This window comes from Nyctibius grandis, chromosome Z (assembly GCF_013368605.1).
Source record: "Nyctibius grandis isolate bNycGra1 chromosome Z, bNycGra1.pri, whole genome shotgun sequence".
Lineage (NCBI taxonomy): Eukaryota > Metazoa > Chordata > Aves > Nyctibiiformes > Nyctibiidae > Nyctibius > Nyctibius grandis.
Genome location: NC_090695.1, coordinates 29942756 through 30231113, shown reverse-complemented (window position 1 = coordinate 30231113; position 288358 = coordinate 29942756). Strand labels below are relative to the sequence as shown.

General features: G+C 41.1%; 1 protein-coding gene across 7 annotated transcripts; it reads left to right on the top strand.

The window, feature by feature from the left end:
• Nucleotides 1–118010: 118010 nt before the first annotated feature.
• Nucleotides 118011–249085, top strand: SMARCA2 (SWI/SNF related, matrix associated, actin dependent regulator of chromatin, subfamily a, member 2). Of its 7 annotated transcripts, none has more exons than XM_068422285.1 (34): nucleotides 118011–118119; nucleotides 134720–134980; nucleotides 143257–143380; nucleotides 155748–156077; nucleotides 156932–157033; nucleotides 159342–159591; nucleotides 167276–167402; nucleotides 168644–168817; nucleotides 169041–169214; nucleotides 173141–173311; nucleotides 177226–177279; nucleotides 178699–178829; nucleotides 179022–179082; nucleotides 180605–180705; nucleotides 181009–181156; nucleotides 184295–184458; nucleotides 186230–186296; nucleotides 186856–186966; nucleotides 188491–188733; nucleotides 189029–189142; nucleotides 191253–191360; nucleotides 193799–193885; nucleotides 194815–194861; nucleotides 196285–196451; nucleotides 198926–199089; nucleotides 200682–200909; nucleotides 204460–204537; nucleotides 211490–211708; nucleotides 230212–230429; nucleotides 241182–241287; nucleotides 242107–242208; nucleotides 246135–246267; nucleotides 247406–247548; nucleotides 248176–249085. In XM_068422285.1, the coding sequence occupies exons 2-34, from the start codon at nucleotides 134756–134758 to the stop codon at nucleotides 248209–248211; spliced, it is 4707 nt and encodes a 1568-aa protein (XP_068278386.1). In that variant the 5' UTR covers nucleotides 118011–118119; nucleotides 134720–134755; the 3' UTR covers nucleotides 248212–249085. The 7 variants fall into 7 exon arrangements, with proteins under 7 accessions (XP_068278386.1, XP_068278391.1, XP_068278387.1 ...); XM_068422286.1 differs by lacking the exon at nucleotides 118011–118119 and adding an exon at nucleotides 119352–119368; XM_068422284.1 differs by lacking the exon at nucleotides 118011–118119 and adding an exon at nucleotides 119670–119749.
• Nucleotides 249086–288358: the final 39273 nt, after the last annotated feature.

Below are 288358 nucleotides of genomic sequence, written 5' to 3'. Positions count from 1 at the left end.
TGTCCCTGTGTGATTTGATTTAACCTCCACCTGTATGTGCAACCCTGCTGTCAGTTTCGAGTGACCCTTGCCTTTTTCGAACCTTTAACTAAGTAGCTATTTCGATTGTAACAATTTCCATTCAATCCTTATGTTAAATTGGCTGATAATTAAATGCTGTTAAGAATTCTACAACCTAATCTTGTGATCTATCTCAACAATATTAATAAATCCTAAATTGTTGCTAAACCAAAGCTGTGTAACAAAATTTTATTGGTGACAGGTACCAACGGGCTTCACTTCCCTTTGAGAGGAACCTGTTTTAACATTCTCTGTCTTTGGCAACTCCTTCTTCACTTTTTTCACAGGAGATTCCATTCCAGGAGATGTTTCACAATTGCTGTTCACCTTCTCTTGAGAAGTCTGAGCTGGTTTTATTACATTGCCTTTCTTAGGAGGAGCAGCCACTTCGACTTTCCACTTGGTCTTGTCCATTTCTGCTTTTGGTTTATTTTTTTTCTTTTTTCTCCTTTTCAGACACCTCTTTGAAAGCAAGAGAATCTGCTTCCATAGGCTCCTCTGGAGGTGGAGGTTGAGCGCCAACAGCATAGCCCTTGTAAAACTTATTGTACCACTTGCTGTAGTTCCTTTCCCATTCTCTGTACCTTTCCTTTTCAAATGGATCTCTAAAGTCAACAGATCTGCCACAGTAAGCTTTCACATCACATGGTGGATCTTCTCCATATCTGTTAAAATATTCCCTTCCTCCTTCCGCTTGAGGTAGAGTCCATTTAGTGGGAGACTGGCCTCTAAATACTGGAGACCTTGATGGTGAATGGTGTCTTCTGTATGGTGGTGACCTTGACCTTGAACGGTGAGAACCATGTGACCTTGATCTAGAACGATAGGTGTGACTCTTTCCATTGCCTCTTCTTGGATATGGTGGCGATAGTGATTAGGAAAGAGAACAGGAATGACTAAATGATCGAGAGTAGCAGTGAGTGCGGAAAGAACTTGGTCTTGACTTGGAGTAGATATACAAACTTCTAGAGTAAGGTGAAGCACTACAGGGAGACTTGGACCTTAAAAAAAACACAACACAAAAAAATAAAAGTTAATGCAAAACAGTCACTCTCCCCAGTTTTTTTCCTCCCAAATGTGGCTTGGTTTTTTTTCCCTCTCCATATGTTTACGTCAAAGCTTTTTCCAGCGTCTGACATAATGCTACTGCAAATCGAAGAACTTGATAACACATAAATGTTTCTGCTTACACGACAGGAGAGCTGCTGCTTTGTTAGTGTAAAAACACACGGGAAGGGTAAGTCTATTTCCCTCACTTCTATCACATGAACTACCATAGCAATTGACTGAGTTGAGGTGGCGTACACTGGCCTCTACTGCCAAGTGAACACGCACATATTTCACTACTCTGCAGCTACATGCGTGCAAATAATTTTTGTTGCAGTAAGAGGCAAAAAGAGCAAGTCTTAATGTCTACAGTGCAGTATCAAACATCAAGGAAACATGATTTCACCTGAAGACAGTAAAGCTCAATTTTAAAATGCCACCTTAGGCTATTTAACTTCACTACTTAGTTGGAAATTTGTACAGGATGCAAAATAATCGTACTGTAATCTTACATACAGCGCTACTTTATCAACACTTCAGGCCAGATGTCCTAGCAAAATCCTGCACATACCTCTAGCTCTAACTATGGATAGTGACCGCATTTCAAGAAAAATTCTATCTAAAAGCTTCTAAACTCAGCCTCTAATAATATGACTCAAAGCCACGACTCTAGGAAAGATGCTGACAGCATTACAAATAGACAGCTATTCAGACTCCTGCCCAAGCGATTTTTGGGAACAGAAAACATCAGCTACCCCCCAGTTTTTTTCTTCTCAAGTTTTTCTGTTATTATTGTTTAAAGAAACATTTCACATTATTCTGCAGATGTTCATTAGCATCTTTCCTCCTCTCAAAGTCCTTCACCAATTTAAGATTTCCTTACAAACTAGTCTAATCTTTTAATTCCTAAGGAAAACTTAACAATGTCAACAAAATTCTAGTGAAAGCTACCAGTTTGCAGTCTAGGTGAAAATGTCTCCCTGTATCCACTTGAGATAGACAAAAGAGGAAATGAAGACAATTTCTCTCACCTATCTCCTCCCAAGTGCTTTGAGGCAATGGTTGCAATCAGAATAGGGAGACACAGAAAATCCAACAACTACACCTCTTCTAACCTCCTCACGGCTGTCCGGAGGTGAAGGATGTCATTGCAGAGAAGCTTTAGGAAAAGAGACCCCTGCTCCTTAACAACTGCTGCCCAATTGGAACTATCAGTCACCTGTAATCTTATTGGAAAAAAGAGATGCTTCCAAGAAAAGCAAGTCAACAGGTTACTTTGATCCTCCACCCATACCATTTTTCTGAGTAACCCTGAAACTAGCTTTCCATATCAAGTTTTAAGCTCATTTAGATTAGCTTCAGATCTGAAACTACACTAGGCAGGAGCATATCATGTATCATAGCCCTTCAGACTGGGGAGAAAAGAGAGGGACAGGCAGATCACAAGTAACTTCACCCACTGCAGTGTATGGGGACCTTGGGCCGAGCCAAGATCTGATCTACGTCTTCATGGCTGGTTCTTCTTGGCAGCTGCAGCTGATGCCAAGGGAACATGTGGGCAGCTCTCACCTGTAAGCTGGTAAGCTCCATCACCTTCGTCTATTTCTAACATAGGGTTAATAGGTTTAATCATTGCCTCCATCCTCTGTGGAGCATGTCATTTGAACACCGGCTTTGGTGTCCTGCGTGTTTTAAAGAAATGTAGTCCTGCTTTGAGCAGGAGGTTGAACCAGATGACCTCCTAAGGTCCCTTCCAGATGGAGTTACCCTGTCACTTCTAAGTCTTGGTGCATTTTGCGGTGCAAGAAGCTAAGGCCAGTCAGGAAAACACCTGGATTCATTACTTGGCTCTTTGCCTGCGTGAGTGTGAATCTATGCATGAGACGCTGAAAAAAATCACATTGTTTGCCGTTTGTGTCTGCTGTAAAATACTGGCCAGAACTTTTGGGGAGAGCTGTAACACACAAAATCCAAAACCACAAAATTGCCGTGGCACTGCAGATGCTCAGTGCCTCCTTTGTCCTGTGGCACATGCAGCAGTAGTGTGACTTCTCTCCCTCTGTGTCCCCAACAGCAGCAGGATGAGCATCCCAGGTATGGTAAAGATCAGGAGGCTCATGAAGGCTTAGTCCTGCCAGCATTCACCAAATATTCAACCCATACGTATCTTCTGAAGTGTCCTAGTCCTGTTTCAAGAGCAGAAAGCTCAGGGAGATTGGAGACAGAGTAGAAGTGACAGTGTAAATGGAGGTAGCACACACTTCATAAATTTAAGCTTCAAAGGAAATCACAAATATGCAAATTAATTTGCTGCTGTATTTATGGGTTTGGGGATCCACTCCAAGAGAGAATCAGCAAGATGCCACCCCAGTTCACAGAATTTCCTCCCTCAGATACCAGGCCGGTCTGCGTTTGTCTTATTTCATTTAGAGCATGCTTGCACATGCAGAATATTTGGGCTTGACAATACGGTTCTCTTCTCTTACCTTAGGAATCCACAAAACCTGAAATAACCTCTCCTAGGGTTTGAAAGAAAGAGGTGGATAATATGCTGCAGCCTCCAGTGAAATATAATCCTTATTCCTACAGTAAAGAGAATAACCCTATAACTCAAACACAGGGAGCTTGGAAGAGACAATGATGTTTCAGCTGATCTTTTATTTCAATACATTATTTTATTTTGTATATCAACACAAGTGCAATGTTTGAAAAGTTCATGCTATTGGAAGTGATTGATAAGCACTTGTGACTTAGTATTGTATAAACATAATAAAAGTTGGAGTAAGAGCAATACCTGCTCACAGAATCACAGAACGTGTGAGGTTGTCAGGGATCTCTGGTCCAAACCCCCTGCTCAAGTGGGGCCACCTAGAGCTGGTTGTCCAGGACCGTGTCCAGATGGCTTTTGAATATCTCCAAGGAGGGAGACTCCACAAGCTCCTTGGGTAACCTGTGCCAGTGCTCGGTCACCCTCACAGTAAAAGAAACGTTTTTTTATGTTCAGAGGGAACCTCCTGTGTTTCAGTTTGTGCCCGTTGCCTCTGGTCCTGTCACTGGGCACCACTGGAAAGAGTCTGCTCTCCTCTTGTTTGCTGCCATTGAGTGCCCAAGGTGGGATTGCCTGGGGAGAAAGGAGTATGCCCCCACCAGCCTCCATCTGGGTGAGGGCTGTCCTTTAAGAAGTTAACTTGCTCAGGATTTACTACCAGAAAATAAAACTTTAAAAAATGTTGTATCTGTGCCAGTTCGCTACACAGCTTGAAGAGAAGTTATCCAAACTTCTTAACAGCTCTATTCACATTTCTGGTAGAATTAGGATTAAGCACAGCTATTATTTTGTTGTTCCAGCTGGGTTGTAGGAATATAGCTGATGTTTACAAGCTCTGTGTATTTTATTGGTTAAGGAGATGGACACCTTGCTTAGAGGTGGGACATGACAGGGCCTCCCACTTGTCTGCTACAGGGTGCTGACTTGCAGCTGGAGTCCAGACTTGGGACAAGTTGAGATGATGGCTTAGCACCTTCTCACGACTTGATTCTTCTCTTTCCAGGGAGTCAGGCAGCCAACACACCTCCGTCAAAATAGTCCCCTGCTATCAGCTTATGTGGGAGCCTGTGGTGGGTTGACCTCAGTAGTCAAGCCCTCATTCATTTGCTTGCTCAGTTCTCTCCAGCAGATGGGGAAAAGAATTGGAAGGACAAAAGCAAGAAAAACTCATGATGAATTGAAATAAAGACAGTTTAATAAGTGAAGAAAAAACCCCAAACAACCCCAACTAATGCAAAGGCAATCACTCGCCACCTCCCACCAGTACACTGATGCCCAGCCAGTTTCCGAGCAATGGATATTTTGGAAAAACTCCCTGCCCCAGTTTTATTGCTGAGCATGACATTATATGGAATGAAACATCTCTTTGGTTAATTCAGGTCAGCTGTCCTGGCTGTGACCCCTCCCAGCCACTTGCCCACCCCTAGCCTACTCACTGGGGGGACAGAGAAAACCTTCACACTGTACAAGTGCTGCTCAGCAATACCTAAAATTTCACTGTGCTATCAACATTGTTTTGATCCTGTATCCAAAACACATCACCTTACCAGCCGTTGTGAAGAAAATTAACTCCATGCAAATCAGACCCAATACAGAGCCATACAAGCTGCCTAAAGCACTGGAACCACAGTTTGGCTCCGTGTATCCTCAAGACCTCAATAGCATGACATCAACGACACTGTAAGACAGGAATCCCGTACGTGCATGTCTGCAGAGAACAAGCCCGATATTTTACTAAATTCCTAGGCTGTGCGGAGGTAATGCCACTGCAGGTAACTTTCTGTGTATTTGTAACGACTATCTTCAATGCGACTGTAAAAAATATTCCAGAAAACAGTGTGTCCTGAAGCATAATCACAAAAAGGCACCCACACAGACTTTCAATTCATTGCATAATCTTCCCTTCAGGCAAACATGCTGCATTACCTTTGGTTTTGCTGGTATTCTGACATCTTCACCAGCACTGGCTATTGCTGTCTGGAGTTGTCAGAGAGCACCACAACAGTGAAAAAAAAAAAGAAATTAGAAGAGTATTAGAGAACTTACCATTTCTTTTGAAAGAAAGCTAGCAGAAATTGTAATGTCAAATATGGCCAGTGATTTTCAGTATACTGTTTGTAAAAGCCGTCTGTAAGATCCCAGGTTTTGCCTTTGACAATCTTAAGCCAGTTGTTAAGTTGGATTGGACAAAGAGTTGGGGAATTAAGGCATTTCTTCACTTCTTTAACTTTATAAAGTCTAAGATCAGAGAAGTTTACTTCATCTGACCAACTCCGCTCTGTACATTGAGGCCAGTTGTTTGACTGCAGGTATCTTCTAGGAAGGCATTTTGCGCGTGGAGAACCCACTACTTGCTTTGATAGTTTTCTCAAGCAGCTAAAAATCACAAAAACCTCTGAGTCTTCTTTCTCATTTTAACATTTCTGGCTTTATCCTTTAACCAGACACTTGGTTTTGGTTTGTTTTTTTTCTGCTGAATTAAAGGGCTTTGAAATATCCAGTGTTTTATGTCCATGGAGGTATTTGTACATTGTAATTAAGCTCTATCTCAATTTTTGTTTTTCTCTGTCACTTAAAATTATTAAAGATTTTAAGAAGGGGTCTCTAAATCCTAGCTGTAAGACACCTCCTCCACCCCATCAGATAATTTTATGGTTCTTTTTTGTACCCCTTCATGCCTGATTGTTTGTGTGTGCGTGTGCATGTCTGAGTGTTGAGTGTGTGAACTTCAAAACAGTACAGATGTCCAGTATCCAGCTCATCAATGTCACATCAGAAAGAAAATCATACTTTTGGCTTCTATTCACTTTTCTTCTTTATCCATCCAAGAACCGTAAAAATCTCTTTTGCCTCTACATTGACCGATGAACTTCTGTTGAGCTGAGTCTCCTAGTTCTCACACTGTCATCCACAATGCAGCCCATGCATTTGTTGGCATGACTTGGAGGCCTTCCTTTTATGACTTGACATGTACTAAATGATCACATTAAAGCATATTTTACATGAATAGATCCAATTTTTCAAGCAATCCAGGTTGCATAAACAAACATGCATACATATTTTTGTGTATGTATACATAAACCTCATATGTATTATATATATGTATTATGAATGTATATATTATGTATTATGAGGGCTGGAGCACCTCTCCTATGAAGACAGGCTGAGAGAGTTGGGGATCTTCAGCCTGCAGAAGAGAAGGCTCCGGGGAGACCTCATAGCAGCCTTCCAGTACCTGAAGGGAGCCTACAGGAAAGCGGGAGAGGGACTTTTTACAGGGACAAGTAGTGACAGGACAAGGGGGAATGGTTTTAAACTGAAAGAGGGTAGATTTAGATTAGATATTAGGATGAAATTCTTTCCTGTGGGGGTGGTGAGACACTGGAAGAGGTTGCCCAGAGAAGTTGTGGCTGCCCCCTCCCTGGCAGTGTCAAGGCCAGCTTGGATGGGGCTTTGAGCAACCTGGTCTAGAGGAAAGGTGTCCCTGCCTGTGGCAGGGGTGTTGGAACCAGATGATCTTTAAGGTCCCTTCCAACCCAAACCACTCTATGATTCTATGACTCTATGATTCTATGATTCTATGATTCTATGATTCTATGAATTTACTTCTATATGTATGCATTACTCTACCCACCGAGTCCTCATGGTTATTTTTCACCTTGTCAATCTGTGCCATCCACAACTGTTAAGAGCTCCCATGCTTACAGACTTCTGCCAGAGCTACAGCCTGATCATCTGTCAGAGGCAGCTCTCCACAGGAGTAAGGACTTACTGGAAGAGCTCGCCTGGCATAACAGAGAGCAGACAGATGAAGTGGCAGGAGGTGAAAGAGTCCTTATGTTTAGTAAAAATGGAATTTTATTGTACTGTAACTTTTGGAATTTGTCAAATATACAGCCTTAGCTATTTTAAAGTCGAAAAGGTTAGCAGAAATGGCACTCTCACATATTGAGGCTCTTGCACATTGTCTCCTTTGCAATTTTTCTAGGCTGCACTTCTAAAACGATGTGACTGAACATATTGTAAATATTTAATTCCCCACAGTCTGTTCAAAGCAATACTGTGAAAGCCGTCTCCTTACCACTGTGCTGCTCCGCATGACTTATTTTGGTCACTCACTTTCCAGTATTCACATACAGCATTAGGTTTTCACCTATACCTTCTAGGGGTTGCAAAAATCTGCTCTGGCCTTCATTTTAACTACTCCCCACTACTTTTTGCCAGCTGGATTGGAACTCGTACCTGCAGCCCTGCAGATACTTTTGCTTCAATAGCTGCGTTAGCTCAGATCCTCTATGCATGGTCCAGCCACTAGAGGGGACAGAGCCTTACACAGGTGTAAATGCACCTCAGATGAGATTTTGTAAAATGCCTGTTTCTGAAATGAGGCTTGTTCTTTGGGAGAAGAGCAGGTCAGACAGGTGACTAGAAAACAAAAACTTTTGTTTTGAGACTTTTTTGTTGATGGCACAACTGCTTGTCAAGAGAGAGGCAGGCTTGTGTGCCAGGGTGTTATTCCCCTTCGCCAGAAATAGAGCATGATCTCTCTCCCAAGGTACTCCGCTGGGAATGGAAATAATTATGCTCACTTCGGTGAAGCACTTTGAGATCCTGGGAGGCAAAGGATGGTCACACAGCGAGAGCTGGTATTAATACTCAGCGGTCCCCCACTGCACTCCGTGTCTTTTGAAGCGTTGCCATTGCTTGCCACGCTGCAATAGCCAAACCCCTTCCGGGTTCTTCAGCTCAGTTTGGTTTGCTTTCTCTCTCACAAAAACTCATAAGCTTCGTACACAGCCAACATAATGTATGCAAAAAATTTTTAAAAACCTAGTGAGAACTTCTCATGAATGTAAAATTATTAATGTGTCCTGTACTGTGTCTCTTACTGTCGGTTGGTTGCTCACACTGTGTGCTTTTGTTGTGCTACTCTATAACCTTCCCAGCTTAATTTGGCTGGACGGAGACAAGCATATTCTGTCATTTATGAACTGTCTGGAGGGCATCTGGGAGTTTTGTAACTGAGTAAAATAAAAGCTAAACTAGAAAACTTGAACAGCTTAGCTTGTGGCTTGAAGATGTTAAATGGGAACTCCAGGGGATGCACCAGCTTCTCTAACTGCTGTTGAAATGCTGCTTTAGGGGAACATGTCAGGTCACGCAGAGCTGCAGTTTAGTTGGAAAGGGTGAAAACTAATAGCACAGCATTTAAATTAATGAATATTTCGCAGTATTGGTGTGACTATGCTCCTGTGGGGATCTGAAACTACAGAGGGGTAAAGAAGCTTTACCCAAACAAGATAATTCACTTTCCAATTTTGTCATTCATTTAGATCAAGAGATCACGGTGAGACTCTCTATGCTGAGATATTGTGATTAGACTTTCTGTGCTGCGGAGAGTGAGCTGATCTCCAGGTTAGTAAAGCATATGATTATTATCTGGTTAATAATGCTTGAATATATGACTCGTAAAGCTGTACTGCTGTGTCTTAAAAGACTTGGTAAGTTGAAAATACTGTTTAAGCTTGAAGCTAACAATGCTCTAATTCAGGTACGCAATAGAAATATTAATTAAGATACCTCAATGGAAAGAGGATAAAAAAATGACCTAAGCTCCTTTTTAGCACATAAGACCCCTGCAGCTGGTCTTTGGAGGTAAGGGGCTGTTAAACCGGAAGATGCGGGGGACAAGGAGGAGGTATTTCTGAATACACTGGGGAAAAAAACAGATTGCCCACAGCAATTGTCAGATGTGGCTCCTTTAGTCATCTTTAGCCATAAAAGCAGAAAACACACAGATCTAAAACTCTCCAGGACATGCCAGCCTCAAAGGAGACTATAGGGACTCATTAGTCAGAATCACAGGCAACTGGCAGCACTGCAATAGCCAAGGAAAATCTTCATCATTAAATATAATCTTAACAATGCATTTCGTATTTGATCTTTTGGTAAATTTCTTCCATTATTGTGAATCTACAGCTTTTAAGTGTTCTCTTATTTGCAAAACTTTAACAGTGTTAGGGCTGAAAGAATGATCAGGCATAAGGCATGCCATTCCCAGGGGGATGGATGTCTTACAAACCCCAGTCGGAGACCATTGTCATAGTCACCAGTATATCCTAGCTGTCCAAAGGCCAAAGGATGAACCTAGTTGGAGGTGGGAATGGCAGCATTTCTGCATAAAGAGATTTTTATGCTGATCACTCGAAGATGATGAGATTCAAGATCGTGAATTAAATGACAGCGTCTCAGGAACCAGATTGTGGTGGGTGAAACACCAAAAGTCACAACCACGTAAGCCGTAATCTCCTCATATGAACAGTCACACTGCATTCAGTAATACTATGCAGAGAAGGCATTGATAAGCATGGATACATGCACTGAGGAATGCCCTGTGTTCTTAAGACACAAATCCCTGCTTTATTTCCTCCTTCCCTTGAGTTTGCAGAGGACTACAGCCTGTATAGGAATACTTTGTTCAGTTGCTCAGGTGCTACAAGTTTCTATTAAATTTTCTGCTCTTTACCCCTCTCATAATCTCAGACTTCAATTGGGTTGCCGGAGAGTAAATCAGTGCACAGTCTAACATTAAAGACTTTATGTCTAACATAAAGTCTAACATAAAGTCTTCCCGCATGACATCGTTGTCTCTAAATTGAGAGAGACATGGACTTGATGGATGGACCACTCGGTGGATAAAGAACTGGCTGGATGGTCGTACTCAAAGAGTTACGGTCAACGGCTCAATGTCCAAGTGGACACCAGTGGGACAGTGGGACTGAGTGCACCCTCAGCAAGTTTGCTGACAACATCAAGCTGTGCGGTGTGGTTGACACGCTGGGGGGAAGAGATGCCATCCAGAGGGACCTTGACAGGCTTGAGAGCTGGGCCTGTGCAAACCACATGAAGTTCAACAAGGCCAAGTGCAAGGTCCTGCATGTGGGTCGGGGCAATCCAAAGCACAAATACAGGCTGGGCAGAGAATGGATCGAGAGCAGCCCTGAGGAGAAGGACTTAGGGGTGATGGTTGATGAGAAGCTCAACATGAGCTGGCAATATGTGCTTGCAGCCCAGAAGGCCAGCCGTATCCTGGGCTGCATCAAAAGCAGCGTGGCCAGCAGGTCGACAGAGGTGATTCTGCCCCTCTACTCCGCTCTTGTGAGACTCCACCTGGAGTACTGCGTTCAGCTCTGGGGCCCCCCAACATAAGAAGGACATGGAGCTGTTAGAGCGAGTCCAGAGGAGGGCCACGAAGATGATCAGAGGGCTGGAGCACCTCTCCTATGAAGACAGGCTGAGAGAGTTGGGGCTCTTCAGCCTGCAGAAGAGAAGGCTCCGGGGAGACCTGATAGCAGCCTTCCAGTATCTGAAGGGGGCCTACAGGAAAGCGGGAGAGGGACTTTTTACAGGGACAAGTAGTGACGGGACGAGGGGGAACGCTCTTAAACTGGAAGAGGGTAGATTTAGATTAGATATTAGGAAGAAATCCTTTACTGTGAGGGTAGTGAGACAATGGAACAGGTTGCCCAGAGAAGGTGTGGATGCCCCCTCCCTGGCAGTGTTCAAGGCCAGCTTGGATGAGGCTTTGAGCAACCTGGTCTAGTAGTAAGGTGTCCCTGCCTGTGGCAGGGGGGTTGGAACCAGATGATCTTTAAGGTCCCTTCCAACCCAAACCGTTCTATGATTCTATGATTCTATGATTCTATGATTCTAAGAGTGGCTAATGTCTGAGGCTAAATGTTTTCCAACAAGGTATGGAATAGATTGGTAAGTGTGGCAGTGCCCCAGAGGGCACTGCACCCTCCTCTCTGTTACCTTTCCCCCCTCCAGGGCTTGGCTGCTCATGATGCCAAGGCTCAACCCTGCTCCCACCTGGCTGTATAACTTTGGTTCAGACTGCTGGCGAAGCTGCTGACCTGTGACAAGGAACTGTGCAAATGTCTGTAGAAAATAAGAAATAAGAATAACAAATGTAAAACTACAGGCAGGGGATCAAGGTAGCTCAAGAATTTGAGAGGAAAGATACTGACATGAGTATCTTTCTAACAGAAAGAAATGGGGAGCTGGTTGCTGGGTTATTGGGTATCCTTGGTGTTGATGGAGCTGGTCAAAGTTGTTGGGTTTGTAATGCCAAAGGTTTGCTTCAGGGAGCCACAGTGGTGGGTGCTCTCCCCTCGACATTGCCCGCTGGGCCAGCGAAGGCTCCTTGGGTGCCTTACGAGAGGTGATGAACGTAGCTCTGTCTTGTAGATCATAAAATCATAGCTGTCTTTTGTGTGTGCCAGTCACTAGATACTTGCTGTGTACTTGTAAAGTTGTGCGTATCCTGTTTGCAGAGCCTCTTTGCGTCTGTCTACAGATGCCTGAACAAACGGAGCCAAAAGAGGGGTGACAGCACGACCTTCTCCACAAAACGCCACCCCTGAGCCATTTCAGCATTAGCAGACTACATGGAGCCACCAGTGTACATGGAGGAGGTTCTCACACAGGCTTTGGGGTTTACCTAGCACAGAAAGCCCAGAGTCCCTACCTGAGGGACTTAGATAAGAGCTTTAACTTTTACACCAGATATTCTCTGCCTTGCTTGTTCTGATTTATTAGCAATATATAAGATGATCCAATGTTTGGCCACTGCCTTTAAATCATAGGATTTCCATTCTAAATGACAACCTTACCATTTCATTAGTGTGGCTTAGTCTTTAATAAGCCTTTATTATGTCCATATATATTATCAACACTGTAAGAACAAGCTTTTGTACGTATTATAAATAATCTCGGCAGTGGCATGACCACATCCACTGGCATACTTGAGAATGTGATGCTGCTGCCCCAGGTCTCAGCAAGCACACACGAACGAGGAAGCATTCATATTGCAGTCACACTGAGAGGGGAAGGTGTGGGCTGGCAGCATGGGTGCAGCTGGGGGTGACGAAGCCTCCTGAATTCAACAGCTTCTGCTGAGACCAAATTTCTATAAGCCATGTGTAGGTGTTTAGCTGCTCTTTCTCAATTTCCTCATTCGTGGAAGGGATGTTTTAGTTCCTCTTTCCCTGGAGAGACACAGAATTGATTGAACAGTGTCTGTAAAATAGCAAAGAGAGAAGCCCTGTGTAAATGTCATGGTTGATTATTGCTACTCAGCCTTTCAAAGGAGCATCAAACTATGTCTAGCCTTTGAGCTCAGATGGATATTTGGGGTGAAACAGGGAGAGCTGTATCTTGAGAACTCAGGAGCTACTTCTTGACAGCCTCTGTAAATACAGGAGGCCAGTGACTGCTGTGTGTCCTGAGCTGCATTTGCCTTACTCCCAATTCTTTTTGCTTTAACTGGGAATACATTATTATGTGTTGGTATCATTATCAAGAGTTAAAATGGCTGGTTGATATTACCAATTTGTTGATAAGTTCTATGGATTCCCCTCATTCTCCCTTAACTCAAATATCAGATGTCTGAATACTATTTTTGAAGTGAATGGGAGCAATGCATTACAAGTATGGGCTCCCAGATGACACCTGTTTGCAGAAGCCCCTGCCAGGACTGTGACCAAACACGACGGGCAGTTTGGCCCATCTGAGCAAGAACTAGAGAAGGAGATATTGCTACCCAAGGAAAGGACATGAAATCATGAATGTGTACTGACCAAATTTCACTAGTGATGCTGTGTCATCCCCTGGCAGTGACAAAGGGCAGCAGGTATCTTCATCTACACACAAGACATTAACACCATTTCTGGAGGCATTTCTGGTAGTTTAGAAGAGTAATTATTTCTTCTGCCATTCTTGTACAATATTCCATCATGAAGCATCTCATTTCTCATCTTCAGGGCTCAGACTCTGGAACACTGCCCTGGATGTACTGGAGAGGGTTGTTCTGCATTTTGTGGGTCTGGACCACCTGTGAAGCGGATAATGTCACCTAAGACTTGCTCCACTGGAACCACCCCAGTGAAAATTGTCAAGGTCCAGGGACTGGGTAGCTTGAGATAAAAATAGTGTGAGTTTTGTCCCTGCCTACTTATTGTTTTCTTTCCCAATTACATGTGCCTAGAAAGTTATTAACGAGAAAGAATTGCTCATCTTGCTAGCTGAATGGTACCACCAGGATTCTCGAATCATGTTGTGATCCAAAGGGTCCTGAAGAACCTTTGTGGGAAGGACAAGTCTTTACTTAACTGTGGTTGATGCCAGTACTACTAACGGGCTCCTTCACAGAAGGAGGGAATGGAAAAGTTGAATGCAACTTTATGGCCTCAAGGTCACCTCATTTCATGCAATACTCCAGAAAGTTTCTACGTAGCAGGAGAATCAGAGTACATGTCCTTGGGAACCTGCAGCAGTCCAAAGCCTACAGAAAAACCCAGAGGATTTCCACAGATAGAAAGGCAAAAGCTGATGCTGCCTGCAGTTCTACAGCCTTCAATCCTGCAACAGCTGCAGTCCTGCCCAGATTCCTCATGTCCCCTGAGACTGTGGTTCTGCAGGGGATGGGCTATCCGCTCCTTGCCAAAAGCTCAATCTAATATCTCAGGCCATGGGAGGAGCTTGTGGTTCACCAGGAGCCAGTGCAACAGCCTTAGCTCCTTGCATCCCCACAAACGGTGCTGCCAAGGTGGAGAGGTCTCTATCAGGCACACACCAGAAGGCATTCCCAACAACTTGGAGCATGCCTCCCTGCTCCAGTGGCGGTTCCTAGCCTCAGGCTCCCAACCTCCAGCCAGCTGTCTGTTTGTCTCCAGTTCTGCTCTATCTGACCCCAAAAGTCTGAAGGGGAGGGTGTCACTCCTGCATGCCCCAGTTCAGGATTGCATTTCTGAAGTGATTGCAGCAGAGACTTGGTAAGTAGCAAACACAAGTGTATACCGCATGTCGTGCTGCTTTCTCTTCCTTGCCAACCCTTACAGCAGTGTGAAGGTTCATTATTTATTTTCTTTCCTGAGCTAATTCTCTTCTCCTTCAGTGCTCCCATCCCCAAACCTGGCAGCACAGCCGAAGTTTAACACCTCTGTGGGTTAAGTCCTTTCAGTCCTCTGGGAAACAAAGGATTTATGCCACTGAACAAACCGTCTCCTGGTCAGGAGCCATCCTTGTGGCACTCGACTTCATCCCAGCTGCCTTAAGCGCCTGTGTTACCAAAAGCAGGGATGTAGCCACTCAGTACTCACTGTATGAAGGACAGTGGCCCCTAGAAGGGATCTAGGTCTCAGCTGAGCTACTTGACTGTGGAGGTACTTGTCTTATGCTTGTTATCAGGTGACTGCAAAACATATGGCAGGGGCCATAGGTGCCTGAAGTTAAGTGTCAAGTCCAGGTCTTTTGTGGCTTGATGATCTGCATTGCATCAAAAGATATGGCAGTAGCATGCCTACGAAAGGGACTACACTGATTGAGGCTGGTTTTATAGAAGTCTATAGCCCATGGTTTTTCTGTAAAATTAGCAAATAGACACATTTCTTATGAAAAATCTTATTGTATAAGCAGGTGTTTTCGCAGCAAATACAGATGTGGTGTTGCAGCATTCTCTTCAGATGAAACCACATGTGGAAGAAGTTTCCTGAGTCAATATTGAACACCAGTGGTGTCCTGGTTTCACTGGGGTTTGGTTTCAGTTTGTGGCCAGCCATAGTGATCAAGGCCCTCAGCAGTTAAATCCAGGGCAGCTGACACTGGCTGGCCCACAGGTGTATTCTATACCATTGACATCAAGTTCACTATAAAAGAGAGGGTTTGCTAGGAAGAGGTGGGTTTTTTTTCTGCTCTCTTTGCCTCTTATGCCTCATTGTTGTTGTGATTTCTAGAGCAACTTGCCAGTGATTTGTAGGTGAGTATATTTTTGTCTCTTTTGTGTTATCATTTATATTGATTTTCTTAATTTCATTAAATCTGGTTAACTTCATCCCATGAGTCTCCCTCTCTTTTTCCCAACTCCCTTCCTCATTTGGGGAAGGGACATTGGGTGAGAGAAACACTGCTCTTGTTTAGCCCTGGGTGTGGGCTAAATGAGGACAAGTCGGTTTAGATAAAAACTGCAAGCAAAAGCCACATGGTTAATGCTAGCAAAACAACTAGTAGAGGAATGATTTGGATCATAAACTTTATGCGGGGTTGAGTGAAAATATCTAGGTTAGTATCTGCCACCAGGAATTTTTAAGCTTGGCTGTAAAAATTTCCTACTTCTGTATTTGTACATATATTTGATTAAGAAGTCTGAATGCCGGAAATGATCAGAGTTAAGATGATATACTATCCTACAGGTTCACCAACAAAGACAAATTACTTTATTTGGACTTCAATTTATGGTCTTTTTCAGCATCAGTCTGGATACTTTGCTGTAAGAGTCAAAAAAACTGGCTGTTTTGTATTGTTATATGTGTAACTGAGTAAAATGCACCATTCATGGTTCACCTTTAATTTATTAGAAAACATAACACTAATTTTGAATTTAGCTAATTTCCAAGTCAAACAAAAATGCTTCATACTCAGGTCTGTCCCACTTCCACTGATTTGATACCAAACTAGGGTTACTTCAAAGTATTTCTGGGTTTGTGCTGGTTTTTTTTTACTTTAGACAATCATCTACTTCTTTTCTACTTTGGAAATTTAATGGAGCTCTCCTGTTTTGATGTTAATACATTGTCTGACAATGCACCATCTGTTCTCTGAGGCAAAAAAAAAAGTCCTTGTTTACTTTCCTAGAAGTGTTTTCAACTTCATATGTACTATCAGATTACCTCCCTGATATTTTCTAGCACTCTAAATAATTTTTCAGTATAATGAAAGAATACATTTTCTATATGATTTATTACTTGCTATACTGGTTTAATTGATGAAGCAGAGTGGATCTCTGCAACTAGATTGAATTTTTGCAGCCTTTACTGATTTAAAACATAATGTAGATAATGTGGGACAATGCCATGTTTTAAGTGATTTGCCAGATGGCTACATGGACTAGGATGTAATTTAGATGAGTCCTCTGCTATTACATTCCTCCATGTACATGTTTTATGAAAGATCTTTAGTATATTATCAGTGGATAAAACAATTAGGAAACTTTCAATCAGGTAAGTATTTAGTATTGTCACAGATTGATTTTTTTTTTCTTTTGCTCCACTAGCTAATGATTTTATAATCTTGTCAGTTAAATACAAAATCACCACTAAGTGACCAGCAAACTTGGCTTCCTTACACAAATGTATTCAAACCTCCTTAGGTCTGGAAAGAAGCTCTGAGATCTCAGATGAGCCAAGTCTTTGGTTCATTTTTCCAGACATAATCTAGAAGATGCACAGACATGCAAGGCTGGAAAAAAAGAATATTTGAAGAGCAAGACAATTTCCATTTCAGGCAGAGGTTCAGCTCAGAGACCATTCCACCCAAAGCGATTCACCCTGCCCTCGCCTCTAGCCCGAATACAAAGAGGTAGGGTTTAGCTCTGGAGAAAGATTATTGCCCTTATCTTTGATGTGTGCCAGGCGGGAAAGAAGCCCAGGTATATGTGACTAATGAGACTTATGACTTGTTTCGAGCGATGTCACTGCTTGCTCTGTGTGTGAGTAACGGGATTTTCTGCAGGTTCAGCCACCTGCAGCCATGTCAGCAGGCAAGCTGAAGTGGGAGGGAGCAACCCGCACCCTGTGCTGCCCACTCTGAACCGGCAGGGAGGTGCCACCGCGATTCCTCGCCCCAGCAGCTCACTGCTCCCACATGCCACTGACCTTGGGGCCGTGGGGAACCCACGCTGCCCAGTCCCTGCATCCTCAGCTGGGCCTGAAACCTAATGCACTTCCAGCCTTTCAGCTGTGCACACTCTTGACTCTCTACAGTCCAGGACTAATTTTGCACCAGAACTAGAACTTAATACAGACCAAAACTTGATGCTGGTTCAAGAACATGTTTACATACATTTTTACCTCTATCTACCATGTTCTAGCTTCTCCTTGAGCACAAAATCAGTCCTGAAAGGATCTATTACTGCTGGCAGAATTGCACATCTGCTTTTCTGTAAGTCTAGGGACACATGAAAGTGCTGTTTTGTGCCTCAGTCTCCCAAAGCATATTTATCCGTTCAGGTCTGTCTAGAGTAGAAGTTCTTCATAGCAGAATAAGCCTCTTTCTAAGAATATTACTGAATGCAGTCATGGACAATAAAACACCAGTCTTATTTAAAGGACTGCTCTGGTAGCTTTAGTATCAACAATATCTTTCACCTTCTGACATGGAAATATTAGTCATGAGGTCCTTAGGACAGCCTTTCCTTTATGGCTCCAAAAGAGATGGTGACAGTAATGGATGGGAAAGATAGGGTAGATCACACTGCAAAAGAAAGCAGATGAAAAACATCTGAGTGCTTTCCTACCCCCAGGAAGGATGCAGTCTGAGATAGGACCATGTGTATGCTGATTTAGAATAACATTTCCTTCCTTTGTTAGTCTCTATGAAAATGCAAACAGGTGTTAGAAAGCTAGTGTTACATTCTGACAAAATCTATTTAAACAACAGGCCCGGGCTCACCCCAGCTCAGGGATGGTGGAAGGTGCCAGGAGAGATCGAAAATAATAAGCAAGCTCCTCCTAGAGGCACTCTGCAGGTCACCCAAGTTTTAGGGATCACTTTCTTGCCCTGATTTGCTCTTCTTTCCTCCACTGTCTGGATAACACTGTATGTCAGCAGCAGTTGCAGAGAAAGGAATAAGACTTTGGGCTGTGTCAAGAGCTGGAAGTATGCCCACTGCTGAAGCAGAGGCAACAGGCTCCTGCTGGGGCTGTCAGCCTTCCCCTGCTGCCAAGAAAAGGTGCTGGGGAATAATACCTTGGGTATGTTTACCTGCCCCAGGGCTGAATCCTGGCACAGGTGATGTGTCTGAGCAGGAGAGCTGGGGAGTGCATTTCATAATGCTCTTGCATCAGCAGTTGGCAGGAGGGAGGAGGAGAGAAGTAGCTCTTTGGGCTCACCCCTCCAAGCACAGCAAGTGAGGAGCAAATGAGGAGATGCAGCGGCACAGTGGATGTTTGGGTTGGCAGCCTGTCCTTGCCTAGCACAAGGGTAGTACCTCTGTGCTCGTAGGGGAACAGATGTGTGTGGCTCCAGACATATCATGTGTACGTTTGTCGGGAGCATGTGCTGGAAAAAAAAGGAATATAACCCACCTACTTGCTTTCCTAAGACTTATTTAGGTAATACAACAATATACAGCCCCACATACAAGATAAATGGCCAGAATTTAGCCTGTAATTCTAACTTTGAATTTTTTTGCCTTCCCTTGCAAGATAGTCAGCTCTCAGAGCCACAACAAGGGGATAGGAATTCAGCCTGTGGGCTTCTGGTCTTTATCCACACAAAACCTATGTGGACTCAGCAACACAAACCTTTACACACATCACGTGAAATTATTCACTCCAATAACTACCTGCACCCATGAATTCCATCAGTGGGGGTAAACTGTTGGTAAAATGGAGAAAATATGTTGCCTTGTGCACAAAAGCTGCAGCTCATCTCTTGGCAGTTCTACACCTAGATCACTTCCAGCATTCAGTATTGCTTACAAAGATCAGCTTCTAAAGTGTCTTTTTCCTCTTGCAATTTTGTATTGAGGTATTTTGGGAAAGGAAGGCGTAGCATTACTTCCCCAGATTTATGAGTGTAAAAGGAGCAAAGAGAGGTAGTGAAACTGTTCCCACTACTGAAACTGGTGCACATCAGATCTGCTAATGGACTTAATACACCTTTGCATTTATATAATTTAACTGAGAACAGGATTTAGCCTTGTTATTTTATTACATAAAAACTGACTGGAATCTGGGGTGAATGAACACTCAAGCCAATTTTCCTCTAATTAACTAGAGGGAGAAAAAAGTGAAGGGGATAGTGTTTTAATAATTTGATTTTTTTTTTTTTTACTCTAATTGAAACCGTTTTTCCTTGTGAGTAGAGAGAGAGAGAGAGAACAGGTGCCTAAGTAGAGTGTATGATAATACTCACACAGATATAATTAAGCAGGAAGATCAATAAAAATCTCTCCTTGCTGGACTGCTACCATTTTGGAGATAAATGTTTAAGTATATAGAAATAAATCCTTTCCCATGTTAGTGTTGTTTTAGGAAAAAGGTTTTTCTTTGCAGTGGCCATCTTGCCCATGAAGAGTACTAGGCAGTGTTTTAGAAGAAAAAGAGTTTTGCTGTTACTGAAAAATTGCATGAATGTTTACAGGAGTAAAAGTAAATTCTCTAGGAAATTGTGGGCCTTTCCAAGATCTTCTGGAACTTAAAATAAAATTTCTGTAACACTTTTTTTTTTTTTAAATGTATTTATGGAGCAACTAGAGATGCTTTAAATGGATCAGAGTGTTTGGTCCTGTCCTGAGCAGATGCTGGCTGGCCAGTGAATCTGGCTACTCTGGATGCACATGAGTAATGAGAAGGAGAGGTACGAATATCATCGTTCAGTGATGAACATGCGAACTGTGTGAAGTTCAACAAGGCCAAGTGCAAGGTCCTGCATGTGGGTCGGGGCAATCCAAAGCACAAATACAGGCTGGGCAGAGAATGGATCGAGAGCAGCCCTGAGGAGAAGGACTTGGGGGTGATGGTTGATGAGAAGTTCAACATGAGCTGGCAATATGTGCTTGCAGCCCAGAAGGCCAACCACATCCTGGGCTGCATCAAAAGCAGCGTGGCCAGCAGGTCGACAGAGGTGATTCTGCCCCTCTTCTCTTTTCTCATGAAATCCTACCTGAAGTATTGCATTCAGCTCTGGGGCCCCCCAACATAAGAAGGACATGGAGCTGTTAGAGCGAGTCCAGAGGAGGGCCACGAAGATGATCAGAGGGCTGGAGCACCTCTCCTATGAAGACAGGCTGAGAGAGTTGGGGCTCTTCAGCCTGCAGAAGAGAAGGCTCCGGGGAGACCTCATAGCAGCCTTCCAGTACCTGAAGGGAGCCTACAGGAAAGCGGGAGAGGGACTTTTTACAGGGACAAGTAGTGACAGGACGAGGGGGAATGGTTTTAAACTGAAAGAGGGTAGATTTAGATTAGATATTAGGATGAAATTCTTTCCTGTGGGGGTGGTGAGACACTGGAAGAGGTTGCCCAGAGAAGTTGTGGCTGCCCCCTCCCTGGCAGTGTCAAGGCCAGCTTGGATGGGGCTTTGAGCAACCTGGTCTAGAGGAAAGGTGTCCCTGCCTGTGGCAGGGGTGTTGGAACCAGATGATCTTTAAGGTCCCTTCCAACCCAAACCACTCGATGACTGACTCGATGACTCTGACTCGATGACTCTGACTCGATGACTCTGACTCGATGACTCTGACTCGATGACTCTGACTCGATGACTCTGACTCGATGACTCTGACTCGATGACTCTGACTCGATGACTCTGACTCGATGACTCTGACTCGATGACTGACTCGATGACTGACTCGATGACTGACTCGATGACTGACTCGATGACTGACTCGATGACTGACTCGATGGATGGATGGATGACTGACTCGATGACTGACTCGATGGATGGATGGATGACTGACTCGATGGATGGATGGATGACTGGATGGATGGATGACTGGATGGATGGATGACTGGATGACTCTATGACTCTATTTACTTCTATATGTATGCATTACTCTACCCACCGAGTCCTCATGGTTATTTTTCACCTTGTCAATCTGTGCCATCCACAACTGTTAAGAGCTCCCATGCTTACAGACTTCTGCCAGAGCTACAGCCTGATCATCTGTCAGAGGCAGCTCTCCACAGGAGTAAGGACTTACTGGAAGAGCTCGCCTGGCATAACAGAGAGCAGACAGATGAAGTGGCAGGAGGTGAAAGAGTCCTTATGTTTAGTAAAAATGGAATTTTATTGTACTGTAACTTTTGGAATTTGTCAAATATACAGCCTTAGCTATTTTAAAGTCGAAAAGGTTAGCAGAAATGGCACTCTCACATATTGAGGCTCTTGCACTTTGTCTCCTTTGCAATTTTTCTAGGCTGCACTTCTAAAACGATGTGACTGAACATATTGTAAATATTTAATTCCCCACAGTCTGTTCAAAGCAATACTGTGAAAGCCGTCTCCTTACCACTGTGCTGCTCCGTATGACTTATTTTGGTCACTCACTTTCCAGTATTCACATACAGCATTAGGTTTTCACCTATACCTTCTAGGGGTTGCAAAAATCTGCTCTGGCCTTCATTTTAACTACTCCCCACTACTTTTTGCCAGCTGGATTGGAACTCGTACCTGCAGCCCTGCAGATACTTTTGCTTCAATAGCTGCATTAGCTCAGATCCTCTATGCATGGTCCAGCCACTAGAGGGGACAGAGCCTTACACAGGTGTAAATGCACCTCAGATGAGATTTTGTAAAATGCCTGTTTCTGAAATGAGGCTTGTTCTTTGGGAGAAGAGCAGGTCAGACAGGTGACTAGAAAAAAAAACCTTTTGTTTTGAGACTTTTATGTTGATGGCACAACTGCTTGTCAAGAGAGAGGCAGGCTTGTGTGCCAGGGTGTTATTCCCCTTCGCCAGAAATAGAGCATAAGGTGTCCCTGCCTGTGGCAGGGGTGTTGGAACTAGATGATCTTTAAGGTCCCTTCCAACCCAAACCATTCTATGATTCTATGAAGTGCAAACACACCGTTCACCAGCTGCCAAGTCTCTCCATTCCTAATATACCTTCTGAAAGTTTCTTCTTTGGAAAGTGCTATAGTACTTCTGGTAATGACCTACAGTTTCTGAAAATGTACTTTACCATAATGACCCAGGTAATGAAGGCTGAATTACAGTGGAAATCCTGGAGAAGTGCTATGACATCCTCTGCTCATGGCAAATGTGTTCTTCCTGATCAGTGCTCTTAAAATAAAACACCATGATGATCAGGTCATTAATTTAAAAAGTCCTAATGTAAAAACCCAGCTGAGTGACTGATGCTCTGTGGCATCATTTGTTAAAGTCTTTTCTTCACTGAAAAGATAACCACAGAAATGGTAGCAGATCTCTTAAACTAAAAAGTTACTATTATTTCATTAATAAAAGAGAACATAATTATGTACATCAGATCCAACTTTACATTATAACTGAAATTACTTTCTGCTATAAATAAGCTCAGCATTGAATACAGTGCTAGTATACTCAACATTCTTAAATACCTCATCAAATAATTCTTAACTGCTGTCCATATCTTTTTGCTTACCATTAATAATCTATTGGTAAGGAAGGTAGGAAGAATTAATTTGTAAAATCTGAGATTTATATAAAAATTATATACACAAACGTTGTGAATAACGTCTCCCAACATTGTTTCAACTTGATTCCCTCCTGCTTACATATATTCAAGGAAAGCAGCAAATAAGCAGCCTTGAAGGCCTGGTCACTTTGTCTACAAACGTTGTGGTAGTGGGGTATCTTTAAATATGGAGATGTTTTATTAATATCCTTAGAGATTGCTCAGTATTTTATGTTTCCTGTAACGTTGCCAGCCTTTGTTCTGGGGTGACATAATCATCTTGCTTATCCTTTATAGGCTGTCTAGAAAACCCAAGGAATTAGCAAGATCTTTAAAATGTTTCTGAGGTAGATGAAGATCTGATAGAAAAACAAAAGTCAGTACTTTTTTTCCTGTATCGTTTCTGTCCTCTGTGGGAGAAAGGCTCCTCTCTGGCTATTGTTCCCTTGTTCCTGTCTCCTCCTCTTAGCACATCCACTAAGCACAGATGCACATGCATCAAAGTGAATAAAATTCACTTGTCTGATAGCCCAGGCTAGGCACTGAGCAGTGAACAAACTCTGTGTTGTCCTAATTAAAAGGAGCCAAACAGCTTTTACCCCTGTTTCTCCTCAGCTTCATTACGGCTCAGGTGAAGGCTGTAGAAATTTCTCAGAGGAGAATTTTCTCAGGCCGAGCAGATTAAGTTACCTCTGATACCACAAGCAACCCCACAAGGAACAGAGAAAGGAAAAAGAAATAAGTCTCTGGTAGTCTGCACTTCAAGACAAATGAAAGTCATGTTCTGCTGCTCTGCTTTTTAATGCTTCACCAAAATCCCTAAGGGGTATGCTACTGGCCCTTTTGCTGTTTGCTTGCAGATCACAGCAACCAGAAAATGTGTACATAATGAGAAAGAACAAGGCTCACCTGAACAGTAAGGCTGTTGTTGCTGACTAGTAAGTGTGTAATACCACCTTTTGGCTGTGAGTACAAGTGTCTCATGAATACTTGAAGAACTGGGTTGCATTGTTAGCACAGAAAAAACAGTGCCTGCATTTGGTCCCTTCTGTTTTTTGGGTTTTTTTGTTTGGTTTTTTTTTTTAGTTATCATTGGTAACTATTTGACTGAGAAAAGAGGAACATGTGGAGAAGGAAATGTGAAGGAATGAATGTATAGGTAACGACTGCTGTGAGGCAGTCCTTAGCACTGAAACTACTGTAGGTTTCTCAGACAGGCTAGATACTATGGAATAATCTGTTAAGGTTAAGTGTTAAGTGTTAAGGTTTTTTTTCAAGGTGGATCAGAAGCTGTGGAAATGATTCAGTTTGACAAGAGTATAAAAATTTGCTTGCTGTCTTTGCACTGATGCCAGTTGTCTTGTGATTTCAGTTAGACACTTGTACAGTGAAGTGAAGGGTATATGCTATTTTTTTTCCTAATGAATCCTATAGGACCATTCTAATCCCCACTTAAAGTGTTCATGTGTTTTGGCAAAGGAGATAGTTTGCTTCCTCTTTTTATTTTTTTCTACCACCACTTGTTAGAACGTAATGAAAATGTGCTCCTCTTAACAGGAAATCTAGAAAATAAAAACACTGTAAAGATTCAGGTGGAGCATTTCAGCTGCAGCCCTGAGGAAGCAGTATTCGGACGAATCCTGATCAACAAAGAGGGTTTCTGTCCATCTATTTGCAAAGGTTAAGTTTTGAGGATTAACTTCTCAAAGTTAAGGAGAATTTAGGAATTAAAGGGTAGGACTAAAAGGACATCTTTTTGTGCCTAATACTATCTATTTTTATCTTAGTAAAGATTTTTCAGCTTCACAGATTTTATAATCTTACAAGTGTGTAGAAAATGTGATGTAGCTTCATGAACTAGGCCCCAGAGAGGTCAGGATCCTGCTCTGACCTGTGGCTTGCTTGTTCTGGATAATGCAACTTAAAGTTGAGTCTGAGCCCAAGGATACTTTACCTGATCTCATGAGGACAGTCAGTTTGGCGCCTCATTTCTCCCACATGGGTGACTGGATTTCCACTTACGATTCTCACTTTTCTGGACAAAGCTCCCTAGAAGCTGCAGTTATCCTGATGGTGAATGTGGTCGCTCCCAGGACTGTGGCAGCTGGTATGAACTGGAAAATCCCCTTGAACCCTGCCTAAAGGACAGGGAACAGGTACAGAAAAATTACCTTCCACTGCTGCCTCCTCCTAAGAATGAAGGAGAGAAAACAAGGCCACATGGTTCAGAGCTGAAGACATGACATTACTGCAACTTATCTTTCTCCTCTGTTACAACCAGAGTGTCCCCTTCTACAGCCCACAGCAACCGGCTCATATCTGCAATTTTTCCGCAGCTGACCTCCTTGATCACCAACCAGCCTCCATCCCTCTCATCTGACTTGTTCTTCTTCACTTCTGTCAATGCCATCCCCCTGTAACCTTGCTGTTTCCAGGAGGAGGTATAGTGTAATGCATTTTTTAATTTATTTGGATGAGTGCAGGAGAAATGTTTAGTGAATGAACCCTGAGTGTCAAAAATAGTAGTTCATAGAATCATAGAATCGTTTTGGTTGGAAAGGACCTTTAAGATCATCAAGTCCAACCACTAACCTAGTACTGCCAAGTCTACCACTAAACTATGTCCCTAAGCACTACATCTACATGTGTTTTTAATACCTCCAGGGATGGTGACTCCACCACTTCCCTGGGCAGCCTCTTCCAATGCTTGATAACCCTTTCCGTGAAGAAATTTTTCCTAATATCCAATCTAAACCTCCCCTGGCACAACTTGAGGCTGTTTCCTCTCATCCTATCATTTGTTACTTGGGGGAAGAGACTATTTGGATCAAAGCTGATCACTGGTAAGTTGATGAGCTTGCAGAGAGAATTGCAGTCAAAACACTGTAGGGGTTTTACACAAAGCAGAATTTCATGAAGGGAAACTAGAATTTGACTTTTCAGTCATATTTTCTTAGACCTCTTCATGCAGGTAGATGAATGTCAGAGCACTATTTACTCAAATGTCAATTTGCTGGGTTGTTACCTCTGTCCACACAGAGCTCTGTCACAGTCAGGCAACCTGACAGTGACCTCTAGAAATACTTGAAGAATTAAGCTCAAGTGCATGCTTCTTGAGGTAAAAGCATGCTGACAATAATGGGAACAAGGCCGGTACATCATCTGATTATCTCCTGCCCTGCCCACATGACATACAAATGGAAGAATCCGCAAACAGAAGGCAAGACTAATGCTGGAAGGTATATTCAGCATGGCTGTCATATTTTATTTGCAGGATGATTACTAAACCACTTGGAAACATTCTTTCTAGGAAAACAGCAGGCCAGGAAAGTGTCTGTCAGCTAAAAGAAACTGTGAACTCTTGGGTGCACGCACTCAAATATGCAGCTTGCACTCATACCCAGGCTCAACCATTTAGCTTGCCTCTCCTTTGGCAGAGAAGTTAACAAGCTACCAGCATAAGCAGCGAGCCTCATCTGGTTATCTGTTTAAAAGGCTTGTAATGAATAGCATAAAAATTAACATCACGACGTAGGGAGCTCCTTTGACCCAGTCACCAAAATACTGTAAATTACCAGGACAATTTCACTGCAATTGCAGAATCACTAATGGCACACTTTGGTAACATAATAACTGGTGCTTTATTGATGAAAAGCATTATTTAAATCAATAAATGTACTTACATACACTGGCTACCATGCATAGCTATTAAAAATATTGACTACCTTCACAATATGATGCTTTGAAAATGATCAGTAAGCTGACTGAGCTATTTTACTCAACAAAAAGCAGATGAATGAAAATGATTAGCTCTGGCTTCTGAAGGACTCGGAGTTAAATGAGGACTTTTTCAGTCACCTGCACTCTGATACCTTGAGAATGGACTCAAGAAAATGTGATAAGGACAGACTTCTCAAAAATAACTGAGTGTGTAGAAGTCTTGTGGGAAATTGAAAGTTGGCTGTAGGAGATGTTTTCAACTGGTTTCTCCACTAAGAGCAGAGAAAAAGTGAAGTTCAACCACTACCTTTTTGGCTGGCTAGCCATCAGCTGTCATCATGTAAGTAACCTGGAACTATGTCGTCTCATTTTGATAGCACAGGGAGTGAAGGAGGTGTTCCAGGAATGCAGAGGGAATCTGAAAGCAGTGCTGGGCAAAGGGTAGAGGGAAGGAAAGGTAATTATTGAGACCTAACTGCAGAGGTATAGGACACAAGGTCATACAAAATCAGACTTATTTCCTTGTTTTATGGAACTTCTTTTAAAAGCAAAATAATAGGTATCAGAAGCAAAATAACAGTTCATCAGATGGTGCTCCAGTTATAAGGCACTATAGATATATTTAACTTGAAAGCTCTGTAGCTTTTAGACTTTACTAGCACACGCTATTCTCATGTTGTTATGTGTGAGCAGAAGTTGCATTATTATTTTGTGATGTTATACTGCCAAATGCTAACCTTTCCGAGACTAGGAAATGTAATTTTAGGGAAGACAAAATTCTACTGAAAGCTGATCATATGTCTTTACAAAAAAAAATCATATGTATTTGATTACACTTATCCAGCTGAAGGGCATAGTTAACCTTGAATACAGGTGATCAATGGCAAGATATCTCTTGTGGCAGCAGTGTTCTGCTTTCGTCAGAGGACTGGGAGCTGGAGATCAAACCTCCCAGATCTTTGGAGAAAGGATCCAGCTGCTGTCTGTAGTCACTGCTGACTGCCCTTGCTCTCAGGGAAGACAGGCAGCCTAAACAGCCTTCTGAAACAGGGTGAACAGCCTGTTACACGAATAATTGACAAGGGAAGTTTGGAGGCTTAAGATCCTGTTTCTCCCCCAAATTTCACATGCTCTGCCTTTTTCTTGTGAAGGAACTGGCCCTCTGATTGCCAAGAATTCTGCATAAGATTTGAACGTCCTGGCACTCTTTTCTGTTAATTTTACAGGATTTTAACATGGCTTGACCACTTCCAACACACAGACAAGCTTCTGCATGTGTTAAGTGGGCTGCTTTTCTTGGGCACCAGAGCTGTGGCTAACAATCTGCTGTGGGAGAACCTGGCAGTAAAGAGCTGCTCAGATCTAGTTGTTCTTTATTTCTGTCAGATTTATGATGCTCTTGTCATGCAGTATCCAGTTGCTTTTACTACTTCTTTCAGCTTCTTTACAGCTTCTTTCAGCTACATCTTTCCTGGGCTGAGCTAGGTGGTCTAACACTTGGATTTGGATTTGAAGGAGGCTTGGATTTGAGTTTTGAGGCTAACCCTAAGCTGTGTCTTAAGAGTGACTGGAAACAAGTGGGAAGTGGTGTTCAGATCCAGTGAAATTTACCAAAGCTACACAAATACATTTCCTCCTTTATTTTAGGATTAAATACCAATGGTTTTCTTAATTTTTAAGGAGATGGCTTCCAGAAGAGAAATGGTGATGTCAGTGCTCAGCTGAGATGTGAGGAATCTCAGGACTAAGTCTTGTCTTCAAACCAGACATTTGAAAACATTGTGAGCTGTAATCTCAAAGCGTGTCCACACAGTATATTCCCATGTCTTCAGTGATTATTCCAGCCTTTTATAAACACTTGTGTGGCATGATTCACAAAATTGAGCTCTCAGTCTTCTACACCAGAAAACTGAGTCTGTCCTACTGATTTTGGAAAGTGTTGTCCCGTCTGGTTCTTCAGCCAGAACACCCAAAGCACTCAAATTCCCTTCGTCTCTTCACTGTAAATCCCACCCACTCACTTACCAGCTCTGCCCTGAGAAACTCTGGCACATAAAGCACTTACAAAATGAGACATATGAAATAACCTTGCCTAACTTCACTCTTTCTTTCTAGTCAGTCAGCATCTGGGACTTTAAGGCATTGTGTCACTAAAAAAAAAAATGTAAGAAATCTTCTGTTCCAGAAGGCTAAATCTGCATGGCAGCACTTAGCAATGGACAACAGAAAACGCCTTGTGTCCCACCCTTGTGCTTCTTAAACTCCTGCATACTTTGTATCCTTAGAAAACACAATATCTCCTGATCCTTTAAATAACAAATGACCTTATTCCTTTTAATGAGGTCAGTAAGAACTCTTAACGTTCCAGGTATAAATTCCTGCTACTACTGTGCACCTTAATTTACTATTCCTATGTGAATCCCTTTGGGTTCCCAATTATTATCCGGCAACAGCAGTTGGCTCTTGAAATTATTCCCACAGGACTGACTTTGTAAAGGACATTGCAGTTTGTAAAGGACATTGCATCTTGGTTCCCTAATTAAAGACACAATGCTCGATAAACCTTGAACAGCTAGTAACTGGAAGCTAACAGTTAGTCTCACCAGATCCCTGTTGACACAGGTTTTGTTGCCTGATAACTGACCACAAGTGGGTCATGTGGGGAGTGCAGAATGAATATTGAGGTCACACGCTAGTGAAACTGAACTGGTGGGAACTGACTGAAAAACATCCCTGGTGTAGGGGGTGGCCTAACATTCACAGTTTGTTGCGACTCAGTGATCAACATCTGAAACACCACAGGTGCTGCAATTCCAGCTACTGGCTGGGGCATGAAATAGCAGGTGAGATTGGTGGGGGAAGGAGGGATGGGTTTCAAAGAACTTGCCATCCTGCTCAGTGTGCTGTTTTCTTCTCTGCAAGTGCAACTTACCCATAAACCAGCTCGTGTCAATTTAATCAAAGTCTTGGCCTTGATGATATTTCAAGAGCAGAAAGTTCTTATTGCCTTTTTTTTCTTCTTCAGATTCAAGCCCTTTGAAGCAACTAAGAGTGTAACCGGCATTATAATTTATTTGACCATAGCAATATTCCTTTTCAGCAAGTGCAAAGCAAAACATTTTTATCAAAATAACCTTCACTCTGCCTTGTATTTAATAGTGTTCCCTCATCAAAGTACAAGTGCAGCTCTCTTTGAAAAAAAGATGCATAACTTCACAGATGTTCCAACTAATGATATAAATACTGTAAGATTACTAGTAAGAATGACTGCAGGTGAAAAGCAGTATTGAGCAAGGGTCTGAGTTAAGGTTATTGTGCTTTGATGAAATGTACTTTTTGTTATTCCAAGCAGGAAAAAAGTTTACGTGGAATTATATCAGAACTGCTATACTACTTTTGCTACTTTCTTTGAGCAGGAGCTTTCATGAATTAACATTTAAGTGTCAAGTGAAAATAATAATAATTTTAAATAATCTGTAATCAATACTCCACCTATTTTGCATCAATCCCTTTACCTCCTGACATTAGGTTTGTCAGGATAAAAGGACAACATAAGGGCTGTGCTGTCTCAAAAGAAGGGTGCAATGAGCCCAGCGGCCCATCTCCAGCATTTGCCATTAGTGGGTATCCAGGGAAGCATAAGAACAATACAAGCATATCCTCCTGCCATGTCCCCAGGACTCTCCCATCCTCCACATATTTTCTGCACAGGCAATTTGAGCCTGATGTGATTTGCTGAGTAACCTACTGTCTTCTAAACATTAATCCTATCTTCCTCTGATGGTATACTAACTTTTTGTACCCACAGCTTCCTTTGGGAAGGAGCTTCACACATCTACTGCCTACTGAGCAATAAAAGACCTCCTTTCATTTGTTTTAAACTAGATTCTTTTGATAGTCTGTAGTTTCTCTACTGAAATAACGTTGTCCTTAGTTCTAAGGGAGTCTAGTAATGTGTTTCACAAGGGTCTGACATGACATTTCCTGGCTCTTGTACAAGATCATGTATCCCTTTTATGCAGACATTCACATCTGTAGCATATGTCTTAGCTGGTGGCCTGTTACACATGCATGGCACCACTACACCTGGTATAAATGCTTACACCAGGTGCAGCAGAAATAAGGCAAACTCTAAAACTCTAACTGTGCCACTTGCTTCATCTAGCACTCCACCAGTTCCAGCTACTGAAAGGTTTCAGATGTAGGGCCTGACTTATCTGTTCGTTTCCCCAGGTCCAGGACTAACCTCGAGCAGGACTGCAGTGCATTGTCATCATCCTCCCCTGACACCAAAAGCAGTGGACACGCACCAGAGGTAGGGGCCTGCCCTTACGTGGATTAGCTTGCTTGGTTCAACTTCAAACACTCTCATGAGATGCCAGAGCTGACTTTTGTTTCAGCACCTGATCGTTATGGAGCGGAATACAACATTACAGTAAGTAAAAACACTAAAATGCTTTTATTCCTTAAACCCCAGAAGAAGGCTTTTTAATGAAATTCAAAGGTAGAATGACAAACAGAAATGAAAATACTACATCTCCAGATGGCAGTAAAGTTCATTCAGTTTGAGCACCTGAGGCACAAAATGAAAAAGCAAAGACGGATATACCAAAAGAACACTGCAATTCTCTCTTAGCCTCAGAGAGACGGTTCATTAAAAAGTGAAACAATTCATCTTTAATAGCAAAAATAGAAAAAGAGTCACAAGCATGACAGGAGCCAAGTGAGGAGTAAATGGAAGACAAGCATACCAAAAGATCTGCTTTACTTTGTGTCTAACTTGCAGCAGGATTAATTGAAAGAACAGTCACAGGAACAGTGCAGCAGATCCTTGCCCGTGCTGGTGATAGCAGCCACCGACATCTATGCATCTGCTGTCTTTTTGTCCCTTTTCCCCTGTCTATGCTTTGTTGATTGAAAGCATGTTTTATCTGTAGTTCAGGAGTGCAGAGCTGGCTTCCTCCACTGTGCCAGGCATTGTGTACACAGACATGTGCAGTCCCACCTCTGTGGAGCTTCAACTACAAATGCTAGAGGAGTCAGTAGAAACAGGGACAGCAAACAAAGACAAGGTCAGTAGGTAGTATGTGAAATACATAAGGATGTTTTCCCTGTGCCTCCCAAGCAGTCAGCTGTTTGACAGGAGCACCAAGTACTGCTAACTATTCATATGAACAGCAAGTTATTGTGTGGTACTGGAAAAAGGTGAGGAGAAAACTTTTTATAGGTTGTAACCAACATAGGTCTCAGGTCCAGAGATCCAGGAAAGTCTGGAAAGTCCTGTCTCATGTGGTGGAGTTTCATTACTGGACAACCCAGAGTCTGCTCTGACTGGCTGATAGAGGGACAGCTTTCCAGACAGAAAACAGCAGGGGAAAAACACAATTCTTCTTCTGCGGCCAGTGTGGATTTAGCTTCTCATGTTTCTGCATGGTCCAGCTGAACAAGCACGTCAGGATGCTGGTAGGGATTGAGGTTGTCCTGACCTCCTCAGAGGAACTGCTGCCCTTGCAGACCTGAGCAATATCTGTCGAGCTGCACTCCAGGAGTTCAGAGTCTGGGCTACACTGTGCCTCAGTGCTAAGGGTCCTCTGCCTGACTTCGTCCAGACCCTCAGCCGAGGAGGAAAGGCTACTTTGCACAGGCACAGGCGACCACTCATGGTGCCCTGTTACAGCACGGGGTCAGCAGCACAGAGCTGCTGGTGCTGCAGAGCTCCTCTTCTTCTCCCAGGCAGAAGGGGGACTCCAGTCACTGCACACATAAATAGTCTTATCCTTATTAAAAAGGCCAAACATAAACCCAGTTTTCTGCTTCTAGGGACTGACAAGGAGTCACTGGTCTGCTGGCTGCTCAATACAGCAACTGATGCTGCTTTTTCTCTTAAAAACAGAATAGATCTGTTGTCTGGGGTGTTCTGCCAAATGAGCACTTTGGATTTGATGGACTAGAGTAAAGTTCACTGTGCACACTACTTTGCTGAGGGGCTGTGCAGTCTGAATAGACTGCTGTGTTATGCAGAGTCAAGGACATAACTGCACATGGTTTGACACCTAATCAGCAGTTCATCCTACCAGTGCTGTTGTGCAGCAGCTGAACACAGATCCCAGACAAGGGATTGCTAACTGCCCACCAGCAATTGTTGATTGATAACACATGCAGTTCCCCACATGTTTATGCAGATACTCAGATTTATCTGACAGTTTTATACCCACACAGAATCACAGAATCAACCAGGTTGGAAGAGACCTCAGGGATCATCGAGTCCAACCGTTGCCCTGACACCACCCTGTCAACTAGACCATGGCACTAAGTGCCATGTCCAGTCTTTTCTTAAAGACAGCCAGAGATGGTGACTTCACCACCTCCCTGGGCAGCCCATTCCAATGTCTAATAACCCTTTCTGTAAAGAAATTCTTCCTAATGTCCAACCTGAACCTCCCCTGGCGAAGCTTGAAGCTATGTCCTCTTGTCCTATTGCTAGTTGCCCAGGAGAAGAGGCCAACTCCCACTTCACTACAACCTCCCTTCAGGTAGTTGTAGACTGCAATAAGGTCACCTCTGAGCCTCCTCTTCTCCAGGCTAAACAACTCCAGCTCCCTCAGCCGTTCCTTGTAGGACAGACCCTCCAGACCCTTCACCAGCTTGGTCGCCCTCCTCTGGACTCGCTCCAACACCTCAACATCTTTCTTGAAGTGCGGGGCCCAGAACTGAACACAGTACTCAAGATGCGGCCTCACCAGTGCCGAGTGCAGAGGGATGATCACTTCCCTAGACCGGCTGGCTACACTGTTCCTGATAGAGGCCAGGATGCCATTGGCCTTCTTGGCCACCTGGGCACACTGCTGGCAAATCACCCAGAAATATGATACACAGTAATTAAAATTAAAAATGTTTTGACAGGCAAAACAAATGGCTATATAAATTGGCAAGCTGTAAAAAGCAACAGTATCCAAAAATAAAGATCTATAGCTAAATCAGAATGTTGCAACAGAGAACATTTTAACACAAGCGTGTTAATGTAAAGCAGATCTTAAATACAGGCCCAGGTGCTGACTAGTAGAAGAGTAATTTTCAGAACTATAGACAAGGGGAGCTGTGAGAGATTAAAGGGAAAAAAATCTTCTTGCTAAAGAAGGAGTGAAGGGGAAAGAAAGGACAGACCCTTCCAGTTGGAGGTAAAACCCCTGACGAGGTGATGGGGAGGGGAGATGTGCTTCTGTTCAGAGTTTTCTCCCCATGTCAAGGGGAGTGGGGTGAGTGTTGCAGCATCAGGAGAGGGCTGGAGCGTGCCTATGCCCTGCATCTTCTGCAGAGGGGAATAAGGACCAGTAAGGTCCCACCCTTTCCTGCTATGTTTCTGTAGCCATATACTGCCCTATCTTGTGCTGCCAAAAGCCAGGGACCATGCTGACTCTGGTTCTCACTCACGCAGTTTTGTACCAGAGGGCAGGTGACAGCAGTCTCCATCTATAAAAAAAAAAAACCACCCACAATGACTAAGCTGCAAATCACTGAGATAAATCCCTTCCCTCTTACTTCTCTCAAGAGTTTCCAGCTACTTGCCTCACTGAGTGAGCAAGGGCCTGACCCTGAGCCCTTTAAGCAGATCCTGTGGCTCAGCAATAGCTCTGGAGCAGGTCTTCTCTGCTGCTGGTTTACAGCTGCCATCAGTCATGCTACTTGGAGTCCTCTCACTGCAACTGCCTCTCTGGCCTCTGATGTCAGCCTGAGAACAATGATCTCTTCAAGGCAGAGAAGAGTCTTGGTAAAGAAGTTTGCAAAGCTGAAGGCAGCATTAACAGCCGTTCGAAAGAGTATTTTCTCCCACAGTAATATCTGCACTTTTTTCTGTTTCTGTTTATACCATGGGACTGTGAGGGCTTGGGACAATGAGTGGGTTCAGGAGTGGCAGCCTAGGATGTGACTTAATGTCACTCCCTCCTTTGGTGGGATTGCACACTGGGAAAGTGACTTCTCACCGATGCAAATTCTCTTCCCAAGACAGTTTTTGTGTTCCTAAAAATGCTGTAACTCAACAGGCTAATCTCACCTCCGCAAGTCGTATTGGAGTTATCTGGGGCTTCGGGTGCACACTTCTGTCCAATAACAATGGTAAGGAGAAGGAAGGTACAATAAAAAACATGAATACTCAGATTAAGGAGGAAGGTAGCTTTCTGTGGCAAATAAAACATCATTATCTGAGACATACTCCCTACCCTTGCATTCAGCTGTATGAAACCCATCGCCATCCCTTCTTCAAACTGGCTGAGTTCACTAGGATAGATGTGGTCTGTCTCTGTTTTCCCCACACTGAAGCTCCAGGTAACTTGAAGGATGACAGGATTTACTCTAGCCACTAGTGAAAACAAAACCCACTGCAGGCTACAAAGCTCAGAGATGTTTGTGCTGAGCAGCAATCTGACTGAGTAAACAACAGAGTGCAAAGTTTGACTTTCCTGATTTAGTCTCTCTAATCAGGTGGTTCTTGGAAAAGCACAGCTTTTGGGGAGCAAGGCAGGAGTCCTGTGTGGCCGTTCCTGGAGAGGTGCACTTGTGCAATGCTTGTGAGGACTTCTGTTCAAGGAATAGCTTGTATCTGCATTGGATTTACCAGGAGGGAGGGCAGGGCATATTTGTCCCTTTTGGGAATGGCCAGTATAGTATGCACTCCTTCGTTTCCAGGCCATGCAAACAAATGAATTATGCTTTTACAAAAAATCAAACCCAGGCTGTATAGTGCTGGTTCTCCCTTTCCTGGGAAATGAACCTTCAAGGCCACAGAATCTCTTAAAACTGTATTGATGACTTGGAACTGTAAATTGTGTTTGTTTCTGCATGCTACCAAACACATGGGGACTGACTGACCACTGTAAACTCCATTGGCATGAAGCTGCAAATTCATAGCGTTGAATGGAGCTTAGTAGGTGTAACTCTGCAGGACTGCAATGATTATTTTGGGTCCTCTGAGCCACGTTAAGATGACTTTTTTCTTGTGCGAGTAGAAACTATGGTTATTTTTTGCCTTGTACCCACAAAAGCTTGAGGTTGCAAACCCAACCTGTATCACCTTCTTTGCTTCTGAGGTGACATGGCAGTAGTTGAACATGTCAAGCTTTGTCTCCTTGATGGCAATGAGACCTAATATCTGCTCACTTTTATGCTGAGATCCAGGAGCAGCATTCTTTTTTCATGCAGACGGGTTGTGGTGATTGCCTTGGGTTCACTATCCTGTTTTCACATGAGGCTTTCCAATAGCTGCAGCATTTTGACTGTTCATGATAGGCAAGACATGAGGGGGACTTTTAAAATGAAACTCCTCAACAGAACAGGTGACAGTCTGTAGCTAAATTGTCCTGGAGAGAAAATGCTAACTAAGGTCTTCAGAAGATTCATGCCCAGGGCCATGCAGCTCTGTGATATGTCTATGCAGGCACAATCTAAAGGAACAGAAGCCCTTTTAGCTCCTGCTATGAGGTGTCCTGGGGTCCATCTTTCCACAGGAGTGAGCTCCTGTGCTGACAAAGGAGGTGGTGAGACACATGTCTTTGTGTCTGTAGGTAATGACTCAGAAATACAGCACTAAACCCTCATACCAGTCTGCTCTGCCCACCCAGAAACACATGTGGGAGGCAAATGCCAGTCCAAGAAAAAGCCAGGGCAGGAAACTGAAGTGCATAGCAAAGCACAGCGGGAACCTGAGCTGACATCTATCATGATCAGACTGCGGGGAAAAGCAGGGAGAAATGTCTGGGCCCCCCACTCTTTCAGGGCTGTTTAGAAAGGAGCCCAGCTGAATCTTCAGGGTGTTGGCTGTAGTAAAAGAGGAAATGATTCACTGCGTTGAAGGGAGCAGAAGTCATTTGCAGTCAACCTCCTCAGAGGATGTTCTGATTTTTAGGGTACAGATGAACACAACATGCTTCTGCCCTCCTAATCCTTAACCCATCTCCTTGGCAATCATCTCTCTGTTTGGTTCTTCTAGCTAGGGTCTATACACACAGTTGTCTTCGATGAGGCTTAGATGGGTACACATTTAGGGAGAACACTGGTCTTCTTGCTCTTGGACCCAGAGATGAATTGTACCACCTGATCCCATATTGTGTTACACACATACCACTGATCAAATGGGAGAGACCGTGCCTAAAGGCATCAGAGTGAAGAGGACACTACTACTTAATTTTATTCTCCATTTCTCCAAGAAAAATCAAACCATTTCTGATGATAGCTTTTGTGATTTCTAAGAAGGAAAACTGCATGGCAATCCTAGATTGTGTCATATGGTGAATAGATGCTGTTTAGTGCTAATGACTATTGTGGGTTATTTTTTAATTAATAGGGATATGGACAATGGATATAGACAGACCTCACAATTCTTCCTTGCACTCTGAAGGATAAAAATTGTTCTGCTTTTCTCCCCAGCAATGCATCTCCGTAAATGCCAGATCTGCAACTGAAACATCTGCCAGGTTTACGTGTATGCTCAAACCTGCCATTGGTTTTGTTTATTGAAATACTATGAAGAGACTAAGATGAATGTGGAAAAATCCTAGAGGAGAATGCAAGAAAGCCTCTTAAAGACTGGGTCTCGATTTTGACATGGAGACCTATGGCTTATATATGCGAGCCTGTTCTTGCAGATTTTTACCTGACTGAACAGGATTGACCATTGCTGGCCACCACATCTGTGAAAAATTTCAGACACACATACCACTGTGGTGTTTTTTAAAAAGACCCTGTCAAATATCTGTTGTCTTTAATTTCAAAGGAAAATCACATGAAGTGCCTGTGGTGTTTACCACTAAGCTTAGATGCCACCAGATCACCTGTAATAGGTTCAGAGAGTCATTATTGAAACCACTATTCAAATTATTTCAAGATTAAACTCCAAATGGAGCAGCATTAAAATGCATGATCCCCACCTGCATAATGTTCTTCCAGAAATGACTCTTCCCATTTACGAAGTACTTCTATTTAGAAAGAGTGGAAAAAGCACCAGATTTTAATTCTCTAGACAGGGATTGCTGAATATGCACACATTCCAGAAAGTGAGAGACTGGCATTTCAGGCTGTGTAAAGTTAATAATGGGCAGGTGATTCACTTGGCATTAACAAATGTTTATTTATAAGCAATCTAAATGACTGAAAATAAAAAAGTGTAGTAAAGTATGTGAAATAGACATATTGATAAATGAAGTGAAATTAAACCTGCTATAATGAAAAAATAAATCAGGGGTTTTTGCTAATGGATGGGTGATTGCTTCTATGTTGCCATGGAAGATTTTCCTTTAACCCGGCAATATGAAGGGAAAAAGAATTCCATGAATCTGCCATCTGATGTTTTTATTTTTTAAAAAAAGTGCAGTTTTCTAAAGCATTTTAAATACATTTAAGAGTTTGACTTAAAGCATGAAGATATTTCAAGAACGGATTCTGCAAAATCCTGTTAGAAGGAGTAACCATTTGCGTGACAGTAACCAGTACAGAGGCTAAAACAACAATAACCTTGAAGACAGACCTCTCATCAGACCATTTGCCAAAGAATTCACTTGCAGGTGTCTGATGCCACAGTTTTCTGAGTGAGAGTAACATGATTTTCTAAAGACTGGAGCATCTGCAAATCTCATGGGAACTGACAAAAAATGTGGGTGTTTAGTATTTCTGAAAAGTGGGTCATTTCTACTTAACCATAACCACTTTACCCTTAGCTCCTACAGACCATGTTAAACACTGAAACTCATGCCTATTGCAGACTGACCATCATGTTCACGGTATGTACATTTTATTACATCTCTGTGAAACAGAATTGCACCTTATAACTTCAATTTAGAGTTCAAGATTAGTGGATATGTGGATATGGTTTCTGCCATAGCCATAGTATCTTTTATTTTTCCCTTCCCCTTCCCCTTCCCCTTCCTTCTGCCACTGCATTTTGGGGTTTTTTTTTGCAAGCATCACACATACCACCTCTGAGGCTGCTGTTGGGGTAGACAAGTGCCTTTCTCCTGCATGCATCTGAGATGCAGAAACCATGTGCAGCAGAAAACAGTGAATTGACTTCTGATAGCTCCATTGACTTAACAGGGAAGGACAAGTGCTGATGCTGGCTCAGGAAGAGGGACCTTCGGAAAAGGGTCAAGAGTAAGCTTCACTACCAGTGAGCTGCTGACAAGTCTTATTTCATGTTTTTCTATTTTCTGCTTGGAAACTAAGAGGAGAGGCTTCAGGAAAAGGATTTACTGTGAGGGTGGTGAGACACTGGAACAGGTTGCCCAGAGAAGTTGTGGCTGCCCCCTCCCTGGAAGTGTTTAAGGCCAGGTTGGATGGGGCCTTAAGCAACCTGGTCTAGTGGAAGGTGTCCCTGCCCGTGGCGGGGGTTTGGAACTAGATGATCTTTGGTCCCTTCTAACTGAAACCATTCTATGATTCTATGAATCTGTGAACTACATGTGCAACTCCCTGTGCTGTCTGAGTCCCACTGAGCAACATGGGTCTCTCCACGATGCAGCCTGTGCAGCTGGTTCTGACAAGCTGCAGCAATATAACACCTTTGGATGGTCCCCGTATGAAGCAGTGGGTCTAACTGCAGCTATCACACAAGCAGAAAAGCATGACTGAGCAAAGGGCAGGGCAATCACTAGCAACACACCAGCCAACAGGAACTAAAACTTCCCTATAGAGAGAAAGGGCTCTGAAGCCCTTTGAAGGGGAAACCACATAGCCCAAAGTTTGACCAAGGTCCATTTCAGTGTCACATTGCTCAGCCTCACCTATGGAGCCAGGCACCTTTGCCTACCCTGTGCCACAGGGCGTTCTTCAGCTCCTGAGCCACCTCTAGCCCTAAGTATGTAAACATTTGGGGGGGGGAACGTTTTCAAAATGCAGTCTACAGTTGCTATATGCTATTGAAAGAAGTGAAATTGAGGTGGCATGAGGGGTTGAAAAAGCTAATTAAATTGTTAGCAAATAGCTACTAATGTTTGCATTATAATCATTTAAACTCAGTATGTTTATCTCTTGTTCTTCTGTATCTGTTCTGATTTTCTGTTTCACTGTACAAGTATACAACATCCTAAGATAAGGCAGCTTATTCATCTTTGAATAAAAGATGGGAGAAATTAAAAAGAGAGTTGGTATTTTGGGATATCATTTTGTTGCTATTAGCATAAAAAAACCTTTTTTTTTTCTGTATAGAGTTTTCAGGTCTTGCAGGTGCTACGGTAAGGATTCTGCATATGGGATATTGCACCTTTTCAAGTGTGGTCCATTTCAGAGTCAGTAGTCAGGGACCACATTTTTGTCAGATTTGGGGTGGAGAGGAGGTCTGTATTGTAATGGCACCTGGAAGCTTCAGCATGCAACAAGGCTGTTATGCCAGATACTACTGAAAATGAGAGAGGAAAAAAAAAGACAGTCTTTGTTGCAGAGAACTTAAAACATATCAGACAGGGATGGCAGGAAGACAGGCAGGCAAGAGCAATGAGATATGATAAGATAGCCTGAAGGAGCAATGTCAGGGAGCCTGGCAACTTACTCCAGACTTTTCAAATGCATTTTCTAGAACACAACTGTTGTAGTTTTGCTCACAAAAAAAGACTCTACATGATGCTGCAAAGAACTTATTCAGAACTCTGCATGCATGTTAGTCAGGAGAAATCACCTTTGCCTTTTAATGAAGAATTAAAACAAAGCAAGGGAGTCTGAAGGCATTTTTCAGTCCATCGAAAAATGAAGAGAAGGGCAAGAGGAGAGTATACTACTGAATAGTTGCCCTTCAAATCACAAAACCGTCGAAATAAGCCCCTCCTTGCTTTCCACTCTGGAAACTCTCAAATAGAGTTTGGGCAAAGATGATGTGCTAGGGCTAGCAAGGGGGACCTAAGAAGGTACTTCATGACACCTGTCTCAAAGGTATAAAAGAGCAATTAGGGAGGAGCCAGCAGGGAATGAGGCCTTCACCTCTTTGTAGTGCTGAGTGGAGAGAGAAAATAGGATTTAAGTCACAGCAGCCCATTGTCCATGCCCTGGATTATGCTGGTAGTGACCCGCAGAACATCTTGGAGGGTGGTGCACAATCAGCCCCACGCACATATCTCCCAGGGAGCTTCCAGTGGCTCCCTGGAACTACTGCTTCAAGGTATGGTCAGACCCATTATCCACACTTCTGCTGGTCTGGGGGGATATGGGTTTGGACCAAATAACTAATGATTACACTGATTTTGGGGTATTCAGCTCAAGATACTTTATAATGACCTGAGTCCTCATCTTCAGAGATCAGGCTTCTGAGGACATTTCAGACTGAGCAAGACAGAAATACAAGCCACTTCAGAATCACTGCAAAAATCCTGGTCAGAGACTTCAAATGCTAGCTGTTCACACTCATTTGTAAATTTCCCTTGAAATCAGACGTCTTGAGGATTTTCACTTTTTGCTAGTTAAAAGCAGTGTGATAGGAATATTTTTTGGTGTGTGTTTAGAAGCCATGTGACCTTTTAAACCTGCATGCAAAACAAAATAAATATATTTTGTTACTACTTTGAATCATATAGCCACTTCTATTAAAAGCTGCATGCGAATAGCTATCTTTAGTGTGCCATAGATTAGTCATATTTGTTTTCCAAGGAAGATTATAAATAGTGTTTAGGGGGGGAAACAGAAAGTATTTTGCAAATGAGCCCAGATGGAAAACTAACAGATGGCCTAGTACTGTATTTTGTATGCTCAGCCCTACATTTAAATTAAAAATTTTCATAATTAAGATGAAGGTCTGTAACAACACTAGCTACTTTTCCTGTGGCAGCATCATATATCACGTATCACAGGTATGAACTGCAGAATTTTCATAAAATAGTGGTAAAACACACATACAAATTTTGCTACTTACTTAGTTAAAACAAAGGGAGGGAATAAAATGCAATTCATGGAAATTAGAAAATAAAGAAAGGGGAAAATGAAAACCTTTTATATAAACATACGTTATATTATAAAGATGTCTACCACCATCTGCCCTTTTCCCCCTGCAAATTGAATGACCCACCACCTCACTTGGAAGGGGAAGGAGAAGAAGGATCACATTTGTTCTGTGTCTTCAGCCAAGAACCAGAAGGCCGGTAGGATTTTCCTATTGCATTACCTGAATGAAATGGGGTTCTTGAATTCTAATAATTAGAAGATCAGGAGAAGCCAGTCAATAAATTGTGGCCCTACACACATATTCTATTCTAAGAACTGAATCAAGAGCAGTGATTTACATGCTAATATTTTCCTCCCATAAAGTGGCATGTATATGCATGTAGCTGTTACTGCCAGAGACTCGGTTGCTAAGCAAGGGCAGTACCTTGCACATGGTCTGACAGGCCAGGGGATACAGCAGGCAGAGCAGGGACTCTTTTCTCAGCATGCAATCCCAACTTGTGCTCCCCACCACCCACAGCATTGATGTGGCACGGGAGAGATGTAACACCTGCACTCACACCCATCAGCCTCTCTGCATCTCCAATGTTCTTTTTGTGTTATCTGTGAGAGGAAGGAATAGGTGTTCCTTTTACAGCAGTCTATAAGCAGGCTGCATGGAAGTCAATTGCAGGCTACACTTGTTCTTGGGCCACCCAGGATTCAGGAAGAATAAAAATGGCTTCAAATTGTTTCTGTCTTCCTGCTGCGCTCCCAAGGGTGTTTTGCTCAGTTGCCCCAAGTCAGAAGCTAACTGTCCAGGCATAACATTGTGGCAAGGGGGACTGCCTCTGTACAAGGCACAAACACCACCCAAATCTACCTGCCAGGCATTCTTGAATATCAGCAGGGTTCAATAAAAATGACACTACCAGGAGACCCTAGGCTGCAAGTCAGTAGCTCACTGGGCTTACAAGTCAGTCCACAGCGGTAGAAAATATGTGCTTTGTTATCAGATAGCTTCTTCTACTCCTCTCACAGTCATAACATTTAAGTGCCTTACCACAGCACATTAGTGTGACTCAGAACTATAAACTGGCTCATTTTCCAGCTCAGCCTGTCTCCATGGAGGGAATTTGATGCACAGCAGAGTGTCTTGTTTAACTGGGATAAATACTATTTTTTCACATGTTTCTGTGTATACGTTAGCAAAGGAAAGCCTGAAGCTGAATGCCTTGTGTTGGAGCAGAGTGGCGGATGCTTGTGGCAGTCGTCCCCACCTGTGGCAGCTCATCCCACAGGCACAGGTCAGCTTCCAGGATGCCAGAGACAAGTTTGCCCTTTTTCATAACAAAAATAGCTTGAAAAATATGGGCGAAGACACCAAATCTAGAAACTTACTATTCTTAATTAACCAATCTGATAGCAGAGAGTTTTTAGGTGTTCATGTCACTATTTGTAGAACCAAGTAAGAGGCTGTTTCCTTCCTAGGGAGTGCTGCTGTAATGCTGTCAGTCTCTGACTGCTCTTTCAGAATTTTCTGTGTAGGTTTGACATTTCTGGAAGTAAATCTTTAAGTGAAATGCCCACTTGTTAAATTCTTCCTCCCTGCTTTTCCTCATGTGTGTACTGCTGATCAGGCGGCTGCAGAGACATCTGGTGGTTGTTACACATTTTGAGTATTAATTAACTACAAGGAAGACAGAAAATTCCTCAAATCATGTTTAGATTCTTTCATGTCTTTCTCTGTTTCCTGAAATTTGTTGAAATCATATTTGGCTGATTGACGCAAGGGAGGAGTAAAGAACTGAACTAGTCTGTTTCTGTGGTGAGATTTAGTAAGTTTTTTGAGTTACAGGAAATCTAGTTTGAGCTATAGCTCTGATTTTAGTGATTGAGCTCTTGACGTTAGCAATAGCACAATTGGGTTCATTTAGAAGTTCATGATGACTCCCACATCCTACATGTCACTTCCTGACATCTTCTGTATGTCCTAAACAGTCTTTTGTCTTTACTCCTGTATTGCAAGTGCAAATTCTTCAAAGTAAAGAATATTCTTTATCTATTGGTGCACTATTTGGAAAAGCCACACTGCCATGAAGGTAGACACTACCTTCTACTTCAACAGTTTATACGGCTTGCAGTTTGTATTTGGGAAGATGCGCTTCCAGTTCTTGCAATAAGCCACTGCTCCCCCTACCCTGTCTTGCCCCACTATTAACACTGTTAAAGTTTAAACCAATTGCACCTTTAAAGGTTGACTCCACAGTTATCAGCTAATTCATATCATTCTGCAGACCAGGTAATCCAAGGCACTGAAATACCAGTTTGATAATCCAGCAACATGCAGTGTAATCTGGGCTTTCAAGGCAGGTGAATTTGACTGTAAATCAGTTCTGCACACAGGTTTGTCTCTTCTGTTCTTAATTACACCTGTGCAAACCTTCATTTGTTTATCATTGCTAAATATATTGTGTGGCCTATTTATGTTCCCAGAGGGCACATTTCCATATTGAACACTTCTCTGAGAATGAAAATGTCTCAGTCATTAATTCAAATGTAACACAAAAAATAGTTAATATTCTCTTAGTTAGAGTTACCTGAATTTTCAGCCTATAGCTCTGAAAAACTATGTGTCTATAAAAGTAGCAGACTTAAAACTCCATCTGCTTCCTAAGGATGAAGGAAAATTCATTTGTTTTCACTTGATTTTGCCTTGTAAATTTTTACTGTGTTTTCTTATTTTTTTCAGTTCCAGAAATCTTTAAGACCCTGCTATGCACATTAGCCACTGATTCTGTCCTCACAAGGAGGAGATGATGGGATGTTTCCTCATGTACATTTCCTCAGCTGGGAAAGGACACACAACAAGCATATGTGCTCAACCGGGCTTTAAAACAAGCTTTGTTGTCTATATGTCACATTTCGTGGAAAGCTTGTAAATAAAAGGCTGGAGTTGAGTGCTATAACTCTGTTGCATCTGGAGGAGCTCCAGTACCAGCCTGTGGACTCTACTGGTGGTGGGGTACACCCGTGGCTGCAGGGAGGCACAAGGGAGGCAAGGTAGACAGAGCCATGCACAGCCCTGCTCTCCCCCTCCACAGCATGTTGCACAGTGAGGAACCCAGTTGCTATATGGGTTTGGTGCTGCGATAATATTTCTCAGAAGTACAATCTTTGGAAAATATTCAAGGGATGGAATGGGTGGGCATAATGCTGAAGGCTGCTGACATGCAATGAAATCACAGATAGCAGAAGAAAGGAAATGTCAAAATTTTCTAATAGTAAGGCATATGAAGAAATTTGTGATGGAATTTTCACTTAGCTCACACTAAACTGAAGAAGACAATATAAGCATAAGATCTCCCAACAATTCTACACAGTTAGTGTACCAGGCCATTGCCCAAGTGACCTGCCAAGCAGATAAGCTATTTTTTTTTTCGGTAAAAACAACAGATTTCTTTTTTTCCCTGCCTCATTTTTTGTGTAAGTATGTCTTCTTCATGATTGCAGGAGTGTGGCCTTTCTGTGTCTACCGTTGTGAACAAAATAACTCAAAACTTTTAATAAGGCCTCAGTTCAAAGGAAACTGAGTGTTCATCACTGCTAAGATCTGGACATTGGGGATGTCAGTCTCCTTGGCTGATACTTCTGTAACTTGTAGGGTGGTGGACCAGCTATCCCAAAGCAAGCTGAAGCACAGGATAATAGCCACGGGGATATCCGTGCTGCGGGAGCTCATGCACCTCAGTTTTGACTGTAGACTCCCATGACGGAGCATTTTCTTCAGGGCTGCTCAGATCAGGAGTTTGATTTAGATGCTCACCATGTTAGATGCAAAACAGTGTTTTGGGAAATGTGTGCTGGGGCATTGTATGGGAAGACCACATCACTGGTTAACAGAGGGGAAGAATTACCAGTTAGTGCCTTTTCCCCAGCTAGATTCAGAAATGGCTATTTTAGGGCAGGTGTTCAAATACTCAGTCTCACAAAGTCTCTCCTGCCACCAATGGACCCATTGTGTGGAAAACTGTCAGTGTGACAAATGAATATGTGAGGGAAAGGTTGAGGACAGCTGCAGATCTTAAAGTAGTAACCCCAACACAATTGCACAGATGGAGCAGTCACAGAGAGGCGGGGAGACTAGCTATTGCTGTGCACACAAGTTTAATCATGGGAAAGACGTAAGGCTCAACAGCACGTGAAGAGACTCAGGGATGTACCACTTCCTTCATTTTAACCTTGGGATGTCCTTTCTCAAAGCATTCCCCATCTGCTTCAATTCACAAGTAATGAAATGGTCATTTCCAAGCACGACTCTTTTCCTAGAGTTCCTCACAGGAGAAAAATTTCAGTGGCAGCTAAAAGGGGAATCGTGACCTTGATCCAGGAAAAGGAGGAAAACGAGGATGAGAGGAGAGTTGTTTCATGACTTGAAGCAAACAGCAGAGCTCTGAAGCATCTGCCTCACTCCTTTCCCTTGAACTCACATGTCCTAACCAAGCATCATTGCCCATTCAATAATGTGAATCTGTCATGGTGATCATTATGTTTTCTTGAGAGGAGAATTTTGCTTACACACAGCACCTGCATGCTGGTAAAACCTTCTCTTCTCTAAAGAGATTGTTTTCTTTTGTTTTTTCTTGAGCAGGCTTGGGGGCATCTTTAATCATCAAATCTTGAATGTGTGGTTCAAGACCTTATTACAAGCACTTTAGCTACTGACAGATGAGGAGTAAAATCCATGAGCGGATTGTTTCACAGTACGACATAAAACACAAATGCTAGGGGAACCATGCTTTGTGATAGTATACCTAAGAAAAAGAGGGTTTATTTCCAACATCTGTTCTCTGTTTACTGTGATGTCCTTCAGCAAATGCAGAAGTTTCGGCTGCTTGCAGAAAACAGAACAAGATTCTTTATTTTTTTTTTTAATTCCTTTCAAGTATGGCTCTATCTGATTCATTTTGTTTCAGGAACTGAAGTCAACAGCCTATCTCCAGCAGGAATTTATATGAGAATACAAGACTGTGAGCATTTGTCAAGGTTAGGTAAGGTGAGGTGAAGGCTTCCTATCCTGGCCTGAGGGGAGGGTTGTACTTTTACAGTGGGCAGGACTGCCTGCAATCTTGCAGCTGATCTAAAATTCACCAGGGCTCAACCCTGTTGCTGCCTGCTGCAGCTGACTCCAGTCCAATACACCAGTAGGACTGATGCACTGGTTGGTGTTGGAGGCACAGCCCACTGTTGCAGGCAAGTCTGACAAAGATTCCATCTCCTGGTGCAGCGTTTTGGGACCCTGTAAATACCAGGTGAGGTCAAGGTAGAGGGAAAGACACGCCTGGAAACAGCAGGCTGTGTGACTGATGGGCAAGTGGGTGACTTGTACTCCTAAGCTTTGCTTGTGGTTGCAGAGCCCTGGAAAAGAGGGCTGGAGTCTGTTCACAGGGCTTATGATCAGTGCAGGGATTCAGCAGAACTTGATGCATAGGCCTGTCCTCTTTAGATAGGTGAACATTGCTCGGTGGGAGAGTTTATGCCTTCACAGAATCACAGAATCACAGAATGTTAGGGATTGGAAGGGACCTCGAAAGATCATCGAGTCCAATCCCCCTGCTGGAGCAGGATTACCTAGATCATATCACACAGGAACGCGTCCAGGCGGGTTTTGAATGTCTCCAGAGAAGGAGACTCCACAACCTCTCTGGGCAGCCTGTTCCAGTGTTCGGTTACCCTCACTGTAAAGAAGTTTTTCCTCATATTTATGTGGAACCTCCTGTGTTCCAGCTTGCACCCCATTGCCCCTTGTCCTGTCAAGGGATGTCACTGAGAAGAGCCTGGCTTCATCCTCATGACACTTGCCCTTTACATATTTATAAACATTAATGAGGTCACCCCTCAGTCTCCTCTTCTCTAAGCTAAAGAGACCCAGCTCCCTCAGCCTCTCCTCATAAGGGAGATGTTCCACCCCATTAATCATCTTCGTGGCTCTGCGCTGGACTCTCTCTAGCAGTTCCGTGTCCTTCTTGAACTGAGGGGCCCAGAACTGGACACAATATTCCAGATGCGGCCTCACCAGGGCAGAGTAGAGAGGGAGGAGAACCTCTCTTGGCCTACTAAGCACACCCCTTCTAATACACCCCAGGATGCCATTGGCCTTCTTGGACACAAGGGCACATTGCTGGCTCATGGTCATCCTGCTGTCCACTAGGACCCCCAGGTCCCTTTCCCCTATGCTGCTCTCCAACAGCTGTGTCCCCAACTTGTACTCATACATGGGGTTGTTCTTGCCCAGATGCAGGACTCTACACTTAAGCTGTTCTGCTCTGTTACCACACAGACACTGTGGGTATTGCTCACAATGAAAACTCAGTGTTGTATTTTGAACAAACAAATCACTGAGACTGAAACTGACACAGCACTGAGGATAAATGCTGGCTAAGTGCAGCATTTCTAAATGCTCTAGAAATGATGTTGCATGCAAAATTAAGCACAGGAAGATTTATGCATCAAGCATTCCCCCTTGTGTAACAAGGACGCAGTGAAAATCCAAGACACTGCAGTTAAGATTATATGACCGGTTATGGTACAAACAGAGCAAACTTCAGCAGAAGGACTGAGAGCTGTTTTGTTTCCTGAAGCTGAACAGCAGATCAGTGGAAATGTAACAGGCCTACTGTGGCCAGGAAATGAGGGCTGCAGAGGAAACTTCTTTTGTGGATGTGCTTTACACATCTTTTTCAAATTCTTAAAGCAGAAGGAAAGTTATTCTCTCCTGTTGTTATGGGAGAAAATAAATTCCCTGAGTTAGATCCTGAAGTCCATTTTGTTTACTGTTTGGGAATCTGCCTGAGGAAAGGCTAAGTAAAAAATGGATATTAAGACAGTAGGATTTTACACAAGTTTCGCTAAAGCAATGTTGAGAACCGTTGTAACTATCTGAAAAAATTCTTGCGCACCTTGTTCTTTGACAGTCAGCTGAATGAATGGCACTGGCACCAGAATTTATGTCCTCTTTTCAAGGTCCCTGGGGAACACATACTTAGGCTTTTATGCATTTCCTGAAAAAGTGCATTCCTGGGCTGCTGCCTAATGGTTCCAGAAAGAGCACCGGAGTCTCCACAAAACTCACCTGACGTGACTCAGGCTGCCCACCTGACTTAGGCTGCTATCTCCTCCTCTACTTGCAGTGCTGTGCTCCCGCAGCCTGACCTGCTGGTGTAGCCTCAGAGGGCATAACCATGCTCATTCTGTGCTAGCCGTACCCAGCTTCTCCTATTTTAGGGGGGGTTGGCTATTTGGCAAGGGCAGTTATTCAAGGCAGTATTTCTGCACTAAACACTGCTCTAAACATACCATATTCTACTCTTGCTTCAAGCCGCATTTTCTTTATTGTCCGTGGTGCACAGTTCCACCATGATGCCTGAAGGAACCTCTGTCCTGACCTCCTTCGTAGCGCAAGGCTGTGGGCAATAGACATGCAGCATGCTGAATACAGTTCCTTAAGATATTGATACTGTTACTGGACTTCTCAGTCTTCTGCAGTTAAAGAAATACAAAAACTTGCATGGTTTTGTTGTGTTTTTTGTCTCCACTTCTGCAATACATGTGTAATTGAATTGTATTCCCAGTGTGTCAGATAACTCCAGCTCTCTGCCATAAATATGCCTTAAGGTTTTCTAAGTACCTCAGATAGACATCTTAGATAATCTTTCCACAGATATCTCTTAAATCAGGCCTGCAGAAATCGTTTTCTAAGACCTGTGTCATAGCAGGGTATTGGAGTTTATAAGAGGCAGAGACTAAAGAGACAGGAGCAAGCTGTTACCTTGTCTTTGTCAGGATATTTTCAAACAGCTGGGACGCCGGCTTTTTAAAAGCTGCCATTTTTTTTTGTTCTTAGAATTGACCTTTCAGCCTGCAATAAGGAGAATGGAGATGGTCCTTATTCCTGCCTTAGGCAGCACTGCCTCTCTCCAGGGCTGAGTCCTGCTGGAGAGGAAACTGGGCACCAGCTCTGCATCCCTTAATTTTCCCTTGTTCTCACACAGTGTGTTACAGAGGAACACAGCTGCCTGTGAAGTGCTATTATTACAGTGCTGCAATCAACAAGGTACTTTGAAGCTGGGAAAAAGCAGTCTCCCCTGGCTTCCCATTGTTCCTCTGGCCTTGTGCTTTGCCCAACGGTTTACTTTGTGATTTTGCACTGTTTCTTGACAAAAGGTACTAAACACCTTAATAAGGAGCAGCCAGACCATCTCTTTTTCAAGGGCTTTTATTCCTACTGTTGTAGCAGCAGCACAGTTAACAAAATGAAGTTCTTGCTGCTGTCTCTGACACTTAGTGCACTGAAGCATCGTTACAATGTAGTCTGTATTTTAGGGTAGGAGATACTGACAGAGCATCAGCTTCAGGGGAAAGCAGTGAAAGGACAATATCCTGTTCAAAATTAGGTTTGTTTGTGCAACGCAAGGAAAAATCCCATTAAAAAAATAATAAGCACAGCTGGTGCTAAACCACTCTGGTGTGCGTCTTTCTTTCTTGTGGAAACTGCTCTTTTTAGCGATCCGCAGTGCAGTCACACTCTGTACTGCCACATGCTTCTCCTTGTGCAGATGAGCACGTACGTCGAGCCCTCACTGCCTCCATGCAGAAGAACGGAGGCAGCTTCCTTGGTTGCTTCCAACACTGCACCCTGTTTCAGGATCTCCTGGTTTCAGCTTCCTTGGCTGATTGTTCCTTTTAACATTATCTTCTCTGCAGAAAGGGTTGAATTCTGTTTGTCTTGTTTTCAAGGCTGCCGCCATTCTCTCTTGTCCTGAGGATCACATCTCTCTTCTCTACTCATCCTTTCCCCTTTATTGTCTTTCAGCATCCTTGTTTTTTTTTTTTTAAATCTAGCCATCTATGCAGAGAAATCCAACAAACAAACAAAATAATCCTGGTTGTTTCCTCTTCCTCTTATTATCCCTGGGGCAGGTAAAAAACTATTTCTGTAACTTTGTGCCACAGTGGAACCTGGCTCTTTTTCTGAAGGAGAAAAATGTGTGGATGCCAGTGCCACAGGCTGAGCCTGGAGATATGAAGACAGTCAAGTCCTTAAGGACATAAACCTTTGAGACAATCTGATTGTAGCTTTTGATTTCTGGGCCTTTTTATTTTTTAATTGTCTGCAGGTGTTTTATCCTTATTCCTAAGTGGTAAAGAAATGTTGAAAATCTATCTCTTTACAAGCAAATAAAAATGCTGATAGATCACATCTACCCTAGCTCTCCAAAGCAAAGTACCAATAGTAGAACAAGATTATTTTTAACTCAATCTTTCTGCTGCATTTATAAATCAGAGCAATATTACTGCTTCTGCAGCTAGAGAAAGGCACTACAAGATAGTTTTCCTCTTTGCTTTATCATACACTTCAGTGCTGAACAAACTGTAATGAGCAAACTACCCAGTGAAAGCAGACTTTTCTCCAGTTTGCAAATGGTGTATGCACTAGCTTGCATTCTGACAGACTCTTTTGTTCATAAGAGTTTGAAATAGGTTTTGCAGACATACATAAGTTCATGATTTGCCTGCAAACAGTTTGCTTCAACTGTCTGTAGGCTGATCATCCCTTACTAGTGGGTCAGCAGCAAAAAGTGCAGAAAAATCATTTGTTTTCTTACTCAGAAAGCAGGAAAGAACAGCAAACCGCGCACAGCACTGCTTAAATATCCAGGTATTCATGAATACAGCTATGAAAGGCCACATCCAAAAAAACATAACCTGTGTAGGAAAGTGAATTTGGCAGAATCATTGTGTAATTCAAGACTTAAGAAAATGCTTATGAATAATTATGCCTTCTTTTCTCTTTCACCCTGCTTTAGTGTACATGACACTATCTTTCCTCTGATCCGCTGTCCATCTCTGCTGGACCTCCCGGATTTATTATAAAGTAACTAACTCCTGCAGGATGGCGTTCTTGGATGGAGCACAGAAAAAGCCTTTTTGTATAATAAAAACAATGTGAGGGAGTCATTTATTGGAGTGGCATGTTGTTGTTCTTGCTGCTTGAATGGCAGATTTACAGGCCTTTGCTGTGTAGGTATTCATTGCTGAGATGGGGGAGGAAACTGAATCATAAACATCTTGGTGATTTTGGATAAAAGCTCAAGAACTGCTCAGATCATTCTAGCAGCTTGTGTTTGCAGAGTGCAACAGCAGGTGTTCAGCAGAAGACAAATACTTTCCTCGGCCAGCTACACTGGAAATCTGCTCAATTCACGGTATTAGCTATCATGTGTTTCTACGGATGAGGTACAGAAAACCAGTGCTCTTCTCAGTAAGTTACTTCACCTGCAATTTTCTCTACCCAGAAAGATCCTTGTGATTACAATATCAAAAAAATATGGTGGCCATAGTGTAATTGAGACCTCATCCCACTACCCAGTCAAAAATGTTGCTTTGTATAATTAAGTCTCATTTTGAGAGGCATAAAAATCCCTACATTAAATTGCTTACCCACTCCAAATACTAGTGTAGGAGGTGGGATTAGGACAGGAATGAAAGGAAGCCCACCAAAATCAGAAGCTGCTCTACACCTCAGGCTCATGTATGCCTTCTTGGAGCACTCTCCTCACCCACCAAGATGTGTCTCCTGAGAAGAAGACACTTTATTCAGAAGTCAGTGTACAGTATGCTCATTTTGTGTTTACTGTCTGACCAATATTCACCTTTAGCCCTTCCTCCTGATGTAATCCTGATATAATCCTATATGGATTATAATTTCTGTACATTCAGTAACTTCACTTTCCCATAGCTCCACTACAATAGTTATAACTTATTCAATTTCTGCAGAACACCAACATTTGATGTATAGAGACCATTCCTGCAGAAGCTAATCTTCCACTGTTTTTGTTTGAAGGTTCTGTATCCCAGCACTTCCCACACACTTGTACCGATATAAGAGAGCAAATACACCTTTCAAGTACAGGATTTTTTTGTGGCTTTGCTGAAAGTCTGTTTCTACCTTTCTCTCTTTCCTCTCTGATGTTGCAAAATTAACTTTTTCATGCTGACTTCAGTGAGGCATGGCAGCCATGTGTCCCCATCACATCACAAGGGTAACACTCACATGCCAGAAGCCAAGAAGGTTCCACAAAGGTGATATCTTAGGGTTCCTACACCTGATTTCAACTAATTTTAAAATCCGGTACCTGTGTAGCCTTGACTACTAGTAAAGTAATTGATGAGACCTGATTTGTGAAGCTCACACCTTCTCTTGGTGGCTGAGATCTGATATGTATGAACTGACACCTCAGCCAACCTGTTCTTTCAGACAGATGTATCTTTGCAATAGCCCTGCTTTGAGCAGGGTCTGGACCAGATGACTTCCAAAGGCACCTTCCAATCTAGAACTTGCATAGCAGTCCAAGGGAAATACCAAGTTCTTGTGATATGCAGGATTATGGTACCACTCTTCTCCCACCTGCATGTCACCATAGTAGCCTACACTGACACAGCTACCCTGAAACCAGCAGCAGTTGGGACTTTTAACCATGTAACTCAAGTGCCCTCTGTTCACTCTACAAAAGAAATAATTTATTTAATTCAGTCCTTCTTCCAAGCAGCAACCCATGCTGTGTGTGTGTGAGAAAATAAAGAAAAAAGCTATAGCTTATTGATCAGCAATGGCACCTATGGCCTCCCTGAAATCAGTATATCATTAAAGGACAGAGCTGTCAAGATTTGCAGAAAATTCCTGTTGCATGTGATATGTGATCTGCATTTGCCATAATGACTTTGAGGAAGCCTGTTCAGCAGCTGTCGTGTGACAGTCATGTAAGAGAAGAGAAAGAGAAAGAAAGGAGAGAATTTTCCCCATCGCTCCCACCTCAAAGCAGCCCTCTCAAATTCCCAGCTGTCTAAAACAAGAATGTGTCAACCCGAGTTGCTTTTGGAGCCCTGGGGATCTGAGTTTGCCTGCTGGAGAGATAATTTGTCTTCCTACAGGCAGAATGTATCACTCACACTTCCCAGTACAAGTAGTTTTTTAACCTCTTTTTAAGGGAAAAATATATCAATTAGCTCAGTTTGTGGTTTGCCAGGTCTTAATCTGTGAGTGGAGACAGGTAGCTCAATGCCTGTAAAACCTGGTTTGTTACATAGAAAGCTGGATGCTGGACTCACAATCACATATCAAGGCTCTCAGGCTCTATCCAGAGGTCTGCTACTGTGTCCCAGGAAACATCTCTTGTCCCTACCTCTGACATAAAAATAATCCTGGTACTGACTCCTGAGGTGTTGTTGAGACTTGAGGAGTGAATTTCTATAGAAGTGCCTCTCTTGACCGTAAAGCTTGATGTGCTCAAACCAAGCTCCTGAAAGTTGAAAGGTGGTGCAGCAACCACAGCAAGAAGCACAAGTGCAGCATTACTGCATCACATATCCAGCAGGACTGCCCCCAAGAGCAGGCAGGTGCTCACACCACCAGAAATGTGTGTGTCCTGAGCTAAAGCCACCCTACCACTCCCACACCACACCAGCTGCATCCTGGCATGTAGTGATGAGTCATGGTGTTGTGCTGCCACACCAGGCACAAGGGTTGAATCTCACTCTAGCTTTGTGCCCCAATCCCCACCACAAGTCCAACTGACCCAATTTATCGATGTCTGAGGGATTTTGCTTTTGTAGCGTCTGACCTGTCTTACTCGAAGCTGGCTCCATAGCATCATAGAATCATGGAATGTTTTAGGTTCAAGGGACCTTAAAGTTCATCTAGTTCCAACCCCCCCTGCCATGGGCAAGTACACCTTTCCACTAGACCAGGTTGCTCAAAGCCCCATCCAACCTGGCCTTAAACGCTGCCAGGGAGGGGGCATCCACAGCTTCTCTGGGCAACCTGTTCCAGTGTCTCACCACCCTCACAGTAAAAAATTTCTTCTGCATGTATGCTTGGCACAGTGGGTCACATAGGCTCATCTTGTGGCCAGCCACCTGCTACCCATTGATCTGGTGTCCTTCCAATGCCCTCTAGTGGCTGTGGCTCTGCCTGGGGGCCATGTCCCCACGGCACAGCTGGAGCAAATAAACCACTTTACATGAACATGCAAAGCATCACCTGAAAGTACATGTATGGAAAATGGCCAGCGCTCAATGAAAGCCCCCAGCTTACTTGCTTCTGGTGGTGCTGTACACAAGGCAGTATCCAACAGTGCAGCTTTCTGCTTCACCAAGCAGAAGAGACAGGTTGGGAGGGAACTGGCATGCCAACGGCGGTGGACGCTCAGTGAGCTCTTCTTGCGTTTGTGAAAGACGCAGTGTTGTTTAAAAGAACACTGTCTGACGGGAAATCTTGTCTTCTGAATCTCTGCTTAAATGGAGATGTAGCACTCCAAGAAACAGGGAAGGAGGTGAGGCTCCATGTCATCTCCTGAGACAACACAGTCAGAGGCTGATGAGTAAAGGATCCTAACGTAAACATCTGTGGGTTCTACCACAGACTCAAAAGAGTCTTTGGGCAGTGTGGGTCTATTGCTGAAAGTCCTAAAAGGTGACTGGGGGATCTTGTGCAAGAGGTGCAACCTGGTGAAGGAATTCAAGGAGCACTGGGAGCTGCAGATTTACTTAAGGGAGTGCAAAGGGAATGACAACCCCCCTTCCCTGTCATCACAGAGCACAGTGCTGGTTTCTGAGGTCTCTGATACAGCTGTGCAGTCTCCACTTTCAGGCAGGGGCTCTGTCTGACCTGCATCTGAAGGTTATAAAGGAGAAGAGCATCTTGGCTTGGCTTCTGCTGCAGAAGATCGTGAGAAGTCAAATTGCTGTGACACTATTGAGAGTCAAAACAATTGACAGGGAAGCCAATTGGAAATCCCCCTCACATTCTCTCTTGATTGTTTTTTTAAGACTTTTTCCCTTGTATTATTACAGAGCTGCTATTTTCATCTTGCAGACCAGTATCCACTGCCTGCTCCTTGGTTGCCTCCAGCTTACATAACATTTGGGAGCAACACAGCTCTTGTTTCGGTGGGTCTGTGTACAAAACCACACTTGCAGAGTGGTATTGTAATGCTGGGTTTGGTATTGCTAACTTCTCACCCCTGCTGCAGACCTCCATATATGATTTTAGTAATTTCAAACAGTTGCACTACCTGTGCGTGAAGTGGCAGAGTTAAAGAAATACTGTCCCGTCTTGGTTCTCTGCAGCTATATTGAGTATGTAAGGTATTTGAGGCAGGGATCACCTTTTAGGGCATTTTTGCAGCACCTAGCACAATGAGGTCCGGGAGACCTAATAGTTTCATGCCAAGGAACGCAGAGAAGAAGAAAATAAGGCACTGCATCCTTATGTGTAGACTGCCCTGATCTATGCTGTGTGTAGATGTGTAAATTACAACAGATGATGCACTTAGCAATTATGTTCTTTGCATACATAAGCAGGAACAACCGCTCCCAAACTGCCAATATCTCTCTCCATTCTCACCAAATGGCTGCGTGTCACACAGTCACACAGCAAGGGGGCTTGAGGAAATGAGAAGAAAGAACGACAGAGGAGGAAGCTTCAAATGGGGAGATACATCTCTCTCCAACAGGGAAATGAACAGCATCTTTTTTTAAAGAGACTGAAATTCACCTGCATTTCAAGCCCTCTCTTGTTTCAGGGAGTTTGGTTTGAGCATGAGACATTTTAAACCAGCTTTGAAAGCAGAAAAGTATCTTCAGCTAACCATGCCTCAGTGTGCACAGCCTGAGGCTGCCCATGTGGTGGGCTGCCTTTTTGATCAACTCTGTTTTCTGCCCTTCCTTGTGTGTCACCTGCATCTTCACTTAAAAGAAAAACACTCCCTCCTCGCACCACACCAACAAAAACAACCCAAACAGAAGAGAACAACTCTGTTTTTTCTTTTCTTCTGGCACACCACTCCACTTCTGAGAATTTCTGTGCTTCATTCCCCACACTGAATTGCACCTCTGTGCTTATGCAAGAGCCAGGCAAAACAGTGAGCACTAGTGCAGAAGATGTTACCCTTCCCATCCGTATTGGCTGTCTATCAAGCTCTTCCTACAAGCTCCCAAAAAGTTGGAGGGAGAGTACAGGAGCTGTGAGTGGCTTCGGACTCCCAGGCTGGCTTCTCCTAGCAAAGGGTTACTCCAGCCCTTGAAAAGCTTCACACTGACATGCTGATGAAGGAAGACTGCAGTTTCTACAAATGTGTTGATATCCAGACAATATTTTACATCACCTGACACCAGCCTTCCTTGAATCACAGCATCTGTTATCTTTTCAGCCTTCCTGCAGGCTTCAGGAGAAAGAAACACTTGGCTTCGTCTGCATGTGAAAATAGGTTGAGACCTCCAAACTCAGACATTTGGAAGATGACAAAATATGACATGAGTCAGCATGATTGGCAGGTGGAAGCATAATGCTGGCTCTTGCAGCTCAAAAGCACATGGAAAATTGGCAGAGCTGTGAAGCTCACCGTGCCACAGTCTATGTGGTGCATCTCTTGATATTCCCTCTCTACATACACCCAGAACAGCTATTTGACAGTTCATATTATTCAGACCACAGTTCATATTATTCAGCAGGGCTCAGAAAGGGAGCAAGAAGACAGAAATGGAGGTGACCTGAGCCTCTGACAGGTAGCCAGTGAAGCAATGGCCCCAGATGTGAAGTCACTTAGGGAAAGCTTTTGAAATGGCACAGCCTGTTGGGAGGTGCTGAGCTCTATTTAAAAACTGGGCAAGAATTATTGCAACGGAAACAGCTGGATACCGAGTGATTTTAAAAATCTGTCTCTTGTTTTAGCTGCCTCCATGGAAACTGAGCTAAATTGAAAACCTGGCCCTGACTGGGCATGCTGAGCACTTTATAATCGGTCCTTCTGCTCTTTGGAAATTTCCGCCGATGTTGTGTTGTTCCAGTAGTTGAGATTCAGTTTTCAATGGGAAACTTTCTGAAGTATTACTGCTCTTTGTTCTACATTTTTTGTTGCTGCTTTCTTTTTCAGCTCATACAAACATTAGTGCCTGTCTATTTCAGAATCTGTTCCAGGCTCTGTATGCCAGTGTGGTTACAGCCTGCTAATTTCTTTGCTGACATACCAAAAGGCAGAAGTAGCTACCTGTCACCTTGCTGTTTGCTGCCTTTGAATCTTAGCCTGAATGAGTGTGTGCATCGTTCAGCCTGCATACAGAATAACGCTAAAATTCAAGCCTTATCTGCAGGAGGAACTCTCTCTACCAAAAACCCCAGCCAAGTGTGGGGCCCTGTTGTACTCACTGTTGTATAAATAAAGCCTGTATGTTCTCTGCAGAGTAAACAGACAATATTGACATGAAGCAGCAGGAGAAACAGAAGGTATGAAGTGTTGAAGCAACTTAGATAAGGGTGTGCAAAGCATGGACAGCCCAGATGAAGACAATACCTAGATCAAATTGATATCCTTGTGTTCCTCAAACACAGCTGGACAAGTGTGTTTGCTGCATACCATCAGCTTTCAGCAACCAGTGAAAGGTTATTAAAAATTAGTGATAAAAACAAGATGGAGGATTTCAAATACAGGCAGAGGAGCATATGATAAGTCTTTTATAGGGCTACACCCAGCATGGATGGCTGCCAGTTGACAAGTGAGCTCTTTTGACAGCATGCTGTGATGCTCGCTTGGGAATAGGAGAGATGTCAGGACAGAATATCTCCATCACCTGTGTCAGCTGCACACTGCTGGGAAATAGTGATCAGTGCTGTGTAGTACATTAGTGCATTCAGATGCCTTTGCCTCCAGCACGGGGATACGAAGGTACCAGCAGTGCTGGCTAGATGATTATGATGTGACTTTGGGGCATAGTATAAAATCCATGGAAACAAGCTGTTGAATGTTTTTCTGCAGTCTGAATCCAAAGGGCCAAGGTAATGTAGCAGACAACAGGCTAAATCTGTCTTCCCAGGAAGCCCTGGTCTTTGTATGGGCAAGGAGTCATTTACTGCTTCTCTGAAGCTGAGAAGTGATGGTAAATAGAGACCCACTGCCAGCTGGAGAGTATGCAGATGTTTCTGCTTTCATATAAAAGGTACAAGGCTGGTCTGAACCACTTGACTGTCTGGGTTGAGGACAAATCTCCCTGCTGCTAACTCCCTGTTGGCTTCCTGAATCTGAAAATTTCTCCTACTGAGCAGTAAAGTCAAAGCTAAGAGTTTGGCAAAAGCAGGAGTGATACTTCCCCTGCTCTCCCTAACTCTGGGAACCTCTCACTGCACCACTTGGGTCTGTTCAGAACAGAGCAGCCAACTCCTCCTTACCACATACCTTGACAGACTTCATTCCTGTGATAACAGTCTTCACATTTCCATGCAAAGTATGATTTGCACTGCACTGAGCGCTATTTAGATTGGCTACTATGTGATAAAATCATTTGGGTGGGGTGGGGGGTAGGAGAGGGAATTCCCATCGTGTTTCGCTTCTCCTGTCCGAGTCCTGAATGGGTTTCTGAAAAAAAACATCATGACGGAAAGAGGAAAGGGAGGCCCAGCACTGATTGCTGCTAGGGAAAAGAGCGTTTTGTTGGATAAACTTCATCATGAGTTACACAGTCTTCTTCCCATGTTAAAGACCATAGTGCCTTTTGATCTTGTGCCTGTGACCACAAACTTGACTTCAGAGGAGGATCTCTCTCTCTCCTTTGCAAGAGCTACCTCTCATGGCTCAAGGTCTGTTCTTTCTCCTCTCTCTCTGGGTGGTAGCAATGACAGGCTGCACCCTCCACAGGGCAGACGGTGTCTGAGTGTCTTTTTGGGATCTGCACTGTGCCCACTGTCAGGAGTCAAGCCTAATAGTTTAAAAATTGAGCACTTTCTGTATGAGACTAAATCCACTGTTTCCTTGATATTATAGCCTTACTACGTCTTGTTTGTGAGTGAATCCTAATAAAAGCCTGGCACAGATTAGAAGCTGGGCTTCAATACTGGGCATTGCTAATAGCTCCTTTCTGATGAAAGTTTTGCTGTGGGTGGCTTGGTTCCACTCTGAAGGAGATTTCCCCTTCTGTTTCTTCAGTATCTACAGGGCGAGGGGAGGAATGTGCTCCCTGATGTGCATTCTTTCCCACTGCTATTTCTGGCTGTGCACAGTCTGCCGCTTCATAGTGACTGGACCAGGGCATTTAGTTAGTGAATAGTCTGTTATGGGAGATTAAACAGATTTTCCTGCAGTGAGAGAAAAATAATCGTGTGATCATTTGCTGGTTGCTTGGCTGCTTTGTGTTTTTTTTTTGTCCTGAGCAGTTACATGCTATTAGAGTTACATGTATCTTAAGCAAACAGAGATACATAAAGTTCAAAACGTGCTTCTGGTTTTGTCCAACTGTCTGTTACAGCAAGAGGTCCACTTGTGAAAATGAAAATACAGAGATTTGCTGCGTATATCGTGGAGAAACACGGCAATATGACATGAAACCCAGCATCCAAACTAGGGGAGGAAATCATCTCTCAGGCACAAACATTGGCCTCACACTTCATCTTCATGCCTTCCTGTACTTAGGTGGTAGTCATTAGATATTTACACATGGGACCTGAGAGCCCATCCTATAGATTTCATTAGGATAGATACAAGAATGAGCCTTGGGGGACTGAGAGGTAGCAAATATGCCTCAGAAATGATATGAAATCATGAAACAAAGGATGGAAAAAGGAATCCCTTCATCTTGAGAAGATTTGCCACTCCCACTCTAGTGGTGGCTGACAATTAAATTTTGTTTGTCACCCTCATTTTGCTTTTCCAACTACAGTTCTGTGTATGTGAAAAAAATGGCCATCTGAAAACCCTCAGAGGCACAGAGCACCCTCCCACCAATGCACTACATAAGTGGCCTTCTGTTCTCAAAGGACCACTCCTGGGACAAGAAACGTGGCAGAGACTGCATTCGTCTTCAGCCTGCATGCCTCTTCAGCCTGCGTGCTGCTGATGGAGCATGCTGTTGAGCACCGCATGACCCGTAATCGTCCGTGTGAGGTCCTGCAGAAGCCCCAGAAGCTCCTTTCATGCCCCCCTCCCTGAGCTGTCCTCACGCACACACTGCTGCTGTTTCATCCAAGTTAAACAGGCACCAGTGCTATAAAGCCAGGCTCAAACCAGAACCAGCAGTATCCAACAGTCAGTGAGGAGGATGACTCATGGATGATGGCAGGTCTGCAACTTAAAAGCTTCATTTACAAAATAGTTGTTAAGACTGTTCTTAATCAGCTGCAAAAGCACCCTCATGAGGACTGTGGCAATTAGGAATTAATCTTTGTTTGAAATGGGAAAATATTTTCCACCAAAGCATCAAAACCTGAATATAAACTAGGCAGTAGGTGGAGAGATTTATTTTAATGACCTCTCTGCTCCTGTTTGCTCTTCTTAGGATATAGCTAGCACCAAAGAAGACCATGAATCCATGAATCAGCGAAGTCATTGCGTTTACAGAAATTAAAATCTCCTGTCCCTATGGTGCATACAAATTAGGGAGTGAAATGCATAATATAGGGTCTTCACCCCGAATTGTATGAGGGTATTAGAAATTATATTGCCAAATCACTGGGATCTGGAGACACACAAGAGCAGTCACCACAGTAGATCTCACAGATTAATAATCTTTCTGTACCTAACTGAGATGCAATGTAACAGCAAGAACATAGCTTCATGGATTAATAAAATGGTAACAAGTATGTCCATGCAATGAATTAACAGGGAAAATGAGGTTTGCACCTGTGCACTAAAGTAGGCATACGTTGCAAATTTATCTCTCTACACTCTGTTACTGCCCAGAGAAATGTACTTATATTTAATCCAGCTCTGGTGCACATGACAGGAATTCTGTAGCTGTCAGTGATGTACTGCAAACTCCACACATCCATTGTAAAACTCTGTTCATTATAAGAAGTAAAATATGGTACCTGAATCTTAACTGAAGTATTAATAATGAAAATGGATTACATGCACCCTGTTTGTTGAGCAATTATTCCAGGGAAGGGATTGATTTTAGCTTTTGCCTCACTGACTGAATGGCAGAACAGGTATTTGCGTGCAGTGCCTCTGACCTGGAGAAAATGTCAGAAACTTTATAAGCTTTAAGAAGAAATGCAAGGTTTCTAGTTTTTTGCTTTAGCTATGTGCAAGTAAAACTTTTTTGTCTGTATTATATCTTAGAAAAAAGAAGCTCAGAAAAATGTAATATAACTTATTTAATCAGAAGCTTGTATAATCATAAAATTCTCTACACTGGAATGAGATCCATTTTCAAATGTGTATCATTGAGGCTTTGTTGACAGGGCTATTAATGAGAACCTTGATTCAGTGTAATGGGCACACATTTAAGTAATGCAGTAGTGTTTTAATTTCACTGCAAGCTTCAGTTATAGGCTGCTTTAACCACTTAAAAAACTCTTAGTTCCTGCTTAGCTGTTACATGTGCAGAAAATGTATGAAACACTTCACTCTTACCTGTGTGTGATTCTAGGGCTCTATCTACGTCCCAGCCATCGGCACTGTGCACAGGACAAGCTCTGTGCACATCCCAGTGCAGGCAGCGTGATTTCTTCAGCCTCCCTTTTGAAGACCCCTCTTGCCTAGACAGGAATATTGAAATAGTATGTTCTCCTACCTGGAATCATGCTGAATCGGGACAAAGAGCATCTTTACTATACAGTTTCAAGGGGACTGTACCCTGAAGCCTTGAAAATTATCCCTTTGCAGGAAACTAGCCTGCTTTAAAGAGCAGGAAATACAAAAGCCAAAAACTGTCATGACAATAGCTGATTGCAAGGACCCCCTATTGCTCCCCATGAGAGCCAGAATCTACCTGAATTCATTGGTGACATTTCTTCTTGTGGAAGGTGTTTTAGATTTTTTTTCTAAACTTAACCCCAAATGTGGTTTGAATCAAATCATTTCACCCAGGGTCAGGAAAAGTGCAAAGGCTTTCCTTATGTTTGCACTTTCACAGTCTGAAGTGAAACCGCAGAGCAGCAGCATGTTCCTTGAAAAGGACCATTCACATCTGAAGCAGCAAAACCTTTGAAAGCAGGAAGGACAAGCGCCTTTCCAGCACTCGCTGCCTCCCGAGCAAGCAGGATGGGGCTGGCAGCAGAGGGTGGGACTGTCCCTCCTGCAGTCAGTGCCTGTGAGCAGGCTGCCGTGTCCGTGGCAATGGGCAGTTCAGCTGCTGAATTTTCAACACATAAAAAAGGGAATTACATTATTTCATACTTGATGTAATGACTATCTGGTTGGACACTTACAGCCAATAAATAATAAGCCTGGGGTCAGGTATTTCTTGGCAGCTAATGGCCACCTGTGCTAAAAGCTGTGGGCTCCTGCAGTAATTAATGAAGTGATGGGAAATGGCCTTTACGTCAGTCATTATGGCACAATACAAAAGCTTTGTTTCAAATGTAATCAGCTTTACCACACTAATGCCCCTTCTAAATGAAAATGGGAGTAGCCTAATAGGCGGAGAAAAGCAGTGGACACAGAGCCAAACTTGTGTTCTCGCAGGGAAGAGACGCAGCTTCTGTGAAGTGTGTTAATGTGCTAGTGTCAAAAGTAGAATTTTGAAAGGGAGAACTAGTGTTATCTTTATAGACAGAAAGCACTACATGTCCTTTATAACTTACACTTTTTCTGGGGAGCCAGGGGAAGAGGGAAACACAGGACCCCGCTTCAACACTTTCCACATTAATTCCACTTTTATGAAACTATGGATAAAGGATATTTCTTATCAGGGTGTGAGAAGCCATAAAAAAGCAAAAGCCTTTCCCGCAGCCAGTGCATGATGCTGATAAGAATGCATGTGTGAAGTTCTAGTAAAAAAACCATGAAAATTACAGAAGTCGTATGTTTTCACGTTTGCCTGAACCACATTTTCTCTTGGTGCACCATTTGTAGTGATAACATCCTCTAAGAGCCCCAAACTTGGTACACATCAAAAGGAATCTATTTTCAAATCTTAGTACATGCCTAATCTTTGCCCTTAAATGCAAGCTATGAACAGCAATTGATTTGTTTGAAGATGAGAATTTGTAATAAGGAAGGGCAGGAAGACAGGTCATCCTCTCTCCTCTTTCTTCTCCAAAACTCTTTCTTCTGCCTTGATAAGGAAAACACTGCACTTAAATGGAGCTGTAGACTAAATGTAGGCACCATGTGGTGCAACTCATACCTTGTTGTGAAAGGTGAAATAGCAGGCAAAACTCTCGCTCCCTGAAAGTTTTGCAGCAGAAAAGGAGGGACCTTTACTTTTACATACAGAACAGGAGGATGGAAAAAAAGAGGGATGATCATGGGGAAAAGAAAAGCAGCAGAATAATGAGGTAGTCACACTGTCAAATGGAAAACATCAGATAACTTGAAAAGAATTACATTACATGGGGCAAGTTAAAAGATTGAACTTGCAAATAGAAGCCAATGGAATGACATAGAAAGAATTAGAGAACAATTAAATGGAGAGGTGGAAGGTGGTAAAATATTGCTTTCATCTCCTAGTGCAAAACTTGTATCAATGTTTCAATAAAGGGACAAAGGGTGGAAGTATTACCTCATACCGTAACTTTAAATTAATCAAGGAGCTCTTGCAGCAAATTAATATATGTATTTTTGTGTGTGTGTATGTAACAAATACGTGTAAATTCATCCCCATTGCAGAAATTCCTGTCAGATTTACCCAATTCTGCAGAACTGTTTCAAAGTCTGTCTTGTCTTTACTAACAATGATGTCTCTAGTGCTCATGGTTTCCGAGATGAAAATGAAAAGGTGAACAGTATGTGAATCACAATGTCTTTCCAAGTTTGCTGACAGCCTGAAGAAACACTGAAAAGCTGTGAACTTCCTGAATTCTGAAGTTAATAGTCTGCACCTTATTAAAAACAAGGATGATATAAAATTAAATATAATGACCCATTATTATGAGATTTATTGAATGTATAATTACTTTACTGAAGCATTTATTTATCTTCCATAGTTTTTTCCAAACTCCAGAAGACCCTCTATAAAGACAGAACTGGTTGCAAGTGAAGCACATTGAGACCTCCCTGTTTAGCAGACAAAGGCTGGCAATTTTTGTCGTTGTGCAATGCAGTGACTTGGTGTAGTTACAGTCACTGAAAACTGTGGCCTTGAGAAGATATGGTCACATATATCTGCAAACTCATGCTCCTTGTCTCGTCCAAGATGATGCACCAGATACTTTTGCAGGGAAACTTTAAAATACGGATAAAATCTACCCAGACCTGACATTTGTGTTTCCTTCAAAAAAAAAACGGGGGACTTGAAAGGTCATCTAATGGAAGCACATGTCATCCCACCAACAAAGAAAATGACTGAAGCAAATGATAACAGTTATTACAAAAATATGAGGTCAAGAAGTGCCAATGTTGTGGAAATGACTCATGTGTGAGTCATTCAAAAGGAATTTTTTGACTGAAAAGGAACTATGGAAGGAACATAACATGTCAGGTTTTTGAAACTCTTAAGACCTATTTATTTTTCAGCACAGATTAGGATCAATATTTTATAAATGCAAGAAGGAATACACAGGTTTTCTCTCCAACTTTTGTTCAAGGGAAAGCACTGAAAAATAAGGTAGCCAGCGATTTTAAAGCAAAATGGTGCTCCACACAAACTCAGCATATGGAATCTTATATTTTCTAAGTGCTTAGTGGTAACTGGGCTGTATCCACCTCTGAAACAGACAAACCTCAGTCCATGCAAAAGTCCTTCTCGTGAACATCCCACCAATGAACATACTCAAGGAGAAGAAAATGAGTGCATCTGCAAAGAATAATTATTGCAGAAGAAGCATTTGGGTTAAATCTATGCGAAGACAAGTGTGGTGGGGCCATCTGTGCTGTACAAATAAAAAATAATCCTAAAGCAGAGGAATCCTCCAGCACCTTTAAAAATGGAAGTATTTTTTCATATTTTGGAGATCAAAAAAGGGATCAAGCTGTAGTACCTAATGGACATTATGCACTACCTAATAGGCAAAAATGTGAAGAAGTCTCAAATCCTCCAAGTCACTGTTCATTGTTTTTAGTGGCAAGAACATACTCTCTCTCTCTTATCACTGGTAGCACCAATTTCACAAAGAAAAGTAAGTAACAAGTCATTTTGAACAGCAGATAATGACAGCATTGGTCTTTATTCTCACTTGTGCCAAAACCTCTTTTACACCAACTAGAGAGACTAGACAGTCCTAAAAGCAGCCCTTTACCAGGTGTTAATGAACATGAAATGAACCTTAATGAACATGAAAATCAAACCCATTACTTGAGAGAGGGTATGATAAAGTGCCTGGCTGCCAATAACCCATACACAGGTGCCTCACTCACTGGGAGACAGAGAAAGAAACACATCAAAGTAACTAGGAAGGGAAATTATTCCATTAGCTGCAGAAGTCAGGGAAAACCACTTCCAAGTAAGGTGGCACGGTGACCTTTGGAAGAAGGGAGAGCCTCTCTTCCACTCCACAATTGATTTTACAGACAGTAAAAAGTGGTGGGGGGAAAAAAAAGGAAAGAAGAAATTGTCTGAGCTCTTTCTAAAACTTGAACACTGGTCATCTGCAAGATAGTGCATTGGGCAGACAGATGCAGCTAAGGATGCCTGGAGAGAGAGAGGAAAAGAGAAAAGAGACAAATAACCCTCCAAACTCAAAACAGATGTCTCTAATAGGAGTCTGGGCTGCCAATACAGTACAAGTCTGAGCCTAAGAGAAAACACAAAACAAGACACAAGGGGATAATTTTTCTTCCAATTTGTCCTTGTTTGTTACATGTCCTGATTTTACTTCTAAAAAGGGAAACTCTCTGGCTGAGGAAAAGCCTCACTCTTCCTCTGCTGTTGCCACTTACTTCCTCATCTCCCACCCCCATTATTGGAGTTTTTTCACTTTGACTATTGACATTTTGTCTACCAACAAGCAGCTGCATCCAGAGTGCATCACCTGGGTACAGTGGGATTTGGGGGATTGCATTTGGAAGAAAAGGGTGTCAGAGACACTCAAAACCCACAGTGATCTCAGAGGGATATTTCCCATGAGAAAGGCATGCAGGCATCACATACCAGCATGGAGACCACCAAAGAATAGTGGCATAAGAGGTGCTGATTTCAGTTGCACTGAAACATTTCATGGATGTGTGTTACACCCAGGGCAGAGAGACAGTAACCTTGGGTATCTTCAGCAATGCTTTAGTAACCCAGTGCAGCACGGCACCCCTGAAGTTCTGCTGTTCTCCACAGCCTCCATGGCACCAAGCCTGGCCCCAGTGGTGCTTCAACACCCCACTCCACTGCTCTGCACTACCTACAGAGGGCAAGGGGAGTTCAGTCCTGCAGGGTCCTCCAGGCTACATGTCCCTGGCCTCTGTCACTGGAAACCCTCTAAGCCTGACCTTGGAAAATGTGCAGCACTCTTCTCCTCTGCAGGTTTCCTAGCCGTGGAGAGTGGGGGCTGAGGCCATGTTTTTTACTGAGTGAGTGATATTCCCCACACTTGTAAAGGACAAGCATTTAATGGACCATCTGTCTATGGTCGTCTCATGGTCTACTGTGTTCCTGGCAAAACCATGGCTCCCATTACATTTTAACTCCCTTTCCCTTAGATTCATTAAAGCACTACATGTATGAAGTCAAAATCTTGATGCAATAGAATGGGATAGAAATGGCTGTGAACTGAAGGGGATTTACACATATTTCTGAAATGGCAGCAGCTATTGCTTTGCATAATGCCTACCCAATCCCAAACTGATACAGCAGATGGAGGAAGGGAAAACAGGTTACATGCCTGCAGTGTTAGTGTACTGACAGGCTTTGCCCTGCCAAATAGTTCAATGACTTGCCATGCCTCTGTTTGTTAGAGTGCTTTCTAAGAGGATGTGAAATTGCAGTTTAGATTGTAATTTATGAGTGCTTCTCATGTCAGAAGAGTGTGTTGAAGAACAAGTTTAGCTGCAGGAATCAGCCCTTGGGTGAGAAAATAATTACTTTGTAAAAGGCAAAATATTTATTATTTGCATATAGAGAGCAAACAGTAAGCCTCGATCTGGATCTGCTAATAAGAAGCACCTTGAAAAATACCATTATTTGTTATAATCATGTTATTTGTCACTCTGTGACTTTAAAGCAAAGAAAATTCAAATCAAAATTGCTCGCTTTTATTTACCTCCAAATTAATGTTGCTGTTTTCTATTTTAGGACTTCATATGCTGTTCCATTTTGAGCTTTCACACCAGCACAGACAAGACCAGTCTATCTTAATTTTGCTAACTACATACTTAAAATCAGATCCAGGAACTTAGGAAGCTAGGTATTGAGTTCCTCCAAATACATGCCAGTTAAGGACTGTCCTGGAGGCACTGAATCACTTACTTTGAATAGTAAATGATTTACTGTTTACCAAACCATTTACTCTGTTTTCTGATTCTGAAAACAGTCAGCAGTCAATGCTGTTTTCAATCCTACTATGAATTCTGGGCTGGATTTGAGGAAACAACATTTAAGAACTGCATAGTTTACTATCAAAGCCAGATTTTTGTCTTACCTATGCATGACCCATGGATCAATACCTATGTTTCACTGCAGGCTGCACATAAAAAAATTTCTACAGTATTTTAATGAGAAATTATATTTCCCATTACACAGCAATAATTACTTCAGTAGACTTTTTCATTTCAAAGGCAGGTATGAAATAAGATAACTGAGGGTTGAAGCTGTGTGAAAGAGGCTGAGGTCCAGAGTTTACAGAATACTGGCCTAATATATGTCATTTTATACCTAACAGAGTCTGTAGCTAAGCCCATGCAACTAACACAATTTAAAGGCGTGAACCAGAAGCCAAACTGTTTTAAAATTGTGTTGCTAAATGCATTTTCTAAAAAAAAAAAACCCACCTGTATTCAAACCTAGACAAATCTATGCATGGCTAATTTAGGCAAGAAGAAGAAAATGCTTTTGTCCCACCTCGAACTTCTGCTTCCCAAGAATCAGTTTCTTTCCAGTGTCCTTGACTGTAATCATACGTACCCTCTCCATCCCAGGGCTGTGAAGCCTGTCCTCACTGTTGACCGCGATGCACTATCAGGCAGACGATGCCACGTCCCCATTGAAGCAGTGGAAACTCAGGCACAGGGATGCAGCTGCAGGGTCTGGGAAAGCTTTTGAGACCCTAGATGCATGTCCTGGTGAGGTGCCTGTTTCTTGGGGAACACCGTCATCCCATGCCATCATGGTTTTCACAGAAAAGAAACTGAGATGAAAGGGCCTGAAAGGAAACAGTCTCTTAAATATTTAAATGATACAGTTCTTTTGTGAGATGATTTGAACCAGCATTACAAAGAAGCCTGTGCTTGCCCGTGGTCTAAATCACTTGCTAGTACTGGAATGGGTTTTTGGTAAGTACCACTGCCTGTCCCATCACTGTATGCCCACAACAGCCTCCCCACAGCAGTGTGACCCAAGGACTCAGTGCCTTGCTGCCTGCTTGCCCCGATCACAAACCCACAATCACCATTTCCTTCTCCCCCAGCATTTCTAGATATCTGCTGCCACTCCACACAACCTGACAGCAAAGGTGACAAACTGTCACCGTGGGCCCAAGGTTCAGGCTTTTCATACACAGTAATAATATACTGTGGTCTCTCCCCAGTCTCTGGTATTTCTCTCTCATTACTGTTGCCTTCACTGATCCTTTCTATGTCTGCCATTTCATCTGTGTCCTTGTCAGCCTTTGGTGACACGGTACCAGCTGCTGTCCCTTGCAAAGCCAGTGCACCAGCTGACTCTAACCTTTCCTCTCCTGATGTACTCTTTGTCCTTGTCAGGGATTTTAAATTCAGATTAAGTATACCTTCATCAGCTTTCTAACCTTTGAGGGGATACTAGCAAGTGCTGTGGCGCTGTACGGGGGGTAGGTAGACAATTATGGGGAAGCAATTCATCCTGACTCTGACCCTTGGAAACACTGCTCTCTTTGCACTGTGTGCCACATTTAGCTCCTTTGTGTGTGTTCTCCCCCTACACTGAAAAAGTAAATCCTCTGGGATTAAAGCATCCTGCTTTTGCAGGCCTCTGGCCACTGTAGTGCCACTGCAAATCAGTACGTCACACTTTGTTCCCACACATCTACTCAGAAGTGACAATGGAGCCAAATAAAGCTTTTCTACTCGTTTCGTTTCTGTGGTCTAATACCTGACAAGTGTTTGACCACAGCTCTTTGGCTTGCATCTACAGTCTCCAGGATCCTGAGCTGGCTTGCATCCAGTTACTAGCTGAGCCTGAGACAGCTTAGCTGCCATGGGCATCAGAGGCAGTGTGCATTTGGTTCACTGAGGCCATAGGCACCATATGTTCAGGCTGGATTGCCATCTCTCAGCGGGTCTTGGGGGAAAAGGGAATCCATTTGGGGACTGGTTTGTTTATGCAGAAATGTGTAACAGCTCTTTTTTAATTTCTGTTGCCTTTGCCACATAATGATTTCATTTAGGGTGATTTATAAAAACACTGGCGTACTTGAAGGTGCTTTTGGAAACAGGGAGACCTAGCAAAGACACCTTAAAAGGCACACCAATGCACGAAATACATTGAACTGTAAAAAAGCAAAATTTTTAAAACTGATTTTAAATAGTCTCCAAGTCAGTGGAACATACTGTGAACAGAAATATGAAAGAGCAAGAGAGCAAGAACAGACTTTTTGTGTTGCAGAGACCAGTGTTTTTTGGCTGCATCCACATCAGCCCTTTAGTTTGGATCAGAAGTGTGCAGTTCTCCATCACTCCCACTTTAGTTTGCATTAGGGAGCATGGATCAGAATCCCTTTTGATGAAGCCAAATTGGAAGTTGCACACCAAGAGTGCACCTAATGTACTCCTGCCCAAATGTATGTTCAGACTGGGGGATCAGAGTAGAGCAAGTCCAAAGCAAAAAAAAATCTATTACCCTGAAAGGCATATATTGTGATTGTAGGTCCTTGGCACCGGCTGTTTCACATTGTAGAATCTCTCTTAGAGCAGTTGAAGTGGTCCACACCACTCTATAATGCAAACATAGCCTATCACAACCTCTTCCATTAAACTGGGAAGCTGAGGATATAAACTGTGTAGTGCAGGAGTAACCCTTAGCATCTGCTGTCTGTGTGGGAAGATACAACTAGCTCACCACTGGCATTCCAATATTACTACTACCATATATTAAAATAGCACCTAGAGGCCCTTAACAGGAATTAGGCCACTATTTTAGGCACTGCTTGGACTTAATAAAGTAGCCCCTATCCCAAACAACATGAACAGAAGAAATATGCTGAGCTACAGTCTATTCGTAAAGGAGCAAGACAGTGAGGTTACTGCTGTAGCGATGTTTCTCCAGACTAGGCATAAATGGGGTCACAAGAGAAAATTACTTTGGTTTCATCCTCACTCAGATTCGAGCTCACCACTAAACTGCAAATAATCTAGCACAATTAGTCAGCTTGTCTCAGCTGAGGCCAGCCCTGAGAATGCAGAAATGCTGGAGGTCAAGAGCGAACTGGGTCAGCCAAACTGGGCAGGGAAACATCCTGCAGCCTCTGTCTGCCAGCTGCTGGCTCTGAAAGCCTCTGCTGGGAGACCTGTGCCTCCTAAGCACTAAATCCACCCCTGACAGCAACTGAACTTCTTTGATTTATATGAATAAATTTCAAAATGTCCTATGATTACAGCTTCATAATATTCTGGAAGCAGATGGCAGGCCCAGCTGACAGTGACAGTAGTTGTAAGTACAAATAGGAGGTGGCAGAGGGGAGGGGGGAGATATGGAGTTGGCTTAGGAAAACAGTGTAAGAAATGGAGCTCTTATTTTGAAGATGCAACCAAATGATGAAAGCAGGTTGGGAGGATTCAGTTGCCACTGGAAGAAAAACACCCAGCTCTGCTTCTTGAGTGTAGTACAGCATGTGCTTAAATGTCTTGCTGAACAGACAAGAGACAGACAGAAAGACATGAATATATTCAACTGCACTTGACCCTTAGGAGTGCCACTCTGTTCTCCTAGGAAATAAACAGCAGTAGGCATTTTAGAAACTAACTCAGCTCCTGGATAAATGCACACAATAAATGCCAGCTCCCCCAGGACACCTCCTTACTTCTGGGTCAGATGATAAAGTTCAGTAGTGTCAGATAAAGCTCTTACTTTTCTAAATCATATCAGGAAACAAAGTATCTGGCGTTTATCGACCGATCCTATCAATGCTTTAAAACTCATTACACCCTCACTGCAATCCTTGAGGTGATGCTTGCTTCATTAAGATTCAAGAGGGAATGTGAAACCATCCGTGGTGCTAAATGAAGTTCTTACAATGTCTCTTCAGAATACTTCCATTCTCACTCCAGGCAGCAAGGAGAGGTTATTTTGCTCCTTCTCTGAAATCTCACTATCATCTAAAGAGCTAAGCAATACAGAGGAGATCTCAAGGAAGATAGTGAATCTTTTTCCTCTCCCCCGCTCCCTGGCTTTTTTCTTAAACATAGCATACATCAAAGTAAAAACTGACATGCGGTGCCCTGAAGCTCTCTGCAGCATGCTTTTAGGTTTTGGAAATTTCATTTTCTACCTTATGATGATTACATGAGAGAGGATGAAATGCTTGCTTTGAGGTTCATCTTAGACAGAGATGTAATAAACATTGTGGCTTCCCACTTCAATGGAACAAATTCTTTTGTAGATGGGCAGGGGGGAGTATGTGGTTTAGTTTATATTGAGAACTTGGATATGGGTGGAGATGCCATATGGGGAGTATTTGGAAGAGCAGAAAGTGGAAGTAAGAAGGAAAAGAGGGATTGGTGGCTTAGCCAGTGAAGTACTTGCTTTTGCTCTAAATGCAGTCCATCCTAGTTGAAAATTAGTTTCTCAGTCTCTGCTGAACTGTAGCTGTCCGTATACACACACACACAAAAATAAAATCCCAATCCAATAATAAATAATTCATCGTATTTTACGTTTCTTCTCAGCTGAGTCCCAAGAGTTAGACAGCGTGAAGACTGAATTACATCTGCCCTGTAACAAAAAGTTTGTTCCTCCAGGTACACAAGACAAGACGGAGATAAGTTTAATCATGCCATGCCGTGCAGGATTACTCATTTGCTTTTTGTCTTTGTGGGCCACTGTTGTTCAGAAGGGACCACACAGAGGCTGATAAATTCACCTTACTTCCAGCTGCTAAGTAGGAAAAAATAGCTTTGTGTTGCCTTGATGTTACTTTCATGGAGTTTATACAAACTCCTAAATGCATCCATACCTAAAAAAGAGAAGGCTATCTGGTCAAAAAACTCTGACTTAGACATGTTTTCACACTGTTCCCTGGGTGAAAGATTCTGCTCAGGTTTACCTATCAATAACGTGCAGTGCTTTGGCTCTCCTCTAAAAACTACTTTGGTGTCTTGACATGCAGGTCCACCCTCCGTGCATTAATGGCCTTCCTCTGCCCCATCAGAGTGGGGAGGCATTAATGCCAGAGATGCTGGGGCAGAGCCTGCCAGAGAGCACAGTGCAGTCTGGGACGGCAGTGGCACTCCTCTCTTGGGCAGGGCCGCTCGTTACCCTCCGTCATGCTCCTCATTTGCTCTGGCTTACCTAGTTAGCCCAGCTAGCTAACAAAAATGTCACTATACCACTGACTGTACTGAAAGCAGACATCTGGAGTACAGCTTCCCTATGCCCCAAATGTCTGAAGATCAGAGCAGATGGAGCACTGAAAGCAGCATGCAAACTGATGGACAGGGTAGAGCAAGGCTAGGCAGAGCAAGCCTGCCTAGGCAGGGGTGACATGGAAAAGTGAACTTGTCAAGTTCTCTTTCCAGGCCATAAGCAGTAGGATTCATGACAGGCTCATTCTGAGTACCAAGAGCTGGCATTGATGCTGAGCTCCGAAGTGGGCACTCAGCTAGATTCACTGCACCTAGGTCTGATGGGCATCTGTGTGGCCATTAGCTTGGGTATCATGGTGACAATTATGGGTTAGCTTCCCACCTTGTCCATTTCACACGACCCATGATCTTTGGGAATTTAGTGATACTGACTGCTTAAGAGTCTTTGCAGCAGACATGTGGCAGTTGCATTGTGTAGGCTGGTTGGTCTGCAAGACCAGAGCCCCCAGTTTAGCTTGGCTGATGGCCTCTGCAGCCTGTGCTCTAGTGCTATGAGCAACCTATCTTGGCGTTTTGCCTGTCTCTGTGGAGGATTTGGGTTATGGTGCATTGATTTCACTTTTTGCAGTTTATACTCCAACATTGACCTTTGGCTGTTCACAGATTGAACCCTTCCCAACAGCTCTGTTTGTCCATCATTTAGACTTACATCCTGGCAGTAAAGGTTAGGGACTTCTTCTTCAACTTTGCCTATAAATAAATAGCATTGTAAGGAGGCAAGAGCACCCTGAAAAATTTGAATCAACCCCAAATGCAGCCAAGCCTTTCACACAGCGAGGCCTGTTTTCATCAGAGCTGAAGAGAGCCTTAGCGAGTGAAAAGCCTTTTCATTTCACCTCCACTCCTCCAGCTTCTCTAGCACACTCAGTCACACTTTGGAAGTGGGGGGAAGAAAGAGATAAAGCCCATTTCAGATGGATGTATTTGTATGATTTTGGCAGCTACAGGGCTGGCAAATTTGAGGAAGATTCACAGGTGGCCCTGCTATAATGCTGCAAAAATGCCGTCAAGCACCAGATTGTCAGAGCCAAGGGCTTATTTGAATGTGAATTGCCCCATTTATCAGTTCTCCTGGGGACTGCAGTATCACCTTGCAAGCAATCGTCAATATCACCTACACTGATTATACCAGGGAGTTGAAACTGGGGTTTGTACTTGAACAGTTGTACTGAAACACAGAGAAAAAGGGATTCTTTCTGGCTATCAGGACATCGCTAGTCTTTAAACTGTGACCCAAGAGCTGTTTGATGCACATTAGGGAAGGTATTGAGCATACTGTACCCTTGCCACACAGAGTCTTAGACTACTTCTGAAACACTCTATTTCAGTTCATTTTGTCTTGGAAATAAAGGGTTGTGCAGTAGTTAGCATTTTACCTCAAAATAATCAGACTGTAACTGCTAGTGATTCAGGAGCTGTTTTACACACAGCTGAGCTGTCCATAGGGAAGGAATAGGATGGTTAGCTGAAGGTGGTCATCTTATCAGCCCTTCCATTAATAAATTCTCCTTACAGAAGGCATCCTTAGCCTGTACATATTTTGCTTCTCAATGTCCTTGTTTCAGGACTACGATTTTCCTACAAAAACAGTTTGGACAGTACAACTGCTATGTGAATGTCTCTTCCACAGCATATGGCCTGATAACTACTTGGGCTGAAGCAGCTTAGTAAACTAAGTTTTAAGTATAAGTGCTGCCTTTTTAAGGCCTGACAAAGCCTTATGAATAGGAAGATTCTCCAAGTGCAAGCACGGCGGTGGTCCAGGCAGTCCTGAGGAGTGGTGCCAGCCTAACGCTTTAGGGAATCCAGATCTCAGTCTAGTTATTGTTTTAAAAATGTGTATCTCCATTTCCTGCTACGCTGATTTCTGCGTCTCTTTACAAGTGCGGAAAGGCTTTCAGGAGTTTATAATTCAGCCAACATGAATGCTGTAAGGTCCTCAGCTGCCTATTTCTTTGCTTTCAATGACAACGTCATCTGTGAACTCTAAAGCTCTTTATTTTTCAGAATTGCATTTGTGCTCTTTTCCTAAGATCTTATTATTTGGGCCATACTATGAGTAAATGTGGGGAGAAGAGGAAAAATTAACCCTGGAAGTTAATCCTCTGGCTTTTCTGCCCTGCCTCTATGTCTGTCTCCTCTACCTGGGCCCAGCAGCCTGTATTTCTCCTGGATTATTTCAAGTATGTAGGCTGGCCTTCTATTCATGTGCAAATCAACTTCGTTAATGTAGAAGAACATATGTGCCTGATTTATGAGAAAAGTTTACTTTTAAAAACTTAGATGTTACAAAAACAGTAAATCTTCGATATTAAAATCCCACAGTATACTGCCTAGTCAGAAAGGCAAAATCTTAGGCTTGTTAATGTGAGTGTCCGTGAGTAACAGTCATATCCCCTTTACTCTGACACCTTGTTAGAGTTATAATGGGAATTGACAAAATAAACAGCCTCTTCCTCTCCGTTTTCTCTGTTTGCCACAGCAGAACAGCAGTATCACTGTCTTTTTTTCATGCACTCTCTACACATTGTATAAGGCAATGGTAGACTAACGGGAAGGAAATAATGACTAATAATTTCCTGTTTCATTAGAGGAGTATCTATCTGCCTTGAATGACTCGCCAATGAAGTAGAATGGAAGCTCTTATCTGAAATTTTATCTCTGTCAGGAATAAATGAATAAACAAGAAAACTTTTCATGAGCAGAAGATGGGCACCTTCAACACCAAGAGAAACTTCATGTGGTTCACTGTACAAATATTTTTCTGTCTATCAAAAATTAATCCAAAGTCTTTATTCAAAGTTATAAAGTATTAGGGCTCTGTCTAAGATATCAGCTGATGTCTTTGCTCGTCAGCAAGGTGAATCCTCCAAGGTATCCTTCCTACTCTCAACCACATTGTATGCTCCGCTATGCATATGAGCACACACCCATGTGTGACTCGGACTGCCTGGTTTAGATTAATTTCTTAATGTTCTAATTGTTCACAGAAGAGCCAGCTTAGTCTGTTTTTTCACGTTTCTGCTGACACCATGTGTCGTATAATGTTCTTATGTTGAAATGAGTTCTTACCCATAACAATGGGCTTGTGAGGTTTTCTGCTGCCATTCCCGTGTGGTACTCATGTATCTAATAGCCAGAATTTAATCACAAGGTTTTACATCACGATAAGAAAACCACAAAGAGCTGGGCTAAGCCAAGTGGAGTGAAGCTCAACCATTTTAGCTGATTCCTATTAGACATACCAGGACTTAGCCTTGAGTTAAATCACCTCAGTGGCATAAGTATAGTCTGAAAAAGAGATTATTACAAGGAGAATATGTTAATATACTCCTTGTATGTTATCCATGCAGATAGGTGATTTTTGTGTTCTGTTATTTCAGAGCCCAACAAAGTCAAAACTACGGTAAAAATATATTGGACTGAAATGATGCAAATAGAAATCAATGCCAGAGCTCTGATCTATTTAAATAGAAATCCAAGTTCATTTTAAAATAGAGTGGGAATCCATCATTTACAATATTTTGCAGTATCACTTCCTATTTTGTCACAAACTCTTGCTGGAGTCATCGCTAACAAAGATCTCTTAAGGCACACGTTCTATACCCAAGAAGCCATCCCAACAAACTGACAGCTCCTTTCAGGAACTCTTTGTGGACTGTGCAGCTGACCACAGTGAACAACATGGGCCTTGTGAAAAAAGGGAATGCTCTCAGCTTCCTCATTTGAAAGGGAGCTGTATCTCTAGAGAACTGAAGAAGGGGCACTTCATTTCAGGTGTCTGTATGTGATGAGCAATTTAGTGTCAGGGCCTCAAAGATGTCTGACTGAGACCATGTATAAATTGGTCCTCAGAAAAAGTGACAGTGATATCTAAAAAAGGTCAGGAATGTCATTTTCTTGTTCCTTTCGTGATAAGAACTTCTGTGCCCTTTTATTTCAAATTCAGAGGAAACACATCTTGGGCTGCAGGTTCTGCACACATTCCTCCCAAAACAGTGTGGGCTCTCAGGGACACTCCACATTCCTTTGCAGATGTTTTCAAAACACTTTCACCTTTAACACCTAGGCAAGGTGGCCTGAGTGGATTTGTCCACACATTGTTCCCACAATAAGCAAATAATGACCAATTCATTCATTGCCAAAGTGCCCTTTATGAATTAAGTCCTTATCTGAGATAAAGCCCCTACCCCAAACACTTTTGCTGTCTCTCACTTACCTGCAACATTACGAAATCTCGATAGCTCTCCCAGGTACCTGGCATAAGCGAGGATGCTTAGCATACTCATTGCTATGCAAAGCATACTGAACAGCGATGGTCTTCACCGGTTTCGTAATTATTCTTCCATTTTGTCATATCAATATGCCTCTGGTATTTCTTGGAAAGCTCTGCTTCTCAGCTATATTTATGGGCATTCTCAGCTGTTTGCAGTTATGGTGTAGCTCTGATTAATACTTCCTTCTCTCTGACACAGAAGGAGCTGCATTCCAATACTGTATTATTTTCCATCAGATTCCATACTTCTGCATTAAAAAAAAAAGTGTAAATCAAGGAAGTAGTGTTGGAGGTCCATAAAATGAGAGACCATGAAAATGTTATCACCGTACATTTTATTTTCCTGTCTACTCTGAATCTCCCAAATGTTGCTTGTTTATTTATGGCTGCTTTGTTCATTTGGGATACCTTATTCTTAAGAGGTAGTCTGGCCCAGACCTCCAGCTCCATTTTCAGTCTAGGTTATATTTGGAATGGTTATTTCAGCTTCCCTCTTCATATGCAAGTTCATGTCCATCCGTCAGTCCCTGTGGTAAGCTTAGAGCATGCACTGAGTATTGTTAATTGTGTTTTTCCCAAGTCTAGCAAAATCATTATACCTTGGTCACACTATTTCTATGTATTTTAATTTTCTTCAATGACCTATGCTATTTTTCCTTTGACTGGAGCAGGCAGCAACAGGCTTCATAGTAGACCTTGGCAATGGAAATCACATTGTACAATTGACTTCAGACCAGGTCTGTGTGAATGATTTGTATGTATCAGCTTGCCTTGCAAAAAGATGGAGCAGCTATCACCTGGGTCTTTATTTTCTTTTATAACAAAATTTGTATCAATTAATGGCCAGGGAATTTTATTCTCCCCTTAACAGGAAGTTACAGCCTAGCTCTATGTTGGCCTTCTCCTCTTGAGATCAGAGAATGCAATCAATACAAGCATAACTTTTGGTTCAGCCTGCAAAAAATAACGGCAATTATATCTGTGCATTTCAGTAATGAAATAGTTGCTTTTTCTCTTATTCCACGGTCCTCAGCTTAATAACAGCTTATAGGACTCATAATTTCTGTCTGTGAGTCCTTTATAGGCTTAAGGAAATAATCCAGATCAATTTCAACAGTTCTGTGATGCCTCCATGACTAAAATGCTGCTTTCAGTATTATATTAAGACAAATTTTTTTCAGATGTATGTTATTGCATGCAGATGTATGCAGCAGGAAAACTATGACATAGTTGCTGTCACAGAAGCATGGTGGGATGACTCTTAAAACTGGAGTTCTGCAATGGACGGTTATAAACTCTTCAGAAGGGATAGGCAAGGTAGGAGAGGCGGTGGGGTAGCCCTGTATCTCACGGAATGTTTTGACCGTCTAAAGCTTGAGGATGGTGACCATAGGGTCAAGTGTTTATGGGTAAGAATAGGAGGGAAGGCCAACAAGGTAGATATCATGGTGGGAGTCTGTTACAGACCACACAACCAGGCTGAAGAGGCAGTTGAAATATTCTATAAGCAGCTGGGAGAAGTCTCACGATCAGTAGCCATTGTTCTTGTGGGGGACTTCAACTTACCGGATGTCTGCTGGAAATATAATACAGCAGAGAAGAAACAGTCCAGGAGGTTCCTGGATTGTGTGGAAGATAATCTCCTGACACAGCTCGTTAGTGAGCCAAGTAGGGAAGATGCCTTACTGGGCCTGTTTGTGAACAGAGAAGGACTCGTGGGTCATGTGATGGTTGGAGTTCGTCTTGGCATAGTGATCATGAAATGGTAGAGTTTTCGATTCTCGGAGAAGTAAGGAAGGGGGTCAGCAGAACTGCTACCTTGGACTTCCAGAGAGCAGACTTTGGCCTGTTTAGGAGACTGGTTGACAGAGTTCCTTGGGAGGCAGTTCTGAAGGGCAAAGGAGTCCAGGAAGTCTGGACACTCTTCAAGAAAGAAATCTTAAAGGCACAGGAGCAGGCCATCCCCACGTGCCAGGAGACGAGTTAGTGGGGAAGAAGACGGGCCTGGCTGAACAGAGAGCTTTGCTGGAACTCAGGAAAAAAAAGGAGAGTTTATGACCTCTGGAAGAAGGGGCAGGTGACTCATGAGGACTACAAAGATGTCGTGAGGCTATGCAGGGAAAAAATTAGAAGGGCCAAAGCCCAACTAGAAATTAATCTGGCTACTGCTGTAAAAGACAATAAAAAATGTTTCTAAAATACATTAGCAACAAGAGGAGGGCCAAGGAGAATCTTCATCCTTTACTGGATGTGGAAGAATACATAGTGACCGAGGCTGAGGAAAAGGCTGAGGTGCTTAATGCCTTCTTTGCCTCAGTCTTTAGGAGTAAGATCAGTTGTTCTCCAGGTACGCAGCCCCCTGAGATGGAAAACAGGGACAGGGAGCAGAATGAAGCCCCCATAATCCAAGGGGAAACGATTAATGACCTGCTATGCCACTTAGACACACACAAGTCTATGGGGCCAGGTGGGATCCATCCAAGGGTATTGAGAGACCTGGAAGAAGTGCTCACCAAGCCGCTCTCCATCATTTACCAGCAGTCCTGGCTAACTGGGGAGGTCCCAGTCAACTGGAAGTTAGCAAATGTGATGAACATCTACAAGAAGGGCCAAAAGAAGGATCTGGGGAACTACAGGCCTGTCAGTCTGACCTCAGTGCTGGGGAAGGTTATGGAGCAGATCATCTTGTGTGCCATCACGTGGCATGTACAGGACAACCAGGCAATCAGGCCCAGTCAGCATGGATTTATGAAAGGCAGGTCCTGCTTGACTAACCTGATCTCCTTCTATGACAGGGTGACCCGCTTACTGGATGAGGGAAAGGCTGGAGTTTGGTAAAGCCTTTGACACTGTTTCCCATAGCATTTTCCTAGAGAAACTGACTGCTTATGGCTTGGATGGGCGTACACTTCACTGGGTAAAAAATTGGCTGGATGGCTGGGCCCAAAGAGTTGTGGTGAATGGAGTTAAATCCAGTTGGAGGCCAGTCACAACTGGTGTTCCCCAGGGCTCAGTATTGGGGCCAGTTCTCTTTAATATCTTTATCAATGATATGGATGAGGGGATCTAGTGCACCTTCAGTAAGTTCACAGATGACACCAAGTTGGGCAGGAGTATTGATCTGCTTGAGGGTAGGAAGGCTCTGCAGAGGGATCTGGACAGGCTGGATCAATAGGCCAAGGCCGATCATATGAGGTTCAACAAGACTGTGTCGCACTTGGGTCACAACACCCCCATGCAACGCTACAGGCTTGGGAAAGGATGACTGGAAAGCTGCCTGGTGGAAAAGGAACTGAGGAGGTTGGTCGACAGCTGGCTGAATACGAGCCAGCAGTGTGCTCAGGTGGCCAAGAAGGCCAACAGCATCCTGGCTTGTATCAGGAATAGTGTGGCCAGCAGGACTAGGGAAGTGATCGTCCCTCTGTGCTTGGCACTGGTGAGACTGCACCTCGAATACTGTGTTCAGTTTTGGGCCCCTCACTACAAGAAAGGCATCGAGGTGCTGGAGCGAGTCCAAAGAAGGGCAACGAAGCTGGTGAAGGGTCTAGAGCATAAGTCCTATGAGGAGCGGCTGAGGGAACTGGGGGTTTTTAGCCTGGAGAAAAGGAGGCTGAGGGGAGACCTTATCATGCTCTACAACTACCTGAAAGGAGGTTGTAGCGAGGTGGGTGTCAGCCTCTTCTCCCAAGTAACAAATGATAGGACAAGAGGAAACGGCCTCAAGTTGCGCCAGGGGAGGTTTAGATTGGACATTAGGAAAAATTTCTTCACTGAAAGGGTTATCAGGCATTGGAACAGGCTGCCCAGGGAAGTGGTTGAGTCACCATTCCTGGAGGTATTTGGACCACGTGTAGATGTGGTGCTTAAGGATATGGTTTAGTGGTGGACTTGGCAGTGTTAGGTTAACGGTTGGACTTGATGATCTTAAAGGTCCTTTCCACCAAAATGATTCTCTGATTCTATGATTCTATTGTGTACTTCAAGGTAGTAACTCACCTTCTTTAACAGGAGTTGCCACAGGTTTATTACAATTTATCTGAAGGGAGGAAAGTGTTCTTTGTCCAGAAGCTGAGGAGTGCTCTCTGTGTGTGTATGTAAAACATGTCTTTTTCTGTATTTCTGTAGCAACTGTTGATGGAAGGGAGAATGAAGGGAACTGTTACATCAGACAGAAGGTAATTCCATCAGGTTTCTCTTCAAGAGGTAGACAGAGCCATTGCCAAAGCATTCTGAGTGACTCTTCTAAACCCATTTATTGTGATAGCCAAGACAAATATCACAGCTTATACCTCACATCTGAAATGCCAGGCCAAACAAAATAATGGATTAATAAGTCCATGGACACAATAGCAGAGAGAAATTGAAATATGACACCAGAGCCAATCCACATTGCAGAAAACGAAGCTGGAATTGAAAGAGCAAGAAAACTTATCATAGATCTCCCAAATGGGGAAAAAAGATTCATCCTGCTGTTTAACATAACTATTAGTGTTTCATGAGTTCTTTGTTGGTGAATGTATTGCTACTTAGACTGTTATCTTCAGACATTCTGAGATTTCATTTATTATCTGTACTGTAACTTTTATTTTGGGAATAACCCATCAAACAACAAAAAATATTTCATGCACTGCCATAACTAGCGATAATAATATCCAGCGTGCATATATTTTCCTTCCTTATTGTGGATATGCTAAAGTTAATCCAGTACTTTCTGCACAAATTGCTGTAATACTCAAAGCAAAAGTAAAATACATTCTGAAGCATAAGTCTGCTGATGTAAAATCTAGCATTGCAGAGTTCATTTATCAGAATATGTCACCTGGTAGATGGTATAAATGCAGAAGGAACTGTGACAGAGCCACTTGTGACACTGTCAGAGTTATGTCTGATCCAACACACTACATTTTGAAATGCAACCAGTATACGGTAATGAGTCACCCTGTGTAATGTGTAATAGAAAGGATATAATCAGAAAAGATTTATATTATTACCACAAAGAATAAAAAACGTCTTATTATTTGTACTGTGTCTTCAAATCCTATCTTGACATTTTACAATGCATGATGCAATAAGGACTAAGGAGGAAGAAGCAGTGACTAAAACAAAAATCACAAGGCAGGTAATGTTGACATGCAGAGTATGGTAGGAGGATGTGCAGATGGAGAGAATGGGAGAGGGCATGCCCATGAGCCAGCCCCCATGCTTTGTTAGCCCTGGAAGGGGAAGCACAGGCTGAACAGTAAACACGAGCAGGCTGGCTCCCAGCACCCATTCTCTTTCCAGGAACAATGCTGTTGATCAGCCTGGCAAAAACTCAAGAATCCAAGACAAGCACATTGTTGTCTGAAAGATTAAAGCTTTTTACAGCCTTATGTGGACTGGCCTGTGGTACGAACATAGAATCATGGAATCATTTTGGTCCTTCTAGATTATATAAAGGAAACAGCTCACCTAGGCTAATGCATGGTGCAGGCTCTCTTTTTCCTTCAGGTATTGTGGAGGTTAGTCTAAATCAGTATCTCAGCACTACCTTACAAATCAAATGCATTTGCTGAGCACGCCTGGGCAAAAAGCACAATGAAATCTATGCTTATTTCATAGTATGGACATACCCTAGCTCAAAGTGCTTTATGCTACACCCTTTTCAGTGCCAGCTTTCAGTGCCTGAAGCCAGCTATTCTTCAGTTACACCTGAAGCAATGATGAGAACAAGTCCGTTTCATCTTCTTCTTTCAGTAATTCTAACGTTGTATGGAGGAGGAAGCACCTTCTTTATGGTGGTGCAATGGTCACAAGTACACAACATTGCTTGGAAGCCCTGAAGAAATCTGACAGACATTGATCCCCTTTCCCAGTGATTCAAATTCCTCAACTGGACTCCCTTATACCCTTACCAGACCTGCCAACAGGCTAACCTTCCTTGTCCATGAACATCTACTGAAATACCCCAAAAACATGGTAAACATTTCTATTGTGATTCTCCACATCTTTTTCATGCATCCTAACAATAAACAAACAAACAAAAAAATAGCCTGGAAAGGCAAGTTCTCTTCTGTCATGGCATTTACAAGCACAGCAAGGGGCAAAATACATTTTTTAAGACGACATCCTTAAAACTATTGCCATCCCAGCTTCTACTGCATCATCAGTTTAGCAGCTTTCTTCAAAGTTGTTGGAATTAGCAATAGGGGCCTCAGCTCAAATGAACACATGCTTTAACTCTCACTGAGTGCTGGGGGATTTAAGCACATACTTACAGTTAAACACATGCTTATTTCTTTTCACAGTGCCAAATCCATCACTCCTGTAAGCAGGTAAGTCTCCATTAGAAAAAAATAGATTGGCTTTCAACAGAGAGGCTTTGAAGCTGGTCTTCTGAGTTTTTATACCAGCATTGATTTCTAGCTCAAGCTGTTTCATGAAGAGTGACTGGTAAAAGCATCATATGTCACAACTGAGTGGGAGGGGACAAAAAGAATAAGCAATAATCAGGAAGATGTGATTTTATAGATTTACAGGCCACTGTGACAAGGAAATGAAAACTCTGTCAGCATCTCCACCTCTTACCAACTGGAGCAGATTAAATGTAAGTTTGTCAGCAGAGCTCAGCTGGCACAGGAAGGCACAGAAGGAGATGCATCTTTCAAGTGAGAGACCATGGATCTTTTTTATCTTGGTAAGTCAAGACAGAAAACTCTAACTTCATCATAAGTTCATAACCAAGTTCAATTCTGAACCCCTGATTAAAACCAGCGCAGGATCTGCTGAACAACGTCCAGCTCAGTCCTGATTACTTTTGCATATTCTGATCTTGAATGTAATCACAAAACTCACGCAGCATCACTGGTTTATGCTATAATTCATTTACCTGTCATTTAACTGCACTATTGTCCCAAGATTATTTCTAATACTGTCTGATAAGTGGCAGCCATGTCCAAGTAACCCTAATTCACCATATGAAAGTAATCACTGATATTAACAGATCTGTGTCTGCTGCTCTGAAGAGGTATTTCCCATGCTTAGTATCCGTCGTCTTCGGTAAACTATTCATATCCTATCTCTTCTCGGTAGTATTGAAACATTTATTTACTGACAGGTATATGCCAGTGTTCTCTGCATTCAAATGCCAGCTTGACAGAATGTTGGCTAGAGCATGTTAATTCAAGCAGAATAAGGGTAAGGTGATATCTCAGCTTTCCCAAGTAGGAAATATTTAAATTTTAGTGTTTTCTGTGATAATACCAAGGTAAGGTATTAGTGGGGGTGTAACACATTAAGGTAAGCAGTTACTGGGAAATGCTTCTCATACAGTGCTATACTATGGCTGTATTGCAGTGTAGATATTGCTGTCTTCTCTACAGAAGTGGAAAAATACAGTTAAAGTCCAGTATTTGCTCAAGTTCAGCATTTAAGTTTTCTAATAAATTACAATGAAAATGTTTTATTTAAAGCCACGTTAGTTTTGTCCATTGTTATTGATACATAGTTCTTCTGTCCAGGAGGAAGAAAATATTAAAAGCCTTTAACAGTGTAGATGTCATGGTGCCATTTAAGATATCAATCCTTTAGACATACAGTTGTTAAAAAATGCTGTCTTTACAGCAATACTGGTCACAAATCAAGAGACAAGGTCTCAAATAAGACTCTCTTCTGGGGAGAAAAGAGTGAAATCAGTACTGATGGCTACATGAAAATCAGATCAGGAAGCATCTACACAAACTAAGATTTGCCAGTTGTCACAAAATTGTTTTGGCTGAATATTATGGGACTCCTCTGTGCCATCTTCCCTCTCAGAAGGCTCAATGCCTCTTTTATGTTTTGGGGATTTATTCAAAGAACACTTTTGCCATTACTAACTTTATGCATGTGAGTGAAAATCAGTGGTTATATTTATAAAATTAAGCTCATGTGTGAGTTGTGTCTGGCAGGTGCCACAGATCACTAGTACTTTAGGCAGGATGTGTTGTGGGTTAACTCTGGTCAGCAGCTCAACCTCACACAGCCACTTGATCACTCCCCCCACCACACTGGGATGGTGGAGAGAACAAGGAAGAACAAAAGCAAGAAACCTCAGAGGTTGAGATAAAAATAGTTTAATAAGTGAAGGAAAGAGGAAGAAGAAAGAAAACAACAATGAAGGAAAAAAAACCCTCAAGTGATGCAAAGGCAGTCACTCACCTCTCACAAGCAGACTGATACCCAGCTAGTCTCCAAGCAATGGCTACCTTAAAAAAATAAAACAACCCTCCCTTCCATTTTTATTGCTGATTGTGACATTATATGGCATGGGATATCCCTTTGGCCAGTTTGGGTCAGCTGTCCTGGTTACATCCTCTCCCAGCTTCTCATGCTCCCTCAACCTACTTGCTGGGGAGGCAGAACTGGGAAAAGAGAAAGCCCTGATGCCATGCAAGCACTGCTCAGCAACAGCCACAACCCTGGTGTATCATCACCACTGCTTTAGTCACAAATCCAAAACACAGCACCATCCAGAAGAAAGTTAACTCCCCCCCAAGCCAGACCTAGTAAAATATGTTTACCTTAGTATCTGCGCTTCCTATATGTAATCCTTAGCAAGTATGGGACTTCACCCTGCAGTCAGATCATGAAGAGCGAGGCTGCACTGGCTTCATGGAAAACGCACCAGAGAAGCTTCTTATTGCAGGATCAGATCCTTGGGGTATCAACATAGTACAAATAACATTTCCTGTTTCCTTAACCAGCTTTTTTTGGGCATGGAACTTCGCTCTGAAAACAATTTTTTTCCTCAGCTAAACAGAGAAAATATTTTGAGTATTTGATATTCAAAATTATGGTTATTACAGTTTTCTCCACATTTCCAGCTTTCTCTTACAAAGGAACACAACTCTTCCATGAAACATGAAAATCACAAATGGGCAGTAAAACTTTTTTTAGGTGGGAAAGAACACAATGGGTTTGAAACAAGCAAGCAAAGTGCTATTAGCAGTTCTCAAGCCTCCTGACAGATGTCTTGTCGAGGTGGCTGCAGTTTAAAGGCTGTCTCATCAGTCACTAATGAAAGACAAGGAAGACAAGCCAAGGACTGGAGGGATTCAGTGATGCTGCCTCACTCCACACTGTGCTCTCCAGACAACACGGGGAATTTCTCTGCCCCTTCAAAGCTCCTCGCTTCCATGGGCTTTATAGCCTAAAACTCTGATCCACAAAAACTTCGACTCCATTAGTTCATGGGTTTGAAACACACACCTAAAGCACCATCCTGAAAACTGGTATTTACATGAGCTACAATAAAACACTATTGTGGGTTAGCCCCAGTAGACCTAAGCACCACACAGCCACTTGCTCACTTCCCCACCACCAACTCCAGTGGTATGGGGAAAGATAAAAAAAAAGAGTATAACCAAGAAAACTCATGGGCCAAGGTAAAAATAGTTTAACAGGTGAAGGAGAAGTGGGAGAAGAAATAAAGAAAACAAAACAAAGCAAGCGATGCAAAGATAATCAATCACTAACCACCTTCTATGCTAGACTGACGCCCCATCAGTTCCCAAGAGAAAGATAGCTAACCTACATAAACCCCTCTCCCCCCTGTTTTATTGTTGAACATGACACTGTATGGCATGGAATATCTCTTTGGTAAGTTTGGGTCATCTGCCTGGTTGTGTCCCCTCCCAGCCTCTTGTGCACCTCAATCTACCCACTGAGGGGACAGAGTGAACAGAAAAGGCTTTGATGCTCTGCAAACACTGTTCAGCAGCACCTAAAACATTGGTGTGCTATCAGCACCACAGGAGCTGCTATGGAGAAAATGATCTCCATCCCAGCCAGACCCAGTACAAATGCTTTAAATCAGTAACTGCGCAATGGCAGATGATCCTAACTCTGGCCTACCTGGCAAACGCACAAGTCCTTTCAGTCTGCCCTTTGGCAGTCCTGTGCTTTCCACTGTTATTGTATGTTACATTTTCAAAACAAAGACAAATGCCTCTCATCTCTCCATGTAGTGACTGTAAGACAAATTGCTTTTACAATGAACAGATGTAAATTGCTTGAAATTAATTTTTCTAATATGGCCTGGTCCTGCTTTCCTGGACAGGATCTTCTGTTTCTAATGGAAGCTCTCTATAGGTATTTACTTATAGTGGAGCCATTTCCAACTTTCACATCTTAATAAAACAGTAAAATTAGATTGATTTCCTGTCTTCAGTTCACTTATAGCTATGACAAATAGGTTTAACTCGTCCAGTTAAGTTCTACTCAAAAGCTTCTCTCTAAGTAATTTGCACTTGATGGGAATTATTTCACTGACACTGAAATAGTAACTTCAGTGAGGGTGACAGTGGGACAAACTCCTTTGAAGATCCTGGAGTTGTGGTTGCTCACACCAGGCTTAGTGCAACCCCTCATGTTTACTGGAACTTGCAGAGCCTCAGTAGCTCTGGGCAACGGGATGGCTCAGGGTCTTGGATTGTGATAAGTCCATTTATAAAGTGACAGTTACCATAGTATCTGAGCACCACTGGAAAGGCAGCTTGTTGCTACAGGCCTACAAAGAGCATCCAGCCTAGCTGAGCTCTTAAAAGCACTATCATGCCGGGGCTGTTCAACAGCACGTATGCACCGGCTCAAAAATAAAATGAGTTAATTTGAACTTGGGTTCTCTGAAGGCTGTGATTTAGAACTTCCTGAAAGTGCTGAAAACCAAGAAGCCCAGTTTCTTGTTTGCTGAGCAAGCCCTGTTGCAAAAAACAGATGGATGTTACCTGGACTGCCAACCATGTTGAAGAATGAAAATGACCACAGCTGCTCTCTTTTGGGATGATTCATTGACAGCAGTATACATTCAGGTGCATGATGTAAACATGGTCACAGCACTGGATCCTTTTGGAATTGTAGGCACAGCACCACTTCTCAGAGAACCTCTGAACAGGCTCAGGCATGACCTGGAAAGCAGAGTGCTCAGACCTGCCAAGCCAGCTGCAGCCTAGGCATGGACAGGTACCTAGTGTACCTTATGATGAAAACTCAGGTGTCTATGCACTTGGATGGGTCTATGTACAAATTGGACATACATGAGTCCACCACATAGTGAGGCTACACACAGCAGGCTGAATAGCTGGAGAGTAGCTTGTCAGAAAAGGTTCCGGAGGTCCTGGTGGACAATGAGTTGACCATGAACCAGTGTCCTGGTTTGGCCTAAACCAGGCTGATTTTCCTTTCGGTGATTTTTGCTTTCAGCTAAGTCTCCTCTAAGTAACTGCACTTTCTGAAACTAACTGCATGGTTTTGCAGACAGTGTCTGCTTCCAGGACTGATAACGCTCGAAGTTTGTAGTTATCACTGAGGCACCGGTAGGGATGTTGTGCAGAAAGGCTCTTGCTGTACTTATTCTTGAGAGAAACCAAGGTCACTGCTGAATTCCTCACTGCTTACGAGTGAAGAGCCGAAGGGGGGTCGCAGCTGCAGGGGGGAGCGGACAGGGCAGGTGACCCAAAATTGACCAACGAAGGTATTCCATCCCATACACGTCATTCTCAGTATAAAGCAGGGGGATCACGAGGGTCTCGCTCTCTTTCTGCTATGGCCGGTGTCCAAGGAGGACTCCGTCTGTTTTCCTGCTGTCCCCGATCCCGATCCGTGCATCCCTGAATCCAGCTCTCGACCGTCGCTAGGCCCAGCCTGGGCCTTCCCGGAGCCTGCCCTGCAGTGCCGGTGGTGACGTGGCCTACATCAGGGGCGCTCAATCTTGGTTTTGTATATATATTTGTATATATTTGATTATTTCTATTATTGTTATTATACTTTTTTTTCATTATTATAGTTTATTAAAACTGTTTTAATTTTCCAACCCAGATCTCTCTCTCCCTTTTCCCTTTCCCTTTCCCTCTGGGGGGAGGGAGGGGGATAACAGAGGGCATCTGCCGCAGGTTTAATAGCCAGCCCAGCTTTAAACCGTGACAGATTTATTGGCGCCCAACGTGGGGCTCGAGAGAAGCTCCGACAGGTTGCTCTGATACGTCGAATCCCAGCTCCGGTGGGAGGAGATCCGGAGAGCTCAGCCAAGAGAGTATCAGATTTCTTCCTTTGAGATTTACGAGGGGTTGGAAATTAAAACAGATAGCTAAGATGGTAATGTCATTTGTGAGCCTTGTGTTACCTCTTCTCTTTATAAAGCTTGTTTTACAGTTAAGTGTAATCATACCTTACTTGCCGTATGCGCTGTGTGTTAGTGCTTACATGTGGTTTAACAGGGCGTGCTGGTCAAAATGTGTCGTTTCGGTATGGGTTGTGATACTGATTTATGTCGTGATAAACTGGGCAGTCATTATTCCGATCTCTTATCTCTATGATACAATGATGGGCAGCTTTAATCGCGAATCGGTAGCTGCGCACACCGGGCGTCTTTTAACTGATTTTGATAGTATCTGCTCCTTTTTTGCCAAGCTGATTCCTGCAAAATTCGAACAGGGCGTGCTTTTATTTGTGTGTGTCCTGAATGTGTTACTGGTGTGCTATGTGATCAGATGTCAGTGCAGCAACAGCGGGAGGTATCATGCTGCCCCTGTAACCAGGAGAAAACACCGAAAGAAATCAGCTAGTAAAGTGAAGGATGATGACTCAGAGGCTTCTAAGGCAGAGCCAGCACAGGACCCAGGTGAGGGCCCTTCTCAGTCAGAATCAGGGCCTGACACAGAGGGGGGTTTCCTTGATCGTCTTTTTAAAGAAGGCCCATTACACAAGAAGGACAAGAAAGGTCCTTCTACAGCAGAACAATCACAGGAGGACTCGGACTCGGAAGTAGAGATAACCTACCACTCCTTATCCCTGAAAGAACTGTGAAATATAAGAAAAGATTTTAGTCGTTATGATGGTGAGCCAATAATTACCTGGTTGCTCCGATGCTGGGATAATGGGGCAGATAGCATAGAATTGGATGGTAGAGAAGCCAGACAGTTGGGATCCCTGTCCAGAGATGGTGGTATTGATAAGATGCTTCCAAGAAGGTCGAACAGTATCAGTCTCTGGAGGCGACTCTTGTCAGCTGTAAAGAGCAGGTATCCCTATAAAGATGATGTTATGAGCCACCTAAGCAAATGGACCACTATAGAAAAAGGTATTAACTACTTTAGAGAACTAGCTGTGCAAGAGATCATTTATAAACACCCTCAGGACATTGTAGATCCTGTAAATCCTGATGAAGTGGAATGCAACCGATCCATGTTCCGGAAGGTTGTGAAGAGTGCTCCACCAACACATGCCCATACATTGTCAATATTAGTCTGGGGAGAAGATGCTATGGCACGACCTAGTGTGGGCGAAATGGCTAACTGTATGCGACAGTACGAAGATAGTATTTCTTCCCCACTGCAGGCCCGTGTCTCGGCTGTGGAAAAACTGACTAAGGAAAACAAGGACTCATTTAAACAACTGTCAGACAAACTGTCCAGGATCGAGAATAAACTTGACTCTCTACCTACACAGGCCCGTGTTGCAGCCTTTAGGAGGAAACGCCCTCCTACTGGACCGGCTCAAAGGAAACGGTACACGTCACGAGGTATCCTGTGGTTTACCCTGCGTGATTATGGGGAGGACATGAACAGATGGCATGGACAACCTACCAGTACCCTACAGGCACGAGTACGTGAGTTGCAAGCTAACAGAAATACCAGTGAGAATTTTCCTAGGAAGATGGCTGCTCCAGTTACCAATGAGCAGGACCCCAGTCAGGGTAGATGGGCCTCAAATCCCTTTTTTCCAAGAGTGAATAGGGGAAATGAAGGTCCAATCCCCGTGAGCTGCACGAATCCAATCTTTAATTAGAGGGGCCCTGCCTCTAGCCAGGTGGAGGAGAGGGATAACCGGATTTATTGGACTGTGTGGATTCGATGGCCTGGCACATTAGAACCACAAAAGTATCGAGCCCTGGTAGACACTGGTGCACAGTGCACCCTCATGCCATCGAATCATAAAGGGACAGAATCTGTCAGTATTTCGGGAATAACAGGGGGATCTCAAGAGTTATCTGTATTGGAGGCCGAAGTGAGCCTAACTGAAAATGAATGGAAAAAGCACCCCATTGTGACTGGTCCAGATGCTCCATGCATCCTTGGCATAGACTACCTTAAGAAAGGGTATTTTAAGGACCCAAAAGGGTATAGATGGGCCTTTGGTATAGCAGCTGTAGAGACTGAGGACATTAAACAGCTGTCTACCTTGCCTGGCCTCTCAGAGGATCCTTCTGTTGTGGGGTTGCTGAAGGTTGAAGAACAACAGGTGCCAATTGCTACTGCCACGGTGCACCGACGACAATATCGCACCAATTGAGACTCCCTGATCCCCATTCATAAACTGATTAGACAATTAGAAAATCAAGGAGTGATTAGCAAGACTCACTCACCCTTTAATAGTCCTATATGGCCAGTGCAAATGTCTAATGGAGAATGGAGATTAACTGTGGACTATCGTGGCCTAAATGAAGTTACACCACCTCTGAGTGCTGCTGTGCCAGACATGCTAGAACTTCAATACGAACTGGAGTCAAAGGCAGCCAAGTGGTACGCCACTATAGACATTGCTAATGCATTTTTCTCTATTCCCTTGGCACCAAAGTGCAGGCCACAGTTTGCTTTTACCTGGAGAGGTATCCAGTACACCTGGAATCGACTGCCCCAGGGGTGGAAACACAGTCCTACTATTTGCCACGGACTGATCCAGACTGCACTAGAAGAGGGTGGAGCTCCAGAACATTTGCAATATATTGATGACATCATTGTATGGGGTGATACAGCAGCAGAAGTTTTTGACAAAGGGGAGAAAATAATTCAAATTCTTCTGCAAGCTGGTTTTGCCATAAAAAGGGGCAAGGTCAAGGGGCCTGCCCAGGAGATCCAGTTTTTAGGGATTAAATGGCAAGATGGGCGTCACCAGATCCCGATAGAGGTGATCAACAAAATAACAACTATGTCCCCACCAACTAACAAAAAGGAAACACAAGCCTTCTTAGGCGTTGTGGGTTTCTGGAGAATGCATATTCCAGATTACAGCCAGATTGTACGCCCTCTTTATCAAGTGACCAGAAAGAAGAATGATTTTCAGTGGGGCCCTGAACAACGACAGGCTTTTGAACAGATTAAACAAGAGATTGTGCATGCAGTAGCCCTTGGACCAGTCCGTATGGGACAAGATGTTAAAAATGTGCTCTTCACCTCAGCTGGGGACAATGGTCCTACCTGGAGCCTCTGGCAGAAAGTGCCAGGGGAGACTCGAGGTCGACCCCTAGGATTTTGGAGTCGAGGATACAAGGGCTCCGAGGCCAATTACACCCCAACTGAAAAAGAGATACTGGCAGCATATGAAGGAGTTAGAGCTGCCTCAGAGGTAATTGGTACTGAAGCACAGCTTCTCCTGGCACCCCGATTACCAGTACTAGGCTGGATGTTCAAGGGTAAGGTTCCTACTACTCATCATGCAACTGATGCTACATGGAGTAAATGGATTGCATTAATTACGCAGAGGGCTCGAACAGGAAACCCTAATCACCCACGAATCTTAGAAGTGATTATGGACTGGCCAGAAGGCAAAGACTTCGGAATGCCACCAGAAAAGGAGGTGACACGTGCTGAAGAAGCCCCACCTTATAATGAACTACCAGAGGATGAAAACCAGTATGCCCTGTTCACCGATGGATCCTGTCGTCCTGTAGGAAAGCATCGGAAGTGGAAAGCTGCTGTATGGAGTCCTATACGACGAGTCACAGAAGCCACAGAAGGACAAGGTGAATCAAGTCAATTCACAGAGGTAAAAGCCATCCAGCTGGCTTTAGACATTGCTGAACGAGAAAAGTGGCCAAGGCTGTATCTTTATACTGACTCATGGATGGTGGCAAATGCCTTGTGGGGGTGGTTAAAACAGTGGAAGCGAAGCAACTGGCAGCGTAAAGGTAAACCTATTTGGCCTGTTGAACTGTGGCAAGATATTGCTGCTCGGCTAGAGAAACTAGTCGTGAAGGTACGTCATGTATATGCTCACGTACCTAAAAGTCGGGCAACTGAGGAACATCTAAACAACCAACAAGCAGATCAGGCTGCTAAAGTGTTCCAAATAGATTTGGACTGGGAACATAAAGGTGGACTATTTTTAGCTCGGTGGGCTCATGACACTTCAGGTCATCAAGGGAGAGATGCAACATACAGATGGGCTCGTGACCGAGGGGTGGACTTAACTATGGACTCTATTGCACAGGTTATCCATGATTGTGAAACATGCGCCGCAATTAAGCAAGCCAAACGGTTAAAACCTTTGTGGTATGGGGGACGGTGGTTGAAATATAAATATGGGGAGGCCTGGCAAATTGACTATATCACACTCCCTCAAACCCGCCAGGGTAAACGTTATGTGCTTACCATGGTGGAGGCGACCACCGGATGGTTGGAAACATACCCTGTGCCCCATGCCACTGCCTGGAACACTATTCTGGGCCTTGAAAAGCAAATCTTGTGGCGACATGGCACACCAGAGAGAATTGAGTCAGACAATGGTACTCATTTCAAAAACAGTCTCATAGACAACTGGGCCAAAGAGCATGGCATCGAATGGGTATATCACATCCCCTATCATGCACCAGCATCTGGGAAAGTTGAACGGTATAATGGGCTGTTAAAAACTACCCTAAAAGCAATGGGGGGTGGAACCTTTAAAAACTGGGATAAGCATTTGGCACAAGCTACCTGACTAGTTAACACCAGAGGATCTATCAACCGAGCTGGCCCTGCTCAGTCAGACCTTCTACATACAGTAGAAGGGGATAAAGTCCCTGTGGTGCATGAAAGGAATCTGTTGGGAAAAACTGTTTGGGTTTTTCCTGCTACAGGCAAAGGTAAACCCGTTCATGGGATTGCTTTTGCTCAAGGACCTGGATGTACTTGGTGGGTGATGTTGCAGGATGGTGGAGTCCGATGTGTCCCTGAAGGTGATTTGATCTTGGGTGAGAATACTTAATTCTGAACTGCATGATGTTAATTGCTGCATAATACTAACAGTGTTCATAAGTGTCTTTCAGGTTGAAGCAGTGGTGATGAGACTGGAGCTAGCTGCAAGTGGCATCCAGTAACCTCCTCGAGACTGACATCTTTAACCTGCGACCCGTGGGCACGAACTGTGACAAAGCTCATACGATCTCTTCTACCCTGGAAGACTCCTAGCCAGATGGAAACCCACAATCCTGAACTAAATGAACTTGATGAACTTTTTTTTTTTGTATAGAGATGAAACATAAACTAATGTTATCTGTATATATTTTAAAATGAAAAGTTAGTGGTGATTTGAGTATGACATGAATGGTATGGAATAAGGGGTGGAATGTCCTGGTTTGGCCTAAACCAGGCCGATTTTCCTTTCGGTGATTTTTGCTTTCAGCTAAGTCTCCTCTAAGTAACTGCACTTTCTGAAACTAACTGCATGGTTTTGCAGACAGTGTCTGCTTCCAGGACTGATAACGCTCGAAGTTTGTAGTTATCACTGAGGCACCGGTAGGGATGTTGTGCAGAAAGGCTCTTGCTGTACTTATTCTTGAGAGAAACCAAGGTCACTGCTGAATTCCTCACTGCTTACGAGTGAAGAGCCGAAGGGGGGTCGCAGCTGCAGGGGGGAGCGGACAGGGCAGGTGACCCAAAATTGACCAACGAAGGTATTCCATCCCATACACGTCATTCTCAGTATAAAGCAGGGGGATCACGAGGGTCTCGCTCTCTTTCTGCTATGGCCGGTGTCCAAGGAGGACTCCGTCTGTTTTCCTGCTGTCCCCGATCCCGATCCGTGCATCCCTGAATCCAGCTCTCGACCGTCGCTAGGCCCAGCCTGGGCCTTCCCGGAGCCTGCCCTGCAGTGCCGGTGGTGACGTGGCTGACTTCAGGGGAGCTCAATCTTGGTTTTGTATATATATTTGTATATATTTGATTATTTCTATTATTGTTATTATACTTTTTTTTCATTATTATAGTTTATTAAAACTGTTTTAATTTTCCAACCCAGATCTCTCTCTCCCTTTTCCCTTTCCCTTTCCCTCTGGGGGGAGGGAGGGGGATAACAGAGGGCATCTGCCGCAAGTTTAATAGCCAGCCCAGCTTTAAACCGTGACAACCAGCAATGTGCCCTTGTAGAAAAAAAGGCCAATGGTACCTTGGGTTGCATTAGGAAGAGCATTGCCAACAGGTCAAAGGATGTGATCCTTCCTACCTGCTCAGCACTGGTGACGCACATGCAGATGCTGGGTCCAAGTCCAGGCCACCATGAACATTCTGGAGTGAGTCTAACAACAGCCACAAATGTGATGAAGGGACTGGAGCATCTTTCATAGAAAGAGAGGCTGAGAGAGCTGGGACTGTTCTGCCTGGAGAAGAGAGGGTTTGGCAGGGTCTTATAAATGTGCATAAATACCCAATGGGAGAGAATAGAGATGGAGTCAGACTCTCCTCATTAATATCCAGTGAAGGGAGAAGAGGTAGTGGGCACAAAGCAAAATAAAAGCCATTCCATTTAACCATGAGAAGGGTGATCAAACACTGCAACAGGTTGTCCAGAGATGATGCATAGTCTCCATCCTCAAAGATACTCAAAACCAACCAGACACAGCCCTGAGCAACCTGCTGTACTTGACTCTGCTAGAAGTGCCCACTAGCCTCAGTGACTGTGGTTCTGTTACCCTCACAAATTGCAGGCGTTCATTTAGTTTCTAGGTGCCTAAACTTTTCCACATTAAGAGACTTAGCTATTCCGTCCTGACTGCCAACCTGCAAAACAAGGGCAACACTTGCTTATTTTATAAAAACTAAAGGGAAAGGGCAAAAATGCTAGTTAATATCATATTTATCCCAACGCATCAGTGAAATTTTACTATGGAACAAAATTAATACTATGGTTAAATATTTGCAAAAGTTAATGAAATTCCTGTTCAGCACACAAAACAAGGTGTAGCACACAGAGTTATCCTATGTCACATGATCAGAGACACACTGTAAGTTGGATATACTTTCTATAAGGAAAGTTTGCAATGGAAAATATTGAACAGTACATGAAGCAAAATTCTCACTTTTCAATATTACAAGAAAAAGAACCTCTTGTAAACCTGAGGACTCTGGAAAAAATCACCCCAGCAGTGGTGAAGAACTTCTAGGGAAGGAGAAATGGCTGGGCTTCAGCTACATTTAGCTAACATGTTTCAATTAACTCAGCCTAAAGAACCTATTTTCTCAATTGAAAGTGCAAGTTAACACATTTCATTTAATTTTCATTGGGTACAGGCTAATCTTTAGAGAAAGCATAACAAGTCCAGCACTTGTATCACTTCTCCTTTCAAAAAACTTAGACATCTTGTGTAACATCTCTGAGATGAGCATCTACAAGGATTATTTTTCCCTGTTGAGGAAGCACTTCAGCATGAGGCACGCCCAATTTTCAGCACTTGCAGACTTGCCAGTATTTTACCTTAGAGCTTGTTTGTACATGTATCTACCTCCAAGCACCACCCAATTCATCATAAACAATGGAAATAAGATGAAAGTCTGCCTGTTTTCATCCACACAGTTTGCCAGCTCAATTTAAATCGCTCTGCAGGAGGCAAACCCTAAACATCAGTGAAAATGGGAACATCTGAGTTCTAGTCAGCTTTGAATTTTCTCCCAGACCTTCTAAAGAAACTGTGCTTCTAAGCCCAAGTATCTCCCTGGTGGCTGAAGAAGGTGAAACCAGCCACTTGAAAGATTTGTCAGCATCTATGAATGGATCACTTATGGAAACATTATAAACAATGTAACTGGAGCTGTAAAAATCCTGGTTAGCCATGCAGCTGCAAGTAAGTCTGAGGATTATTATCACTGGTAAGTAGCAGCATAGGTACCCCATTTTTAAAAGTAGCTTTTGCCTCATTATGTTGCTTCTCTGGAAAGGAGAAATTTGCTTTAACTACATTGTTTTAAACTGCTGGGGGAAGAATCTATCAACCACGAGGTGCCCTGCTGCTGAACTCAGCCAAAATAACTGTTAATAACTCTGTTAATAACTCCAGCAGATGTTTCTGCTTTTTAGGCAACAAGACTCCCTTTCTCCCACCGCTCTGTTTTTCAAAAGCAGACACCAATATGACTGAATTCCAGCATCCTCCACAGCTACAGCTAAAGCAAAATCCAACGATGTTAGCCAGTCAGTGGTGATAAAACTGCTGTGCATAAAGTCAGTATGAAAGCAAAATTTGGTCTCAGTATGTTTAGTCTGGTGAGCACTGTTAGTGTAGCCAAGAAAACTTTCCCTGTGAGAAAGATTGTAAGATTGGGCCCCATATTTCCATGGCTAATAGTTTGCACTTTTAAAAATGTTGACCTTGATCATCAGTATTAGGAAGCTGGCCTTATTTATTTAGGCATTGTCTATTGTTGAGCACATGGTCACTCATTCAATAACTTTTTCACAAAAGAGAATGGGCCCTGTTAGATGGTTCCTTTCTTTTATCTCCAGATAGTTTTTCATGCTCTGGCCTTCAGGGTTCTTCAGTATTGGGAATATATTTTATAAACTCTATTACATCTCTGCATTGTACTTAAGCAAGCCTTGGCGCTGAAGCACTCAGACACTTACTGTCAGCATCTTCGTGCAGCATTGTGAACCTGAAACCTTAAACTAAATTCTGTTCTTTGCTTTTTCTAATGAGAAGGAAAAATGATGAAAGAAAGATCTGTTTCCTTCTTCTTGGAGTACAGAGCTTATCTTAAAGTAAGATGTAGTGGCCAAGGAAATACAGGTGTCAACATATTCATGGAAAAAAATATATTGCATACTTTATATCTATAAACAATGGATATGTTTCAATGGATGTTTCAAGAAGGGCAAAATGAAAGACTGACTCTTGACTCAGTATGCATTCTGCTGTTATTTAATTAAAAGATAACAATGGTCTGGGCTGAGTAGCACATCGTCATTCACCAACTGTACTACTTGGACACAAAGTGCTCATTTTATAATATCCTATCAGAGGTAAGAATTGTTAGGGTTTTTTGGATTCTCTTTCATACTCATTTTCAAACCTAGGAATGCCAAACTAAGTAAGGTCTGTGAATCTCTCAGAAAAGATACTAACTTACAGAGCAGTACTTCTGGTGGTTGAAACTGTGGGAGTAGTAGTCTCACTCATAAAATGACTTTGTTGTCTTTTTTCAGAGATTTCTGCTGAACAGATTCTGCTCACTGTCATTAATACTCAAAGTCTTGTGTAAATCAGTGTTCTTTGCTATAGTCATACCATATTACGTCTCCATTCATAGAGCTTAAACAGGAAAAAAAAAGTGGACAGCTATAAAAAATTCCCTTTCCTGTGCAAAGGCAGGTGTATTAGAAAAAGCTAAATGACATAGTGGATCAAAACCTATTATTTTAGGCATATTCGGTTCTTCCCTTCATTCACAATGCTTAGAAAAATGTTATGGGAAAAATGCTAAGAAATGGCTGAGATTAGGGTAAAATAGGATAGATCACATTCTGATTATATTTGGAGGTGTAGTTATATCTGGAAACTGAATTATTTTTTTTCTAAAACTATCTTCAAGCTTTGAGAAACACACAATAATTCCTTTTACAGAAGTGCAAATACAACTTTTGAGGAAAATGGAGTTACAGTTTCGGACAAAACGTGAACCTGTTATGGGCAAACCGCTTCAACCAGCTGTGAAGTATTACAGTTATTTACATTAAAGAACTACTTTCAAGTCATTGTGGGAAAACTGCAGTAGCCTTATTTTATCAGTACACCACCTTACACCACTTCAAGGATACACAGAATATGCTGGACCACCAAAACTCTAAGGCAGTCTAAAGGGATAACTTCTGCCTGCAATCAAACCTGTCATAAGGTGAAGAAACCAGAAATACAAAAGGGTTTGTAGCTCAGCTATGAATATTTAATATATAAACCCAGTTCCTGGAGGGTTCAAAAAGCTATATGAGCACCTGCTAGATATCAGACGCATCTCTGACTTTCTGGTTGCATTTAAAGCATGCCTTGCTGTTTTTCTTATTTCAAACCATGGTGAAGATTAAAACAGACAGACTTTAGCACTTCTGCTAAACAGGAAGTATTTCCAGTATTTGCAGGACATTACCTAGACTGTCTGAACTACAGGCAGTTACAGGAATGGCTAAGTGACTGGACTGAAGAACTACCAATGAATCAAATAATTTTAACATGCCAGAAAGAATAAATGACACTTAGAATTGATTATTTTGTGCTAATGTTGTTATTAACATCATAACAAGACTGTCATCAATTCCTACATCATGTTACATAAGTGCAGCTCCTAAGATTGTATAGCATCTGGGCAACTTAAAAGAATATTGTGCTTTGATTCAAGCTATACAGAGACTGCTTTTTACATCAACCTGATCTATAAAAGAATGAGAAACAAGCGGCATTTCCATAACTTTACCAAGAAATCATGGGAATTTTCCCAAGCAATTTCCCATGTGTTGTCTGACAGTGGTTTGTAACCTAGCATAAAGAATGTGCTTGCTTGGGGAGAGGATCATGTCTTTCCTGTCACTAGTATGAGCAAGAAAGATGGGTCTGAAGTATCAATTTCTTTACTCATATTCTTAGAGGAAATGCAAGAGAATACTGTACAAGCAGATGAATGAAAGGAGAATACTATGAACAGGACTGCCCTTTTGGAGAACAGCAGGCATTGCTGGCAGAAAAATAGTTGTTTGGATGGTGCTAAATTCCATTTTGTCTAACAGGTTAAATAGAATTTTAGCCTTAGAGAAAAACATTTTTTAAGCAATTTTTTCCTAACAGCTCCTTATATGTCCTCATTATTCCTGGCTGCAATCTGCATATCAGGGCAATCTTCTCAAATGAGCAGCATATAAAAGGGACGTTAATAAGAGACTGAAGAGTATTTCTCAAAGCACTTGTCCGAAACCAGACCATTTGAGAATTATGGCCATATGTCATTAATATACATCTTCTTAAGCATTCTTTTGTATTAATAAATGCTGCCAATTTATGGGTGAAACTGTAGACTCAGCTTTGAAAGATGATTATTTTTATTTGGAATCAGCTGAAGAGGAACCTGTTTTGGGGAAACTTGGTGCAGAATAGGCTTTGCTTCCAAGCTAGCAGCTATGAGTACTGCAAGACAGGAGAGGATGAACTGCTGAGAGGGAAGCAATGAGGTGTGCTGCATATGATCATCCCATGACACATTATCCCAGCAAAATGGAGAATGCTCTCTTGGCAATGAATAGACATTTTGTTTAAGACATGATGAAGAAAAGCCAATCAAGCTTGAAGGGACCTTTAAAATCACATCTTGGGTTTCACCCATGTTCCCTAGTGAGCATACAACAAAGAGCAGATCACTCTTCCAAGGAGGATTGCTGTGGAGAGGCCCATCATCAGTGGACTCGTAAAGAAGCTGTCTTGGTAAGAAGTTGACTGGCTGCATGTATGGCACACTGGAGTTTATACTAGCAGCTCAGTGCAAATTTCTATCCCTAACGGTTAAATTTGGATGAGTTATTAGACAAGTTATACCATGAAGACATGGAGCGTAACTCAGCTCCAGCTGCTGTAAAGGGAAACTAAATTTATTTCTAGTGAAGAAACATAAGCACAGTAGTGAAAAGCAAAGCACAATTATATTTATTTTTCCAATATAATAGCATTAAGATATTTTGTAAACTTACTACAGCAAGACATCTCACATTCTAAAATTTCTTCAGTTTTGGAACTGAGTTGCAAAAGTCTACAGGTATTTCCTAAACTTACACATAAATATTTACTGAATAACATGATTTGACTTCCATTACAGAGAAACCTACAACCCTGTTGACTCCCTTAAGGAATTTTCTTAATAGATCTATCCCTACTGAAGCTTCTTGCAATTTAGGAGAGAAAGACCTCGTCCAGCAGTATTAAAAACCAGGGTCTGTGTGTTATATGCAGAGTTATACGCTACGTATTCAAATGAGTTTTTAAAATGCTCAGTCAGATGAGTTAATTCTCTAATCATACATCTGCTTCATTTAGGCTCCAGGCTAGAAATCTGTAAACATAACAAGTGTTACACACTGCAAGCAATCCTACTGAAATCATGAGGACTGTCCTGCGTGAGCAGCAGTTCTACATGGGCTCGAGTCTGAGGCTGTAAGACTACTTCCACTTGCAAATTTGGGTGGTCGGTGTAGTCTAGGATAAGAGAATTCAAACTGCAACAGAAATATCTGGAAATGAGAATTTCAAGTATCTCTTAAATATAAGCTGTTGACCTCAGATGACAGTTTTGTTTCTCAGGGCAGGGGTAGGCCTGTGATTTTAATATGCAGTACCTGTTTTAGTTATGTCTAAGACTATCACTAATGGGAAGCAGAATTTTCTTTGCTTTTTTTTTTGTGGGAGGTTATTTTTCAACCTTGACAAAGTTTGTCAGCTTCAAGTCAAAGACAAGCTCCTTTAAATTCACACTCAAAAAAATATCCAGCAAAAACTACTGCACTTTCTAATGCAATGGTCAGAAAAACAACATAGCCTATCTTGTTGCTATATCAGGTCTCCAAGTATCTGCACAACAGGAATAGGAGACAATGCCTCCTTTTCCTCAGTTCAGTAGGACTACTCAGACACAGCACTTCTGAAAATCATACTGCTATTCAAATAATGGACAAATAATTCCAAAGCCTTATTTTAGGGAATTATGTTCTCTTTAGTAAAAGGGAGTAACGAAAATGTATTTGTAATATTGACTCACATTAGCCATAGCTCTCCCTAGACACATGAAACTGGCTATTGGCTCTGTCTTAGTTTTATGACTGCAGGTCAACAGACACAAAAAAATTTGCTGGGGCAAATGTTTGCAAAATGAAAGAATTTGGAATGAAGTCATTATAGGCAAATAATTCATTAAAAATATTTTTTTTTTAGCTTGAAGAATATTTGGAAGCAGATGAGGGGTTCTTCATGCATAGTTTTTGTTCTTTATTTTAGAAGATGAAAAACTACTTTCAGAACAAATAGTTTAGTGAAATAACTAAAAAAATCCTTGCACCAAACATAACATGTATTCTCTTCTATTTTGACTTGCCAATAGAGTTCCAACATACGAGCATTTTCAAAAGAAAATATTTCAGGAAGGTCAGTTTTTGGCAGGTTTGTTGGATTTTTTTTTTTTTTTTTTTTTTTTGAGGAGAATGTGTTCTAAAGCATAGTTGAAGCTTTGAAAAATTGAAAAAGAAAAAAAAAGCTTGTTGGTATTCACCTAGCTTTAGAGTACTAGCAAATGAAGCAACCTAGGAAATGTGTAGAACATCACAAGGAAGTAGATCTTAAGTATAAGGAAGTTTGTTACTATAGCATTTCACCTGAAACATAAAGAGATTTAAACCTTTTTTTCTTCATTAGGTCTCTGCACATTGCTCTTCAGATGGATCTACAGCTGAGTGTGCCACCAGCAAAAACCACTGCTGGAGCTGCTATGACAGACAAGCCAGCCTCTTGGAGAGATTTTATTAATTTTTGTTCTCTTCGTTGAGTAAGAGGCATTACAAGTGTTAAAGCATAGTAGTCATTAAGATTACAGTTGAGACATGATTAATTATCCCCTGTCACCTCTGCTTCTCTGTCACCTTTCCCTCTGACCTGTTTCTATTCTTCTTTCCCCAGCACTCTGTGGACCAGAATCTCACTGGTGACATCAGCAATGCTGAGATCAGAAATTGGCTCCTTGCCTCTATTTTTCCCTTGCCTTCCCTCTAATTTGCCTTTCCCTGTGCTTCTCTTCAAAGACTCTTCGCTGCAGCTTTCAGTGCTTTGCAGGTATCCTTGACTACAGCTCACATTCCCCAATCTCCAGCCAGCTGGAGCAGCTCTCTGGTATGATATGATCCAGATCAAAAGCAGGTGGCCAATCAGCAGACAAGCAACTTGTTGGCACACAACAGAAGTGACTCAGACAGTATTTGGTCCCTTCTTTCCAGTCTTAAATTTGGGCAAAAAGCAGTTGTGGGTGGTGGATCTTGAAGACAGTGGATTGTGAGTCATGGTGAGCTGTACCAATTAAAAACAAGGAAAGGCTCTTCTGGATATGGATGTAGTCACAGACTTACCCAATCAACAATCCAGCTGCAAGGCAAAACCAGCACAGCTCAATAGAGCAGAGGATTTTAATGTGCTTTTTTGGAGATGGCACTGAAATAACTTCGTAATGCAAAAATCTATGATCAGATGGATAGCAGAATTTCTATGGGATAGGAAAGAAAACTGCAGAGTATCTTAAACCTTTAAAGATGTTAATTGCTTAACACTGTAACTGTACCATGAGGTTTGTACCCCATTTATGTGTAACTTATCTAGAGTAGGTTCTAGGCACAAAGCTGCTATGTGCACAGTGATTTGAACATGTTTACAAAGCCCTGCTTGTATTTGAAATCGAAGTACATCCTCCTACAAACATTTCCACCCTATGAAGTTACTCAGGAAGTTGTTATAAAGATAAGTCAGTATTTATTTTCACTATTATTGGAAGGTTTGTTTTTTAAAGAATTTTTTACTAAATGGAAACCAAATTTAAACCCACACATTTTTAAACCTACCTGTCATAATTCTTGTTGACAGTGGTTGTTTCACAGAATGCCTACATCTCTTTTCTTCCCACCAAGTAATTAATGCAATTTATTGAGCTGCAAGGGGAAATTTACCATGTCAACAAAGATTCAGCATTTCTACCAGTTAGATCATGGATAAAGAGTTGACCTCTGTGTGCTGTCCATATCTCTGCCACTAGTTTATTCTTTTTTTCAGGGAAATTGCATGCTGCCTTTGTGCTTTCAAAGTGGGGATTGTCTGTCTTGTAAGAATTTGGGTGCTTGACCAAATTATGTTTGCAACATGAGAATATTATTCTCCACAGTACCTATACACACATAAGAAAACACTGGGGAAGAAAATTCACCACCATGGCATGCTGAGCCAGAAATTCTACCATCATGTATCAACATGGCTCCATATGCCATGGAAATAATTTCCAAAGAGGGACAAACCCAGATCACATGTGTACTTCAGAAACAAAGTAGGAAAGTTTCCACCCATGACATTTCAAGTCTCATCTGCACTAACATCTTTGCCAATTCTTGAAATCAATGCTTTGTTTTTCCAGAGGGTCTCTATCAAAGCCTGGTCGTTAGACACAAAACCCAATACAGCTGCAGACCTCCTTTCCTGACTGATCTGTGGGTTGTACTGGTCCCTTGTAGGGCTTATGGTAACTATCACAGTCCTTTTCACAACAAATTTTCTACTTGCCAGTGCCTGCTAATAGCAAGAACATTTATTGAGTAAAATTACCCAACAATGTAAAAGAAACAATCCACCTACAGGTTGAATAATCCTGCCTGGAAAATGGCACTTTTGTAATGACTGGAATTTGAGGTCTTCTCCAAAGGCTGGCTTTCTTCCTCCTCAGTTCAGCAGGAATCTCTCCACAACTGCAGCAGCATTGAGCTACTTCTCCCTTAAATTAGTTACCGTTGCTTTAACTCTAACAGAAAATAACGAAGTGTACGTGAGCCAAGGTAGCATGTTAAAAGGGTTACTTGTTTACAATCTCTACCAGTCTACTTCATCCCCGAGATCATGCTCTAACCAACTACAATCATAACTATTTCCCTATGAAGTCGCTTATGCAAGATGTTCCAAAAGCACCTATCAGATGAAACAATGCATAGAAATTAGTTTTGAAGTTATACACCAGCTACCAGCAAAATCTGTAGCAGCCATGAGGATGCAAAAGAACTGGCTCAGTCAAATGTGCTTCCCATCAGCTGCCAGGAACCTCCACTTCACTTTCCTTGGCCTGAATTTCTTTCCATTGATTAGTTTTAACTCTGCTTTTTTTTTTTTTCCATTCCCATTATGGCTTCTCTCTCATTCTTACCTCCTCTTATGCTTCCTCTGATCCTCACTGCCTTTCCTCTGCTCCTCCCTCAAATAAACAAAAATCCATTTTTCTTCCAGACAGACCACGCATACCAGCTAGGAACACAGAAGCAAGCTAACAGGTTTCATGAACATCTGCACATCTGAAGGCAGATTTACTGGGGCGGGGGGGAGAGAGAACACAGGAATTAGGTACAGGAAAGAATGGGTATCTAGAAGGAGCAACATTCTCTACTGGGATCCTTCATTCTTTGTAATGGCCAAAATAGTTTGGTGGATGACAGGTCACGGACCAGTGAATAGCTATGGTATATTAACGATGCTAATAATGGAGCCTCATCTCTAGATTTGGCAGAGCAATACAGTACCAGACCCTTACTCTCTGTAGGTTCTGACTCCATAACAGTAAGACCCACTGTCCCCAGTTGTTGTTCCTCAACAGTCCATGAGTTTTTGATAACAACTTTACTGTCAAGTTGCCCATGGGCTGAAGTGAGATCTTGCTGCTATTACCCCTACTCATGCATAGGGTCCAATCCCTTTCTTCCAAAATTCTCCATGTGGTGACAAACACAGGTTTACAGGCCTGCTGTGCAGGCCAGCTTGCCAGGTAACATGCATAGCTAGAAGTCTGTCCAACCAGCCAACTGGTTTTCAAAGTGGGCAATTTCTATTTAACTTTTGGGATGGTTTCAGAATCTAACATGCTGCTGGTACATTTAGGGTTAACCTTCCAGTTTGAATCTGTCCTGTGTAAGGATTTATGCCACACCTTTGCTCTCAGGGGCTCTCTGGGAAAGTCCTTGGTGTAGCAGCTTCAGAAGCAGCCATGGTTGTGCATTCTCTATTTGAGTTACTCTGAATTTAGCTCTTTCCTAGGTTCTAAAATGCAGCCTGTTAGGAGTCTTGCAAGTCAAAAGGACTAGCTTTTGGCCCAGTCAAAGTAGGCAGCAACTTAGAATAGCAGACTACCTACCTTGTCTGGGCTAAGATAGTGATAATGTTGCTTCAGCAGCCTATACAACCTGAAGAGCCAGTTTTACTTCCTACCTGCATAACCTTGGCTTCTGAGGAAAGAGTTGAGGTACGCACGGCAGCAGCAGAAACAAATGCGAGCAACAAAAGTAGCAAGTCCTTTTCTTCTCCTGGCTATCCTATGCAATTACAGAAGTAGCAAGCTTAGTCCCTTCTCAGCAGCCTCATATGTAGGACAGTGGCTGGCTGTCGTGGGAAGGATATGGGAAGAAAAGGTGAAAGAGGAAGAGAGACATAGCGCTAATCATAACTTCAATTTTTGCTGTTGCAAGAACCTTTTTTCACTCCGCCTCCCAACAAGAGAAAGTTATGATCTTAAATCCCAGTTTATTAATTAACAATAATGCACCACTCTTCTAAGTACAAACAAAATAGCTGTTTTAGTGTGGTGCAGGTTAACGACTGCTTTGCAAGAGATTTCTGGAGATTTCCATGTCTTTCATACCTGTTTCAGGCCTTACACAACTGCATCTCCAATTATACTGGTGCTAGCTTGCTTTATTTTGTCATTACATCCCTTACAAGTAGGGCTATATTAGCATATTTTTTTGTAACTGACTGTATTTGTTTCCTCGTTCTTTGGGCTCCCTTATACAACAGTCCAGTACTGGTTTCCAGTTATCTTTTAAATGAGACCTTATTTGGTTACTGTGGGGATAGTTGTCTTATCACACTTCTATCTTAGACTGCTTGCATCTACCCACTCACAAATTTGTTTTCTTCCTTGCTAATTATTCTTAATGCATCCAGTCTTAGCAGAGGTTCAGAAGTTCACCAGCAAAATGCAGATTCTCGGTGCTTTTTGAAAGGCTTCTGAGCAAGTTTAATACAATCATGCATCTGTGCTGCTCACCAGTCTGTATACCACACATAGTAACATACAGCATTAAATGCTGCTACCACACATGAACTGAAACTTCAGCAGACACATCCAGGCATAATTTTTCATGAAAATCTTAGTGGCTTCCACAAGCACCCAGACAGCAAGCATCCTCTGCCTGATGATTTGTTCACAGCACTGGGTCCAGTGAGAAGGCAGACGGCAGTCAGGGGCAAAAGGTGCACAGCCATAGTCAATGTTACTGTGAGAACATATCAGAATGGTTGTAGGCAATACTGAGGCAGAGGATTGTGACTCTGACATCCCTAGAAAAATCCATTTGTCCTGCTGAACAGGAGGTAAACACAAAGGGCCAATAAAAGCAATTAACAAAATTATGGGCATTATTGTCAGAATAATAATGACATATCTACCCAGTTTCATCCTCCAAGATATTAATATCAGGCTCTTTGTAACTAAGGAGTGTAAGTTTATCAAGCTCATCAGCTTCCCCGGAGTGGAATCACTCTGCTTTTGAAAGCTTCTAACCAGAGACGATCCATTTAAATGCATCCCTTTATTTACTGAAATTAGCAAGTGCACTAGAGTTAAATCCCTGCTGGACAAATGCCTCTCCAGTACAAACTTACAGTCACCCGATGGTCTATTTTCCTTGATACTTTCATCTTTTATCCTGAAAAAATGAATTCTGAGGTTTTAAACTTACGTACTTTCTTACGGATACTAGTACATTAAGATTCTGTGGCATCTCTCTCCTCAATATCTTCTAAGAATACTTTTCAAGTACTTTCAGGGCATTTAAGACTCTTTATGACCCAAAAAACTACTTCAGATAACAAATGGTACACATAACAAAGCTGCCCTTGCATGCTGAAGAAAATATTTAACAAAATACTGAAACAATTCTCTCTTAATTGACCATACCCCTCCCCATTTTACTATTTTGTTTTCCCTTATCATCATACCCATTGGGTTGATCTTTGATAAAATACATTTTTTGAGATATGAAAGCTAATGAAAAGTTCTTGGACTTGTCTCAAGAGTTCCACATTTATGTAGGAGGGAATCTCAACATATTCTGCTACTGGTAAGTTTCATAATTTGATTTGGTAGCTGCTATTGTATTAGGCAAAAAAAGATGCCATGAATGAGAAACTGCAAATATATTCTACTGCTGAAGAAAAAAAAAATTGAATTATATTGATATAACTAGTGCTTTGCTTGTGGATTCACTACTTCGTAGTCTCAAACCTGAGCACACATGAAATAGGCAATAGTATCCCAAAATAATACTGTGAAAATAGAAAAAAATCTCTACTTTTTCTCTTCAAAGAGTGAGAGTCAGAGATACGTTTTCGTCTGTGGTATATTTTTTTCCTGGTTGCCAGGACAAGGATATCCCATCTTTTGTGCTATGAAGTTGAATATGAGCCAAAATTTGTGTTTAGGAAGGATGCAAGTCATGTTAGCAGCAGTTAGAAAATTTAGGTCAAATTCAGCCTTATTTTGATTCCATTGTCTTACACATGCTTATACCTAAACAAAACCAAGTCTGTATTTCAAGAAGTGGAGACAGTACTCACAAGTGGTTCTCAAATTTTGTACAAATGGTGAGCAGCAGCTTATTTAAATGAGTATTTCTTAGGTAGTATAATTCCACCTTATAGTCACTATCCATAACACTGGCATAAACAGCATTGATGAAGGAACAAATACACTGGAAGAAAGTGTAACACAAGTGAAAAAAAATAGGTAAGTAACTATAAAAAGGAAGACGCCTTGAAGTGAAAAGTTAAATACTTGTGAGCAAAAAAAAGAGAGGAACACAACTCAAAAAATGGATTAGAGGAAAAAAAAGTGCATGGAGGAGAAAAGAGCAAGCTATAGCAAATTCCACTAATCTGAGGACCCAGGTTTTGTGTCTCTGTGACCGCCATTCTTGACGTACAGAACAGCCATAAGATTTCCCTGGTATGTAACTGTGACTTACCCAGAATTCAAGTGCAAGTCAGACTTTCCAAAGGCCCCAGTATTCATTGACTCTACAGGTGTCCTTCCTAACCCAACTTCATACTGCAAACTAGAACTGACCCTGTAATATATGCCATTTGAGTAGTAGACTGGCTTGAGTTGAGTGTTATCAGGAAACAACATGGTCCTCCATACTTGTTTTTCACTTTGACTAAATTGAATCACCATAACAATCACAGAATCACAGAATCACAGAATCACAGAATCACAGAATCACAGAATCACAGAATCACAGAATCACAGAATCACAGAATCACAGAATCACAGAATCACAGAATCACAGAATCACAGAATCACAGAATCACAGAATCACAGAATCACAGAATCACAGAATCACAGAATCACAGAATCACAGAATCACAGAATCACAGAATCACAGAATGTCAGAATGTCAGAATGTCAGAATGTCAGGGATTGGAAGGGACCTCAAAAGATCATGTAGTCCAATCCCCCTGCTGGAGCAGGATTACCTAGATCATATCACACAGGAACATGTCCAGGCGGGTTTTGAATGTCTCCAGAGAAGGAGACTCCACAACCTCTCTGGGCAGCCTGTTCCAGTGTTCGGTTACCCTCACCGTAAAGAAGTTTTTCCTCATATTTATGTGGAAACTCCTGTGTTCCAGCTTGCACCCATTGCCCCTTGTTCTGTCAAGGGATGTCACTGAGAAGAGCCTGGCTCCATCCTCATGACACTTGCCCTTTACATATTTATAAACATTAATGAAGTCACCCCTCAGTCTCCTCTTCTCTAAGCTAAAGAGACCCAGCTCCCTCAGCCTCTCCTCAGAAGGGAGATGTTCCACTCCCTTCATCATCTTCGTGGCTCTGCGCTGGACTCTCTCTAGCAGTTCCCTGTCCTTCTTGAACTGAGGGGCCCAGAACTGGACACAATATTCCAGATGCGGCCTCACCAGGGCAGAGTAGAGAGGGAGGAGAACCTCTCTTGACCTGCTAACCACACCCCTTCTAATACACCCCAGGATGCCATTGGCCTTCTTGGCCACAAGGGCACACTGCTGGCTCATGCTCATCCTGCTGCCCACTAGGACCCCCAGGTCCCTTTACCCTACACTGCTCTCCAACAGGTCTGCCCCCAACTTGTACTCATACATGGGTTGTTCTTGCCCAGATGCAGGACTCTACACTTGCCCTTGTTATATTTCATTAAATTTCTCCCCACCCAACTCTCCAGCCTGTCCAGGTCTCTCTGAATGGCTGCGCAGCCTTCCAGTGTGTCAGCCACTCCTCCCAGTTTTGTGTCATCAGCGAACTTGCTGACAGTGCACTCTATTCCCTCATCCAAGTCATTAATGAATATATTGAATAGTACTGGTCCCAGTACCGACCCTTGAAGGACTCCACTAGACACAGGCCTCCAACTAGACTCTGTCCCATTGACCACCACTCTCTGGCTTCTTTCCTTCAGCCAGTTCACAATCCACCTCACTACCCGATCATCCAGACCACACTTCCTCAGTTTAGCTGCGAGGATGCTGTGGGAGACAGTGTCAAACGCTTTACTGAAATCGAGATAGACCACATCCACAGCTTTACCATCATCTATCCACCGGGTTACGTCCTCATAAAAGGCTATCAAGTTGGTTAAGCATGACTTCCCCTTGGTGAAGCCATGTTGAGTGCCCCTAATGATCCCCCTATCCTTGATGTGCCTAGAGACAGCACCAAGAACAAGTTGTTCCATCACCTTTCCGGGGATGGAGGTGAGGCTGACTGGTCCATAGTTACCCGGGTCCTCCTTCTTGCCCTTTTTGAAGACTGGAGTGACATTCGCTTTCCTCCAGTCCTCAGGCACCTCTCCCGTTCCCCACGACTTAGCAAAGATGATGGAGAGTGGCCTAGCAATGACTTCCGCCAGCTCCCTCAGCACCCGCGGGTGCATCCCATCAGGGCCCATGGATTTATGGATGTCCAGATTGCTTAATTGGTCCCTGACCCAGCCCTCATCTACCAAGACAGATTCCTCCTCTATCCTGACTTCTTCTGGGGCCTCAGGGGTGCGGGGCTCCTCAGGACAGCCTCCAGGAGTATAGACAGAGGCAAAGAAGGCATTCAGTAACTCCGCCTTCTTTTTATCCTCTGTCTCCAGTGCCCCCACCTCATTCATCAGTGGGCCTACATTGCCTCTAGTGTTGGTTTTACCTGCAATGTATTTGAAGAAGGCCCTTCTGTTGTCCTTGACCTCTCTGGAGAGAGAGGTTTAATTCCAAGGAGGCCTTAGCTTTCCTAGTTGCCTCCCTACATCCTCTGACAACAGACTTATATTCCTCCCAAGTGGCCAGCCCCTCCTTCCATGATCTGTACACCCTCTTCTTCCACTTGAGTTTGCCCAGCAGTTCCCTGTTTAACCATGCAGGTCTCCTGGTACCCTTCCTTGACTTCCTACTTGTTGGGATGCTCTGATCTTGAGCTTGGAAGAAGCAGTCCTTGAATGCTAACCAACTATCTTGGGCCCCCTTACCTTCTAGTACCCTGTCCCATGGGATTTCCCCTAGCAATTGCTTGAAAAGGCCAAAGTTGGCCCTACTGAAGTCCAGGGTTGCAATTCTCCTAGCTGTTCTGTTCCTGCCACATGAGATCCTGAACTCTACCATCTCATGGTCACTACAACCAAGGCTGCCCTCAACCTTCACCTCTTCAACCAGACCCTCCTTGTTAGTGAGGATAAGATCCAGCAGCACTCCTCTCCTAGTTGGCTCATCCACCATTTGCATCAGCAAGTTATCATCAATGCACTGGAGGAACCTCCTGGACTGAGGATGGCTGGCTGAGTAGGCCTCCCAGCAAATATCAGGGTAGTTGAAATCCCCCATGACAACCAGGCCCTGTAATTGAGAGACTGCTCTCAGCTGCCTGTAGAAGGCCTCATCATCCTCCTCATCCTGATCTGGTGGCCTGTAATAGACACCCACAACAGTATCACCCCTGCCAGCCTGCCCCTTAATTCGCACCCACAAACTCTCAACTCGCTCCTGATCCGCCCCTGGATAGAACTCAATACATTCTAGCTGCTCACTCACATAAAGAGCAACTCCACCACCTCTCCTTAGTGGCCTGTCTTTCCTGAACAGGACATAGCCATCCATGACCACATTCCAGTCATGCGAGTTGTCCCACCAAGTCTCTGTAACTGCCACTAGATCGTAGCCCCCCAACTGAACACGGATTTCTAACTCCTCCTGTTTATTCCCCATGCTGCGTGCATTGGTGTACAGGCATTTCAGGGAGTGAGCTGAGCACACCGATTTCACCCCAGGGGGATGGGAGGCCTCCTGGTCTGCCTCAACACTAGAGCGTTGCCCCAGTGGTGCAAGCCCAGCTACTACCCCATCCCCCTTCGAATCTAGTTTAAAGCTCTCCGAATGATCATACAAATGATCTCTCTTCATAATCATACAAAGAAATTATTTTTCTCAATCTAGTATATTCACAACCTTTGCCGCTTATAGGATCAAAATTCTACAGTGGTGTTTAAGGCCAGATTGGATGAGGCTTTGAGCAACCTGGTCTAGTGGAAGGTGTCCCTGCCTGTGTCAGGGGGGTTGGAACTAGATGATCTTTAAGGTCACTTCCAACTGAAACCACTCTATGATTCTATGATATTCCCTCCCTCCCTGTGACTAACACAAGTCTAATACTGGGAACACTAGAATAAGCAAATCAACACAGATTTTACTTCTGTTTCTTGTACTCAGAGATAAACTCGGAGACTGTTTAAAGATGGGTAAATTCATGTTTGCAGCAGGAACACCATTAACCACAAGAAGAACAGCAAAAGGGACTCTCTGAGAACTACTGGCACCAGTTCAGAATGCTGAGTTTGCCCCACTGAGCAAAAGTTGTTTGACTACTTCCAGCAGGCAGTTTAACAGGCCAGAAATAGCCAAAACTAGGAAACAGATTATCTTACAAAAAACATATAAAAGATAACTGGCTGCCAGAACTACAACAGGTTAGCACCCAGGAATGAATACTTAATAACTGAGGACACCCCAGAGACCTAGAGAAATCCATTCTGGGCAAAGTTCTATTCCACATTCATTTTAATTACTTCAGTGATGTTTGTTTATAAAATCTGATTCTGCACAAAGCTAGCAGGATTTGGTGAGCCCCTTAGAAAAGAGGATTAGAACTGAAAATGATGGTGAGAAATTGCCAAGAAGCTCCGAAACCATTAAGATAAAACTCAATAAAATCAAGTGTAAAGTAATGCTTTTGCAAAAACACAAACACAAAACTGGGACCACCTGGTTATAAAGCAAAACAGCAGCCTGGAAAAAAAAAAAAGGAGAGAAAGAGTCAACACCACAGTGTGCTTCTCCTCTCCCTTAAAATTTGACATCAAACCAAACTCTGGAATTTTGTGGACTACAAAATAAATAGGAACACTAACACATCATCCCTGCAAGCCAGCCCACCTTTCTCACACACAGACTTCATTCTGGAATGCATTCAGAAAGGCTTTTTAGACAAAAGAGATAATTATTCCCCTCTACTTAGCCTTGAGAAGATCTCAGCTGAATATGATCTTTTTGACATCAAACACATCACAAACACACCTTGAGAGTTTAGAGCAAATGAAGCTACTTTGAAAGAGGCTCTATCTTCTAAACCTATGAAGACAGCCAGATGAATATATATTCCATCTCCATGAATATATATTCGTCTCCAGAAAAAAAGGCTGAGGGGTTTTCCCCTCATGCATGAGGGTGCACCAGTACCAAGCACATCCACGGAAGTTGTATTAGAACAGAAACTTTACTTTTAAATTAGAAAACAGTTACATATTCCATAAGAGGAGGAAAAACTCTAACCAGCTCTAATAATTGCTTTGTTGCCAATTGTATCAGGCTGAGATGCACCACTTCAATGGAGTAAGGCACACTTACAATATTACATACTATGGATCAATAGATGGGTTAGCAAAGGCTATCCCTCCCTCTAGGATTCACATACTTGAGCAAAAGTACTGTTCCCAGTATACAATGGGCATGGCACGGGAAGACTTTTGTGGGGAGTACCAGCAAAGCAGACACTTTTTAGGGTTTCTTATCTCAGTGATTTACTTCATGATGACAGGGTTTGCCTTCAATCCCTAACAGCAAAAAAAAAAAAAGGGCCTGTTTTTTCTATGACAGTTACTCAAGACCTATGAACCACCTTGGTGTAAAAGATGAGAGAGTTCCACCTTACTGCAGCAAAATCCTGGAGGCCAGTCTTCTTTCCCCATCTGATGATATCAATGAATTCACCTCGCCATAAAGCTGAAGTGTCTTGCCTTTACCCCATTTTCACCTCTGAAGGCTTTGATTAAAATTCAAACAAGTATGCTTTTTCTCTTTGCTTTTTGGGGTGAACACTATCCACCAAAGCAGGAGGCATAAGCGAAAGTGTTATGCATTCCCCTAAGGCAAGTCTTAGTTTGCTCGCTTATGACTTTCCTGAATACATAAAAAATTATTTTTGTTCTGTTATTTATATAGAAACTTGAGCATGAAGTTCTAGCTTAAACCCATTTTCACTGGCCACCTAACCTAAGCACACGAACTGGCTGAGTCACTAAAAAATACTCCTTTCTTCCATTTCTGCTGCAGTGGCTGCAACCTCTGGCAGAGAGTTGGTAGCAAACAGAGAAATACCACCACAAATTGTTACAGAAGAGGTCTCAAGGTGGTAATGGTGAGGTTGCTGTAAACATCTGCAACTCCCTCATAGTAATGATCATCTTTTGATACAAAGGTGCCCCTGCAAGAGTTCCACTCATATCTGTTTCTAAACAGTTTTAATTATATTGGCATCACTCCTCACATAAACAAGCTTTAGTTCCACAACAACATATCTAGCTAGTCAAAATGGTACCTCTTCTCATCATGGTATTTCATCTAGTTTGAAAATTTTACATGCAATTTTACTATTGTTGGCAGCATCCAAAGCATTAATTCAGTTACGGGCCCTCACATTTTTTTTTTTCTTTTTGCTAAGCTAGACGAATTGTTCAGGAGAAAATGAATTTATCCTTTATCACATCATTATTCTCCACGTTTGCATATTCACTATGCATGAAGCTTCAGCCACCCAAAACTCATACAGTGAACCCTTATTGATCCTACCAGTTTCATTAAAGATTTTCACAGCAGTTGAACATGCCTGCCTTGACAAAAAACATGTTCTCCACTCCCTCAATACAAGTTACAATGAGATTAATGATACTTCACCAAAATAAAAAAGCCTTCAGATTGACATCAGCAACATGCCTATTCAACTAGAGTTTTTGTTGCCCCAAAATGAAATTGGCTGCTGCAGCCTTCCCAAAATAAACACAACCATTAACTAAACATAGGTGCATTTAACCCAGAGTTAAGTGAACATTTTTTTCTTTTGCCTGAAAGATTACTTTTATATTCATTTTTTCTTCTCTGTATGCTTTTACCAAAAACAAAGGCTTGACCTTGTTTAGAATGGTTTGAGTGCTGCTGAGTCCAACAAGCAGTTTAGCTGTCTTGCAAGGAAGCTTCTCTTCCGTTATTTAAGGCTTGTTTTCTCTCCCGGAGAGAGAAAAGGCAAAGGGCCCACAGATCTACTCTCGGGAATGGAGGATAAACAAAAAACAAACAAACAAACAAACAAAAAGGCTGCCTAATGAGAGATACAGTAGGGTATGAAGAAAAAAAAAAAAAGAAAAAAATGAAGAATCCCTTTACCCCTTTCAATTCCATTAGCATAATCTTCCAAGAATGTTAACTACACTTTTTTATCTCTAAGACACTAGGTTGTAACTCATAGTTTAAGACAAAGCTAAAACCAAAATTATAAATTACTCATGGATCAAAAGTTTTACATAATGATATTGGCTATTTTGTATATGCAGATTTGAATGTTTCCATTTCTTTGATTTTGTTTCCAAGTAAATACTTTTCACAGACAAAAAGTGAACAGAAAATATAGCCTTTAAATTTATTTTTTTTTTTGATACTTAGTGCTGTCCAGTTAGCACTAATTCTTACCCACTTACCTTTCAGCACTTTGGTAGTCACTTCACATAACAAATAAGATGAAGTCAATGCTTAATAACACCTTGGAAAACTACAGAAACAGTAGTAATTAGCACTGTATACCGAGCATTATAACTTGGTGATTACTGCTCCTGTTCAACCAATAAAAAAGGCCCCAAGTCAAACACCATGTAAACAATAGCTATCGCTTAATGACCACAAGGTGCATTCAGCGCTCCCAGCATTGCTTCAGGTCCTTAACTACTCCACCCGGCCACAGCAGAGTTAAACGTTGAATACTGTCACCTGAGCATCTGTAGTAGCTACTGATTTTAATCCTTAAGTTCCTCTTAACATTTTTACTCTGTAGCACAAAGTGAAATCCACAGTAAGAGAGTTACACTAGCTTCAGAATGGCAAATACTTCCCATGAGACAAGATAAAAAAAAGATAATTACATATAACACCACGTATGGTAGTTTGGCTCTATTTTTTTTTTTTTTTTTTTTACAGTTGACTCTACAATTGGTGTTCAAAAAAGCCCCTCAAACTGGTGGGTCCATTACTTTAATGAAGTACTTAGTCGTTTGTTACATAAACAGGTACAGCTTCTGCAAACAAGGCGAGAGCTCTGCCAGGTAAGCGATCTACAGCATGAGAAAAAAATACAGCAACAGCACGTGGAGTTGAAAAGTGTACTTCCAAACCAGCTGTTATAAAGCTAAAAGGAAAGATGCAAGCAAACAAACATAATTGCACTATTTACCCTTCCTACCCCTACGAAACAAGGGATCCACCCTCGCTTCACACAGCCTTATTGTATCTGGCGACTACTCTTAACAGCCGCCTCCAGACCCGCGACAAGCAGCAGCAGCAGCACGGCCTCCCGAGAGGGCCTGTGGTAAATAACCGCCCGCGGCAACCATTGGGAGCGGCACCCCGCCTGACTGGCCGGTTGAGCTGGAGCGTTCTCGGCAGCCTCCTCTCCTCACAACGGCACTCTCTGCCACAGGAGACCGGGCACGAGCTGTAAGTTTCGGGACGAATGACAACGGCCTTCCATGCCTCCCCCCCCCCCCTTTTTTTTTTTTTAAAGGCAGGGACACACCTGCGCCCTCCCCCCGCCAGGTACAGGAGACCCCAACGCCCATCAGGCTGGCTCCTCCCTACCTCCCCCGCGGCGGCGGGCTCGCCCCGGCAGGCCGGGGCTGCGGCACAGCAAAGTTCCAGCACCTTCTTCACCTCCCACCCAAATACTCCCCCGAGTACCGCCGCCTCCCGCACCCTGCCGCCGCCGCCTCCTCACCGGCGGCGCTCCCGACCCTCTCTCCCTTCAGCACATGCAAGCTGGAGAGTGGGCGCGGAGGAACCCCGAGCGACGGCCCAGGCTGCCCCGCCGCTGCACGGCGGGCACACTAGCGGGGCCCTCGGCATGCGCGCACACGCACGCTCTCCCGCTCGCCCACCCACACAACACGCCACGCTCCTGCACACCTCCTCCCCAACCACTCCATTGAGCGACAGTTAACTGATGCCAATAGCGCAGCTCTTTCTGCGCAGTGGGGGCGGGCACTCCCTCGCCGGCAGGCCAATGGGAACGCCACTTCCTGAGCGGTGGCGTAGGTGAGGGGAGGTGGCGAGAGGGGGCCGGAGGAGGGGCAGGAGTTTAGGAAGAGGAGGGGATGGCTGTCATCAATGAAGTCATGTTCGTAATGTAGTCCCTCGCTCCGGTTCCGGGCTCGGGTGACTCACTGAGGGGGAAAGGAGCGACATCCAGCACGGAGCTCCTCCCGGGCGGAAGGTAAATACAACTTACAACTCGGTCCATCCCCGCTCCGCTCCCCGTCCCTGGCACGGGGATGCCTGCGCCGTCCTTTATTGTCAGCGATCGCGCCGGCACGCACCGTGCCCACCTTCCCTCCCCTTCCCCGAGCACATCCCCGCCGGCCCGGGCGCCGGCGTGCCACCTGCTTCCTCTCCCCACCTTCTGCGGCGCCCGGCTCTCCCAAATATTTATATCCCGCCAGTGGGTGGAGAGAAGAAAGTTTTGATCCGGTATGTCTGGAATTATCACGATGGAAATCTCCGAGGTGGGAGGGCGTGAGGGAAAAAAACCCCCAAGGCGTCGCTCGTGGCTGACTTGTGAGTCAGCGGCACCCGCGGGAGGGACGGGGGAACGGCGGCCGTCGTACCCGCGCGTCTGTAGACGCCGTGCGGCGGAGTGCGGCGGGGCGGCCGGTGGGCTCACACGGCAGCAACAACCAGCGCGTGGCACCCCTTGCTCTCGCCGCCAGCGAGCGTGTCATAGGTTCCGGGCGAGAAATAGACCCGAGTGTGCGACGGCCCACACAAACCCCGCCGGGGCAGCTCGGCGGGCCGGGGGCGGCCTCGACTGCTGCCCCACCGGGTGCGGGCCGCCTGGTGGGCTGCGTTTCGGCGGCTGCCGGGGGGTCGCAGGGTGAAGTTCACTGTGTCCCAGCGGCGGGAGAATGTGTCGCGGGGGGGTTGTTTCTCCGCTGTGTTACCCGCTCGCGTAGACCCGACCGACGAAGGGGAAGTGGGGAGGCATGTGGAGGGAGGAAGATGGTGCGTGGAAGAGCGGTCTTGCCTGTGAGAGTAGCAGCGTTACCCGGCAGAGCCAGGGAGGCCGTGATACGGATAATCTCCCTGCCTGCCTGTCACAAGCACTACACGCACCGGGAAGGGCGGAGGAGGTGGGGGCTGGGACTTCGCCCGACAGGCTGCTGCTCCTGTTGCCTTTCAGTCTGTTTTTAACTGTACAGTCAGTCACTCCTGCTGTAAAGGTGTCGCGATTTACTTCCCAAAATAGCTTGTCTCCCCCCGCGCCGTTTTCGCTGCAGAAGTCATTCCTTTTCCCCTCCCCTGCCTTGCAGCCGTCGCTGAAGCGGAGTAGCACCAAAACATGCGCTTGCAATTTTGTAATCGCCTTCCAAGCAAAAAGCATTTTATTTCCGGTGTGCGCGGAAATACATGGGTTTTTTTGATGGGGCCGGGCGGGAGCGAGGATGCATACACACGCGGAGGCTCAGGTAGACACGGCTCGTCTGCCCCGTCGGCAGAGGGGGGCGGCGGTGGTCGGCAACTGGAAAAGTTCTCTCCCTTGCCGGAGGCGGGGGCAGGCAGCAGGCCGCTGCTGCGGCTGGCTCACGGGCGGGGCAGGAGGGCGGCGGAGCCCGTCCCCGGGCCTTCGCGGGGGAAGGGGAGGCGGTGGCAAGCGCCGGTGGCGGCGGGAGGTGGCCTTTCCCGTCCCTCTGCCTGTGCGAGCGGCGGCGGCGGAGGATCAGGAAGTCACCGCTGCCACACACAGGCGCACAGACATGTTTGGTCGGCGTGACATGGTGGCGGAGGGAAGGAACGTCGGCGAGACGGGCCCAGCCCAGCCCAGCCCTGAGGCAACCCCCGCCGTCGAGGTACGGGGCCCTGCGCGGCCCACCGCCGGGAACGGCGCAGCCATTGCTTCATGAAGGGAAGGGAGAAGGAGGCAGCGGGGCTGGATCTCCGGGCAGGGGCGTTTTACAGCCCGTCGGCCGGGGCGAAAACTTTTTCCAGAAAGGCCGGCGGGGGAGAACAGGGCCCTGCTGGTTGTACGCGCCGAGGGCGGCGGGGCACGGCGCCCAGGCACGGCGCCCAGGCCTACGCGCCGCCCGGCAGGGCTGGCGAAGCCGCGGGGCGTCGCGGCGGCAGAGCGCTGCCGCGGGGGGAGCGGGCGGCCCGTGGTCGACACCCCGCCGGTGCTCCTTGGCGTGCGCCCGTCTGGCGCAGGTGCCATGTGTCCCCCGCGACCACGTTTCATAATGTCCGTGGTGCGGAAAGAAGCGGAGTTTTTAATTTTGTGTCGTGTCCCCCTCCCGCTCCCCTCCCCCCCCATTTTATAATGGTGGAACAACAAACTGCACACGGCTGGAAAAGTTACAACTCTTCTAAACTGGAACTGAAGTTACTCGAACTGATTGGTGGTTTTTTTCCACCTAAGTGTGCGTTATGGTCAAGTAATGAGGGTGGTTAAGTGTCAGCATGACTACATAGATCGCACCGAAGCTGGTTTTCCTTGCTGTCTGCTGCTTATGTTTTATATTCAGACTTTCCAAACTTTACGTTAACATTGTGCTTTTTAAGAAGTCTTTTGATGAATATTTTAGATACGTAAGTAAATAACCAACTGAAGAATCGATGCTATATATTTTTTTTTACTTTTACCATTTTAAGTATTCTGCATGGTTTCTGTAAAAAAATTGATATAGGATCTATGACACGGCACTGTTCCGATTGCATTCTTTTCTGTTTCACTTTAGATTTCTTCAGTGTTACTTGGTTTTAACCACAGCCCCTAAAGACGCAGACAATAAACATGGTGCCGGAATGTAATTCCTTTAGTAGTACACTAGTTACATGTTCGGGGTGGGGCAGCCTCTCCTCTGTAAGTTAGTATTGTTGTGCAAATAAAGGCACGCTTTCTCTTTGGGAACCTAATTGCCCTATTACTGTCTTTGACTTCATTTCTTTTGTCCTTTTGTTATTCTAAGGAAAACAGTGGTGTACCAGAAGGATAGGATTGGAGGCAGATTTTTATGCCCATATATATCAGTATTAGAGAGCAAAAAGATTATATGGATAATGAGCATTTAAAAATAAATCTAAAGTTAAGTGCAGCATATGTGGACTTGACAGAGGTGAGGGTAAAGCTTCATTAAATACAGTATTTTTCTCATGAGTTATGTCTCAGCTTTAGGACTGGTATTTCTGTAGTGTTTCATAGAACATGTGCCAGAAGAGCATGTTCAGAGCAGTCTTAGATCTTTTCTTTTGTTCATTTCTGAAGTGGTCTGTGAGCGTTTCTTGTCAAGTTTGAAAAATGCTTTCACCTACACCTGAGGCTTGAAAATTGACAAGAGAAAAAGTGCTCCAGCTAGCATTCTGATATTAAATATATTCTTGACAAGGGTAAACATGAAGTTAATATCTGCAGATATATTTCCTCAGTTTTTGTTGGACTTTCGAAGTTAACGTCAGAATGTGCACAGTAGCAACTTTAAAAAATGTCTGCGCTTTTACCTCCAATTTCCATGCAAATTACTTATTAAAATCCCTATTATATTTTTTGTGGTTTATGCTGCAGTTGAGGTTCTCTATGTATAAAGAGTTTCCTGGACCTCCACCTCTTTTGACCTTTATCCATTTAGGTTTTTATTTGTTTGATCCTGTAGTGAAGTAGTAAATGCAACGTTATGATGTAAAGATCATTTGTTATGGAAATGGCACTAGAGAAAAGCTTATGTCTTATTTGCAAGATAAAATAAGGGAAAGAAGTACAGCTTGCAAATATAGCAGAATAAGAAGACTAATACTGAAAATTGTTTTATTTGTTTCTGACACATGTAAAGTCATCACTTCTTGGGTGTAGACATTTTCATGTTTGTCTCCACTTGGTAGAGAATATTTCCCATGTATTACTGCAGGGTTTGAGCACCCAGGTGGATCATCTAGAGCTGGGACCTTTGGGAAAAAAGTTAAAAATAAGTTTGTTGTTACAGAAATGATACCTTTTTCGTATTGTCACTGATACTTTATTGTAAGTAACTTGTATTTAAAACATCCTTCTCCCTTCTTGCTCTTCTTCCCTGTGTAAGAAAAGACAAGGCCTGTCAGTAATATGGTGAATTCCTTCTGCCTACCTCTCATTATGGCTTTTGTTTTTCAGAATCTAATGTGAAGATGATGTTCAATAACTGTGATTAATACCTGTAGTAAAGGTCACGGTATGGAAACTTAATCTGTAACCAGTCAGTGCTGTCATGAGTCAGTTTTCTGTGCCCGAAGCGTACAGCGGAATCTACATATGTAGCAAACATGGACTTGATCTTCGGCATTGCCTGCTGTGACTGTGGCTATGGGGTTAAAAGGCAATTAAACTTCTAACTGCAGCTATCTGCCCTCCTCTTTTCCTGAAGGCTATTGCCTTCTGCAGCAAAGCCATCAGAAAGGATCATGTCTGTGCTGTAGCCTCTTCATTGAAAAGTCTGGCGGCATAGCATAGCCTAGCCAGCGTGAACTCTTGACTTCTGATGATGCCTTTTGACTGTCTTTAGTACATTCAACCCCCACCTGTTAGCCAGTCATTTCTTGGTGCTGATTTTAGTTTTTCATAAGATGGTAGGCTGTAAGAGTAGTTGAGAAGTTGCTTTATGAAAAACTGAAACGGCTACACAGTAGGAATAAGAATTTCTACAAGTATATTTGTAAAGGGTTAAGGTGGAGAGTATTAGGACCATCATCCTGAAGTAAACTATCTCTGTATGTGAAAAGGAGGCTTATGCTAGATGACTACACAAGGAAGTTTCTGGTATAAGCACACTGCCCATTCTGCAGGCTGTGCTGGGGTGTATGCAGACAGTCTTTGGTAGGCAGCTAAACAAGTGGCTAAAGCAGTGTCCAGAGGTTTTTGTCTCTGGCCTAAGTGTCTGGATAAGCAATTAAGGTGCAGCATTTCTGTGATTTGTAGTTTAAACTGCAAATTCCCTTCCAGTAGGTTTTGAGGTTACAGTGAAGTTACATACATGAGCATGCAAAGGCAGAATCTCTCAGCTGTTAGTGTTTGTTTTCTCTTATGTGAACTGAATAACTCTGGTTTATGTTAGTTGAAGATTTTACTGTTCTCCTTACTGATTTTTTGTCTTTCCTGTAAACCTGTTTATTGATTGAATAGCTGTATGATGAAATGACAAACTTAAATCCTGATAAATGTTGATGCAGAGTGCTCCTGGGGGGATTGTACAGTACAAAACACTGGGTTGCTTCTAAATATTGTAAGTTATTTGTTTTAATTATGATGAGCTGCTGTCATTATTAATCAGTTCTTAAACGCTGAACATCTTCATTTGATTAGGGTTAGCAGATTAAGCAAATACTACAAATCACTGACAGTATCATTTCATGTTTTCTGTGGTAGTGTAATAAAGGTAGCTCCTTTAGCCTGTATTGTATCACAGTTTCACAGTGTATCTTTTAAAAGCCACCTGTGAATCATGACTTCGGTTGGAGATGTGTGGGGACAGTATACTGTGATTATTTTTCTGTGAAGGCAAAGTTACAGTGTTGTTGCCGCTTGTCTGCAGCAAGCTCCGTTCGGTTGCTGGCTGGCCTGAGGCTATCCGCACCCCAGGGCCATTGGGCACTGACACCAATGTGAGGATGCAACAAATGGCGTTTATTTAACTGCGCAACAGCCTTATATAGTCGTCTTGTCCCGTACGAACTCGCACGATAATGACACATCCTGCTCCTTTCGCCACACCTACCTTCCATTACAGCCCGAGATTTTCCGGTCGCCGTACCCTAATCTACCTACATTTCCCCCTCCCCATGCTTCAAGTCATGCAAAGTAAAGCGTATCGCTGATTCTGGAGCCTTGCGTCAAAGCATAAGCGTAGCTGGCGGATACAACATCCCGAGCCCAGGTTCTCCAGTAAGATTCCCCTGCAACTCCTGAGATGCAAAGCAAAAGCACGCTAATCATAAGCGCATTGTTTAAAGCTTTTGCTTCACTCAGCAACGGTCGCCGTTCCTCATCTTTCTTGGCGCCCCGCCGCTTTACCAGACTCTCTGTACTGTCATGACTCCTCACGTCTGAAGGTCGAGGCTGGTGCTGTTTTGGCTTCCCCCACAGGTACTCCTGCAAAACATAAAGCTCAGATAGCGTACATATTACTTCGGGTTAGGATTTTGTTTTAAATCAGGGCGCAAACAGCGTGTAGGGACCCACTGTATAGCATCATCCCGTTTGATGGCGGCATACCCCCTCCCGTGATGTAGCAGCTCCCAACCTGTTTCCCACTCCGCTGTCCCAGGGAACCGAACCTTGACTGGGGGGCCCACTTCTGGCACCCCTGGATCCCAATGTCGCTCAACTGGGGCACGCTCTTGATCTCCCCGGGCAAAATGATTTAAAGAATAAAGAGGGCGATGTAAAATGTGAGATTGGTAGTTGACAGGAATTACGTCTGGGAATCCTTCCCCCTCCCCAAGAATCTTAATTCTGTGTTTTTGTTTCTTACTCAAACCTGGTTCCCTGTGTCTCGCAGAGCCCAGTCAGAGAATCCCAGCCTTGGTTACCCATAAATCCTGCTCTCTGTTGTTGAGCCACAAAGGTTGTATTGACCATTCGTTGCACAGTTTTCTGCAAACATGCAAACAAACAGGGTAACACAAGTAGGATAATGCCTATTATAAACATTCCCATAAGCAGACTCTATCTACAAAACATGCAGTTTACTTCAGAACATACTGTTATTCTCTATTATTCTAGCTGAAAGGAAAATTACTGACAGGAAAGCTGATTCTGTTTAAAGGTAACACAGATCAGGCCTTTTAGAGCCTACTCTGAGGCCTACTCTTGCTAAACCGTTGCTAAACCATCCGGTATCAATTTCCCCCTTTGGAAGTAGTTAGATTTATTATCTCACTACTTCCATATACTATTCTCAATGATTGCCTCAACACAACCCACGCAGATCCCTATGATAATTATAATCACAACTATATAAACTATTCCCTCTAATAATGTGGCTAATCATCCTTTTAGAAACAATCCACCGTACTCCTGCGCCTGTAGAGACAGAAACATAACCTCGACCCATTAGTAATAGTTCCCCTGGTCCCAACCACTGGTTAGTACGTGGTTCGCTATACCACACTTTGCCTTTGTTTTGCACATAGCTTGCTCCCTGTCGAACTGCCTCCCAATGTATTACAATTGGGGGTCACTCCTTATCTCCTGCTAAAGTTAAATGGTTAAGTACATAAACAGCTTTTGCAAGTCTCTCAGAAGGTTCAGTTTCCTCTCCCCCTTTTTGTTTTTGCAGAAGCTGTTTCAATGTACTATGAGCACGTTCCACAATCGCCTGACCCGTAGGCGAATGAGGAATCCCAGTGACATGTGTAATACCCCATAGTTGACAAGATTGACGAAAAATTTATGAACAGTATGCTGGTCCATTATCAGTCTTAAGTTGTTGTGGAACCCCAAGACTTGTAAAGCAAGCAAGTAAATGTCATTTGACATGACGACCTGTTTCCCCAGTTTGTGCTGTTGCCCATATTATATGTGAAAACGTATCAACAGATACATGAACATATTTGAGCCTTCCAAATTCTGCAATGTGAGTAACGTCCATTTGCCACAGTTGCAATGCACTCAATCCTCGAGGATTTACCCCTATTCCAATTCCCATGCCAATTTTCTGACAACTAGGACAAACACTAACTAATTCACGTGCTTGTGCCGTGGTGAGCTGAAATTGTTTCGCTAACATTTTCGCTGATTGATGAAAGAATTGATGGGATAGGTGTACTTGTTCAAATAAATTTGGTGATATTTGCGTATAGGACACAAGTGTGTCTGCTTTATTATTTCCAATGCTCAAACCTTGATCAAATTGATGACTACGAATGTGGGTGACAAAATAAGGTACCTCTCTGAGGTTTATTGCTTGATGCAACTGTAGCAAAATGGTGTAAAGTCGCATATTTCTTATTGGTCGTATAAAAGCTCTTTCAATTCGGTTTACAATGCCTGCTGCATAAAGAGAGTCTGTTACAATATTTACAGGTAAATCCTTCCATTTTACAAAAACCTGATATATCGCAAAAAATTCAAGTGTCTGCAATGAGTCCTCAGTAAATTCCTGAGAATTTACAATGTTTCCATTGTCCATCCTTTTGTCAGGTAATAACTGCTGAATGTGATCGCTTTCCTGCATCAGTAAAAACAGTTAGTCCAGTCACAGGTATCTCTGATCTGATAGGTTTTTCTTCCCAGTCCTGTTTGCAAATAAACTGTAGCTTTTTATCTTTTGGCACATGTGTTAACAATTGTCCAGTAAAGTCCTGTAAGGCCATTTGAAAAAGAGTTGACTGATTTGTTAACCACTGTAGATATTCCTTTCTGATAGGTAAATAGATACCATCTGAGTCTAGTCCGGTAATGTCTGTAATCCTTTTATGTACTTTGATAAGCAATTGTGCTATTGCTTCCACTCTGGTACAAAGTGTTGTTTTAGGATGAAAAACCAAAGAGTCCACTCGAGCATTGTCTTCTGCAATAAACCCAGGCAAATTAGTATGATTTCTTACATGTAAAACATAAAACAATGCAGTTCGGATTTGAATTTCTTGCCACAGAGCTCGCAGCAATTCAAAACCACACTGATTACATATATGCTCTATAACAGATCTATCCAATTGCTTTATAATGCCAGCTACATATGCTGAATCAGTAATCAAATTAAAGGGAATGGGAAAATTCTGAAATATTTTTAATACAGCTCGTAATTCTACCGCCTGAGGTGAACCCTTTTGTTGTACTACCATAGATTCCCACTTGCCATCAGAATACCAGACAAGGCCCGCCTTGCCTGTGTTCCCAGATCCATCCATAAAAATGGTAGTTCCATCCACAGGAGTGTCTGTGCACCACACTCCTGTGGCAATTGGAAGTTCCACACTCAATTTTATAACAGGATGGGAGGGCAAGTGGTAAACACCCTGTCCCGAGAAATTCTCCATAGCTGTTTGCAAAGCAAAGCTATTAGCCATACACCACTCAAAATATTGAGCTGCAATAGGAACGGTTAGTGATGCAGGGATCTCTGGCCACAAGCTCCCGACATCGCATCCGTCCTTTGATGAATAATCTGTGCCAATAGCTCTGTAACGAATCTGATCATTCTGAATTCCATTGACCAATTATTGCATACGGAATTTGCCTATCAAACAAAGTGATAATTTGTATTTCCTGATTCAAATCAATACGATGTACAAATTTGGAATGTAGCCTGCTTTCTATTTCTGTAATCAGTTGCTGTATCTCTGAAGTAGTGTGTCGTGGTGCTGTTAAAGTTGTGTCCCCTGCTAATAATTGGAATAGAGACTGCAATTGTGACGACGTAAGCCCCAAGTACGGCCGCAGCCATAACTTGAGCCTTATGTTCCACAGTACCCACTTTTGCACATGCCTTTATCATAGCATTCAAATCTGTTTTTCCAGGTAAAGCTTCAATGATCTTTTGACAATCAGCATTAGCATTATCCCTGTTTGCCACAGGTCCAAGGCTTGGCAGCTGCACAGGTTAACCCTGCGTGGAAACACCAGTCCTGCGCTCCCTGCGGTTCGGGCTGCGAGTTAACTGCATAGGCCTGGAACTGGTTGGGAAGATTCATTTGTGTCAGCACACGGTTCCCCCCGCCGCGTTCTTTCTCCAGTTTCCCTGTACTCTGCAGCTGGTTGTTATCAGCTGACCTTGAGCATTATACTGTGTGGAGGCTTGGTTAAGTGAGAGGGGGCATGATTTCATGCTTCTGAGCAGTCTGAGCAATCCAGGCTCTGAGCAAGAGTTAGGCCCGGAGCGAGTCACCTTGGACTCTCCTTGAACGCTGCAGAAATGCAACAAAACAAGAACTTGGCAGTTGTAACAAACAGATAAGAGAAACAGGAAAAGGGGAGGGGGTGCTCATCGCTCCGTGTATCTAAAATTATAGACCAATCGTATATGCTACTAGTACGCGTGGACAGCAAGGCTTTACCAATGGAAACGCGGGCTTTGGTGCGTGATCAGCGTGCTCTCTGCTTAGAGTCTATATATATCCTGTACGTATAATCATTAAACGGAGAACTGCCATACTCATATTGGGATTGTGTCGTTACTCTGGGACCGTCGCCCAGCACCCAAGAGCCGCGCCCTCGACTCCCCCTTTTCTTCAATACTGAGACCTGCACAGCTTCACAAAATGCCCTAGCTTCCCACAGCAATGACACATCAAAACAGAGTTATCTCTCCCACTCAGCTTCAACTTCTTAAGGCAGTTTTTCTTAAAGTGACCTTCTTGCCCGCATGTATAACAACGATGAACTACCTTAATTGCCGCCGCAAAAGTTTTTGCTAAATGCTCCATCTGAAATGTGGTGGTTACTACTTTCTCACAAGCATCCATTAGCTCAGTTAAGGTGGGGTTACGATTTGCCATCCCTGCAACAACTTTTCTGCAGTCCTCACCTGTGTTGTCTTTCGCTAACTATAGTAGTAATGCTTCTTTTACAATTTTCCAATCTAACAGTTGCCAAATATTTCTTCCCTCAGGACCCGCACCCACAATCACCGGATATGCTTGTGGAATTATAACTCCTTCTAATAACGCATCTCGAATGACCCATTTCACTCCTCCCTCACCTCCCCCCCCTTCCCCTGTATATGCGGGCGGAAGCTGACCCTCTCCCTCACCTCCCACATTACCAGATGGACGCAGACCTCCCCCCCCGCCCTGATCTAAAGGTGGAGTAGGGAGTTGTAAAGGAGGTTGAGGTGGCCCTAATACTTGTCTCGAACACAGAGGGGGGTTTTTGGGGGAGACATAGTCACGTGTCCCGAGGCGTTGGCTGAACGATGCTGCTGCAATTCCGTCTTTAATTCTTCCAGTTGTCTACCAAGCTCTGTCATGTCAAGTTCATGTCCATTTCGTGATGGTAACAGTCCTTTAAGTCCTTGTGACTCTGGTACTGCTGACTCCGTAAATGGCTAATCCGGTAAAGGTGGGTACAAAGCATGTTTACCCTCCTTCTTGTCCTCCTGCTCAGCCTCATCCGTAGAGAGATCAATGAGAGGGAGGGGGTTTCGGAGGGGGTTTCTGCCAAGTCTCCTGTTCAGCGTCTGAATCAGTTAGTTCAAATCAAGTTTGTGTTTTAGGGTGCACTACCGGTTCTAATGGATCTGTATCTATTTTTCTCGCTCCCCGCTCCTCAGCTTTTTTCGGAGCCGTCCGTACCCACAGTGATAAAGGAGCTGCCACCGGTACAGCCACCGGTACAGCCACCGGGGCCATGGGAGGTGTTGGTCCCGCAAACAGTGACGGGGTAGTAGGCGCCTGTGGTCCTAAAGCCATAAAAGCTGAATGTGTGACTTCTCTCTCTGCTTTTATTCCTTTTAACGCTTCACTAACCAGCCTCCATGTAGCAGACAATTTAAAGGCTTCCTTATCATCACTTGACACCGCATTCCAGAGAGAGTCACCAATCTTCTCCCATAAAGGCACTTCAAAGACATCATTAAAGGTTGTAAAATGTCCTTTATCTTTTGCCCAAAACAGTAACTGCTTTAACGCAGCTTCGTCATATTTAATTCCTCTCTCAGAGAGTATATGTTGGAGGAGTTTCACCACTGCCACTTCTGTCTTGGTCAGGGTAGACCCCATGTAAACACGTCCGAGCCGCATCCCATGTCGCCCAGTCCTCCCGCGCAGCCCGTAGCAGCCACAAGATAACTCCCCATGTTTTTAATTCTTTGGCAGAACCCGCTGCCATAGCTCGCTCAGCGAGCTGCATCGAGCACCGCTCCCAGGTATTCGGCTGTAAACAATCAGCCGGTCCTGCCACCGCCCCCTCAATAACGAGACGGTCCACACACTGGGATACATCTTTCGATTTCACAGAAATCTTAAATTCCCCGCCCAGTAACGAAATCACCTTTATCAAGGTTTCCATGGTTCGCGAACCCACTCCGACCGCCTGCGGTCCGCCAGCCCAGCAATCACGTCGGGGTCACCACTTCTTGCTGCTTGTCTGCAGCAAGCTCCGTTCGGTTGCTGGCTGGCCTGAGGCTATCCGCACCCCAGGGCCATTGAGCACTGACACCAATGTGAGGATGCAACAAATGGCGTTTATTTAACTGCGCAACAGCCTTATATAGTTGTCTTGTCCCGTACGAACTCGCACGATAATGACACATCCTGCTCCTTTCGCCACGCCTACCTTCCGTTACAGCCCGAGATTTTCCGGTCGCCGTACCCTAATCTACCTACACAGTGTGCTTTGCAGTGTGTATGTGGCTGTTGCGTGGGTCCACACTTCCTTTTCATCAGATCTAAGTGGTACAGTTTCCTTACTTTCCACCACCTATCCAAGGCAGGGGATCTGGCCAAAACATCCTGGCTGGAGTTCAGTTTAGGTTGACTCAGTCATGGAAAGGCCGAAGTTATATTGGATGGTGAAGGGAAACAGCTATAAATACTGCTCCATCTGTTCTTAGACTCGGTGTGTGCCATGTGTAGAAGTAGTCTATAATCTCTGAATCTTTTTGGGTGTCCAGCTGGTCTTGAATTCCAAAGTAAGGTGAGTGCTTTGCTAACCTGCTGTGTTTTATTTTTGGATCTACTAATATTGCATACTTCCTTCATGTGAAGAAAATCCATGCCATTGTTACCTTTGGGTTTGTAGCACATGTATAGCAAAATATATGTAATATGCTTGGATGCTGTGGGTCCTGAAACATTGAGCTCATGGCGACCCTGTTGTACAATGAATTAGCTATGTCTACAAAACCTTCTAGGGGCATATAAAGTGATAGTGCAGAAACATTTATACTTAGGGAATATTCCCTCAAATTCTTTGTGAAGTAGATATTCACTGTCCTAAACCATTTGGTCTAGAAATAGTTGAGCAGAGATCCTAAGTCTCTCTCTTCAGCTTCAGCTCTTGGTTTTGTGGCTCTTGTATTTGCATCTGGCTAAAGTGACCTTGACAATGGTAGATTTTTTTCCTCTCTGTCTCAGATCTGGTGTGTCCAGCAGAGGTGGAGAAATTCTCTGAGATCACAGGAAGAACTGCATGATTCGCCACAAGTAATTCAATCCCCACTAGTTCAGTTTGGGGCTGTTCACAGAAGAGATTTGGTGATGTTGATGTAAATAAGCCTAAGAAGTGATAAAGTTCAAGACGATATATGTATTATTTGAAGTCATGTGAATAACACTACTTCCATGAGGGTTTTGAGGAAATTTTAAGATTGAACATTAGAGAAACAATTAGTATGTAATGCATTTAAGAATCAGGGCCAACAGCCGTAACATTTGGGACAATGAGATGGAAATTTGTTTTTTCGTTTTATTAAAGTCCTTATAATCTGTTAGAAACACTTAACTTTTTTTCTTTTTTCACTCCTTCCCACTTGCTTTGTAATTCTAACAGGCACTACTCATCAAAAACCAGTCCAAACAAATGGGTCCACACTGGCTTTGGCAGGGAGTTGGCTTCGTTTTGCTTATTTCATTATAGGCACTGGAATTTATTCACACTAATACCAATGTTATCTAGGTGGAACCTGGCCACTGTTGGACCTGTTGTCTCTTCATAGATTTTTGCTTTAAGTTTAGTGAGGCTTCTATAAGGGTGTAGATGAATTCGGTATCTAGCTCTTACTGAATTTTAGTGAGAGCAGGGTGCCTAATTTCTGTGTTTTTTTATATACAATCTCAGTCTTAGTAAATATAAACTATGCTATTTTTTGAAACACCTTAAATCATAAGCTGTTTAGCAGTTCTGTGAACAGATCTGTAGTTGGGAGGGCCATGTATAATGTGTTCTGATTTATGGCAGTGGCTGTTTTTTTAGTTTTGTGAACTACTATTACCAGAGAAAATTGCTTTGTCTCTTTATGTCCGTGGGTATCTTTGGACAGGATTTATTACTTGCATTCAGGTAGTATTTTCCAATATTTTATGTTCCCCTGAAATAGGTCTTATAAATTACTTTTTTTTTTCACAGAAGTATGTTCTTCGACATACAAAAATCTCTGAATACAAATCTCTTTAAGACAATTCACAATTATGTAAGATTGGGTGAGTTTATCTGCTCTTAAAGAAAGATAATGAAGGGACTTGATCTGGTGTAAGGGGTGCAACATTCCTTTCTGGTAGTTGTTTTTCACAGGTTGGGCACTTGCTAGCCCATTAAAAAGAATTCTAAATTTTCCAAATTTTTGTACAGGACATGTTTAATGTATATGTAAATGACAGTGTAACTAGGGGAGCTGAGGCTCGAGCCAGTTAGTTTTTATAAGAACTGCAAGTTGAATTTGAAATTTTGATACCCATTTTAGTGCCTAGGTGTAGGTAGAAGTCTTCTGTGGAACAGGATATTTTGGGATACCATATACTGTTAGCAGTTTTGTAATTGATTGTGGTGGTGTTCCATACAAATTTTTCTGGATGGTGGTGGGGGTGCTCGTTCTGCCTTTTTAAATGGACTGAATTTGGCTTATAACGTGCAGAGTCAGCTGTGAGAGTGTCAGTCTTAATATTTTGCAATGTAATGATTGACTCATATAAAAACTCTGTTGTGTGGAAATATTTGTTGTCCTTCATACAGCCGAACTGTAGGCCTCTTTACGGGAAGCTATGGCATGGTGTATGCAGTTGTGAACATTTGATAACTTGATTCCTTTTGTGGTGATGTCATGGGGTTATAGGGGACTAATTAGTGACTATAGTGTTTTGTTTTGACAGAGAAGCTTCATAGGCATCTCCCTGTTTTACCTGGCAAGGAAATAGGATCCCAAGGTAGCTTATTTCGGGTGAGGATATTTTATTTTAAATGAGTTAAGCATTGTTCTCATTTGTTGTCTTTAATCAGAAGAGAGTAGTAGCTATTAAAACATAACAAAAGGCAATTTGTAAGCAAAAGCTATTAAGCTGGTTTTGATCCTGACAGAAGAATTGGGTGATTGGGAGTAAATAAGTGAAAATGGTCTTGATGTGCATTTTGTCTTCTGTGTGGGTTCTGATAAGTAAAGACTCTTGCTCGTCTTGAGAAGGAAGATGATCGGTTCTGTAACCTTTGAATTCCCTGATTGCTAGCAGTAAGTACCAATCCACTTTTCTTCTGACACATGTTACAGATGGGCCTCCTTTCTGCTTTGTTGGGAACTTTGGGAGGGTTTTTCTTGAGTGTCTGTTTCTGAATTTGACTACAGGCTAGGGTGTTTGCAGTGTTACAGTGTGGCTTTATATAAGCAGTGTCATAACAGGGTTGCACCACTTACTTATGTTAAAAAGTACTTGCTGCTAACTATGGATAGTGATAAACCCAGATGTGGAAGGTGGAACACTCTTCTGTGATAAATTCTGTAAGGAGAGAGGCTGGGACAGGGAGTCATCTTATGCCATGTAACATACCGTTACACTGTGATTACCTTGTAATGTACCAAATTAGAATGCTTTTTAATAAGACTTGTTTTTCCACTGTATTTGCTTTATTATTATGGGACAAGTAATTCTGGGCAGGTAACTTTACTATAAAACTACACCTGAAGTAAATAAAGGGAACAGGCTAAGCCCATCTAATGGTCAGCTACTGCTGGAAGTGGTGATCATACGTGCTTCCTTGTGCTGGCACTGGGACTCGTTTGTGCTTTCAGAAAGTGAGTTCAGTAACCTGAATCACTAGATGGTTTGGTGGTTTTGGTTGTGTTGTGGTTTTTTTTTTTTAATATAGTGTTACTTTTCTGCTTAACTACTCAAATAGTGAGATCACTGTGTGATTGAACACAGGAAAATGGTGCTGTTGGGAATGGGGAGTACCAGAAAACATGACTGATCTCGTTGGCAGCAACTGACCATCAGTTTTGTAAAAATATGGCAGCTGCCTCACTGCATTACAGTACTCTGACATTAGTAAACAAAAAGTTCCCAATATTAGCTGTTGATAAAAGTTCTCGGAAAACTGAAGAGTGTTTCAAGCCTGTAGCCTCCATCAATTTGTTCTACTAAGAACACGGAAATAAAAAAATAGTAATGGTTGGTTTTCCAGCCTATAAAAGCCTGTCATTTGTTCTCGGGACACTTACTGTTTTATAAGGCACTTGAGCTGCACTCTCCTGGTCTGTGACCTCAGCAGAACCCCTCGAGTGAATTACAACTCTTCACTCCAAAGTAATTTTCTTTTCTGTTGTCTGTTTTGTTTGATATTATGATTGCATACAGAGATAACCAGAGAGGTCCTACATTAATATCTAACTTTAAAAAAAAAGAAAATAGTCTTAATAATCCTTTTAATACTTGTTTTGCGGCATTAGCATTTATTTTGTAAGTACAAATTTCAGTGCAGTCACATCGGTTTAGGGAGAGATTTTTTAACACACATATATTACAGAGGTGCCCAGCTATCTTCCCTGCCTTTAGTAGTACTGTGCTTGACCCCACATGATCCATCTGATGATTGCAAGTCAGTTGAACTACCATTATCTCTGGTAGGTGTTTCTCAATAGTGTACCAGTTGCTTTGTTCTGTAAGTAACATATAAACATCCAGAAACTGGCTGAACTGTCAGGATCCTTATCTTTCTAGTGGGCTTTTAGAAGGATGGTCAAACTAATGTGCAACATTGAGGGTAATTTAAGCATTTTCTGCTGATGACAGCTTGCATGTGTATGTGCGCGTGCGCGTGTGTAATGATTGCCAGTAGATTTTATTACATTTCTTTCAATGCCCCTAATGTCACATAGAAATTCTGGTTTTGTTTTTGTTTTGTTTTGTTTTGTTTTGTTTTGTTTTGTTATTAGAGCTATTCTGCTATTTGAAAAGGAGACAGAAAATAGATGTCCACGCCTACAGACCCTGGCGCCATGCCTCATCCTGGTCCTTCCCCTGGACCAGGACCTTCACCTGGACCAATTCTAGGACCTAGCCCAGGACCAGGGCCATCTCCTGGCTCAGTTCACAGCATGATGGGGCCGAGTCCTGGTCCACCCAGTGTCCCACATCCAATGCCGACAATGGGGCCTACTGATTATCCACAGGAAGGCATGCACCAAATGCATAAGGTAATAGTTTATTACAAGTGAACCTTTTTTTCCTAGAGTTCTCTCCACTGCTTAAAAAAACTACTTACACTACATTTAGACCTGCGTAACTGCTATTAGATGTCATGTATCACCTGCAAAACTGCAGCTGCACTCCTACTTCTGTCTTTATTACTAAATATGATGCATATATCAGATTAAACACAGTTTCCTTGTTCTTAGTAGATTACTTTGAACTATAAAGTTAGTAGTTTGCAAATCTTAATTTGTAAACGAAGTTTTCAGTAAGATAGACATTACTAGGGAAAAAAAATTCGGATTATAGTGTTGAAACCTTATGGTAGACCATTCTAACCACCTTTTTTTCTTCTTTTTTTTTCCCCCTCTTGTCTGTTTGGATGCATCTCGTGTTTTTCTGGGGTGGTTTTTAGTTTTGAATGAAATTTAAAAAAGAAATAAATTTTTAACTCTTAAAGGTCTTATGCTTAAAAATTTGTTTATTTTTCCATGTTGATGAAAAAACTGTTATCCAAGTTATTTTATAAGGGCTCTATCTTACTAAGGAAATTAAAACTATGTAGTGTAGAACATGTGAATAATTGGGCTTCAGTTGTTGTTGTCATACACTTAAAATTACATGAGTGCTTAGACTATCAATAATGTCTGGAAATACTTGCTTGTGTGGAATTTCCTTTGTGAGAACACTCTCTTTATGTATTGTCATTTTTATTTGGTTGTGTACCAGAGACTTAGAGCTTAGGATACTTAGAGTTTCGCTGGTGTTCTACTCTCAGAAATATGCAATAACAGCTTACAGAGCCAAGATACTGAAAACGTTTTGGTAACTATTGTTGATTCTACTTGGAATTGTTATATACACGTAGACAAAAATGAAATTTACAATAAAAATTTAGTTTTAAAGTAATATAAACATATTTTAATTTTCCTCATGAATTGGCAGCTTCTTTATATTGCCATTTTCACATATAGATCAGTTTCATTCATTAAAACAGTGTCCAGTAAGTAGGGACATGACAGTACCATCTTTTGCGTGAATAACTGTATCACTAAAATTTCTAATAGCAAGAACACAGCTGAAGTGAAGGAGGCCATGATCCACCTGCCGGTTTGTACTGAACTGTTGTAATTTCTGAGAGGTCAGTACATTCAGTAACTAAAACTTTTGCATTTGAATCTTGAAGCATGTACTTTAGCTATTGGCCGCATTAGACGTTTGCAATTGGCATTTCCTTGTTTGTGGTGTCAGTTATAGCCCAAGCTTCCAGTACTCTGGTGGATGCCCCAAACTTCATAGGCAGCCAGGGTTTTTACATCCTTCAGTTCTCTCATTTCGTTCTGTTTTTAAGAGATTCTGTACCTGTGGAAGAAGAGGGTGGCAGCAGGAATCTTCCATTAGAACAGTGGAACGCTCCATACATTGTTTTTAACTAACTGCTGTATCCTGTTTCACCTTGTGTGTTCTTCAGACAGTTATTGCTATGTTAGCATTAGAAACAAACCAACAAATGTCATCCCACAAAGTTCTTTCAGACACTTTAGAAGCATCTCAGAAGTTCTGTGAGCCAGAGTAGAAATTCTCCCATTGAGGTGGCATTGAAATATTTTGAAAAATGCACCATGAATGTGAAGAGTCTGGATAGCTAATTCAGAGATGACCAGTCAGTATAGTTATAGTAAAATTACTTTCCCTTTTCTGTACCTTGATTGTGGTAATGGAACAAAGGCTATAATTTTACAAGTCTTTATTTTAGTAGTAAGAGCCTTGCTGTCCTCTAGGTTGCCACTTCACAAGTTGCAGCATGCTTTCATGTATGTGTGACTAAGCTAGAAAATGGGTCTGTTGAACTGACACAGGTGGAAAAAAAAAATCTTTGTTAATTTTTCAGTCTAGATCAGTTTTCTGGTCTGCTTTACCCTGCAACCCCAGGAATAGTGTACTGTGACAACTGAGGGAAGGGTCAGTTTAAGAAATGCTGTGGAGGGGTGCCTCTAGACTATTTTGCAAATATTACTTGAGTGTTGTTCCAGTAATTAAAAAATGGTTCAGCCACCTGCAGTTTGACCGAGTAAACGTTTTCTTTCTGCTTAGTGTTATGTAAAGCTGTTTGACTTTCAAGTCATGATGTAACATAACGTGGGTTTTTTTTTTTTTCATAATGAAATGCAGTAAAAGTGAGAGATTGCGCCAGAAGCGTCCCAGTTACCCAATTGCTTGTGGGGTGCACATCGCCTGTGTGCAATGGGATGTGGTTCTTACTTCTAAAATTCACAAACTAAGTAGTGAAACACCTTTATTGTATGTTAGATGTTTGACTAGCTTACAGAGAATAATATAATGCATAAAAAATTCCGAAGTATCCAACAATAAACACTGATATTAATAAATTATAATTCCTAAAGTATGTTTACTTAACAACAGTTAATATGAAAATTAAATTAATATTCACTTAGTAACCTAAAAACCCTTCCACGGGAAAATTTATTATTGATTTACATAATGCAGTTTTGACAGAAGCAATAAATTAGCTGTCTTTCTTGCTACTTTCTTGAGTAATCTTTAGGCTATCAACCAAATTACCAGGGAAATACTTACAGTTCCAAATTTTACTGAAGTATATCTTGGATGCAAGACAGCTGCATTTAAGGAGAAATCTTAGAAGTCTGTCAGAAGAAGACTGCTAAATGGACCAAACCATAACAGCTTCAGAACATCTCATGAGGTGAAAATACTTGGAAGCTGGGAAGATATTAAAGGAAAGCATTGTTATGTGGTTGCCCTAATCTTACTTTTCCTTGGCATCCACATACAAGCTCCTCTGCAGGCAGAACACAGGGTTAGATGGTTTTGGTCTGAACTGATACAGCCTTCTGTATGCCCTTATGCACCAGCTGGACCACGTGATTTTAACTGCTTAACTCTTAGTTATGACAGCAGTGTATCTATTTAGTCTGCATGGTTCTCACTTGAGGGGTGGGAAGAGTACTGTGAGCTCTTGGCTTATTTTCTCTTCCATTTAATCATAACTTGATGCATAATCACTTCTTTTGTGGGTTTGTAATGGGGTGTACTGTAAATGATAACTGGCTGTGGAAAATTGTTATGATGTCATGGGCAATATTACTGGTTTTGGTGAGTGAGAGAAAAAGTGTCAGAAAAAATGATATTCTTACAAAAAAGATATTTTTTATTAAATATATTATTTATTCACTCAGGTGTTCCATTAAAACAGAAGGCAGACGGTTTGCCATTTCAAATACTGTTGGCTAACAGATCTGTGCACATTAGACATTTTGAGAATCTTAAAATTCTGTCATGTCCTGGAAGTAACGCCTTTTTATTCAGCAGACACGTTCCTTGCATTGTTTTTGTTGTGTGTATTTACTTTAGTGAGAAAAGAAAGGAAGTATTGTTATCAACCTTGAAAATTCATCAGAGACCTCATGTAAAATGGTGTTTTAATGATTTATAAGCGATTAACAGAATTGTTGGCCAAGTCCCTACTGCAGGGACAACCACAGTCAGTCTAGCTGTCCATCAGTGATGCATTCAGTTATGCTGTGCAGTTATGTGTCAACACATTGCTGTTTGGTCTGTGTAATTTTTGTACTCATCCTGGTAGAGAGGATGCATGGTCTAGAAGAAATCTAGTTTGATATGCAATCTTAATCTCTGATTTCAAGGCCAGTGTTTTGTTTGTTTGTTTGTTTGTTTAAGAAGAGGGAAGGAAATAAAAAAAGACACCGTAATCTGACAGTTTACCTGGAAGTAGGTCAAACTGTGATGCAATGCTGTCTGTGAGAAGACCTTAGTTACTAAATTCAGAGTAAAAGCAGTGTAGGCAAAATGTTCCTTATGCATTAGGCATTATGTAAACTCCGTAAGTCTGCCAAGTCTGTAGGTGAGGGCTTGCATACAGTTGAAGCTCATCCCTCATTATGTTTTCTGGAAGCACTGTTTATATATCTGGCCTGTTCTGTGCTTGTTCTTACTTACGGGGACCAATGAAAATAGTAACGTGTACTTGAATATGTCTCAACTTTCTGTTCCCCTTCTTCTATTATTAAAAGAAATGAAGAAAAAAGTACCCCAGTGTGGTAGTAGTGCTCTATTGGTAGTATAGGTTCCATTTCTCAGGACAACAATGTCATTGTGGAAGATATCTTTAATAATTTATAGAGGACTGAAGAATTTCCTCCACAAGAAGGACTGGAAGGAGGATCCCAGGAACTACAGGCCTATTAGCCTGACCTCGATGCCTGGCAAGGTCACGGAACAGATCATCTTGAGTGTGATTGCACAGCACATAGAGGACAACCAGAGGTCAGGCCTAGTCAGCATGGGTTTAGGAAAGGCAGGTCCTGCTTGACCAACCTGACCTTGTTTTATGACCACATGACCCACCTAGTGGATGAGGGAAAGGCTGTGGATGTAGTATACTTGGACTTCAGCAAAGCCTTTGATACTGTCTCCCACGGCGTTCTCCTGGATAAGCTGGCAGCCCATGGCTTGGACAGGTACACTCTTCGCTGGGTTAAGAACTGTCTAGATGGCTGGGCCCAGAGAGTGGTGGTGAATGATGCCACATCCAGTTGGCGTCCGGTCACTAGTGGTGTCCCCCAGGGCTCAGTACTGGGCCCAGTCCTGTTTAATATCTTTATTGATGATCTGGATGAGGGTATTGAGTGCACCCTCAGTAAATTCACGGACAACACTAAGCTGGGTGGGAGTGTTGATCTGCCTGAGGGTAGGAAGGCTCTGCAGAGGGATCTGGACAGGTTAAGTGTATGGACTGAGATCAATGGCATGAAGTTCAACAAGGCCAAGTGCCGGGTCCCACACTTTGGCCATAACAAGCCCATACAGCGCTACAGGCTGGTGGAAGAGTGGTTGGAAAGCAGCCTGGTGGAAAAGGACCTGGCGGTATTGGTGGACAGCCAGCTGAACGTGAGCCAGCAGTGTGCCCGGGTGACCAAGAAGGCCAACAGCATCCTGTCTTGTATCAGGAATAGTATGGCCAGCAGGACTAGGGAAGTAATTGTCCCCCTGTACTCGGCACTGGTGAGGCCACACCTCGAGTACTGTGTCCAGTTCTGGGCCCCTCCCTTCAAGAAAGACATTGAGGTGCTGGAGCAAGTCCAGAGAAGGGCAGCAAAGCTGGTGAAGGGTCTAGAGAACAAGTCCTATGAGGAGTGGCTGGGGGAACTGGGATTGTTTAGCCTGGAGAAAAGGAGGCTGAGGGGAGACCTTATCGCTCTCTACAACTACCTGAAGAGAGGTTGTAGCAGAGTGGGGGTCAGCCTCTTCTCCCAGGCAACTAGCAACAGGACTAGAAGACATAGCTTCAAGCTACACCAGGGGAGGTTCAGTTTAGACATTAGGAAAAATTTCTTCACAGAAAGGGTTATTAGGCATTGGAATGGGCTACCCAGGGAGGTGGTGGAGTCACCATCCCTGGAGGTGTTCAAGAAAAGACTGGATGTGGCACTTAGTGCCATGGTCTAGTTGACACGGTGGTGTTAGGTCGAAGGTTGGACTTGATGATCCCAGAGGTCTCTTCCAACTTAGTCAGTTCTGTGATTCTGTGGTTTGCAGAAATTGTGTTGTGTGTAAGATCCTTTCTGTAATTTTTAACCTGTTACACAGCGTTAAAGTTATCATCTAACTCTGTAACTACACAGTGATCCCCAGGAAGTTATGAAAAAATGACTATTTTTCAGTTCTTGTAGTCCTCTGCTAAATTGTCTCCTGTATTTTACAGGGTTTTCCCATAGACAGTAGAGGTGCTTTCAGATGAAAAATATTCTTGGAAATACAAGTCTCTCTGCGTAAATTACAGTGCTGTGATCATTAAAACTAATTTTGTCTTCAAAGAAGTCTATGCCATCTTCATCTTTTGTAGCTTTGCTAGTAAAAAACTGATTAATGAGTTCTACCTTTCCTAATCTGTTTCTAATGAATTTCAATTTTGGTTTTCTCACAGCATAATTTCTGCAAACACACAGAAGTAAACCCCTTTGTTGCTATATTTAGGCTCCCTTCCATTACACGTGAAGCATTTCAGTTTGCTACAGGTTTTGATTTTTCTTTTTTTAAATACTTATCGTACCAAAAACTGTTCTTTTGATCAGTTCTTTGATGTTTTCTTATATGGTCACATCTTCACCTTTCTGTTCCTGTTTAATTTTTTAAAAATTGTCTTTTTGAAAAGCCATGTATTTGTTTTCCTCTTCACTCCTGCTTTTTCTTAATGCCAGCTCCTTTGCCCACCTTCTATATGCTGGTACTTCTGTTGCCCTGGATATGCATACTTTGTCCCATCAGAGCTGCCTGCATTCACAGAGGTTTCATGGTTGCCACTCATTAGTGCAGTGACTGACACCCATCCCTGCAGTCACACCACACATGTGTACAGCTAGAGTCTTCTGTTCTGGAAATTAGATCCAATTTCATGGACTGTCTCCTCCTCCTCTTGGTGGCCCTAAAGATTTAGTCCTCAGCACATACCATGATAAGATAGGAATGGATCTGGCTTTACAGGTATTTACGGTTTCTGTAGGATTCAGCTCCTGCGGGCAGAATGTGTACTGAATGTTCTCCTCCATGTTGGTTATCTTTGTATGTGGGGACAAAGGGAGAGAGAGACATCTTCATACCTCAGAAAAGGGCATTGGGATTTAGTTGGTTAGCACAGTGGAACTATTTTTAATGTGTCAGTCCTCGGTCTCTACATTTCTACTCCATATCCCAAGTTCTTGTCATCAAAAATAGCTTCTGGAGTAGCGGCTATTTTTCTGATACAAGTTCTTTTCACAAATGTTTTTATACTGTCATGACAACTAAAAGATTTGATGAAACATAAAAAATCCATTGTAGTTCCCCTTTTCTATAACTTTTCTCCTTTTAACCCATAGTTTCTGATAAGGAAAAATGATAGTGAAATCCTTGAAAAATGCTGATAAATGAAAAAAAACCCCATGTTTTTAAAGATACTTTCAACCAAATCTGATTATTGCAATGGAAAGTGGGAAATTTATATGAGTTTACGAGTTAAAACTTAGAATTATTTTTTCCATTGTAGAAAGGATGACCTGTGTTCTGCTTAAATGGATTCATGTGCAACAAATTACTTGAAAAGAAGAAATGTGACAGTGTCTTTTTTTCTGTGGCTTGATGTAGCTTCTTGCACACTCTTTTTGCTAACTGCCTGTATTTTCCGCTGGAGTAAGTTTTCTTAACTCTCTTTTAAAAAATAATTCTCAATAAATAGGTGTGCATTTAGATAAAACAGACCGCAAGAACAGTATTTAGTGTGCATGCATGCATGTGTTAGAGAGAGGGGCAGAGATGCATATTTCTGTAGAGAGAAGGTAGATAAGTGATGCCAGCATGTTCCTTCCTAATACAAAGCCTTGCAAAGCTCTAAGTTAGAAGTTAATGAGCATAATATCTTCCCTAGTTAGGGACCTGATGTAATTTTTACTTTCAGATAAAACTTTTTAGTTTTCCTAAGACATCTTCCTTCTGATGTTACTTTTCCCCTATTTTCACATTCTGAGTCCTTCAGTTTCTATTATGGAGCCTTTTCCAGTGCCTTGCACACCTTCAGCATGTTTTTCTGACCCCAAGCTGTCTTCTCTTCACTCTCTGAAGAAGGCACTTGGCCCTGTTTTGCATTTCAAGTACCTTGGGAACTGTAGTTTTTGAGAAGTGAATGAGGTGACAGGAAGTGTAGGGAGCACAAATATTTGAATAGAACTATGTCTTCCTTTCCTTGACCACCTATCCCTGGTTTTGGCTGCAAAGAAGAAGTTTCGTCCTGCAATGTCATTTTTGTTTTTGAAGAGAAACAGTGTTTGGGGCATTCCAGTAGAGCAGTGACTGAAAGGGCAAAGTTTGGGCTAAAAATAACTTGAGCCAAGCCACAGGCTGTACTTTCATAAGCTGGTGTGTGTTACACTGCTTTGTAATATGAGGCCAATACGGTTTGTGTGTTTGTGTTTGGACAGTTCACCTCCCTGGCATTGCCAGACACTTCATAAGGAGAAAAAAAAAAAGGTAAACAGGAAACAGAGGGGACACTCAGTCTAATGGTGCTCTATGCTTCCCCAAATGTCTGATTCCAGGAGTAAAGGTTCCCATTGTATTTATTTTGAATGACTGCTAAGAGGAGTTTGTACTCTTTATGTACTTTCTTAGATTTTGACTTAAAGTCCTTTGGAATTTTATAGTGGATTTATATACTATCTCTATATAAATACCTATTTTGTTTTCACAGTCTATTGATGGCTTGCACGAAAAAGGAATGGTTGAAGACGTTCACTGTGGCTCCATGAAGAGTATGCGACCTCCTCACCCTGGAATGGGCCCACCTCAGAGTCCAATGGACCAGCATAGCCAAGGTTTATACATACTGTGCATGCTGTATGATTTTGGGGCCCCTTTGTTCCACAAAGAGTCAGTAATTCTGTGTAACAGATTTCCTATCAGTTTTTTTCAGCTTTGTTTGGAAAGGCTAAATGGATATCACAGGGCAAGGTGAATAACTGAATCCCCTTGCTTTCTGCAGTGTCCATCAGTCATGTATTAGAAAAAACCTAAGGTTCAAGTCTGTGGCTGGGGCAAGTGATTGGACTAAGTCTATTACAGATTTCAGTTCACATCTCTAAAAAAACCCTACCTAGTTCTTTCCTATCTTATGTGGCTATTGTAAATAAATGTAAATGCATTAGTATATGATTTGTTTTAATCCTGTGGTGCAGCAATGATAAGAACTCAAGCAAACCTGGAGAAACCTTCTGTAATATCTATAACGTTAGTCAAGGGCTGATCAAAGTTCTTTCCAAAATTTTGTATGCCAGAAAATAGAAACTCTTTACCACATTGCTACATGCTGTCTTTGTGTCCTTTAATTTGCAACATACGAGAACAGGCATTCTATAAGCAGCTCAGTATGTTGGAGATTTAACTGGCAACACCTGCTAGTATTAATTAGTTCAGCAGATAAGGCTTTGTATGTTGCGTAATTAATTATATTACAGCAACACCTGAAGAATCCCAGCTGAAATTAGGGTCCTGGTTTGACACACTCTGTACAAATCTATTAAGAGATGGTCCCTGTTTGATGTATTTACATGTTTATTTCATAGGATAAGAGAAATGCTGGAAGGAGAAAAAAGATAGAGATCAGAAAAATGACTCAGCCTGAGGTGCTTTGTGACTTTTCAGTGGGCTGTGACTGAAACCCTAGTCTAATTTGTCAGCTGAATCCCTGTCTGGGACCTTGAACATTAGAAAGTACTGTTTTTCCATTACGCCTTTCAATATCAGTTAAGTTAAATAGAACTGACTTTGCAGGGACAAAATCTCCATCAGTTAAACCTTTTCCACTGAGTTCAATGAGATGCAAGCATGATCATCCAAGAGCAAAATTTTACCTGACTTTGCATTCAGAGACATTCTTTTGCTTGTAATGAACTTGTTCCTTAAAATCAACAGAGCACTTAGTTTGAAGATGAAGATGGGTCGAATTCAACCATAATGTGCTCAAAATACAAGAGCTTAAATTGCACATGCTTCAAATACAAGTGGCTCTGAGTTTTTTCTTCTTTCCTGTGCTGGCTGAGATCAGACTGCCAGGTTGTGTTGCTCTGCAAAAAGATGATTGTATTAGTAGCAGCTGTGGCAGACTAAAGACTTCTTGCTGTGTGTCGGCAACTGTTGCAAGGTAAACAGAGAATACTGTAGTTCTAATGTAAGCAGGCTTTTTAAAGAAGTGGTTGAAAAAAGCCCCACATGTTCTAATATTTTAAATACTTATTATTGTGGAGTGTTTCATCTTTCTTTGCCTCTGTGTCTCCTTTTTTAATTCTTACACAATTTTCTTTTCACAAAAAGTGGTGATGGCGCTTGAGGCTATTCTGATATGTGTTGGGGAAAGTCCCATCTGCTAACCTTGTACTTTCTCCCCATTAGTGTACATATCCAAGATAGAAAACCAGGTTTCTTAATAGCCTTTCAGCCTGTTGGATACTTTCAGTCTGATTTACCATGGGATTAGAGTCCTGTAAGACCGTTGTGTTTCTACAATTTTTGTGGAAATAGGCCATGTGGTAAAAGAGAGTAAGCTTACCCATGCCCACACTCATGGGGAGACAACAGTATGAGTTCTCTGAGAATCCATGGAAAGGTGCATGGTAAATCTTCTAATCCTGACAAAATCTTCAGTTGCATTTGGTACATTGTTAGAACCAAGACTTACTGTCAGAATCATAGAATAGAATCATAGAATTGTTTTGGTTGGAAAGGACCTTTAAGATTATCGAGTCCAACCGTTAACCTAACACTAACAAGTCCACCACTAAACCATATTCCTAAGCACCGCATCTACTCGTCTTTTAAATACCTCCAGGAATGGTGACTCAACCACTTCACTGGGCAGCCTTCCCTTGGCAGCCAGTGAACCTAAGGTTCACTTCCTTGTAGATTCTTGGATGTCTGGTAGTTGTGTACAATTTTTAACAAAATGCATGTCAAATAGAAATTGCACCTTCTTGGTTCTAGATCTATTTTTTTCATGGCTTATTGTTTGTAGGCCTCAAATTGAAGTAGATAAATATGGAGAACAGGAGAGGTGCCTGAGGACTGGAGGAAAGCCAATGTCTCTCCAGCCTTCAAAAAGGGCAAGAAGGAGGACCCAGGCAACTACAGGCTGGTCAGCCTCACCTCCATCCCTGGAAAGGTGATGGAACAGCTCATTCTGGATGCCATCTCTAAGCATGTGGAGGAAGAGGAGGTTATCAGGAGTAGTCAACATGGATTTACCAAGGGGAAATCATGCTTGACCAATCTGATGGCCTTCTTTGAGGACATGAGCAGCTGGGTAGATGAGGGGAGAGCAGTGGTTGTTGTCTACCTTGACTTCAGCAAGGCTTTTGACACTGTCTCCCACAACATCCTCGTAGGAAAGCTCAGGAAGTGTGGCTTAGATGAGTGGACAGTGAGGTGGATCGAGAACTGGCTGAATGGTAGAGCTCAGAGGGTTGTCATCAGTGGTGCTCAGTCTAGTTGGAGGCCTGTAGCTAGTGGTGTTCCCCAGGGGTCAGTACTGGGCCCAGTCCTGTTTAACTTATTCATCAATGATCTGAACGAAGGGACAGAGTGTACACTCAGCAAGTTTGCTGATGACGCAAAACTGTGAGGAGTGGCCAATAAACCAGAAGGCTGTGCTGCCATTCAGCGAGATCTGGACAGGCTGGAGAGTTGAGCAGAGAGGAACCTAATGAAATGTAACAAAGGCAAGTTTAGGGTCCTGCACTTAGGGAGGAATAACCCCATGCACCAGTACAGATTGTGGGTTGACCTGCTGGAAAGCAGCTCTGCAGAGAAGGACCTGGGAGTTCTGATGGACAAGAAGTTTGCCATGAGCCAGCAATGTGCTTTTGTGGCCAAGAAAGCCAGTGGTATCCTGGGGTGCATTAGGAAGAGTGAGGCCAGCAGGTTAAGGGAAGTTATCCTCCCCCTCTACACTGCCCTAGTGAGGCAACATCTGGACTACTGTGTCCAGTTCTGGGCCCCTCAGTTCAAGAAAGATAAGAAACTACTGGGGAGAGTCTAGTGGAGGGCTACAAAGATGATGAGAGGACTGGAGCATCTCTCTCATGAGGAGAGGCTGGGAGAGATGGGTTTGTTTAGCCTGGAGAAGAGGAGACTGAGGGGGGATCTTATCAATACTTACAAATACCTTAGGTGTCAAGAGGATGGGGCCAGACTCTTCTCAGGGGGGTGCCCAGCGACAGGATAAGGGGCAATGGGCACAAACTGAAACATGGGAAGTTCTGTCTCAATATGAGGAAAAACTTCTTTACTTTGACGATGACAGAGCACTGGAACAGGCTGCCCAGGGAGGATGGGGAGTCTCTTTCTCTGGAGATATTCAAAACCTGCCTGGACACGATCCTGTGCAGTGTGCTCTAGGTGAACCTGCTTTGGCAGGGGGTTGGACTAGATGATCTCTAGATATCTCTTCAAACCCTAAACATTCTTTGATTCTCTGATTCTGTGTAATATATGCACTAATTAATGTTATTTTCAGATGTTCTGGGGTTGTTTAGTCTGGAGAAAAGGAGGCTGAGGGGAGACGTTCTTGCTCTCTACAACTACCTGAAAAGAGGTTGTAGCAAGGCGGGTGTCGGTCTTCTCCCAAATAACAAGTGATAGGATGAGAGGAAATGGCCTCAAGTTGCACCAGGGGAGGTTTAGATTGGGTATCAGGAAAAATTTCTTCACTGAAAGGATTATCAAACACTGGAACAGGCTGTCCAGGGAAGTGGTGGAGTCACCATCCCTGGAGATATTTAAAAGACGTGTAGATATGGCACTTGGGGACATGGTCTAGTGGTGGACTTGGCAGTGTTAGGTTAACAGTTGGACTTGATGATCTTAAAGGTCTTTTCCAACCAAAACAATTCTATGATTCTATGGAAAGTAACTGAAGAGATTCGAAACCCCAGGGAATGAATGACCCTAAATTTCTTCTGTTAGTTTAAAAATATAAGCAGAATGGCCATGTATCAGTTAAATGTTGTTCAATCTGGCACTGGTTTTAGGTAATATCACAGAACATTGTCTTTTAGTTCCATATAACCTTGTCTGTAATTCAGGCCATTGACACAGTTTTACGGAAAAATCATAGCATCGTAGAATCATAGTATGGTTTGGGTTAGAAGAGACCTTTAAAGGTTATCTAGTCCAACCTTCCTGTAATGAGCAGGGACATCTTCAACTAGATATGTTTGCTCAGAGCCCCATCCAACCTGGCCTCGAACACTTCCAGGGAGGGGGCATCTACAACCTCTCTAGGCAACTTGTTCCAATGTTTCACCAACCTCATTGTAAAAAATGTCTTCGTTATATCTAGTCTAAATCTACCCTCTTTTAGTTTAACACTATTACCCCTTGTCCTGTTGCTACAAGATCAATTAAAAAGTCTCTGTTCATCTTTCTTGTAAGCCCCATTTAAGTACTGAAAGGCTGCAATAAGGTCTTCCTAGAGCCTTCTCTTCTCCAGGCTGAACAACCCCAACTCTCTCAGCCTTTCTTCATAGGAGAGGTGCTCCAGCCCTCTGATCATTTTTGGGGCCCTCCTCTGGACCCACTCCAACAGGTCCATGTCTTTCTTGTGTTGAGGATTCCAGAGCTGGATGGAGTACTCCAGGTGGGGTCTCACCAGAGCAGAGTAGAGGGGCAGAATCACCTCCCTCGACCTGCTGGCCACACTTCTTTTGATGCGGCCCAGGATACAGTTGGCCTTCTGGGCTGCAAGCGCACATCGCTGGCTCATGTCCAGCTTTTCATCCACCAATACCCCCAAGTCCTTCTCTACAGGGTGGCTCTCAATCCATTCATCCCCCAGCCTGTATTGATAGCAGGGGCTGCCCCAACCCACATGAAGGACCTTGCACTTGGCGTTGTTGAACCTTGTAAGGTTCACATGGGCCCACTTCTTGAGCTTGTCCAGGTCCCTCTGAATGGCGTGAAGTCAGCCTTGTCAAACAAATTTACTATTCTTTTTGTGGAGATCATAAGCTAAATTGATTAAAGTGTAGACAGGTGTGGTACAGTACTTAGTGCACCACAGTATTAGTACAGTCATCAGAAAGTGAATCCTGGCCCGTGTATTGGGTTTCTCTGTGCATCATTAAAGCCAGTAGTAGTAATGATAGACACAACTTTGTCTGCCTGATAGAGTTATAAAAGGTTCATGACTTGTTACTGTTGACTTTCTGATTTAGGAGAAAGATAGCACTAAGTAAAATCAATATAACCTCTGTTAAATATATTAAGCTAGTTAAATGACAGATTATAAAACTAACTGTAAATAGAAGATGATCATCCAATTGTGGATTTTTCTAATTAGTCTTGTAGGTCTTGTAGGACTATTTTGGTTCAGTGCTGTTCAGTGTATTTTTCAGTGGTCTGGAAAAAAGTGTAAAATCAATGCTGATAGAATTTGCTGATAGCACAGAGGTTTAGCAGTAATGAACAAGTTGGTTACAAAGGCTGATCAGGAATGCTCGGTAGAATGCACTTATTTCTCAAGCATGGATGCAGTGGCTTTTGGTACCTGCAAATCTAAATTAGGTGAAATCAGACTATATTAAATATCTGCATCTTAGTTAAGATAATGAACCTTTGGGATAAGGATTACCCAAGTATATGTGGTAGGTTTTGCATCACATGAAATTTAAGTCAACACTGTATGTCCTTGTCATCTGTTCCATAGACCAAAGGGAGGAGATAATTTATAGGGTAAGAGTCTTTGGTCTGTTTTAGACAAGTTAGCTAGACTGTTGTAGCTGTAATGGTCCCTTATTGCCAGAAATCTGTGAACCTGTAAACAGGCCTCAAGATTCTGAGAAGAACTGATAAGCTAGAGGAGGAAACAGTGTTTTTTATTCTTTGAGAATGGGAATATGGATAGTCTTCATAAAATGCTGCTGTTCTTAGAACTCTGAGTAGAACAGTTGCGATAAATGCACAGGCAGTAGTCTTTCTGTATGCAGTTTACAGTTGGAACTGACCACAAAATGAGATTTAATTTAAATGTTAAATATTCCAATAGTAGTCTTTTTAGTAATTTTTTTAAAGAAGAAGTTCTTGCAAAAGAGTGTCTCTAAGTACAAAAGCAGGAATTTTTGTAAAATACGTACTTACGAATGTGGGTGATAAGTTAGAAATAAATTGGCGAACTGCATAGGCAGTTGTAGATATAATTTATGTTAATCAAACGTGCAGTTGTGAATGAACAATCTTGAAATAAAGACCACTGAACTTAAAAAGAGCAAGTCGATATAGAATTCTGGAAGTAGTGATTCTTACAGTCTGTTTTAAGAAATAATTAACTGACCCTTTTTCAGGTGAGATGACTTTGATGAGCAAATCACAAACATTTGTAAGCTGAATCTGCAAGAACTTTGTCATTTTGCTCATAAATGCCTATTCACTCTTTGAATGGCAGTTACTGTTCTGAGATTTTTGCATTTTTTAACTAACAATAATTACTAAAATAAGGTATGCAACATTATTATTTAGATTCTGGATTTTTTTTATTGGTGCTGAGTGGGATGCTAGTCATGCAGAAAGAATCTTACTAGCTCAGACAGATTGTCACATTTTTATTGCAGACATACTGCAAAAGGATGGTTTTCAGAGGTCTGAATTTAATTTATGGGGAAAAATATTCTGAATTGGTGTCTTTCTCCTCAACAGTTATTCCTTTCCACTCTTGCTGCCAAATTGGAAAAAGGGTAGCATTCCTAACTATTTCTGGTGACCAATTTTCTTTTCTTGAACTTACGCACAATGATGTCCCTGTTTAGTCTTAATACCATTTTTTAATGCTAACATGTTAAATGAAAGGAAAATCCATTGCTCCAACTTCTTATTTAGCTGTTTAAATAGTGATCTTACTACACTTAATTGAATTTGAATTGTGTTAGAAACTGCCTTCAGCCTCTGTGAATGAACTGTGCTGAAAAACCCAGTGTTGATATTAAAAGTATGAAATTTACTGTAAATTGTTGAACTTCTAAACAGTTATCCAGAACGTGAAAATTATGTTTAGATTTGACTTTGTAAGAGGACTGGGGAGAAATTGCAAAGGCAAGCCAAATATTTATATAAACCAAAAATTCTTTCATTAGAAAATTCATGAAAAGATAAAAATGGACTAAAACAAACAATTCCTATGTTTTTCTGGAATTTGGAACAAATTAAATGCAGATACTGTGATACAGCAGTGAAGTACAGACCAATTTGAACATTCTGGGTATCTTTGCTTGCTGTTTGTAAGTGGAAACATAAGCACTGCAGGGACTCAAGGTCTGGGACTTGATCTGTATATATTCTTAATTGTCATGCAGTATTTGTTGAACTTCTTGTAAAGGTACACCAATTAAGTTTACCTACACAATTTACTGAGTTGCTGCTACTCCACAAAGAAGTTCATTGTCACTACAGTTCTTAAATTAGCTGCACTTCCTTTTCTGGTTTTTTTCAGCCTTTTAAAGATGAGAAAAGATCTATCACCTTATCCATCTGCCTCCCAGCATAAGACCTCGCAACAGTTTATTTCTGCAGTCTTAGTTTTAAATGACTTGCACACGTTTATAAATATGTAAAGGGAAAGTGTCATGAGGATGGAGCCAGGCTCTTCTCAGTGACATCCATTGACAGGACAAGGGGCAACGGGTGCAAGCTGGAACACAGGAGGTTCCACATAAATATGAGGAAAAACTTCTTTACGGTGAGGGTAACTGAACACTGGAACAGGCTGCCCAGAGAGGCTGTGGATTCTCCTTCTCTGGAGACATTCAAAACCCGCCTGGATGCGTTCCTGTGTGATATGATCTAGGTAATCCTGCTCCAGCAGGGGGATTGGACTAGATGATCTTTCGAGGTCCCTTCCAATCCCTAACATTCTGTGATTCTGTGATTCTGTGTGGCCTGTCTTTCTCTTTGTTGAGAGTTTCACAAGAACTGCTGTTAACCCTGGCCACACTACTGACAGGAAAATGTTATGTTTTGCTTACCTTAAGAAAGTTTGTAGCCTCGGTCCAACATGAACCTATTTTCCATTGTGTTCCAAGACGTTATGCCTTCCTACTGTGTATTGTGGGCATGTACTTGATTCCTTTTTTTTTTTTTAAACTTACTTCAACTGATGGTTGAAGTGATAGTTAACATAAATGAGTTATACAACCAAATTTCTTCAATCCTATCTATATCTTCCTAATCCAAAAGTTCTCTTACAGTCACAATTTTGAGTAAAAATACACCCTTGCGATCAGTTTTAGCAGAAAGTTTTGACATATATGATCCTCAGATACTTTCATCATTTAAGTCGTCTTAATTTTTAGTGGGGAGTCAAGACGTCTGTGGAATATTCCAGTGTTCAGACTGGCAAAATCTTGACTCTTTCTGTCTAATATTTGTTACCACAGTTTAGAATTCATATGTGTTCTCCTATGTTTAATTATAGCATTAAAAGTGGAGAAAAAAGATCTCTGGGTTTTTAGCTCTCTGGGTCTTCAGCTTTAAAACACATGGGGAAGCTGTTCTTTGCTTCTGTTAACTAAAGTGAAATTAAAAGCAATTAGAGCAGAAATTTTTTATACAGCCTGCCCTCCAGAAATACTTGTGTTTGGTAAAGTGTTAGAACTAGGATTTCTTCCAGTGTCAACACTGTAAAGAATATACATTGTTTATGTCCTGTTGTGATGTCTTTCTGTTGAACAAGTTGATACCAAAGTGAGATGAAGAGTGTTGCTAATTATGCATACAGTTAAGACAGCAGTGCTTTTTAACCGCTGAAAACTTGAGAAACGTTTCTGACGTAGCCTCTTCTATGACCCATTGAAGGATTATGGAGAAGGCAGAACCAGACTCTCCTCAGAGGTGCATAGCAAAAGCACAAGAAGTAATGGTCGCAAGTTATGTAAGTGAAATTCTCATGGGACTTAAGGGAAAGAAAATCCACCATGAGAGTGATTAAGAGTCACCATAATTGGAGATTTTCAGAACTCACCTGGATAAGACCTGTAGAAACCTGATAAACCTTTGAAGTTGACACAGCTTTAAATGATGGATTGGGCTGTTTGACCTCCCTTTCCTGGTGGTAGGTGTCTTCTACTCTGTATATTTTTCAGAACTAAAGGTTACCTGTTGTCCTTTGCCAGCACATAGAACTCTTCTCTTGCAAGTGTTCTGCAACCTTATCATTCAGTGCTTTTGCCATCTTCCATTCTGAAAGTTAAATTAGACAGAATGGTTTATGCAGAATAGAAAACAAAATTTTCTGTGGAAAATCTAGAGGAAGGGGTACTTGGCAGTTCAGCAAGTAACAATTAATGAGCTAGATATTTAAAAACGTGATGAATACTTACTGTAGAAATTCATGTGTGCCACGGAAAAATGCATTTGAAGTGCTTCATAGCAGATGAAAGCATGTTTGCAAAGTTCAAAAAGGTGTTTGTCTTTGCCTGTATATTAAACATTCGTATGACTGTGTCTCTATTTTTTTTTTTTTATGACATATGCTGGTTAAACTCAATCTTCATGAGTCTTCATGCGTCCTTATTCAGAGCCCATGTGTGCATGCTCATCTATATTAGAGTATGTGTAATAAGATAGGAAAAAAACAAGTGGTATGGAGACTTAATCAGGACAGGCTGGTGACTGCATATATTGTCACATTGCTAATCTTCTGAAAGTTTTCAGACTTAAAAAGGAAAAATTCCATATAGCATCACAAAATTTAGGTTCTGTAAATGCCACATTTCAGAGCCTTTACAAGAAGTTAGGAAGGTTTTTGTTCTTTCCTGAGATACTTCATTGGAATTTTGTTTTAATTCTTACTCTTGTCACACCTAGTTTCCTATTGCAAGAATCCTAATGCATAAGACTTCAAGGGAGAGAGAAGGTGTAAGGAATATGTATCTAGAAAGCTCAAAAAATGCCTGCTTCGGAAAACTCTTCTCTGCAAAACATAGTCACAGACTTGCAGCTGGAACTGTCAGGACTGAAAACAAGTGCTCATTATCTTACACCACAGTTTTAGATTTTTATAGTCCAGATGGATTTCAAGATCCTGGGTATGAAATCTGCCAGTGATTAAGGAATATATAACTGGGACAATATAACTTGATGGGGGGAAGAAACCTTTCTTTGACAGGTAGTTTTGAAAACAATGTAAGTCAAAGTAGGTGCTGTTTAAAGAAAATTCTGAGATTTAGAAATGTAATAGTAATGGATAAACATTGCAATAAACCCCATTTTATAGTATAAAATAATAATGCAGTTGTATATTTTTTTTTTTTATGGCACAGTGGTTTTTCTTTTAAAGTAGAGTGCTCAACAAGAGGGATTTGTAGCTTCCCCTCTTAAAAAAAAATGGAGGCAAAAAATAAATTAATGGAAGGAGATGAATAAGTGGAGAAAACTTAAGATTATTTATCATAGCGTTTATCACCACCAATGGACGTATGAACAATTTTTATATCGACGTGGTAAATAAGCTCAGTAATTTCAGCTTTTTAAGGTCTCTTTCTCCCTTTCCCTTGAACTCCTCACTTCCTTATTTTTCTCTTAAACTGCTTAATTTTTCTTATTCTCACTAGAGTCTTCTTCCTCTCCTGTCGTCATCTTCTTAGTTACAAGATTGAACTCAATCTGTTTCTGTCTTGTCTTATCTGTTCTTTTCCCGTCACAAAACCATTTTCGCCTACTGTACTTCTACCTCATTTTCCTTTCTTAAAAGAGCTGAAATCCTCTCTTCTTTGTCATTTATCTCAGACACTTACAACCTTTACTTTATTCTAGGATATTTTCGTCCCCAGACCTCAGCATTGATGGACTTTCAGTTCTTTAGCACTCTTTAAGTTCTAGTGACTTATAGCTGCTGTTGTCTCAGAAAAGTTGAGACTGCTTTGAGATTTTGCGTATATTGCCCTTACTGAAGGGCCAGTAAGAACAGTGAAGCTAAAGAGAGGGCAAAATTACTTGCTTCTGTGATCTGGACTATGTATAGATGAAATTGATGTAGTTGCACTATAAAGTGTCAGGAAGAGTGGAGGAAGAGTAGGTTTGGTGTCACAGAACCATGAACTGTGACATGAACTTTGGAGTTCAGTGATCTGCGGTTTGCTAAAGAATATGGAAGTGAGTGAGAAGATGTCTTGGTGTGGTGGGTTTTTTTTTAAGGGTTTTTTTGGGCTTTTCAAGTTAATAAGAGCATTATTTGTGCTCCACAAAACCAGGGTGAAGTGGGTAAATATCGTTACCTCTTTTTCACTCTTGGTGGACATCTTTAAAATCTACCTGTCTGTTGTGCATTACCTGAAGAATCACTCTTGGTATTTTTTCTCTGACATGCTACATGTTCTTGGAAATCTCACCAAAAATCTATGCCATCTCTTTTCATGGGTGCATTATGAAGCTCAAGGAAATATGTATTGAAGTGTAATAAAATTCAAACTTAAAACCACTGCATTCACAGTGCTGTGATAAGATACAAGCACCGTTTGCTTCAGAACTGTGCTTGCTCTCCTGGAACTTTATACAGTAACACAGTCTTCAGCAACTTCTTCAGAAGGTGATTTTTGTGCTTGCAGTTGATGTTCCAAGTTCTTGAGCACCTGGATGGTAAAATGTATTGAACATTCTTTGTCTGGCTCAAACCTTTAATCTGTGTAAGTTAAAGAACAATTGTGTAGATATTGAACACCATTTATTTCTATTTCTGTACATTGGCGAGTTTTGGCAAAGAGGGCCCGTATCAGTGAATGGGTATTCCTTGATGTGTGTGCATCAGAATAAACTTAAAATACTAAGCTGTAAAATAGGCAGATTTCACTGCAAGTGTTCCACAATGAAATATTTGTTCAGCATTCTAGTGAAACAGTACCACATCCTGATGCTTCTGTATCGTATTTCATGTTTTAGTTTGTCTTGCTCCAAATGTGAGGGTAGTTGTTATTTTTAGGAATTATTGGACAATATAATCATAGTTCTTCTAAAAGAATAGCTCATGAGGCTATCTTGATATCCCAGGGAACTTCAGATTGCACTTTTGTTCTTGGAAAAAATACTACAGCTGTCCTGACTTGAGAGAGACATTTTTATACTCTCTATGTAGTGTTAAAGAAATTTGATGGCATTTAGATTTCACTAACCAGAGAGTTAAGGTTGTGATCCTCTTACCTGTTCTAGGTTATATGTCTCCACATCCATCTCCACTAGGAGCACCAGAGCATGTGTCCAGTCCAATGTCTGGAGGAGGTCCAACTCCACCCCAAATGACTCCCAGCCAGCCAGGACCCATTATACCAGGAGACCCACAAGTTATGAACCAACCTAACAGAGGTCCTTCCCCTTTCAGCCCTGTACAGCTGCATCAGCTGCGGGCTCAGATTCTAGCATACAAAATGTTAGCTAGAGGTCAGCCTTTACCAGAAAACCTCCAGCTTGCTGTTCAGGGCAAGAGGACCCTGCCTGGCATTCAACAGCAGCAGCCTCCCAGTGCCTTCAACAGACAGTCTGGTAAGTGAATCTAGGCTTTGTGTCGTTTGCCAGTGATTCTTGAAGTTCTACCTGTAGGAAATAAAGAGTTCTATGCAGGGCTATAATTGAACTGTATTCTGGCATCTTAGTGAACAGCAGCCTTTGGTTTAAGCTTGAGCGACTGCATAAAACACATCTATTATTAATAGGATATTGTCAAAACTGAAATAAAAGTGATTTCACCGTGCAGTACTGTGTCCGTCCTGATTATGCTTAATGTTTTTTGAATGTTAATCGTACTTTACGGATTGCAATTTTACTGTTATTCTTAGAGTGAATTTTCAGTCTCCTGCCGCTATGCGGAAAGTAGATAAAAAATCTGGATCAAGTTGACTGATTATTTAGGTTGTTTAAAGTAAAACAAACTATATATAGTGTACTGTCAAGGGAAAAACATAAGGAAAAGAAAATGTCTTATTTTTCACTCCTAATGATAATAGGTGTTACAGTGCAGTAAGCAAGCACATTTTGGTCCTAAGAAAACTGTGCCCTGCACCTGTTAGTTTCTGAACACTTCCATTACAGAGTTTACATAGGAAATCGAGGATTAAGATGATACTATTTTCTTTTTAGTAATGATTTCAGTAATTTCACTGGTCACTTGATTTTGGTGGATATGACTTTGCTACCAAGTAAGGTTTTTTTTAGGAGACATAATTTTAATATGCTTCATTACATATATTTTTTCACAATAAAATCTACTTAAATACATATTTAATGAAGAAAAATACTACTTGGCTGAGTAGACTAGCATGCTAGAAAGCAGATTTGATTTTTGAATACTTGGAAATGCTTTGTATCTTAATAAGTTTCTTTCCTCTGTCAAATTGCAGGTATTGGGTTACATGCAATGAGTGGTGCTGCAACTGGACCAGGGCCTGCTCCAGGGATGCCTGGACATACCACTGCCATAACCCCTAAAACTTGGACTGAAGGTATAGCGGAGTATAATGCGAATTTTATGTCATGTACAGAGTTATAGTTAAACAGTGTGGCTAGAGTTTAGGGGAAGAGATGCAGGGGGAAAAAAAAAGGGAAGGTAAAAAGGCATGCAGAAAAATAGTGTAACATTTACTGTGCCTAGGACTTGAATCAAGGAGAATCTAACCATTTATTCATCCATGAATGACTTGACCACATGAAATGACTGCGCTTGTTAGGCAGCCTGAACATGAAGCACCTTTTTGCAATCAGAATGAAATACGTAAACTGCCTGAGAGACACCCATAAAACCTACTTAATAAGTTATGTTCTAAGCATGCTTAATTGCAGCAAGCTTGTCTTTCAACTATAGTCTTTGCTACTGTAAACAAAAGTTTTCAAACCATGGTAGAATTAGACTGCCTTTTTTTTTTTTTAAATTGGATTGCTTTGAATGTTCAGTGTAGTCTTTGAGATCTAATGAACAGTGTTCACTTTTTTTCCTCAGCATGATGATCAGGTTTTGAACCAAATCATTCAGATTTGGATTTACAGGCTGATTTTATTGTTTGAAAGTGGAGTGGAAGAAGTATCATACTGAAAAGAATTAGAAATCCCTAGTAATATATATTGTTTGAAGTTTTGGGGGTTTTTTTAGAGAGATTTAAAAATAAATACAATATTACAGGCTTGCAAATAACACAGGCTTCTCCTATGGTAGAAATGTTATGCTATGTTGTTGCTTGTGGGTAAATCTGGGACAGTGATGACTCCATGATAGCTGTTGTCATAAAAAATTCTCTGTCATTAGTCAGCTACTTAGGGCAACATAAAAAGAAAATGAAATACTAGTATGTAATCAGATGTAGAATTGCTTTTCTTGGAATACTCCCAACGAATACTTACAATTTGAGCAGGATAATAAAGAGGGGGAAAAGTGTTTTTTGAGAGGTTGTATGTATGAGTTTACCAGGCACAGTGCCTTCTAGCTCAGATACCGCTACTAAAAAATACTGGCAGGTGTACAGAATTGGTAGATGGATAGTTTTATCTAAATAATCCAGTATGTCATAATAATTTGTCTGTCCTGTTTAACTATAAGCTGCTTACTGTTTTTCTTTTTTTCTTTGCTGGTTTTTTAATAAGAAAAATATTGTCTGTCATTGCTGTATCTGTTTGGAGGTTTTATTTGAGGTATTTTTAAAGATTGTGCTTATTTAAATGTATTTGTATTTTTCATTCATTATGCAGTCATTCGTGGTAGTGTTTGTTTTACAGTTCAATTTGCGTGTTTTCCTGAAAACTGAGACTACACAGAGACTTTTGGTCGACTTGCTTTCTTTTGTTATTTTTTATAAGCTGAAATGCAGTGTTGCTAAATAGAGAATCTACAGTTTGTGCTCAAGTTCCTTTCCTGGAGTTTGGTGCAGATGTGTGAATGACAAATGGTGATCTCTGAAGGAACCTTTATCTAGATTTCAGGATGTTGGGTTTGAATTAAGGTTGATTACAAGATTGCAGGTGTACTTTGTAGTTGTTTTTCCTATCATTAAATTACAATGACTCCTCAGACAATAAAGCGACATCTTTATTGTTGCAGTGTCTGTTGTCAGTGACAATATTTGAAAATCTGACTGCATTGATGACTTATTGTCATAATGACATACTGAAATCTATGACCTTTAGTGTCTATACATGGCAGGTACTATTTTCACGTTAACTGAGGTGTTAATTTTCAAGATTATTAGAATGCTGTAAGATAAAACAGGAATTGAATTCGTGGTATTTTAAGTACTTCAGTACAATTAATAGGAGATTGTAATGAAACAAAGGCTATTTATATATGACAGGTACTTCTAAGTACGGTTGTAGAAGTTTTAATACAGCTATCTAGTTCTGATAGAGCTCTAAAAGCAGACCTACTTGTGCTTGCTGTCAGGCTGTGATTATAGATGCCTTCTTCTAAGTGGTGCAAGGATAGTGAACAAGAGGCAGAATTAGGTCCTACACTTGCACAAAATCCGTTCTACAGCTGTGTTACTCCTTCTAACGCTAAGATTAAAAGTCAGCAGTAACGGGAAAAGAAATTGCACTCATCATAAAGTTTCAGGTGTTTTGTTTCTCTTTGGACCACTTCCTGCAATATATGGTATACTTGCATTTTAGTATGTTTTTTTGAAAACAGTGTAGTCTATCTCAGTGTGCTTTTTCTGGTAATTTTGAATGTTTACCTTAGCTTCACGTTCTGTCTTCAGAAACTGACTTGATTTTCTTCCTGCGTTCCATATTTCATGTTATGAATAAGTGCTTTTTATGATTCAGGCCAAGCCCCAGATATGAGTGTCTCCAACGCGCAGCAAAAGCTTCCTGCACCGCCCCCCAGTGGGAGGCCTTCTCCTGCCCCCCCTGCTGCCCAGCCTGCTGCTGCCATGCCTGGGCCTTCTGTACCACAGCCACCACCTGGACAGCCTTCGCCCATAGTTCAGCTGCAGCAAAAGCAGAATCGCATCAGCCCTATCCAGAAGCCGCAAGGATTGGATCCTGTTGAAATACTCCAAGAACGTGAATATAGGTAAAAGCAAATAACAAGATTCAAATACATATGCATATTGTTGTTTTTCACTTTCTCAACTGAAACTCCTTGCAATCAGCTACTGTAGTGACAATAGTATAAACTGAGTTTCCAGAGAGAGACAGTGTCAAAGAGAAGTACGGAAATGTGAGACCAAACAATGATTTAATTCCACCCCAAGTTACGAATAAGTAAAGCATACTGGCAGTATCATTGCAAACCAGGTAAGTTTAAAACAGGTTCAAGGACTCTGCTCGGTTAATGTATTACTTGGATGCTGCAAACACTGAAAGTTAGGAAATGAAGATCCTTGTAGTCTACAGAGAAACCAATTCAGTGCAGAAAGTTTTCAGAATTATAAAAAAAAGGGAAGTTAGAAGAGAACAGTGGAGGTCCCAAGCAAAAACAAATTTTATTAGTGATGATGGGGTTGGTTGGACTACCAAAGAGTAGAGAGAATATTAAGGACATCACAGTCAAGATAAAAAAAGAAGGTCACCAGGAAGCATGATCTTTAAAAGTTGCCTACTGCGTGCCCTAATTAGGTGGTGAATTATATTCATTACAAAGTATTGAAGATGACATTTCTTGTGGAGTTAGAAAGAGACTTCTTCCCTCTTCCCATCAACAAGGCTATTAAACAACTGACCTAGAGAATCTGCTAGGCAGAAGATCTTGACCTGCACCTAAAATTTATGTTCCTGATCATTATCAGTCAGAGGAAAGAAGCTGCACTTAGCATATTTGCTGCTTGTTTTGGACTGATGGTGCATCTTCCAGTTACTGTAACAACGAGTTTGTAGGGGAAGGTAGCCAAAAGCGATGGTGGTCTCACTGAAGACTGGTTTAATGACTTTCGCTTTACGAAGGTAAAACACTGTGAAGTGTTTTAGGATGTGGTGCCATGTCTAGAGTCCAGTTGACCCCAGAAAAGCCCTTACTTTTTGTGTAAGGTAATGCTTAAGTCCACACCATGCCACATTTATTGGCATGGTGTGGTCGTTCTGTCAGTAGTACCCTTTTTGCCTTAGGACTGAATGGCCATGGCTGTTTCAGTGTGAGCAATCACTTTTCTAACACCTTTTTCAGAAAGCTTGTGCAACACACCATTGTATGGTTCCACAGATGCTCTGAGCGAAGAATTGTAGCACTAACCTGAGCCAAGAATCATGTGGCCAGTATAATGTAACCTTTTCTGCATTAGTTAGCCTCAAATTGTTACTCTTTCTGTCGTTCCAGCCCTGCTCCACTGTACTATTTGTGCCAAACTATTCTGTCTTAGTATGCATAAATGGAGGAAAGTGAGGAGTGACATAAAATAGCGGCATTACATTTACTGATGTGGAGAACCAGTTGCAGATACAGCATATCCGTTAGGTTCTAAGTACCCTCATCTTCTTAGCAGAGTTAAGTCAGGTGGAAGTTTGGTAGGGCTTCTGCATCAGAAGGGCTTTATTTTTTATTTTTTATGGTAGCACATAGATAATGATCTAAGCTTTTTTAAGCTGAACACTGCTGGAATTTAGTTTTACTTTGTGTACCAGAATGCTTAGAACTTTTGGAAGTCTTTTCATTATTTAAAACTGTATAAGTAACATCAGACAAGAGCTTGAAAAAAGCAGTTTAACAGCTTTTGTGCTTTGGAAGGTGCTAGACTTAGCTTTAGTGTAAGCAAGTCTAATACAGAAACACGATGTATTCACACTTTCTTCATAAAAAGGGAGTAGAAAAAAAGTCAATATAAACATTTGTATCCTGAAACCAGTGAAGTTAGCGAAAGCTTTATGAAATGGTCGTCTCTTGAGATCTCTCAGTAGTTAACTTTTTTAATAAAGGGGCATAATACTTTGAAATACTTGGAAAACTGTTTGAATTACTCTTTTTTTCAGGAAAAGACAGAATTATCACATAGGTGTTTTAGAGATTCATATTTCAAACATATAGGTAATTTTACCCAAAAGGTAAAATTTTGGTATACTGCCTTATTGTGGGAAAGTGTGAGCTTTGAATCTGATTAAGTTAGGAATGCTTGAAAATTACAAATTAGGTTTACTCACTAACTGTACTGGTTTAGGCTGGGATAGAGTTAATTTCTTCATAGTAGTTTGTATGGGACTATGTTTTGGATTTGGGATGAAAATAGTGTTGATAACGCAGGGATGTTTTCGTTACTGCTGAGAAGTGCTTGCACAGCATCAAGGCCTTTTCTGTTCCTCACACTGCCCCACCAGCGAGTAGGCTGGGGGTGCACAAGAAGTTGGGAGGGGACACAATTGGGACAGCTGACCCCAACTGACCAAACAGATATTCCATACCATATGATGTCATCATGGTCAGCAATAAAACTAGCGGGGAGGTTGTCAGGTGCCTGCTGCTCAGGGACTGGCTGGGCATTGGTCGGTTGCTGGTGAGCAGTTGTTTTCATTTGCATCACTTGTCTTTCTTGGGTTTTATTTTCCTCTCTCTTTGTTATGTTTTTCTCTCTTTTCCTTATAATTAAAAAGAATTTACTATTTCTTTTTAATTATTAAACTGTTTTTATCTCAACCCGTGAGTTTCTTTCTCACTTTTACCCTTCCGATTCTCCCCTCATTCCACCGAGGCAGGGGCTGGGAGTAAGCGAGAAGCTGTGTGGTGTTTAGTTGCTGGCTGGGGTTAAACCATGACAGCGACCTTGAACGTGCTGTTTCTGGACTGAAGGTGCCAAGTGTGTTGCTGGGGAGACAGTAATTTAGTGCTAATTCATGAACAACATGATAAAAAGTTAATTGCTGAGATATTTGACCATTTCTTTTGTTGTATACACACCTCTCAAGTGTGTAACGGCAGACTTTTGGGGGAGAATACATGCTACTGCCTACACATTTCCATTTCTTAATGTATCACGTACATGATTTATGTATTAGGGCATGTCTTACACACAGAACAATATTGTAAACGTGAAATAGTTTAGTTTTTGCTGTTACAAAATTACGTTTAATTATTTTTTTTTTCAGTGATGGCAGTTCTTTTTTCCTTCTTAATAGGAAGTTGCATAGTTTGGTTCATCAAACAATTCATCAAATAGGCACTTAAAAGTACAGTATAGCGTTCCTATTCATTAACCACATGTTAAATAGACCACTACAGATGGAGAAGCAGTAATGCACTTAGTAATATATTGCGGGATCTGAAAAACCTTTGAATCTAATGAAACGTCAGCAGACTGCTTTTTCTCCCTGAAAAGCCTTGATCTGATTATAAAAACGGCTCCAGCATATATTAGCAAAGAGAAAGAAAGTAGAGAGTTAATGTTGCTGTCCAATTCACATGGTTGTGCCAAGAAGCTGTTTGCAGCATATGTTTGTTTGAGATGAGATTATGTAATTGTTGTTAATCTCTGTGTGAGTAAAGGTGGATAAAAAAAACTTAGATATTTAAAATTCTTATCAATATAAGAAGTTTAAATTATTTGTATGTGGAGAGCTGTTAGACTTGTGTTCCTTGAAATCTGGCCAGAATGAAAAATTCATACCGTGCTTTTATAAAACTCTCCTTAGCGCTTTCTTCAAAATAAAGTGCTGCTTTTTAATCTCACTGGGTAGATCTCTTTAGGCTAATAATGTGTGTAATTTAAAGATGTTCTATTTTGTGGAAGGTCTTTTTTCCACCTTCTCATTGCTAATTAAAAAAAAATACACTTGCTAGTGTACTGTAGATTGTCGTTGGTTTGTTTCTGTTACCTACAAAGTCTCTTCTTATGTACCTTCATGGCTTACTGCACGGCACCCATGCCAGACAGGTTTGAACGTGCAAACATAACCTCTCCTGTCGACCCCAGTTAATGAGGGAGAGCTGTGCATCACCTGTTTCACAAAGAGACCTCTGTGTAGATGCACTAGCCACTTTCTGTGTGGATGAAGATAAATTGCTGAACTGCAAAGATTAATTAAATATATCCTTTAAACGGTGAGATTATCTTCTTCAAGTGCTTGTAAAAAGCATCTAGGAAACTTTTTTCTTTGGATTCTCTTTACCTAATAGCTATTGGTATTTTTCCATGAAGATAGCAATAGTTCAACAAACTGTGGTAATTTAAAGGCTGGAAAGTGGCTGTGGTGAGAAACAGCTCAAGTAGTTGTTGCATTCACTAGAGTTGGGATGTCTGTCGTGAAATTCTTTTAAAGATCCTACTGATTACTCAAGAAAATACTACTACTATTACTACTACTGTTAGTACCCTAGACAAGTTAATTAGTACTTCTAGGAAAGTCTGAAATAAAATTTCAAAACATGTTTCTTTTTTTTTTTGTTTTATGCGTAACCCATCTGGCTGCCATTTTTCATTATTCTTCCATATGTGTGCTGTAGAATTTATTTAGTATTTGAACTTCTTTGACTCTTATTTTAATTGAGAATGGACCCGAGTTTCAATGAGAGTTTTCTGAGGTGGTATCTGTACTGACTTAGAAATACTGATCTTTCTTCCTATTCACAGAATCACAGAATCACAGAATCAATCAGGTTGGAAGAGACCTCTGGGATCATCGAGTCCAACCATTGCCCTGACACCACCATGTCAACTAGACCATGGCACTAAGTGCCATGTCCCGTCTTTTCTTAAACACATCCGGAGATGGTGACTTCACCACCTCCCTGGGCAGCCCATTCCAATGTCTAATGACCCTTTCTGAAAAGAAATTCTTCCTAATGTCCAACCTGAACCTCCCTTGGCAAAGCTTGAGGCTATGTCCTCTTGTCCTGTCGCTAGTTGCCTGGGAGAAGAGGCCGACTCCCACTCCACTACAACCTCCCTTCAGGTAGTTGTAGACTGCAATAAGGTCACCTCTGAGCCTCCTCTTCTCCAGGCTAAACAACTCCAGCTCCCTCAGCCATTCCTCATAGGTCATACCCTCCAGACCCTTCACCAGCTTGGTCGCCCTCCTCTGGACTCGCTCCAACACCTCAACATCTTTCTTGAAGTTCCTTCCCTCTGGCTGCATTATAAAAGATGGGTAGTCACCCACAAAAGTTTCGAAGTGTCATTGTTTGTAGCTCAGTACAGACATCTGTTTTTGCAGTCGTTTCAACATATGGAGGAAGAAAATTGGAGGAAAAGTTGTCCTGGAAGTACTAATCTGCCTTATAATTTAATGATAAAATTTCATGTACATTTGTTTCTCATCAGCCTTTTTATAAACCTGAGTTGAGAAAAGCGAAGAAAATTATTAGCAGTGTGAAGAGTCTTTTATATGGGGGTAGACTGCTTAGTGTGATGATGGGAAGTAATAAGCACACTCTATAAGCTTCCATTATGTTTAGTCATATCTCAATAAAGTTCTACATTTGGATTTTATTAATAATTTAGAAGACAGAAATATAAACCCCAGCCCAACTTTGGCTATTGCTTGAATTTCTACTGTGTAGACTTTTAGCAGGCACTTTCACCTATTTTATACCTGGAGTTAAGGTAACAAGCCAATTCTGACAGAACTAATAAGTGAACATTTCAATTCCTATTTGTTTGCGAAGTGACTCATCTATTTAGTTATCTAAAACCATAAGCTATGTTAAGAAGAACCTAGATTAACTTTTTGTGCTCGTCCTCTTGTATAGTACAAGAAGGAACACTCAATGGTAACAAAAAAAAAAAAATTGAAAATATGTTCAGTATTCAAATGCCTTACTAAGTTCATAGCTCAAAAGAGAAGTTTGGAAAGGTTGTGACTGTTCCCCTGAGTTTCACTGAAATCAGTGAAACCAGGGTTTGGCTATAACTGTTTCGTAGATGATGGTTTCAGGAGAAGCATTGCAGCTATTTGCGGAGTGAAATAGAGTAATAAACCATAGTTGTGATGCATGATTACATCCATGGGTGAATAAGCAACAGGCAGAGCACCAATAAATGATTTAGAACAGTATTCTTTTTGTACATCTTAGCTGCTTTTTTGTATGGATGTACAATATTACATCTAATCTCCAAGAAAACCACTTAATTCTCAAGACTTTGCATCCTTTGGTGCACTAAAATATCTTCTTAATAACTGGAGTGCCCAGTGACAGGTGAAGTTGTACAAAATGTGGACTTCTTTTAGTGTAGTATGTATACTTGAAAGAACAAAATATGCCAATGTCATTTTCTGAAGGAATAATTTTCCTGTGGGAATCATGACCTTCTCTGGGCCTGGACAAGTATCTGTAGCTTTTAATGGAACTCTCTTTTATTAGGAGGTAACCTTCTTGATTTGCTTTTCAGTCAGTATGAAAAACTTAACTAACCTAATTCTGCTTCAATTTTTTGGTCTCTTGAGGACACTGAGTTACTCTTCTGCAGTAATGCAGCATTACCTCCTTTTTTTGTTCCAAGAACTTCAGAAGTCGTTTGATAATATAAAAAATGCATATTTTTAGGAAGGAGTACTATTACAGAAGAGATATTGTCTGCAACTGCACAAGTGATTCCAGTTGCTTTTCAGATAATACATAAGTCATATTAGTATTTTGATTTGTTCTGACTCCATGTATCAGATGTAGCCATTTTGCCTGATGTGTGATTTGTTTTCCATCTGTGAGGCTGACATGTCGAGTGTAAGAGAGTTTATGACACTGGGCTAATACTTTGGAGTGACGAGGGGGCGAAAGGGCAGGGGAAGAACAATCACTGTATGCAAAGAAGCCCTAAAAAGAAGTGTTTTCTTTCTCCCTTCACAGCAGTTCCAAAGTTGTCATCACAGGAAAACAGCAGCAGATATCTTTTCGTAATGTAATCTGATGTTTTGTGCTTTGTGAAAGTAAAGGGAAATTATATGAGTCCTGTGCCGTACAGGGAGATGTGATACCTTCTTGTTCATGAGCCTTTAGGTTCTTGATTTTGGGAGAGAGAGGGAACTCTGTAGTTTGGGGGGTGCGGGGATTGTGTGTGTTTAGTTTTGGCTGGGGTTTTTTGGTTATTCTTTTTTTCCTAGAACATGGGAAATGGAGGGCACTGATTCAGTTGACCTTAGATGCAGCTTTTGGATAACTTAAAATTTTGGGGTCTGTTGTTTTAGTGCCTTGGAAAAATTTGCAGTTCACAGAAGTACTTACTTGTAAATAAAAACACAAAAACTATGTAACTGTTAGCTCTGTGATCTTGGTTTTCAATGTAAAACATAGAGAAAAACAAGTTCTGTCTGGCTGGTCCATTATTCTCTCTTTCTCTCTCTCTTGAATTTGCAAATGAATGCAAAAGGAGCTTGTAAAGGAAGAGTGAAGTAGAATTTGATTTACAGTGTTAACAGCTGTGTAAGCGTGAATACTTCACTAGTGAACTTTTCATTTGTCAGTAAACTAAGCAAGTAGAATTCCAGATATTAAGGAAAGTTCTGTGTCATCACTGACTACACTGTGCATAAAACAATACCCATTGAAGAAGCTTGAAAACAGAATCCTGTATAGTATGAGTAAAATAAAGTTCTGAAGTTTCTTTTCACACATATACCTTTAGTCAAAATTAAAAGAGCCAAGGGGTGTTTTCATTATTTGACAGTTTATTTTCAAAGTGGAAAAGGATACCTTATGTCATCTCTGCAAAAGCCTGTTATATCAGAAACAATTAGTAATAGCCAAATAAATGCCTGAGATAAATTGCCTATTTTTACTCTGTAATTTTGATAACTGCTTACAGATTTCTCCAGGTGTCTTATCCAGTTTTCTATTTACTTAGGCTTCAGGCTCGAATTGCTCACAGAATCCAGGAACTGGAGAACTTGCCTGGTTCTCTGCCCCCTGATCTGAGAACCAAAGCTACAGTGGAGTTGAAGGCACTTAGGTTACTGAATTTCCAGCGCCAGGTAATGCATTTTGCTTCAGGAAAATGCTTGTAGAGGTCACAGCCAAACATGTTCATGTAGCAAAGACTAAACTGGAAAGAGGTTTTGCAGCAGCACTGAGCCTAAGCAGGAGATTTTTTGCATGAGAGCAAACTTGACCAATAAGCAAGTCACAGAAATGTTTAACTTGGATTTTATTTTGTTCTGTTAATAAAAATGTGCAAGTGTTCTTTTTGCTTCCTGCTTTATCTTCCAGTCTAAAGTGTAACCATAGAACTGTGTCTTTCATAATGAACGTGGCATTGGCACAAAGACAAAACAAGAACTGAACCAGCTCAAGCTGATTTTCAACACAAATCCCAATAGGCACCTCTTTCTGGACCTCTTTCATGGGCCCCCTTGTTTTAGGAAGAGTTCGTGTTGTGTGCGGTATTTCTTTGTGATCTGTTTTCAGGATTTCCAATGTGGCACATGGACTTTGAAAATCAAGCATACAGGGTCACACCTAAAATACAAGTTGGATGTTGAGTGCATGTATCAGCAAATGAATTTCAGAAAAGGAATCACACTGCCAGACTCTTATGGGCCTCTTGCCATTGGCTTTTCCAGCTAGTTTGGAAGAAGAAAGATGTGATTTGGCTGGTCAAGCAAAAATGCTACCCGACAGAAGCCTTGGCAGTGTTTGTACCATGATGTCCAAGTCTTCCTTCCCTCTACCTTTGGCATTCCTTTGAAATGAAGTTTTGTCAGAGGTCAGATAAAAGGCAGCAGGCTCTCCCTGATGTACTGCTGGGACTGTGGCAATACTGTTCCAAGCCCTTAACATTTACTTTTCCCTGCTGTCTCCTGTGCAGCTGGCAATGGAACGGGTTGTTAGCTACATTCAGGTCCAGCTCTAGAAAGTATGCTGTGTATGTTGTTCGTTCATGTTTTACTTCGATGGTGTGACATCTTGGCTACCCCCTTTCACTGCAGCAGGACAGTCATGTGCAGCATCTTATAAAGAAGGAAGAAATGATGATTAATAGTGATTAACACTTTTTGCCATCCTGTGAAGACTTAGGATTTATCTAGGGAGACAGACATAGCTGCTGCAACTGTATAGATGCTGGATCTTTTCAGAACTGTACTGGAAAGGGAAGAGGAAGCTGGGACATCTTCTGGACTATTACTGTTTTACTCTGCCATACCAATGTTTAAAGTTGTTCCTCTGTGTATTAAAAATGATTTTTTTTTAAGTGTTTCTTTTTTCTCACTGGTAGCTAAGACAAGAGGTAGTAGCCTGCATGCGTCGTGACACAACACTGGAGACAGCACTGAACTCCAAAGCCTACAAACGAAGCAAGCGCCAGACTTTGAGGGAGGCACGTATGACAGAAAAGCTTGAGAAACAGCAGAAGATAGAACAGGAGAGAAAGCGTAGGCAGAAGCATCAGGTATTTTAACTTATTGACTGTTTGCCCCATGACAGAAATACACCTTGCTTTGCCTGTGCAGGTCTTCTAAATTACATATTTTATTTACTGTTGGAGTTTCTAAGATGAAAAAAACCTCCAAAACAGGTGATAAGCAATTCGAAAACGATAAGAACTTCTGTATTCCTGATTTCAAATCCTGTGTTTTGTCCAAGTGTCTGTGCTAACTTGTCTCTCTTCCTAGGAATACTTGAACAGCATATTGCAGCATGCTAAAGATTTTAAAGAGTATCACCGGTCAGTTGCTGGGAAAATTCAGAAACTTTCTAAAGCTGTGGCAACTTGGCATGCCAACACTGAGCGTGAACAGAAAAAAGAAACTGAGAGAATTGAGAAGGAAAGAATGAGGAGACTAATGGTAAGGAGTAGAGGAAGGAATATGGTTATTTTATCTAAAATTACATATTGTATCCTTTTACTATTTCATATACAGTCTCAGCCACACTCATGTATTTCCTTTGCAGAATAAAGCCTTTGTAATGCAAAAAGTATAAATCTAAAGCTGCTGCAGTTTGATTATGTGTATTTCCGATGATGGTAGTGAATGTGACACTGTTCATTTTAACCTGTAGCTACTTCTTCTTTTAAGGTTTTTGATAAGAGTAATTGTTTTTCTACCAGCATGAAAACTTAGCACAGCCACTTCTGTATAACATCAGTTAATCTCATTAACTTCATGTACTAACAGTTATAGTTTTGAAGATTCCGTACGATTAACTTGTTCGTGACATTACTTTGCAGCTTTTACATAAAGCTGATTTCACCTGAGAAAGTACATAACCAATAGCAGTAATGCATGTATCTTGAGAATTAATAGCAACCAATTCTACCCACTAATGCTCCAGGACCATACTCCTTGCTATTTATAGTTTTCCCTTCCTTGCACCTGCACAATATCAGTTCTGTCATTCTTCGGACAGAGTAGAATGGGTTTGTGTATAACCACATCTTTCCAGAACACTATGGAACCAATCAGTGGGCTGCCGACATTTCAGGAGTTAAAATAATTCTGGAATTTAAAGTGTAGACAGATTAATGCGTATGTACAAGTATATTAGCAACTGGGGTTGGAAAAATTTCTTCAAGACATTGGTTAGCTCTTTTCTAACACTTAACACTTTACCAACGTAGAATTGAATGGGAAATGACATGCTTACTTTGAAACAAGGTGGAAAAAACAGTAAGTATCTAATATGGGTGCAGATGTAATGCAAAACTCTAGTTCCTGTCCAGACTCTGTTCCCACCGTGAATAAGGACTGAATAGTTTGATTTTAAAAATCACAGAACAGAGTGTAGAAATAATTAAATATAAAACCGATAAAAACTTAGAAATAAAAGTGTATGTAAACTGTAAATGAAGGACTTGCATAAGAGAGTAACAGATGTTTAGGCCCTAGAGCATTTCTTAAAATTACATAGTATTCAGCATTATAGAGCTCTTTTGTAATTGCCAGCTGTGTGTCTAACCAAGCTTGTAAAAATGCTAATTATTAGAGGAAAAAGAGCTGATTAAAAAAAAAAGGAAATCTTGATATTTTAGAAATATTTTTGTACATTATGAGGTTGAGCTTATGCCAGTCTAATATGTAGTAGGATAAATAATAAAGATATCTACTGCTGAAAAATATGAAGTAAATTTGAGTGTCCAGAAATGGCACAGGTTACCAGTGCTTCCAGGATATCAGTGCTTTCTCCTAAGACTCCTTCACCAAGGCTGTGGTTAAGCTCTTACCATACATATAGCACTTGATAGGAATTTTCCTTTTGGGGCTTTGTGCTAAGAAGTCTTTGCCCCTACTGCTCAGTTAAATCCTTGTGCAAAAGCAAACTGTGTATTATGCTAGTGATGTTATTTTGCATATTTAGTTTTAGTCAGTTGTGATAAATTTTGAATTTGCAGATATGTACTAGGGGTTTTTACAAACATCATCTCTTCTCAGATGCTTGGTGTGGTCTAGGAAAATGTGCTGTGTCTGAAACTCTTCACATATCTTTTCAGGAATGTTGAATTCATTCCACAGATTGTCCTTTGTTGGCTACGATTCAAAATGGTGATTGTGTAACAGCTCGTTAATGCTAGTATATATCACATGCAGGAATGAGCATTGGTATGATTTAAAAAGATACTGTCAAGAGAAGCTTGAATGTGTAAAGGAAGTACCTTGGCTAGATTACAATGACTGTGTATTCAGTAATAATAATAATAATAATGATAACAATAAAAATTCTAAAAACTTAGGTTTTGAATGTTGTAGTTCTGATGGCTTGAACATTACAAATGAAATTTATAAGCCAATTTTACAAGCTCGATTTGAACATTACAGCTGTTCTTGCCAACTTTCTGCAGTTCTGGTGTCTCTCCAGAAAGGCAGGAGATCTTTTGTGTCTCCCAGAGTGCTGTCTTTTAAAGTAATCATCTTTAAAATATTTCTTACTTGTGTTTGGTTTTTATAAGACATTGTATACTTCCTTTATTTGTTGTTTTAGCCAAAATTGACAACGGCATCTCTGCTGATTTGTTGTATTTTTCTGACATGCTCAAATGCTGCATTGTATCTTCGCAGCACATGAAACTAATATTTCCTGGTATGTCTTACCCCTAACAACACACCTATGCAGTGCCATAAGGATGCAGAAGTTGCCAGAATGACTCAGAGATATGGCTTATCTGGTGAATCCTGTCTCTGATAGTCACCTGTATCAAAGATGAAATAACACCAGAGTAGAAAGATAATAGATAATCTGTCCAAAAGAAAATTTTCTTCTAACACCTGAAAGAAAAATATTTGTATTCATACTGGAAAAAGGACTAAACACAAGCTCAAATCCACCTCTCATGTTCTTCCTCTGGATATGGGCTACCTGCACTTCATGACTTCGAAAAATCATCTCCATAGGAGACTTACCAAGCATGTCTTTTTCAGGAGATTGTAATCTGTTTGATCTGACATTAAGTGATTTTTTTTTTCCCCTGCTGTAGATTTTTCAGTCATTAGTCTATGAGAGTAGGAGATACTTAGAATCATAGAGTCCCTGAATCCCAGAGTCACTCAGGCTGACAGGGAGCTCTCTAGTCCAAACACCTTCCAAAGCAGTGTCAACATGGAGTTCAAAGCAGGTTGCTCAAGGCCTTTTTCAATCATGTCTTGAAAACCTCTAAGGTTAGAAATGGCAAAATTTCTCTGCCTGTTCAGGTCCTTCTGAAGTGCAGCCCAGCCTTTGAGCATATTGACTGGTACCCCCAGTTTGTGTCATCTGCAAACTTGACTAGCATGCCCTCCATCCCTTCCTCTGGGTCACTGATAGAGATATTAAACACAACATGTCCCAGGACAGACTGCTGTGGTATCCCTCTTCTTACTGTCTCCAGATAGGATATTACTCTCTGCAGCCTTGCGGAGAAGGATTTGGGGATATTGGTGGATGAAAAGCTGGTCGTGAGCCAGCAATGCGTGCTCGCAGCCCAGAAAGCCAGTTGCATCCTGTGCTGCATCAAAAGCAGTGTGGCCAGCAGGTCAAGTGAGGTGATTCTCCCCCTCTACTCTGCTCTCGTGAGACCCCACCTGGAGTACTGTGTTCACCTCTGGGGCCCCCACATAAGAATGACTTGGGGCTGTTGGAGCGAGTCCAGAGGAGGGCCACGAAGATGATCAGAGGGCTGGAGCACCTCTCCTATGAAGACAGGCTGAGAGAGTTGGGGTTGTTCAGCCTGGAGAAAAGAAGGCTCTCGGGAGACCTTATAGCAGCCTTCCAGTACTTAAAGGGGGCCTACAGGAAAGATGGGAAGGGACTGTTTATCAGGGAGTGTAGTGATAGGATGAGGGGTAATGATTTTAAAGGTATAGTCCTACCCTGAAAGAGGGCAGATTTAGATGAGATATTAGGAAGAAATTCTTTCCTGTGAAGGTGGTGAGAGATTGGAACAGGTTGCCCAGAGAAGTTGTGGCAGCCCCTTCCCTGGAAGTGTTCAAGGCCTGGTTGGATGGGGCTCTGAGCAGTCTGGTCTAGTGGAAGGTGTCCCTGCCCATGGCAGGGGGGTTGGAACTAGATGATCTTTTAAGGTGCCTTCCAACCCAAACAATTCTGTAAATCTATGACCCGTTAACACAAATGTGTGATCCTCTGGGGTTGATCATCTGATGAGTCGTTTGCCCATCTGGTTGTCCCCCTATGCAGATCATAGTGACTTAACTAAGATAACACATGGTTATTGACATAGAAGTTGGTTGGTGTTTCTTTGGAAGTGTTTCTGTCATGGCTGATGTCTATTTTGTCTTGCTAGGCTGAAGACGAAGAAGGCTACCGTAAACTGATTGACCAAAAGAAAGATAGACGCCTGGCCTACCTATTGCAGCAGACAGATGAGTATGTGGCTAACTTGACTAACCTGGTATGGGAGCATAAACAGGCACAAGCAGCCAAAGAGAAGAAGAAGAGAAGGAGAAGAAAGAAGGCAAGTAGTTTCAGCTGGTATTCTTAGGCCATCTCTTCCTCAAGTCCGATTTTAATGTTGATAAACGTAGTGATACGCAATTGTCATACACATACCACAGTACCTAAAATCATCTACACTGCCAAATTCTTAACCCTGAGAGAACTAATCTCTCTCCACTGAAATATTTAAGAAATTTGCTGTCATCAATTCCGAAGAAAGTGAGAAGGAGGCAGGATTAGAAAATCGTGGGCTGTTAACATTGATTAGCTGATAAACTTTCTACAGGCAAAATTGGGCCAGGCATGTAAATTAGGATTAAAGTACCCAGAAAGGATCCAGTGGATCCAAAATACATTATATAAAGAAGATGGGAGAAGTCTGATTTGTGTAGCTGTTTCATACAGGGTAACTTTTTTAGACCTCCACGTTCTACACTTGGCTCAGTCCATTTTGTACGACCATTGGAAACGACTAGAGAGAAAGAACTTGGGTAGGTGTATTATACTAAATGGGTATTCTGCCAGTAGTATTGTCATTGTGCATTCTTAATGTTTAATTGAAGATTTTCAAAATTACCTTTCTTCATATGAAGTATTTTACCCTGTGAGAGAGACTCATGAAAACTGAACAGTCTGATTTTTGAAAAAAATAATTCTGTGTGTGAAATAATCATTAAGTAATGATTTGTCATTTTTGTGACCTCTGAGTACCTTTCATCTCTTGCAGCATGGATAAGAGGATTTTTATAATCTATTTCCATGCCTGGTTTGTTACTAATTGCTGATAACAAATATAAACATTATATTTACATGGTTTACAAGCAGTACTCTAAATATGTTAATAAATATCAGCATATAAAAAATTCTGATTTTGGAGATTAATGGCCTAAAAAATGTTCCATGTTTTCTCCTGTCCCTCTCCAAAACCTCTGTACTTTTGTTGAGAGTGTGTTCTTAACATCCCCCACCTGCAAAGTTAAGATGTAACTTAAAAGGAGTTCTTGACCTGTATTACTAGTGAGAATAGACCTGATTTAATGTACGGAATTCAGAGTAGAAATAATCCCTAATGAGATAGCGTAAATGCACTGCTCTAATGAAAATTATTAATTCCTTCAACAATCCACATCTGTGGTATGGTTCTATTTCTATGTCAGTTTAGCTGAAGTATGTATGAGGAACAGAGTATCTTCTGGCCATGTCAATAAAGATAATTTTCTGTCACTGAAGTAAAAAGGAAATATGCTACATAAATATTCAGTGCTTATAAATATCCCAGCCTAAAACCTAAAGTAACATTAACAGAAAAAAATGCCATGTCAGTCTTGATCATCTCAGCTTTTTGTATGTGATGAAGTTCTTTCCACCAAGCTTTGCTCATCTGTCAATGATACATGAGTGCCCACAAATATTACCCTTTGTTTTAACTTATAATTCTATGAATTTGTTGTTGCATGGCTGCAGTTCTCATTGAAGTTAGGGGGCACTGTGTCTTTTTCTGAGTCATGCGCTTTTAATACTTACCCTTTAATGTTTTCTAATCCATGTAAAACACAGTTGAATCTACTAACACCTGTATTTAAATGTTTGTACTTACAGAGGAATGAGAGAAGAGAGTTTTTAGGGTTTTCTTCTAGAAACGGCAATGAGGAAGCAGATGGCGGAGAAGTACTTCTCGTCTTTGCCAGGCTTACATTATATAATATCCAAATGAACTCTATATTCTTACAAGAATAAAATTTCAGACTAGTCCATTTTTTCTCTGGGATACAGTTTAGGGAATCTTTATGGTAGATTTTCCCTCTTTGCTTTTTTCACATTCCTGTATTTGCATCTTCTGTCTCCAGCTTCCTGTTCAGCTAGTGTCCTACATCCTCACTGCAATCATGGATTAAAAAAAAAATACTCCAGATTAAATTTTCATCTGACAGGCCAGTTTAACTTGCTATGCAACACTTCACCTTTATCCATAGGAGTTTTTCCTGTCATTGTATGAAGAATGAAGAAAATGTAGCTTCCTACTTTTACAAAATAGGTGTTTCCTTGTCAAGGATTAAAGACCTCTTTGCATAGCCCAAAATACGAGTGCGAGGTATCTGTCATTATTTACATTTATCTCCTTTGTAGCATATGTTTCTGCTTTCCAAACTAGTTTTTAACTGTAGGTTGTAAATGTTTCTGCTCTCACAGCGGGATCTGTTCTTTGCATGGTGAACTGTACTGATGCTTACTGCTTATTTGTGATGGTGTGTTTGAGTTGTAAGGTTCTTTCCTTTGACTATAGCTAAGCTGTAACAGTCTAGCTGTTAAGAGAGCAGTCTTGTGTGCAAAAGAATGGACCCCTCCCTTTGGTGTTCATCCAAGGAAAAAGTGTCCTCAGTCAATGTAGCTTGTTCAGCCGAGACCAGATATGTGCTATCATAACTTATCCTGCCCCTGTGTTTGTTTAAACTCTTCAATTTTGGTACAGTTCCTTTCTTTGTCAGCAGACCTACCTGCTGCCCAGGAATGCTGAAGCAAGCAGCCTTCAAGCTTGTACTAATGTTCTCACTGAGCATCAGCTATTGTTGCATTGAGCAGAAACAATGATATTGGTGTGGCCCAGTGAAGTATTTATAAGCCTCTCTTTCAAGTTATTTTTTGTATATTAAAGAATATTATATTTCATAAGTATTTTAAAGGTTTTAGACTAGAATTAAGCTTAGCCAGATTTCCATTTTTGGTAACACTAGTGAAAGGGTAGTTAACAAAGATAATTAGGCATATGTCCTGAAGGATGAAGGCTATGTAAAAGAAGTAAGAATAAACTTTTTAAACATGTAGACTTGACCCATTTCTGCAGCTGCATCTTCATTTGAAGTTCTTGCCTTAGCAAATGGACTTTAATGGCAAAGACAAAGGCTCAAGGCTTGATCTGAAGCTGATATTGAGGATCATCTCAATATTCGGAAGTGCAGCTATTCCTTAAGTATACTTCTTAACAAAAAAAGAAACAACTGGATTATATAAATTTATCACACACATTAACGATACTTGGAAGTTGTTTATCTATAAAACACAATTTAAGATATCTGTTCTTGTTATTAGTCTGATCTGTTTACATTGGTAACCAAAATAAAACAGTGCTGTAGTACTACAGACCAAGCACTGTGACAGAAGCAGAAGCTGTGTTCTGTCCTTTCTTGCTCATGGTCAGAATTGTTTAGGAAAATTCCAATTCAGAAGCAAACTATGTCTTCCATTTTGTCATGCTATCCTGACATTTTTAAGTAGGATAAATGACAGGCTTTGACAAAGATACTGCTTATTTCTCAGAGTGGTGCCTGGGGAGAAAAAAAATCTAACTTACTCCAGATAAGAACTCCAGGGTTCTTTTTGTTTGTAATTTGAGTAATTATGGTCTAGACTTAATCGAGTTATAGTGCAAAGAACTCCCAAAATACCCCTTCTAGTTAGTTGTCAGACCAAAAAAAATTGTATACATACCCAAAATGAAAGTGCCTGCCCGAATATACAATCTGTGATGCCTGTTGGTACCTCCGAAACTGAGATTAAAGCACGTTAGAGGAAATGAATAGTAAATTACATGAAAATTAATTACTGTTTTATTTATATTAGCACAGTCTGTAAGTAACTGAGCTTTAGGTCTGGACCAGAAATTCAGTAGGCCAACCACTACTTAGATGCAGATTTATTACAGTGACTAGAGGTATTGTAGGTACCCTAATCATACTAGTAAATGGTTTGTGTGTTTGGTAGTAACTCTGTACCTGTCTCTACCTATATCCACCCACACCTTAAATTATATGCACCCCAGGCTATTCAGAAATAGAGTGAAACATATTCATGGTCCAAAATACTTTCCTCATACAAAGTATTCTCTCTATGCTTGTAATCTGACTGTGATATTTTTCACTTCTTCATTTGTTGTAGAAGGCTGAAGAAAATGCAGAGGGAATGGCATCTGGTCTTGGTCCTGATGGAGAGGTATGAACTTTACAAGGTGTTTTTTTTGTTGTTTGTTTTTTTTTCAAACTTCAGTGATTGCTCTGCACGCCATTGCTATAGCTTAAAAAAAAAATCATGACCAGAAACGTTCTAAGAAGAGCTGTTGTTTATAACCAGGAATAAAAATTATCTACAGTAACATTTATGCTAGACTGTTTCTCTTCACAAAGTTGAAGACTAAAAGGAAAATATATTGAATCTGTCACTGAATATGCTGAAGAATCCCTCTCAGCTCTGTTATATGCTTAAAAGTAAATGGTTTTCTTGCAGTCTGTGTGTAGACATAATTTACTCTCCAAAATGAGGTTGTAAGCACAATATATTCTAGCTTCTCATTTTTGTAAAATACATTGTTGACATTGCACATAATTACCTTTCAGACATAGGACAGACTATAGTATTATGATGGCTTAAGACATCTGAAAGTTCATTCTTCCTCAGAAACAAATGGAAATGAGTAATTTTTCTGTGTCATTCTCTGAATAGTATTTTTCATTCACTAGGAGAGAGTATGCTGCCTCATTAGGAGCTATTCTGTTAATGCCATTTTTCTATTCATTTTTTATACTTGCAAGTGAAATTTTTGCTCATGTAGTTAAAAGAGTTATAGCAAAATCCTTTAATATAGTTACAGTTGTACAAGGAAAATGCACATAATATTCCTGTAACTTAAGTATTTATGGAAATGGAACAAGTTTTATACTCTGTCAGTGACTGTATTTATAACTGTTCAGAATTATTTTTCTTGTTCATGTATATATATTAGGAAAAGATTCTTCAGTAGAAGCAGTAGTAGAAGGCAAAAGGTTTTTAAAGTAGAAAATCTGTGATTAAACAGGGCAAAGAAATAACAGACAAAAATAATTATGCTATTCTGGTTTTGATAGAGCACCAGAGTAAGAAAAAGGTTTTGTTATTGCAGGTACTTTATCATCTTAATTGAAGAAGTCAGGACAGTGGGTCTTTAAAATAGGCCTTCTTTACTTAAAAAGTTAGCTAAAGTGTTACATTCTTCTTTCTCCATTTAAAAGAAAAGGTCATAAGGTTTTTTGTTACAGATGTCCATTGGTATAAGTAACAGGATTAAATGCCTATAAGTATACATACCTTGTGTCTTGTTTCACAGAAGCCAACAGTGTATTCTTTTCTATGCTGCTTTTGTTAATTCATTTGGAATACTGTAATACATTTGTGGATGTCACTTAGAATATGTTACACACAGAAATACTGTGACTCAGTGTTTTCTTGATAGCCATGTGGGAAGGTATGGCTTCTAATAACAAAACTTCACTTCTTGTTCAGATCAGAATTTTGAAGGTACTGTTAGTTCTTTTTATTGTGTATGACAAGCATGAAATTCAGTTGCCTTATGGTATAAAATTTCATTTGAATTTTTAGCCCATAGATGAGAGCAGTCAGATGAGTGACCTTCCAGTCAAAGTGACTCACACTGAAACAGGCAAAGTTCTTCTTGGACCAGAAGCACCAAAAGCAAGTCAGCTGGATGCTTGGCTGGAAATGAACCCTGGGTAAGTAGGTTGCTTTTTCTATTTACATTGATGTTTTTCACAGGCTTCTCTTACTTACTCTTTTTTCTTTTTTACCTATTCGATTCTATTGTTCTTTTAATTTATTATGTGTAAGCTGAGTAGGACATGTATTGAACCTAATCCCTCCTCTTGTTATCTGTAATTCATAATCTTTCTGTCATATTTGTACAGCTATGAAGTTGCTCCCAGGTCAGACAGTGAAGATGAAAGTGGCTCTGAATATGAGGAGGAGGTATGTGTCTTTAAAAAAACCACTGTGACAAGTTATACAGTAAAAAACAAGTACTTATTCCATGTGATATTTTCCTCTTTTTTATAAGGAAGGAAGGGAAAGTTAATAGCAGGTGTGTAGGTGTTTTAAGAATAATAGAAACGTAACTGGGTTTGTAATTCTTTTCAGTTCATAGCAGTTTCCCTTTGTATATGCTGTAAATGCCTAACTGGTAATTGGGGTTAGGAAAAGTAAATATTTTACTCTGACTGTTGCATGAACCAGAGAATATAAGCAGGTTCCTATTTTAAAACATATGTCAGAAAAGCCTGTATTGTGGCTTTGTGCTGAATTAAGTTAACATCTTTAATGTTTATGCATTGGAGGTTTTATTGACAATTCTGAATAACACAGTTATTATTTGTTGTATATTATGTTTATTAAAAAGAGATTATGTCAGGGATTTAGGTTTGGGCTATTCAGGGTAGGCTTATTTGATTCAGTACTTTAATGGTTATTTAAGTACTATTTTTGCAAAAATTCTAAAAATAATCTTAAACTTAAAAAAAGATCCCAACCCTGCAGGGTCATAATATTAGATACTATGAATGATCAATGTCGGTACTTGCATAGCATTTTTCAATCAAGTACTTTCTAAAGGAGAGGAAAACTGAGGAGTAGAGAAGGATCATATTCAGTCAACAGGCTAGTAGCAGAACTGAGTATAGAATTCAGGTATCCTAAGTCTAGCAGTCTTTACAATACTAGACCAAATGACCACTGAAACTGACTGGACTGTATGATGTTAAGGTACATGCCTTTGCAGGACTAATTACTGCTAATGTAATTGTACAAGGCTCTCAGTATTAAGTAGGAGGGAAGGGCCTGATGCCTGTCAGATTCTGGGAGGAATGTTAAAAGACATGTGCCAACATTTTTAGCACAGACTCTTTAGCAGCAGTGTTGTTTAGAGCTGGCGAAATCATTCTTAGGAGAATACACTTGCAGAACTCAGAGGAGTGTTTTGTTCAGCTTCGTTAGTGAGATTTTAAGTTGTTGGTTATCCGTTGCAACTGTAGCCAGAAGACAAATTAAGTTTTTTTAAAAAGAGTTAAAATGTGGTCTGTTCTTAAAAAGTTAAGAAACTAGGAAGCCTAAAATAGCAGTTCTTGACAGTTTTTTAAGCTTTATTAAATTATCACACATCTGGAATATGATATGAACATGTGCATGGTATTGGAATCCTCTTGTGAACACGGTAGACAGAGTAAGGCTTTTAAAAGTAAGATCATTAAAGGGGAAGATACTTTTTATGTCAAAGTATCATGAGTTCTTGTTGGTTAATGCGTGTCAAAAATTATCTTCTTGTTATGCTGCAGCACAGTTCTGTTGCAGAATATACGTAAGTTAAACTTTGTGATTCAGGTTTCTGTCATAAAGCATTGACTATTGAAAGCTGCCAATATGTGAATGGCAGTTGAAAGTATGACTTAGGAAGATGTTGCACTTCCCAGCGCCTCTGCTCTTTTTCTTTATTCTGTAGGATGATGAAGAAGAATCAAGCAGGTTAGAAGCAGATGAGAAGATACTCCTGGATCCTAACAGTGAGGAAGTTTCTGAGAAAGATGCAAAGCAAATAATTGAGTGAGTGTTCTTTAGGTGATGGGTTTTGTTAGGAATTGTGATTTCTTACAGTGGTGTTTTCCAAGAGTAGTCTGCTCTAGATTACAGTGAGTTGTGGTAACTTCTCTGGCCTGAACATCTGCAGGAGGAGGAACATGATCATTTGGTATTAATTGTGTACTGTTTATAAAGTAGCTTGCACCCTTCGGTGTACTCACCACAGCTGGGGATTTGCACTGTTTCTTTAAACATACTTGTGTGAGCTGCAGTCAAAAAAATCGCTTGTTTGTGGGAATTCACTTTAGTTCTTTTTCTGCTTTCCAGGACAGCCAAACAAGATGTGGATGATGAATATAGCATGCAGTATAGTGCTAGAGGGTCTCAGTCCTACTACACTGTTGCTCATGCGATCACAGAAAGGGTGGAAAAGCAGTCTTCTCTTCTTATTAATGGCACACTAAAACATTATCAGGTGAGAAATCATTAAAACATTAAAATATTTAAAACTTGGAATGATGCTTGACATTTCAGTGTGATATTTCAAGCGGCAAACAGAAAATTTGTTAAGAAATACAAGATCTCTAGTAGGTTGGAATTTGGGAATTATGTGGGCAAAGGAAAGACAGTTACCTATCACAGGTAATGTTTCATACATACTGCTTGAATAAGGATACCAACTTTCTGCATATACCTGTAACTTTTTTTTCATTGCATGGTCAACAGGCTAGTAGCCTGTAATATTTTGGTTTGCTATCCTTCTCATTGACCTGGAATTTCAATTCTGCTTTGTTTTAATTTTTGGTGGGTTAACAATATTTTTCTTCTCCGAGTACTTAAAAGTTCAGGATTTTGTTTTTTAAGATCCTAATATTTCAGTGCAGTGATAGATAAAATTTGGAAACAAGAAAAATATTTTACTGTACAGGTTGATGTCTCATATTCTTTACAGACATCCAGGGGATTTAATAACTAGAAACTTTTGTATTCTGACATAAACTAGGTTCATGTATGATTGAAAATGTCCTTGGTCCAGGTTTTCAACACTTCTGCTACTGTACAGCTTTGTAGGAAACTCCCAAGAACCTGCATCTTTTCTGCAGTCAGAACATTATTTCTACATCCACGTAAAATAAAGAATAGTACTTCCTCACCAAGACATCAAAAGATGTATAACTGTTTCCACTTGCAGAGAACTAGGAGGAAGACTGTTTCTTAAGTGTGCAAAGCGTTATGATTACAGCCCCTGCTTCTTATGCTCCTCAGCACTGCCATATATTACAGTAGCTTTTTAAAATAGTTTAAAATTAAAGAATTAAGCTGATTTCTCTTTTCGAAATATTTTAATATTTTTGTATTGGACTCCTCACTGTGGGACATGGTGGGAAAACAAGAGACAATGAACAAAAGCTGAAACAAGCGAGTTCAGACTGGATGTACAGAAGAGGACAGTGTCGCTGTGGAGCAGGGGTTCAGAGAGGTTTTACCTAGGAGGTTTTCAATCGCTGACCACATAAAGCCTTGAGCAACCTGGCCCCAAGGCTGGACCTACTTTGGGCAGGGGATTGGCCTAGAGACTGCCTGAGGTTTGTTTCAAACTGAATAATCCCATGATCCTACTTGTTACTAGCAAAACTCCATCTGAATTTGAGTTCTGTTGTGAATCCTTAGCACTCCTAGTTATCTCACTGTGAGCCCTCAACAAAAGGAGGAACGTGTCATTTAGGGACTGATTTTGAACATGATACCTTAATTAACTGTTGTGGCACCATTGAGGAATGCTGTGACTAAGACAAGATAGAATCAAACCATATAGAGAAATATGCCACTTTCTCAGCTATGACTCTCTTTATTTTTGCTGCCTCATAGTCAATATGTTGTCCAGCTTGTGCACCCAATGAAGCAGGGAGCCAACAGATGCAGTCAGCAGCTTTCTTTCCTGCATAATCCTGATTCGTTGTCTGGGAAGGTTTACCCGATGTACTAAATGAATAGTGTATAAGTACTAATTTGATGGCCATATTGGCTTAAAGTGGCATGGATGGGAGATTAAGTTTGTGGTAATTCCTTTACTTCCTGAATTGTAATTAGTTATGGAACATAGAAGTATTCTTAAGTTATGCAGATCTGTGTTTTGCAATGCAATTTCCTTGTGTGCCACGAAGTGCAAAAATTCAGTCTATGGAGTTACACAGACACTTACATAGTTTACCAATTAGAGCAGGTGCTTTGGCTGCTCAATGTGATATCTAGCAATTGAATAGGTAGATTCATTCTTTATGGTGTCTATTCTATATAGTAATTGCACCAGAAGTAAGAGGCACACTTGTCTAAGGAGCCTTGTGTCAGGAGCGTTGAGGTTTGGCTTTGGCTGTAGCAAGGATGTTCTGAAAGAGACTCTTCTGTGACTCTCCCCTTCACTCCCTGTATTTCCCCATCCTCTAGATTTTACGTGCTTTTTTCTTCTCAACTATTTTTCTGCTTTTCCATATTTCTTACTGTCAAGTTTGGTAAGATTGTCCCTTCCTTCATATCAGTGTATGTCAGTGGAGAAAGTTCAATGAAGTAGAAAAGACAGTTTTCCTATTCTCAATCCTGAAACTACTTTGTAAGTGGGACATACGGTTGCAAAATGAATTCTGATCAGCTTCTGGTGGCCTGAGTATTTAATACCTAAATATGAATTAGTCAGTATGTACATAAAGCCAGTGAATCAGCAATATTATTTTGTATACTCTCTTGCAGGGACAAGAGAAGGTTACTTCAAGCATGTAGTGTTTTCCCTCTGAACTTTCTCAGGGCTCTTAATTTGCTTCTCTCTCTATGCATAAGACTCACCAAAAGTCTGGGTCTTAGAAGTAAAAACTCACTTTGCACTTGCATGAGTAATGTGATACACATGTATGTGGATGTCTGTGTGACAAGGGAATAATCTGAGTCAGTGCTTTCTAGCAGTACTCCTTGGAATGTGAAACTCTGCTATGTAGACATTTCTTAGCTACGGTACTCTGGCTTCCTTCCAGCTCTGGGATTTTATACACAAGGCATAATTGGACAAAGGGGGCCTACTCTGACATGTGGAGGTATGGACAGCAGACACTAAATGGACGTGTGCTGCAAGAGATTCAGCATACAAGTGATGCAGTTGGCAAGTGTGAGGCTTCCGTGTTTTGCGCAGACTTGATGGGTTTGTTTTGAAATAATTGACACAGGCAAGTGGCATGAAATATACACAGGAAGTTTAACATTTGACAGTGTTGAAAGTGAAGAACAAACTCTTCTAATGTTAAGTGTTTATCAGCCCGTGAGTGCCTGTGTTGCTTTGTGTGCAGTACAAAAAACCCTACGTGTGTGAGATCTGACTTCATATTATGGGCTCTGCTAAAGAGGAGTGATGATTTCCATGTAGCTGTTACCAGAAAATTATCTTGATTTGGGTTTTTTTGTTGTGGGAGGAAGGTGTTAAGAAAGCCAGTGATCCCTGTGCATATAGTATTATTAAAGGAAATCCAATGTTTAAGTAGACAAGGACATCAGAGCCATGGTTCTGTAGTATTGGTGTTAATTATTTGTATGGGTTTTAAATAACTGGAACTACTATTCTTAATTTCAGCTCCAGGGACTAGAATGGATGGTCTCACTCTATAATAACAATCTGAATGGAATTTTAGCTGATGAAATGGGACTAGGAAAGACAATACAGACTATTGCACTCATCACTTACCTGATGGAGCACAAAAGACTCAATGGCCCCTATCTCATCATTGTTCCCCTTTCGTAAGTGAACGATCTCTTTCTGCTACTATCATTCTAAGCATTGCAGCATGGTTTATATGGAATGCATACATGTTTTTCATGTAATGGCAAGATGAGGTGCACAGTGGGATTACACTGAGTGTGTATTCAGTGTTTTCTTTGATCATTTCTTCCCAGATAATTGACTGGCATTGGAAGGGTGACCAGAAGGCTGATAAAGCACTTGGTTCCATTAGTTTCACGGCCCACTCTTGGCAAACTGAGTAGTGAATTTACTGTAATTCACTCCTAAGCCACAAGAAGGGGATGGTATTTCATTCATATTACATGCCTGCAGCTCCCCATTCAACTTTTAACTGTGATATTAAAAATCTGTTGCTTAATTCTTTAATCAGCTGGTGCCCCATCTGATACCAAGTAATCATGCTTTAATGAGGTTGGATGATCTTGTAAGTACTGTATAACTAGCCCTGGATGTGGTCCTGATGAGTGATATTCACACTTTGGTCAGGTGTCCAGATTATTATTTTTTATTGTGCTGCCCCCTTTTGCTTTTCCTTAGCTTTCCAAGATGCTGCTTGTTTTATACATTTCTTTTAATGTATATTCCTTTCTCCAAAGGTGAGGTGTGGGTTTTAGTCATTTGAATTGCTGTGTTTTAAATAAAAACTGCCAGTCATTGTAAAACTGATGTAGGATATTGAGGGGTTGTTTGCTTATTTTTGTGTGTAAGTGACTTGGTTGATGTGCAAAAGTTCCCTGGCTTTTTCGTTAGATAATTTGTCCACCAGCTGTGCTGAGCATGCAGATGTGTTCTAGGATTGGGGTGAGTTTTATTTGTGGCCATCTCTTTTGATTTCTTTTGAAGTATCTTGTCTTCTGGCTGTGCTGCAGTAGTAACTGATTGACTAACATAAATACACGGCTGCGCATAATTGAATACAAATAGTGAGCTCTGTTGTGAAAAGAAATGGCTGGGAGAAGATGTGTAAAGTAAAGCAAAGTTAGAAATAAAGGGAGAGTGTTATTAATGTCAGATTTCACATGGGCACAGTAAAATAAGATTTAAGTACTCTGTAATGATTTTACTTATGTTTTTAAAAGAGAGGAGCTGAAATTTCTTTCTCTTGTGCATTTCAAAAGCCGCCTTTCCCTGCCTTTTCTTCATAGCTAGTACTGCTGCCATCACAGGTCCAGTAAAGGGAAAAAAAAAAAAAGCAAGCAACCAGAAAACCTCAAGCTTGTTTTTTCTGCTGTATTGTGATAGAAATTAGCTTAGCCATAAAAACCTATTTGTTGTGATCAAACAGCAGAAACACAGTGCAAAACCAGACCTGCATAGTGGCACTGGGTGGCCACTACTTGAGTAGAACACAGATGAATTCTATTATCAGCTTCATAAGGCTGTATTTGAAAAGTTGTAATGTCATTTTTTGGATGATAAGTAGTATAAAAGAACTTAAAAATCTTATTTTTTTCAGGGTTATCTTTCTTAACCTTAATATGCTCCAAAACGCTATGATGCGCATAAAACGCTTCTCTGAATTGGTTTCAAAGAGGCCCCTGAATGTGAGATGAAAGAGGGTTTCACACTTTTTTCTATTTACTCCCCTCTCAGAGATGCTTGTATTTTATTACAGTATATAAAGTGCATTTTTAAAAATACACTGTTAATTATGGGTGTTGATTACATGAAATGTGTTGAAAAGTTGGCAACCACTTGGAAATATTTATAAAGTTTGACCTGCAAATGATGAACTTTATTACTTTTTCTTTATTATTTCTATGGCAGGACTTTATCCAATTGGACATATGAATTTGACAAATGGGCTCCTTCTGTGGTGAAGATATCTTACAAGGTTTGATTTTATTTTTATATGATTATAGAGTTGAAGAAATGAGAATAGAGCCAGTTTTTCCTCTGCTTCTGCATGCATTTCTAAACTGTTTGCTCGTGAATTTTTGTCATATATATTAGGTACTAAGCAGTGAGAGTTAAGCATACTAAGATGACTGTAATAAACTGTAATTACTTTCACATAGTGAAATGCAGAATAAAATTTTTAATTATCACATTGCAAGGCTTCTGATGAGAGTAATACAAATGATAACTACTTCACATTTTATACATAGCTGAATACTTTGCTGTTTGGCTACTGTAGCAGTGGTACGACCAAGCAATTTGTAAGGAGACTAGATGGATAGCTACATGTTGCCAGTGCCCCATAAACAGAGCTTTACAGTCCAGCAACCATTTAGAGAAAGTGCTCTGAAGAAGTCTGGAATGTATTAATACATTATTTGCAGTACTGTAGGATTACAAGTTCATGTGGTTGCTGTGTGTCTGCTAATTCACAAAACTGATGTATTTTCTTCATCAGAAGGAAGAGTAGGTACTCACTTCTCTCTCTGTTTTAGGGTACACCTGCAATGCGCCGCTCACTCGTTCCTCAGCTTCGAAGTGGAAAATTTAATGTTCTTTTAACTACTTACGAGTACATAATAAAGGACAAACACATCCTTGCTAAGGTAATAATGACTGTCATCTCTTAACAGCAAGACCTTTAAGACACCTTCAAATGGTGCATAACACAAAACACTTTTTTAATAGGGTAATCCTGAGTTGCTGTTCTGTCCTTCAATAAAAGTTAAACATTTTATTTGCTTTTCTATTCCTCTGTTTATGATTGAACTTCTCAATCACAGTTCTTCTCCCTGTAAACACGAGGATTTTCCTGAATGTGGCCAGGAGACTAATTCCTTTGTGCAGTTCTCTCAGTACTGTATACCTGCCTGTCCTTGGAAAAACATGACTTTTCTCCCCTTTACTTAATGGCATTTAACCTAATCTGCAGTCTGGACTTTAATTTTTTCCATTGTTTCTGACTTGAAGCTCACCGTTATTAGAGCCTTTCCAGCTATGTGGTCACTTTTGCCAAATGACTAAATAGTTACCTGTATTATGAATTTGGTATCCAGACTCTTTACTACACATGGCCCAGTTCTTAAAGGCTCACTAACTGTCAACAGGTGTGCCTCAAATGTAATGAATTAATTTGAAAGCTCCTGTACTATAAGATTTTTTCATGTACACAGACAGCAGACTAGGGAGGTATTTTGCCATATGGAGAAACCATATGGTCCTAGTGTCCCTTTGTTGTTCATTTTCACTTTATTTCATTCTGTTACATACTGTGTATTTAGATTGTTCATTTTTCCTGTCTGATACAAAGGCAGTGCCTTTTCTTAGCATAATTGTGAACACTTCGGAACAGTTTGAGACTGCAGAGTTTTCCTTCCCCTCTGGTTTTTGCCCACCCTTGCTAAAAGATAGGAAGGACAGCACTATGCCATTCAACCTGTCCTGGCAAATGGAATCAGTTAGCACCTATGAAAGTACAAACCGAGACCTTCCTAGTCAAATGGTCAGTGTGGCACATATGTTGACTGCCCATATTGTAGTACAGGTGGTAACAGAGAGTTTCAGCAACTTACTTTCAACATCTGCTGTGACTACATTTAATCTTTCACATTAAGAAATAGAAACTTTTTGTGAAGATGCGGTAACTCAGATAATTGTAATTATGCTGCTTCCTTCTTGAGTGAAAACATATTAGCTGAAACAAAGTTCAGGGTTGCTGTTGTTTGTGAGCATAGTTATTTTGTCTAAAAATGCTTTTGTCTCCTGTCAAGGTTCTTGTTGCAGACAGGTTTATTTGGAGTTTGTGTGGTCTCTTTCTTCCCCTGTGAACCATATTCTGGCCTTGAAGAACGAGTCACCCTAATCTCTTTCCCAGAAATGGGAGGAATCTGCTGTTTGCCGTTGCAATTCAAGTCAGAGTTCAGCATCGGATTCAGCATACCTAGTGTTTGTTTCTATTTTTGCTGCTTGCAAGGTCACTGGTACTTTGATAATGTTTGATTTGGCTTTTCTTGTAAATAAGAATGACTGATGTCTCAGGCTTAAAATATTTTTGTTCTACACCTGTTAAGAGGAATTTGACTAAGTCTGACCTGCTCTAGCCTTGCCAGCTTTTCTTCTTTTTCTTGTAGATTCGATGGAAATACATGATAGTAGACGAAGGCCATCGGATGAAGAACCATCACTGCAAGCTGACTCAGGTCTTGAATACTCACTATGTGGCCCCCAGGCGAATACTGCTGACTGGGACTCCATTGCAGAACAAATTGCCTGAACTTTGGGCTCTTCTCAATTTCCTCCTCCCAACCATTTTCAAGAGCTGTAGCACCTTTGAACAGTGGTTCAACGCTCCATTTGCCATGACAGGAGAAAGGGTACTGCGGCAGTTTTTTTTTTAACATCAGAAACAAACCACTTTGATGAAAACAGAAAGGAGCTTATACAGAAGGATTAGTGTTTGAAATCTCCCTGATACTTGGGGAATTAATGTAACTAAAAGCCACCTTTTTTATAATGTCAGAAAATTTTAATATCAGTGTCTTTTTTGACTCAGCATCAGTTTGGTTGTAGCATGCAAGTAATTATTGCACATACTTAACCTTTCATGTGAGAGCAAACATTACCTAATATACTGAGTTGCTGTGTAGTGACTTTTATAAACTTCTGTAGGTGGACTTAAATGAGGAAGAAACTATTCTCATCATCCGTCGTCTCCATAAAGTGCTCCGACCCTTTTTGCTGAGAAGATTGAAGAAAGAGGTTGAGTCTCAACTGCCAGAAAAGGTTTGCAATGAGAGGAGTTGTGAAAGGGGTTTGATACTTTTTTTAAGCTTTATGCAATGTTCCTTTTTCAGTTTTATTTTCAAGAAGAGGACTTCATTAGCCTCTGTTATTGCTGTGGTTTGTTTGTTTATAACTCTGCAAAGAAAGCTGGCCACTGAGGAAGCCTGAATACCTGAAGTTTTTGCATTCTTAGGGTTCTTCACCAGTCTTAGAGCTTTAATTCTGTTTGTAGTCATCCATATAAGACATGCAACTTACATCAATAGTAGCTGCAAGTTCAAAAGTTGCAAGTGAGTCAGTCATACGCTGAGAATTAGATTTTGTCCTGTCCCATCCTCCCTGCACTGGGTAGAACCTTTGCTCCCTTATCTAGTTTACTGAAATTTGTAAAGGGCTACTGGACCTTATAAAGCAGGCGTAATCTGGTCCTGTGTTAATACACCAGCAGTTGTGTGAAGTGTCTTGTTGAAATTGCACAAGTTTTTTTAACTAGTGTCTTTTAAATTCAGAACATAAAATTATTTTCTGATTTGCAAGATCATTGTTTTTATCTCTGGGCAATTCATTTTGCCCTACCCTGTCCTCCTCTGGAATCTTGCATCACTTTTCCCATTCACTCTTCCCAGAATAACAACAGCAACTAAATAAAAAAGTAAATTTGAAGGTGTGCTAGGGAAGATTTGGTGCTAAGGTCAACTGGGTTAAAACTATAGCAAAATGAAATTTTTGTAAATTGTGTTGTGAGCTGACTAACACTGGCTGAATAGAGCTCTGTACAGATACTTAGTGACAGTACTCAAAGGAAAAACTTCTTAAAAATTTCTTTCTCATGTTTATAGTCGGCACTATTGCTGTTGTGGCTTTCTGTTCCTTCAAATGTCAGATTCTTGGTATCCTCAGAAGCATTTATTTGAGAATGAAGCATACTTACATTTAAAAATATTACTGAAATCTTTATTTCTATTCAAATTTCTGCCAGTCAGAGCTGCTGTATTTGATAAATCCGTTAATAGGCATTGGGTTTAGAAGTTGCATACATTCAGGTACTCAGAGGACCATGTTTCATTTTGATTCCATTATCTTGTTTACGAAAACAGCAATTAGTCCAACCATGAGGACTGAACTTGTTGACCAAAGCCTGTTAATCAGTTTCATTTGATCTCACAAATTTTCATAAAGAAGCCATTGAAGAAATACTCACTTCTCTTTAATGAGTTCATCCTTCTGTCTTTCTGAGAAGAAAATAACCTGACAATTTTTATTCCATTTATTTATTAAACATTAAGAAGGCTAGGCTTTTTCTTTTAGTCATCACTTGAAAGATTTATAGCCACTATTGTGGCTGTATTATGTGACTTTTTATTTTACATAACTTATTAAAAATGTAGTGACTGTAATCTGGAAATTGGGTAATAGAAAAAAAAAACGGTTAATTTGGGGTATGAAGTTTTTGTATTACTGGATTTAAAGATAGTGTGCAGTCAAAAACTGCTTTAATAAATACAGTCTTACAAAGCTTAACAAGAAGTCAAACTGAATGTGAGCATCATAGAGTACTTGATTAATTCCCTGTATTTTTAGTTGATGTTGAGAAAACAGCATATTTCTATGCCAACCTAGGTAAGCATAATGCTAATTAGACACTATGAGGGATGCTTTTTTGCTAGGTATACAATGATGATATTTTTATAATGCTTTGCTCAATATTTTTGTAATGCTTTACAGACATTAATAAACGTCCACAGAACATTAAACATAAAATGCCTTTTTTTTAAAAATACATGTTAAACATAAAATAAAATTATTTTTTAATTGTTTTTTTAAATTGGTAGAATTACAGAATGGGAAAAGTTTTTGGCAATTGTGCACTCACATTCTTAGGATCCAACTGTCTCATAGCAGTTGTGACTCTCACAGATAATCTTTTGAGATACTCGTTGTGCTTGCAGTTGGATTGCTGCTCATTGAAATCCTATGTGGTGTTAGGGTACAGACAGAAGATTAGTAGTTTTTTGGTTTGTGTTTTAGGATGACAAGAACCTGCAGTTAGATCCTACTAACATTATTGTATCAGTGTGTTTATGATTGTTTTTTTTTTTTTTTACACTAGGTGGAATATGTGATCAAATGTGATATGTCAGCTCTTCAGAAGATCCTGTACCGTCACATGCAAGCCAAGGGAATTCTTCTCACAGATGGTTCTGAAAAAGACAAGAAGGTACAAAAGAAAGACTAAAACACATAGGAAACGTGTATTATGATTAAACGTGTTAACAATACGTTTAATTTCTGTTTTATAAAATCAGTATGTAGGCTCTTACTGCAAGTATCTGTCATGGGAGAATAAATCTATCAGGCATGCTTTTGCTTTACAAGACTGCAGCTTGTGCTCTCTATTCACAAGGACAAGATAGTACTTCTAGTCACTGTAGTTACAATGTCTTTCTGCAAACAGGCAGTGTTTGAAAAAACACAGCATTTCCCTTGGCCAAGTTTAATCCAATAACGTACCCGAATAATTGTGATTGTGGCAGCGCTGGCTACAGAAGGTTATTTATCTCGTCTTTGAAATCTGTTAGTTAAGTATAGGTCTTGTTTTGGCCAGCTAGGACTGTATGCTTGCGTTCACACTTACAAGATCTGTTAATGACGAAGTTCTTTAAGAGAACAGTAGGATTCGAAGTCATATAGTCAGATTTAGACTACATATTAGTAAACCTTGATTGTACCGTCATGGGACTTGATCCAGTTAATATAGAGCAAACAAGTTGCAATTCATCAGCTTCTTTGTATATACGCTTTTCACATTATAATAAATGTGAAGTACATTGAATAGGCACTGCAGAACAGCTGATGTGTTAACACTTTGTGTTTGCACCCTGTTATGTGTATATTACTGATGCAATGCAATCACATACTGTCTTTCCACCATCCCTTTGCAGATTGCATTGGTACAATGGGTGACTTTTTTTATTCAGTATCTTATTTTACCCTCCTTATTTTGTGCAGTCAAATTGTTTTCTTTACTGGTGCTTATTCAAACTCCAGACAAATCTGGTTCTTATTATTGGATATTGATACTCATCTTCATAGTTTGAGCACTTTGTAAACATTAATTTTTGTTCCTGTGTTGTATTTTTAGTGTAATTTTGTGGTTTGATGTCTTTACTTTTGTCCTACAAATTCCATTTTGTATCACAGTCTTCTTCCTCGTGTTTCTAGTCTCTTCCCTCTCTTTCACCAGCTCAGAATGTTTTGTTGATTTTCCCCTACTTGCTTCTCCAACCAGCTTTTTGCTTAACCAATTCAGATTGCTTTTGCTGTCTTCTGAACACTTACCTCTTTTTTCACTCTCCCCAAAGGTTTAAAATTTTTCCTTTCTTGCCACCTCAATATATTTTTTTCTTTAACTGCATCATCAGGCTCTCTTATCCATGCTACCTGTTGCTAGCAAAGGGAGGTGGTTGTTACGAACACTTGGCTTCAGTGATCAAACAACTACTGTGTTAGGAAAAAATCCTGTCTTTCTGCAGCTCTGGCCTGGAACCAGCTCAGACTAGTGAGAATTCATTAAGCTGAAAAGCTCTAGGAAATGACTCTTAGAACAAATATTAACTGCATTTTGGAGCAAATTTGAGAGGATTTTGAAAAGAACAAAAATTTTAGATGTGTGGAGTACCCCCTTCAAATGTAAAATCTCTGCTCTAGATGGAAGTTACTATTTCACTGTACTTTCCAGGAAAGAGTAGACTATCACTAGTATATAATATGATCACATAGTGTACTTTTCCCTAGTTTTACTATTGGAAATGGCTACATTTTTTTGGCTGAGATTTTAAAAATAAATCTGGATTAGTCATAGAGTAAGCTTGTAATATTGCGGCCACTCTGATTACATTTTTGTAAAATTACAACAAAGAGAAGTGGCATCTGAAAGCGACAAGTGTTTGGCGATGTTAATATGATATGATGTTCTCAAACTTGTATCCACCAGTTGCAATTAGTTTTTAATCATACAGTTTAGTCTAGCACAACTGACTATTGTCTGAAGTCTGTCCTGGTTCTAAAAAAGAGTCACTGTAGAGTAGGTTTTGAGAATTTACTTTTGTTAAATATTAAGATGACTTATGAGATTTGGTTGTCTCTGGCTTTTTAGCTGCCTGTGGCCCTGTGTTTTACTTGGCCTGGAAAGAGAAACCTGTATATCCAGACAGACAGGAGAAGATACTGTAGAATTGAAAAGCATCCGGCTAGAATCATTTCCTGTTAGAAGGTTCAGAGCCAATGGGATTTGTATGGTTTCATAATAAACAGTATAAATAAGCAGTATACAGAACAGTAGATGCTCTGCTTCTCACTGTGAATACTGCAGGTAGATCCGTTATGCACTTCATGGATTACTTCCATGTCTTGCTCTTTTGTTGTGGAGCATCCTTATGATAGATGAATTTATACAGCAAGACAACTGCACAGTAGCTTCTGTTTTTTTGTTGTTTTGGTTTTTTTTTGTTTTGGTTTGGTTTTTATTAGTGATGCAGTGTTCAGGTTTGGGGTAGAAGTATTTTTATGCCTGCATTTAAAAATATCTTTCAAAAGCTTCATTAATAAGATGAGAAATTAGATTAATCATTTGATTTGCATTGTTTGTACCCATAGGGAAAAGGTGGGGCAAAAACTCTTATGAACACTATCATGCAATTGAGAAAGATATGCAATCACCCATACATGTTTCAGCACATTGAGGTAAGACTGATAGGTTTGATTTTGAGAGTTGTTTTTATTCAGATGGCTAACATAATAGAAAACTGCTGTTGAAGCTTATGTGTATGAGAGAGGACATCTCTGTCCATGTCATTTGTGCTGAAAAAGACACATCTGAAAAACACAATCATTACGGTCCCTTATTTTTAGAAACAAATGGACTAATTGCCAGTTTTTTGTTGGTAATCTGAAGTCTAGTTTTAAAGCATTTAATCTTGTAGAGACACTGTTTAAAAAGTGAAGGGTTTTTTCAATGTAAGATGTTGCAGAGCAACTTAATCTCTACTCAGACCTAATTTATCATGTAGAGATACTAGTTGAAAATGCCGTGTGTAGGATCTTTGTAACTAGCAGGCTGCTAATCTTTCACAATATCAACCAAAATTGTCCTATTCTATCCACCTTGTTTTTTCAGCAAAAATGTACTATCTATATAGCATCTCTCAATAGGATCCAAAGTACATAAATATAATCATATATCTGGAAAGATAGAAAGTGTCATAAATATTTGGAATGTAGCTACATTTATGAATGAATAATTAAGTACCTACTGTGATGTATTATGATTGTAGTTTTCACTCTTTGTTCTCTTGCATGCTAATTAATTAAATGGAGTAGTTTGCAAATGGATCTTCCAGTAATTAGTATAAATTAATTAGGTTCTAGTGTATTTGTGATCTGGTAAAATGTATGCTGACAGAAGTTACTTCTGCAAACCATGAATTTCGAATAATAGTAGGACAAGAAAACATTAAGCAGAGCACTGTTGCTACAAGGTGAATTCTAAGAGTATGAACATAATGGAACTCAAACCCCAATGCTCGTATGTTTAATTTAATTGATATAAGAATGCATAATTTTGGGTTACTGTGTAGTTTGTAATAATATGTTTATTGCTTATAACTCTGCAGGAGTCCTTCGCTGAACATTTAGGCTACTCAAATGGCGTCATCAATGGGTAACTCTTTCAGTTTTTCCTCCTGATCATAATGTTGTATTGGAACTAATGTATCACATTCTTTTTCTAGAAGGTACATAGTAACAAACTTGAGCAATTTATAGAAAGGCAGAGGAGGCACAGGGCACATACCTAGCACAAAAGATAGCAGTACTAGAAGTGTTATGTGAGCTTTTTATGACTTTCTATCGAGGACAGGCAGAGAAGAATGTAAACTGGTGTCTTACTTTCACCTTATTTTGAAATAGCTTATATACCATCTGAAATTCATTGGAATGACTCTTCAGAGATAGCAGTTGGGATTTTCTTCTCTTTCTTGTTACTTTTGCCTTCTGCTTTTCCCTCTTTGCCATCATTATTCCAAATGAGAGTAGCATTTTTTCCATTATTTGAAATGAAATAGATATAAATTTTGTTCTTGGCACTTCTTTGTGCAACTGTCTAGAAATGGATGCTTTCTAAAGGAAGGATGTGTGTCTTCTACCTGACCCCCTTCCTGTTCAGGTGTTAATGACTTTTTTTTTTTTTTCCTTAACTAGTATACCAGACTGTTTGTCTCCTTAACTAGTATAACAGACTACTTGTCTCCTAAACAGTTTAGTCTTTTGCTGATTATGTATGTATGTGTATCAGAAGGCCGTGTATCTTGTGGAGATAAATATGTCGTTGCTAATGATAAATCATATTTTGAGAGTACAGACTCAAGGTTAGAAAATAGTTATGTGAAATTTATTTTTGTAAAGTGTGTCACTGTGATGCTGATTTAGACAACCTGTTTACTTCCATTAATTTTCTCAGTTACAATTGAATTTCAGTGATAAAAGTCTGTTTTGCAATTCCTAGCATAGAAGACAGAAGAGCAGCTAATCAAAGCAACCTAAACATTGTTCAGGACTACTAAGGTTATATGGCTAAAGAGTATATCCTCTCTCAGACTCCTCCTATTATCTCTGTATATTAGTTCAGTTTGGAATATTTCACTTTCATGTGCATAGTAGTTGAGTGGGAAGGTAATTGTTTTGAACACGTGCCTGATGAATACAGCTTAAGCTGCAGTAAATGCCAGTTGTAAACAAAACTAGCAGATGAATGTCTTAACTGTTATAATGCCTGTCTAACTGAGAAATAATGTTCGTTTTGATAAATAATGAAACAGACTTGAGTTTCATAAAGGAAGTTATTCTGTGTGGTTGAAAGTCCGCACAATTTTTGTAATTGAAGAAAAATCTTTTCCAAACGTGAATTCACATGGGTGTTTATTTTTGTATTTTAATGAACATAAACAATTTTAAAGAGAGAAAAGTGCTGTTAGCCTTCTTTATCTTAAATTAATGTCTCTGTTATACTCTGACATGATAATGACTAAAAACTTTTCTAAATGTGGGCTCATTCTGGTATTTACTGTGCTTTTTCTCTTCAACAGAGCTGAACTTTATCGGGCCTCCGGGAAGTTTGAGCTACTCGATCGTATTCTACCAAAGTTACGCGCTACTAACCATCGTGTGCTTCTTTTCTGTCAAATGACGTCACTCATGACCATTATGGAGGACTACTTTGCCTTTCGGAATTTCCTTTATCTGCGTCTTGATGGTAAGCTAAATGAAAAAAAAGGATAAATAATAATTTAGGAGGTAGCATGCTTTATTAGTTTGGGCATGGGAGACCTAGGTTCTCTTCCTAGTGTCTTCCTAGCACACCAGTGCTGTGATGTGACTATACAAAAGTGTAAACAGGTTCAAAAAAGGATTTGACAAATCCATGAAGGAAGAGTCTGCTGTATCATGAAGTTACGGCAGTAGACCGTTAAGAGCTGTAGCTTACTAGAATTTTCCCTGTTTTTACTGAGCTAGATGTACTTTTGCCTCTCTCAGTAGAGTTGATCTTAAGTGATTCTCCCTGGCTCTTTGATTGATTTATTTCCTGTGTTTAACCTGCAAACCATTTGGTCAAGGGATTGTTTTTACAAATGCTCAGGAATGCAGATAATGTAGAGATTTGACGTGTAGGGGCTGGTCTCTTTTTCAAACAAGGTTTAAAATCCAGGGTCCCAGTCAGGTGTCACTAAGTTGCCTGAAAGTATTCTCATGATGAGAGATTATAATGCCAGTGTTTTGCCTATATGCCAGTGGAGTTAATTAATTTGTACCTGTTTAAAGTTTGACTGTGGCTCTCCACAGGATAGCTGAATTTCAGTGACAAGTAAAGTAGTATCTGTAGTTTTCTTCCTGGATTTCACAGGGAGGTCAGTAGCCTCAATTACTTATGTGTAGATATGTTTTATTACATTTGAATGAAAAGGTGGTTTAGAAACATGGTGGAGTAATATTAAAAGGAAAATAACTAAAAATAGCATATCGCTTCTGAGGCTTAAACCTGTTTGAAAGACGTTTCCATTTTGGCCTTCTTCCATGTTGGTGATCTCTGCCTCATACTAGCCTTCTTAAATATTGATGTTTACTTAATGTATTTCTCTCTCACATTATAGTATTCCATAGGGTCAGCAGCATTTATCAGAATACATTTTTAATAGAAAAGCAACGATTTAAGAAAAATTTAAAGAATAGCATGAATAAAGTGAGAGTTGAAGGTCCTTTTGAATATTCTTTTACAGCATTTTAAGTTGACTGTTTGCTTCATGCTTTATTTGGAAGCAAAAGAAATGCTAAAAAGTATTTTCGTCCTTTACAAATATTAATGAACGTAAACTTGAAATGCTATTATCAACAAATGTAAAATGGGGTAATGAAACTGAGACACAAATGAGCTGTCTCACTGTGCCACAGGATGCCTGTGTCAGAACTGGCTGAAGAACATAGTACCATGCTAACAAAACCCTCCTTGCACCTCTGGCCTGCAAGTGTTTTAATGCTTCCATTCAAGAAAGATGAATTATAGTACGTTTAAAATGTTTTAGATTACTTTACAGCATGTATTTTTAAATTAATTCTTTTTCATGCTAGAATGTCTATCGCAACATGCAGTATGGTAAATATAGCTCCTTGTTTTCTTTAAGGTTTTGCAGGTAATTGATAAAATTAGTGAGATTAACCCTTTTTTCTTCTATTCCAGTTCTGTCATGACAGATACCTTCCATGCTGGAATGTAATATATCTGTAGATTCTATCCATCTGTCTTCTCACGTAGAGTGTTTTCTATCCAAGTCATGTGCTTCCTAAGGGAATGGGTTTCTGTGGGCCAGCAGTTTGTCTGTGTGATTGTGATGGCTCTGGCTGGGATAAAGTTAACTTTCCTTCTAGCAGCCCGTATAGTGCTATGCTTTGCATTTGTGGCTAGGCAGGGTTGATAACACACCAGTGATAACACTCCAGTGTTTTGGCTATTGCTGAGCAGTGCTTGCGCAGTGTCAAGGCTTTCTCTCAAAACCACCCCTCCACCCGCAAGGCCTATAGGCTGAGGGTGAGCTGGGACCCGGCTGGGACAGCTGAGCCAAACTGACCAAAGGGACATGCTCAGCAATAAAAGCTGAGGGAAAGGAAGAGTATTCAGGGACATTCCTCATTACAGAGTTTGTCTTCCGAAGTAACCATTACGGGTGCTGAGACTCTGCTTTCCAGTAAGTGGCTGGACATCTGCCTGCTGATGGGAAGTAGTAAATAAATTCCTCTTTTTGCTTTGCTTGCATGCACAGCTTTTGCTTCTATTAAACTGTCTTTATCTCAGCCCAGGAGCTTTTCCATCTTATTTCCTCCCCCTGTACTGTTGAGGAGCTCTCTTCTATTTGTGTATAGTAACTTCAGTTGAAATTTATGTGAGTCATAGAAAGGCATAACAATGTTAGCCAACATTTTAAAGTGCACTTTTGAAATGTCAAAAAAAATATTTTAAAAAGGTATTTAGAAGTCTGCCTCTTAGATGTTATAGGCAGTTGACCAAAACATTCGTGGCCAGTGTTAATTCTGTATTATGGAACGTGTAGCAGAGATGGCAAAGAGCAAGTGAGCTAAAATTTCCCTTCCACATGTACCTTTAGCAACTGACATTGTGCTTACATTTTTTCAGTTCACAATCTTTGTTATAGGGTATTTTTTTAAATTTCTTTTCAGGCACAACAAAATCAGAGGATCGAGCTGCTCTGTTGAAGAAGTTCAATGAACCTGGGTCACAATACTTTATCTTCTTGCTGAGTACAAGAGCTGGAGGGCTAGGCTTAAATCTCCAAGCTGCTGACACTGTTATAATCTTTGATAGTGACTGGAATCCTCATCAGGTTATTTTTATTTACTTATCTTCATGAAATGTGCAAAGAATTAATAATGAATTTTTGGGTTGCTTCTTTAAATTAAGGATATAGCCTACGGTGAAAGGAATAGATCCGGGTAAGTCATAAAATACTGCTTTCAGAGGAATTAGTGAGGCAAACTGCTACAATCAGGAAATGTTTTGGTTTGAATCAGTGAAGTAATTCTGTGTATATGTTTTATCTGAGTCTCAGGGAATCCTCAGAGCTAGGGGCCTTGTAGACCTGCTTCATTTGTATAACGGTACTCATTCTTTAACCCTTAGGATATTAATAAGTAACTCCCCATTTTGAGTCTTTGGTAAGTAAGTTGCAGTATTTTAGTACAGGCTGTGCAGACCACTGCCTGTCTCAGGAAATTAAGGGCCGTATGAGTGCAGCAGTCTTGGCCTGAGACACTGAATTTACGCTGTTAGTGTGGGTGGGTAGTAGTGAGTACAGGTCACCGGGAAAAGAGGGTATCAAGCCACTTTGGCTTATTTAAAAAAGTCAGAGCAGGTAACTGAGGTCTGTCGTTGTCACTTAGTGCCTTTTTTTAAAAAAAAAAACAACATAAGTTAGGTATCTCTGGAAGTACATAGCTATGTGTGTGTTTTCAGGTATTGTGCAAATATATGCAAATCACATCATAGTTAATGGCCACATGTCAAAGTAAGGGAAGTGAGACTAAAAGGAGTTTTACATAGAACTTTCAAGGCAGCACTCCCATAGATGCCATGGTGACCAATTTAAAGCAACGCTTAAGAAATTTGGAGCAATTATATTTAGAGGTTTTAAAAGCGGCTCAGAAAGCACTTCATTGCCTGTTTTCCTTTTTTTTCTCTACATTAAGAAATTTCTGTGTTGTGAGGTAGCACAAAACTGTGATAGCGTTTTGAAGTTAGGTACCCTTCATTATCTGACTCTGCTGAAGCAGAAACATGTCATCTATAGGAGTTAATAGATTTCTCTTTTCCCCAAAGAAAACAGGTAAGATTTTGGATTAATAAAAGAAATTCTTTACTTGTCACCTGCAGTGTACTTTTTACTTCCACCATTTCTAAGTGCAGTCACCTGACCAAAAAATAGTTACATTGATTCACAGTCTTGTATATATGAACTTTCATATTTAAGCTGGTTTAACACAGATATTCCAAGTTAAAAGCCAATTCAACAGATCAAATAATTTTTAGTTAATGTATATAAGAATTAGCAATGGCCTTTAGTAGATAAGTTTATGTATGGGTTTTGTCCTAGTAATTTTGTTGCTTGCTTTTCCTGCAGTCAAGAGATATTTTACTTTAGGGTTCATTCTGGGTTGGGAGGCCATGAGCTTTGAATAGAAGGGAAAAAATAAATACATCAGCCCATCTCAGTCACTGCACATGCTTTCAAGAAGTTTTCCCCCTACCTGGGTCTGATGAAGATTTGGGAAAGAAAACAATGAGGAATGAACTATACAAATTGTGGTGGACTGTCATTTGAGTACTTCCTTTTTATACCAAAAAGCATTCAGCATTATAATGTCCTTTAAGCAGAGAACAATTTCTGTAGCACACTTCTCTGTGTTCTTTGCCTAATAGGACTTGCAGGCCCAAGATAGAGCTCACCGAATTGGTCAGCAGAACGAAGTTCGAGTCTTGCGACTGTGCACTGTGAACAGTGTGGAAGAGAAGATACTTGCTGCTGCAAAGTATAAGTTGAACGTAGATCAAAAAGTTATTCAGGCTGGAATGTTTGATCAGAAATCTTCAAGCCATGAAAGGAGAGCCTTCCTACAGGCTATATTGGAGCATGAAGAAGAAAATGAGGTAAGGTAGTTAAAAATAGTAAGAGGAAGTTTCAGGAAGCACTGAGTGTATTTTTTTCATCAGTTACAAAGATTGTAATCTTCTTTGAAATTATAAATATCATCATATTCTCACCATCCAGTCAAAGAAACAACTTCATTTTTCTCTCTTTTTTTTTTTTGGTCCCCGTAATATATTATAATGTGATGGCTATGATGTAATGGTTATGATTAAATCTTAGTGTAGAATTAGGCATTGTAACTTAAACCCATTCCTCCCTTTCATAATTTTGGTAAAAAATTGTATTCAAACAAAGATTTTTTCCAAAACAGGTTATAAAACACTTCCTGAATCCCATTTATATGTTAAACTAGGTAATCTGATTTTCAGACATGCTGAGCAACTAGCACTGCCTAGGTTCAATCATGAAAGAACCTGCTTACTATGCTTCTTTTGGATCCTGGGTAGGAGTTAAGATCTACTTTGATGTGCTTTGGGCTTAGGGCGAGCCAGCAAAATGACTGTTTCTCTCTGGTGCTGTGTCCAACCTGGACTTCTGGTGACCACTTCCTTTTCAAGAAACAATTAGCTGTTTAAAAACAACTGTCAAGTCTTTCCTTATAATAGTGGCAAGTGAGGTTACAGAATCACTGACTGTATGTCCATATCTTTTCATTATGCTCTTCTCTGGAATTGTGATTGTGGAAGGATGAGCCCCTTCTTTTACCTGTCACTGCAATCTCTTCTCTTTACGTGAACAGAGTTCAGTGTTTGGATGAAAGCCGCATTTGGGAGAGAGTGTATAAATGTATCAATTATACTGAAGATACAGACAAAAAAATCCCATTCTGTAATGACTTTTTCCCCACCTTGAAAACATCTTGTACTGGTTAAAGACGCAACAATTTCAAGACTAGTTTTGCCTCTGAGTATGCCTTGTACATCTGAATATGGTGCACACTGAAAGAAAAGAAGATTCTGTAGTCTGTGTTTCACAGGCATCCTTCATTATGCAGTGTAAAACTTCAAAGACTAAGGAGTTTACTTCTTCAATAATTAAACCTTTTGTGTGAACTGTCTTCTTGTGTATTTAGAAAAAGCTAGTACATCATTAAAATAAGAGTTTTCTATTGTTGTTTTAGTATTTTTCATAAGAAATGAAAGAAGAGTGACAAACAGTTTTATCAATAATTGTCTTTTATTTAGGGTGTGAATGCAGAAATGGCATGATGTATATGTACCTTTTTTTGATTAAGTAAAACTGTAGTTATCAAGCAGTCAGCACCATCTGTATATAGAGTAGATAGATGAACTTGAAACCAATAGACATTTTCAGCAAGCCTGTGGATTTGTTTTTAGAAGTGACATAATTTTGTTACATTTTCAGAGCCCTGGAAAATATCTGAAAATGTTTCAAAAGTCAGGACTGTACTTCAGGCCTACTTGACATGTCTTATTGCTTAGATGACTGCAGAGCAATCTGCTTCTTTTGTGTTGTTTAAATACACTTGGTCTGCAAGACTGAAGCAAGCACAGATTTAACCAAGGTTTGCTTCCCATAACCTAGCATAAGTCTTTAAAGCAAGCATTGGTGTTGCAGTCTGACTTCTAACAGTGAGACTGAAGCTGTGAGGCTTACAAGTAAAAATCTCTTTGTGAACAGACACTATGCAAAACTTTGCCCAAATGCTGAAACTGCTGAGGGAGTAAGAGGTATTGAATTTGCACCGTCCTGCACTGGTCAGACATTGCTTCTTCATTGCAACAGCACTGGAAACAAAATTTCAGCACCAAATGAGAGACTGGCAAGAAAAAGTAAATCTCTCAGTTAAAAGTTATTAATATCAAAACAACTTTGACTTGCAAATACGGACTAGCACATCTAATAAAGAGATTGTTTAGTGACCAGCTAGTTCAATATTGCCATGCTAAGCATGCTTTAAACTTGCATGTCAAAGCTTTTCACACTTGTATGTAGAGCACAGTATTCTATTTATACTTTCTTAGTAGTTTTCATAAATTCAGCATCAAAACTCCTCTGATTTTCTTTCTTTTTTCCTCTCCTTTTTGCTCTGTTTTTTCTTTTTAGCAGTACTAGATAAAGAGGTAATTTCTGTGTATTTAGAAAGATATATTAGAATAATACGAATCTATGACAAGTGATTAGAAGTAACTTGTTCATGGAGGCATTTTTTGTTGGCACTGGTGTTTATAAATTTTTCTCCTGCCAAGCCTACCTGGTTGGCAGCAGGATTATTTAGACTAACCACAGATGATGTGGACACTGTTGCTACAGCTTCTGCTGTGGGATCCCTTATTCTTTTCAGGTCACAAGTTGCTCTGTTTGAGATGATAGGAAGCATGTGAAACTTTGATGAGGGTCGCATTCTTCACTGATCATAAAAGAAGAGATCTGTACTCTTTTTTTTCTCTAAGTGTATAACTATGTAACTTCCTTTTCTTGAATGTTGAAGGAGCACTGACTAGAAGTGAAAAGACCTAGCTCTCTATCGTTTTCCAGTTGCTTTTTTCATGTTAAAATTTAAATTATATGTACATTCAGGTACAGAGGTGTTCACGGGGAATTGCATTAATAGAACTGTATTTTTTTGAGATGTAGAAATCTTGCCCGTGCAGGGGAAATGAGATGTGTGGCTATAGATAAAGGCCTTGTCTTTTTCTTTCTGGGAAAAAAGCAAGCTACAGAATGTTATTTTTTTGGGTGCTATATGCAGCATTCTATACTTCCATTTCAGTGAGTACAAAACGTGAGGTTTCATGAAAAATTCTAGGTCTGCAGCATGCTGTAACGTAGATTCAGTAAGCCCTATGTAGGAACCAGTCTGTAGTTTTATTGTTTCGATTGACCAGTAGTCAGATTTGAAATGCCATGTGCTTTCAAAATAATTCAGGGAGGGAAACTGAACATTTTGGACTCTGTTAAAATGGGTATCATAGCTGTGTTTAGCTTTAACGTTTTATTTGAATTCTACAGTTGTAAATTGTTTTTCCAAGGACTGTTTCTGTTTTTATGAAATAATTCATTTTGTCTGAAGTCAGAGGTTCCCATCTTAATTTGAAAGCAGATAATGGTCAAGAGAAAGAGGGATTCAGCAGGGTTTTTTTCCAGTATAATGGCGTTTCATTTTTTTCATTTAACCAGGACTTTTTCATTCTCCTTGCTTTGACAGCAAAGACCTCATAATGCAGAATGGTATTTCTGAGGGAGTACTGTAGAACAGCAGAACGGAAATGCATATATTTTAACTGAAGCACTAACTGTGCTTCTGACCCAGGAAAACCACAACCCAAAATTTCCTGGTTGCGTATTTGCTCATTTCCTCATTCTCAATTTATGAAGGTGGTAATAAGTCCCAATTGTCTCTCTAATTATGTCTATTTTGCGTTACTTCTGAATCACTGAACTCTTTAAAAGTTTTAGTTTCATTTTTTGAGTGTTTCACACGTGTCATGACAGAAGGAGGGTCAGTGCAACACTGACCTGTTGGAGGCTGTTACTTCAGGTTGCATGTAGCTTCTTTCTAATACCTTTATCCATATCTGTAACCAGGAGGAAGATGAAGTTCCTGATGATGAGACTCTGAATCAGATGATTGCTCGACGTGAGGAGGAATTTGATCTGTTTATGGTAAGGATGATATGATCATAAGTAGAATATCTTGTTTAGTGCTTTTAACAAAGGCCTTAACCTTTTGTCATTGAAATTTTGAAAAAATACGTGGGAGGAATAGGCTTTATTTACTTGCATTGTTTAGCTGTGGAAAGAAGGATAGTCTACTTAAATACAGAGTTCCTCACATGACAGGAAGACTTCACAGATCCTTGCAGACAGTATAGTGGAACAGTGCCGATCTGGAGGGAGAGTCTGGCACAACCTGAGAAATTTACAGTTCAAAACTGATAGTCACAGTTTGGCTTGCTAATTCTACAACATACTTTTATTTTTCAACATTTATTCTGACTTTTGTGCTATGATATTGGCAAGGACAACTACAGGAACTTTAACAAGAGAGTAAATCAGCATGCTGACAGTGCTGTTTTCTTTGTGAATTAACTGGGCTTTGCTAATGGTTTTGTCAAGGGCCTGGTTAGCTGCATCTCTGCTGCTACAACTGTTGAACAGTTACTGAAGTAGAGCTAGTGACAGTGGTTCAAATGCAAGTAACTAATTTTTATTAGTACTTCCCTTTTTGTTAGTGCTGCTACAACACTGATGAAATGATTACTAAAATGTCAGTGTGGGCACAGCTCTTGCCTTTTAGTGTGTGTACAGTGTGCGGATTGCTTGAGGACCTTTGAGAGTCGCTGACACAGCAACAGGATACTTAAGTACTGAAGGTAAAGCACCACCTCCTCTAATTCTACAGAAGCTGCTTTGTTCTGCAAGGTGGAACAAGACAGACCTTCATAAATGCATGAATGAGAGTGTATCAGGTGGTATCCACAGAAACAACCATTGATAGGACGACAGGTTTTTAATTCCTCACCAACTTCTGCTCAAGGATTCGTCTTTAGAACTTCACTGTTACACAAGTGTGCAGGGGCCCTTTTTACATAAGTGACAGTTGTTCAGGTGCACAGTTGGCAAAGGCCATATTCCACCACATGACCATGTGTTTCGTCATTGCGGACTTGCAGTTTAGTCCTCTTCTGCTAAGTTTCATTTAATGTTATCTCAGAAGAACTGAATCCCTAAAGGTAGGCTGCACAGAAAATGAGTGCTTACAGACACCTGTCTTTTTAAACTTTCCTTCAGTGATTTGGGTGTAAGGAGATTTACATTAAGTTTGAAGGCTATTAACAGCCATTCAGTAAAACAGTTGAGGGGCCTAGAGCGAAGACAGTTTTAGCATTGTGTGGGTTGAATTTATGTTTTTCATATTAATTTACATGGAAGTTTTTAAGGGAGAGTAAAGAGTTGGATAGTAGCTAATAAAAATTTGAAGATGCAAAGCTAACACGCTTTGAAAGCCAGGGGCTGGAAAATGCTTAAGACAGAAACAGTAAAGTTAAATATTAATGGCTAAGAAATAATTTTAATTGTTAATAAAGAATTTGTTTTTCATTTTAGTAAACTTTAATTATAAAAGAAAAGTCTGAAAACCAAATTTGGCAGTCAGGGTTGTTTGTCTTCTTTTTATCAATATTTTAGGTCTTGCATAGTCAGATAAAGAGCACAAAGATAGGTTTGTATTATCCTTACCTCAGTGATACCTGTGCTGCCTCATTCCCTCTGTTAAGGTTGTGCAGATGTAATCAGAATTCAGCAAACTGCAATATCCAAGAAAAATATGTTTTGGTTTGTTCATTTAACTAGGCTTAGAGGTGTAAAAGCATGTATTTTGCTTATTTGAAGTGAGCAGTTCCAAAATAATAGGGAAGACAGCAGATTGGTTCCTTGGGAAGCTGTTCTGTGGTCGCTTTTCAGGTTAGAATTATTCTTTGGCATAGATCCTGAGATGTAGCTGTAGAGCTCAATACAGTGTTCGGAAAGAGGATGTGTGCAAGTGGACTTTGTTACCCTGACTTTTAGAGGCTCCATATGTGTAACAATAGGTGAAAACTCTAGATAGTCTCAAACTTCACACTGTCCTACTTTGTGTTCGTTGCAAATGATGCCACTTCATAACATAGTAAAAAAGATTAGAAAATATTCAGAGAAAAGTTAGTGATCTGTACAACTCTTGTCATAATAGTGTGCTTCAAGAAGTGTTACTCTCCCTGGAAAAAATTTAAAGTTATTTTAATGTTATATTTACTTAAATAAAGATTCCTGATGTAAAAACTGCCTTTCAAGTGAAAGAGTGGCCTTTCAAGGGAGGCCTCTCACCAAAATCGGTGCCAGCACTCTAGTTGTGCTAATACAGTTTATCTCCTTGAATCCAAAATGGCAGTATAGCAGCAACTGAGTGTATAAATTACTGGATTTACACTGAATGGCTTGGGTGTTTTTTTTAAGGACTATTTTAGTTATAATTTCGAAAGTTTAAGGTAATAATTCACAAGACAGCAGTGCTCTGTGTTATTTCTAAATTGGAAGTTTTAGGCCTTGAATGTGCCAGCTCTTAAAGTTCTTCACTTATGTGTAAGCATCGGTAGCATAGGACTTTTTTATTTCCAGTGGTTAGGCCTCATTGAGGAGAGTGTAAATACAATTACTTCATTAGTTACAATAAAATAAGATAGATCTGGTTTGGAAATACATGTTTTGGTAAGGCATGGGAAGGTAGGACCGGAGGTTTCCCAGAGATAAAAATGGTTTGAGTAGTATCCTAAGAATAAACAAATGGCTGTTTGTATCTCTTACATCTCAAATTAACCGAATCTTTAATTTTCCTTCGGAAGCACTGTTATTTCAGAAAACAGCTATTGAAATATACTACCTTAGAGTTCAGTCTTTGTCTTAGAGATAGAAACAGGTTCATCAGGGAAAAAAATGAAGTTTCAGCATTCACTTTATATACTTAATGTCATTATAATATGATGTCCCTGACTTCACTGAAGTTCTCTGCTAAATAATAGAGAAATCTATCCCATCTGTCCCATTTGGGCCTTCTCTCAGTGCAGGTTGCTGGTTGCCAAGTTAGCAATAAACCAAGCCACATGTCTGGCTTGAATGAGATGTTTTTTGAAATTAATTCAGATTGAATGAGATGTTCTTTAAAAGGTGAAATATGGAAGTCTGCTATAAAAAACTGAAGGCTATTCAGCCCATTCATCATTGTCTGAGGTAGCAAGGGACAGGGAAAACCTGCATATATTTATAGTTGCTTCTTGAATGTAGTTGGACCTGCAGCCAGAAGACACACATCTTACTTTTGGCTTTTCACTGAGTTTAAAAATCAGATAGGGCACCAGACAAGATGATGAAGAACACTTCTAAGACGCTGTGCCTGAGGTAGTATTTTGGGAATGCTTGTATTTGAGAAGTGCCAAGATGAGAGAAGTTTCAGCTTATTCCACAGTGCCATCATTAAGCCTCAGTTAGTAAATTTGGCTGGATTTGAGCTGTCCCTATAGATAGATAATACCTCTGAATTTATGCATGTCTGTGTCTTGGCTAGGGGTGTAATAGGATGATATGTCTGGTTGCCATCCTGTGTAAGTGCAGCATCATGCACACAAGGGAGGGGTTTGCGCATAATTGAGAAAGCATTTTACAAATGTTTACTGGCCAAAGCAGTAGCCTTTTCTGATGCGACAGCCAGTTCTGGTGCCAGTCTATTTGTGTTAGTTTTTCAGATATGAAAATTAAATCATAAAATCATAGAGTGGTTTGGGTTGGAAGGGACCGTAAAGATCATCTAGTTCCAACCCCCCTGCCATGGGCAGGGACACCTTTCCACCTTTCCACTAGACCAGGTTGCTCAAAGCCCCATCCAGCCTGGCCTTAAATAATTCCAGGGAGGGGGCATCCACAGCTTCTCTGGGCAACCTGTTGCAGTGTCTCACCACCCTCACAGTATAGAATTTCTTCCTAAAGTCTAATCTAAATCTACCCTCTTTCAGTTTAAAACTGTTCCCCCTTGTCCTATCACTACATGCCCTTGCAAAAAGTCCCTCTCCAGCTTTCCTGCAGGCCCCCTTCAGGTACTGGAGGGCTGCTAGAAGGTCTCCCCGGAGCCTTCTCTTCTCCAGGCTGAAGAGCCCCAACTCTCTCAGCCTGTCTTCATAGGAGAGGTGCTCCAGCCCTCTCATCATCTTCATGGCCCTCCTCTGGACTCTTTCCAACAGCTCCATGTCCTTCTTATGTTGGGGGGCCCCAGAGCTGAATGCAATACTTCAGGTAGGATTTCACGAGAGAAATGAAGAGGGGCAGAATCACCTCCGTCGACCTCCTGGCCACGCTGCTTTTGATGCAGCCCAGAATGTGGTTGGCCTTCTGGGCTGCAAGCACATATTGCCAGCTCATGTTGAGCTTCTCATCAACCATCACCCCCAAGTCCTTCTCCTCAGGGCTGCTCTCGATCCATTCTCTGCCCAGCCTGTATTTGTGCTTGGGATTGCCCCGACCCACATGCAGGACCTTGCACTTGGCCTTGTTGAACTTCACGCGGTTCACACGGGCCCATGTCTTAAGCCTGTCAAGGTCCCTTTGGATGGCATCCCTTCCCTCCAGTGTGTCAACTGCACCACACAGTTTGGTGTCGTCAGCAAACTTGCTGAGGGCACACTCAATCCTACTGTCCATGTCGCCAACAAAGATGTTAAAACAGTGCCAGTCCCAATACAGGCCCCTGAGGAACGCCACTCGTCACTGGTGTCCACTTGGACATCGAGCTGTTGACTGCAACTCTTTGAGTGTGACCATCCAGCTAATTCCTTATCCACTGAGTGGTCCATCCAGCAAGTCTCTCCAATTTAGAGACAAGGATGTCATGTGAGACAGTGTCAAATGCTTTGCACAAGTCCCTGCTTGATGGAGCAGTGGATGTTTTCTGCCTTGACTTCAGCAAGGCTTTTGACACTGTCTCCCACAACATCCTCATAGGAAAGCTCAGGAAGTGTGGGTTAGATGTGTGAACAGTGAAGTGGATTGAGAACTGGGTGAATGGCAGAGCTCAGAGGGTTGTCATCAGTGGTGCTGTAGCTAGTGGTGTTCCCCAGGGGTCAGTACTGGCTCCAGTCCTGTTTAACTTATTCATCAATGATCTGAACGAAGGGACAGAGTGTACACTCAGCAAGTTTGCTGATGACACAAAACTGGGAGGAGTGGCTGAGACACCAGAAGGGTGTGCTGCCATTCAGCGAGATCTGGACAGGCTGGAGAGTTGGGCGGAGAGGAACCTAGTGAAATTCAACAAAGGCAAGTGTAGGGTCCTTCACCTAGAGAGGAATAACCCCATGCACCAGTGCAGGTTGGGGGTTGACCTGCTGGAAAGCAGCTCTGCAGAGAAGGACCTGGGAGTTCTGATGGACAAGTTCACCATGAGCCAGCAATGTGCCCTTGTGGCCAGGAAGGCCGGTGGTATCCTGGGGTGCATTAGGAAGAGTGTGGCCAACAGGTCAAGGGAGGTTATCCTCCCCCTCTACGCTACCCTAGTGAGTCCACACCTGGAGTACTGTGTGCAGTTCTGGGCTCCCCAGTTCAAGAAAGATAAGGAACTACAGGAGAGAGTCCAGCGAAGGGCTACAAAGATGATGAGAGGACTGGAGCATCTCTCTCACGAGGAGAGGCAGAGGGAGCTGGGTCTGTTTAGTCTGGAGAAGACTGAGGGGGGATCTTATCAATACTTAAAAAAACCTTAGGGGCAGGTGTCAAGAGGATGGGGCCAGACTCTTCTCAGTGGTGCCCTGCAACAGGACAAGGGGTGATGGGCACAAACTGAAACATGGGAAGTTCCATCTGAATACGAGGAAAAACTTCTTTACTTTGAGAGTTACAGAGCACCAGAACGGGCTGCCCAGGGAAGGTGGGGAGTCTCCTTCTCTGGAGATATTCAAAGCCCACCTGGATGTGACCCTGTGCAACATTCTCTAGGTGAACCTGCTTTGGCAGGGGGTTGGACTAGATGATTTCCAGAGGTCCCTTCCAATCCTAACCATTCTGTGATTCTGTAATGGCCACTTGTTTGTTTTCTCTGCTTAGCAACCGACTACTGAGTGTTTAAGTGCTGTATGATTCTTCAAAAGGCCTATTTGAAAAGGCTGTTCATATTGTCTGATTTAGGCTACTTAAAAAATGCAAATGAGATTGACAGGACCATAGGAGCCTAGGCTGGTATACAGTCAATAGAGAGAGGTGGATGCTTCCTTGGGAGATTTATAAAGCCCTCACTGATCAGTCTACAGTAGGTCATGGGAATGTATCCTGAGTATCCATACCTGTTTTGAGTTAATTGCTCACTACACTTGAAACTAATTTATGTGGTTATTTCAATTTCAGCTTTAACACTTAATATTACCTTAATATTACCTTAATATTACCTTAATATTCTTAACACTTTTCCTAATCTTATCTGATATTTTTGTATGTGTTTTGGTTTTTGCCTAGTACAGCATTAAGATAGGAAAAATTCAGTGGTTTGGGCGTATTGGCATTCTGGCACTGTGTAGGCAAGCTTTTCTCTGAATTTCTTAATTCTCTCTCTGATTCCTTTTTCTAATACTAGCTTTTAAATTTTCTACTTCTGATATTCAGGCTCACAAAACTAGTGTGTTTTCAGTTATTCTTTTTAGTTACATAATAGTAACACTTAATGAGGATGTTGTCAAAGAACGATTAGTATTTCCAGATCATGTTTATGAATACATGAACTATAAAACCTGTGCAAAAAAGGAAGAGAGTTGTTTAATTAACACGACAGTGTTCTTGTGATCTGCTTTGTATCACTTAGCTGCTGTGTTTTCTCAGTTCCTTCAATAAAAGCTCGTCATGGAAGTAGTGAACTTGACTGAAAATCAACCATCAAATGTAGCTGCTTCTTTTTATAGTTGCATTTTAGAAGTATTGTGGAAGGGAAATACCTGTGAAGGACTTGGTTTAAAGTTTCAGGTGTCATTACATAGCCAGGATTTTCCATGGTTCACTTAATATTTGCCCTTGAAACTGTTTTATCCTTTCCCAACTGCCATTGCAGCGCATGGACATGGACCGTCGCAGGGAGGATGCCAGAAACCCCAAGCGTAAGCCCCGCTTGATGGAGGAGGATGAATTACCATCCTGGATTATTAAGGATGATGCTGAAGTTGAAAGACTTACGTGTGAAGAAGAAGAGGAGAAAATATTCGGAAGAGGATCCCGTCAGCGCAGGGATGTGGACTACAGTGATGCTCTCACAGAGAAACAATGGCTGCGGGTAGGTTGTCCCTTTTTTTTGTGTGTGTTTCTTTTTTTTTTTACAGTTGAAATTTATTCATTTGTGGTGGGTTTTTTTTCTTTTTGAATACTGAACAGTTGCACCAGGGAGAGCACAATGTAGTAGTTAAGGCCTAAATATCCTTATCATCCAGCTTTTGCTGCTGTGTTGAAGGTGTGAGTAAGTTTTAAGCTGCATTGCTGAAACTTAAATCAGTGTTACTAAATGCTGAGTCAGGACTGTGATAGCTTGCTATTGCAACTATTCTGTTGCCACGGATTTTGACATATTTCTTACGTCTTTAGACAATTTCATAAGTGTCATCTTTAAGGTGTATGAAGAAATCTTTTACAGTGGAGAAGACCAGTGAGCAGTATATATTACAGCTTTCTGTGCTGCAGAAGCGTAATTTTATTATTTTTTTAAGTACCTGAATTTAACTCTTTTAAGAATATGGAAACTTTCACATAAGTCTTTCTCTCATGCTATTTCATTGCCAAGTCCTGAGCATTTCTTGGCGCCACTGAGATCAAAACCCTTGATAAATGATATAAGAATTTAAGAGCTGAAGGTAAAGATTCTAAACTTAATTCACACCAAATCTGTGGTTTTGTTGTACTTGAGGATTCTTGCCGTTCTTCTGCAAAATATACATCTAATGAGTTCTAATGCCTGTGCCTTTTCAGAATGGTAGTAACAGGGGTGGTAAGGAGGTGAGGATTGATCGTGGAAAGTCTTTTCAAAACCAGGAAATTTGATAATGTTATGATTTCTGAAACATATACATAAAAGTATTGTATGTGCAAAACTAGTCTACATGGTTTGACCGAGGAAGTTTTGTCATAAATAATTACAGACTTAATGCCAACATGAATGTACAGTGTAGTTTTTGTGTATAATTTGCTGAAGGTAGGTAGAAATCTTACGTACTTCAGTTATAAACATGATGTTTGTGAGAGTGCGCTGTGCAATACTATGCTAAGAGCTAATCCAGATTCTGCTGCTGGGTGTAAAGCTTAGGGGAGCGAAGGTTTGAATGATAACATCAGTTGTAAATCTAAGCAAGTTTATGAAACTACAGGAGTTTGATACTTGACATTTTCAACTAGTCAGTGGAGAAGAAAGACCAGAAACATAAACTCCCATCTGGATTCTTGAACATTTACCCTTTCCTACAGTGGAAGTTCTTGCAGTATAGTGTACATCTACTAAAGGTCATTTTAAGCTAATTATTTTTAATGATGGCTCGATTTAACTGTGTTAAATAGTTAAATAATTATTTAACTCTTGCTGTGGCAACATAGAAGGTAGGTCCAGCTTGAATGTTTTGTGTCTTGAGTTGGCTCTGATACTTGGGTTAAGCGCTTCACTGTCAAAAAAAATCATCTAATCAATCTTCCTACTCAGGGCAGAATCAGCCAGTCCTGTGTCATTTATAATAGATGTTCATCTGATCTGTTCTTCAAGGCCTTCCCTAGCAGTGAATTTAGAAGTCCACAGGGGAATGTATTTAACTGTTTGGCTTTCCCTTATATTTTATCTGAATTTTCTTGTTGGATTTGAAGCCAGTTACTTCTTATTCTAATCACTCCGGTCATACAGAACAGGCTGCTACCTTTCTTTTTTTAACTTTTTTAACATTTCTTTATGTCAAAGAAGAGTTGTTTCCCTGTTCAGTCAATTCTTAAGGTTAACAACCACTGCTCATTCAGTCTCTTCCCATAGTTCCTGTTTTCTAGATCTCTTGATTGTTTTCACTGATTTCCCCTAGCTCTTCTACATGTGACTGATGTCTTTCTGCAAGTTTGGTCAAAACCTAGACATCAAAATTGCAGGTGCAGCCTCATTTGAATACAGAGGAGGAGTTCTTTTGTATAACTTCTAGGATACTTACACCTCACAACTAGTATTTCATTTTCTTAACAGTAAAGGTATTGACTCATGTTAAATTTTTGATCCAGTATAAGCCCTTAATCCTTTTCTGTGGAGCTGCTTTCTGGCCAGTTTTTCAGAATCATGTTTTGTGTAGTCAATCTTTCCTTCCTAGTAAGAGGATTTAGCATATGCACTTGTTGAATGATATCCAGGTATTCTTCACAAAAATTATCCTGGATTTTAAGCCTGTCCTCAGGTGAACTTCTGGTCAGCTTGGTGTTCTCTGGAGATATTGTAGGCATACTTCCTATTCTGTCATCCTAAAGACATTAAAAGCACTGGACCATTTGATAGAGAGCCATTAAGGACTATTCTGAAAACAATTTCTGACCAGTTCTCCATTTACTTGGTAGTAAATTTGCTTCTGAGACTGTTGTGTGAGGCCGGGTCAGAAACCTTGCTAGTCAAGATGATACATATACGACCCCTTTTCAACACGGCTTGTTACTCTGTTGAGAAAAATGAGTCTCCCTCCTCCTCCCTGTTGAGATGTTAAGCATGTTCCCAAATTAACTAGGTTAAAGCTAAGTCAGATTTCTTCACAATGTGTTGCAGTCACTACTGTGACTCTATTATATACGTATTCTAACTTCTTCTTTCAGGTGGACTTGAGAGCGTATTGAAACAAATGCAAGTGCAGGAACTACTAATACTTTTTAAAGTCTTTATTCAGAGGAATTGTGTTTATAGTGTAGCACTGTTTATACAGGTTCAAAATAAAAACTCCTCTCCATTGGGTGGATACTGAAATCTTAAGTCAAGACTTTTCTGAGTTTTTTCATCATCTTATTTTTAGGGGGGTAGGGGTGTGCGTGTGTGTGTAAAACAGAGTTCTTTGTCACAGCCTTTGGCCTCCCACCAACATCACTTTTACGTCTTCTTTGAGAATTTAAGTGTTTGTCTTTTTCTGTAATGACATCTCTGGAAGATTGCAGAAGAAGCAATAATAATCATGTACAACATTTTCAAGGTAATCTTTAATTATGTAAACATATAAAATTGTGATAGTTTACAAGCATTTGTATCTTATGGCTTTGTCACTGTAAGGTAACAGTATCGTGCATATTGCATGAAAACTTTGAATTAATCATTTCATGTTAACTTGGATGCAGTGAACTACTTATATCATAAAACTGGAAAAAATAGGAGAGCCAGTGAGTTCTGAATTAAGAATGGTACTTTAGTTCATAAGACACCATTTTACCCGTGTTCTGTATCATGCCATTCTCTGAAGGTAACTATAGATACTTCTATTTTTATTGCAGTGTTACGGAAGAAAGAGATTTACTAATCAGCAGCAAGGGATGCCCCTCATTTTTTCTCTTGCAGTGGCTGCTGTTACATCTTTATAGCTATCTTCTCATACAGCTTTATAGCTATCTCTGGAGCAAAACTTTCTATTTTTGACTAATAAGTTGGTTTCATAATATCAATATCCAGCCCTCAGCTGTCTCTTTCTTTGTGTGTCTTGGGGAAGTTGACTAGAACTCTTCTTTTCCAAGGAGCTTTGCCTCAATCAGCAGCCACAACTCAGACTGTGGAGATAGGCCACCTGGTCCTTTTCGATTAGACCCTGACCCCTCTGCTGATACATCCAGCACTGAAGAGTCTAGTTAAGGTCATGGCAGATCCCCACAGAATGTGTCATACACATCAAGGTCTATATGCATGCATGTATGCTGACCAAGTAGGTCAGCTGCTCTGAACAACCTGTAATTCGGTCACAGCCTCCCAGGGAAGCTGTAAGACACAACTGAGCTTCATCACTAGCTGTCGCTGTAGCCTGCTGTTCTTTAACTGTTGGCATGACAACCATATTTCCTAAAAAAAAACAGGAGGGAGTAGTTTGCTTCCTGATCCTACGAAGCATTTATATTCTGGAAGTATTTCATGCTTTAGCAGATTCTATCCCTGCACCACTTCTAACAGGACTACAAAATACTTTGCTGGATCCCATGGTAGTTTATTTTGTCAAGGGGTCATCTACTAAGGGGGCTCCATTGCTTAGGGCAGGCTTCAAGAATCAGAGGATGTGTTTGAGTAGGTACAATACTCTTGAGACAGTTGCACCGGGATTCAGCTTCTCATTCCATTTAGTTGCTGGCTAGGTGACATGAATGAAGTTTTATTCCCTAGTTTTATTCCTTAGTTGTGCAGTCATTTGAAATAGCTTTGCATGTTGGCCAGGGAAGCATACTTGAGTCCAAAATGAGCAGTATCTCGTTTACTTCATGCAGATGTGCAAAAGTTAACTATTGTGGACTACTTGTTTTGCTGATCTAAAAATTGTAAGTGAAATTCAAGTATTTGGTCTGTAATTAGTCAATCTTATTTAAACTTAAAGAAAACTAGGACTGGCTTTCATACATACAGAATATCTGGTGAATACTGTTTAACATAGTTGTGACATAAATTTTATTTGCTTTTCTGTTTGTTTACTAACTAAGGTAAATAGGTTATGTAATAAATCAAACTACCTAGCAGGAAAATGTTGGGCACGTTTTCAACTGTTCATCACCTGGAACTTTACATAACTTTTTAATTTTACACACTCTCTAATAGTCTGTTAAAAGTTAGGTCTGGCATCAGAGGTAATAAAGTTGGGCCAGCTTATTACTGCAACTTGACATAAATTACTAAAAGTTTTTCAGTTAGTTTTGTGTTTACTGAGAGAGCTTCACTTTTATGAATACAACTTTAGAATCAATACTAAGAAGATATTTTAAGACATTGTTTTGCAAACTGTGATGGTAGAGTTTGATCTTACAGAGTCTTCGTTAGCTTCTGAAATAGCTGCATGGAAAATCAGCATTACATTCAATAATTGTTTTAGCTTCACTTTTCATCTACTGGTTCTTACTTTTAATTGTAATGAAGGTTTTTTATATAGTCTATATTGCAGGCTGAGATTCTGTGAAGGAGGAGAAAAGAAATAACCTTTTACCCAGTGTGTGTTTATCTGCATAGTTCATGTACGTGATAGCCCTCTACCCCTGGTGTTCTCTCTGCCTTACTCCTCGATACCATTTCTGGTTACAATTGCAAAGTTTCCTGACTTGCTGCTAAACCTGTTTAACAGTTGAGTAAGTGAGTATTTGCCCAGGGCATTTGAAGAAAATTGCATTCTGATCTAAACTCTGCTCTGTAGTATTGGGTTGCAGATTCAATTGAATTTGTAAAGCTGTAGGGGAAAACAAGTCACATTTATTAAAAGACTTTGTCACTGGAGGCTTAAAAAGTCCACTGTCCCAGGATATTGTCTATTTTGTGACCAGCAATCATCCGGATGGCCCAGGTTCTATTTTTTAATGTGCAAGGTGAGGCTGATAAGCTTTATGCAGGTGGAAGCTGAATTCTTGAAAGATTAGGAAGTTGGACATGACTTAAGGCCTCACGAAGCCAAGCCATTTTTGTGTTCTGAGTATTACTATCTATCTTTCATGCCCTTTTCAGGAAATTCAGTTCAGAATCTATTTAAGAAAAGGAAATAATGGCTACTTTTAAGTTGCAGTGAAATTAAAACCAATGAAGTAGTTTAGATGAAAAGGGCTTTTCTTGGCTTTCGATGTATGAGAGGGAATTTCAGTGCATCTACTTGATAGCTTTGGTTCTCTATTTTGGCAAGATGGGTTTGATAGTTTATAAAGAACAGAACTTGGTTTATACTCTGGGTATGTTTCTCAGAATCTGAAGGCAGGATTGAGAGTATTCATTTTGGAAACGACCAAAGTACTTTGAAATGCCCCTCTAATATTTGAGAGAGATAGTAAGGCAATTTTTGGTGTTCCAGAAATAGTTTTTGTGCGAGAAAGACCTTGAGTCGGGAAATCTGAACAGCTGTTTCAGAGGCATACCTATCAGTAGAACATCTTGCCATATTGTCATAGGGTTCTTTTTTTTCAGTCTGTGATTTTGTCTGTATGATGTTACATGTAAAGTACCATAATGAAAATTAACACAGTTTTGATTGGAATTGTACATGTTCTACCCTAGAAAACGTCAGAATAATAGTGTCATATAAACACCTTTCTGTATTTTTAAAAAATGTGAGTAGTATTTATTAGATTAAAATAAACTGCATTTTCTTTGAAATAGCTATACTTTTCTGACATACCAAGTTTATATAGCCTGGCAACCATGAGTTAAAACTCTGAGTTTCAGGCTTTGTTATTTTATTATTGTTTCAGGTGCAAAATTTTGCATGAAAAAGTTAGGCCCTGTGGTTAAGATGCCTTAACTACTTTTCATGTGGAACGTCAAAATTCAAATCAACTTCCAAAACTGAAACACAAAAAACTATTAAATACTTCACAAAATTCACAAAAAAAGGAGGTCTGTTTTAAAAGTTTAAAACATCACTGTTGCTAGGGGCATTTGGCAACTGAAAGAGAAGCAGCAAACATTTTAATACTTGGGTGCACTACATTGTTATGTTCTCTGACGTGCCTTGACAGTGATGATAGGTCATATGCAGCAAGTGACCTTTTGTCACCTATCAAACTTTTGAATAGAGGCAATAAATTTCCCTATGTCTATTTGCATTTACAACATGGGTAAGAAGTTACCCATACCTTTCCAAGCATATGTTGTGGCCAAAGTCACTTAGCAAAAAAGGAAGCATTTAATATTTTGCCTTGTCATCAGGAGCAAATTGAGAGACTGTTATTGTAAACTGCCATCTTTTGAAGGCAGACCTAAGCAGGTGATGGGAAGCTTCACACTGATGTTTTCCATGCAGCAGGCATGACAGGCATGACTTTTGATGGATCAGTGTACATATGCAGAGCTCTGCTACTTCTGTAGAAACACACAACTTAAATGAAAGCAATTTGTCTCTTCTTCTATGTAAACAAGTATGGAAGTACTAACTTAGCAAATGTGGAAGAACAGGAAAGTTTCAGACTGAACTTCTCAAAAATTATACTCATCCTATCCTTAGGCATGTCATGAGTACAAGGCCTTAGGCAGTTAGCTTCCTGAGTCGTGTTGAAGTACTCTGCTTGATGAGTAGAATGGTGTATTTCCTTACGCTAGCAGTGGAATTTTAACTTTAAAAAAGGAAAATCCTAGAAAAGTTTTCCAGTAATAGTAACCCTGTAATTTCATCCTGTGTTCTGAAATTGTTGAGTTTAGAGTGTTACAAATTACAGTTTAATAGCTATCCATTACGTATTCTTTTCAGTTGCATCTGACAATGCAATAAAATATTTTTAGCTGGATTTCAAACTCAGAACCATAGGACTTTGTTGCTGCTTACAGGCTTGCTTTAGTTTTTCATATATGCACTTATACTATACTGTACATTATTCTGTTAGAGAAACTTTACTTCATCTTAAGCCTCACTGCCTTTCCAGGAATCTTCTTTGTATTCTTCAGTTAGCCTTTGCTTAGGTAATAGTTTTTGCTTGTTAGACTGTGGTTTGCATTGCAGTTTATCCCAGAAGACCAATAAGGCCTTCTAGACACATACTGTTAATGTTAGATTTTTACTTTTAGGCTGTGATATGCATATTAAAGGGTCAAGCTCTACTTAAGTCCTACCACAGTCTGATAACTGCAGCTGTAGAAGCATCCTGAAAACATGAAACTCACTGCATCACTGCTAGAAGTTAGCCTCACAAAATATTGTTCTGGTATAAAATATATAAAAGATACATATAACTTAGCATTTCTCAGCAAGTTGTCCAAAGCTTGACTTAGTTTCATTTCATGCTATCTTCCTCCAAATTCTGTGAAGTTATTAAAAAGCTATATTGGAATTGTCTTAAAGGGCTACCTCCTACTGTTTATTCTTTAAACACAATCTATTTCTATGAGTAAAATTTATTCCTCTGTCGGCATAGGAAGTGAGTAGTCTAATCTCTTGCCATACGTTTTCTCATATCATGCTCTCTTAACGTTGCATGCTTCCCATTCTTAATTGCCTCAGAGTACCTGCATTAATAGTGATAGATATCTGTAACCAATTTCGCATGCTATTGGAAAAATACTTGTGCCATTTTCTGTGAATGAGTAGATATGAGAGATCCTGTGAACATCCACTGAAAAATAATGAAACTATAATGGTTTCTGAAAGCGGTTCTTTTTTTGTTTTCCATTGTATTTGTTTTATGCAAGATATTTTATCTGGTTTGTTTTGAATTTATTTTCTCCATTTTACTCCCATTTGGTTATCTTCCACATTTTAAGCTTGGAATAAAAGATGTCTGTTTGAGAATATATGAATATACTTAAATATAAGGGAGAAGGAGAACATGTGAAAGAAAGTACAACAGTATGACTGTTGGCAAAAGCTGAGTTTACTTTGACATGCATAAAGTGCCAGTTTAAGTTTTGTACTATAAGCTTCTCATGTTGCATCGTTAAGAATGGCATGCGTAAAGTTTATGCTCACCTGCAAAATAGAAGCCTTTTGTTAGTCTGTTGATCAAAAAGAGAGAAAACACTTTTAATATTTTTCTGAGCAATTAGAAGGCGTCACTGGATATCTGTTCACTTGAGAGCCAAGTAATTCACTTATTCCCAGGCTAGAGATTTGGCCCAAAATGAGTGATTTCACACTGGAAATCTGCTAATCATCCCTTTGTGTTACAGTCCTCAGCTGTGTTGTTTACATAGTTGAAGAAAAGGCAGCTTTTTCTTTATAGAGAATTTTCTACTAGGATATGGTATCCTGCCATTGAGTGTGTTGCAGAATGGGAGTTGGTCCTGTCTACTTACCTTCATCCACTGCTTAGAATTGTCAAAGTTATTTTTACCATAGAAGAGATACCTGTCACTGCAAGCGTTAGCAAGGTTCACTGGAAGCAAATGTGGTCCCGGAAAGAGCCAAGACTGCAGTTTCTTTCCGAAGGACTGATTTGGTGAGCGTATAAACCCTGCCTTTATACCAGATGTCTGTCTGTTTTAATTAGTAGAGTCTCAGAAGAAAAGAGAGGCAATGCTCTTAGAATGAATAAAGGCTAAGCCGTGGAATGTTTTTTAAAAGAAATTTTAAAATAATCAATTAATTCCCATTCTGAAGGAATGAATTTTGAGAATTTTTTCATGAACAAAATAAAACGTGAGCGATCTTTGTTTAGTTCACAGCATTATGAGCTGCAAAACCTTAGCCACACTGCCAGTCTGCCAGGACATGTAACATTACGAAGTAAAGATTTCCTACCTTTTCTCATGACAGAAGAATATAATGTGGTTAAAAAAGGTAGATGTCCATAAAACCAGCCCTATTATTCAAGAAGAAAAAGATAAATTAGGATTCTATGGTACTAAGAAACCAAAGGCCTTTGACAACTGCAACAGTATTTTGTGAAAGACAAGGTAAGCAGCAACAGGAAATATTTGTCTCAAGACTGGGAAGAGAAGCCATCCTACATAACTGTTTATTAGTAGTCATATATAAATGTGTTTCTGGTTATTTTTTGTATTCATGATCTCCCATGTAAAATAAACAATGTGTTATCTGACTGGGAGACAGTAAATACTTGGAATGTTGTAAAATTCCTGTTTTTCCTTGATTTGAGATCTGGTCTTTATTGTTGAGTATCTGCATTATTTCATTGCAGCTTGTTTCCTCCTGCTCTGCGACGTTTGTCTGTGAGCCTGAATGGAATGTAGTTGTTACCAGAAATACTACTAAGTTGTCTTAAACTTTGTTCATAAGTTCTAAACTAATTAATCAACTGTTTTAGCAAATCATTGAAAATGGAAGAAAAAATTAATCTCAGAAGGACAGTAAAATGATGTATCCCTCCAGTAAAAGATTTATTTTAGACCAAAGAAGGAAAATCTAGAAGCAAAACCCACAGTACAAACTAAGCCATAACAACCTCAATTTTGTTTTCCCTCTAAACTGTGAGATGCCAAGGCAAACAGAACATCTGCTTTGTAGGACAGAGAAGTGTTATGCTGTTGACTAAATTCCATGCTTGTTATTCTAAAGGAATTTAGGAAAAAGTGAGAAAAGCAATCTCCTTCATCTTCTCCTGGCACCCCTCAGAAAAGGTAATTTTCTCATGCAATTAATTTTGCTTGTTCCTTCTCCTAGGGAAGATAATGTACTTAGGGAAAAAAGCATAACTGGAGTACCGATTATCTCACAATACCTTTGTCAGTATACTGTCCTCTACACTGCTGAAATAGGCTTTCCTGAGTCAGAATTCTGGATAAGTCAGGGAGAAAATGCTGATAAAAATAAAAAAGGAAGAAAACCTTCCCATTCCACTCTTCTTCACTGAGAAAAACAGTCACTAAATGCTCCAGAATCCTGTCTATGCAACAAACATATGCATCTCTTGTCATACTGAACAAGATAAAGGGGAAAAAACGAGGCATCTCTGTCATGTTAGATTTTACTTCAAGATGGATTGCTTGTGAATCTGAAGCCAAGAAACATGTATCTTCCATCATCTGTTTTTCTGTGCTGGTGAAAATTGCATGCAATAGATCATTCACAAATGCAAAGACTGCAGCAGGTACCAAGGAAGACTTGTTGGCAGTCAGAGCACTCTTTCCTGAACAGGACCCTTCTGTGATTAGTGTGAAATAAAATGCTTCCTAATTGAGTTCCTGTCAGAGGTTTTCTTGAATTTCCTGCTCATTCATTTTACTTCAGCAAGCCTTTAGCACTTTCAGTCTTAAAAAAAATCCAGACTTTTGCTGTCCTTATCAGCCTTGTTGAGAGGTTCCTATACTTCTTAGTCTGTGGTTTCTGATCTGATTCACTTTTGGCAAGGGAGACTTGAAGAAATGAGGACCTGCTGTACAGAAGAAAAAACTCATGACTTAATAGTGCTGTTTATAAGTCTTGTAGACAAAAGCAAACATACAAAAGTAAATTGCCATTATAATGTATCTCAGTTATATGAACTGAATATTATCTTCATGTATGCACATTAAATAATTGTTCATTTTCCCCAAACAGCAAGTATATGTAGAAAAAGCAAGTATATCTAGAAAAATTTATATCAACATTTATATATAACTTTAAAAAAACACATGCCATGGCTTAATCATAGTTATTTCCTGTTTTGTCATAATTTAGTTATTTGAAGTTACAATTGCAAACTAAAATTAATTCAGCTAAATCAATCTTGAAAGATAGCTTTGGTCATATTAAGTGTATTCTTTTACAACTGTGAGTCTGTAAAGATTGTTATTTTTTCCCCCATAAATTTGCCTGCATTATTTTCATAAGTGATAGTCTTGCAGTGTCTTTCTTAAGTTCGTTACATCTCATTCAGTCTGTCAATTTTACTTCTAATTGTACTTCCAAAGATACCTGCAACTATTTCCAATGCCAGTGTGTTAACAATGTTTACTCTTTGAGTCATCGATATTCTGTAAGGTTCTGAGCAATCTGAAGGCAATCTGAAATATGCGGCATACCATCTACTTCAGAACTGGTATTATAACATCCCTTTCAGAATATGTTTGTTTATAATCTGGCAACTTTATGTGCAATATTTCACAAGTCCATTATATGTTGTCCTCCAGTCTTGAATGAAAGAGTTTTTTCACTGTGTTTAGAACAAGTGAGAAGAGTTGTTCAGCAGGTGATCTAGCTTGCTGAAAAGAAGGGGAGAAGATTTGGGAAGCAAACAAACGAACGAAAAAAGCCCATCACAGCAAAACAGTTCAGTGATAAAGAGGTTGATATCAATAGTTTCTGGTATAGAATTAGTTTGGATTTTTTTTTTCCTGTCTTTCTGCTCCTCCTAGGTTAGGCTGACTTGGTCAAGAGTCTGTTCAAATTAAATGTTCTTAACAACACACGAAGTACAACTGTATGTCAAATGGGAGGGGTAAATCACACTTACTTTTGAAAACTGCAGAAGACAATTGGAGTTCTGTAGATCTTTTAAGAGTGTGGCTGAGTAGCTCTAGACCACAGAATAGTGACTTTTTTTGATAGTTCGACATTCAGTGTTTTAATATAGTAAGTATGTATTTTCTCAATGCTCTGTTTGGTTAAGCAAAGCATCTTTATAGTAAGCATGATACAGTTGTTCCTTTTTATCACCCAGTTCCTTCCCCCTAATGGAGCACTTTCCCTGTGCTCCCTGAGCAGGCTGTGGTATCGGTAATTATTGTGCTCTTCAGTCTCTCTGTCCCCAAAGTTTATGAAAAACTCCTAGGTGCAAAATCAGTTTGAGTGGTTCCATTTAAAATCATTGTTTGCCTTTTGGGGAAGGGAGGAATGAGACTAATTGTTGATTTATATTTTTATAAACAAGATTTCATTTTTGAGCAGAAGAAAATTTATGTCCTTGCCAATGTAGTTTGCCATAACTTGGAGCAAGTTTATTGGTGCTGGCTCTGTGTGATGCTTTACTTGCTAATTGTCACATTAAAGATTAAGCTTAAGCATTAAGATGTTTTACATTAGATTAAATATTAGGATATTGTATCTGAAATATTTTTCTCAGACCAGAAAGAAGACATTGAAGATCAAAGCTTTGATCCTATAAATATTTTAAATAGATATTTTTTTTTAAAAATGTTATGCTCTGTTGCTTTGGTTGAGACCATTTCTCTTTAAAGGTAAGTATGTTCTTGCATGGTTCTATCAGGTCTTTTTGGCATCAGTCTTTAAATCAAAATGCAAGGAAAAAACTATTTATAATTTGCATTATTATTTTCCTTAATGCCTAATTAAAAATAAGTACCTGGAGTTTCTGTGCAAATAATTAAGCAACTTTTAATAGTTTTCAGATGCAAAACAAAAACTATCTTCTCCTGCTTCTCAAAAAGAAGCAAGTGTCAGCGATGTGACAATGCAGACCCTGACTGATGAACAGACTCAATTTCCTTATTTTGTGGAAGTCCAGCATATCTGAGAAGACCATTTATTACAAGTTTATGTTTTTCCAATAATTACATATTGTTTGCTTTTTTTTAAAAAACAATACTTTCATTTCTACGTAAGTGCTGAATGGAGACTTTTTGGAGTATTCCTTATGTGGAGGAGAATGAGTCACCAGTGAAAGCAAAGAAAACTGGATGTATGCACAAATTCTTTGCCTTTGGCAGATTTTAATCTATTCTCTGTTTTAGTTTAGTCCCACCAAAACTGGTCTGGTAAATCTGTTGTGCAATACTATCCAGCAAGGAGGGGAAATGCAGACTTAAAATAACTGTTCATCAATCCTTATAATTATATTCTAGTATTTACTCATTGCACTGTTGCTAGAGTATCTTATGCCCTTTCATTTAATTGTCAAGTATTATGGTGTTTTTCACAGTCTTTATCTGTAGTATACTGACCTTTAGGTTGTAGCATAGCAAGAGATAATTAGTTACAATGTAAGGGAACTTGCTCTAGAGAGCCAAGAAATAATTCCAATGTGTGGAAATCAGATACAGTCCCAGACATCAGGAATGTTACTGTTGAGAAACTAAGCAGGAGAACTGGATTTTGAAGAGATCTTTTGGAAAAGATGAACTTCAGGTTGGAATGTCGAAGTCTTCGTTAGTTGTCAGATACAATCTGAGAACAAAAATGTAAAATAAAGAAGGGTAGGATTTCAAATAGAGCAAGACGGGGGGAAAAAAAGTGGAATTTTTCTTGGAATATCAATATGGGACTTGAACGATTATGCTGAAGATAGAAATTGGTAGGGGCAAGTAGATGACATTTTAGTGCTTTGGATGTTTGTTATTAGCCCTCTGTTGGGTTCCTTTACTTCTTTCTTCTCTTCCAAATTGGTAGATGGGAACTCGATTTTGTAAAGCAGTCATCTGTTGTTCATTACTGCACTACTGACATGTTTTTTGGTTTTAAGTGCTTAACAGCCCTTAAGCTTAGTGCCTCTTGGACAGTAGTCGGTACAATGCCCAGGTAAGTTATTTGTTGTTCCTGGAAAATCTCGTTCTTTTGGAAACTTGGCATGATTGGGTTAGTATTTATGTTCAGGGAGTGAGGAAGCTGATTTTTATCCATTCATCTATGTTTTATATGCTTTCTATGGAAACATGGGAGTTTAATTAGCATGCTAGCAAATCTGTTCACATGGTGATGTCAGTCACAAGAGCTCTCTTCTAACTTTGCAGGCTGGAGATACACAGGGCATTGATGTCTGAAGGGAAAGAGGCAAGCTATCTTAATGTTCATTTCATTGAGATGAAATCAGAGAGGGATGCAGGAAGAGGTCTCGTGTTTTGTGCCCATTTCCCATTTAATCTGAACATATTTGCAGCTTTATCAAGTAGACTTATTGCGTGGCTCCCTGCCACTTTTGTTTTGTGTGTACAGTTTCTTTGACTGTAAGTAGTAGCAATAGCTTTCACTATGCCTTAACTTTCTCTTAACAGTGCTATAGTTATCTCCAATCAAAAGAAAAATAACTATGTTTTACAATGTTGTGTCATCTAAATACTAGAGACAGGCCTTAAACACCAAAACTGATTTTATGCAGAGCACCTCCATTGATTCACTGTGTGGACCACACTCGAGTTACCTGATTCCTGTAAAATGAATTTAAAACTAATATAAGAGTAACACGATTGTTGACTTGCAGAAGGCAATCGTGAAACAGAATACAGAGCTGTAGCTCTTAATGTTTATTTGGGTCCATAATTCTCAGTTGAAAAGGTGTTCAGTCGTGATTCTGTGTCGTGCTCTCAAGAAGAAGTTAAGAATACATCCATAATGTCCTGCTCTTCAAATGGAGAAATAAAAGTTTCCATTTGATCTTTAGTTTGTGTCTGTGGTGCTCCTGTAGCTGTATCCATGTGCACTTCCACCTCAAAACAGCTGTTTTCCTTTATGAAGAGGAAAATGTAATTGTAAGCAGCAATAGAAAGGCCGACTGTCTCAAGTAACTTGTACTTGCCTTCTGAAAAATCCATTTTTGTTTTTTTTTTTTGGGGTGGGGCGTGGTGCTTCTTTTTGGAGGAAGGCAGTTTGGTTTCTTTAATCCATGGTCAGTATGCTCTTTCTTAAAATTCTGATGCCCTGAGAAGCCTGTGTACTCTTAGCTCTTTAGCCAGGAAATTGTTTTGTGTACGTGGACCAGAATACAGCAATAAGATTCAGAAAAGTAGGAAGATTTTGTCAGTACTGGACTTAACATTGGGTCCTCACACTTCCACTGGCGTCTCTGCCTTTCAGGAACGGCCCAACCCTTTGCAGAATGTGACATTAAATTTTCACAGCTTTCTTTCAAAAAATGAATTCTCCAAACTTTATTGTAGTCTTTTGTCCTGTTTCCTTAAGGGAAGGAAAGAGTTAAATTTTTATTTGTGTATTATTTTCCTTGACTCCCTTGCTGTCCACCTCACTAATCCAGAGGCATTTGAGCATGGGAGATGTCTGTCGTATCTTGCACAGCCCATCATCTGTCAGGAACTGGAGATTTGTGTCTGCAACTTGTATCATTATCATACTGGTAAAGTTTTGAAAGGGCATTCTCTTCGGTGTGGCACTTCAGCCCTAAAATAGTAAGCTTTCCTAACGAAGAGCTCAGTCAGATTAATTAGTTTAATAAATATTTTGTTGCTTATACACACATGCATGGATCATATGTGTTGACATATGGAGAGGGCATTAATATCTCTGCTGATAATTGATTTATGTGATATAGTTTTAAGCCATCTTTTGAGGCAGCATAAATAATATAGGTTTAGTTTTAAATATTACTGTTTATATACAAAGTATAAATTTGCCACTTGAGAACTAATGTTAGGAATCACAATAACAACATTTTTGGACTGCTGGTATTGCCACACTGATTTTTAGTGTCACTAAAGTTTTAAATTAAGGAAAACTGTCCAAGTTTACATTCATGTGTATAAATTTTGAAAGCTGAGTGTAGTAATCGGTTGATGTATTACTAGCTAAGTAGACAGTTTAATATTTGTTTGCAGATCTGTAGTATGCTAAGAATTAATTTGCTATCTGCTAGTCACTAATTTTAAGAGTGCAAGAGTATGTTAGTTCAGTTACTTGGATTTTATTTTTATTTTTTGTCTTTACTACATTGCTATGTATATTAAAAAAAATTTTTACTTTTATCTTTTCTCTTTGTCCTGATTTTTTTTTTTCAAAATATTACCTACTCCAACCAAGAATTTTATGCAGAATTCTAAAATTAAATGTTAGTAAACTCTGTGATGTCAGCACTACTGTTACTTTTTTGGTTGAAAAAAATTTGTCAAGCAACAAAAATATCTTTTAGTTAAGTGAATACCAGTTTTCCGAAGGACAACAAAATGTTACCAAAGTTAACAAAATGATAACTTGGTTTAGTTTGGTTATTTAATGTCTTGTAAATCAGAATAGATTTTTTTATCAGTTTCAATAACCAAAACCTGATCTGTTCACTGCGGAGCAGTAGGAATACATTTTCTGTAATAAATGCATCTTTAAAATGCATGCAACCTATTTCAGTTTTAAAATCATGTATGAAATTGTCTAATTGTGCTTTTATAATTAAAATGCTAACAAGAATCAGTAACTGCTCAGCTAAAAATCTTAATTTGGATGCGTAGAATAATAAGGGGAGAAATATGATAAGTAGTTGTCAATATTAAAGCAGACTGAAGGAGTAAGGCTTTGGGCCTTGTAGTAGGTAGAATGAAACAGCAGATTTGAGTATCCACAATCCTTTCAGTATTAAATTTTCAATAAAATAAAATTACTTGTCTATGAAAACATAGCCTTTCCCCAGCTCTCTTTTTTTTCCTGATCAGCTGATGAAGAGACTAGCAGCTCGCTGCTTTGCTGGCTTGTTAATTTTGTCCCCACTAACTGTGATTTCCGATAGCCGGCCTGCTGGTAGTGGTAAGGTAAATATCCTTTTTCATTGCCGTCTTGAAGATTCAGTAGAACTACATCACAGGCATGTGTAGGTGTGTAACACATCAAAAGTCGGCGTTCTCTGTATTTCAATGTACAACTGAGTGCTTAAGGAGAGCAGTGACATTAACTGTTGACAGCCTTGCATGCTCTATTTATTATTAGCTTTTCTAGCTTCCAAGATATGCAGAGAAATTTCCTTTTCTTAATCTTTGTTAGCTGCAGTGATTTATAGTGGGTGTCCTGCTTTATCCAAATGAATATTAATGATTTGTGTGCAGATAATTTTTTTTTTTATTCTTAACTCATCAGATCTCAAGCCTCATTCATAGTGGTTATCTGAACGCTGTGGAAGCATGATGTAAATTGTCTTTTGATTATTAAGGCCTAATTTCAAGCTGTCCCTCAGGATTCTGTGTTCATGTTTATTCTGTGGATTTGCACACCGGAGGGAGCACAGCAAACAGATTTCAAAATCTCACTGGTGTTTTTAACATGCCAGGTTGTTTTGTGTTGTGCGTCAGGTTTTGTTCCCAAAATGTTTTTCGAGAGACATTGTACACAATTGAGAAAAATTATGTCTGGGCTGTAATCACTCTTTTTATATTGATTGTTATGCTCGCATGATCATAAATATTAGCCATGTTTGGTGCTGTGGAGAAGTGAAGGTAATTGCCTTATGATTAGAGTTCTTTCAGCTACAAGACAGGATTGATTAGCATTTGCATGTACTCAAGGCAATATTGAGAGGCAAAAGGGACAAATATCAACGTCAGTTATGTTCTGAGAAAGCATTAATCAGAAAGCCTAGTTTTAAGATTTTTTTCTTTTTCTTTTTTTTTTTTTAATTTCAATTCTCTTATGACACGGTATTTTTATTTCTTTTCTTTTGTTGGCTTGCCCAAATCAAGAAAAGTTCAGCTTCTTGCTTTATCACATGGATCTGATAGTGTGGGAACAGGTTCACTTTATTCCTAGTTTGGTTTTGTGTAGTGATTTTTTTATCCCTCTGCATAGTGCTGCGAGGTCTGGTTAAAAGCGTACATCCAGGTAATTGAAACTAGCATTCGTTGTTTGTGACTGTGTGGGGGGCTTGGGGGTTTGTTGGGTGTTTTTTGCATCCAATGTTATGAGTACTTTTTTCAGTAAAACACGGTACTGTCAGTGCTTCTGCCTGTCTTTTGGTTACTATTCTAGAAGAAAATTATACGTTTTAGAGATGGTTTTAATGCTTAGGCGATTTGAAGTTGCTTAAACTATTTGGAAGAGAAGTTGAGTTGTTACTGCATAAAGTATCTGTGTGTGTTTCTGTGCAAAAAGAATGGTGTGTGTTCTCAATTTGGGAGCTGAGCACAGTTTAGACTGTCCTGTTTGAGACATGCGATGTCAAAGTCTGTTTTGCATGGAACTACATAAGCCAGAACTGCCACTAACGTGAACAAATGAATGTTTGTTGTACACTTTCTGAAACAGTACCACAGGCCATTATTGGGTGTGGAACTGTGAGTTGGTATGGAATTCATGGTTCACATAAACATGCATCTATTTAGATGATAGTGGGATTCTTAGAACAAATTAATTTTTAGTGTCTCTTTGATTGCCAGTAACTCAATTTCTTGCTATGCTCTTGTTTATAAAGAAGCTGAACATTTTGAGTTGAATTATCTGCATCCTGTGGGGTTGCATTTTTGGTTTTAAATACAGTTTGTTATTTCTCTTTGCAATATCCCTTTTGTTTAAAAATCATACTTCTTGAATTCATGATTGTTAGGCAATTGAAGACGGCAATTTGGAAGAAATGGAAGAGGAGGTGCGGCTTAAAAAACGAAAGAGACGAAGAAATGTAGATAAAGATTCTGGGAAGGAGGATGGAGAGAAAGCAAAGAAAAGAAGAGGCAGACCTCCTGCGGAGAAGTTGTCACCCAACCCACCCAAACTGACAAAACAAATGAATGCTATCATTGATACTGTGATAAACTACAAGGACAGGTGAGCTAGGAGGTGGTCTCTCTGTGTTGCATGTGCTCTCTCCCTCTCTGCTGATAGCTCTCTCTACACTTTCCAATGGCTTCATTTTTGTTGTCGGTCTTTAGAAGAATTTGCTGACACAGCGTGTCTGAAACGTAATTCCACTTAGGGCCTGATCCTGTAAGTCTCCCTCTTTGTGGAGGGTTTTTAAAAGACGCATCTGATAGGAAGTTGTTGAAACACAAGTACAGAAAGTAGGCATACAGTGCTTCTGCTTAGAAATGAAGCCATTCTGCTCAAGAGGTCTACTTAAGAACATTTAACTTGAGCGGGATTTTCCTTCAGTTTAGTGGTGCGGCATCCGTTAAGATTAATCTTTTCAAATACATGGCTACAGATTTATTAATGCAATTGGGGGTTAATTAGTTAATTAAATTAATTAATTTTAATTAATAATAGGGGTCTCACCATGATGTGCAAGACTGCCCAAGAAATGCAGGGTTCATATCATGAGCCTCTGAGGTGCCAAAGGAAAAACTGTAGAAATGCTGAGCATAATATATTTTCCGCAGCTGAGGTAAAAGCCCATTTGTCAAGAAAACGCTATTTTCAGCATAACAAAATGCTAAATAGCTGGACCTTAGGAAAAATTACTGCTTCTAATTCTGAAATGTCATTTGAAGACTTCTGTTTTGCAGGTTTTCAAACTGCAAATTATATATGCTCCATGAGGAAGAAATTGAGAATTAGTTAATAGCATCTTTGAATCAGACTTGTTTGAGAAAGTTGTATTTTTTAACTCAACTTCTATTCGCCAAAAATCAGTAAAGCCTTCTTGTGTACTTATCCCTTATTTGCTAGACATTGAATTACTTAAATCATATAAGGAGCAATTATAAGCTTAATAAATATTAAATGCATTCAGAGAAAAACAAGAAGTATTTGCATTAGGTGACCTGCACAAGTGTAACAATATAATTTTTGCATGTAAACAACTTTCATTCTGTGGCTTCAAATAGGAAGTTGCATTTCCTCCTTTTTCAGCTACTGTTCTGGGTCTACGTGTACAAGGCTAACTTGGCCGGTATCTGGTAAAGCACAGAGAGCTGTGATGCCTGACTCTTTTGGCACGTAACTGTTCAAATGAAGCCTTCTGTGATCTGTGGGCTCTCTCTAGAGTACGCAGAAAAGTTTGTTGCATCAGAACAGGATTCACAGCAATGAACATGATGAGCAGGAAGCTGACTATAAACTGTGTGTATTCAGCTTGCTGTGACTCTCAGCTAACAGAATAGCTGAGAAGGGAGAAGTGTTTAAAGTTCAGGTATTCCAGTCCTGGCTGCAAGGAAGCATCTCTTCATTTTGGATCCCTGGCCTTGAGCCTTCTCCTGAAGCCAGGCACTTCTGATCAGGGCGCCTACTTCTCATTTTTAAAATAGCAGGCAAAGTTACTTCCACTAGCCTCCAGTAGGGAGTAGGTACTGGTAGTAACTGATGGTTACTGAGGAAGTGAAAGATTTTTGCCTGTTGCTTATGCCCCAGGAGGTTCATATCCGATCTCTGTCAAACAAGTTAACCACTGTGCTATTATGTAGTGACAAGGCATACTGTTCCCTCTCCCAGGAGCCCACATTTGTGCAAGACAGAGTTGGTTCCCACTTTAAAAAGTATGGAGCTCTGTTCTGTTAGGAATTAACAATGCCTGTTAAACTGAGCTCTTCAGTGCAATGAGATATGCAGAAGGGTTTCAAGTTCCTGTATTTTGATTTTTTTTGTGAGCTAGCATCAAAACACTCATTCCTATGAAAGTTGGGACAGAACAGAATTGCAAATGTAGGCATCAGGAAACTTTAATATCTTAAAATCTTTGGGGTTAAGGTTGTTCTAGAGTTCGATGAACAGTTTCAGGATTTGTAGCTTTAGAATTAAGTGGGTTTTAGGCATTGGAACGATTCAGCTTTGTTGGGGGTTCATGTTTGTTCGGCTCTGGGCTTTTGTGTGTGTGAAGGCAATTGGGGCAAGTAAAGAGGGGCAGGTTAATTGGAAGAAAAGTAGGCCACGAGCTTCATCTGGGGGAAAAAAAAAGGTTTTTCCTGTATTTAGTATTTGAATGCTTGAAATCATCTTTGTCTTTAGCTTAAATTTTCAGTGCTAATAGATGTTTCATCTCTATTTTATGAAAGTCCAGAGGGCTGATGTGGGCCACAGAGAGCTGATTGTGTCCCAAAAGGTGGTCAGGTGATACCCATCCAAAATATTACTGACTTTGGCCTGAGTTATTGTCAAAACCAATTCTACAATCTTTAGTAAGTTTTGTTGCAGTTAATAAGCCAGCAGGCAAAAAAATCAAGAGACTGTGTTGCTAAACTAATGAATTTGTGTGCTTTATCTCATGTTTCCCCTTGCTTTTGAGAAGAGCTTCTTGTAAATACAGAACCACTTCTCTGTTCTTTTTAAAAATCTTTCTTTTTAAAAAAACATTTTTCCGTGGTGCCCACAAAAATCTGGAGTACCGGTTGGCTGCTTTTGTGTGGCGATTCTGTGTAATGTTGATGCAGGGAAGGAGTCCCCAAATACTTTCTTAACTGTCTTGTATTTGACTTCTGTTGTAGGTATTTGGGGACAAGTACAATACTTTCCTTCCTTATTTAAAAACCATCCAACAAAACAGGGGGGGTTGCCTATGACTAAGAAAACTAGAGGCTACAGTAATGCAAGCAATATGCTCTAGTGAACTGAAGTTTGAGCTACACAATTGTTATGTAAAGGTCAAAATAAGATTAAACAGACAAATTAGCAACGTTTGAGGTAAATATTCAGTGTAGAGAAATGCAGCATATGGTTCTTTGAAAAGGAAATTCAGAGGTAGATATCCAGCTACTTGCAAACCCCAGTTAAAGAACTCCATGCAAGATGGTGGAAGTTAGCATTGAGGTCAAATTACTGTTTCTCTCTACCATGTCCTCAGTGCAAATTCAAACTTTAAATTTTCCTCTTTTATGCAGTACTGTATAGCAACTCTCATATTTCCTTTTACTCACATCCCACATCCCAAAATGATACTGATTTTAATGAAACATTCCATTAACAATGAGTTTAATAGTTCTTGCAGAGCAATTTATGGCTACAAGCTGAGTTTCTTTGGATCTTTCTAGAGAACAAGGAACACACTGAAGCAGAGAAAACTTCAGTGTTTATGCTGAGATTCCACTTGACTGGCAGCCTAACTGCATTAGTTTCCTGGAATTCTGGTACCTGGGGTATCTCCCATGTAATAAAGGAAGTAGTAAAAAAGGAGGAGGACGGAGATGTGAGGCACTGTGAAAATGTTCAACTCAGACTATTTGGACTTCTTTGGTGTGAGAGCTTTTGAAAGGGACCTTGACAGGCTTGAGAGGTGGGCATGCGTGAACCGCATCAAGTTCAACCACATGAAGTTCAACAAGGCCAAGTGCAAGGTCCAAGCGTAAATACAGGCTGGGTGGAGAATGGATTGAGAGCAGCCCTGAGGAGAATGACTTGGGGTGATGGTTGACGAGAAGCTCAACATGAGCCAGCAATGTGCGCTTGCAGCCCAGAAGGCCAGTCGTATCCTGGGCTACATCAAAAGCAGTGTGGCCAGCAGGTCGAGGGAGGTGATTCTGCCCCTCTACTCCACTCTCATGAGACCCCACCTGGAGTACTGCACCCAGCTCTGGGGCCCCCAACATAAGAAGGACATGGAGTTGTTGGAACGAGTCCAGAGGAAGGCCACAAAGATGATGAGAGGGCTGGAGCACCTCTCCTATGGAGACAGGCTGAGAGAGTTGGGGTTGTTCAGCCTGGAGAAGAGAAGGCTCCGGGGAGACCTTCTAGCAGCCTTCCAGTACCTGAAGGGGGCCTACAGGAAAGCTGGAGAGGGGCTTTTTACAAGGGCATGTAGTGACAGGACAAGGGATAATGGTTTTAAACTGAAAGAGGGCAGATTTAGATTAGATCTGAGGAAGAAATCCTTTACTGTGCGGGTAGTGAGACACTGGAAGAGGTTGCCCAGAGATGTTGTGGATGCCCCCTCCCTGGCAGTGTTCAAGGCCAGGCTGGATGAGGCTTTGAGCAACCTGGTGAGTGGAAAGGTGTCCCTGCCCATGTCAGGGGGGTTGGAACTAGATAATCTTTAAGGTCCCTTCCAACCCAAACCATTCTACGATTCTATGAAGCTGACAATACTTGCTTCTTGCAGGCTGCTGTGCTTTGGATTCCAGTATTGGGTGATGTGCTTTAAGCTTTTCTTCATGTGGATAGGTATTTCTTTACCATATCTTTGTATTTATTTTTGTTAATATTGGAATAAATAGTTGTACCTCAATTTGAAGAACTGTGGGGTAACTGCTCCAAATCATTAAGGAGTAAAAAATGCTTGTTGAATTCACTGCTACGTTTTTAGACTGCACCTGTACTCTTATTACTCAACTTTAAGTATCAAACCATAAAACATGTTGCCAACTTGTAAAGAGCAGTACTGTAGATACAGAGCAATACTACAGATGGAGAGTCTTTTTCCTCTATTATACTGCTTTGCCATCATAGGTGAAAATGAGTTCATCTAGGTTTCATCTATAATGGCTTAGAATGGAGAATAAATCTGTAATGAAGCAAAAGTAAGATAGAAAAGATGGTCAGAATCCTCTGACTTCTAGTCATCTGATCTAGTGGAAGATGTCCCTACCCACCCATGGCAGGGAAGTTGGACTAGATTAGCTTCAGAGGTCCTTTCCAACCCAAACCATTCTATGATTCTGTGATTCTGATAAAGCATTTGTTAGGGTACCACAGGAAAATTATAAGCTAGTATGAAAGAAAAAGGAGATCTAATGAGTAAGCTCTCTAGTCTGAGTAAAAACAAGGAGAAAGATATAACTGAAAGCACTATTAAAAAAAGGAACTATTAAAGTGGAAAGAAGATACCATAAAAGTTCTTGAAGAATTGGTGTTGGCACAGATCATAATATATTAATGATATATATTAAAAAATGAGGAGTGTCCTAGCCAAAATGTCAAGTTTTAAAATACCAATATTAGGATGGTATTCCTGAGGACTGAACACAGTTAAGTCTGGAGTAAAAGAACTGGCATGAAATACAGTACCTCAGAGTGCATTATAAGGTACTTACATACTAAAAACCAGGAAACTTTTGAGTTAGAAGCTCATCATGTGGAACTGACAGGAAAAGAATGACCTCGGCAAAGAAATTATTGATCAAAGCTAACTATGAGCCATCAGTATTGTCCAGCCATAAGAAAATAGGAGCCTGTCCCTGACACTGTTGCCTGTGTGGATGAGGAAATACTCATTATATGTGACACCATTAACACTTCTGAGTTGCTGTATATAGTACTTGACTACTTCTCCATTCAAGACAGTGAGACAAGTGTAGATAATTATTTCAATGATAAGTAGCATGGAAGAGTCTTGCAAGAGGGAACAGGTTAGTTTGTTTATCCAAACACAGCACAATCTGAGAGGGGAAGATGATTGCTCTCAGTAAATTCACCTGGGAAAGAAGGGAAGCATAAACACAGGAAGAGTGTAGAAATATGTAAAATACAGAATGGTGATCACAAGGTTGTATGAGTGTAAACATTCATGAGTACATTCAAGTTGTTAACTAAGAGTTCTGGAAGCTTTCTGTATGGAATAGTGGGGCAGAAATACCTAGATAGATCTGGGCTTTGCTTCTTGATTAAAAAACTTTTATATGATTATTTACAACACCAAGGCCCTAGATTCAAGGACCTGCAAACACCTTGCCAGTTACACAGTTGATCCTGATTCTCCAATGTAAAGTATATGCATCATCTTTGCAGACTCTATTTGCAATAATACATTTTAATCTGGGATTTTGTTGCAATTACCTCTTAAACTAAGGTTTGGGTGCCTTTGCAGTGTAAAACACCTGTTTAGAAGAGAGCAAGTTGAAATGCATCAGTCCAGCATTATTGTCACAGTTTTTTCCAGTTGTGATGCTTTTAACCTGTCTTTCCTTCCCTCTAAAATTAGGAATGCCCATAGAAATGGATAATCATAGAGTATATGTGTAATACATGTGTTATGTTTTCAGAAAGCAAAATTAGTTTGTATGTCCAGTTTAAACGCCTTTTGAAAGCAGGGACAATTTTAGTGGAGAGAGATGTTGTTTTCAGAATAAGGAATTTGTGTGCCAAATTTGAGCCCAAGCTGCTGATTTTGCATCATGCACATGCAGGCTTACTCCCCCAAAATCTTTTTCCTCTTTTGAAGGTTTTCCTTTATTTTTTATTTCAGAGGAAGACAAGCTGTAAGTGTAGTTTCCCTTTCCTGGTTGTTAAAATTATTAAGTGGAGAAAAAGAATGATACTTCATACATTGTAATCCTTCAGCTTCCCTACAAATCCACTGTCCTCTTCTGCCTTGCATCAGAGTTTGATGCTTCCTGTCTAGGTGCCAGTTTGATGTTACTGCTAGTTTGCATTAGGTTTGTTTATAGATATCAACAGCTGACTTCGAATCCCAGGACACTGATAGCTCTATTACATACAGTGATTTTAATTTGTGCCTGCTCTCTGCTCTATTTGTGAGACTTAAAGTAAGGACCTGCATGGTGTACCAGTTAACTTCACAAAGCCTCCTCCCCATAGCAGGTGGCTGTTTACCACATTTGAATAAAGCTGTTAAGAAGATTGGAGGGTGGGGTTGTTGTGTCCTGTCCACGTTTCCTGCTTGGCAAGAGACTTTCCTTGTCTTTTGATCACTGCATCATTAAAGTAAAAATGTTCAAATTCGTGCCCATAGTATTCTAATTTTGACAGGATATAGCTCAGGGAGGGAGTATTTTTCTCTGTCTGTGAAATGGATTTTATTCAGACTTTTTCCAGCTGTTTTCTCAAGTTGCCAGTTTTTAACTGTTGTAAAATGGTGAGTAATGTAATTAGCCATTACTAATTAATTACATAACTAATTAATTACATAACTAGTAATTAATTATGCCAACTGGTACTCTTGAGTATTCAGACACACAAAGCAAATAATTCTTATTTATAGCCAAGCCAAAGTTATGGAATATGTGGCCATATGTCAAAACCAGGAATTATATTTTTGAGTATTTTACCTACTTCCATTTCAATGATGGGGACAGGTCCACCATGTATTACTGCAGTCAGTTCCAAAAAGGAAGAACCATTAAATACATTTAACAGAAATTAATCATCTCCCTACATAGCTGGGTTACTGTTGGAAGTTGTTAAATACAGAGGAACCACCTCGCTGTGCAAGCTCTTTCAGTTCTTCTCCCCTACATGCACTGTTTCTTAAAGACCGTCCTTGTGAGTTGCATTTGATTAGGAGTTGTAATTTGCACACTGTGGTTCTGGTTGTGCACGCTCTGACTAAGGCAAGTGTACAAGACTCTTCATTCTACCCACTGTAAATTGAATTTCATCATTTGTTAAAAGTGTGAAATTTGCCAGAAATACAAGAACGTCTTGCAGTTTCAGCTTCATAGTTGTCTCTCCTTTTGACTCCAAAGGAGAAAGGGTGTAGACAGTAGAGAAAGGGTGTTGATACTTTTGACAGGTCAGTAGTGGCTTCTGGCCACATACTGCCAGGAAAACAAATACAAAAGGAACCTTGTACAAATGAGGCCTACTTGTTCCTGCATTTAATTTCACTGAAGATAATACTGACTAAATGGGTGGAAATACATGTTTGTATGCACCTTGTAAGCAGTTTGACAAAAATGAGAGAAAATCAGAAACACTGAACACAAATATTTTTCTAAGCAAAAATATTTTTAAAATGAGCAGTATTTCTTAATGATTTCTCACTCAGTCAGCATGCAAGTATTTTTTAAGTGAGCACATGCAGGAGTGGTATGTTGAGCGGATGCAGTAGCAGTGAACTGTCACTCACAGCTTTTACAGTCAGGTCTTTTAATTTATTCTGGTCCTTCTTCCCTTCAGCATGTATCCTGTGAGTTGCTAGGTAACCGTTAAGTGATTTTTTACTGCGCATGATTTTTATGTGGTAGTTGTTGTGGTTATTATTTTCTAATTACAAACGTGGGGACCAGGATTAAAATCAAAGTTGCATTAATAATTACTAAATTTCTCCTGTTGTATCCACAACACAGCCATTTGAGAATATGTAAGAAAAGATTACATTAATTTACAGTATAGATGCACATATACAAAGGGACCAGAAGATAGTATTTCTTTGTGAGAGAAGGTTCTATAAAAATGATAGAACAGAATAAGCTGTTATTGATCTGAGCAGACAAAGTCAGGCACTAGTCTTCTGTCTGTTGCATATTTCATGCCCTTAATGGTTTTTTCTTTCACAGCCTTAAATGATTCTCAGTAATTAATTATATCAAGCAAAAGCTTGAAGGTTTTCTATGGCATGCTTAGTTTAATAGAATGTGTAAACAAATCACAGCTGGCTAGATGTGAGTGAGTGCTCAACACTTCTCTTTATTAACAAAAAAAAAATACGGTCCTTGATTTGCAAAGAAGTAGAAACACATGTTAATTTAGACAGTTGTGCAGTGTGTACTTAATGCATTGCTTTTCTTGTATTGCTTCCAGTTTCTCTTTGAGAGGGCAGTGTGAGTTGAAGACAAGTTATGTTGTGTGGCATGTCATAGGCACTCACACAGATCATTAACAAGATTGGTGCGTTTAAATCCATAGTATAAACACCTCCCACTTTGACAGGGGAAGTATGAAAGTAATGAATTTGTCTCTTTGGTGTGAATCAGTACCAAAGGAGATGGGAGGTGCAGTGGCCTGAGTTTCACAATTACTTGCTGGCAAGAGAGAAACAGTAAGACTTGGGATAACAATTATCTGGTCTTTTTATGATTTCCTCTATTTAAGTAACAGGGTGCTTCCCAAATAAATTAGATCTGTTGGGTGAAATTGCTAGTAACTGCTGAGTGTGAGGTGCAGGTGGTCTGTCAGGGCATCTACCCCAACAGGTGTGTGGAGTAGGTAGATTTCACTGTCACCTCCCCTGACAGAGGTGCACAGTACGCTGCCTTGTCTCACCATGCAGCAGCAGCACCCAGAAGTGCATTCATGTATGTGCCATAATCTTGCTGTAATCTAGGAGGCAGCCTGGCAGTTACTGCTAAGCAGGCTAGGGGAACAGCTTCTGCTGCTGCAAGTCAGACAGAAGTTATCAGGATGAGATAGAGGCTTTTCGTTTCTAGGTTTGCACTGGATGGAAAAGTACTCTGGCTGCCAGTTGGTGCCCAGGATATTGATTGTACAGCACTGATTAGCAAGCTGCCATTAGAACATTTACATTATTGTCCTCTCTGATGCAAGATAGGTAAGGAGTAGCAGTGTCCCAGGACTAAACTGAGAACAATAAGAAATCTTGGATTAGGTGAGCAACAGCTATTTAGGAACTGAGGAAATTCTGTTTATCCCTACTTGTTCATTGGTCTGTCAGGTCCATAAGAAAAACAGTATCTACTGAAATTGTGATGCTGTTTCAAGCATTAAGAAATGCTTAAGTTGTAGTTGGCGTTCATGACTTTCAGAAAGGGCAGAAGTGTTCTGTGCTTTTTGTCATCTTTATCCTCCATGGCAGAATTGCCTCAGTTAACCTTCAATTCAGTATTAGTTTAACGTGTCTGATAAGGTCCCACACCACTGTTGAGGGTGACTGCAAGAGAGAAGCTCAGGTGGAGACCAAGACTTGGCAGCCTTCTTGCCCAACTCCTCTAAAGGTCTGGTATCCCAGAGTTACCATCTGAAGATGCAAATGAGAAAACAGGGCCTTTTTGGAGTAGCTGTGAGAGAAGGAAGCGTGTGAATGTGGGCTGGGAAATGCTTGTGAATGCTATGTGAGTTCCTTTCAGCAGAGCTTTTTTCTGCTGCTTTGTCTGTGAGAAAAATGACACGCACGCAGGAAAAAAAGAAAAAGACTAAGCCTGTAAGTGCCATCAACACATTTCCTCTCCAGGTGACTTATAGCCATGTATTATTTGGGAAGCCACCAATAAGAAGATTAAAAAAAGCCCTCAGTTTGGAAGTGCTAAAATAGCCATTAATAAGGGTTGAACAATGGGAAAACTGGAAGTCTTAAGAATTCTGAACACCTGTAAGTGACAGGCAATGTTCCTAAAGTATGAAAGGTTTTTAGATAACTCATCACTGCATTTCAGATGACAGAAGAAGTACAAATGGCAGTCATGATTTTCAATGCAGTTACAGTGATCTTCCCAGAAATCTAGCAGTCGTTAATGGAAGTTAATAATTTTTTCTGTTGTAGCATCTAGTTAGTCTGATAGCAGTCAGCATCTGGTATAATGGAAATCACTATGGTTTATATCATGAGGAGGTACAAAACAACTATAAAATGACCAAGGAGAAGATAAACTCATGGTGACAGGAGGGACACTTGCTAAAAATTGTAAAACAGTTTGAGAAAAGGATAGCACTGTACTCAGCAAACCACTGTGGAATTCAGATTCAAATCCTGATCCTGCCTACATAAAGCTTCCAAAACGCATGATCCTATAATGGTAGGATATTGTGATATGTTAGGACAACAGCACAAAGGATATGTTTTAAATTGTAAATTAATTATCTGTACCAAATCAAAAAATCAGAGCAGGGTTCAATTTCTAATTCTTTGAAAGAAACAATTATGATTTTATTTTTTTTTTCTTATGATAAGGGTGTATGTGTATGTGTGTGTTTTGTGAGAAAGTTGTAGTGATTCTTTGCATTATGGGTTTTTCTCAACAGTTCAGGACGGCAGCTAAGTGAAGTCTTCATTCAGCTCCCATCTAGGAAAGAATTACCAGAGTATTACGAATTGATTAGAAAACCGGTGGACTTCAAAAAGATAAAGGTAAGAACCTTTATTGGAAATGGAGATTTCTCCATTTCTTTTTGTATATGGAAGGGCAAGCATGAAGTTGTCATTAAAATTACAACAACATGAATATTGCATGTTACTTGTATTTGTGGCTGAGATTTTTAAACATTATTACACACCTTGTTAGGAATTTTGTTTAGTGTATATTGCAGTATATCACTATAATTTCAAAGTCAAATCAAAATGTAGCAGTGTGACATGAGTGACACTTTCAGAGATGACATCTCAGTGTCTTTTTTGCAAAGACCTAATTGTGAATCTGTAAGCACATCTTTGGTAAAAACACAGTGTTGGCAAAGGTTTAATGATTCTAGGGGAATACAGTCATCCCTAAACGAGCATCCCATCTTGGAACAGCCTGGTCAGATCCAAACACAGTTTGGCAGATGGAGTTTAGGCAGCTTGTTGCACATTAGGTGATGTCATAACTCTGTGACTTTCATTCATGTAGTAGCTTATTTTGTGTCTGTGCTAGAAAGAAGAAACTGGAACTCCTTGTACCAAAAGAGCTCCATTTCTGTTGCTTTTGTCCTGTCCAGTTTACACAGCAATTGCTTAATTTTTACTTTTATTACCCTGGTGTATTTTTTTAAGTAATATGTTAGCAACACATTTTAAGACTTACTTTGTTTGTTTTAAACAGATACTTGCCCTGATGCTTAGGTAAAATTTTTAAAGAGAAAGATTTTAATGTATTGAAATCAAATATTAATTCAGTGTCCTGTCTGCTGTTCTTCTTTCTGCACCACTGCCCATCCATACTTCTCTTCATTTCCTCAACAAATGCAACAGGAAAGAATTCGCAACCATAAGTATCGGAGTCTTGGAGACGTGGAGAAGGATGTCATGTTGCTCTGTCACAATGCTCAGACATTCAATTTGGAGGGATCACAGGTCTGAATGAACCACTTTGTGTGAAACATACAGGCTTTCCCTACCTAATGTTTTCAGTGTTTGTGGATTATGATACTATGTATATAAACCCTGTGTTTTAATTCTCACTGTGAATAGAGAAAAATGCCCAGATTCTTAGAATCATCCAGCCTTCACTGGACACAGCTGCAGTGTGTGCATGCAGAGAAATTGGTTTTGACTCTAATTCTGAGATCATTTTTTTCTGATCTATTTGAATCCATGGTAAAAAGCAGTGCATGTAGAGTGATACAGCAGCTTGGGTTTACCACAGTGGATGATGGAAGGAGCAAATGTTAACAGTACAGTTTAGGACAGAATGTTGAGGAAATACTCCATTGTGAACTCTTGAGTTCTGCTAATGGAAGATACAAATGCAAGGTTTGTCCAGCAGTAAAGCTTTGTGTATGAAGCTTTATACTCTCTGAACCCTCTGGTAATTTTTTTTTTTTAATGTTGAAAGATCAGTGTCCATTTTATGAGACAGAATAATAAATCCCACATGAGTCTCAGAAGTTTAGAAGGCAACATCTCTCGTCTCAAAAAGATGTTTCACACACATGACTGTGCTCGGTGCTGTGAATTCAGAACGAGACGCTGGCACAAAAGGAGAGACTAAAATCTGGATGACATAAGAAAGTTGTCTCACAATACATTGAAACATAGTCTTGGATGATTATTTTTATAGATGAGGTCAAAATAGTGTACTGCAAACACAATATTAAATTGAAACAAAGAACATGAAGACAACTCCCATAATGTGCAAGAGGAAAAAAAAAAAATGTTAAAAGAAACCTAAGTAAAAGTAAGCTGAAGGCTGGTGCTGCCAATACTAACACATCCTTCAAATTCCTAAATATTACTGATGACTCTTAGCTAAACTGGGGAGTTTATATTAAAATTTGAGAATTAAAAATGAAAATGAGCACGCAATTAATTATGAAGGATTGTTGAATACAGCTCATGATTTTGTTATTATTTTTGCTATCTAGAGACGTAAAATGTTTTCTGTAGTATGTATGTGCAGTATTTTTACTGTTTTCAGTTATATGGAAACAATCTATAAACAAATCTGCTAAAACAATATTTTAATAAGAAAACTAATGATGATAGGAAGCGTGGGACAAAATTTTGCTACATGTCCAAATGAAAATTGCCAGTTTACTACTTAGTCACATAGCAGTAAAACAGCTATGAATATCTAATGATAACAAATGCGAAAAAAAAAAAAAAAGGAAAGGTAATACCAAAAAGTATCACTGAGACTTTAGAAAATGGTAAAAGTTGGTAGAGGAGGTAAAAAGAGGCAAAGAAAAATCAGTAGCTAAATGAGAAAAATAATTAAATTATTCCCATTAGAATTGACTCAAGTTGCTAATGGGAACCTTGTTTCTTGTCAGGCAGAGGTGGTAGGATTGACAGAAATAATCCTGAGTGGGTGTAAATGTTCAGTTGATATTGCTGCTCTGTTTGGAAATAACCCAACTTGTATCAGAGTGTTGGCAGTATTACTTCCCATTCCTATGTACCAACATTAATTACCAGAGCTAGTATTACTTTTTATAGCATGAAGCCCAAATAACTTGTATCTAAGATTTTTTTAGTTTTCTTTCTGGTAAGTTCTCATACCATTTATTTTGATTTCCAGTGAATTGCAGCACACTTCTGCAGCAGTCCTCCAGTTTTTAAGGCTACCTCATGTTGTTTGTAATAGTTTGGGTCCAGCTTTGCTCTGACATACCAGTTCACTTCAGTAAACTCAATTAGTTGCGTGTGCACTCAAAACCAAAAAGCTGATTAAGGCAGTTGTTTAAGTACACAGTGACTTCAGGTGAAATGCTACATTTGTTCTCTTAGTATGATGCGTGCTGCTTTGTCTTGGAGCAAAGCAGTTCCTTCTGAGCTGGAACCTTACGAGGGGTTTTCAGGGAGTTTTGTCCTCAATGCAACTTCAGCAGTTTGAAAAGTTTTTCATGTTGTAATGGTCGAAAGAAACACAGACATGTAAAGAGTTAAAAATAGTGTGTGTCTGTTGAAACAGATGATTTGTCATGGATGTCATTTGTCATGAAGTTCTGTTGTCATTGCTTCTCCCTTTTTGAAGGAAGTTCCACTGTCATTGCTACTTGTTTTTTTGAAACCCCTTGGAATTGGATTTTGGTCAAAATTGAAAACTTCTATTTGCACAGCTTTTCATGAAGCAGCCCAAGGTTTTTTATGGATCAAAATAGACACTGAATATTACAAATAATTACACATTAAGAAGGTTAAAATAATTTTTAGAACCCCTCTATTTCCCTAGGAAATTCTGTTTAAAAGTCTGGGTCACAGTGATACCTTAAATAGGTAGTGACTGGCATTAAAAAAACATAATGTTGTATGTGTCCTTAATTCTTTCTGTCTTAGAAAAGTGTTTGGTCTGAAAAAGGACAGCAAGGCTAGCTGAAAGAGCCATTCCTAAGAACAATGGAATATGCTAGGCCTGTGTGTAAGAAAAATAAAATGGTCCTCAGGAGGAACTCACAGGCTTCTATCGACAGCTGACTTGAAAAGAAGTAGGTATAAGAGAAAGTCAATAATCATTTGACTTCAAGGAAGGAAGCAGTGGGATCTCACAGCCCACTAATGTCATAAGACAATAGGAGAAAAGCCTTTTCAAAACATTCATGATCATTATATATATGTCAAGAAATTATACCACGGTCAAGAGCAGTCAAACATCTCATAACAAAAAGCACAGCGGTACTTAGAGAATGGGGAACAATCTGCAGTAAGAAGCAGTTTTTCTAAAAAGGACTTGGTGGTCAAGTGAAAAAAGAGATGTTGCATGTTTCATGTAAAGTCTTCTAAACAAAATTTTTCTGACTTGTTTTGTTGAACCTGCAAAGTATTAGAACAGTTTTATTAGTTTTAACATATAGATTGCATAATGGCAACCAAAAATCCTTCTATTATCTTTCTCACAAATCCCCACTGTCCCTTTATACAAGAAAGTCTGTAATTTAGCCAAAGGAGTAATATGACAGCCGAGGTAGTTCAAGTGATGATGATGATAAAACCAAATACAATCTATGACTCTGTGCCCTTCTATTAACTAGACTTAATTGTCTAGTGCTGAATTGTCCAGTGCTTGGCTTCTGCCATTTTACAAAACAAAATATACAAGCTCATTTATTAAGGTGATTATGAAGTCCCAGATACTCAGCAAGACGAGATTTTTGCTGTGTTAAGCTGAGAAATGTTACAAGCCAAATGTAGTTCTCTCACTGTTGAGAGTCTCCTCATGCTTGAGGTTAAAGAGAAAATCTGATGTACCCAAGATACTTATCAAGCTACAGAATGTTTGAGGTGCTAAGTTTAGAGCAAGCACCAATGATTTTTTTTTTTCAGTCCTTTTAGATCTGAGAGGAAGGAAGGAATGAGCTGCTTGGGATAAATTATTTTCCTTGTAGCCACTTTGGATTTCAGAAAAAAATAAGGATAATTAACATGAGGGTTAGCCATTTCTCATTATCAACTGTATTGCTAGACTATAACCCATTTTTTAATTAAGGTGCTTACTGCTGAAGTCCATTGCTTTGGCAGTTTTTGAAGGCTGTTATGTTCTAATGAAAATACACAATAGTTCCTCTGGTAATAATAAGAAAAATACTCTAAGTGGACATTTAAGACGTAATACATTTTAAGAGTTGTAATTTTGTGGCTCACTGTTGACAAATTTCTTCATTTAGAGCATGAAAAATTAATGTTGGCATTTATTGTAAAATTCGTGCAGCAAGCATTGTTACTCAGTATTTGAAAAGGCCACATAGTCTGTGGATTTGCACTGGAAATTAAGGTCTGAGCTTTGAATTTTTGATATTGCTTGACTTCACAGTTCTGACAATAGGTTTGTATTCATACTGTAGATCTATGAGGATTCCATTGTTCTTCAGTCTGTCTTCAAAAGTGCACGACAGAAGATTGCCAAAGAAGAAGAAAGCGAGGATGAAAGCAATGATGACGAAGATGATGAAGAAGAGGAAGAATCAGAATCAGAATGTGAGTCCCCTGCTAAATACTGAAAAGAAAGTACATCTGGGGATGGAAGGGAAAGTTTTCCATTTTCTGCATGGAGACTGATTATAAGGGTTTTTTTCCGTTGGTGAAAGTAACTTCTTACTGAGTTTGCTGCTTTGGGTGTTGACATTCAGCTTTAAGTCTTTTGGCTGTATGTTCTGGCTATAACTCTTAGAGTACAGCAAACTATTTTTAAGCCAGAAACAAATCACAGAGGTGCTTTGTGGAAGCAGATCTGACTGACCGTGAGTATTTATAAACTCTTCTGGTCCTGTTCATGTTACTTGTAAATGGAAGTGCCTGGAAAGGCTGGAGACAGTCTTTATCCAGGAGTGGTCAACCTTCAGGCATGGTGTGACATATAAAACTTATCAACTGGTTAAGAACCAGAAGATGCTGCAAATATTCTTCAGTGCAAGAAGGAATAAGTGAAACTCCGATTGTTTCAGAAGCAGGAGGTGACATTCATTCAGTCCCTGCAGACTTGGAAACATGATACAGTGGAAAAAGAGGGATCCCTTCATTCCACTTTCTGCCACCCAATACATCTACCCATACTCTTCAGCTACCCCATCTGTCTAGTTACAGAAACTGTAGTACTTGCCCCTGAGTTACTCTTGAAGTACGTCACGTGGGTGTGCAAAGCATGCAACTTTAGCAGTTCATTTGGAAATGAGTGGATATTCTGGAATCGGGAATTTAACATGTTTCAGAAAGGTGTTAACTCAAAATTTGCTAGTCACCTCCATGTAGCATTTCTGTAGTTTAAAATAAATTGTCTGTTTGTACAAAGGATAAACATTTCTATGTGCAAGGAAGAAAATATTTTTAGGTGTGTGTCTTCTCACAGGACCATAAACTACGTGTAGACATCATGCATTTGGAGAATGAAAGAAAATGTGCACGGTCAACTTATTCTTAATAAAATTATTGTTAAAACTATCAAGAAGTAGAGAAATAAAAGCAAATACCTCTGCTTCATTGTTCCACAGTCCAGATGAAGAACAGAGGGGAATATCTTTTAAGGCTGCTATCAGGGGTGAATTTCTGTGAACAGAGACAGCGTTTAAAAGTTAATAAGTGAAAGTTACATTCATGTATGCTGTTAAACTTTTTGCAGCAAAATCAGTGAAAGTCAAAATCAAGCTAAATAAGAAGGATGAAAAAAGTCGGGAGAAAGGAAAAGGCAAGAAAAGGCAAAGCCGAGCAAAAGCCAAGCCTGTCGTGAGTGATGATGATAGTGATGAGGATCAAGATGAAAATGTAAGTTTTGTTCACTGAGACTGTGGAAGTGGTTGCAGTGATTGCGTCTCTACCCTGCTGTCCTGCTTCCTGTCAGAATTCTCAACTATTCATGCTTAAGCACATTTTTAATCTGTATCGATAATCTTGAGAGAACTGGGCAGGGGTATTAACTGTATCTGGGTGTGCTTATGAGATCTGGTCCTAGTGCTGAAAGACAAGAAGTCTGAGAAGTTTGGAGCTTATTTCTTGGAGCTGTTCCTACTTTCATTGAACCTTTAAATCTCATGGTCTGTTTGCCTTTGTCCACGAAAAACTCTTAGCTAATTTTTTTTTTTTTGGTGGGTGCTTTTACTATTGCAACAAATGAAAACAGACCTCTTCCCAGTTGTTTTTAAATGTCTGGGCAGAAAGAAAGATCAGGTGTTTGCTGACTCTGTATCTTTCCTTCTCTAACAAAGTCTACAGCAATTAAATGAAATGTCATGAAAGAGAAATATTAGATGACATAGTATCTTTCTTAAGGCTCTTGATTTGTCAGTTTAATTGTCATTTTTCTTCCTTTTACTTTTTTTTTTCCTTCTTTAACAAATTCCTCAGAATAGCTGGCAAAGAATTTCTGACTTGTCTTGTGTCTCTTACCTCTAGGACCAGTCGGAAGCAAGCGGAAGTGATGATGAGTGATCCATAGGGTTTATTTTCTTGGCAGAACTGACCCCTTCCCCGTCTCTTCTCCCTTCTATTTTACACCCAGTGAATTCATTTTGTCAAATAGACATTGGGTTGTTTCTGTATTCTCATTCTCTATAAATTAGCTTTAAGATAGTGCCAGACAAACATATGATATCATGGTGTAAAAAAGGAAAAAAATGTAACATATTGTGACCAAATGGGCCTCAAAAGATTTAAAAACAAAATAACACAAAACAAGCTTTTGATGGAAAATGTGGGTTGATAGTATATTTCTATGGGCTAGTTTTAACTTGGTAATGGTTTGGTTCTGCCTGGTTTTATCATTTGATAGAATGTTTTTCAGTGGCATCAGAAAGACAAAAAAAAAAAGTCGTCTTTTGTAGCATTGATAACCAGGAGAAGCCATTAAAAGCCACTGGTTATTTTATTTTACATCAGGCAATTTTCAAAGTTTTTATTTGTTCTGTATGGTTTTTTTACACTGTGGTACATATATGCAACTTTGTGTAATAGCTTATAAATGTACAGTAGTTAGCCTTCATCCACCTTGTCCCATATAAGTTTTCCCGCTTTACGCTTGACTATCTTCAGAAAAATGCTTTATGAATTGTATCAAATTTATGTCCACTGTAAGCTTTGCTTAACTTTTTTTTCCTCGATTAAAAAAGTTGGGTTAAAAAAATGCTATTCAATATTGCAATCTATATAGTGTAATGGATGGCTTCTTTCATCAGACTGATCTTCTATGTTACCAATGTGGATTATCACCTTTTCCCTAAAGTGTACTTAATCTTTGCTTTCTTTGCACAATGTCTTTGGTTGCAAGTCATAAGCCTGAGGCAAATAAAATTCCAGTAATTTTAAAGATTGTGGTGTTGGTGCTTTCCTAATAAAGAGATAATTTAGCTCAATAGATGCGGCCTTGTGTTATGAGTTACACAAAAATGTCTTTATACTAGGGATGAGAGGGCAGGAATGTCTCCTGTAGAGGGGTCCACTGTGGTCTGTCCTGAATGCAAAATAAGACCTCATTCAAATAACATAGAAGTATCTTCAGAGACAGAGAGAAGATATGCAATACATGTTAAAATAAGAATAATAAAATTGAAGTAGCAAAATAATACCTTGAAGTAAAAGTGTGGTTCATTACCTAATTATAATTGAAGTGATTAAGCAATAAAATAAACATTTCTTTTTCTTTCAGGAAGTGTATGTCCTTAGGCCTCAGTGAGCAAGAATACAATTAGTTATGCAGGCAGTCAGCCCACCTGTAAGTCAGTTTATTTTAAGTATTATCTTGAGGTATCAGAGCTGCGATGCACTGAGATGTGGTAGTGTAAACATTTGAACTACATACCTACAGTTCATGTTGCTACACCAGAAAATCAAAACTTCTTAGATTTGAACATATGTTGAGTAGAAAATGTGCAAGCCTAGGAGTTGATTTGTAAACAGAACATTTCTTTGTTGTCTGTACTGCGTGTCTGTCAGCATGTGTCTACAACACATCTCTTTATACTGCCTTGCAGTATGTTAACCGTTTCAGATTTTTCTAACTCAGTTTAAAAACAATTTATAATTATGTTTGTCTGGTGCCCATTTGTGTGTATTAGCCCTGCACTGAGATAAGTCAGCTTTGCTTAGTTTTAGGAATTTCAAACATTTCATTCCCAGTGTGTGCCCCATATGAATTGAAGACCCTGTATTTCACAGAGGGATACCACTGATCTCAGAGGGACACATTGATGAGACCAGTGTCTGAAGCAGCTTTGCAGAAAATGACCTGGTGGTCCTGGTGGACACCAAGTTGAACATGAGCCAACAATGCACCCTTGTGGCAAAAAAGGTTAACAGTATCCTGGACTGCATTAGGAGTGTTGCCAGCAGGTCCAGGGAGGTGATCCTTCCTCTCTACTCAGCACTGGTGAGGTATATCTGGAGTGCTTTGTCCAGTGGTGGGCTTCCCAGTAGAACAGAGGCATGGACATACTGGAGTAAGTCCAGCAAAGGGCAGCTAAGATGGTTAAAGTACTGGAGCATATGACATACAAAGGGAAGCTGAGACAGCTGGGACTGTTCAGCCTGAAGAAGAGATGGCTCAAAGGCACCGTATCTATGTGAATTAGTATCTGAAGGGAAGGTGCAAAGAAGGCAGAGCCGGGCTCTTTTCAGTGGTGTCCAGTGACAGGACCAGAGGCAATGGGCACAGACTGAAATACAGCATGTTCCCTCCGGACATCAGGAAACACTTTTCTAGCGTGAGGGTGACTGAGCCACTGGCACAGGTTTCCCAGAGAGGTTGTGGAGTCTCCCTTCCTAGAGATACTCAAAAGCTGTCTGGACATGGTCCTGGGCACCAGCTTTAGGTGAACCTGCTTGAGCAGGCGGGCTGGACCAGATGACGTCCAGAGGTCCTTGCTGACCTCAGCCATTCTGTGATTCTGTGATACGGGATAGTTTGGTTTGCAGAAGCCATTCTGTCTTCAGTGACAGTTTCACAAGACCATACATAAATGTTATTTTGTCACTGCAAAATGAACTAAGTCTACCAACCCATTATGCATGACAAGAAACATCTGGCAGTAGGCTTCAGTCACCACTGGCCTAGGCTGGATTTAAACTGGCAACTTAGATGTAAAGGGCACAGTATCACGTCACCCATCCCCAGCATGCCTGATGACTTTGCAGTGACCCAGTTTGATTTCTTTTTCAAGAACTCATTACTTACAGATGAATGTTCAGCTGGAGAATAAAAATGCACTAAGATGACCCAACATTTCTGTTAAAAATGAAAGTAACTTTTTTTTTAGTCTAACTATAAGCCATATGAGGATATTGATTTGCATGAAGAAATGCATTAAATTCTTAGCCGCAGTTTTTGTGTTATCAGGTTTAAGTAGTTTTAAAATATTTTCAATTTCCCCTCTAAGTTTCAAGAAAAAATGCAATTATTTTTATCATTAGATTAAAATTGATTTATGACTGTTAACTGATGCCTATGCCTCTGCTGCAGCTGGTCCTATTACTTCGCTTAGGATTCGAATTTGTTTCTAGACAGAGTAATTTTTTAATTGTTATCTTGTTCTTTCTCTGTATGAAGTTACTGCATTTTTCACGATGAGTTTTTTTTTCTGGTAATAGCACATCACTATATGAAGAAAAAGGTTCTGGGTAAATTGTTGTCATATGTAACCATCCAAATTCTTTACAAAAAAAAAAAGAGGAAATCTTTTTTTTTAAGTTAGGTACAAATCCGTCTTAAAGATGGAAGCAAACTTTCTCTTTTATATTATTCCCTTTCTAGGACAAATGACATGCAAAGCCCTTGAATTATCTTTTGGACAATACACAAATACAAGCACAATGCTACAATCCATATTGAGGGAAATTAACTTGTTTCCTACCTTAATTTCAGAAAATTGTCTCATAAAATTGGAAACAGTGTAGCTTGGGCACCGAGGAAGATAGGCGAAGTGAAGTAAACAGGAGGTTTTCTTGTTTCATCTGCTTCTCCTGGAAAGTAGGCAGCCGTGTAACTGGGCCAGATGAATAACATTTAACAGCTTTTATACATTTCAGATGCTATTAATATTCTTTCTTCTCCCCTCACCTTCTGAAAGAAACATCTAAATGCAAAACCTTTTACTCATTAATATAAATAGCTTCCTGCTTAAATGTGTCTGGTCCTCAAAGCAAAGTGTTGCACAGGCTATGTTTTCAGACCCACGTGTATTTTTGTGTTCCTTGTTATGTATACTGCTTTTAGAATAGAAGTGTCAAGGTGTTCGCCCACCACCACCGCTCTGGCCCTGGAGATGTACTGCTCACTCAGCTCATGAATAAAGCTGGTGATTCAGTGATTGTTGAGGCAGAGAGACATGGCAGGGTGTGTCATGGCAAATACTGCCACAGCTTCTGTGCACTGTAAAGACAAAGGCACAGCTGATGCAGTAGTAGTGTGCAATTATTCTGTTGGTACATGGTCAGTCCTGTCAACTACCCAAGGAGGGCTTTAACAGCTCTATTAATAATGCACAATCTACTGTCACTTTTTCATTAAAAATGCTTGGACAAAAGGATTTACTGAACAAATTGTCTATTCTAGAAAACAAGTCATAACATGTTAAAAACAAAATGAGAAATTTTTATAAAGGGATTTTTAGACTGGTCTCTCACTTTCCCCTCTGCTTGTCCTCTGAAAAACCTCTGAAATATTTTAAATTCCTGCTAAAAAAACCTATTTTTGATTTTGAATAGGGGCTTGAGCTGTAAGCTGAAACATGACTGTAAATCAAGTTCTGTAGGTTGAGGGCAGGCAGAGGTGAATGATACACAATTTTGACTCCTTTGCAGTAGAATTGTGTATAATTTTAGGAGTCACTCACCCCTAATCTTGCTCCGCTGAACAAGGGATGGAAGGTAGATGAGACAGAAAATAAGCAGAGGATGTGAAACAAATTACCAGTCAGCATTTACCTACTTATGTTTTATTGAAACTGGACATCCCATTCAGTGGGGCCAGAACTTTGTATTTGGGACTGTGCAGTCATACATTTTAAGTGTTTAAACATAGAATCATAGAATCACTTTGGTTGGAAATGACCTTTAAGATCATCAAGTCCAACTGTTAACCTAGCACTGCCAAGTCCACCACTAAACCATGTCCCCCAGCACCACATCTACACGTCTTTTAAATACCTCCAGGGATGGTGACTCCACCACTTCCCTGGGCAGCATGTTCCAATGCTTGATAACCCTTTCAGTGAAGAAATTTTTCCTAATGTCCACTCTAAACCTACCCTGGCACAACTTGAGGCCGTTTCCTCTTGTCCTATCATTTGTTACTTGGGAGAAGAGACTGATACCCACCTCACTACAACCTCCTTTCAGGTAGAGCACAATAAGGTCTCCCCTCAGCCTCCTTTTCTTTTGAGTAAACACCCCCAGTTCCCTCAGCCGCTCCTCATAAGACTTGTGCTCCAGACCCTTCACCAGCTTAGTTGCCCTTCTCTGGACTCACTCCAGCACCTCAATGTCTTTCTTGTAGTAAGGGACCCAAAACTGAACACAGTATTCGAGGTGCAGCCTCACCAGTGCCGAGTACAGGGGGATGATCACTTCCCTAGTCCTGCTGGCCACACTATTTCTGATACAAGCCAGGATGCTGTTGGCCTCCTTGACCACCTGGGCACACTGCTGGGTCATAGTCAGCAGGCCATCAATCAACACTGCCAGGTCCTTTTCCACCAGGCAGGTTTCCAACCACTCTTCCCCAAGCCTGTAGCATTGCATGGTGTTGTCGTGACCCAAGTGCAGGACCCGACACTTGGCCTTGTTGAACCATTGATCCAGCATATCCAGACCCCTCTGCAGAGCCTTCCTACCTTCAAGCAGATCAACACTCCCACCCAACTTGGTGTCTCTGCAAACTTACTGAGGGTGAACTTGATCCCCTTGTCCAGATCATTGATAAAGATATTAAAGAGAACTGTCCCCAATACTGAGCCCTGGGGAACACCACTTGTGACCAGCCGCCAACTGGATTTAACTCCATTCACCACAACTCTTTGGGCCCAGCCATCCAGCCAGTTTTTTACCCAGCAAAGCGTACGCCAGTCAAGGGCCATGTTTATGGTTAGGGTAACTTTGTTAATTAAAATGAAAACCAAAAATGCCGTGAAGGGTTATCCAGTTGCAGCCTGCTTATTCCCTGTAAGGAAAGTCAGAAAGTCAGATTTTATCCAACAATTATTTAAAAGTGACATACAACAAATGTAACTGCAGATTGCAGCAGCACTCTTATTTCCCCTTAACAACCAAGAGCTCACCCTCTCCTCAAATGAGAGAAGGTTGGTGCAGGTGTATCTCTACTTCTTTCTCATGTGGAGGTCACACCTTGCTTTCCAGATGCAGTCCTTGTTTCTCCATTTGCTTTACTTGTGAGGGTTGTGAATGTGGCAGTATTTACAATGCTATTGACTCTACGTTCACACAGAGAGATGGGTGTGCCGAAGAACATGTTGAACTCTCTGCCTTGATCTGACGCTGTTATGAGGTAAAATATTTTTGTTCACTTGCCTCTAATATAAGGAGCTTGTATTTCAATCCATCTGGTATTTTACTTCTCCCTTATTTTCATGAGCACAGCACAGTAAGAACAAAATTCTTCTCCAATTAGGTGATGACAACTTGTGTTTTCTTCCCACGTATGCCAAGTTGCTGTCAAAGGCTGAATCACAACAAATAACTGCAACATGAAGTTCTTGCATTTCTGAAGTGACCAGAAGACTTGTGTTGGAAATTATACCTGAGAAAAGGACCATTTTCACAATAACTTCCAGCGTGAGAAGCTGCTTCCTGAGTTTGTGCTTGGTATTCCATGTCATATTTTCATGCACAATCCATTGCTGTGACATATACCGATGCTTCATTACATTTACCACTTCTGATGAGATCAATGGTTTTAAGCTATGTATTGCATCATCTGCCACCTGTGAATACAACTGTTACATAGGTTACACCAGGAGGAGATAAAAATAAGAAGAAGACCCCAATACTAAGACATGCATTCACTGCAAATGAAACAGAACTATCTATATGCCAAATGTCATTTTCTTTCTCTGGAATAGCCATAGTTTCTGGTGGAGGTGAATTTATATCCGCTTTTGTTATTTGTATTACGGTTTATATCTCATTTTACTGTAGTAGTATCTATTATGTGCATTCTCCCTCTGGGCTTCCATCATAGTTGCTCTTCTGTCTATCACCATCTATTGAAATCAATTTTATATGCAATTGGATGCCTTACAGACTTGATGCAGTTACTGCTTCATTGTGCAGCATTACTCCCTATCTCCTTTGTCCTCCTAACATGAAATGAGAGAGAAGAAGGAGGAAAAAGGCGTTGTCTGACCATTCACTTAGGGCTTCTCATTTTCTGAGACCAGGACACCTTGTTGCTATTAGTGCTGTTGTTTGCTGGTGCAACCCTAGGGACATGTCAGTGCTCCTACAGTTTTGAATTTTCTTTGAGCAGTTCTTAAGGTCAAGGAATAAAGCAGTGAAGCTGAGCACGTCTGACATTCTGCAGATGCACAAAAGACAGTAAGTATTCCATGTCAGTGCACTTAAGCACTTAGAAGCAGTAATTAAAATAAGTATTTAAAACTTCACAATTCATTTAAACTACGTAAGCGGCAATCTTATCAAAATAAGAGCATTTTAATTCTGCTTTGGAAACCCTTATTAGACCAACTTCTGTTGCTGCGCCGCTGGATGTAACTTTTTGTGCCATTTTTTCATGACATCCTTATATCCTACTGTGTCTGGGTGACAGTCAAGATTTAAATCCTGGTCATCTTGAGTGCTTACAGGAAAAGCATTTACCCCACATCCTTAATCAAATTTTTTGCTACTTCTTGGGAATCTCTGTTGTCAGAGGATGTAGGGAGGCAACTAGGAAAGCTAAGGCCTCCTTGGAATTAAACCTGGCAAGAGAGGTCAAGGACAACAGAAAGGGCTTCTTCAAATACATTGCAGCTAAAACCCACACTAGAGGCAATGTAGGCCCACTGATGAATGAGGTGGGGGTCCTGGAGACAGAGGATAAAAAGAAGGCGGAGTTACTGAATGCCTTCTTTGCCTCTGTCTATACTGTTGGAGGCTGTCCTGAGGAGCCCTGGACCTCTGCGGCCTCAGAAGAAGTCAGGATAGAGGAGGAATCTGTCTTGGTAGATGAGGGCTGGGTCAGGGACCAATTAAGCAACCTGGATGTCCATAAATCCATGGGCCCTGATGGGATGCACCCGCGGGTGCTGAGGGAGCTGGCGGAAGTCATTGCTAGGCCACTCTCCATCATCTTTGCTAAGTCGTGGGGAACGGGAGAGGTGCCTGAGGACTGGAGGAAAGCGAATGTCACTCCAGTCTTCAAAAAGGGCAGGAAGGAGGACCCGGGTAACTATAGACCGGTCAGCCTCACCTCCATCCCCGGAAAGGTGATGGAGCAACTTGTCCTTGGTGCTGTCTCTAGGCACATCAAGGATAGGGGGATCATTAGGGGCACTCAGCATGGCTTCACCAAGGGGAAGTCTTGCTCAACCAACTTGATAGCCTTTTATGAGGATGTTACCCGGTGGATAGATGATGGTAAAGCTGTGGATGTGGTCTATCTCGATTTCAGTAAAGCGTTTGACACGGTCTCCCACAGCATCCTCGCAGCTAAACTGGGGAAGTGTGGTCTGGATGATCGGGTAGTGAGGTGGATTGTAAACTGGCTGAAGGAAAGAAGCCAGAGAGTAGTGGTCAGCGGGACAGAGTCCAGTTGGAGGTCTGTGTCTAGCGGAGTTCCGCAAGGGTCGGTTCTGGGACCAGTTCTATTCAATATATTCATTAATGACTTGGATGAGGGATTAGAGTGTGCTGTCAGCAAGTTCGCTGATGACACAAAACTGGGAGGAGTGGCTGAGATGCCGGAAGGCTGCGCAGCCATTCAGAGAGACCTGGACAGGCTGGAGAGTTGGGCGGGGAGAAATTTAATGAAATATAACAAGGGCAAGTGTAGAGTCCTGCATCTGGGCAAGAACAACCCCATGTACCAGTACAAGTTGGGGACAGAGCTGTTGGAGACCAGCGTAGGAGAAAGGGACCTGGGGGTCCTAGTGGACAACAGGATGAGCATGAGCCAGCAGTGTGCCCTTGTGGCCAAGAAGGCCAATGGCATCCTGGGGTGTATTAGAAGGGGTGTGGTCAGCAGATCGAGAGAGGTTCTCCTCCCCCTCTACTCTGCCCTGGTGAGGCCGCATCTGGAGTATTGTGTCCAGTTCTGGGCCCCTCAGTTCAAGAAGGACAGGGAACTGCTAGAGAGAGTCCAGCGCAGAGCCACGAAGATGATTAAGGGAGTGGAACATCTCCCTTATGAGGAGAGGCTGAGGGAGCTGGGTCTCTTTAGCTTAGAGAAGAGGAGACTGAGGGGTGACCTCATTAATGTTTATAAATATGTAAAGGGCAAGTGTCAAGAGGATGGAGCCAGGCTCTTCTCAGTGACATCCCTCGACAGGACAAGGGGCAATGGGTGCAAGCTGGAGCACAGGAGGTTCCACTTAAATTTGAGGAAAAACTTCTTTACTGTAAGGGTGACTGAACACTGGAACAGGCTGCCCAGAGAGGTTGTGGAGTCTCCTTCTCTGGAGACATTCAAAACCCGCCTGGACGCGTTCCTGTGTGATATGGTCTAGGCAATCCTGCCCCGGCAGGGGGATTGGACTAGATGATCTTTCGAGGTCCCTTCCAATCCCTAACATTCTGTGATTCTGTGATTCTGTGATTCTGTAATCTGGAAGATAAAGAGACACTGTGTAGCAGGGCCCATACCAGAATCCAGGTACATTATAGTGATGATTTCCCTGAGATGGACAGGTTAAAAAAACCCAAAAAATCTTCTCCTATATCTGGCAAGTTTATTATTCTGCTTATAGGTAAACAAATTGAAAAGGATATTACTGTCTCTTCCTCCGATGTCACTCACACTCACTTCAAAGCCTCCTCCTCTTTCCCAGAACATAAATGCCAGGTTCAGCCCACTTGAGACCCAGCCACCAAGCTGTAGGTTAAAGGGAGAAGCTTGAGTTTATTCTTCATAAGCACTCAAGTGACACACTTTTTCTTAGGAGGTGCCATGCTGTTATTCTGTCATTCTGACTACATCTGGGGCTGGCGCTCTCTTGCCTTTCCAACCATGCAAGGTCCCATTGCAAGTTGGCACCTGAGAGACATTGCTGCTACAGTCCCTGGAGCAGAAACTAATTCAAAGCAGCTCTTCCAGGTGAACATGTTTCCCTGGATGGTGCACAGGGATTAATAAAGGAGGCAAACTTTTGGTAGGCCCAGCTGTGTGAGTAGGCTGCTCAACACCTCTCAGAGCTCAGGTGAGTGCAACCATCTCATCCCTGCCTGTGACGTCCCTCCTGAATTCAGCACGTAGCCTTGCTGCCTGTTCTGACTGTGTCACTGTTCCTCTGATTACAGAGCGCTGCTTGCTTCCTTGAGACTGCTTGTTTTAATGGCCTAACATATGTCTGATAAGAGATTTCTGGCCTTGGGCAATAATCCCATTACCGCTCTGGTAACAGGCAGGCGTGGCTGGCTTTCTCACTGCTTTCCAAGAGTTCATGGCATTCTCCCAGTCTTCCTGGAGATGTCTGCATCACTGCTTTCCTTGCTACTTGCTTGCTGCTGTAGCCTCCTTTAGTGTAACTCTATGGAATCAACCAGAGTAACATTAGGTAGGTAAAGTGAATCACAGTCACTAATCCTACAAAATAACAAAGGCATCATCTACACTGTGTAGTGGTGTGTCTTTCACTTCTGGCCACCGCACCTGCCTGAGGCCTGTCAAATGGTCTCCCTGGGGCCGTTCAGCCTTTGGAGTCACTGAGCAAAAAGTAATCTCTAGTTACTTTTAAACTAAATGAGCTTGCACAGCGAAATATTTTTTAATTTATCCCAGAATTGTTTCTGTCCAGACACAGAATGAACAAATACAGTGCCAGACAGTGACAGCTTCCTGAGAAGACTGTAATTTTAAACTCTGAAACATACCTACCGTACAGAATTCACACAATTACCTTTTCCAAAAAATAGATTCTTCATATGAGACAACTTCACACTTCGCTGCTCAAAAAGAGAGCAAAAGGTCCCCTGAGGACTTGCCAGAAAACTGTCTCCAACACATCATGCCTCCTAACCTCCTGTTGTCCTTTTCAGCCATCAGTCCCCACCTCAGTCTTACCACAGAGAGGAACCTAATGATACTCAACAAAGGCAAGTGTAGGGTCCTGCACCTAGGAAGGAATAACCCCATGTACCACTACAGGTTGGGGGTTGACCTGCTGGAAAGCAGCTCTGCAGAGAAAGACATGGGAGTTCTGATAAAGTTCACCATGAGTCAGCGATGTGCCCTTGTGGCCAAGAAGGCCGGTGGTATCCTGGGCTGCATTAGGAAGAGTGTGGCCAGCAGGTCAAGGGAGGTTATCCTCCCCCTCTACACTGCCCTGGTGAGTCCACACCTGGAGTACTGTGTGCAATTCTGGGCTCCCCGGTTCAAGAAAGATAAGGAACTACTGGAGAGAGTCCAGCAGAGGGCTACAAAGATGATCAGAGGACTGGAGCATCTCTCTCATGAGGAGAGGCTGAGAGAGCTGGGTCTGTTTAGCCTGGAGAAGAGGAGACTGAGGGGGGATCTTATCAATACTTACAAATACCTTAAGGGCGAGTGTCAAGAGGATGGGGCCAAACTCTTCTCAGTGGTGCCCAGTGACAGGACAAGGGGCAATGGGCACAAAATGAAACATGGGAAGTTCCATCTAAACACGAGGAAAAACTTCTTTACTTTGACTGTGACAGAGCACTGGAACAGGCTGACCAGGGAGGTTGTGGAGTCTCTTTCTCTGGAGATATTCAAAACCCACCTGGACACGATCCTGTGCAATGTGCTCTAGGGGAACCTGCTTTGGCAGGGGGTTGGACTAGATGATTTCCAGAGGTCCGTTCCAACCCTAACCATTCTGTGATTCTGTGATATACTTCGGTAGAAAGAACTGGGACCCATCAAATGACAGCCCTGTTTGAGTAAGGCTGGCCTTTATTGATCTGTCCTGATTAAACTGCAGCACCGGGTGCATGCTGTTCAGCGAGGACAAGGTCTGACAGCATGCCATGTGATGTCACTATTTGACATGACTACAGCATTCGGTCCTGAAAAATGCTGGAAAGATAAACATGGAATTTCAGTACACGTTTTTTAACCTTAGTAACACAGAGAGCTACAGAAAATATTCTTCTGCGAAGGCTGCTCTCACTACAGGAGTAAACATTTTCAGGAAGGTCACACGTGTATTATCTTTTTGCATGTTCACTGATGGGGCCTATTTTCCCCTCTAGTTTTGCCAGAAAATACTCTCTGTCTCACATAAATGTATCAACTGTCTTCTGATAGCCTTTACACCCAGCAGGCAGTGTCAAGGTTTACACTGGACCCAGTCATGTCAAAGGCAGTAACCCATCGACTGTGTATTAAATGATCCCTCTCTGCAGAGGATTATATTTAAGATTTTAGATAGTAAGGACAATTTGGTTTCCTAAGGGTAAATCCTGGGGGACTTTAAAATGAAAATTAAACTCAGTAAGTGAGGAATGAGTGGGAAGTTTAAAAATTACCTACTTGAGTAATGATTGAGAAAGAGAGTAATGATTGAGATCTCTACTGAAGCATCCCTTGCTCAGTAACACAGAAATGAATTTCAGCCTGATGACAGATCTTGCAGACATGCCTTCAGAGGGCTGTGAGGAACCGTGTTAGTCCGTGGAGTCTCTTAAGGCCATCTCCGGCCACGTGATCTCTCCATTCCAGCAAGGAGCTTCTTCATTGCTGCAGGGGAGAGAGAGGAGGAGAGCCCAGAGAAATCTGCTTTCTCAAGCAACAGACCTCAAACAGGCAGGTCAAGCAGCCTGTGCCTGGGGGACTCCAGGCTGGGAGACAGGCAGGTAGAATTGATACTAAATTAAATCCCTGGTCCTATTTATGTAAGTATTAATGCTTGCATAGATCATTACAAATTGGCAACAAAATGTTTGTTGTAGGAGATAGGCAGCTGAATTTTCGTCTTTTGCTTGTAAATGATCAGGTACCCATAAAAATATTTTCAAGTCTGGATGGGACAAACCACTGTTACGGGCTAAAGGGATATCTTGCTCTTTATGCCCTTCAGTCATGAGTCTTTTTAGATGTCCAGTGCATCTCAGTCACTGCCAGGTTTTCACTGAGGATACCTGTCCAATAGGAATTTGAGTTATGCTGTCAATATTTCATGTAAATCAGCAAGCAAACAAGAAGTAGTAGCAGTTCTTGTCTGTATAAATTCAAGCTCAACTTTTATTTCCTCCAACCTGAAGTTAAGCTGCCAGGTTTCAGATCTTACTATTGATCCTTTCAGCTATGTAGTAGCCTGTTCTCAATTTTAATGAACAATACTTTCTTCTAATTCACATCTACATGACTGCTCCTACTTTCATGTGAATAGAGATGTCGCATAAACAGAGTCTAGATTTCAACATCACAACAGGAAATATTTTGGGAGTACCAGCAGTGATAGGATCTACCTGCAAGTATACAGTGAGTGGAAAGCAGACTGGTTTTAATGGTCCAGAGGAAAGAAAGAAAGAAAGAAAAGTCAATTTCACTGAGATTTTGTCTGAAATTCATGTTCTTCTCCTGTAAAGCCCACTATGAAAGGTTCTATTATAAAGAATAAATAATATAATGCATGAAAAGAATAGAACTATTCCTGTATCCCTCTGCATTTGTATATCTATATCTCTGACTTGCAATTTTCTATTAAACCTCTGAACCTGCAGATCAGGATTCACAGTGGTCATGGACAAACACTTCAGCAAAGCTGTCCCTCAACCTAGCACTTACTAAAATCCTGATGTAGAAGAGTGAATTACAACTAACTTGAAGAGAAGCTTCTCTTATGTATACTGTTCTGCATTTTTGTCTTTCCTCTGTGTTGTTTGTGGACTCACAGAACAGCTTTGGAAGGCAATTGTCTATAGTGAGGGTTTAAGTTTGGTTTGGTCTTGGGGCATATGCTGTACCAAGGCAGATGAAGGCTGTGCTCTTGCTAGCACTAATTCTTCAGCAGAGTTCCACTGGATCCCAAAACTCCTGTCCGAAGTATCCCAAGGTTTGAAAGTGAATATGTCAAAGATACAGGAGAAATGGGGGAAAAAATAGTCTGTCTGAAAAACACTAGAAAAAGCAATCTCTTAGAATCTTTACTGAAAGGCATGAAAAATATATGTTGCTACCATTGGAAATAGCAATATTTACATGCATGTATAAACCCCATTACAGAATCATCCTGCTCCACCCTGGATTCCAGATTTACATCCTTTCCTTCCCTCTGTTTATGTTTTTGCTAAATGCTATGTGATCCAGTTTCCCTTCTCAGGCTCCTATGAACTTTTACAGACAAAATCTTGACTGATCCTATTCATTGACCTCCTTTCCTCCCAAAGCATCAGAAGGCAGTTGTAGCATGGTGCTGGCTTTCCTAAGTGGCCAGAAATTCTTTGCTGCTCCAACCCCAGACTCTAGATATTCTGACACAACACAGACTGTTGTGTTTTTCACTGAAAAAGAAATAAAGCTGTGGAGTTGACTTATTCTGTGTTATACAGGGTGGGGGAGGGGGAGCAAAACCTAAAACAAACAAAAACCCCAACAAAACCAAAGCAAAGCAAACAAAATCAACCAAATGAAAGACTGAAAACTGCCAGAAAACCATCTTTGTGGCTCTGCGCTGGACTCTCTCTAGCAGTTCCCTGTCCTTAAGGCATAATTTGAACTCCAGGACAGACGATGTTCCTGGAGCACAAGAATAGGCCTGTAAGGGAGGGAAAATGAAGAGCAGGGCAAGGGCAGGGGAGCTGGGAGTTGCATGTGGCAGCAGGGCAGACCCATGGCAACGACCAGGGCCTCGCCATGGGGTCAGGGACATGGCCAAGGTCATGCTCAGACATCAGCCCACAGGTTACCCTAGCTCAGTGGGGCCCATGGCCAAGCAGGGCCCACTGGTGACACAGCTCAGGCAGGGACGAAAAACAAGAGCCCAGCTTAAAAGCCGCTCCCAGGGCAGGTTTCCAGGGGGAATCTCCCTTGCTGAGGCTTCAACAGCTCAGGGTCTTCCAGTTTACCAAACCTTTGGGGTTTTGTTTTGGTTTTTTTTTTCCCTTTGCAAATAGAAAGAAGTGATTGCTCATGTTCTTTCACCTTGTCCAGAGGACCTAAGAAGATGCCAGCAGGGCTTCACTGTATGAAGAACAAACCATGAGAGAGTACCGACCGGTCCCCTCTGCCACCACAGCGCTGCCTCACGGCTGTCCCAGCACAGGGTGGAGCAGTCTGAGGGTGCACACAATGCTCGAGCTCCTGGATACCATGAGGCAAGGAGGGTAGCACCAGTTTCCCAGGGCTCAGAGGGAACTCTGGCCACGGGCGAAAGTTTGTGATTTGCTTCCAGTGTCAGGTAGCAGAGGGAGAAATCAACTCCAAGGTTGTCTTCTCTGTCTTCACCTTCCATGCTTTGTCACTACTAAAATATTTTGCTGGTACAAAACCTTTCATAATGTCTCCTCTTGAACTCTCTCAATCACAGTCCCATCCTGGTCTGCTTAGGGTGATTATAATTAGAAGCCTGAAGTGAAGGAAAACAATAGAGTTTAATAAATCAAACTGCACCACTGAAGCTGGGGTGGAATAATCTGAATTTCTGAAGAGCTCTACCCTGCAAACTGATGCACTGACTGGTCAACGTCAATAATTTATACTGATGAAGCAGTGAAGTGAGATGCAATCATGCATTCCCTGGACAAACTCCCACTGGCTGGTCACACTTTGAGGTAGAACAATGTCTTTAATAGCCAACCAAGAATAGCCTTTTTGAAACAAAACCTTCTGTGGGTGGCAGATATGTGTAAAACCAGGCTGACTGCTGCAATCCAAAATTTTACATCTCTGTGGGCAGATGGACCGTGTAGATGCAGTTTACTGTTCAACTAGTACCTTTCTGCATAAACGGGTACGAAGAGGTGGGGTTTTTTTGTCAGTTTTTAGAACCTGCTTCCTTGTTTTCATGAATATAAGTGTTACTACCGAAATAAAACTTTAGCAGAGAGCAAAAGCCAGAAGTATCAAAAACCTAATCAGCAGAGAAGTGCACAAGTCCTCAAGGACAGTGTATGGGTAGAAATCAAATTTAGGGGGTCTCATTTGCAAACTTTTCAGCTTGTGTTCGTCTTGGGCTATTCCTGGTTACTTTCTCTCTTCTCTCTGTTGCTTGTCCTCAGGTCTGGAAGGAGAGGGTTTTTTCTCATTGCAGGTGCCTTTTTCACCAGCAGGACAGCAATGGTAATCATAATGCAAAAGCCAGCCTATGAAACGTATTTAATTCTTAACCAAGATCGTAACTTCAGATGACCGTGACTTCTCATTGGAGCAGACTTCTTCCTTTTAACTCACAGCATACAGAATGTAAACCTCAACTTCATTTCCAAGAAACTTAGAGCCACTTTACTATATCAACCCAAAGAAATAAAAAGTAATTTCTTTCCTTACTTCCGGGTCAAAACAAGCTGAAATATTCCTTCCACAACAGAATTGCAGCTGGTGGCTGATCAAGGAATAGCACAGCAAAGCTGACCGTCATAACCTACAGAGCTTTTCAATGTGTTAATGGTACAGGAATCTCAGACAAGAAAGGGAAAGGTGACTTTTTTCTGCTTCTGCTTTTTCTGCTTACTTTCTCTACAGGACCAGCAGCCTGCACATGGATGTGGGTCACCACCAGCCCTGGAGTCTCACGCCATGTGACTTGGTACAACCTGTTGAATCTTGTGATGGGACCCCACTGCTTGAGGAAAACTTCATTCTGCCTGTGTCTTAATTAGTTGGCATATTAAAGTTAACTGACCTTCAGATCTTAGAAGAGCCTGCTGAGGCTGAAAGAAGTTCCTTCCTCTTCGCTTGACCTCGAGTCTGGAAAGAAGTAGATCTGCCATTTCCTTTTTCTTTTCTGGCTGCAGCAAGCCACTGAAATGAAGTGCTCTGTTTGTGTCTGTGTTTTTGTCCCTTAGTGCCAACTAAAGCCTTTCTGGGAGGTCCGTAAGTTTTCTCCTGTATAAAGTTGTCTTTCTCAAATATTTATGTTTAGAGCTGTATATATAAAATAATTAAGAAAATTAATTAAGTCCATAAAAACCAGTTTTGTTAGGAGCCACAATAGCCCTGAATTTTTACTGTGTGTTTCTGCTCAAGTTTGGTCAGAGGGCTTGGTTTTCTTTTTGGTAAGAGTTCAGCTGAGTTTAATCAGGCATTATAAGCAGGTGTCTTTCTACTTTTTTTCCCCCTTATGCTTTCTTTCACCCTACTATTTCTCCTGCTCTGACCTCTTCTCCCAATTTCCCATGAAGTGGCTTTGGGAATTAACTCGTTTATTTTGGCATCTTTGGTCAGCATCACTGCCTGGGGCCAAGAAGGCTTAGTGCTAGGTCCTTGGAGCATACGCTAAATATTACCACGAGACTGTGACCCATTGAAAGGCATTGTTGCATACAGGCCCCTTGTTGGTCCTGCAAGAGGGAATCATACCTCTAATGCAGCAAATCATCAGGCAGCCTTGCTTTTGCCATGTCTCTGTGTTTATGCATTTTCATTCGCAGCACAGGTCTTTTACAATTTTCTTTCTTTGCTGTATAGAGGAATTGGCATTGCCTGAAAGAGTGGGTTTTAGCAGTTAAAGAATGAAACAGCAGGAGTATCCAGCCCCTACTTCCTTTCTGGCACTTCACCCAGCTTCTCTGTACCTATTCAGTTTAATAACAAATGGCATTCCCACTAGGATTGCATATGATGGTTCAGTAACCTACAGCATCCTGTTGAGTTTCTGGTTTCTATGTCCGACAAGGCTTTCTCTAAGGAAGTGGCAGCTCTTTTCTGCTGATGAAGGCATGCAAGTTAGAGGAAGGACAACTGTTAAAGAAATTTAATCTTTAAGTTAAGCAGTATTTTAGTCAGTTGAAAAAAGTAAAACTAAGATTTAGCCCCCGTGTCAGAGTGTCCAACTGATCAGATGCCATGCTTTGTAAGCACATTCTGACAACTGATGTATACCTTTCATTACTGTTTACAGAAATCCTGACATGGATTTCCAGACTTCAGTGCCATTACTGAGAAGCACTGAGAAGCACTGACCAAATTCTCTTTTCTCTCCATATCTCCTGGCCATTCTAAAATTTCTCCTCAGTTTTGCTGACTCATTTGTTAAAGTTATCGTTCCTTTTGTTTCTTTTTTGTAGGTGCCTCTGTCCTACAGTCCAGTCCATATGCCTTATGGACGCCTTAGTTCTTCTGACTGCTCTGTACCTGTAATGCATTTTTGTATCATCAAATCTATTGGTTCATCTAGTTCGCAGCCAACCAGATTGAATAAAAACAGCTGAGCTTATTGTGGAATGTACTCTCAAGAGAACCCTACACTATCTCTATGGCAAAGTTAAGCCAAATAAATGCTAGAGTTGTTGTTTGCAACACAGATGACAAAGAGGTTCAAAATTGTAGCTGCCATGTGTGTTGCAAGACTGGCATGAAGAGACTGACTTTTAAGGAAAATGGATGACTGAATGTCAACCTACAGCTAATGAAGAGCTTGGATGATGACAAATGCAGCTAACAGAGGGAACCAACAGAGAGCAGCAGTTTGTGCAGAAGACTGCACAAGATGGTCCAAGAACTTTCCTCAGAACAACGTGTCACTACAAAAGCAGGGACACTGACATGAGCCTGCATCTATGAAGTAACAAGCTATTCTCTCCAAAAGGAAGTGTTCTTTACCTACTGTGTTTTTGCAGCAATAGACTTGATGTTCAAGACATTTCCAATGCAAGAATAAACAACAGCTTCCCAGCACAGGTGATCAAGAAGCCAAGGAGCACAGGTGCTCTGCTGGACCTGATACTTGCAAACAAGTAGGAATTGGTCAGGGATGTGAAGATCAGGGACAAGCTCGGCTGCAGGGACCATGAGATGGTGGAGATTAGAATCTTGAGAGGATGGAACAGGGCAAACAGCAGGACCACAACCCTGGACTTCTAGAGAGAAGAATTTGTCCTGTTCAGAGATCTGCTTGGAAGAATCCCCTGGGATATGGCCCTGGAGAGAAGAGGAGCCCAGGAGAGCTGGTGGATATTCAAGGGTCACCTCCTCCAAGCTCAAGAATGGTCCATCCCAACAGGCAGAAATGAAGCAAAGGGAGCAGGAGGCCTGCATGGAGGAACAAGGAGCTCCCAACTGAACTCAGACATAAAAAGGAGTTGTACAGGAGGTCGAAAGAGGGACAGGTGGCCCAGGAGGAATATAGAGATGCTGTCTGACCATGGAGGGAAGAGCTTAGGAAAACAAAAGCTCACCTGGAGTTGAATCTGTCAAAAGATGTGAATAGCAACAAGAAGGGTTTCCACGGGGACATCAGCAGCAAAAGAAAGACTAGGGAAAATGTGGCCACACTGCTAAACTCAGCAAGGGGCCTCGTGACAAAGGACACAGAGGTGGCTGAGGTACTCAATGTCTTCTTCACCTCTGTGTTTACTGGTAAGACTTGCCCTCAGTAATCTCAGGCACCAGTGGGAAAGTCCAGGGCAAAGTAGATTTACTCTCAGTGGAGGACAATCAGGTTAGGGAACATATAAATAAACTGGACCTAGAGACATCCATGGGCCTGATGCAATGCACCCACAAGTGCTGGGGGAGCTGGCCTGTGTCATTACAAGCTGCTTGCAATCGTCTTTAAAGGGTGCGGAGGAGAGAGACGTGACTGGAGAGAGATCTTGAGGACTGGAAGGAAGCAAGTGTCTCTCCTGTGTCCAAGAAGGGGAAGGAGGATCCAAGGAACTACACGCTGCTCAGTCTCACCTTGATCCCTGGGAAGGTGGTGGAGCAGCTAATGCTGGAAACCATTTCCAGACATTGTGAAGGACAAGAAGGTGACTGCAAGTAGCTGGCATGGACTTATGAAGGGGAAATCATCCCTGACCAACCTGATGGCCTTCCACAATGAGGTGACTGGCTTGATGTATGTACATATAGGAAAGCAAGACTGGGAAATAATTACTCAGAGCGATGGCCAAAGAAAAACTAGGTTCCTGCTGTGTGTAATAGATTCAAGAAATGTTTACTTAGCATAAATTTGGATGCCTGTCTGTTGGGTAATTTTTATACTAGCGCTGACAGATGTTTGCTCTAGCAGATGAAAGTACAGTGCTGCTGCCCTCTTTGTGTTTCTTTTTTATTCTGGTGCTGAGTCTCCATTAGCATTCCTGGAGGAGTAAATACGTTGATTGGGAAAAGATACCTTTCTTTTAAATGTTTCACATGGGAGCGTTACCAAGACATCAAGAGGAAAATGCAAAGATAAAGGAGGTGCTGTTTTGTCAGTGCCTGCATCTTCAAATGCCCACCACTACAAGCAAATCTGCTTTATTTTTAGGAAGAACCATAATGGAACTGACTGCCACCAAGTGACATCTCTTTTATGAGTGGACTGTTTTCAGCGACTGAGGTGCCTTTTGCTGTAAGAGTTGAGGAAATGTTCCTCACCTTTGACCACCTCCTTTTCCTCTTTGGTCACTGTCTCTGCCTAACAAAGAGAAGCAAAAACATGAGTAAAAACTACTGAACGAGCCCCAAACAGCCAGAGTGGGTTGGTCCTGTACTGCTTCTGTCTCTGTTTCTGACAGAAGCTAGTATTAGATACATTTGAAGAACATGCAAGAAAAGCTGCCACTAACTACTCAGCCCAAAGGGGAAGCCTTTTATTATTTTTTATCATTTTCATGGTGGTGGCACAATGATCTTTTGGATAGTAATTAGTTTTCACCAGCCTCCTGTAGCAGGATGCCATGCTGCCAATTTCTGTTATTCAGCCCTTCCATAATCCTCCTAAATTATTGGTTTCACTTTTAATTTGTGGCAATAGGTTCCATATGGGCTTGTTATCTGTATGAAATTGTTTCCTGATATTGATCTGAAATGCTTTTCCTTTCCATTTGTCCCTGTTATACTATTACAAAGGCCAAATAAATAGGGAGCTTTCCCCAGGCTTATCATTAATATTTTACCTTTGTGTGGATCCCTTTTGTCATGGGTGAAATCTGCCTAGGGAGAATTACTACAGTGACTTCTTCGGGCCAAAACCACATATCTTTTTCCCTTGATTCTTGAGCTACTGACTTTCTACTTGGAAAGAAACTTTGCTTAATATCCCATTACTCTGTCACTCCTTTTGTTCTTGTATTAATGCTATATCTGTCTTGAGCTACAGTGAGCAAAATCAAATGTTTTTTATAGACCATACCATCACTGCAGTTAACCCTACTATTTGCCTGGAATAGAAAAAGCTGAGTGTGCCTGAGTGGGAAGAAAGAAAAGATAGACTATCAGGTGACATATATTAGGAAGTATCTAAAAAGACTAGTATTTTCAAGTTCAGCCTTTGATTTTCAGTGGATTTCTGAGGTTTTAACTTCATATGCATCTAAGAGTGCAGAAGGGCACTTTCTGTGATTCGTTTTGAAAGTTTAGCCTGTGCAGAAGCCCAGCAAAGTCAGGTGTTTCTGACATATCTCAGTAGGTATGGAACTTCACTACAGATGCCTAGGTAGCCCATGGTATTTCTGGCTTACCAGTGAGCAACACCAAATGCACAAATGCTGCTAGTGCTCTGAGAGCTGCAAGTACCTCACTCTTTGGAAAGTCACACCACAGCTTTTCCAAGTGGTGGCCACGGGAAACAGAGGAATCAGCAGACCAGCAGCCTTTGCCTGGAAATGTGCTGTTAAAAGACGTTCTCCAGAGTAATTTTTCTTTGCATGATGTTGCCGTTGTGAAATGGTAGAAATGTGTTCCTCGTTCATAGCAAACCCCCAGATGACTGGCACTCATCTTTCTCTCACCTGTGTCCTCATGATGAAGGACACTGGAAAAAGATGATAACTTGAAACGTTTTGTCTTTGTAGGTGGTTTCAGTTCAATTAATGAAATAGGTTAATTCAGATTCTGGTGAATGCATTTATCTTTGTGACACATCCAGGCAACCTAAGTAGGACAAGGAAATTAATATACTTCTCTATTTCTTTACCCTGGTCCTGAGGTGACACTTGAGCCATTACGTGCTTACCTACCACTATCTAGTCAAGCAGTAACATGTTTGGCCTTAACTGAACACCAATAAAACACTGTTTCTGTTGTGACTAGCTTGAAGTCTTTAAAACAGAAACAGATAAAATTCAAAGGATGACCTAGGGAAATCTTTCTGGGATTTTTCCGTGCAGCTCTTACTCTCCTCTTAAGCAGTGCAGTGGTAGAGAAGATATTTGGCGGACAGAGGACCGCAGCTATGAAAGAAGTGAATTTCAGTAAACATCTGAGGGCATGACCTTTTTACACAGTACGGAGGACAACCATTTTTTATGATCTAGGCTTTTTAATGAGGATATGCTGTGTTCCTCAGACTACAAGCTAAAGAAACAGGAGGCTGCTTGAGAAGCCCCTGTCCTGTCTGACGTGAGTGATGCTCTGTTTGCTCTGATGATGATAATCTAACAAGGACGGAACAAGAGCACAGTGTTCTAAGAATAGAAAATTATGCATTGTAGCGGGGACATTGGTGGGGGGGTTGTATGGCTGTCATCGTACGCATTGCAAGTATAAGAAAGAGACAGCAGAGCAGTAAAAGACAAACAATTAGGCAGTGCAGGTATTTTATACAGTGTCCTGATAAGAATTAGATAAACTTCTGTCTGTAATACTGTCATACAAGTAGTGGGGTAAAGGCCTGAATAAAACAAAATGAAAGTAATTGCCAAATGTGTATCTTCTGTCCTAGACTACTTCCTTTCTTGGGAATTTATCTCATACACTGTGTTTAAGTCATGATCATCCTAGACACAGATTCCTGTTGGAATCTTTTGTCAATCAGGAGCACAAAACACTATTTAGTTTTAGGTTTTGGTTTTGTTTTTTTTTTTGATTTAGGAGAAATGTCAGCCCAAAGGGATTTCATCCTATGCAGTGTAATGCAGCTGGGTTTTGTTACCTCATTTTAATAGATCTTAAGCTCAGAAGGCAGTACTAGGTCACTTGCAGTGAGTTCTTTCCTGATGCACACTGTATAGTTCTGCCCAGCAACTCCATATGGAGTATTGAAATTTGTGTGTAATGAAAGTATTGCCTTCAGGAAAAAAAAATCCATTCTTAATCAGGAGAGAAAAATAAAGAACGCAACATTTCTTAATAGTTGATTCCAGTAGTTAACCTTTGCACTAATTTCAGCAACTTAACTTTTACCTTCATAAAACAAGCAAAAAGGAATCCCATGTCAATGAGCTTCTAAATTCCCTTTTGCATGAAACTTCAAGCAACACCATTCCAGGGTAAATGTGTATGATCTGAAAGCATTAGGCTGGATTCATTCTTTTTTCACAGAATGTTAGGGATTGGAAGGGACCTCGAAAGATCATCTAGTCCAATCCCCCTGCTGGAGCAGGATTACCTAGATCATATCACACAGGAACATGTCCAGGCAGGTTTTGAATGTGTCCAGAGAAGGAGACTCCACAACCTCTCTGGGAAGCCTGTTCCAGTGTTCAGTTACCCTCACCGTAAAGAAGTTTTTCTTCATATTTATGTGGAACCTCCTGTGTTCCAGCTTGCACCAGTTGCCCCTTGTCCTGTCAATGGATGTCACTGAGAAGAGCCTGGCTCCATCCTCATGACACTTGCCCTTTACATATTTATAACCATTAATGAAGTCACCCCTCAGTCTCCTCTTCTCCAAGTTAAAGAGACCCAGCTCCCTCAGCCTCTCCTCATAAGGGAGATGTTCCACTCCCTTAATCATCTTCGTGGCTCTGCGCTGGACTCTAGCAGTTCCCTGTCCTTCTTGAACTGAGGGGCCCAGAACTGGACACAATATTCCAGATGCGGCCTCCCCAGAGGCAGAGTAGAGGGGGAGGAGAACCTCTCTTGACCTACTAAGCACACCCCTTCTAATACACCCCAGGATGCCATTGGCCTTCTTGGCCACAAGGGCACATTGCCGGCTCATGGTCATCCTGCTGTCCATTAGGACCCCCAGGTCCCTTTCCCCTATGCTGCTCTCCAACAGGTCTGTCCCCAACTTGTACTCATACATGGGTTGTTCTTGCCCAGGCGCAAGACTCTCCACTTGCCCTTGTTATATTTCATTAAATTTTTCCCCGCCCAACTCTCCAGCCTGTCCAGGTCTCTCTGAATGGCTGCGCAGCCTTCCGGTGTGTCAGCCACTCCTCCCAGTTTTGTGTCATCAGCGAACTTGCTGACAGTGCACTCTATTCCCTCATCCAAGTCATTAATGAATATATTGAATAGTACTGGTCCCAGTACTGACCCTTGAGGGACTCCACTAGATGCAGGCCTCCAACTAGACTCTGTCCCATTGACCACCACTCTCTGGCTTCTTTCCTTCAGCCAGTTCACAATCCACCTCACTACCCAATCATCCAGACCACACTTCCTCAGTTTAGCTGCGAGGATGCTGTGGGAGACCGTGTCAAATTGAGATAGACCACATCCACTGCTTTACCATCATCTGTCCACTGGGTTATGTCCTCATAAAAGGCTATCAGGTTGGTTAAGCATGACTTCCCCTTGGTGAAGCCATGTTGACTGCCCCTAATGATCCTCCTATCCTTGATGTGCCTAGAGACAGCACCGAGGACAAGTTGTTCCATTACCTTTCCAGGGATGGAGGTGAGGCTGACCGGTCTATAGTTACCCGGGTACTCCTTCTTGCCCTTTTTGAAGACTGGAGTGACATTCACTTTCCTCCAGTCCTCAGGCACCTCTCCCGTTCCCCACGACTTAGCAAAGATGATGGACAGTGGCCTAGCAATGACTTCCGCCAGCTCCCTCAGCACCCGCGGGTGCATCCCATCAGGGCCCATGGATTTATGGATGTCCAGATTGCTTAATTGGTCCCTGACCCAGACCTCATCAACCAAGACAGACTCTTCCTCTATCCTGACTTCTTCTGGGGCCTCAGGGGTGCGGGGCTCCTCAGGACAGCCTCCAGGAGTATAGACAGAGGCAAAGAAGGCATTCAGTAACTCTGCCTTCTTTTTATCCTCTGTCTCCAGGGCCCCCACCTCATTCATCAGTGGGCCTACATTGCCTCTAGTGTTGGTTTTACCTGCAATGTATTTGAAGAAGCCCTTTCTGTTGTCCTTGACCTCTCTTGCAAGGTTTAATTCCAAGGAGGCCTTAGCTTTCCTAGTTGCCTCCCTACATCCTCTGACAACAGACTTATATTCCTCCCAAGTGGCCAGCTCCTCCTTCCATGGTCTGTACACTCTCTTCTTCTACTTGAGTTTGCCCAGCAGTTCCCTGTTTAACCATGCAGATCTCCTGATACCCTTTCTTGACTTCCTGCCTGTTGGAATGCTCTGATCTTGAGCTCGGAAGAAGCAGTCCTTGAATGCTAACCAACTATCTTGGGCCCCCTTACCTTCTAGTACCCTGTCCCATGGGATTTCCCCTAGCAATTGCTTGAAAAGGCCAAAGTTGGCCCTCCTGAAGTCCAGGGTTGTGATTTGCTAGCTATTCTGTTCCTGCCACATGAGATCCTGAACTCCACCATCTCATGGTCACTACAACCAAGGCTGCCCTCAACCTTCACCGCTTCAACCAGACCCTCCTTGTTAGTGAGGATAAGATCCAGCAACGCTCCTCTCCTAGCTGGCTCATCCACCATTTGCATCAGCAAGTTATCATCAATGCACTGGAGGAACCTCCTGGACTGAGGATGGCTGGCTGAGCAGGCCTTCCAGCAAACATCAGGGTAGTTGAAATCCCCCATGACAATCAGTGCCTGTAATTGTGAGACTGCTCTCAGCTGCCTGTAGAAGGCCTTATCAAGCTCCTCATCCTGATCCGGTGGCCTGTAATAGACACCCACAACAGTATCACCCCTGCCAGCCTGCCCCTTAATTCGCACCCACAAACTCTCAACTCGCTCCTGATCCGTCCCTGGACAGAACTCAATACATTCTAGATGCTCACTCACATAAAGAGTAACTCCACCACCTCTCCTTAGTGGCCTGTCTTTCCTGAACAGGACATAGCCATCCATGACCACATTCCAGTCATGCGAGTTGTCCCACCAAGTCTCTGTAACTGCCACTAGATCGTAGCCCCCCAACTGAACATGGATTTCTAACTCCTCCAGTTTATTCCCCATGCTGCGTGCATTGGTGTACAGGCATTTCAGGGAGCGAGCTGAGCACACCGATTTCACCCTAGGGGTATGGGAGGCCTCCTGGTCTACATCAATACTAGAGCATTGCCCCAGTGGTGCAAGTCCAGCTACAACACCATCCCCCTTCGAATCTACTTTAAAGCTCTCCGAATGAACTCTGCTAATTCCTGTCCCAGGACCCTTTTGCCCCTACGACATAAACCTTTCCCATGTATTACTGTCAGGCCTGGTGTCTTATAAAACCAGCCATTATCAAAGAACCCAAAGCCCTGCGTGTAGCATCAGTCTCGTAGCCAGGCCTTTGTGGAGAGAATCCTACTATTCCATCCCATGTCATCACCTGAAAATGGAAGGAGGGAGGAGAAAACAACTTGCACCCCAGACTCTTTCACCAACCGTCCTAGGGCCTTGAAGTCTTTCTTCATCCCCCTCAGACTATGGGATGCAGCTTCTTCCCCACCTGTCTGGAAGATCAGCAGTGGGTAGTAGTCTGTGGCCTTCACCAGGTTGGGGAGTTTCCTGGTGATATCCCTGATTTGGGCTCCAGGTAGACTGCAGACCTCCCTGTGATGGGGGTCAGCTCTGCATATTGGGCCCTCAGTTCCCTTTAGGAGCAAGTCTCCAACAACTAGAACTCTTCTCTTCTTCCTTGTGGAAGAGGTTGCTATATGCCTGACAGGTTTTTCTGACTGTGGTGAGACCTCTGATACAGGTTGCCTGTCCATGACATCCCCATTGGACTGGCTGTATTCCACCAGGGCCTCATATTTATTTCTCAGAGGCACCTGGGGAGGTGAGGTAGGCAAGGAGGGCACTCGCCTTTTGCCACGACCATAAACTTGACTCCACTCACTCCTTTCATTTAGGTTACTGTTTTCCACCTGAGAGGGGCAGAGTACAGGGGCCCTTCGATCCTGGGAGCTCTCTGGCAGGAGCTCCCGTAGCTCTGCTGAACCCTGCTGAGCAGTACCAGTAAGGTAATAGCCTCACAGACACACACTGCCTCATCTCTTGTCAGAACAAGGTATACCCAAGACTTCAATTCACACTAACCCAGTTTAAGTTTGGCATAGCTGTGCAACAATCCTTAGCTGTTGCCCAGTCAATCAGACTGTCATTTACTCTATTTCTGCAGCATAACCTTGTTGATTAAAATCCCACTTCATATAAGCACATATCCAATGCAAACATCTAGTGATTTTGCCTTTAGAAGATTGATCTGCTGATGCATCTGCACCAGTTGAAAACTAATTCTTTCCGTTCTGATGCATGGAGGCGGGGTGGGTAAGAAAGGGTAATAGCACTAACGTCCTTCAGAAAAATTATTAACATGTACAAAAACAATTGTGGAGAAATAAAGTTAAACAAAACATAGCATTATCACAGGCCTCACATCTTGTGCATTGCAGATAAACATCATACTTTTCCTTTTGCACTAACCTAACATCAGGGAACATTACTCTGTGCTAACAGCCTGTTGTGTTAACATTCTCCCCAATTATATCCACAGACACTTGTAACAACATACTGAATACAGAAAAGACTTTTACAACGTTTTGACTTCATTTCAGCTGTTTAGTGTTAGACTCACTTTTCAAATTAAGGCAGAAAGACCACTCCCGCTATCATTAAGCTTAATGATAATTTAAACATTGATTTCAAAGGAAGCAGCACTGGACTTCCATGGAACATGAAATCTCAGATAAAAAATAGTGATGAAGTAAGGCTCTCGTTCTGTCCTGCCAGTCTGTGCAGTACATCTATGAATAGAAGGTATGTTACAATGTGCTTGTCCCTGTGGAGAGAAAATGATGCGCATCCACTTTCTGGTTTGATTTCACACATATCCTTTATAACATTGTTCGATAATGCATGAAAAGATCCTGGACCACATGCTCTGCTTATGTAATAGGTGTTAAAAAGATGACTTCCAAAGAACTGTTCTAGCACAATGTTCTCCAGGTAAGGATACAGGCTGTGAGGTGTGTTGCACTACAGACAAGCGCTGTTCTCCTTACAAGTAACAAGCTGGGTGATTTTGCTTTTTTTAATATAGGATTAATTTTGTTGAAAGTAATACAGCTTTTCACAGAGTCACAGAATGGTTGAAGTTGGAAGGCATCTCTGGAGGTCACCTGGTCCTACCTCTCCGCTCAAGCAGGATCACCTGGAGCTGGCTGCCCAGGAACATGTTCAGATGGCTTTGCTCCCTTCAGGTATTTATACACATTGATAAGATGTCCCCTTTAGGTGCGTGTGCTTCACTGAACAGTTTGCTGTGTGGGTGACATGTGATGCTTCTGTTGTTTTGTACTTCCTGGCAAGCCAGTGCTAACAGCTACTGATACAGACTTAATAATTAAATCAGAAAAACATTAAATAAGCTGTGGGCTGTAACTTTGAAGATCCCAAGTGCAGATCTTTCAACACTGCAATCTGAGTAAAAAGATTGATTTACAGGATGTCTTCCACAGACAAGTTCTGAAGTGCTACCATCTTTTGTGAAGAATTCACTCTCAATTTTGGCTGTCCTATTGTAAGTCTGAAAAAAGCAAACTGATCCATACCTTGCTTTTCTCACAGCAATTCTGTTTAAGCAGCTAAATGTTCACGTAAGAGCCAAGCCCTGATTTATGTGCTAATTGCTATTATGACAAAGACAGATTCACTATTTGAGGGTCCTGTCCTACCTTACAACACATGAATGAAATTTTTGTTTGAAGTCACGATACTGCTTTTTGGATGCCTGTCTATGAGCAAGCTCGGAGACACTGCCCTTTCCAAGGGATTCTCCAGAGGGAAGATGCTGCAAATGACATGGAGGCTTTACAGCGGTTTTCCTAAATGCCTAAACCCGGTCCCTGTAACTCTATCCTACCCGTAAGATCGCATTGGAAACAGGTGCCTTGTACTTGGGTTCTGACAGCAGAGTGAATCAAGGCCAAGTGGTGTAAAGTGTTCCCAGGATTTCTTTCCTGGCCTCTCGCTTGTCTGTCAGTCCCATTAGGCTAGATTGCCTGGAAATGTTAAAGTGATGCAAGCTCGGCAAACCCTCCCCAGCTTGGCAAACAAGCTCTCCAGTTGCTGTCAGAGCTCTCAGAGGTCCCCTTTCCAGGCACAAGCTTTCCATTAATTAATTGGAGAGATTTAAATACACGATTGGACTGCATGAAAGGGGAAAGTCCACAGGAGAACCCAGGGGTGGGTACAGCTTGCAAACAGAGCCCAGGTAGTTCAGAGCAACCGTTGCTGTGGGTTAACCCCTTGCTAGTGCGAATGGACTGAGAACTGTTCCCAAAGCTTTAATGTGCAAACAGTTGATGTAAAGCAAGCTAAAACTGGCAGATAAACTGTTCTTTCTCGAGCTGAGCAGTTGCTCCACTGCTGCTGCACTGGGTCCAGCCTGCTCTGGCACTTTCTGCTGCCAGAGGCCCGTCTGTTGCCCAACCCGCTGTCCCCGAGGGCTTTGTGGCTCTCAGTCCCAAAGAACATCGCATTTGGGTAGCTCCCGGGCTGCTCACCCCAGCCGACAACGTAATGGCATTTTAGCGGAGAAGGTAACTGTTAGGGGCGGGGGAGTGTTCAAAGTACAGGCACAGGGACTCGGAAAGAAGAAACAAACTAAATCCCGAATCGCTAAAGCCTGCAGGTAGTGTGTCTTTCTTAAATACCAGACAGCAAGCATAGTAAGGAGCCTTTGAGGGCCACAGGGCTTATCCCAGGAAACATCTAATTATCACAGATAATTATCATAGATGTCAAGAAGAAAAGAAGTGGGGGTTTTATGTGAAGCAATAGTGGGACAGGGAATGCATAAGCACGTGCCACCTTTTAGATGTGAGGGAAAGCTGGATCCTGGAATCACCGCTTCTAACTCATTTTCAGCACTTAACAGTGCTAAGCCCAGCTTTTTCGTCCTGTCCCTGGGAGGATGCCATCTGATACTCTCCTTCAGTTTTGGTCCAGAAATATGGTATACTTCTGTCAACGGCTGTCAAATTTTGTTTCCTGAGGTGGTGGCATTCTTTTGTGAGTTATGATGTAAGAATCTAATCTTTACCACAACTTTCCAATAAGGTACTATTTTTGCTGGCTAACCAGGGCCAGTGTATGAAGTAACGTGTTTGGAATGGTAACACTCTTTGCTACCACAGCTGAAAGCTGCTAGGAGGTCTTATTATATTACAAATTCTGTGGAGTCTACAATAAGCATAGTGTATATTAAAATACAATAGTTTTCTTTATAAATTACTAGATACACAGAGATTCAGTGTAGGAAGTTGATGAGTACCTTAGATAATCAACTAATAATGTCTCAATAACTGCTGTTTTGCGAGTTATTTCCTATGCCATTTTATCGATCTATTTCCATTTGTAGTATAAGCGCCTGTATTTGACTCTAAGCTCGTTACTGATATTGTGATAGGCAAGACAGACATTACAGCAATCTATAGACAATGTTTAAAATGCTGAGGGCCAGCAATTGAAGGTAAATTCTAGTTATTTTGGATATGACTATAATTCTGTAACCACTAATGTTTCTTCAGAATAATTTGCATCAAAGGCTAGAAGAACTCCTATACATAGGTATTAAAATTGCTGAATGCCTATGTGGAAACAACGTCATTTTTTTCTTATCAAGTGTCATCTAAATTCCACTTGTACTGTAGTCTTGTGCTACTGCTAACTGGCAAGTCTCTCTGCATTTCACTTTAAATAAAATGAAAAATAAATGGTGTGGCCTCTAATGAACACCAAAGAAGGAAACAGAGTTGCTTCAGTGAATATTTGATTCAATATAACAATGGAGCGAATTTCAATAATTTATTTTTCCTGGGCCTGGTGCTTACACCTAGGGAAGCTTTCTCTTCACTGTCACAGGCACCTGCAAACCTCCTATTCAAAACACAACCAAACCAGATTAATTTTCCCTGATTTGTTAGCAATGTTGTTTTGTTATATTGGGAAAAACAAAAAGAGAATAGTGCAACAGGAAGGTGTTACCACTTGCTTTTTCTGGTGAAAGAACACTGATGGGACTGTCTGAGACCTGGTGACATGATTGTAAAACAGATTGCTGACATTAGGTTTTGAAATCTCTGCAGAAAACACCCTATCACCTTCCTCTAGCAGTATGTTTCTCATTGATGCTGAAGAACTGACCCCTGCAAGGCTGAGTAACTGTGATGATTCACGTGTGACTGCAGACGCCCAGCTGGTGACGCAGGGAGCCTGTCCGGGCACCTGCTGCGTTCATGCTGGTGTCACTTGCTGCCAGCAGTGCCCTTTCCCTTCCTCGTGCCAGCAGGGGCTAGTGAAAACTCGGGCCTGACACACCTATCGCTTCACACACCAGGCTGAATAGTGTTAATTACATTAATCAAAGAATCCTCTTGGAGCATAAGATGATGTTTTGACATTGTGGAGATGATGAAGCTGCTTAACATTCAGGCTGCTATCCCACAGTCCTTCCCTACCCACAGAAATCCTTGAGCATGAGCTTTGGTTTGAACACATACCATGTTGCATGGACTTACCTGTTCTGCTGTACAGACAATTAAGTTTATGTTTAAACAGGATGGGTATGTTTGGTCTCCCCTGCTTACTCATACTAGCCTCTGAAGTCAAAGACCTGCTTATGCAAGCAATCTGCAGCGAGCTGGGGGAGGGGGGTTGAGACGCAGGCAGCTCTTCAGCCCGTTCAGTTTGTTGCCAGTAGGGTAGTTTTGGTACCCCCTGAGACACAGATTTTTTATACTCCTCTCTTGAACTCTGGTATCATGACAGCCACAGTTTCCTGGTGAAAGCTACAGCATGGCAAAGCTCATCTAGCTGTCTCTGCATGTAGACATGACTGACCTAATTATTCCAGGCGTTTGTGCATCTTGAAGCTCTGCTGGTCACAAGTGGTTAGTAATGTACTGTGCAAAGGAAACTGTCTCTCTATCCCCTTATTGTTTTTACAGGCAGCTCTTAGCATGGCATCTTCACTTTCTCATCTTCTTCTCCAGCACGCACCTTAATCTGTGGCTGCCATACTCCCTCTCATTCTGTATTTTGGTGCTTTCTTATTGAATGGCTACTTTTAAAATGCTTAGAAGCATGGAGTAACTTCCCCTCCATTTTAATTTCACAGCCTTCTCACTGTCTGCTGCTGTAGCTATTAAAAAAACTGTGTTGTGAAAATCATTCTCCTGAGCTGTGGGGTTTGAGGAAATGGTATCTTCCTTGAATAATGTATTTTTGCACATCTCAATACTGTTTGCATAAAGGGTTCAGATGTAGGATAGCGGGCGACAGTGCATGTCACCAATGGAGCAGTTTCTCTTATCAAGGGCTGAGCTTGCCTAGGGTGTGTGAGACTGAGGTTCAGCATCCTCCTCTGATCCAGGAGATTCTACAGAAATTCTGTGATAAAGTCACTAAGATATTGGTGAAGCTGGGACGTGAACCCTCATGTTCTGTCTCTGTCCTAACCATTTGCACGCTGCTGCTCGATAAGTGACTAGAGGTGCCACATGAAGCAGGAGGACTCCCAGCAGAGGAGAACAGCCCCATCGCCCCCGCAAGAGCCCTGCCTCTAAACCAGGAAAGTATGCAGAGGTGCGAGGAAGCAGGGCACTGAACGTGGGTCCCTTGTTACAAAGAAGGGAGGCCTTGCTTCACTGCTCACCCTTGAGCTTAGTGCTGTTTCTTCTGCCTTTGTTACACAGGCTGCAAAATCAAACCTTTTGGTTTGGCTGGAATGAAAAGTCTTTTTGGTACAAAAGGGATTTTTTCAGGTTTCCACTTAACTGGTAAGAATAAATGACCAAGTGAAGAATGAAATGTTGGGACTGGCTACCAAGTTAAGGACGAGCAATTGCAGCGCCCGTTCAACACTCTGACTCCTCACACTCCCTCTTCCCCTAAATTCTGCTGCGGAGTTGTACTCCAGCCTGCAGTGGCCTGCTCTCCCCACTCATCCTCCTTCTTGTCCTAGCCCATGGAAATCTGCTAGAATCAGCTGCCATTTCACAACATCCCTCCTTCTCTCTCCCTGTGTTGGTTCTCCATCTCTCAGTTTGCTGAGCTATTACCCTCAACTCACTTTCAGATCTCATTTTTCTTCCTAGAAAGGTGTATTGCTGGACCCCCTTGCAGGTGAGCTCTGGAAACATAATGGGGGATATAGGGCAAGTCACCAACCTGATTCACTCCCTCCAGAAGAACCAAGTGTGAAGCAGCTGCGGATGAAAGCTAGGAATTATCTTTTTGCTTTCTGATTTTTTTACGATTCCATTGTAATCAGCATTTGCTTTGTGATCTGATTTTTTTCTTTGGTCTCATTTCCTAACACCGACAGTTGCCCCACCTTTTCTGTGTCTGGCATGTTAAACCTTTCTCTGGAAAAATGCTGGGAGTGTCCACAGAAACATTTAACCACCTGCTTCATGGATTTCACCTTTTTTTTATTTTGCAACTTTTTTTACTGTTTTTGTTTTATCATTCTAGCTGCTTTCTTTCCCAGCACGCACCACTTGTGACCACTCTCCCATGCACTACAGTTGCCATTTCATCACCACACCTGCCTTCAAGCTTTTGGGTTCTGAAAGTGGCAATACCCAGAACTGAAAAAATCACAAGAGAATTTCAGGGGCTGGTTTGCTTATTTACGCTGCTACTAAGTTTCTGGCACACATGCTGCAAGGAAAGCACTGAAATCCTCATCTGGGCTAAGGATCAAAACCAAAAAATCCCTAAATTTAAAATAACAGAAAATAGACATTGGTATTTTTTAAAAATCTAGTGAAAACTGTGTTTAGGACCTGACATAAGTTTTGTACCTGGGTCCACCAGTATTATATAAAACAAGCAGATCCTTTTTTCTTCCCCAGTTACTATATCATTCTTTTTTTTGTTTAGACATTTTGAACTGAAACTGAACTAAAATAATCTGAAGATCTTGACATGAAGAATAAGGTAAGCCTCCTAGGATATCATTAATAAATGCCATGGACTCACAATATATATCTGAAAAGTTTCTGGATTCATTTTCCCCTTCCTCTTTTCCTCTCTTTTCTTTCCTTGTGTCCCAGAGGCAGATAACTGCAAAGTGAGATTTTCAAAGCCATGCAGAAGATTGATTTTAATGGCAGATGCATGGCTAATCCCATGCAATGCTTTCAGATCTCAATCCCCACTTCTCAGTAACTGGCTGGAAAAGGCTGCAGAGTTAATCTGGGAGCTAATGCATACATCTGCTAAGCACTTCTTTTCAGCACAGACATCTGGGCACTGTATACTTGTGGCTCAGGGGGGCTGGCGATCTATTAGACCTGGGGCTCCTATGGGTCTGGTTGAAGCATCACTGCACCCCTCTGCAAAGCCCTTTGGCTGGGTCTAGGGAAAGCCCCCATCTTTGGATTCCCAGGCTTTGGGGCTGGGATAGTGAACACGACGAGTCTATGTGTGTGCAACAGTGCAGTCACAATCCCTGGACAAAACCACAGTTGCTGTTAAAAGAGGTCTGTGATGGACTCCATCGGGGTCCCAAAGCACCTACAGCAATCTGAGTCCCCAAAGAGCTCCTTTTCTTCCCACCATAGAGCTCTGCACTGGGCTGCTTGTCCACCACATGCTGCAGCAAGCCGCCTCAAGCAGCCCATATCCCCCTTTGGCTCACGGCACCTCTGCTGCCACAATTCTGGCAGCAGTGTGTTTAACCAGCACATGTAGGTCCCATGGTAACCTGCCCCCCTCACAGTCACTGTGTCTATCAGAGGTCAGGAGCACCTTGAGTTCCAGTCCTCTAAAAATGAGCCTTTGCTGCATTTTCCTTGGAGGATGTTTGTGGGCCAGTGGGGGGTGCTGGCCTCAAGAGGAGGGCTTCAAGTCCTTGCTTGGCTGCACGCCCTGGCATGAGAATTTAAAGCTGCAAGGCAAAGTCACTGTTAGGAGCAAAGCAGCAGGAGGGCAGTCTTGCAATGAAAAAAGGAGTTTATGTTGCCTGTTTTCAAGTATGACATTTAATTGTCACTAATAATGCCATGAATCATAATTACGTCTATTGTAGAGAGGTTTGTCTCTGATAAAGGAAAGCAACAAATGGTATTAGCCGTGGGAATATTACAGCATGCATAAATCTTGCCTTTGCAGTCTGGCTGGTGCACAGGTGATGAGGGGCAGAAGGGGCAACCTGGGCTCCAGGGAGGACGCCCAAGCCCCAAGGGAAGGGCCAGGAGAGATCCAATAGAGGGAAATGACTGGGGAAGGTCCTCCCTGGTGCTGTCAGGGTGACCGCCCTGTCTGCTTGCCCATCCGGGGGCTGTGCCCCCCTGGCTCACAGGGCAGCCCTTGGAGCAGGGCTCTGTGGAGGCTGCTGAGATGGTGGGACTGCAGGCAGCTGGTGGGCATGCAAACCTGTTCAGGGGTTAGCTTTCCCATGGAGCTCACAGGCTGCAAGGAGAGGTAGGTCAGGTGAAAAGAAATGCTTCAAGGGCTACTGCAACAGCAGCTGGATCCATGTCCCCAGGGTCTTCTCCTTGCCTCTTGCGGTGGGCAGAAGAAGACCCTAGACTTGAACTTGTGGGCCTCCCTGTGAGGCCAAAGGAGACAGCCGCAGGGTCCTTGGGAGCAAGTTGAGGTCACCACCTGGTGACCTGCGGGGGATGCACAGGGCCATTGGACAGAGCGCAGGTGGCAGAGCAAGGGGGTAAAAACCTGGTGGTTTCTGTTTCCCACCTAACTCCCAGTGCTCAGGACTCTTGTGAAAGCATCAGTGTCCTTAAGGTTCCCACCTCCTCATTCAGATGTGTTTGAATTCTGCCAGAAGGCTGGAATTTACTGCAGGAGAGGGATTATTCACTGGCAGAAACAGCTGGATCCCCCTTAGGACTTATTTCCTTAGGACCCAAGCTTAAAATATGCAATTTTCAGCATCTGCACCTTTTTTTCAGATTAAAGGAAGAAGGTATAAAGCTGTGATGGGTAGAGCACAATTGATTGCCTCAGCAACGTGCCTCCCTATGAAATGAAATACCAGTCACCTCAGAGATGATGCTAAAGCAGGCGTGGAGTCTTGCTGGTGTCTTTTTTGCACTTTTCACCACTGAGGGGCTATAAGTGATGCATATTGTGGTGCAAGGACAAGCTCAGCCACTACCACAGCTTTTTCTTTGTGTTGTTTATTTTTTTCCCTGCAGACTTTTTTCAGCTGTATGGATGTATGAGAGGCATTTCTTTTCCCTCCTATGCCCAGCTGATGCAAGTTTTTGCACGGATGGAACACGAGATAGATAAGGTGCTACAGTAAGAATTGCAGACTGATTATGTGAGGAACAGATAACAGGGAAATGACTGTGAGTGATTCCCAAACTGCACAACAAAAGCCTCAGTATAATCTTGGAGTGTTTTTTCCTGATAGTTGTCAGATGTTAATTACGGAGACAAACAAGCATTCACCAAAGATGTCTCCATTTATTTCAGACTTAATTATGCTAGCTAGAAACAGGAATGGGCAATCATCCAGCGGCTACTCTTCAGCTTGTTGTTCAGCTGGCAGCAGATAACCATGCTGCAGTGCATTATCTAGGATATAGGGATTCAGAACGATCAGCTGAGGCTTTCCTTCTTTTTGAAGAGATACTACCTCAGAGTTGGGAGGCAGCATGTAATCACTCACTGCAAGACAAGAAATTATTTTATGAGAACAAATGCTGGGTTGCCGTGGTTTCCAAGAGGCAGAAACTCCAAGGACATTCCCTGAAAATTCTTCACAATTGGAGCCAGCAGCGAGAATACTCCCTCATCTCGCCAAGTAACCTTCCCTTGCCTATCAATACAGTCCTCCCATCTCCACTGGTATGCAGCTTCCTGTTTAAGCCACAATAACATAATGATAAGAACATAATGTGAAAAACCTGCAATGTGTCTGAAAACAAATACAGTCAAGCCTGGATTTACAAGCCTGTGGGTTTTCTGGGTTGTCTGTTTTCTGGCTCCTTTGCACATCTGCTGGAAAACTCGACACACCTGCTGTGTTTGCCGACCAGGGATTTGCAGGTGCAACTGCAGAGCTTTTACCTGAAGGAAATGCCAGAGTAGCTCTGCACAGAAGCACTCACACATGGACAAGCAAATGGAAAACGCACCAAAGATAGGACCATGCATTTGCAGTCACGTTAGAAAAAAAAAGTCGAAAGCTACATTTCATGGATGTCTCCTCTGGGTCTAAAGTACAAGGGAAAATAAGTTTCTTTCCATGACTGAGGTGTATGGTATCATTATTGCTCCTGAATGCCTCAGTATTGACCTATGTGCTGGTGACCTCTAGCACATCTTCACATACACTTGCAAATCCAGCTCTGTGATCCTTCAGCATCCCACTAAAACGCCAGCAACCTTTACACTGCTGAAATACTAACCTGCCAATACAGTGATTAGATAAAGCCTCCCCTTACAGTAGAACTTCCAGGGCAAATTAATTAACAGATAATACTATTCATCTGTTTGCTTAAAACCATGAAATTTCATTCTAGCGTGAATTTACAGGGGAAGGCACATGAGCATTTTGCTCACGTTTGTACAAATGCACAAAACTGTGTGCACATTATGCTGTAACATGCTACAGTTCACTGAATTTGGCTCATGTGAAAAGACAATGCATCCCTCTCAGATCTGTCCAAAGCCTTATTAGTGTAGCAAGTATATTTCTTTGCATGATGGGGTGTGTATATTGTGCCTCAGTCACCAGTCCCATAAAATCAATGACCCTTGAGTACTTGATAATTTCTGTTTCTGTCAATTTAAAACCAGAAAAAATGTATCAAAGATTAGAAGTGACCCAGGAAACAGCTACATTTAAGTGACAGAAATAACATTTTGGACTGGATCACTGGCTGCACTGTGTGCACAACTACAACTCTCAACCTGCCAAGCCACCATCTCAGCAACTGAACATCTTGTGCAGAGGGAAAAATCTTTGTTATTAGAGCACTGGAGAGTGTACAGGCTGCCAATGAAATAAACTCCATACTGATGAGATTCCTGGAGCCAGATAGACAAGAAGTCTGTGAGTATGACTAGACCTTCTGCTGCTAGCTTGCTATTCAAATCAAAAGGGATTGATGCATGGGTTTATTACAAAGAAAGAGAAACACAGATGAAGATTCAAGGGCTGAATTTTACAAAGGATTTAAGGACCCAAACTCTGCTTAAGTCCTGCTTTCAGCATCTAAATTCCCAACTACCTTCCTAACACTTGGCACAACTGCCACCTCTACTGGAAGCCGGTTACCTCCACGGCACCGCAGTTTTGCCATAAGGCTACCTAAATGCACAGAGCTGTGTTTCTGCATTTGTGTATTCTTGCCTCAGTGTAAACAGCTCTTTAATTCACTAACACTTAACTCCGCTTGGGTGTTGAGATGCCTGAGGCTGGCTCCGGGTCTTTGGAGGCTTTTATCAGAAGTGTAAATAGAAGTTCTACAACTGGTAAATAATTAGAAATGTTCATCACCTGGAACCAGGAAGGGAGTCAGTGTACCCAGTAGCTGTGACCCTGGCCTGGAAATCTGAACAACACCACTCTGTGTTGGTCCACCTCTGATTCATTATCTGTCCTTGAAGAAATCACATTGACCTCACTGTGCCCTGATTTTCCCAGCTTTGAAGTAACAATGATGTGTTCCCACACTGAAGTTAGTACTTGGAAAGTACTAACAATTATTTCACTGTGACCCCTTTGTGAAAGCCAGAGGGACCTCTTCTACAGTAGTTCAGATGCTGATCCCTCTTAATTTCCTCACAAAAGTGTCTTTTGATTTGTCTTATCCTCATTTTCAGGCTCAGGTCAAAATTGTTCGGAGAGTCAGATGTATGGGTTTTGACCTGTCATATCCCCAATATTATTTTTGATGCAGAAATCCTCTATATATAGGTATAGGTACTTTAACTGAATGTATGTATTCATAATATCTGTACAGGACTTACTACTTAAAAAAAAAAGACAGAGAAAAAAGAGTGAAACAATAAACATATTCAAAATCTGTTACTGAGATATTTTTTGTTTTAATTATCTTACCTCTGTCTGTGGAAGTGAAATACTTAAAAATCTGCCCTTCTGTCTAAAACTAAACAAATCAATATTGAAGATTAAATTATATTGTTCAACAGTACCATAAGCATTCACATAATTTAGAAATCCTAAGAAACAAAGAAGAGCACAGTCTCAGGCTGTCCATGTAAGAAACCAACAGATTATTGTGATCTAAGTATAAAGAAATTACTACTTCAGCATAAACTTTCCTTTCCAAACTTTAAAACAAACAAGTTTGATTTCCTTAAGGAGTCTGCAGGGAGTCTGTGTTAGGCATTGTAATGGTACCTGTTATGCCAGCAGAGCAGGTAATTTCCCTCCCTCTCCTAGTACATATGTCCGAGGTGAAATTCCTGCAGTTTTCCCTTGCTACATTTAAGATTCATATCAGTCTTCTGCTCACTAAATCGTAACTTTTCCTGTGTAAGGCTGTCCCACAGTCTGACACAAGCCGAGCTGAGAAGGGGAGGGGCACATATAGAGGCCATCATCACAATGTAACGTTGCCACTTAAGGTTTAAATTACCATTTAGGCTGTCTCTGCCTTTCCCTTCCACTCGTTCCTATCCAAGTCCTCATTTTCAAAGTCTTTATTTTCCTTTTTCCATCATGTTTGTCCTCTTTCCCTTCTTCATTCTTTTAAAAAGCTCTCTATTTCACAACCTAATCTTTCCCCTTGGTTCGGTCTTTCTGGTGGCATCTTCTCATTGTAATAGTTCCCAGTATGTGAATATGCACAACCCATGGCTCTTCCCGTGCCTCTCTCTGCTTATTTTCTCACTGTATCTCCAACTTTTCCCTCCCCTTGTCCCCAAGGATGCTCCACTCTCCCCTGCCTGCCCAGCAGCACCTCTCCTCTCTCCTCCAAACTCCCAGTCTCTCTGCTGATGCTCACCCACTCAGGGGAAGAGGGCTTGTGGGAAGAAGACTTTGAAGAAAAAGATGTGCCCACAAGGCTCTCTTGTCTTCTCTGACTCCAGTATAACCCAGCCTTCTTTCTCCCACATCTCACCTGAGATGCAGCACAACTCTTGGACATTTTTTCATCACCAATTACTTTTGGTGTAGTCTGAACTCATAAAGAGACATTTTAGATTCATTTAAAATTAAGCATGCAAGTGATGTACTTTATCTAACTTAACTAAATGGTAATACT

What these genes read in the sequence shown, in the direction of transcription:
- SMARCA2 (XM_068422285.1), top strand. Translation starts at nt 134,756, where the DNA reads ATGTCCACGCCTACAGACCCTGGCGCCATGCCTCATCCTGGTCCTTCC. An exon ending in CTCATCATTGTTCCCCTTTC is followed by an intron (nt 184,459 to 186,229) that starts GTAAGTGAACGA and finishes TTTCTATGGCAG; the next exon opens with GACTTTATCCAATTGGACAT. An exon ending in ACAAACACATCCTTGCTAAG is followed by an intron (nt 186,967 to 188,490) that starts GTAATAATGACT and finishes TTTTTCTTGTAG; the next exon opens with ATTCGATGGAAATACATGAT.